Raw genomic sequence first — 280529 nt, 5'->3', positions numbered from 1 at the left:
AACCCTGTGGCACCCCACTAGTCACTCTTCTCCAGGATGAAGAGGAACCATTGATGAGCACCCTTTGGGTTCGGTCAGTCAGCCAGTTACAAATCCACTGAGTGGTAGCATAGTCAAGACCGCATTTTACCAGCTTCTTTACAAGAATATCATAGGGCACCTTGTCAAATGCCTTGCTGAAATCAAGGTAGGCTACATCCACTGCGTTCCCTTCATCTACCAGGCTTGTAATTCTGTCAAAAAACGAGATCAGGTTAGTCTGACACGACTTATTTTTCAGAAATCCATGCTGACTATTGGTGATCACAGTATTCCTTTCTAGGTGCTCACAAACTGTTTGCTTAATGATCTGCTCCAGAATCTTCCCTGGTATTGATGTCAGACTGACTGGACGGTAATTTTGAAAGCGAATTTAAGCATAGCGCAACAGCCCTGGGTGATCCACAGCATTCAGCCGCTCAACTCTTTGGTGCTGGTCTGTATGATAATATACCAGCCCAGGTGCAATTGACACCTTTACATTTCAGTCGCACCGCGACCTGTGTACAACACGCCTTTCAAAAAGTCCCTGTCTCAGGGCAACCACTGAGCTCCTTTGTTAATATTAAGCAACAACATTCGGAGCCTTACCATCAATTTATAGATAGATTAAAAGAATCCATCACCAGACAGATTGATGACCCTACAGCTCAAAATGAATTGATGAAAAAATTGGCTTTTGAAAATGCAAACACCGATTGCAAAAAGGCTTTGCAGTCGATCATACACCGCCCCAAATATGACCTGGCCGATATGATTCAAACCTGTGCAGATGTTGGCAGTCAAAGCCATGCGATGTCTTTACTTGCCAGCGCCATCCAGGCTGGCAATAAGCCTACAGGCAACTGCTTCAACTGCAAGCGCCCAGGTCATTTTGCTAAAGAATGCAGAGCCCCTGGCGGGGGAGCAAACAGGAATGGTGATGCCAATAAGGCTAAACCTTCCAAAAAATGCCCAAAATGCAGAAAAGGCATTTCAAATGCCCAAAATGCGGAAAAGGCATTGGGCAAATCAGTGCAGGAGTTCGGGAAACTCCATGGGGGCCCAACTCTCGGGCCAGGACAAATAGGGAGCCCTCCGCCGCCAGTTTCCACCATTGCTAATTCTTCTAAGGATACACCCTCTGATTTTACCATTGATTTGATCAATCAGGAAACTAAAGACGCTGTTTTACCTGGTGAAATTGTGCTCATGCCCACCCAATTGGCGGGCCCACTACCACCTAAGGTCGCAGGTTTAATTTTACCCAAATTTTCTGCGGCCAAAGAAGGAATCCTGGTTATTCCGGGGGTCCTAGATCCTGACTATGTAGGCACAATCATGGTTCAACTTTGGAGCCATTTGCCCATGCAGTTAAAAAAGGGTGAGTCTTGGGTGCATTTGGTAGTGCTCCCTTCTCATCCTACTGTTTCTATTATGGATAATAATTTGCACCAGCTCTGTCCACTTTCTCCACAGCTATTAGCTGTAATCCAGAGGATCGGTGAACAGAAACTTCTTGGTAAGTATAAAATCAATGGCAAAGTTCTGGAAGGCTTGATTGACACGGGCGCAGACATTTCTGTCATCTCCAGTAATTGCTGGGCCCCCACGTGGCCCCTTGAGTCTGCCTCTGCAGTTTGGGGTGTAGGTGGATCTCAAACCTCTTCCAAAAGCATACAGTGGTTGCCTGTTTCTCTGCCTGATAGCTCTGAAACCATTGCATACATCCAGCCCTGTGTGCTGAAAATCCACTTCAATCTGTGGTGCAGAGACCTATTACAACAATTACAAGCTACCATTCAATTTAATGAGTAAGCTTGCACTCCCCCTCAACTGGAAATTCACCACCCCTGTATGGGTGGAATAATGGACCAGTGACGTGGGGCCAAATAAAATCACTTTCATCTCAAGCTGAACAGCTTAGAAAGGAACAGCAGTTAGAAGCAACCCCTGATAATTTGCTTCTGTGTTTCATTTCCTGTCTTAATATAAATTCCATGATAGTGCTCATTTTCAGCGTTTTGTTTTTGCTCCTCTGCCTCCGCTCTTAATAGCGGTGGTTCCACACCAATAAATGTGTGGGAATCTTTTGCAAAAACCCTCAATGTTTCTTCCTTTTACCTAACCCAGCAGGTATCAATAGGTGAAATCCTTGGTTCTTGCCTTATCCCTGTTTGTCATGACCCTCTTGACGTGCAAAATGATACCTGGTTTTATTCATCCCTACCCCAAAATGATTCTCTCCGTACCCTTGGTTATTCCGGTTACCACAACTGGGGTAACCAAGTGCGCCGACGCCCATCTCTAGCCATTGATTTGTTGACCCCATACGTGGCTTCCTTTAATGTCACTTGTGCCCATATGGTCAATTGCACAAAAACCAACTGTGTGGAGATGGGTAAGGATAATTTTAATTGCTCTAACATGGCACGCCTTGCTGCTTAAGCCATTTGTCCATCATTTTACCCAAAAAGCATCATCTGTCCCGTTCTAGATATCACCGCTCTGTGGAATTGACTAATGATTGTGACGATTCTGTTTTTCTCCCTAGCAGATCTGAATATATTTCTCTAGCTGTCTCTCTCTTAGGAGTCCCTGGATTAGCTGTACGGAATAGCAGGAATATTAACTCTTTAGCTTGCTCTGCAGCAAAAGCCTTGAATTCTACTTCACAAGCTCTTCACCTTTTGAATAAAGAACAGAGTGAACTGCGTCACAGACTCTTACAAAATCGCGCTGCAATTGACTATTTATTAATGCTTCATCATTATGGTTGTGAACAAGTAAATGATATGTGTTGTTTCAATATTACTGATAATTCCAAAGCTATTCAAAAGCAAATCTCTCATTTGCAAAATCTCACACACCACATCAAACAGGACGTTGGATTTTCTGGCCTCTGGGATTCGTTTACCCAATGGCTCACTAGCTGGTTACCAAATCTGAACTGGCTTCGTAATATTTTTCAATATGCTATTGTCGTAATATGTGTATTAATTTTGCTATGTTGCTTCATCCAATGCATTCCTGGTCTCATGCGCCTTTGGTCTCAGTGTTTCTCTCCTCCTTTGCCACCCAATAAAATTATTGCTGCCTACCCAGAGTCTGTCAAGACTGGCCCGTACGGGCAGGGGTACCTTTACCTTTTTTACTTTGCGAAATGGCAGCACCAACAGTAAATAATAGGGGAAATGTGGACGGATTTATTTCGGGCATGCGTTGGCAAACCAAGTGTCCTGAAATAGTTTTGTCCCATTCACCCTGAAATCACATAGCAACGCCGCTGGGCGGACTTATTTTGGGCATGCGCTGGCAAACCACGCATCCTGAAATATTTTTGTCCCACTTACCCTTAAATAAAAGAAAAGGGGGAGATGAAGGAACGTTTTGCTTTTGCACACACCGCTCACCGTTCCAAGCTGAAATATTCCTAGAATGTTCAGTTCACACTGGGTTCATGAAAACATGATATTCTGACCTGTTCTTAATGCATAGTTGATCACATCTACGGAACATGATTGCTATGTCCTTTTAAGTCTTACATTATCAATCATTAAGTAATTGTTTTAGGTCTTGTTCTATTAATCACTAGTTATAATTTAATTAGGAGGTTTTCATGCCTGTCTAGTTCTGTGCTCCCTTTCCCAGCCTTTAATCTATTGGTGATTAACGTCTATAGGTAACCTTTGCTTTGTACTTATGTTAACCAATCAGCAACAAGCACATATGTGGCAATGCTGTAATATTCAATAAAAGGGGCTCCTCGAGACATGCTCGAGAGGATGCCTCCCAGATGACACCTACTACTCGTCTGTCATTTATTTCAACCCAGCAGAGCATCGTCTAGGCTCTTGGTAAGCAACCCCAATCTATAAAAGGGTATTTCCTATTAAACATCCCAAGCAGTTTTCTATTCAGTTTGCCCAGGCAGCTGAGTTTACTCCAGACGTCCTGCCAGCTCCCCTTGACCCCCAAATGATCATCTCTTAACTGGGGAAACAAACAGAATGACCATTTTTACTTTGATAGTATTTAAGCCTTCTGTGCTGCGCTGTTTTGACAATGGCCCCTTTTTGGAATCTTGCCATCCTCTGGTGCTGGATTTAGCCAGATTTAACTGCACCATCCTGGCACCCTGGGCTCAATCATGCAGAAAGGAAGCGAGGGCTTTACACGTTTCCTTGCTGCAGGGGCCCATATTGCAGTACCGGATTGGATTGTTTATTGATATTGTTCCCTCAGCTCCAAAGCCAGAAGCTTTGGCAAAGGGGTGGCTTGACAGGGAACATAGGAAGCTGCCTTATACATCCAGCTATGGACCGCTTACCAGCGGGAAGGTAAACGGCGTTTCCGTGTGCGGCTCTGGCTCGCCAGAGCAGCGATGTCACGCTGGCCACGTGACCCGGAAGTGTCTCCGAACAGCGCTGGCCCCCAGCGCTGTGAGATGGGCGCACAACCCCAGAGTCTGTCAAGACTGGCCCGTACGGGCAGGGGTACCTTTACCTTTTTATACAGCTATACAGCTGTGAGTGTTTTAGGTGCATTATAAAAATGTGACACTAGATGGCAATGCTGAGCTTATGGTAAATTTAATATATTTTTCAAAACGCTTTTAAAAAAGCATTTTCACAGCATCTGGATTCCATGAGAGTCACACCATAGATCTAATAGCTCAGTATTTCTCTATTGAATGGCAGCAGTTCTCTGGGGTTTCAGGCAAGGAGTCTCTCTGCCTGGAGATGCCCTTGGGGACTGGACCTTGGACCTTCTGCATGCCAAGCAGAGGCTCTGCCCTTCCCATCATTTCCAGGGAACTTTCAGGGAAGAACTGGAAGGCAAAAGAAGACTTGGTAGCCACTAGTCCTCTTTCACTGCTGGCTCACTGCAATAGCATCGCAAAGGAACGAGACTTTTTGCTCATTACGCATCATTCTGCTATGAGTTCCTAAGGCTGAAACGCTGAGCTAGAGAAAATGAGAATTATTGCACAAAGACATAGCAAGCAACCTGAATCCTTAACATCTGTTCTGAGAGCTCTCTCTTTAAGGGGGGGGCTGATGGTCATTCCACAGTGAAACTGGGCATTAAAGCAACTTCCATTTTTAACAGAGACTCTGTTTTTATATTGTTAATGCAGAAATCCCCTTCCCCTTTGAAATAATTTTCTAGAGGGATGTTTAGGAGTGCAAAGAATGACTGGTGTTTTTTCTCAGCTTGATAACTTGACATCTTGTCAGATTTAAACTGACACTGTGAAATCTTCTGCGGTTGCAATACTTTTGTATCCAGCGGTCATTGTTCACCAGGCGCTCCAGAGAATTATGTAACACACACATACAGAATCTTTTAGAATATGGCGTTGTGTAAACCATCTAATTACAGGTCAGTGATAGTGAATATTCAATATATTGGAATCAGGTGACAGATGATGGCACTGAATGGAGTGCAATGATTAAAATGGTGAAATCTATAAGTGGTGTCACATCCATGAATTTTGCAGGTGTGGTATCTGCCCCCCCTTTTTTAAAAAAAATAATAGATTCTATATATCCATCAATGTTACAGCTTTCTTGGTTACTTAAAGGAGCAAAATATAAAGGAGCAGATTGTGCACTGGAGGGGGTTGGACTAGAGGACCCTTTAGGTCCTTCCAACTATAATTCTATGAGTCTGAAAAAAATAGAAATAGATATTTACTTTAAATAAATAAATATTAGCTATATTTTGTTATTTTTTAAAATCATAGGTAAAAGAAAAGGTAAAGGGACCCCTGACAGTTAAGTCCAGTCATGAACAACTCTGAGGTTGCGGCACTCATCTCACTTTCATGATCGAGGGAGCTGGCGTTTGTCCACTTCCGTAGACAGTTTTTCCAGGTCATGTGGCCAGCATGGCTAAGCCGCTTCTGGTGAAACCAAAGCAGCGCTCGGAAAATCATAACTTTATGACAAATTCCAATGTCTCAATTCCATCTTATCATCTTCCACAGATCTTCCTATATAAGGTAATGTGTCACCTTGAACCTTATTGTCCCTGAACCATGTGAAGAATGACGGCTTTCTCATAAAAGTGTTACTTATTTCCCTGCCTGCTCATCCTAAATCCATCACAACATTCCAGCATGATAGCACCAGTTTTCATGTTCCTAGCATATTAATATTTTCCGCTGTGAATTTCTCTCTCTGTCTCTCACACGGAGAGATGGGGGGGGGTTCTATATTGGAAACACAATTTGCATTTGTTCTATGCTTCCAATTATGGCTTTCCTCCCTAATTTCATTTCGAGCCATTGGGTCCTCAAGATGCGATTCAGCATTGTGTTCTTGTAATTGCTTAGAAGTAGTCACCAGTCCCCTCCATCCTTCTTGCTTTCTCAATCACTCTCATCTGGGTTTCATATAATTAAATAATTGTCACAGGGGGTCATGTAAATCTCTCCCGATTGTGACACCCAGTCAGCTCCCCCTTGCTTGCATGCCCCAATTTCATCAGTGGGAAACACATTGGCTCCTATTGGGACTGGGGATGGGCCCACAAGGAGCCCTTGCCCCCTTTCCAGACTTATTTGCATGTCTATAGGTTTCTGTGTGTCCCCAAGCAGAGCCAAAAGAAAACAGGCCTAAGAGGAGTGTGCTTCTCTTTGCATTTAGGGAGAACTAATTCTGTCACTCCAGATGCCATTTCTTTGCCCAAAGATGGCGTCTGCCTCTTTCGAAGCTCCAAAGCGTGGAGAGAAGATATGTACCCAGTGCAGGCAGCATGCAGACTTGGAGAAATCCAGTTATTACTGGATTCACTCATTATTACATTAATACCCCACCTCTTCTGCCAAGGAGCTCAAGGTGCCACACATGGTTCTGCCCCTCCCCATTTTATACCCACAAGAATGAATGAATGAATGAATGAATGAATGAATGAAACTTTATTTGCGTCAGCTGTCAGCCATAGCAACAAAAGAACATTGTGATATACACAGAACAAAATAAAAAGTTGATTATATGAAACACAGTTTAGGGTCCTGAATCAGCAGTCAAATACAGTGGTACCTCAGGTTAAATACGCTTCAGGTTACAGACGCTTCAGGTTACAGACTCCACTAACCCAGAAATAGTGCTTCAGGTTAAGAACTTTGCTTCAGGATGAGAACAGAAATCGCACTGTGGTGGCGCAGCAGCAGCGGGAGGCCCCATTAGCTAAAGTGGTGCTTCAGGTTAAGAACAGTTTCAGGTTAAGTACAGACCTCCAGAACAAATTAAGTACTTAACCCAAGGTACCGCTGTAGTGGACCTTATTCTGATTGCCCCAGCTAGAAACCTTGCCACATCTGCCAGGAGTAACAATGCTGTGGCAGTGGTTGGGCAACCCTGAATGGTCAATAAAAGAGGCGGGATAATCTCATTCCTCAGGTCTTTGTAAAGAGTGCACACCAGGAGGGCATGCGCCACCGATTCGGTGCTGCCATCTCCGTAGGGACATAAGCGTTTTTTGTATGGAATCTGTTGGAATCGTCCTTCAAGTACATCCGAGGGCAGTACATTCAGTCTTGCAAGGGTGAAGGCAGGTCTATATTTTGGGATTGCTAGATTAGACAGATAGGATGCCAGAGAGTCAAAGTGGGAGGGGGGTGGAAAATGGTCATACCATGGGCAAAATTTCCTTATTGTGGCCAAGTTGTTCTGACGCTCAATATCATTTAGGCATTGGCAAATTAGACTGTTTGCTTTGTTATAACCCACAGTGAGTAACTGTTGTGGGGATAAACCACAAGAGCAAAGTTTTTGATTGACAGTTTTAGACCAGGCACTCTTGTGGCAGTCTTGTTGCACTAGGGCTATTAGACCAGGGGGGTTGAGTTTAGGCGAAGCCAGAAGTTGAATGTCCTGTGTCAGATCCGTATTTCTACTGAGGGGAGATTGGCCTCTAGGCACAATGATGCGTTTGGGACACAGGGTGGTACAGAAAAATTTTGCCTTAAGAACTTTGATTGGACAGCTTCCATGGATCCATGGTGGGTGCCAGTCCAAATCTGTGCTAGGGGTTTAGCTTGGAACACTTCCAGAACTGAAAGTATATGTATGCCACCTTTGGTGTGGAAAAAGCCTGTCAGAATTTTGGTGCTTTGAGATGCTTTTTCTTTTGCACATTTCTGGTGTGCTCCCCATGACCCTGTGGACTGGGAAATAAGGCCAAGATATTTGAAAACTTTGACCTGTTTGATTGGCTGGTTGTCCATACGCCATCTGTGTGCCCTATAGTTTCTTGAGAAAACCATGGTTTTGGTTTTCTTCACGGCCAGCTGTTCTCTCTGGCAATAGCCTGAAAATGCTCTGATCAATCTTCTTAGGCCTACTTTTGTTTGAGACAGGAGAACCGCATCATCTGCATATAGTAGAATTTAGATGGGTTTTGTGGCCAGTTTAGGGGCATGATACACTGGAGATGCTATGCACTGGACAATGTTATTTATATATAAGGCTAGGATACACCCTTGCTTGACTCTCTTTGTGGCTGGTGCAGATCCAGATATCCCACCACTGAAACACTTGATTTGTCCCCTCAATTTTAAAAGTAAAATGTCCATCAACAATTTTGGGGAAGTGTACATATTTGCAGTGTTGGAGTTGTGGAAGGTTGGGCTTTTTCAGCTTAAACCACAATCCACCCCCTCCACTTCCTGAAGCAATCCAACAATGTATATCCTTTGTTGAACTGATCCAATAAATTGTCATTTTCATGTACTAAAAACAAGATTTTCCCAGTGTTACTTACAAGCTCTGCTCCAACACTACAAGGACATAAGCAGAGCCTGGGGGATGGGGCCAGTGGCCCACCTAGTCCATCCTGCTGCTCTCACAGTGGCCAACCAGATGCCCCCACGGGAAGCTCCCAAGCAGGATCTGAGCACAAGAGCAGCATTCTCCCCTCCCATGGTTTCCAGTCTCCATTGCTATCTCTAACTGTGCAGGTAGAGAGCAGTGCCCTCCTGGCTGTAGCCTTCGATAGCCCTCTCTTCCTCCATGAATGTGTCCAATCCTCTTTTAAAGCCACCTGGTTTCACTGAAACCCATAAGGAGGTCACAGTGCTGGGTGGGTTGCAGCACTGCCTGCTTATTTTCTTGGACTGTGAAAGAATCCAGTGTGCTCTTTCTACATTTTGAGCCTACTCTCCAAATAACCCGATCAGGTAATTGCTGTTCCACCTTTTCTATTTGTCTCTACTTTTCTCTTTTCCTTAGTCTCACAACAATCTGGCTCTCATGAGATGAGAAACATATTGTTTCTCGTGTGATTTTTCTCCCTTCCTGGTTTTCTTGCATTTTCTCTAGCAATCAGGGTCTTTAAGACCTCATAATCCCCTAGCAGTGACTCCCCACTTTTCTCCTAGTAACAAAGTACATGGTCCAGGCATGCAAAAGTAGGTTTGTCAGTTTAAAAATTAGCAACTATTTTATTATCAGGCATTGTTCCAGCACCAGTGCATAATAAACTTATTAAATTCCCTCTTTAAAAAATACCCCAGAGGCAGACCTGAGTCTCTCCAGGTGTTGTTGGTCACGGGGTGATGGGAGTTGTAGTCCATCAACATCTGGCAGATCACAGGTTCCCTATCTCTGGTTTAAGAAATCATAGGTGTCACCTGCTGAAGCCCCTTTTAAGTGATTCAATGAGTTATTTGATGAGCACCAGTCTTGTAGTTTTGTGGTGCAAATTAAATGAATCTCTGGCTGACATTTCTTGTTCATTTGTTTTTAAATTCTACTCTTTGTTAAGGCTTCCTTCAGCAACCTGGTGCCCTCCAGATGTTTTGGACCATGACTCCCATCAGCCTCCGCCAGCCGAAGGTTGATCTGGAAGGCAACCAACTTGGTTGCATTAAAGACTTGTTTCATTAAGGCACATTGCACCTTTTGCAATGCTGATTGCAATGCTGAGATATGATTAGCCTGACAACAATTTACTGTGGGAATTCTGTTTCATTTCATTTTCTATCTAACCAATTTATACTAGCTGCTATTCAGATTTTTCAAGCTAAAGTGTCTTCCCAGCTAATTTTTGGGATCCCAATATGGATACAAGCATATAATAGTGATTTAGATAAGATACCCTCAAGTTTCTTGAGACGTATCCTGGGGCTCCCAAGTTCAATCAAGTATGAGATGATGTGTGCAGAACTAGGTATACACACGATGGAATGTTGAGTCTGGGCTAGCCCTATAAAATACTGGTTGCGTTGCCATTTCCGTTGCCAACCTTCAAGTTTCCTTTCTGACTTACTTAAGGACTCTTAGAAATCCAGATGGTGCCAACTCTCACATAGAAAAACTTGGAACCCTTGTATAATTCAAGTGAGCAATATATTTATCGCAATAGTCAATCCAGATTAAGGGACATTAAAAAAACCAAACATTGAGTCAGGTGTAAATAAATTTTTCTCCCCCAAGTTTTATGGTTTAAATACAACAGAAAAGGGTCACTTATATTTCAAAATTAATAATTCCAGTCCAATGGAAGGCCTTTATGTTAGCCCAACTGAATGTTTTCCCCTCAGCTTTTGTCAAGGGCAGATATTTAAACATCTCTAGAAATGACAGACATTGAAGATGTCCTTTAAATGTGCTGGATACCATAGAACATATTCTTTTCTACTGTCCATTGTACAACCAGCTCCGCAAATGTGTGCTATCCCCTTTTCTAGGTAGTCATAGCACAAGGAAAATATCAGATTCTATCTGTCTGACATTAACCCGAAAGTAACCACAAGGGTGACTGAGTTCTGGTCAATAGTATCTCTTAGAGTGCTGAATGACACTATTTAGTAGGAAGACACTCTGATGAAAATCCTTGTTTTTACATATTTTTACATGGCTGTTTATTTGAATATATTTTAAAATTTTAAATATGGCTATTTTATATGGCCTATATTTGTAATGCCTAATAAAGGTTTGGCAAAGTAAGACTGTGTGTGTTCCATACAATCTGCTTTAATGCTTAATTTTATAGGGTGACATTTGATTGATGGCATTTATTTATTTTTTCAGTGCCTGTGAGACGTTTCTACCAAAACTTGTGTTTCAGCATCATTCTTAAGGCTTGTCTCCTTCCTTGCTATACTGGTTCCAGATATGTTTTGGAGCTGCTGACTTCTTTCTTTTGTAAAAAGCCATTTTGAATCTTGCATCTCCCCTTTTACTCATGAAATGTTGAGATTTCGCTGTCTGTACTTGCCTCCATCATATGAAATTCATTTCCTCATTCCAATTTGCCAGCCTCCAAATACTAGTAGAGTGCAAACTGTCTGAGAAATCCCCAAGCTCTGGAATCCCACATTCTTCTCTCTCTCCTCATCTGGGCAAATAAGTACAGTGGTACCTTGGGTTACATATGCTTCAGGTTGCATACGCTTCAGGTTACAGACTCCACTAACCCAGAAATAGTGCTTCAGGTTAAGAACTTTGCTTCAGGATGAGAACAGAAATCGTGCTCCAGCGGCGTGGCAGCAGCAGGAGGCCCCATTAGCTAAAGTGGTGCTTCAGGTTAACAGTTTCAGGTTAAGTACGGACCTCAGGAACAAATTAAGTACTTAACCCGAGGTACCACTGTATTTCTCTCTCTCTCTCTCTCCATATACTTCATTTTCATACCTCAGAGTCAACATTTCTTACGCAAATCCAATTTCATGCTTCCCTCTGTCTGTATTAAGGTCTTTATCCTGCAAACAGCAACATCTACATTATTCTATCAATGCTGAGAGTCTATCCTGGCAGGGCTATCCTGATCTACAGAGCCCGGGAAAGCAGGAATATTTGTAGCATCTGTGGCTAAATATATTCATACCCACCAACTGTCCCGATTTGAAAACTCTCATGTTGTCACAGAGAGTCCCGAAAATTCCCAACAATTCCCCAGAGCAGACAAGAGGCTCCTGCCACTCAGCTCCACAATGGCTAACTGCCATTCATTGAGTGCAAAGAAGGCTGTTGAGAGAGGAGCTTCCGTTTCACCCTGGACACGTGCCTTTGCCTTCTCCAGCTGGCCCAGGCTCCTTTCCCTGGCTGTTGGCTGCCACAGCGAATGTGGTGGGGCTCCTGAGGGAGCAGAGGGCGGGAAATGGCAGCTGCGGTGGTAGAGGGAGGTGGAGGAGCAGCAGGAGGAAACAGCTGCCCTGGTGGTAGCAGTGGTGCGGCCTCTTCAATGGGCCCATTGTCATGGATGCGATCCTGGGAGTGGGCACAGGAGGAGGAGACCAGCGGTGCCCTCAGCCTGAGTGTCAGGAAGTTGAGGCAACCTCAATGACACCACATGGACCGCTGAGCCCAGTGGCGTAGCGTGGGTTGTCAGCACCCGGGGCAAGGCAAGTAATTTGCGCCCCCTAACCCATGGATTTGCGCCCCCTAACCCGTGGATTTGCGTCCCCTAACCCTAACCCCCAGATGTTGCACCCGGTGCGGCCGGGCCCCCCTGCACCCCCCACGCTACGCCACTGGTTGAGCCACAGGGAAGGAAGGGAAGAGGGAAGTCAGTTACCTCCAACATTCCTCAGATGAAAATGCCCCTAATGGTGGAGGGTATGAATATATCCTACCCAGAAATCTGGACCTGGGTGTTTGCTTCCTTGGTCAGTTTGTTGTATATTTGTCAATATCAGGGCAAAAGAATAGCTCCTTCTTTTGGCTGACCACCAGCTCAGCTCTGAGTCCACCTGCAACTCAGGACTGAGACTCAGGGCTTATCCACATGGAACTTTGAAGCTGCTTGTGTTTCTATTATTCAGTCATTCGTTTTACAGGGCCCACAGCATTCCAATAGCATGCAACCCAAAGCAACATACCGTATTTTTCGCCCTATAGGACGCAATTTTTCCCCTCCAAAAATGAAGGGGAAATGTGTGTGCGTCCTATGGGGCGAATGCAGGCTTTTGCTGAAGCCTGGAGAGGCTTCAGGAAGCTCTCCGCAAGCCTTGCAAGCCCGGCGGGAGGTCCCACGGGCTCGCAAGGCTTGTGGGCAACAGCCTGCAGCCCAAAAGCTCAGGGGACAGCGGGGAGGCGGAGCGCCGCCACCCCACTATTCCCCAACCTGATCTGGGGGCTGGCGGGGGGGGAGAAGCAAGCTTGCTTCTCCCCCCCCCCCCGCCAGCCCCACAAGCTCAGGGGATAGCAGGGAGGCTATTCCCCGACCTGATCTGCTTGGGGATGGCTGCACAAACCTGGGGGGGGGGGGGAATAAAAAATTTTTCCTTGATTTCCCCCCCAAAAAACTAGGTGCGTCCTATGGGCCGGTGCGTCCTATAGGGCGAAAAATACAGTAAGCGTGTGGGGATTCCTTTATCCTGAGAGTAGCAATCACAAATGGAATCCACTTGTCCAATTATGAAATTTTACTAGAAATAAAAGATAGAGGGAAAGCAAGCAACAGGTCAAACCAAATACACAATAAACCAGAATGTGGTAACTAGACTAATCCTGGTTTATCCAGCACAGTATGGTATTCCTAGTTTTTTTAGGAGTAGTCCAGTCCAGCAGAAGCTGAGGAGGATCACACTTCCTGGTGACCTGGCCTGGGTTCTGGTGGTGAAATGTTTGGGGGATACAAGGGCAGCTGAGCAGTCTTTCCCCTGTCATGGGAAGGTGTGTCTCTTCCTGACCAAGGAGAGCCAGAATCCCCCAGGAGGGCTCCTGGAGAGAGATGCATCATGACAGTCTGACTTAGAGAAATGGTGGGGCCAGGAGACGAGGTTCCTATGTGGCATAAGGTAACCTATGCTGCTATGTTCCTACACTGGTTTCCTATGCATATCACAAGTTATAGATTTGATAAAGCATCTCTCATTTTATACCGTACCTCGTGCCTTGCCTCTCTTTATCTTCAGCCCTTCATGCAATGGAACCTCCAGTGATATGGGAGCGGGGGAAAGGGAGCAAGATATCAAGGCTATGAGAAAGGAGGGAGTTTGTCCTTCTACTGCCTCTAAATGGGAAGAAGGAGAGGAGGAGGAGGAGGAGGAGGAGGAGGAGGGGAGGGGGAGGGGGAGATCCCATTGGCAGCTGGAGTACTATGGCTCTGGGGGAAGCCCTTGGAACAGCCCATCCTGTTATGAAACGGCCCTGCATTCCCCACCCTTAATATGAAGCATTAGAGTGCAAGTTGAGATAGTGAGGGGCAGAGATTGACTATGCACTTTGTACACAGTCAGAAAGCCTTGCCACAGGCTCAGAGCACCTTCTTGGGATCACAACGCTGGTACAGCAAAGGAAACCCAAACAGAGTAGAACTATTATCAAACGTGAAACACTTTTTGCAGTTCCCTGAGCCAGTTGGGAGATATGATTGGTATGGCTAAGGCAGCAAAAGAAGACGCTTTCTTCCCAGCCTGCGATAAAACCTGGAAACAAAATGCAAGACACCCGTTCATTTTATGTTTTAGTATTGTTTCTCCATGGTGTTGCCTTCACACATCTTGTCTCCATTTTTGTGGAACCAGTCACCCCACACAAGCCTCTTCTCACTGCAAGTCCATTTTTGGCCATCATCTCCAAAACATACCAGGTGCAGACTGAACCCATTCACAGGTCAGATACATGGAGGAGGACTATAGAGGCCCAGTGATAGCAAGAGGTCATCCTGTACAGGGTCCGTCTGCATCCTTAAGTAGCATCCTGCTTCCAGCAGTGACCCTTCAGAAGCCTCCAGAAAACACAAAGAGGGCATGAGGCCAACAGCTCTCCCTTTGTGTTTATCCTTAGTGAACAATGTTCAAAACTTTGGCTGCTCAGTGATGTACAGTGGTACCTTGGGTTAAGTACTTAATTTGTTCTGGAGGTCTGTAAAAGGTAAAGGTAAAGGTACCCCTGCCCGTACGGGCCAGTCTTGACAGACTCTGGGGTTGTGCGCCCATCTCACTTAAGAGGCCAGGGGCCAGCGCTGTCCGGAGACACTTCCGGGTCACGTGGCCAGCGTGACATCGCTGCTCTGGCCAGAGCCAGAGCCAGAGCCGCACACGGAAACGCCGTTTACCTTCCCGCTGGTAAGCGGTCCCTATTTATCTACTTGCACCCGGAGGTGCTTTCGAACTGCTAGGTTGGCAGGCGCTGGGACCGAGCAGCGGGAGCGCACCCCGCCGCAGGGATTCGAACCGCCGACCTTTCGATCGGCAAGCCCTAGGCGCTGAGGCTTTAACCCACAGCGCCACCTGCGTCCCCCCTGGAGGTCTGTACTTAACCTGAAACTGTTCTTAACCTGAAACACCACTTTAGCTAATGGGGCCTCCTGCTGCTGCCACGCCACCGGAGCACGATTTCTGTTCTCATCCTGAAGCAAAGTGCTTAACCTGAGGTACTATTTCTGGGTTAGCGGAGTCTGTAACCTGAAGCGTATTTAACCTGAAACGTATGTAATCCGAGGTACCACTGTACTATGACTGTCTATTCCTAACTATCATGGTTAATAAAATCACAAAAGAGCTCTTTAGTCCATCTAATTCAATACAGTGGTGCCTCGCAAGACGAAATTAATCCGTTCCGCGAGGCTCTTCGTATAGCGTTTTTTTCGTCTTGCGAAGCAAGCCCATTGACAGCTTAGCGGATTAGCGCTATTAGCGGTTTAGCGGCTTTTAGCGATCAGCTGTTAAGTGGCTTATCAGCGGATCAGCTGATAAGCGGCTTAGCGGCTTAGGAAAAGGGGGGGAAAGCCCACAGGAACTCGCAAGACATTTTCGTCTTGCGAAGCAAGCCCATAGGGAAATTCGTTTTGTGAAGCACCTCCAAAACGGAAAACCCTTTCGTCTAGCGGGTTTTCCGTCTTGTGAGGCGTTCGTCTTGCGGGGCACCACTGTATCCTCTTTTCAACTTTGGGCAATCAGATTTCACCAGGAAGTCCATAAGCACAACAACTAGACAGTCTACATTTATACCGTGCAGCAAGTATGGAAGGTAACAAGATGCCAAATCATAACACGAGCCCTGCTGGATCGGGCCCAAGACCAAGTCCAGCCTGCTGCTTTCACAGTTACCAAGCAGATGCTTACGGGAAACCTGCAAGCAGGATCTGAGCACAGGAGCATTCTCCCCTCCTGTGCTTTCCAGCAAGTGGCGTTCAGAAGCATTGCTGCTTCCAGCTGAGCAGGTAGAGAGCAGAGCCACTGGGAGCCCCTCTTCCTCCATGAATGTGTCCAATCTTCTTTTACAGTCATTCAAGCTGGAGGCCATCCCTCCCTCCTGCAGGAGCCACTTCCGTAGTTTAACTTTGTTCTGTGTAAAGATGCGCTTTCTTTTATCTATCCTAAGTCTCCCAGCATTCGGCTTCATGGGATGTCCTGGTGTTGTGAGAACAGTAGATAAACTTTTCTCTCTACACTTTCTAAATCAAAAGGAAAACAAATGGCCTGTGATTCCTTCTGGTAGATTTACTTTCAGTTTAACTGCAGGTGGTTCCCTGACTTCCCTCCCCTGGTCTTGCGTCTCAGATTTAACCACTCTTGTCAGCGGCGAAGCTATCCGCTCGGGTGCCAGGTGCCAGGAGCCGCCCATGGGGGTGGAGCGCGCTGCGTGGAGCCTCTCCGCCACCTCCCCCTCAACTGTAGGGCAGCTGAGGGAGAGCCAGTGGGCAGATGCAAGCCCCACGCTGCTGCCGTTTCAGGCAGCACGGAGCCTGCAGGCACCCAAGCCCCCACGTCACGCCCAGGATAGACGCGTGGCTTGGGCACGCCATAGGCCCCTCAGTAAATGCCAGCCCCATGGTGTGGTGCCCAGTGCCAGCTGTGTTTCGTTACATTTGTTGACTGAACTAAAAAGTTTCGTGAGCCCAGTTATTGTTTTTTTAACTCAGATTTTTGTCATTTTGTCACACACACCCCTCAGTGATGACACCCGGGGCGGCCCACGCACCCCGCATCCCCTTCCTCCGCCACTGACTCTTCTCTCATTTCTTCTCCTTCACTTTTAAGCCTGGGAGCCATGGAAGGATCTTGTGCAAGCAGACTGTGTAGTAATGAAGTGACATTCACTTCTGCTGCTTCTCTACCTTTATGCTAAAAATGTGAGCTTCTGCTAATGCAGTAAACAGATTGAAATCTGAATGCAAATTCTTTTCTCCCAGATGTACCACAAATGGCCATATAAGACCTAACACGGATCTCCCCATGCAATTTTCTTCTTTTAAAAGCAACCAAAGGAGCATGAGAGTTGAGCTTTGGGAAAGGATGGTCCTCTATTATCACATCTCAATGTTTTACTTTCCTCTCCAGTTGATATCTGTACTTCAAAAGTAGCCTTGAAAGATGCTACAGTTCTGCCTCCAGCCCTGATTTGACCTAGATTTGGGACATTGCCTGGAAGCACATGAGACAGCCAACTTGCTGAAGCTAATCAGGATTGGATTGGTTCCTGGATGGGAAGCCACTTGGGAATCCCATGTATGCCACCTTGGTCTCCATGACGGAAAGACAGTGGGATATAAATGTAATAAATGCATAATGGACTGTGGCATGAGTTGGCTAACCATTGCCCCTTCAAATGTTGTGGGACTACAACTCCCATCACCTCTCACCACTTGCCATGCTGGCTGGTACTGATTGGAGTTGGATCCAATAACATCAAGAGGGCCACAGGTGAGCCACCTCAGCCCATGGAAAGTCCAGATGTCCTAAGTAGCTCTGAGGAATGAAATAGAGAATACTCCCCAAGGTCAGCATCAGACATCAGCTTGAGCGTCTACTCAGAACCTGATGTGAAACATATTAGCTCAGTGGTAGAAGACATGTTTTGTGTCCAGGAGGCCCTTGGTTCAATCCTCAGCATCTCCAGTTGAAAGGCTCTCTGGTAAAGGTGCTGCAAGGCATCTCCTGGGATCCTGGAAAGAGACCTTCAGAGGAAGACCATAAAGGGATTTATTTATTTATTTTACTGTGACGTGGATGCTTGTAAGTCAACTTCCTATGTAGAAACATTGGAGTGATGGAGCTGCTGAGGAAGCTCAAACAGATCACACAGAATGGAAAATGGCAAGACTTGGGTTAAGTTCTTGATGGTGCATGGACACAAAAGTGCCCACCACGTGCTTGGGGAAGGGGACAACTCCCTGGCAAGGAGAAAGTGACCCAGAAGTTGGGACACTTGACATCTGCCAAGCTCCCCACCCCCCACCCCCACACTGCATGGCATCTAGCTAAAGAGCCTACCTCAAGCTGTTGCCCATTTGTCAACATGACATTGAATGACAGATTGGAACAGACGCATGGATGACAAGCCCAGGACATCTTGAAGGCCTTTTCCAAACTGCCTGCTGGTTCCTCGTTGCAGCATTAATCTCCCATGACAGAGAGATCCAGTGTGAATAAGCCAGCTGTGCAGTGTGAGCTTAAATAGGACAATGTGTCATATGTTCTAAAGAGAACGTTAAGTTCAGAGTGGGGGGAGAACACCCAGGACCGCTCAAAAGCACAGAGCAGAAAGTGTCCCCAAAAGATGTTCAAGTGACGATGATAGAAAGCCAGTGTGGTGTGGTGGAATAGGACCTGGGAGATCAGGGTTCAAATTCCCCACTCAACCATGAAGCTCACTGGGTGATCTTGGGCCAGTCACTCATTCTCAAGTCACAAAATGGCTGCCATGGGTGTGTGGCATAACACAAAATGGTTGCCAAATCTCAAAAAGCAAAAGTAGAGACAGGACCACAGAATGGTACAGGCATGACCCCCTGCCCCCATCAGCCTCCCGTCATCAGAAAAAAAGAGCACCTACATTGGGCCTTGCTGCGCTTGCTCACCGAGAGAAGTTCTGAGCACCTCTCCTCTGCTCAGAGCAGAAGGCATGGGCATCTGCTCACAGCCCCCAGTGAAATGTTGGCTTTAGAGATGTCACCCTTCACCCAAGGCTCCTTCTTTCCTAGGCAGAAGCAAAAAAAAAAAAAAAAAAAAAAAAAAAAAAAAAAAAAGGAAAATGGACTTTGCCAGCTACTTCCCAAGGAAGATAAGCACCATTCATATGTGCTTATTTAAGCAAGCCCTTAATGTACATTGGGGAAGCAGGTCGTGCTCCTACTCAGTGTCTAGAACAATACAGATTTGGCTCACACAGAGACAACACCTGCAAAACTGACATGCTTTTAAGAACATAGGAGCATAGGGTGCTGCTGGCTTATACCTTGCCCTGGTACTGCCTACCAAGGGACGGAGGAGCCCATCCATTGCAGTTCCTTGCCCTGCCTCTCTCCCCCACCCCCGTCTTCAGTTCAGTTCACATGACTCTGTCAGGGATTCTTTAGCTGCGACTCCTGCTTTGCAGAGGGTTGGACTAGATGACTTTTGGGGTCATCTGCCCGGACGCTGAGGTCCAGCGCCGAGGGCCTTCTGGCAGTTCCCTCATTGCGAGAAGCAAAGCTACAGGGAACCAGGCAGAGGGCCTTCTCAGTAGTGGCGCCCGCCCTGTGGAACGCCCTTCCAGCAGATGTCAAAGCGATAAACAACTACCTGACATTCAGAAGACATCTTAAGGCAGCCCTGTTCAGGGAAGTTTTTAACGTGTGATTTTACTGTATTTTTGGTTTCTATGGAAGCCGCCCAGAGTGGCTGGGGAGGCCCAGCCAGATGGGCGGGGTATAAATAATAAATTATTATTATTATTATTATTATTATTATTATTATTATTATTATTATGGCTAAGGTGTGCATTGTATTATTCCCCCTGTGTTCTCTTCTTCTTCTTCTTCTTGCAAGTTCTTTGGTTGTAGATCTCCATCACAACATTGGAAGACGTTTAGTAGGGCCAATTCTGGGGTGAAGTCTAATACTTGCTTAGTTATTTTACATATTTCTTGTATGGCTGTTGTCCAGAATAGTTGGATTTTGGGACACTCCCACCACATGTGGAGGTATGTGCCTGTGGAGGTGCACCCTCTCCAGCATTTTGGTGAGGTTCCTGGGTGTATTAGCGCTAGTTTCCACCCCACTCACACACGAAAACAAAGATCACCACAGCCAATCACAAACAAACAATCACACCCTAGGCCAACCCCAACCTCTCTCACCACCAAAGGAATACAAGTGAACAACACAAGCACGCTGACACCAAACTCTACATACATTAAGCATAATAGAAACACCGCTACCCAACCCCACCCCCATCCATCTCCCCTCCCTCCACCCCCTTTCTTTTTCTTTTCTTTTCTTTTTTTCTTCTCCCCCTAATGCCTCAACAAATGAAATGGATTTGTAAAAATGTTACATGGAGAGAAAAAATACGAGGCATTACACTCACACTGTAAAACAAGAAAACCCTTAATAAAATATTATATATAAAAAAAACATATTGGAAGACGTGTGAATTTCAAATGTGGGCTGCCTTTCAGTTTGCATATTGCTTCAGGAAGTGCAAATGACCTTAGTTTGCATTAACATGTGAACTGGACCAAATTGCTTTACCTGCCTAGCCTACACTGACGGAATGTGTCTCTCTGTGGTTTCAGGAAGACGCCTTTCCCAGCCCTACTTAGAGACACCAGGGAGGGAACCAGGGAGCTTTTGCTGCAGAGAAAGGGCTCTACCAACCAGCCACAGCCCTTTCCCCTAATGTAAATCACAGGGGCTGCATGCTCCGATGTAAGAGAGGGGCAAAGCCAGTCACACGATTGTACAAAATCCCTGTTCGCTCCTCACAGGTCACCCAGTGCCAAGGCATGATTGCATTGTCCAAAGGTGCCACAATTATCCGCCAGCTGTTTCCCTCATTCTCTCTCTGAGGATTGACAACATGCATTCATGTCTGGCCCAGTGACTCCCTTTGATTTACACTTCAAATATTTTTGCAGGCATTCTGTTCCTCCATCTCCCCTTGTGGCACAGACACCCCCTGCTCTCTCCCTCTCTGCACATCCATGAATCACAGCAGAATAATAAGCTCATTTATGAGCAGCAGACAAACTTGGAGGACCAAAGAGCAGACTAAATCACCACAAAGCTCTGCAAAGCCGATTTAGGGCTTCAGCAGGGCTTCCCATTATGATCCCCCCCCCCCACTGCTTCCGTGCTAGAGCACTCAATGCCTAGGGATATAAACCAAGGGAAATAGGTATGTCCTTAACAAAAGGATTTCCAAAGGACCTTCCCAAGGCTGGCAGTTGGGCATCTGCCAGGGCCCCATGCCCAAGAGGCCCCTGGAGCTGCTCCTTCTCTTCATCATTGCAGCCGCCTTGCTTGCTCCCCAGCCTCTCACTCTGCCCCAGACAATGACTGCCTGCTTGCTCTTTGGCTCCTGGGTTGGGCGAATCTGTCAATTTCAGTCTGCTAATCTGAAATTTGGTTCTCCACAGTTCCAGATCAATTTGCAAATTCTTTTTTTTAAAAAAGAAAGAAATCCTCAAGAAAATTTGTCAGCATTTAGTGCAAATTTATCCCAATATTGTATACATATTTTTGTATGCACTTTTTTGCAAGCAACTTTCTCTAATATAATGCAGTTTTCTGGGTTATTTTAACCAATACATATATTATTATTTTTTGCACATGCTACACAGTGCATGAATTTTTGTACACACTACTTGGTTGGAGACTTGCACTGCAGAATCGGGAGAAGTGCAAATTTTGAAGGAATGAGGGCATTTGGAAGTGGAAATCAAGCAGATTTGCCTTTTAATTCCAAACTGAACTGTATTTGTCCCCCATCACTAATTAGCTGACAGACTGGCAAAGGAAGCAGGTGTCGGCGTTAAGGAGGAAAAGGAGGAGCAGGAGCAGCAGCTTGTGATAATGGCATTGAGGAAGTAGACAAAGGGAGGGAGGTGGGCCGCATGGAGGGCTTCTTGCCAAGGAGTTCTCTAAAACCCAGACCTGTCACAGGGCTTGGCGACATCAAGTGAGACCTATAAAAGGGCCACACTCCCAAGCAGGGCACTGGATTTAGGGTCATAAAAAAGACACGCCAACAACAGTTAGAATGCAGTCATCATGGGCCACCCCATGAGGATGAAGGAACATGGAAGAGAAACACCACATCTAAAGAAGCAGTAATCTAACTTTGTTCTCCAGAGCTGACAATTTCATTCCCAAGTGAAATTAACAATGATAATAATACCCTACTCTTTTGTTCACAGAGCACCTTAGCATATAACAAAGAAAAAAAGAAAATTCAAAATGACATCGTAATAGATTATTGTATAACCATTTAAGAACAGCAACCCATTGAAAATCAAGCTTAAAAACAACAGCAGCCAGCAGCAAGCCAAGAAGCAAACTGGCAGATTTCCGCTGGTTGAAAAGCTGGGCTTTGAAAAGCTCAATTTTTAAACAAGAAGGAAAGAGAATTCTGTCATTTGCACAATTAAGCTACAGGGTCCATTCAGAAGCCCGACTGGGGTGGGGTGGGGGTGCTCTGCTGCTAGGAGGCAAAGGGGCCCAAACTTGTGGTGGTGGGGAAAGAATTGCAGGTAATGTAGACACCGTGAAAATCAGCTTTGCTTTTACTTCTGCAATAGACTGTTGCTATTCCTGTGAGGGACATTAAATTAACACAATTTTTAAAAGCATGTTTTCATGCAACCGTTTTGAAATTTCCATTGGCTTCCAATTCACTGCAGCAATGACAGGCACAAGCAAATCAAGCTCCAGGTTTTGGAAGGTTCTTGGACTCCATGCCTCCCGTCAGTCAGTCTCCCTACTGTTCTGCACCACAGCAGCCAGCCAAATCTCTATGGGAAGCTTGCAAGGAGGACATGGGCACAAAAGCACTCTCCCCACCTTGGGATTGCCAGAAACTGATATTCATACTGCCTCGGATCTTCAATAAAGCCACCACAGACCCTCCAAGGGACCCTATTTTCCAGGGGCAGTCCCAGATTCACAGAAGCGGTCGCAGTTTCTGATTTGATTCCCGAATGCCCTGCTTTTCCTTAGGACATGCATATTTTCATCACAGAAATGTTGGAGGGTATGGAGTTATCCAATCCCTAAGCCATCTGTATAAGGAAGTGGTTTTTTTAAATGTTTTATTACGTTTTTATATATGTTGGAATCCGCCCAGAGTGGCTGGAGCAACCCAGTCAGAGGAGTGGGGTATAGATAGTAAAATTATTATTCTAGAATAGGATGTCCCTATTTTCATCATAGAAATGTTGGAGGGGGTGCCATCATGGCTAGTAGCCAATGTCCTTCCTCCATAAGATTTCTCCACTCCTCTTTCAGGGCAGTCAAAGTTGGTAGCCTCCCCACCTATGGTGCTAGCAAGTGCCATTATTTAACTATTTATTTATTTATTTATTTAACATTTAACATTATTTAACACCACTTCCTGTGGTAGCCACCAACTTGGATGGCTTTAAAAGAGGAGGAAAGGGCTACCAACCCTGATCAAGACGCTCTACCTGTTGGAGGCAGCAGTGTTTCTGAAAGCCAGTTGCTGGGATGACAAGCGGAGAAAGAAAGCTCTTGCGCTTCGGTCCTGCTTGCTGGTTTCCCAGAAGAGGCACCTGGTTGGCCACTGTGAGAACAGGAGGGTGGGCTAGGTGGACCCTTGACCTGGTCTAGCAGCCTCTTCTTATGTTCTTTTGTCTGTCCTGAGGGTCCCACAATTCAGCTTCTTCTGCTTCCTAGCTGCTTTCTCCACAAGCAGAATTCCATATACCTCCCATAATAGCTTGCCACAATAGCTATTTTCTACTTGATCATCAGAAGTGGAGAATATTCCCCTCCTGACATGTAAAAGGCCCAGCCATCTGTAGTCTCAGGAAATTTGTAACCTTTCATGCCAAACAATCTTCATTTCATGCGAGCCAAATGCAGGTGGGTGAAAACAGCCCTTTCATCAAGCGGCATCTCGAGATGAAACAATAACCCTGTGCTAATAATGACCATTTGTAATGAGAGGGAAGAGCCAACAGCTACCCAGGGTGTTTTTGGCCTCCGTATGCCTTTTATTTATTTTTGAGCAAGCAGGAGCAGAAGAAAGACAAAAAAGAAATAGCCCCCTTATTAGCTAGGTTTCAATCAATAAAACGTTCAAGACAATGCAAAGGAGAAGGAGAAGGAGGCGGAGCTGGATGGCAGATAAATGAAATTAAAAGGTTTCTGAATGGATGATTCAGACACCAGGCGAGGTGTCAGGCTCGCAATTAGGCCGCTCCACATTCTGCAGGGTCGCACTTGACAGACAAATCAATCCTCAGCCCCGTTCTAAACAGCCGCCTAATGAATAAATCAGCAAGGTCGCCCGTGTCATTGCCTCCAACAGCCAGCCGGGCTGGACTCGCTCACCAAGATGGTGACAGCCACGCAAGTAGAGCTGCGCCATTGCACAGCAGGGGCCAAGCTGCCTGAGTCAAGACCAGGTGCAAGGAAGGATCTGCTGCGGTAGTGATCTGGCAGGTTAAAACAGCACACATTTGTTAATTTGTTAAATTCTGTCTGAGAACTGGTGTGGTGCAGTGTGGAGCATCCGACTAGCCCCTGGAAGGCCTGGGGTCAGATCCCTGCCCAGCAGTGCAGCTCATGACCTTGGGCCGATCTCCATCGCTCAGTCTAACCTGCCTTTTAGGGTCACTGTGAGGATAAAACAGGGGCTGGGGTGTAGGGGACAATCTCGTAAGAGTGTAAGAAGCGCCGTGCTGGGTCAGAACAAAATCTGCTCTGTTTCCACCATGGCCAGCTAGACACCTGGGCCAAGTCTGCCATCCTGCTCCAAGGCGCCTAGAGCAGGGTGAATCTTCCCATGACAATTGGGTGACTTTTATGCTCTTCAAATTCCTTTCAGATCAGAATTAGCCCATTTCTTCCAGGGTGGCTAAATACTGTGCTGCAGCAGAGATTAATATTAGCAGGCTTATAACTTTTGCCTTCTATGCCTGGTGTTTTATAGTGTGATACAGTTATTTGTAATTTTATTAGTATGGTTTTCTATTTTGTTTTGTCTGGTATATTTGTAAAGGTTTATTTCTGAATATTGATCACTGACTGTGATAAAAGCGACTGACTGGCTGATTGACTGAGCAGAGTGGAGGGACTTCAAAGCTTGAAGGGTCTACTTTGTCTTTTTAATAGATTTGTGAGGTCACCAACTGAAACCAATTGTAAGCAGGGGCTTAGAAACAGAGGTAGAGAGAGAATGAGGGTTGTGGGCTCCAGGAGACATCCCTCCATCTGTGGTGGGAATGCCCTCAGGTTTCATTATTCTGGTCTCAAGTATATCAAGAAATGGCTAAATTGATTAAATCACCTATTCAGGCTTCCCTACAACTTTTCCCCCTACAAAAGTGGGTGGAGAAATTAATGTGAATTTTATCTTTGTACAGTAGGTTGATTTCTACACACACTCACACACCTCTCTTTGTCCTGCATCCATTCTGGATGAGGCCAATGGCCCACCTAGCCCAGCCATCCTGTTATCAGGGTGGCTGAGCACCCTGCAAGCAGAACCTGGAGCCCGTGAGCCCCCTCCCCTCCAACTTCATTGGCACGCTCTGAAACAATAGGCAAACCAAAACACAGTCATCTTTCAAAATTCACGTTTCCTCAAATTTTGCAATGCAATGGACCGAAAATGCAAGCACCAGGGTAAAATGTGCCCCCAAAATGTGAACATTGGTGAAAGGAAGATGTAAAGATGTATTATATTAGGAGAAAGTGCAATGCAAAAAAAATGTGTCTTTTAGGAGACAATTGTACTTAAAAGCTGGTGAATTTTCATGAGGACTTTTTTTTAAGTTGCAAATTGATTTGGAAGCGCAGAGAACTGAACTGAAGTCTGGGACAATGAGAAATGGAGAGAAACTGAAAATGACAACAAAATTCGACATAACTGCTTTTTTGCCATCATGGTAATTAGCTGCTGAGCACATCTGGCGGAGGGTTTGTGTGTGTTCCTTGTTTGGTGCTCACTGAGAGGTCAGCACGTTCCTGCTTACAGCAGCTTTCCCTAGCTGTTAATGTCCTTGCCGCCTCTTTTCTAAGTGGAGTTTTATTGTTTTTGAATAGAGTGCTGTGCTGCTCACTCTTTTAGCCATTTTCACAAAGTTATTGATTTTTATGGTAAGTTCCTTTGTAAGGGTTTGCGTCACTGGTTCATAAATTTTTCAAATAAATAAAATGAAGCAGTGCCTGGGTGCCATCCTGTCACGGCTGATGTCAGGGAGGGTAACCCTTACCTGGCCTTTCAGAATAGTTCAAGGAAAGCAATAGCACAATGGGGGAGAGACGTAAGTCGTGTGTCCCCCCCCACACACACACACCTCCCAGCAACAGGAGAGACAAAATCAAGGAGCAGGATGAATGGGGTATGCAAGTTGTGCTGGATGAGGCCAGGCCCCTCGCCATGGTGACTATGTTCTCCCTCCAAGGCTGGAGGCAAGGGAGGGCTCCTGTGCTCCAGTCCTGCCTGTGGTCTTCCCAGTTGGGCAGAGAGGATGGTGGACTTGATGGGCTACTGTCCTGATCCAGCAGACCTTTTCTTGTGTTTTAAAGTCCTTCTTCACACAACGTATCATCCAGCTACAGAATCCACTGCCCTAAGATTTAATGGTGGCCAAGGAAAACGAGCGAGGTCCTGGCAACTTAAACTGATGGAATATGCACAGCTTGAGGACCTAACATATAGAGAACAAGAAGAACATACATTTAAAGAAGATTGGAAAATGTTTATTGAATATATGGGGGGGAGTGTACACTTGAAAATGTTGGCAGCATTAAGATAAATTCAACAGTGCAAGTAAGTTTGGATGGATGTAATAATGTAATACTGAATGGTTTAGTTTATGTAAAATGTGCAGGGATTTATGTTATGCAAAACGAATCATGGGAAGAGAAGAAGGGAAATCACTGATATTTTAAGGTTGTCTAAATGAATATTCTAAATTGTAAAACAGACAATTTAATGAATTATATATATTATTAAATTTAATAATAGATAGATGATAGATAGATAGATAGATGATAGATAGATAGATAGATAGATAGATAGATAGATAGATAGATAGATAGATAGATGATAGATAGATATAGATAGATGATAGATAGATGATAGATAGATAGATAGATAGATAGATAGATAGATAGATAGATAGATAGATAGATGATAGATAGATAGATGATAGATGATAGATGATAGATAGATGATAGATAGATAGATATAGATAGATAGATAGATAGATAGATGATAGAGATATAGAGAGATAGATAGATAGATAGATAGATAGATGGATAGATAGATAGATAGATAGATGATAGATAAGATTTAATGGTGCCAACAGTCTCTATGTGGCCGTTGGACAAATTGCCCAGAAGTGGAGGTCTCTTGGGGACAGTATTTATGACGGATACACAGGCGACCTCCAGATTCAGAAGGCATTCCGTGGGGAAAGCTGTTGCTTTCATGTCCTACTTGTGGGCTTCCCGAGCACATCTGGTTGCCCTCTGACCCCTAGGAACCAGGATCCTGGCTGAGATGGGGCTCTTCTGTGCCATAGGATCCCCCAGCAGTGACTGGTTAGTGGGGATCCAAGGGAACAATGTGCTCTGCAAGAAAGGGTCCCTTTCAGACACTATTTCATCAGGAGGTCCATTCTGAACGTTGTAGGAAACAATAGTTTCGCAGAGGTGCTACGTCTGTTGTCTTTTCAGTGCCTACCTATTGCCCACCTTCCATTTTCAGAAAGACTTTTAGGTGGGGCGAGGGGCTGAGCCACGGAGCCATTGATCTCCTGACATCCATGCTGTTACAGCTTCCCTGGATGGGACAGGGTGGCAGCACGGTTGGGGCGGGTGCTGTCACACATGGGTGGGAGTGCATAACTGGCTCCCCCAATAGGTCTGCACAGCCCTGATCTTGCCCCAGGTAAGCTGCTGGGATGCCGGCATTGGGAGGGGGTGCCCTGCCTTACCACCCAGCCACTACCGACCCCTCTGCACAATGCTGTTGTGGCTGCATTGCCAGGAGACCAACTAGATGACCCTTGGGATGCCTTCCAACCCTGCCATCCCGTTGTTCTATGATGCAGCTGAATATACAGGCCCAATATACAATGTGAAGACATCTCAGACATAGGCTTCTGCAAGATGTAGCCAGTGGGGTTGGGGTAGATTTCTCCCCCTGCCTCTTCTTTCTCCCTAGACCCATTCTGCATCTTTCTTCAGCTGGGGGCATGTAGTCAGCCTGGCTTCCTCGCTCGCTGCACTTGCCTGGTGAGCATGAGAGTTGTGGAGAGGTGGCAATAGGAAGCCGACCGCAGCCGTCTCCTGTTCACAGCCTGCGGCATGCTGGTGGCACTCGCCAGCAGCCGTAAATCCTGCCTCACTCATATCTGCAAAAGCTGATGCAGTCAAATAAAGCTGTTCTGACAGCAGCATTTAATAGCCTGGCTGTCTGCAAGAACCCCAGGTTCACATCCTCCCTGACAATGGATGTGCATTTTTACAAAGCAAGAATTTACTGTCTTAGTGCCAGATTTACAATCTGAGCAACCACTCAATACCCCCACATACCAAAAAAAACAAAACCCAAAAAAACCTATAAAGGGAAATGGGGGGGATGTTCTCTTTCTTTTTCTATATAAAAAATTGTCCTTTGTGCATCGGTGCCTGCTGAAGTCAGCGGAATAGTAACATGTTTGATTCTGGGCTTCGGCGATACAGAATCGCACACAAACTCAGGAAAAGCAAACAAAGGAGACAAACCATTTTGCTTCCATTTTACTGAGAGAGAGAGAGAATGAATGAATGAATGAATGAATGGTGATTTCAACAAGGTGCCATCCATTAACCAGCCTTCCATAAATTAAACGAGCGCATGCACACACCTACAGCCCTAATATCCAAACCCACTATTTTGCTAAAATAGGTGTTTTTGTGTTGTGAACCTGAATTGTTCAGCACAAGTGACTGTTCAAGGTCACTCTCAAGGCAAGTGGGAACTGTAATAAAATGTTGCTGTGTTCAGGATTCCATCCTGCCGGCCACACCCTTTTCTGGGGTATTCAGTTCCTCCCTCCTCTGGTTTTTCATCTCCCACCCCCCAAAAGGAGTGCCTGAGTCCAAGGGTAGAATATCCTTCTACCTGCAGACAACCTTTCTAGCCTGCAGAAAGTCCCAGATTTAACTCCCAGCATGTCCCAGCAAGGTGGGCAAGGACTCCGGAGAACTGCTGCCACTCGGGGCAGGCAGAAGGGAGCTGGCTGGACCCATGGCTCTACAGGTGAGCTTCCTGAATTCCTTTGAGGAAGGTATGGGGTTGAGCTGGCAGGACAACATTAATTGGCGCATTGGCAGCATGGGTCTTGGCATGTATCACTTCCTCCATGCAGAGTCTGAAACCAGCAGTTTTGCCTATTCCGGAAAGAGGACTGGTTGCTGGGAAACTAGCTCGCTTTTATGTCTGTGTATATGGCCAGGTGGAGCTATCCTTTGGCTGCATCCACAGCTGTCTAGTGTCCAGATCAAGGCAAGTAATAGTCCCACGCTATTTGCCTTGGTCAGACCACACCTGGAATACTGTGTCCAATTCTGGGCACCACAATTTAGGAAGGGTGCTGACATGCTGGAATGTACGTAAAGAAGGGCAACCAAGAGGATCTGGAAACCAAGCCTTACGAGGAGCAGTTGAAGGAGCTGGGTAAGATTAGCCTGGAAAAGAGGAGACTGAGAGGAGATACAATAGTCATCTTCAAATATCTGAAGGGCTGTCACATGGAAGAGGGAGCTCTGGAGGGCAGGACTCAAACCCATGGCTTCAAGTTACAAGAAAGGAGATTCTGACTAAACACCAGGAAGAACTTTCTGATAGTATGAGCTGTTTGCCAGTGGAATGGTCTCCCTCGGGGGATGGGGGTGGACTCTCCTTCCTTGGAGGTTTTTACGCAGAGGTTGGGTAGCCTGTCACGGATGCTTGAGATGAGATTCCTGCATTGCAGGGAGTCGGACTAGATTACTCTCGGGGTCCCATCCAGCTCCACAATTCTATGATTCTATGGTTTTATGAACATTACTGTTCAATGGTAGCACAACACTGAATACCAGTCACTGGGGACCAAAAGCAAAAGAGCATGATTACCTTCACATCTTGCTAGTGGGTAGGGATGGGGGAGCAATTCAATTTAGTTCCCATTTAAAGGTGGGCCTCCTAATCCACACTTTCTGAAACAAGTCAAGAGCCAAGCCCCAGACATCTTTCAAAATTCAGCCTTCTCTAAATTTTGCAATGCAGTTCTCCAGCCAATTTACCTATACCAAGATGCATATACTGGGGCAAAGCATCCATTAAGAAATGCATAAATTGTTGACAATTTCATACAAAAATGCTTTCTCTTACAGGAAAATTGCTTTGCAAAGGTGCGTGTATAGGGGGGAATTGCATACAAATTGGACATATTAGGAGAAATTTGCACTTAAGGTTTTTCTTCTTCTTCTTCTTCTTCTTCTTTTTTTTTTTTTTTTGGAAATGTAGAGAATGGAAGTAAAGACTGGAAAAATGGGAAACTGAGAGAAACCAAAACTGACAAATTCACCCCTCCCTTCTAGTGGGCTTTCCAGAGGGCACAAGCTGCCATCAGGGTCACGTTGTGGCTTTCAGTGTAAGTCTGCAGCTATTAACACTCAAGAGTATCCCTATTTTTATTTGTGAAATTATGGAGAAGATGCTACCTTGCCACCCACCATGCCTGGGAGTGCATCTTCTGATCTGGGCCACCATCACCAGAATTCAGACCCACATTGGATCCGTTCCTTACCAAAATTCAGAGCATTTTGCTCCCATCCCACTTATACAAGCTTTGTGCTCTCCCCCTTTTGCTTTCTGGCAAATTTCCTCACTCCTCCTCTGGGTCCTCTTAGTTAAGCATTCCTTGTTCTTGCACTGTTTCCTCTGAAAGCTTTGCTCTCTTTAAATTCCCGCTGTTTTCTCAGGTGCTCTCTGCTGAACGCTTTCCAGCTTCTCAATCTCATTTTAAGTAGGTGCCCGGGTGCCCCAGCCAACATCAAACTCAAAACACTTGTTTAACATTCCAGAACTGAATGGCCAATTCACCCTGGAGGTGTCTTCCTTTCATGGAAAGCAGGTGTGTGCAGCCCCTGGACTCAAGCTAGAAGCTTGTCTCCTTCCTTCTGAGACGTTAGTGGCAATGAACTGGGATTTGGGGCATTTGCCCCAACTGCCTTCACAAAACAGCCCCTGCTTACTTGAGCCTGTCCTTGCACCTCCAGATGGTGCAGGACAACATCATCCCTGACCCATGGCTTCAAGTTACAAGAAAGGAGATTCCAACTCAACATCAGGAACAGCATCGTGACAGTAAGAGCTTTTCGACAGTGGACCAGTCTCTCTTGGGAGCCTGTGCACTCTCCTTCCTTGGAGGTTTTGAAGCAGGGGTTGATGACCACCTGTCATTGATGCATTGTAGGGGGTTGGACTAGATGATCCTTGGTGTCCCTTCTTACTATGATTCTATGTTCTCCTCTCAATCTCATCTTCTCCAAGCTAAGCTCACCCAACTCTCTCATAACAGGGGCAGGTGTCTGTCTTTCAAATTTCAGAGGCGCCCTGTGTGAGGCCAAAATTCAGCACCCCCCGCCTCTCGCCTTCTGTTCTGCTCAATTCACTACATCATAGATGTGAGGCCCGGCAGCGTCCCCTAGGCCTGGCACCCAGTGTGGAAGAACCAGTCGCGCTGGCTGCCCCAAATCTGCCTCTGTTCATGGGGCTTGCTTTCCAAACCCTCCACCCCCTTGGTCTCTCTCCTCTGCCCTTCTCACAAGTGGCAAGGAAGTGCGGTAAAAAGGGTGGCATGAGGAACGGGTGAAGGGGGAGTGGCAAAGACACTCCGCAAGCAGGTCCCAGCAAATGCTGGCCTGGTTTGGAGGTGCCTGATCCTGGGGACCGTGATGGGGAGGGTCCATGCCTGGGTGCTGCTGACATTTCTGCTGCTGTTGCGCCACTGGAGGGGGGGTGGATTGCTCAATGCATTTTTCAAATGCCCTGCATGTGCAACCTTGTTTTTGTGCCAATGTGTCTGTATTGTATACGCCAGCCTTACTTATGCTTACATTTTTAATATGTTGTAAGTCTTCCTAATACCTTTGTGTCTAACAAGCATTTAAATAATAACCGGATAATAATGTAACAACCACAATCTATCTGGATATCACTTCAGGTGCAGCTGTGTTATACTCTGCACAAGCAGGTGCATTGTAGGACTAAAGTTCTATCAGTCACTCTTATTTTAAGAAAGGATCCCAGGCCGTTCCCTATTGCAGCGTCAAGGACGGAGGAGACTGCTCCGATGGGACTCCTTCCCTCAGGCCCCACAACTGGCAGTCCATGGGGTGGCCCTGCTTGACAGCTTCCTCCTCCTTGCTCTCAGGGTTGCCTCCAATTAGAATTCAGCAGGGAGGAAGAGGAGAGGACAAAATTAGAGTTAGCTGGCTCTGCCCACATCGCCTCCAGCATTTCTCAGATGAAAATAGGGACGTCCCATTCCATAATGACAATTTTACTATTTATACCAACCCCCCCACACACACCTTACTGGGTTATCCCAGCCACTCTGGGCAGCTTACAGCATATACAGGATTGACTTCAGATGGCTCAGGGTTCAGATAACTCCATACCCTCCAGCATTCTTCCAATGGAAATAGACATCCTAAGGGAAAGTGGGACATTCTGAGATCAAATCAGAAACAGGGGTGGCTTCTGTATTTCTGAGACTGTCCCTGGGAAATCGGGGCACTTGGAGGTTCTGGTGGATCCCTTTTCTCCCTCCAGGCCTCTGTTCCTTATCACTCACCCTGCACACAAGTTTCTCCCCTCCCCTCCCCACCCGACACAGGCATCACCTTCCTCCCTCCCTACCCCCCTGCAGTCTTTAATTTTTTAAAAACAAAATCCAAATTGTACAAAATAAACCCCTAATTTTGCAATCAGAGCAAGCTATGCAAATTAAGTGAGTTTATGCCGTTCTGTACAATTTGCATAATTTGCTCTTATGACAGAAATTGCTTTTATTTATTTTTAGTGTGTGTGTCATTCCAGATCTGTTTAGTCTGAAACATTAGCATGGAGGTGTTGTCCTCCAGTTACCTGAGGCTTCTTCCTGGAGCCTCCGTGCAAGTCCCAAGGATGCCACCCTAGGCCATCCAATTGGCCTAGCTAGGGGGTTAGACTAGATGTCCTTTGGCGCCCCTTCCAATGCTACAATTCCATGACTCTACAAAATACATTTAGAAATATAAATAAATAAATTTTGCCGGGTTATCACGGACTTTTCCACATCTATGCATATTTAAGATTCTTACTCATCCCTGGAGTACAAATCAGGAAGAGCAATCCAAGCTGCAGGAAGCCAACATAATTCATGCCAGGGGAAATTATGCTGGTGCAAATTACCCCTACTCCAAAACTGCTATTCCAGAAGGAAGGTGACCGCTGGCCAAGTCGGGCCAAGTCTAGCAGAAGGGAAACAAGACATCAAGACAGAGTCTGACTTTCGCCGCCATTTCTGCTGGCCACTGTTAACTTCCACAGTGCTGCTAAGTCATGCGACTGAGCTGAGCAGAGTTTGCAATGAGGGTGAGTCTCCTCCTGCCCTGTTGCACCCCTGGGCCTTACCCCACCCTGGCTCAGCCAGTTTGGGCTGGGGTGAGGCTGACACAGGGGGGTCCCTGACTAAGGGGAGGTGTGGGGCTTCAGCTGAACCACCCCATTCTCCCATAGCCTGGGCTCTGAGAGCTTCATGGGAGACCCCTCTCTCAGTCCCACCACCCTCACAGGAATGCTTGCGGGGGACACGAGGGGGGGCCTCCTCAGAGCTGACTGTTTCCAGACTCTGGAGCTCCCTCCCTAGAGAAGCTAGACTGTCCTTCCGCAGGCAGGAACAAGACTTTCTTCTTCCCAATGGCTTTGGGGAACTGGCTGTTTTGAAGGAAAGGAGCAGTGCTGTGAAGTCTTTGTAAGGATATGTATTTGTGATATAGATAGACAGACAGACAGACAGACAGACAGACAGACAGACAGACAGATATTTGCATGCTACCCCAGGGGGTTCCAGGTGCTTACTGAGGGTTCGGTTTCCTTGAGATGAGGGAGACTGGTGTCTTTAGGGTACATTGTTTATTCATGCCTATATATAACCTGTGCCTACGAAGGAGGGTCTCACGGCCTTCACACCCCATAAGGGGTCTGCCCTCTGGCACAGAGCCACTTCCTTTTTCCAACTAAAGGCCAGCCTTAGGTGTGGCTGCCCCCTTGCCAGATCCAGAAATTAGAAGGAACTCAGGAATTGGACAGCCTAACCCCAAAAAACCTCACAGGTTTTCCCCTGTGTTTTTTGCTGTTTCTGTTTTATCATCCTGGTGGATCTTAGGTTTGGAGCAGCCCCTTGTGACTCGCTGGGTGGAAGGAAGCCACTGCCCAATCGGCAGGCAGGTCACGGCTCTTGGGGGGCCCCTTTCTCTCTTAAAAAAAAAAAAAGGTTGGATCTATTTTTCTAAACTGCTTTGAGAGTTTTTTTCTACAATTAAGCAGTATATAATTTTTATGAAATAAATAATGTGTGTATGTGTTCTCAATTATTTTACCTAGCTATATGGTTTCTTATTCTGCATTCAGTTCTGTTGGTCAATGAATATAATAGATAATTAATTCATAAGATAATGCATTCATTTAAGTTAATATATGTACGCAGGGGACATGGGTGGCGCTGTGGTCCAACCACTGAGCCTCTTGGGCTTGCCGATCAGAAGGCTGGCAATTCGAATCCCCGTGACGGGGTGAGCTCCCGTTGCTCTGTCCCAGCTCCTGCCAACCTAGCAGTTCGAAAGCACGCCAAAAAGTGCAAGTAGATTAATAGGTACCGCTCCGGCAAGAAAGTAAACGCCATTTCCATGCACTGCTCTGGTGTCTGTGTTCCATTGCACCAGAAGCGGCTTAGTCATGCTGGCCACATGACCCGGAAAAACTGTCTGCAGAGCAGACAAATGCCAGCTCCCTTGGCCTGTAAAGCGAGATGAGCGCCACAACCCCAGAGTCATTCGCAACTGGACTTAACTGTCAGGGGTCCCTTTACCTTTACGCAACAGTTCTTGCCAATAGGTTGTTGGGGAGGCAGGTGCATCAAGTGGACCTGGCCCAGGAAATCCTGTTGGCCTCCCTGGTCCTGCATTGAATAGATATTATTTCCAGTAAGTAGGAAGGTAGGTAGGTAACCTAAAATTGGGAAGTGCATTTTGCCAGCTGAAGAGAGCCATCGGTGGTTGCTCAGGACTTTCAAAATCACAACTGCTGCACATCAGTTTTGCAGCAGGACAGCACTTCTCGCAACGGATTCCCTTCTCCTTCCCAGGACAGCAAAAGGGGTGAAGAGGCCACAGCACCAAGCAGCAGAATGGAAAGGATTCCCTCTGCGGAAATCGCCTTCCACCCACCGCACATCACAAACTTGTCCTGAGGTTGGTTGCTGTATTTTTCTCGTCTTGGTGCGTGTGCATGTTCAGGCATTTTCCCGTTAGCTCTCAGAGGCTCCCAAAAAGGTGGGGGCTGGGTGGGATTTATTGTTGATATTGTGGCCTTGCCTTATGGCACCCAACAGTACCCTCTGCTGGACGCTCTGAGCCTCGGCCCGGCAAAGGTTGCCGGTTGAAAATGGGTGTGCTATCTCAGCAGGGAAGCTTGGAGAAGAGGAGGGAGAGATCTGTCAAAATAAAATGCCACCTATAAATAGCCTGGGAAAGGAGGAGTTTGTTCTGTCGACAGACGGTCGGCAGGTAGTAGAAGTGAGGGGAAAGCAGAGGTGAAACCCAGCCAGCTGCCCACGAAGGGATGGAAAGCGGCAGCTGCCTCCAAGTACTTGTGCCTCCAACCAGGTGCTGCGTTGAACCCTGACTGCTCCACCAGCACAAGCACGTAGAGACAGGCTGAGGCTGGGGTAACCTCAGCTAGGACTCCATTGAACTGAATGGGACAGTTTTGAGTAGACAGGCACAGGATTGCACTGCTAGGCATTACAGCCTATTTTTCACCAAGCTGGATGGTTTTTGTATCTCTGGGGTGTAGTGCTCCACCAGGGGCAGATTTGGGGCTGTGTGAGTGGTGCACACCCCTTTGGCCTTGAGCAGAGGGAGTGCCATCTCAGCAAGCAAGGCGCTGGCCTTCGACAGGGCCCAGGAGTCCTCGCACCTCTTTCCCAAAGCCTAGTTAGCGCTTTCCCAGCCTTGGGAAGGCAGTAGGAGGACTCTAGGACCCGTCAGAGCCCTCGTACCTCCTTTCCAAAGCCAGATGCCTCCTTACCCGCCTGGGAGGGGTGCGGAATTTTGGCCTCGCACAGGGCACTGCAGCACCCAAGCCTGCCACTGGCTCCACACTGCAAACTAAGGAACACATGTCCTGCCTGCCACCCCATCCATGCGCCTGGAAAACTAGCTTATCAGCAGGGAGAATTCCAAACTGCCATTTCTCTTTACAGGCTAGCTTTTTATAGGCAGGGATTTTATTAGTATGATCCTGGTATCCAATCTTAGTATAACTACTTGAACTCTCAGGGGCATCAGCTGGTCTCAAATAGGAATGGACAAATCTGTCAGGGTCTGCAGTCATTTCTACGTCTTAAATTCAGTTTTCCACATTTCTGCATCAGCTCATGAAAATTCACCAGCATTTTAGTGATGAGCAGGGGAATTAAAAGCTTTTCCGCTTGACGGCATGAACTACTTCCCTGCGTGGAGCTGGAATGCACATTCAAACTGAGCAGAATTTGGCACCACCCTCATAGGCAAGTGGTTAAATCCTGATCAGTTTGGCAGGATTCAGTTTGGCAGATTTTTTTAGCAAGGTGCCTTGAATTCCCAGCTTTGGGACTTCAAAGCATCAAATCACTTGGCACCATTGTGACATCTGGTGATTGACAGGTTGGCAGCCCTGCCCACCTGATAAATTTAGTCCACAAGGCCAATTCTAATAAGTACCTGGCCTATGGAACCAAAAAGCCCCCCTGCCCCGTCTGTTCAATACATAGGAACATTAGAAGAGCCTGCAGGATCAGGGCCACCTAGTCCAGCCTCCTGTTCCCACTGTGGCCACCCAGATGCCTCTTGGGGGAAGAAGCAGCCCGCAAGCCGGACCTGAGCACAGGACCCCCGTCTCCCTCCTGCCCTTTCCAGCCACTGCCATTCAGAAGCCTTGCTTCCTCCAGTTGTGGAAGCAGAGCAGAGCCCTCCTGGCTCAGAGCCAGGGACAGCCCTTTCTTCTCCATGAAGTTGCCTCATCTTCTTTAAAAGCCATCCAGGTTTATGACCATCGCTGCCTCATGTGGGAGGGAGTTCCATAGTTGACCTGCATGCTGCATTTTTAAATGAAGTTCCGAGTCCTGACATCTTCAATCAGCCCCTCACCCGAAGAATTCCAAATCTGCAGAAGGGGGAAAAAACACCAGCCTCCTTTATTCAGCTGCTTACAATTTCCGGCCATTTAACCAATACTGTAAATGCTGGAGCAATTGGGGAAAATTGATACTTGAAATTTTTCAATAAAGTAGCAAACAGCCCCCTCTTGTACCATCAGAATAGTGTGAGCATTTACAGTTTAAGGACCTGGGGTGTTGATCCCCTTCAAAGGAGAGACAAAATGGTTACCATGAGCCTTAAAGGCAGTGCAAGCCAGCAGGTGGTACAATAGCTGCAGAGCAATTTCACATGGAAAAACAAAAGGAGGAGAGTAAAAGACTGCAAATAGCCATCCCTGGCTGGAACTTAACTCATTCAGAGTTTAGTTTATCTGGAATGAAGGTGATCCATCCTCCCAAGTACTCGGGGAGCTAAGGGAAGTAAGCCCAGAAATTGGGGTTGCCATATTTTGAAGAGCAAAAAAGAGGACACTATGACGACTCGCGTTTTAAATACCCCTGCTCTAAGTAGGCTATAGAAGCTGTGCTATATTGCTGGGGGGGGGGGCAGGAGATGAGAAGAGGAAAGCAAGTCTTCAGCCGCCAGTTATGTCTATGTCTCATCCAGAAAGCAGAGCCAGAGACATTTTGGCTAATTTAAAAAATCCACCCAGAGAGAAATGCTACCCCTGGAAAAAGGGGACACATGGCAACCCCACCAGAACTCTCTTTTTAGTCAAAGATGGTATTATTATTCCCTGTTTATTTTTTTTCCTATCCATCACAGACTCAATTTTAATCACTTCAAATTACCAGCTTCCCTTCACCAATTCTGACAATAATTCAAAGAAGGTATCATAAAACCTACTTGAACTGGGAGATTATCTATTAGTGTTGACATATTTCTTCTGCTTCACATATATATACTGCTAGGCTGCATCAACTGAAGTCTAGTGTCCAAATCAAGGGATGTAATAGGCCCACTCTATTCTGCCTTGGTCAGACCACGCCTGGAGCCCTGTGTCCAGTTCTGGGGAGCAGTTTAAAAAGGATGTTGAGAAGCTGGAAGGGGGCAGAGGTGGACAACCAAGATGATCAAGGGTCTGGAAAATAAGACTTATGAAGAGTTGGGTATGTTTAGCCTGGAAAAGAGAAAACTGAGAGGAGATATCATGGCCATCTTCAAATATCTGAAGGGCTGTCACAAGGAAGATGGAGCAAGTTTGTCTGTTGCTGCTCCAGAGGGCAGGAACTGAACTAAGGGATTCAAATGACAAGAAAGGAAATTCCAGCTAAACATTAGGAAGAACTGTTCAACAGTGGAATGAACTTCTTTGGAAAGCAGTAGACTCTCCTTCCTTGGAGGTTTGGAGGTTTTCAGAGAGAAGATGGCCATCTGTTAGGGATTCTTTAGTAGTGAATTGTGCATTGCAAATGGTGGACTATATGACGGTTCTATCACTCTGTGATTTACTGTCACTGACTGGTTGGATGCAGAGGAATGGTGAGAGAAACCAGCTGAGGATCCCCCAAGAGAAGAAGGCTCAGAGCCCAGGGAGGGGTGGTGGGACGACAATAAGTGGTCAGAGGAAGGAGACTGGGAGGAGAAAGTGTCAGAAGCTGAAGAGCTAATAGTGAACTGGGAGAGGCGGTGGCAGAGAGAAGTCCAGAATCAGAGGGAGAAGCTAAAGCAGGAGAGCTAAATCTGAGGGAGGCCAAGAGGCAGAGATGAGTCAGGCTGGTGCAGAGTCACGAGTGTCTCCCCCTCCTGCTGCAACAAGTTCCCCTCCCCCCTTGTCTCAAAGAACCAGAAGAGGCATGAAAAGGGTGAAGGAGAGGTAGGCTTCATGCAGGAATAGTCTCTGATTGCTTGGAGAAACCCCTGGAGAGAAGGGGACTTAGACAGCTGTGGGAGGTGGGGACTTTTAGTCTCAGCAACTAATCAATAGGGCAGGACCTACCGGGGATTCAGCTGCTGTGCCCGTTAGGCCTGACACTCCGCCAAGTCTGTGCAGATTGTGTTCTTGCTAATAAAGAGTTAACTTCAACATTCACAGTGTAATTTATTGCTGATTATTCCTGACATTTACCAAAGATTCCTTGAAAATTATGTTTGGCACCAACATTGTACAACTTCCATCAGCAGGTCAAGGCACAGCTTTTTGACAAGATTTTTGGAAGGACGGAGCAGTGTGGGGTGATGTGTTACCTGATGCCACCCATTCTACTGTCTTGGTCTACTGCATTCATATCATGCTGCTTTTACTTTGATATTTATTGTGATTTTAGTTTTCTAACTTGATATCTTTATCTCAGTGGCCCACTGAAGGTCAGGTAATAAAGGGAATAAATAACCCTACACAAAATGCCCATCGTTGTTGTTAAGTTGTGGGCGAACATGTCAGACGACACAGCGATTCTTTAAACAGCTCTTCTTTATTCAGATGCCAGAACAGAACTAGGCTGAGGAGCTCAGTCAGCCTGCTTATATAGAGCTCCAGAACAATGCAACTGTTGCCATTTTCTAAAACTATCCAATCACTGAACGTCACTTTTCGATCCTTCATTTGCATAACTATCTACAGTATCCCCCTGCTGGCCCAGGGTGAGAACTTCAGTACATAACAGTTGTCTTCAAACAATTAGCAGGCCCTTTCTCGCTCTCTCTTTGATTTTGTACAAGACACATAAACGTTTTCTGCTGTGAGGGACATTCTATCTCCTTGCTTCCTTCTCAGAATCTGTGGAACCATTTTCACGATAGGCAGAGGCCACTCATTCTAGTTTTGTGCTTAGAAGGGCAACACTGAGATTGAGGAGGAAACTTTGTGGGTCCAGGGGCATGTTTGGAAACCTAAGAAAACCCCCATGGATATCTGCTTCTCCAGGGGAGTGCAGCTGCATCCAGAACAGGCCATCTTCCCACCTGTCAGACACAAGAACTGAGTCCTGTCTTACCAGGATTCACCTTCAGTTTATTGGTCCACAGGCAGCCCATCTCTGCTTCTGAGCCCCAGTCCCATTCCCAAAGCACCTCTCCATCTTCAGATGGAATGGAGGTCCAGAGCTGCTGTCATCTGCATAATGGCAGCACCTCACTTCAAATCTCCTGATGACAGTTCTGGGTGAGTTTTTAAGTTTTTGAATGCTGAAAAAGCAAGGCTCTTTAGAATATATCTATATTATATAAGCTATACCCAGACATCACAGCTCAGGTCTGCAGCTTGCCACAGATGAACTCCCTGTCGAAGCACACGCACTTTAGTAAATTGGAAGAAAATTGGTTTTGATTTAACAAAAGTTATGAGCATATGAAAACTGCTTGCTTTGCATGCAGAGGCGTTAGCTGTCTTTGTGAAGACTTACCGTTGCATTAGCATATTCTTCTTCCATTTAATTAAGTAAGTGTTGCAAATTGTTTTTCTGTTAATTATTTCAGCTATGGACATTATTATTTTCCCATTCCGGGAAGCAGACTCTATTTCAGAGGGTTAATAGTCCTGCTAACTCAACTTCCCCCCCATAACTGTTTGCTGCTGTTGATAAGGTTTCCATCTGCCTTTGTTATGGCAAAAGCATCTTGGCTGTTTATAATTGGAAACATCCTGTAGCAAACAATCTCCAGAAGCACCAATATGATATCCCAGGCTGCCATATTCTCTCTTCCCTCTGTGGCTAATTTCACAAAAGAGCTGCTGACAGCCAGTGTCTAACAAAAAACCCAACCCATCTAGAGACAAGTGGTGACAGAATCAGTCTGTTTTCTGCAGGTGAACGTGTGGCATTAAAGACATGACCGGGAGTAAAATACGTGTGGGAATGGGTGCTGGTAATTTCTCCCATCGTGTTCCAACAATTAACAATTGTTAATATTTTAGTGTATTCTTGGTTTCTATGGAAGCCGCCCAGAGTGGCTGAGGAAACCCAGCCAGATGGGCGGGGTGCAAATAATAAATTATTATTATTATTATTATTAACAAGAAAAGAATCTGTGCTGGAAATTGTCAAAAGGGAGATAAAGTTGCCATGAAATTCTCACGAGGAAGGGCTTGTGCTGATTCCGCCCTACGTTTGAGGTAGCTGAGGGGTGTTTGTGAGTCTCCTTCCTTTAAGAAGATAAGAAGAGCACCTTCTGGACAGGGGCAAACGAAGGCATCGTGACACCCGGGGAGGGGCGTTGCTACGGTTTGCCAACGGCGGCGCTCCAGTGCCAGGATCCTCTGCTTGCTGCTGCAGCCGCAAACAAAGGATCCTCCATTCACGGCTGTAGTGGCGATGGAGGGATCCCACCGCCATCCGTACAGCGCTCGAGCGGCACCGGCAGCAAACTGCTAAGGTACAGCATATGTGCGGCGTCGTTACGTACAACGCATGCATGCGACGCCGCACATGCACTGTACATAGCGGTTTGCCGCTGGGGCTGGGATCCTCCGCTCACGGCTGCAGCCACGAACGGAGGGTCCTCCACATGTGGCAGTGCGATGGCTGCTTGCACCACCGCACCCAGGGTGGGGCAGCAGGACAAGCACCCCATGGGGTGCCGCCTTGTCACCCTCCCAGATGTGGAACCTGGGGCGCACCGCCCCCTCCCCCCCCCGTTGTGGCGCCACTGCTTCTGGATGAGACAATGGCCACATCTAGTTCAACACCCTCTTGAAGCACACACGCAGGACCCAAGCCCACAATCATGTCAGAAGAGCCCCAGTGGACCCGGCCAAGGGTGCTGCGAAGGCAGCGCAGGAGCAGCCCAGCAGAGGGTGCCGTTGAATGACAGGGCTGGTGGTAGTGTGGGGACAGCAGGGGGGCAGGGGAAAAGGAGGGCAAAATGTCTTGGGCTGCTCCTGCCTCCAACAGCCACCAAGCTGACACTGTCCTCCTTGATATATTTTCCTTTCATTGCGCAAATGCAGGCATTCCCAGACCCTGCTGAGACCTCCCTCTAAGGCACAGATGGTGCCCTTTTTGGCTTCAGTGGAAACCAAGTTTGCTATTGGTATTTCTGCCAGGGTGGGAACACTTGTGGTGGGCAAGGCAAGAGGCAACACGCTATATGTGGGGCTGCCTCTCAAGATGGTTCAGAAACTTCAGCTGGGGCCGAATTCAGCGGCCAGCTTACTCACTGGGCCAAGATGGTTTGAGCATCTTACACCGATCCTGGTCCAAGTGCACTGGCGGCCAACTTGTTTCTGGACCCAATTCAAAATGCTGGTTTTGACCAGTATAAAGCCTTAAATGACTCAGGACCACAATACCTCAAAGACCACCTTTCCCCATATGAACCTGCCCAGACTCTGCGTTCATCTTCTAAGGCCCTTCTTTATGTGCCTCCTCCATGAGAGGTCTGGATGGTGGCAACATGAGAACAGGGCCTTTTCTGCAGTGCCCCCCCCCCCCCGTTTGTGGAATGCTCTCTCCGGGAGGGGGGGGGTTGCCTGGTGCCTTCATTATACACCTTTAGGCACCAGGCAAAAACATTCCTCTTCAACCAGGTGTTGGACTGATTAGCATTCTATGGCCTTTAAATATTTTGGGGGAAGGGGTTATGTCACAGGAGTACTGACACATAGCACAGTTTGGTGCAGATCAGAGAGAGACAAGGTCACACCAGCGATCTTGCAGTTAGTAGTTTTAAAAAGGAAAGAGAACAGGAAACATATGGAGACAAATGAGATATGCTCCCTTATAGCAAGCCGTTGCTCAGACGGTCTTGCACCTCCCACCTCACCCCCTTCCCTCTGAGTCAGACCCCTCCCTCCCTCTCTCGCGACTCCCAAGGGGTCCTCTCCTTCTCTGCTTCGCTCTCTGCTCTGTTAGGTAAAGTAAATGCCATGTTCTGGGGGTGGGAGGAGGGGGCTTGGGGTGAAGCTGCTAAGTCTGACTCCTGTCTGTTCCCCCCTTTTCCTCAACCTCCCAGCTCTTCCCCTCCCCTTGGGTGTGTCTGGCCGTGCACCACCAGGATCCCAGATCTAAAGCCTCTTCCTCTGTGCTTTCCCTGGAGGGATCTTGGTCAGCTGCAGGGCTCAGCAACCTTTGTCAGCTGTGGGGCGGTCCACCGTCCCTCAGACCTTGTGGGGGGCCGGACTATATTGGGGGGGGGGGATGAATGAATTCCTATGCCCCACAAACAACCCAGAGATGCATTTTAAATAAAAGGACACATTCTACTCATGTGAAAACACGCTAATTCCTGGACCGTCCGCAGGCCGGATTTAGAAGGCAATTGGGCCGGATCTGGCCCCCGGGCCTTAGTTTGCCTAACCCTGGTCAGGTGGCTTCCACAACTCCTGGCATCTGGTTGACCACAGGGAGAGCAGGATGCTGGACTAGATGGGCCTCCTTCTGGGCCTGATCCAGAAGGCTCTTCTCATGTTCTTATAGAGAATAGAATTTTTCTTTTTTTAAAAAAACTGCCTCTGATAAAGCATAAATGGGGCGGCATCAAATGCTGATCCAGAGAGATGTATTCTGCCTGCACAGTGAGTGAGTGCGCAGGAGTCTTCGGGTCCCTTTGCCTCCCTGGCTTTCATCCATCTCCGCTGCAGCATCAGCGTTTTCACAGCACAGCCGCCTGCCTCTCCCGCCTTCCTCCCAACAAGCTCCTCCATCTCTGAACGCAGCCAAAGGGTTTCCTTCCCCAGTCCCCTCCCACCACCCCTGGGAGCCTTTCCCAAGTCCTAATAAAGATCTCTGAAACAAGATGCTAATGCTGGATTATTCAGGTAATCTCCCTGAGACACTTCCCTTGGCAGGGCTGCGGATAAATAATGAATTAGGCCTCTGCTTATTATTTCTCTTGCCCTTTTGGTTCACCTCAAGTCGCAGGAAGGAATACAGATTTAAAGACAATGAGGTCCATTTATTAATATATCCGCCTCTGCCAATCCCACACTGGGGACCCAGGGAAAGTAGCTGGGACATCCAACGTTCATTCCCCTCTATCTGTATTTTATTTGGAAGAGATTTTAAGTGGAATGGACTCCCTCAAAAGGTAGTGGATTCTCCTTCCGTGGAGGTTTTTAAGCAAAGGTTGGGTGGCCATCTGCCACGGATGCTTTAGTTGAGATTCCAGCATTGCAGGGGTTGGACTAGATGACCCTCAGGGTCCCTCCCAATTCTATAATTCTATGATTTATTATTGTGTGTGTGAACACCATCTCATAAAACATTAGGTCCTCTCAAACTGCCTTCCATGCTCCAGGGCATGGATCTCACATGCTATGAGCTCTTCCATCTTATGCTCAGGTTGTATATATGTGTGAATAAGATGACACCACAATCTCCGCAGGCCTTGATTGCAGGGAAACTGAACTGTGGGTAAGTGCTTGGAACCACTGCAGTCTCTCACCACTTGGAGATGGGGGGGGGGGGTAACAATATGTACACAATGAAACATCATTAGAAAAACAATCATTTTGCAAAATACCGTAATCATGAAAACATCCCCAGTTTAATAACTAAGCACCAATCTGGGTCTCTCATCAATCGGATTTGGAAAAGAAGAAGTCCACTTTGGAAAAGGAGCAATCCAAATCTTATGCCAGCACTTTTTGTTTTCCTGAGCACTTGCAAAACAACAGACTCCTGTTTTCTCTGCAGAAACCTTTTGCCGCAGGGCAGCCTCGCCTGGGACAGCCCCTTACAGCCATCCCAGGGCTACTCTTGGCGCGCTCACTGCTGCATCGTGAGAGGCAAAAGAGGCTGCAGGTGGGCAGAAGAATTGCTACTTTATATGTGTGGGCACACCTTTAAAAATGATGATTGTAATTTAAATTGAGATGCAAATCCATCTTGCCAAAAGTGGAGAGGACTGTGACCAGGCAAGCTGCCTGCCTCCCTGCCTGTTCAAGGGCTCCTTGTGGACGGGCGACTTCAAGAGCCCTCCTGTTCCCCCTTCTTCTTGGGCTCTTTAGCTGGACAGCCTTTCAGACAGAGGACTGCTCAGAGAGCTGAGTGTCCTCTGGGAGTGCTTGAAACAGAGAGCTGCCCTCTATAAAGGAGGCCACATGGCCAAAGTTTCCTCACTGTTTAAGGGTCTGGAAGCCTTATGAGGAACGGTTGAAGGAGCTGGGCATGTTAGTCTGGAAAAGAGAAGACTGAGAGGATATCTCAAGGGCTGTCACATGGAGGATGAAGCAAGCTTGTTTTCTCCTGCTCCAGAAGTTAGGACCCACGCTGCAAGAAAGGAGATTCCATTTAACCATCAGGAAGACCTTTCTGACAGCAAGAGCTGTTTGACAGTGGACCAGTCTTCCTTGGAGTCGTGGACTCTCCTTCTTGGAGGTTTTTAAGTAGCGGTTGGATGGCCATCTGTCCTGGATGCTTTAGTTGAGATTCCTGCATTGCAAGGGGTTTGGATAGATGACCTTTGGGTCCCTTCCAACTCTGCAATTCTATGTGTCTATGATTCTACAAGAAGAACCTAAAGGATTAGGCCAGTAGCCTTTCTATTCCAGCCTCCTGCCCAACCACATGCCTTTGGGAAAGATTCCTGGGAACTTTATTGTTATTGTTATTGTTATTAATTCAACTTATACACCGACCTATACCCAGAGGTCTCAGGGCAGTTCACAACAAGACCACAACATATAAAATCAAACCAAAAGCAATAAACCCCCCAAAAAGAACCACATTCTAAAAGGGTGTTGGATGTCAGTAAGATCAACCAAAGACCTGGTTGAAAAGATCAACGTTTTTGCCTGGCGCCCAAATGTGTATAATGAAGGGACCAGGCGAACTTCCCTGGGGAGAGCATTCCATAGATGGGGAGCCACTGCAGGGAAGGCCCATTCTCGTGTTGCCACCTCTGGACCTCTCGAGGAGGAGGCACACGAGGGAGGACCTCAGAAGATAATCTCAGCGCCTGGGTAGGTTCATATGGAAAGAAGCAGTCCTGGAGGTATTGCGGTCCTGAGCCATTTAAGGCTTTCTTGGTCAAAACCAGCACTTTGAATTGGGCCCAGAAACTAATTGGTAGCCAGTGCAGTTGGACATGGATCAGTATAATATGTTCTAACAGTAGTGCTCTGGTGAGCAACATGGCTGCTGAGTTCTGCACTAGCTGTAGTTTCCGAACCATCTTCAGAGACAGCCCTACGTATAACGCATTGCAGTAATCTAACCTTGAGGTTAGATTATATCAGAGCATTGACAACAGTAGTTAGGATATCTCTGCATAGCTGGGCCACCAGCTGAAGGTGATGGAAGGCACTCTGGGCCACTGAGGCCACCTGAGCCTCGAGCAACAGCAGAGGATCCAGGAGGAACCCCAGGTGACGAACCTGCTCCTTCAGAGGAAGTGTAACCCCATCAAGAGCAGATGACCTCCCACCCATCCGGTCTGAGGAACCACCCACTAGCAGTGCCTCAGTCTTATCTGGACTGAGCTTCAGTCTGTTGGCTCTCATCCAGTCCATTACTGAGGCAAGATTTCCAGCACTTCCACTGCCTCACCTGCAGATGTAAAGGAGAAATAGAGCATACTGCTGACAACATACTCCAAACCTCCAGATAACCCCACCCAGCAGTTTCATGTAGATGCTAAACAACATGGGGGATAGGATTGAGCCCTGCGAAACCCCACATTGAAGGTTCCACAGGGCTGAAAACCATTCCCCAAGTAACACCCTCGGGGAACGACCATCCAAGTAGGACTGGAACCACTGCAAAGCTGTGCCACCCAGCCCTAGTTCGGAGTGTCGCTCCAGAAGGATATAGAATCTCAGAATCATAGAGTTGGAAGAGACCACAAGGGTCATCGAGTCCAACTCCCTGCCAAGCAGGAAACACCATCAGAGCACTCCTGACATATGGTTGTCAAGCCTCTGCTTAAAGACCTCCAAAGAAGGAGACTCCACCACACTCCTTGGCAGCAAATTCCACTGTCGAACAGCTCTTACTGTCAGGAAGTTCTTCCTAATGTTTATCATGGTCAATGGTATTGAAAGCCACTGAGAGGTCAAGAAAAATTAACAGGGACATGTTTCCCTTTTCTCTCTCTCTCAACAGAGGTCATCATACAGGGCGACCAAAGCAGTTTCTGTGCCGAAGCCAGGCCATAACCCAGATTGAAATGAATCCAGGAAATCAGTTTCTTCCAAAAGCGGCTGGATCTGGTCCGCAACCACTCGCTCCAGAACTTTACCCAGAAAAGGGAGATTAGCAACTGGCTAGTAGTTAGTTAGGTTTTCCAAATCCAAGGAAGGTTTCTTAAGGAGTGGTTTTACCACTGCCTTCTTCAAACAGGCAGGGAGCACCCCTCTCGTAAAGAGGCATTGATCACCTCCCTGGCCCAGCTAGCTGTTCCCTCCCTGCTGGTTTTTATCAGCCAAGAGGGGCAAGGGTCTATAGCGCAACTGGTTGCTCTAACTGATCCGAGCACTTTGTCCACACCCTTGAGCCTTACCAACCGAAACTCAGCCAACACAACAGGATTAGACTGTGCTCTTGACACCCCATGAGTTTCATCTGCTATAACAGAAGAGTCAAGGTCTTGGTGGATGCAAGCAATTTTATTCTCAAAATGCTTTTGCAAACAAGTCACAGTGAGCTACCGATGGTTCTGTCAACTCCTTTGGGCCAGCTTGTAAAAGGCCCTGTACAACCCAGAAAAGCTCTGCCAGACAACATAATGAGGATGCAATGGAGGCAGCAAAGTATGCCTTCTCTGCTGCCTTCATTGCCACTAGGTAGGCTCGATAATGAGCAGTGTTCAGTTGCATTCATTTGGATCTTTCCTCCCCTTGCGTTCAAGCTGTCTCCCAGCTTGTTTCTTCGCCCTAAGCTCTGGAGTACACCAGGGGGCCAATCAGGCTCCACAAGGTGGGAGAGAACGCTCGGGGCGATCGTGTCAATAGCCTGAGCCATTTGGGTGTTCCAGAGATCGGCCAGGGCTTCGAGACAAGCACCAATCATATCAGCCGGAAAAACCCCCAGAGCCGTTTGGAATCCCACTGCATCCATCAACCTCCAAGGGCAGACCTTCCTAATAGGTCCCCACCTTGGCACAGGGGAAAAGGTGCTGACATCCTAGATCTCAACAGGAAGTGACCTGACCATGACAAGGGACTGATGTCAATGTCCCTCACCTTCAAATCACTCTCTTCTTGCCCAGTCGAGAAGACAAGGTCCAGAGTGTGGCCTGCCTTGTGCCAGTGACATGTTGGGACAGACCCATGGTTGTCATGGCACCATGAAGTCCTGACCCACCCCAAAGCCAGCTGCCTCGGCATGGATGCTGAAGTCTCCCAGAACCAGCAGTCTGTGAGTCCTCAACACCGCCTCCGAGACCAGCTCTGTCAGTTCAGGCAGGGACACTGTTGGGCAGGAAGGTGGGCAGTAAACCCCCAGAATCCCTAATCTGTCCCGGCTGCCCAACACCAAGAACACACACTCTAGACAACTGGACAGAGAGTCTGGAGATGAGAGAGAATCTCTATAAACTACAGCAACTCCCCATCCCCGATCCTCAAATTTGGCCTGATGCTGCACTGAATAACCAGATAGGCATAGTTGGGTGAGACCAACTCCATCCTGTTCACCCACCCTGGTTACATGCCAGATTAGCCTCCTCATCCATAATCAGACCATGGATGAGGGAGATTTCATTCTGGGCTGACCTGGCACTCAACAGCAGCTGGCTGATAGGACAACCGCAATTCCCCAGGTTGGAGGAGGGGCTGGCACACAGCACAGTCACTAACTGCCTGGGCCATGTGCCCCTCCTCCGGCCTGCCCCTCCCCCCACGCCATGCCTCCCCCTACCCAGAACCGCTCCCCCGGCTCTCCCCCCTCCTCTCCTCCCAGGCACATCCCACCCAATATCCTTACAACTCGATTAAAAAACAATAAAAACACTAAAAGAAAAAAGAAAAACAGTTTTAAAACAGTTGTTGTTTTTTTAAAAAACAGACCCTCTCTGCTGAGCAGCAGTCCTTATGAGGCCTGTCAGGTGGGCCAGGGGGAGAGAGGCAGGCACAGGGCCCTCAGGCTCTCAGCAGAGGAGCTTATGCCTCACAGAGCTCCTATTCCCATCGCCCTTAGCAAAGTACGGTTCCCATGATTCTTTGCAGGGGTGGAAATGCACCTTAAATGTACTGTGTGCTCACAGCATGTGTTGTTTGCTACCCTTGGCTTTTCAGGGAAACAAGGCAGGATGGAACATAAAGAATGGGCCAGTCTAGATTTCTACAGCCTCTTTGTGCACCATATTTAGAATGACTTTTATCCTGCTGCTGTTCTGTATGTCGCAATCAAAGCTCATGGTTTGGGGGTGAAACTGGCCTCGACTGAGACTCAGGGACAGTTGCACTGAACAGATGCAGCCTGTAAAACACTTTGCAAATTAATCGGACCACCTCATAATCACAGCTCAGAAAGCACCTTAGTTTCCAGGTGGCAGCAAGGAGCAAAAGGCAGCCGGTGCACAGAGCAGGTTTCTCTTTTTAATCTCTAATAGGTTCGGCATTTGTGCAACACAATTAAGCATCTTTAATGCAGCTTCCCAAGAATGTTGCCTTTTGTGCTGAGATCATCGCCCAAAGCCATTTCACCTGCACTTAGTGTCCATCCAGCCCATCTGCACAAACACACACACACACAGCACTACCAGGAGACTTGTGTCTGAAAGGAACATCTTTCCTATTACCTCCATCATTAACCTTGCTGATGGAAAATCCCACACCTGGAGTACAAAAGCCAATGTCAGTAAGTAGCTCACCAAAAGCCCATAGAGAGGAAGGACTGGCAAGGGAAGAAGATGGACTGTGATGGACGAAGCACAATCTTTAATGTAATCATAGAATGGTAGAGTCGGAAGGGGTCCTAGGGGTCATCTAGTCCAACCCCTTGCCCTGCCCACTGCATGGCCCTGGGCATGTCGCTATCTCTCAGCCAGCCTACCTCACAGGGGTGTTGTGCAGCATTAATGGATAAGAGATGGGAAGTGTATGCCACTTTGAGCTCCTTGGAGTGAAGGTGGGCTATTAACCTGGGGGAGGAGAAAGGGAGTTCGCCTCTTCTGCACAGTGGTGTCGTGGTAAACCTTGAAGGGGCAGGAGCTCATCATGCCTCCCAGCCCCAGGAGAGTCCAAGAATGCAGACAGGGAAATACAAGAGCAGCAGGGCATAGCATAATGTCCCATTTGTTAAGATTGGTATGACTCAGGAACGCCATCAAAGAAAGGGAAAGAAGTATCCAAATTCCTTCCACTTGGTTATATCTTTCTTTTCTTTTTTTAAAAAATAATATTTATTAAGATTTTGGAAATTACAAAAAGAAAAAAAGAAAAGTTAAACATAGAAAAACAGAAACAAAAACAAAAACACTACATAAAACATTAAATTAACAAAACAAAACAAAAACAATTAAAACACTTCCAATATTTTCGATCTTAACTTTCATACACTTGTTTCATTGACTTCCTCAACGCCTCCCTTTTTGTATTCCACTTCAATTAACTATTTCAGCAAGTCCTTTCCATCTTCATCTATTTTCTGTCTTATAGTTAATTTTAACATATTATAACCTAGTTTTTTCCCCTTTTAATGCATTAACAATCTATCTATACCTAGTTCCTTCTAACATTTCTGCCAAAGCCATATAACTTTATTCCACCTTTTTTCTAAAGCTCCTTAATTTTTCAGTATTTCTGTAAATAATCTTTAAATTTTTTCCAATCTTCCTCCACCAACTCTTCTCCCTGGTCTCGGATTCTGCCAGTCATTTCCACCATTTCCATATAGTCCATTATATCTTTCTGTGACAAGGGAGAAGAAGCGAGAAGGAAGAGGTCCTCTCCAGAATATTCTCCCTACAGAGGCCCACCTGACGCCATCATTGATGACTAACCTGATTTCATTGTGGCCCATTGCTCCATATCTGTTTCTTAATATTGAGGATGGATAAGATGATTTATGCAACGCCTGTACCTTGGATCCCAAATGCCCTGGAACTCAGACGTTTTGGCTCCCAAACACCGTAAACCCGGAAGTGATTGTTCCGGTTTGCAAATGTTCTTTTGGAACCCAAACGTCCAATGGGGCTTCCACGGCTTCTGATTGGCTGCAGGAAGCTCCTGCAGCCATTAAGAAGCTGCGATTTGATTTTCGAATGTTTTGGAAGTCAAACGGACTTCCGGAACAGATTCCTTTCTATTTCCAAGGTACGACTGTAGTTAACTCAGTAATTGTTATGGTTACAGTGTTTCTTCTTCTTCTTCTTCTTCTGATTCATTTGCACACCTTGTTGACTTTATACAGCTGTATGCTAAAAAATCAATAAACATGTTTTTTTAAAAAAAAAAATCTTCCCAGCACCAGGTGAATCTTCTCCCAGGCATTGGGCACATTATGTTAACAGTTCTGTGTTCTATTAATGAAATGTTTGCTGCTGCAGAAGTCCTCTGCTGGGACTGTTTCATAGTTGTGTAATTTTTCTATTGTAACATATTGTTGTCTGTTTTTATGCCTTTGGCTCTTTTTTCGGTAAGTTGCTTAAATACTGTTTTTCTTTTGTATTACGTAGCTAACAAGTTAAGTACATAAATAAACTGACTTGCTCTGGGCTGGGGGGGGGGGCAGCAGCCAAGCTTCCCCATTTGGCCTGCGAGGCCCCTTAGCGGCAAGACACACCCTGGCCCTGAGGTGGTCCTTGCCCCCAAGCCCCCTGCCTTCTTGGGAGCTTCTGAAGTGCTGCACAAGGGGGGGGGTTGTGCTCTCTTCCTAGCAGCCAGTGCAGAGGGGTAGTGATCCTGCTGAGTTTGGATTCAGGAGGAAAGCCCTGCAGGAGGAGAGGGCCAGGGGGCTTCTGGCCAGGATGAAGGCTCTGCTCTGCCTCCACAGCTGGAGGCAGCGATGCTCCTGATAACCAGCTTCTGGGATGCACAGGGGGAGGGGAGGGGTCTTGTGCTCGGATCCTGCTTGCTGGTTTCCCATTCAAGCATCTGGTTGGCCACTCTGAGAGCAGGATGTCGAACAAGATGGCCTCCAACCCTTTGGCTGGATCCAGCAGGCGGCTCTTATGTCCTTAGGTCCTTAGGAGCTCTCTGGCAGCGTCACTGCGCCCATCCTTTGAACTTCACTCCAGCAAGGGATTTTGACAGGTGAGCAAGTCCCATCACATGTCAATCATGTGATGTCATAATGTTGTGACATGATTGACAGTTGGGTTTAACTCCACCCACCCAATTGGGCTCCTAAGGCTGGTCCTGATGAGGAACTGGCCTGTGGAGATAAAAAGGTCCGTCCGTCCCATCTCGTCCCCCCCGGGCTAATCAGTCGTAAATTAACTTGAAAGCTTCATTATCCTTCATCCGCTTGCTAAATCAAAAAGGGACCGTCCATTTCCCTGGCAGGTGAGCAGATGGCATCATCATTCTGGCAGCCAGGCACCCTGCGTTCCCTCGAAGGCACAGGAACCACGTCCTGTTTTGCATCTGGCCACCCAGCTGAGGATTTCCAGCACTTAGCTGAGTTTGGTTTCTTTTGGGGGAGAGATCACAACCTCCCCACCCCCACCCCGGACATGTTGAAATTCCCATTTTGAACTTTGAACAAAGAAGGCAAGGAAGAGGCACCAGGATTTGTTCTGCTTTGTGGGGAAGTGAGAGGAAATGGAAGCAGGAGGCTGACTCTGGAGCAATCCTTCCTAATAGATTCAACTCCTAACATGTTTTTGTGACCTTTTGTAGAAGGCAATTTAAATTCTAATTGTCCGATGTGCACCAGCAGAATCAATTAGTGAGGGAAAAGTGCTAATTGTTCAGAGTGGGTGGAGACACAGCCCAAGGGATCTGCAGGCCTGCGGAGGGGGCTGGACTCCTGCTCAAATAGCCTCTGTGCTGCACTTGTCAAGGTCCATTAGACTTCTGGAGCGCTGGATGCGACCATGGTGCCTTTCTGCCTGGCCGTTCTCAAAGAAGACACATGCCCAGAATAAAGGGTCTTTGAATCTGATTGTTTGCCGGGGCGGGGGCGAGTTTGGTGTTCTTTTAAGTAAGAAACCTAATTTGCCAGTGGCTTCACGGTAAATGTGGACGGTGCCTGTGCCCTTCATAAGCGGGGCCAGCCCTGCTGTTGGGAGAGTGAGACGGTTGCCTCAGGTGGCTGAGGGCAAGAATGCACACCCCATCCAGAGCGAGGTATGGTAGGGGAGGTAGCTGCAAAGGGCACCTGCCCCACGGTGAGGTCACCACAGGGGCAGCAAACCCTCCTTCGAGTTTAAGAGCCGCAGACTGCTTTGTGCACAGAATGTGCCCCGTGAGGACGCAGCCCTAGCACAGCACCTTCCTTTCGGAGCAGGCCATCTCGCCCCTGCAATTCACAGGACCCAAGAAAAAGTTCTTCCCACCCAAGCAAGTGTGTCTCAGCCTCGCAAAATGAAGCCAGCTCCACTCCCAACTTGGTCAAGCGGAATTAGCCATTTCCATGCTCATTCTCTGCCTGATGTAGCTGCAAAAGCCCCTTTTTGAATTTCCATTAAAAATAATAATACATTCCGTTCTGCTTCAGGAGGCGCATTGCTCCTCTGCCCGTTTTTCCCCATTCAGACTCAACGAGGCTCCCTACTTTTTCTCCCTATTTCTTTTTCTTCCTTCTTCCCAGCACCATAATCATTTTAAAGCTCACTTCTTCTCTGTTCCATTATTTGGGCAATTGTGGGTGGTTTTTATTGCCAGGATTTACAAAGCAATTCAGTTAAACTTCAGACAGCAAGCCAGAGATGGTTTGGAAAATGGAGCGGTTTTGCCACGCAGTGCGAGTCTGTAAGCGGCTTCTGTCTGAAGAAGAGTGGCTGAAATTGGTTCTGGAAGGGGGTCGAGGGATTCTGAGGTTTGATGCTCCGTGCTTCAGGGGCTCAGCCTTTTTTCTTTTTTAATTGCATGATTTCTATCCCATGTCTCGCCCCCCCCCTCAAGGAGCTCAAGGTGGCATACGTAGTTCTCTCCCTCGACAACAGCCCTGTAAGGCAGGTGAGGCTAAGAGGCAGTAACTGGCTTCCAAGGTCACACCCCTAGTGGGGATTTGAACCCTGGTCTCTCCCAGGTCCTAGTCCAACACTCTAACCACTACACCACATGGTCTTATGTTATCGTCCGTACTAAACATCAACGTGATGTGCTCCTTACCAGAGCTATGACAAGTGCCGACAACTGCTGGACAGATCACTGACTAATACTCTCCACGATGGCTATCAAGATTATACCTCAACGCAGGCTTCAAGGAAGGAAACCAAGGAGCAAAATGAACACTCAAGCCCTTCAAGATCCCATTAAGCGGGATTGCTTCCAAACGGCTCTTAAGGACCATCTGCTTTCAGAATTCCCTGATAACATCGAGGAACACTGGACCAAGCTAAAAGCATCCATTATTGCATCCTGTGAACAAACTATTGGATATCAAACCAAGAAACACCAGGACTGGTTTGATGAGAATGACAGTGAGATTGAACGCATGATTGACAAGAAAAGGAAGACCTTTCAGATCTGGCAAAGAGATAGAAGCTGTGCCACTAAGAAAAAAAACCTTTACACCTGGCGGATTAAAAAAGCTCAAGAGATCCAGCACTTAGCCAACACTCATGATACACAGAGTGTCTTTAAAGCCACAAAGACCATCTATGGGCCAATAAATCATGACATATGCCCCCTATGCTCAGCAGATGGTACCACACTTCTAAAAGATAAGAAAGCTATTGAACTGCGCTGGAATCTCCAGCATCTCCTTAACTGCAACTCTCCCGTAGCTGCTGAGGTCCTCTCACCAATTCCGCAAAAACAAGTTAGAGATGGGCTTGCAGTATCTCCAAATCTGGGAGAGTTGTGTACAGCCATTAACCAAATAAAAAACGACAAAGCCAGTGGACCTGATGGGATACCTGCTGAAATCTTCAAAGTGGGTGGAATTGAATTTACACAACAACTTCAAAGCTCATCAAAAAAATCTGGGATAGAGAAGCAATCCCAGCAGACTTTAGGAATGCCAAAATTATCAATCTCTTTTAAAAAGGTGACAGAACTGATTGCAGAAATTATCGAGACATCTCTCTATTAGCTGTGGCCGGCAAAATTCTTGCAAGGATATTAGTGTCTTAACAATATCCGAGGTGACCCTTCCTGAATCCCAAATGGTTTTCGGCATTCTAGGGAGACAGTGGACATGATTTTCACTGCTCAACAACTTCAAGAAAAATGCAGAGAGCAAAACCAACCTCTGTATATGGCATTTATCGACCTTACAGTGGCTTTCGACACTGTAAATGCCCTGTGGACTGTCCTTCTGAAAATTGGCTGCCCAGATAAATTTGTAAACATCATTCGGCTCCTCCACGATAATATGACAGCAACAATCACAGATAACAATGGCTCTCAAAGTGAACCATTCACAGTGGAATCAGGTATTAAACAGGGTTGTGTTATCACCCCAACTTCATTATTTTCATTGCCATGATCCTACACTTTGTCGAAGGGAAACTCCCCACTGGGGTAGAAATCATATACTGTATCGAACAGATGGAAAACTCTTCAATCTGAGCAGGCTGAAAGCAAAGAGTAAGGTTACCATAACTTCCATCATAGAGCTTCAGTATGCTGATGACAACATAGTGTGTGCACGCTCAGAGGATGACCTCCAAGCCATCCTAAATATCTTTGCAGAAGCTTACAAAAATCTTGGCCTGTCAATCAACATCCAAAAAACCAAATTGCTGCACCAACAAGTACAAAATAACCCCTCTGCAGTGCCACAAATCCAACTCAATGGTGTAATGTTGGAAAATGTTGATCACTTCTCCTACCTAGGCAGTTATCTTTCCACAAGGGTCAACATTGATGCCGAAATCAAGCATCTCTTGAGCTCTGCGAGTGTGGCTTTCTCCCAATTGAAGTGCAGAGTGTTTGAGGACCGGGACATTTGCAGGGAAACCAAAATGCTAGTTTACAAAGCTATTGTACTGCCAACCTTACTATATGCCTGTGAAACATGGACCACTCCAACTTCTTGAAAGATTCCATCAACAGTGTCTCCAAAAAATCTTACACATCACTTGGGAAGACAGGCTAACTAATATCAGTGTACTGGAAGAAGCAAAGATCACCAGTGTTGAAGCAATGATTCTTCAACATCAACTTCATTGGTCTGGTCATGTTGTGTGGATGCCTGATTACCATCTTCCAAAGCAACTCCTCGATTCCGAACTTAAAAATGGAAAGTGTAATGCTGGTGGTCAACAAAAGAGGTTTAAAGACTGTCTCAAGGCAAATCTTTAAAAATGTAGTATAAACACCAACAACTGGAAAACACTGGCCTAAGAGCGCTCCAGTTGGAGAACAGCCTTCACCAAAGGTGTCATGGACTTTGAAGACACTCCAACTCAGAGCGCAAGGGAGAAACGTGCTAAGAGGAAGGCACACTTGGCAAATCCACACCATGATCAATTCCTGCCCAGGAACCAATGTCCCCACTGTGGAAGGGTGAGTGGGTCCAGAATTGGCCTCCACAGTCACTTACGGACTCATTGTTCAAACTGTGTTTATGGAAGACAATCTTACTTGGCTACGAGTAATTGCCAAAGAAGAAGAAGATAGGAATTGACCATTCATGACTGCTGGATGAGCTGGCTTCATTCATCCTGAAAAGCTCAGGAGTTAGGGATGGCAGAAGAACTTGGTTCAGCTCGCATTTAACAGCAGTCCTACTTTGATTTGCCTTTCCCTGTAGAATATACAGACTGAAAGACAGCCATTCTTTAAAATGTGCATTTTTCCAAATTTCGCAATGCACTTCTCCAACCCGTCTCCAACATGTGGCACGTATATGAGGGTCAAGCATTGTGCATTAAAACCTGTGAATTAGTGAGAGTAACATACCAAAAGGCATTGTGTTTGGGGGAAATTGTTCACAGAACTCTACATTGAGCAAAACGGCATTTTGGGAGAAATTCCCATGGGAGGCCTAAGTCCAGCAGTCTAGTCAGGATTCTGTTGGGATCTGCAGGCTCTGATATAGGAGGAGGAGGAGGAGGAGAAGGAGGAGGAGGAGGAGGAGGAGGAGGAAGAAGAAGAAGAAGAAGAAGAAGAAGAAGAAGAAGAAGAAGAAGAAGAAGAAGAAGAAGAAACTTGGGTGGGACTGAAGACTGAGAAGAAGAAGAAGAAGAAGAAGAAGAAGAAGAAGAAGAAGAAGAAGAAGAAGAAGAAACAACTTGGGTGGGACTGAAGACTGGTGTCCTGGTTCCCCCTCTCAGAAACAAGTCTTCAGGAATTCTCAAGCCAAGAGTCCAAGTACTTATTATTAATAATAATATTAATTTGATTTCATTTATTGCCTGCTATTCACTCTAAGGGTCCAGGGCAGGTTACAACATTGCAACATAATATTCTTCTAAAATAAAAACAACAACTTACAGTCCTAAAAATACACGCCTCAGGCATCCAAAGTCAGGGGAAGAGGTGCATCTTCAGCCTCCTCCAGAAGCTGTGCAGTGAAGGTGCCAGGTGCGCCTCGGTGGGGAGGGAGCTCACAGCTGAGAATGCTGAGCAGTCCCAGGCCTCTCTCCCCAGCCCCACACCCCACCAGTCCCACGTCAAACCCTCCTTGTTTTTGCCTGGCTGCCCCATGTCCTTTACCACTTCAGCTGGGTCTCTGGGTGGAGAGCGAGGGCTCAGAAACTGGGGGAACCAGCTGACATTCAGCTTCAGTGGCTGTGCCCCAGTTTGCCCCCCATCCTACCCACTGCTGCCCTGTGGCCCCCAGAAGGTGACCCAGAGGCTCCTGCCTGAAAAAGGTGTCCCACTGCTGCCATAAAGGCCTCAAAGAGTGTCATCAGGGCTCCCAGTGTGAGGGCCTCCCGAGTGTGTGCAGTCAGATGCCCTTACAAGACCCTTCAGACCAGAACTCTTCAGACTTTTCATGTTGACACACTTTTTAGACATGCATCATTTCACGACACAGTAATTCAGTTTTGCATCATATTGTGACACAGTAATTCTGTTTTAGTAGCAAACCGGAGGTTAAAATAACCCCTTTCCAGCCTCAGGAGGAGGGCGGGGAGTGTTTGCACAACACACCTACACATTGCAGCTGACACACTAACGTGCTGCGACACACAGCTTGGAAAGCTCTGCTTTAGATATTCCCATGGGATGGAGCACCAGTGTGTCGTACTTTTTGCTGTCGTGCACTTAGGCCACCTGCCTGAAGAACGCTTGTCTTTCAGACCCCAATGCTCCTGCCGCTCTCACCAAGACTGACACTTCCCCTGGGGCCTCTGTCTCAGACAGCCAAGAGCCGCCATTTTAAATTCCCCACACACTTCCGGACCCTGTGCTGGGCACTCTGCAGCATTGTTAGCATTTAAAACAGCATGTCGCAGCCACCTACCTTTTTGGGCAGGTGATCCTTGAACCGGGAGAGGGGCCACAAATGGCCCTTTTTGCAGGATCCTTTGGAACCTGGAGCCTGAACTGTTCCATCTCTGGGCATATCCCAACCATACATTTAAAGTGCAAGGCTTCCCCCGAAGAAGCATGGAGGCTGCAATTCCAGCCCTCTTAACAAACTGTGGTCCCCAGGATTCCTTATCCTCCAATATGCCACTGATTAAAATCAAATGTCTGACTTTTGGTGCCACATCCCCAGTGAGCCCGCTGGGGCTTCCCGCCCTAGTCCCCTGTCTCCGTTACCAGCAGCAGCTCCCTCCGCAAGGGCCACACCGGCACCTCCAGCTCCTCCTCCTGTTCCCCATCCCCGTCCTCGTCCTTGCTGGCTTCTCCTCCTCCCCCCGCCCGTGGGTGCAGCATCGGCCAGAGGCCCAGCAGGGGCAGCCCGGCCTGCACCATCTGCAGCTCCCCCTCCTCCTACTTTTGTGCAAAAGGACTGTGGGTGTCCCAGCTCTCGCAGGAGCTCAGCACAGAAAATGAGACACGCAGTCAGAAGCCAGGATGGTTTCTGTAATTCCGGGGTGCCCTGGTCAAATCAGGACTGCAGACAGGTGTGGGGTTTTGGGGAGAAAGTGGTGTGCTTTAAATGTGGGGTGCAGAGTGTCCCATATCGCACACTTGCGGTTTCAGGCACCTCTTGCTCTAGTTCCCTTTCAGGAATGGGGAGGGAAACACAGCTTCAGTCCTGGCAGGGGCAGGGATCTGGCAAGGCTCCTTTGAGACACCTTCACAGCTCCTCTGTGTTTACCTGGGAGCAGGTGTTTACAGGCATCCTGTGATTGACGGATGAAAACAGAGTCACCAAGTTTCCCCAAGATTGAGGGGGCCTGGCATCTATCACACATATGTGATGTCATGCATGCAACACACGATGCACAATACGATGTATGACATCACACGTCGCATGTTATGGGCTCGCAACGTTGCATTGTCTGGAGGGGCCGGCCCCTGCCCCCTCAACATTGGGGGGACAGCCCCCTTCCAACAAATATTGAGGGGGCCAAAGACACCTTGACCCCTTAGAGTTGCTGCACCTGGCTGAAAGTCAGCTAAACGAAGGAGATCCAAGATGCTGACAGTGAACATCGGAGAAAGTGTTTCTTTTGCCAAGTCAGACACTAAACTGATCATACTTGGGCTATCAAAAAAGGATATGTCAACACCAATTCAACTTAAGAGCCACCGTCATGCCGCAAAGCCCATTTTCTCAGGCTGCCAGGAATCCAAGCCACATTTTGTAAATAGTGGGCTGTGGCCTATGAGCCAGGGCAGTTTTTGCTGGCAGATTTAGGCCCCAACTATGCATGACGGCATGTGATTTCCGTGATCTCCTGGATGTTCACACTGACAGGGCGATATCAAATCATCCATCCCCTTTTGCATCTGGCCACATCTGCAACTGGTATTTGGCCCCCTGGAAGGCTGCCCGTGAGGGGACACAGCCCCTGGGCTTTTAAAAAGGTTCCCCATTCCTGATGTATGGTCCCCACAGAAGGGGAATTGTTATGATGTTGTGCAGGGTCAAAGCTACATGTCTTTTGCAGGCAGTCCCAGCTCTCCCTCTCTCTCCTTCTCCTTCTTCTTTTAAAGAAATTTATTTGGGATCCTCCTTAATCAGCTCAGGATTTTGCAAACTGAATTTGAAAATTTTATATTTTGAAACAAAAAAAGGGGAATTAAAATAAGCCTATTATATAGGAAAAGAAACAGGGGAGGATGGGGTATTCCTCACTAACAAACTGGCTATAAAGCTAAGCAATTATTTCACTTAATATCCTTAAGTCAGGACAGCTCTACTAAAAGATGGGTACAAATTGAAAACTGTTATAAATGAATTACCTCTAACTGCTTTAATTTTTAGAAAAAAGCAAAACAAATTACCGTATTTTTCCGTGTATAACACGCCCCATGTATTAGACGGCCCCTATTTGGGGGGACTCCAAATTTAGGAAATGGAGGGGGGAGATTGCCCAGAGTTGTAAAGCTTTAGGGGGGTTGCCGCCAATCGCTCACCCACCTGACCACCGCTGCCAATCGCTCGCATCAATGAAGCCACCAGTCATCTGCCCGCTCATCGCCAGCAGCTGCCAATCGCCCGACCAATTGGCATGGCAGCAAATCACCAGCAGACCTTGACGCAGCAACCAATCACCCGCCCAAACGCCGCAGACAATCTCCTGCTCACAGCAGCCACCAGTCGCCCGTCCCACCTCCACCTCTGCACTATCTGTGTATAAGACGACCCCCAATTGTTAGGATTTTTTAAAATAAAACAATCTCATCTTATACACGGAAAAATACGGTATTGCACAAATGAAATAAAACCAATTCCCTGCTGCCCTGATTAACTGTTGCTTGTGCAGGAAAACCAAACTTATTACCTTAAAAACTTTTGTGTTTTCTACAGATCAATTATATTTGTTGCAAGACATTAGTGTTCATACGGTATAAGGTTGGGGAAGAAAAGAAGGGGGGAGAGGGGGTGGGGTGTTCTTTCACTTGGCGTATGTGTGGGGTTTTGTGTCAGCTTCACTTGGGTAGGTTCTCTTTCCATTCGCCTATTATATTTCCTTGGTAGTGAGAGAGGCTGGGGGTCCAGGGAGTGGTTGGCTGTCCTTAGTTGACTGCAGTGAGTCTTCTTTGCATGTGGGGGTGGAGGTAGTTGGGTCAAGTCCGTATGGATTCTTCTTGTTGCCTTGCTTGAACCTTTTTGTTGAAAGCAACCTAGATGTTTCTGACAAAGATCTAACTGGCAGCAAGACTAACTATTGTTAAGGACTGGAGGGAGACAACTGGAGCGAATCTTTCCTACTGGTACCAGTGTGGGATGTCGCATTTATGGAGACACCAGCCCCCAAAATGAGTGTTCTATGCGGCACCTCAGAGACAGGCAAATTTGCTTCAACTTGGAGCTCTTTTATTATTTATGCTAATAAGGAAGACCATTCACAGAAACCAGTGGCGTAGCGTGGGTTGTCAGCACCCAGGGCAAGGCAAGTAATTTGCGCCCCCTAACCCGTGAGAGAGAGTGAGTGAGCCAGGTAGGGGCAGAGAGCTGTGAGTGCGAGCGCGCCCCCCCCCCAGATGTTGCGCCCGGTGCGGCCAGGCCCCCCCTGCACCCCCCACGCTACACCACTGGCAGAAACACCCCCCATAATACATAAAAACTAGGAACGCTTAGCCTTTGTATTTATGCTTTAGTGTTGCATTCTCATCTTGCTCATTGCACTTATGGCGATGGTCTTATTCGTTTATACCTTGTAATGTAAACCATTTTCCTGGCCTTATTTGTCTTCTCTGTCTCTAATTTGTAATAGAGTTTTGCTGAAGTATTATTCTGGAGGATTCATTAAGTGTGAATTGCAAACAAACAAACAAGTACAGTCATACCTCGGGATGAATACGCTTCGGGTTAAGCATTTTCGGGTTGTGCTCCGCGGTGACCCGGAAGTAATGGAGCGTGTTACTTCCGGGTTTCGCCATGCATGCATGCGCAGACTGTCAAAATGACATCACGCACATGCGGAGAAGCGCCGAAACGTGACCCGCGCACACGCACACGCGGACACAGGTTACGTTCGCTTTGGGATGTGAATGGGGCTCCGGAACAGATCCCATACGCATCCTGAGGTACCACTGTATTTTATTGGGGGGCGTGTCTTGTAGCAGAGGGTAAATAGTTATTTGTTCTATTGTTAGTCAACCTTTGCAATAACTGTCACTGACTATTCTTGAAGAACACGTATACTGAAAACACACCCACACATTAATTTACTTTGGGTTTTTTACCTGGCTGGGTGCACTGCAAAGGGCCGCCCTTGTGAGCCCCTGGCCTCCTACCAACTTCATTTCTCAGAGGCATCTAGACCTATAAATTTATATGAGCAGAATTTGTGCCCGTTTGAGCTGTGGTCCTGTGCCCCAAAGTCTCGCTAAGAGCCTCATGATGACTGCACCCTGCAAGGCACAAGTGGAGCAGGTCTCTTCTACCTGTGCCTGTTCTGACCCTGAATGCTGTATGGCTCAAAAATCAAGTAACCTAAATAGTTTATCTGTTTGATTGGGAGGTGAATTAGGTACGAAAACTGTTGAAATCCTAATTAAACCAGCTCTGGTTTGTCTCAACCCCCAGTTGCCATCCCATGGTAAATATTCCCATTCATTTAAAGGTGGAACTAGGTGAGAGAAGTAAATAATTAACCAATCTGTAGCTTTTTAAAAAATCCAAACAGTCATTTTAATCTTTGGGGTAATTGGTTGTGTTGTTGACATCAATCACAGCTGCAGCAATTATTTAACATATTTGATTATTCAGTCCAGAAGGGGTTCTTTTTTAATTTTTATGAAACGGTTGTACCAATGTTAACTTTTGCTAGTGAGTCAACAAATGTACCGAGTGCTTGCAGGGATGAAACACCTGTTCTTTTTGTCATATTTCAAATACTATCAAGCTGCTTCCCACTAGAAAGCCAACCCACCACTTAGAGATGTAGAAGGCCTTCACTTTTCTGGCGCATAGCTAGAAAATGCATGCATATTTAGGAATGCCATGTAGTGTTGTGGGTAGAGGTTTGGAGGTGCACCAGAGATATCTGGTTTCAAAATCTCACTTGGACATGCAGCTCTGGTTTGCACATAACACTGAGCCATTGTTTGTTTAAAAAACCATGGGTTGTCACACAGACAAGCAGAGCATGGTTTGTTTCTCCAGTGCTTTCCAGTTGGTTTTTAGTGTCTGGGTTAGGGTGGTCAGCAGCCCATGGCTAAGGAAGGGTGCTGATGGTTGCAAACAGAACATCCAGCCATAGTTAAAACAAACCAAGGTTTTTAAGCCAAAAACAAACCATGACTTTAGATAGTAGTTTGTTGGCAGTAAACAATCCAGAGTTGAACTGTTCATAGTGGTTTGGTGTAATCCTAAGCTACTTCTCAGCTTTTATGTGAGGATGACATGGAATAATTTTAAAGCCAGAGACCAGGAGACGAATCCTGGGATGTGTAGGATGGGAAATATGATCTTCTTAGACCATCTTAGGATGCAGTCACCAAAATGACTCATCTTCCAAAGACTTTCACAGATGGACAACAAACACCAAGAATTTGTGACAGCTGCATCCTCAGGGAGGCATCCTTGTCCATAAACTCATACACTGACAACTTCTCCCCAGAAACATCCTCCTCTCTGACGATTCCTCATGCCCCAGTCCACCCATCCCAGAGGAAGTGGGAAGCATCAAACAGAGAGCCCACTGGAACACACCTCCTCATCAAAAAAGCATGCTGCCTTCAAATGAAAAGAGCTCTCCACCAGGGAGGTGGAGTCTGGGACGGATATGCATCCCTCTGAAAGTATCTCAACTCTTGGTGGTTGGTTTCAGAATTGTTCTGGAGCAACATTCCATGTTACTAGTTCCTTGACTGAACCCTGGCAGGGTAACCAGCTCTGATCTTGGACTCCCACATGGTGCCTACCAGTGCAGTCTACAAGGAAACAGACTTTGCAAAGAAGGGCCCACCTCTGGAATTCCTTGACACTAAGGGGAGGCACAGTGGTCAATTGCCCCTTCTAGGAATCACGTTCAGCAAAATGGAGATTGAGAGGAAAAGCATGAAATAAGAGATACAAGTGTAGGTGGGTTCCCATGAGGCAACACACAGTGATAACAGCAAGAACTTTTATTGAACCACATAACTGGAAAACAGGGAGAAAGCAACTGCTTATATACACTCCTGAAAGCCAGGGCCACTCCCAATGTGATTGGCTGTCTAAACTTCCAAGCTGCGAATCACGACTCAAGTATCAAGGACCAATGGCAGAGGGCTCAAATCCTGAAATGTTCTGTGATTGAACATCATGCATCGAATCAGAACACAGGAGCTCAGAATCCTTAGTCCAGGCCAACACAGATCACTGAATACATAACAGTCTTTCCTCATGCAGTGCAACCTATGGAACTCCCTCCCACAGGAGGCATTGAGGGACACCAACCTCAGCAGCTTTAAAAGAGGATTGGACAAATTCCTGGAGGAGGGGAGGCCTATCAGTGGCTCCCAGCCAGGATGGCAGAGGCAGTGATGCTCCTGAATACAAGGGCTGGCAGGCACAGGAGAAGAGGGGGCTCTTGTACTCAGGCAGGATTCCTATGGAGCATCTGGCTGGCCACTGGGAGAAGAGGATGCTGAACTAGATGGGCCATGGGCCTGATCCAGCAGGCCTCTTCTTACGTCCTAAGAATTTATATCTGCATGCGTAATATGCTTATATTATATAAAAATTGCTTGCACTTGCAAAGTATGACTCACTCTGGTAAACAAAAACAAGCTGTTTTCCTCTTGGGTAGATTCCCTCCTGCTGCTGCTGCTTCTCATCCCCCTTCCTCCTGTTTCCTCATTTCTTGAGTTCAAACGGGCCTCGATATGATGCCCAAACTCCTTGCACACTCACCTCCCACAACAGGGTGGAAATGAGAAAGGAATATTTTGCAAAACAGGAGTTATAAACACACACTTACATACAACAATTTCCTATTATTATTATTATTATTATTATTAGTCAAAAGTTTGATGTTTCTGATTGTTCCTCTTGTTTCATGGCACTCTTTTATCTTGATCTGCCCAGAAAAGTAGATTCAGGCAATGGACACTGTAATTCACCTCTTAGTGTTTTCTGCCCTCTTGGGAGGTGGCAGCCCAGGAAATTCCCCCCCCCACACACACACACACACAGAGGTTCCTCTGGCACCATCACTAGATCACTTTCATCCTATGCTGAAGATATCCCTCCACCCCAAACTTTGACCCCTAGATTTACAATCTGTTTTATTATCCTGCACTCACCCTGATTTACTTGATAATGATAATTAAATATTATAAAAGCAAATCTATTAAAATACAGATGGTAAAATGCATTATTTTTTAATGCAACTGCTTAGAGATTAATAGTCCCCTTAGGACACTTTGCAGCCCCTCTTGCATTTTCACTTTCCTCAGCACCTCAGGCTGATCCACAAACTTGGCTGCCTGGCTGTTGACATAAATGCCTGGTGCATGGTGCGCAAACGGGCTCCACATGGCTTCCTTCTCTCCACCTTCCAAATGGCTCCTACCCTCTGCTCCAGGGGTAGCTAACGTGGTGCCCTGCAGATGTGCTGGACTCCAACTCCCATCATCCCTGGTCCACCCCCCTCCCCTCAAGTGATGCAATCCAGCAGTGTCTGGAGCCCCCCACATTGACCACCTGTGCTCTCCTTCTGTTTCCTATCCCGTTCCCATCAGAGGACATCTCTTCTTTCTCCATAAATACTATGTTTACTCAAGAGGCCTTTGGTGAGGACATTTATTAAGAGCTTTCTGGAACTCAAATACGCAGTCTGTGCCAGATCCATCCTATTTATTGACCCTCTCAGAGGACTACTTTTGCAGAAGACCTGCTGGTTCTGCCTCAGCTAGGCTTGCTCTTCTGCACACCCGGTAATGCTACACTTGCAATAATGCTTGCCACCTACTTACCAAGAACAGATATTATGCTAACTGGCCAATAATTTCCTGGCTCCCTCAAATCACGTTTTTAAGAGCAGCATTATATGACGTATTTTCCAATCCTCTGGAAAGGAGGTAAATTTTAGAGACACTGCAATTTTATTTTATTTTATTTTATGTGTTCATTCACAAGACGAGCAGGATTCTCACAGATTTGTAGGACAAAGTTGACATAAAGCAAACCCTGTCAAGAATCGAGGCCCTGCCAATCCTGAAGCACCCGAACAGCTAATGTGCCTCTGTCCCTGTATATTGTTCAAAACAGACAACTTCCTCACAGCTGCCATGTCAAACATGTTGGCAAGGAGACATGGCCCATTTTTATTTAAATTACTCCATTTATTTTGCACTATGCAGTTGTCAGAGAAATGCCTTTCTCTCTATATCCGTTGGATAAGAGGGAAAGCATTGTTTTGTCACATGTACACTGGAATGCATTTATTTTTCTCAATTGTTTTTTTTTTTTTTAAATAATCTTTGTTTGGAAGGGATTTCTGGTTCTTTGAATGGACTCATACGGCTGAGGGAAATTGCTGTATGGGGTTCTATTCATGCAGCATAATGATCCCACTAAAAGATCATAATTCCTGGTGACAGTAACAGCACCATTCAGGATGGCTCAGCAGCTGCACGCCTGCACTGTGTGGTCTTTAGAATGTGCGGCTTCCATTTGGCAGCTCCACTCCACGCAGCACGTGAGATTTGCCATCCGCAAACCTACAAACTCCTCTTAAGTGCTGCCTGATGTTTGAATTGTCCGAGTTACATCACTTCCGCGCCAATTTCACTCCTAACAAGCGTTCAGGTAACTTCAGTGCAAATTCTCCTGGGGTCTTATTTCACACGGGGCTGGTGGCTCTTATCTGCCTGCCCAGGAGTCGGACTGAGGCAGCCGCCTCAGGAGGCAGAATCCACGGGCAGAAAAAGAATTAATACAAAATAGGAAATGTACAAGCTTCTTTTAGAATGGGAGGTGAAAGAAGTAATGATTAAGTGGGCAAAAGATTTTGGTAAAAATGTCCAACTATCGGCATGGGAAAGATTATGGAATAAAGAATGGAAATTTACGGCCTGTTATACACTAAAGGAAAATCTTTTGAAGATATTCTACCGGTGGTATATAACTCCCAGCAAACTATCCAAAATGTATAAAATGAGATCTAATACTTGCTGGAAGTGTAAACAGGCAGAAGGGACACTGTTTCTTGTGTGGTGAGGTTTTATATGAGGAATTGAAAAAAAAAATGTTTATATAAACTTTCATAAAGAAACTAGAAGCTTTCCTCTTGGGCATTTTAGACCCAGATATTCCAAATGAAAAAAAAGAGAATATTCTTCTATGCCACAACAGCAGCAAGAATATTAATTGCCAGAAATTGGAAAGGAGAGTTAGTGCCAACAAAAGAAGAATGGCAGGATAAATTATTTGAATATCCTGAACTGGCAAAAATGATGGAGATAATTAGGAGACAGCCAAACCAAAAGTTCAAAAAGGTGAGGGAAATTGATAAAGAATGTTTTTTAAAAAAAACAGTGCCCTCAAGTTAAAACCTGGACATGCTTTGATTAATTTTCGCAAACTACAATTTGGATTATAAGTATAGTATTCAGATAACAGAAGAAATGGCGAAATGGTTAAAGAAGCAGTTTAACAAATAGATAAGACAGACCCACTTTGAGGAAGACGGAAGTCTATGGGGAAGATAAGGAACTGGGAATTAAGAACATGGTGGCATAAGTTCTTTTGTAAGAACTTATGGAGTTATGGACGTATGTAATTTTTTTGGTCTTGTTGTTATTATTTTATTATTTTGGTTAATTTCTTGTGTATGTTTGTTTGTTAAGTAAGAAAACAAATAAAAAGCATTTTTTTATTTTTTTTAAGGATCCACGGGTGCCAACCCCACGGGGAGAAGGGGCTTCGCTGACAGTTGCCAGATTTTGTTGAGATCTCACAGGGAACTTGGAAGCCGTAGCAGTGCGGGGGGGGGGGGGGAACGACTGCCAGATGCTTCAAACTGTGGAACTGGCTCTATTACAGATGTCACATAATCCCATTTCTCCATTTGTGAAACTTGGCTTTTTAGTGAAAGAGCACCTGTACTTTGGATCTCCTTGCCTATTGAGGTCAGGCAGGGAGCTTCACTCTTTCCTGGGCCTGATGAAAACATGCTTGTTTGGACCACCCAGATTCTTTGAAAGTTAGTGCAAGTTTTAATCTGTTCTCAGTCTATTGTCATTTTATCATTTTGAAAGTTTAAAATATAATCTGCACCCCATTTTTTTGGAAGCTGGATCCAAATCAGCAGTCCATCCTCATTTCTTAGGAAATCAGTATCAGTGCTAGTTAAATGCTCTTCCTCCAGACAACCACGAGAAGCCTCTCAAGTTTAACACTGAATTTGACTGTTGTGTTTTCTCCCTCTCTGGGTCAAAACAAATTGGTTTGCTTTGCCAGATCCAAACTGATCTCTGATTCCCAAAGATCCCCCCCCCCCAACTCCAACCTTCAGCTACAAATTTATGGCTGGAGCATCTTGATAGCTTTTAGCTGCCACTACTCTGTGGCAGAATGATGTCGGTGTTCACAGAGGCAGGCTAGGGAGGCAATAAATCACTGAATCATCGAATTGGAAGAAATGAGGGTCCCTGAGGGTCATCTAGTCCAACCCCTGCAATGCAGGAATCGCAATTAAAGCCATCCAACCTCTGCTTGTGAACTGGCCTGAGATCTTTTGATGAAGGGTCTTGTAGACTGTCAGTCTTCAGTGAAGAGTGACTTACATTGTATTTCCCTTCAAGTTCCATCATACGTAACAGACCTTGCACATCGTTCTCTTGGAACTGAAGCACCTTCTTCCTCAATGCTTAGCTTTGGAGCAGACACAACAACTCCTCTGCGATGTTCTTCCCATGCACCTTCTGCAGAGCCAGTGGCGGAGCTGGGTGCTCCAGCACAAGGAGGGGCACACAGGCCGTGCACCCGGGGGTGGGGACAGTCCGCCCATGGGGAGGATTGGCACGGCTGCGCGATCCTCCCCAGGGGCCGATCTCAGCGAAGGGGGTGACATTCGGTGGGGGGGTCCCCGCGACTCCCAAGCCTACAGCGAGCCAGGGAAGGGGGAGAGCCGCAGCAGCTGTTTTGCCGCTTTGCCACTCCCTGGGCTTGGGGGAGTAACGGGCAGGGGGGCACCGAATGTCACCCCAATCAGGATGACACCCGGGGCGGCCTGCACCCCCGTTCCTATGCCCCTGTGCAGAGCGACCCTAGGAGTCCATCCTCAGGGGCTGTCTGACCTCCTTTCACTCTGATTGGCTTTAGTCACCACCAAGGATGAGAAGACTTCTTTCCAGGGCCTCGAAAGTTGCCCTTTCATGCTGACTGGGTGGCTCTTGGCTGCTGGCAAGAGGGTCCTACACTACCACGCCTTCCCCCCAAAGTCTGGGCCAGTACACCTCTGGTCATGGAGCTAGCAAGAATATAGTGGTCTGCCAGGAGCACACAAGTCAAAGATGGGGATCCTGGGGCCCTCCAGACATCACTGGACTTCAGCTCGCATCATCGCTGACCGTTGGCCACACTGGCTGTGGTTGATGGGAACTGGAGTCCAACATCACCCAGAAAGCTGCACTTAGTCTCTCCTGAATATAAATATATATATATATATATAATAGTGTCCAGTAGCACCTTAGAGACCAACTAAGTTTGTTCTGAGTATAAGCTTTTGTGTGCATGCACACTTCTTCAGATACACTGAAACAGAAGTCACCAGTGGGAGGGTGGGATGGGGTTTTTCTCAGGAGGGTAGTAGGAGATGGGTGATTGACTCAATGGGTATGGTAAACCTCTTGACTACTGTTAACGACTGCAATTAATCCTACAGGAAAAAGCAAGGGATAGTATGTTCTGGTGACTTCTGTTTCAGTGTATCTGAAGAAGTGTGCATGCACATGAAAGCTTATACCAAGAACAAACTTATTTGGTCTCTAAGGTGCTACTGGACAATTTTTTTATTTTTTTATATATTTTGACTGCGTCAGACCAACACGGCTATCTACCTGAATTTAGATGCTCCTGCCAAAACAAAAAAAATTCCTTTGTTTTGACTATGGCAGACCAACACGGCTACCTATCTGTAATTAGATGCTCCTGGTTTCAGTGAATGAACATCACCTGAGCTGAAACAAGTCTGGTTTTCCCAAGTTATTTATTTCCACAAACCGCACAAAAGACAGATGCCCCTTTCTGAGGGACATCAAGCATCCATCTCTTTCCTGGACAAAAGGTTCTCCTTTCCATCACAGTAACTGTTATGTACTGGGTTGAATAGGATCCAAACTGCAGCAGTCTGATTGGTCCTAGAACAATAGGATCCAAAAGGCAGCAGCCTGATTGGTCCTAGAACAATAGGATTCAGAATGCAGCAGTCTGATTGGTCCTAGAACAATGCAGCAGTATGATTGGTTGGCAGGAACTACCCAATCATGCTCCAGATAGAAGTGAATCCACAACCTGATTGGCTTACAGTAGAATTCCGGAATTAGCCAATCATGTTCAGCCCATTGTGTAAATAATGTATATAAAGCAGATACCTTGAGGGGACTTTCATTCATTCCTCCTCACCACTATGAGCTGAATAAAGAGCATGAAATCACTTTGCGACTCTGAGTATATTTCACTGGCGACGAAGGTGGGATCCCGCTGAGCTGACTGCCACACACAGCACCGCAGCACCGCCGCCTGCCGCACCGCTGCCTCGCACCGTGTATCCAGGCTTCAGCTCCGGGACACAAGGAACTCAGAATGGCAACCGACAGCAGCTTCTCGCCGTTCAACCCAGCATCCGGAGACTGGGAAGCGTACGCCTCCCGTTTCACCTTCCTCCTAGAAGCCAAAGGGGTCACCGATGACGAAGACGCCAAGAAGAGGGCAATATTCTTCAGCATTTGCGGAGAGGAGACATTTGAAATTGCCCGGGCTCTCCTTGCGCCTGAAGACGTTGCTACTGTTCCATACAAAACAATAATGGAACAGCTGAAGGGGCACTTTTCGCCACAGCCCTCAGTGGTGGCTCGTCGAAATGCCTTCTATGCAAAGCGGCAAGCCCCTGGGGAAACCATAACTGGGTTTGTGACCTCTCTCCGCCAAGCCGCCCGGTTCTGCAACTTCTCAGAGCTGGAGAACATGCTTCGTGACCGCCTCGTCGGTGGCCTGAGGGATGAGAAGCTGCAACGACGCCTCTACGCTAAGAAGGACCTAACGTTCCAGGTCGCTCTGGAGGAGGCCCTGGCAACGGAAGCTGCCGAGAGGTCGACGCAAGAGGCACGGCCGAGCCAGCCATCCCAACCGAGGGTCCACCATGAAGACCTCACCGACGACTCAGGATCCAACAGGGAGGAGGTGCACCGAGTACAGCAGCGCACTCAAGCAGCCCACATACCACAGCTGCCTCGACGAGAAGGAGGGAACTGCGCAAGTTGCGGAGAAAGTCACGAGAGGAGGACCTGCCGTTTCCGCAACGCAGAGTGCAGGCAGTGCAGAAAATCGGGACACATCGCCCGGGTGTGTCGGGCTCGGCCCACCCGACGCCAGGCATCAGATGACCAATCCAAGAGCCCCAGGTCCCGGGGCCCAACGCACCAAGGCAACTCGACGGAGCTCACGGACTTCCAGGTATACCAGTTGCCCCACCCCAACGTAGAGAAAATTTATGTTGACGTACAGATAGAGGGGGCCCCATGCCGCATGGAGCTTGACACGGGTTCAACTCTATCCATAATCTCGGCAAGGACCTTAAGGAAACTGTGTCCTACTGGGGGTCCCAAACTCAGGCCGGCCCCATTCACCCTCCGGGACTTCCAGAAACGTAAGGTCCCCACAATGGGGGTGGGGACCTTCAGGGTGCAATACCGAGGGCGGACGCGGCAACTGGAATTGCTGGTGGTCAAGGGCCCCTACATTAGCTTACTGGGATTGGCATGGTTTGGACCACTGGGGCTAGCCGTCACCGGGGTGAACCACACTAGCTTACAAGTGGACGTGGACGCCATATGCAAGGAATTTCCGGGGGTTTTTGATGGGAAATTGGGACAGTATACGGGCCCCCCAATTGCTCTACAGCTTGACCCCGCAGTACGACCGGTCAGGCTCAAGGCCCGCCGGGTCCCGTTTGCCCTGAAACCCCGTATAGACGAGGAATTGGACCGGCTTGTGGAGCAAGGAGTGCTGGAGCCGGTGCCTAATGCCCCCTGGGAAACCCCAATTGTCACACCCGTCAAGCCTAATGGTTCGGTCCGCATCTGCGCAGACTACAAATGTACCATAAACAAGGCCCTTACGGCCCATGCATACCCAGTGCCAGTGGTCAGCCATGTTCTTGCCACCCTGGCTGGGTCGAAAATTTTTGGCAAGCTGGACTTGGCCCAAGCATATCAACAGCTGCCAGTAGATGAGGCCACAGCAGAGGCACAGACGATTGTGACGCACAGAGGAGCATTCAGGGTAAAGCGGCTGCAATTCGGTATCAGCGTGGCACCAGGCATATTCCAGAATCTAATGGACTCTCTACTTAAAGGGATTCCTGGCGTCACCCCCTTCTTCGATGATGTGTTGATTGCCGGGCCCACACCAGAGGAGTTTGAGGACCGCCTCCGCACCGTTCTGCACCGTTTCCAGACGGCGGGTCTCAAGGTGAAGCGGGAAAAATGTCTACTAGGAGTGCCTCAGGTGGACTTTCTTGGATTTATGGTGGACGCAGAAGGGGTCCACCCGACTGGGGACAAGGTACGGGCCATTTGTGATGCCCCAGCGCCCAAGAACAAGACTGAACTTCAGGCCTTCTTGGGACTATTGAACTTTTACCATTCCTTCCTTCCCCACAAGGCGGCGGTAGCGGAGCCCCTACACAGACTCCTGGACAAGCGGGCCCCTTGGGTGTGGGGCCAGCGCCAGGAGGCCGCATTCCAGGCAGTCAAGGACTTGCTTGTCTCAAACTCGGTCTTGGCACACTTCGACGAGAGGCTGCCGGTGGTGCTAGCATGCGACGCCTCGCCCTATGGAATTGGCGCTGTCCTGGGACACCAACTCCCGGATGGAAGAGAGGTACCAGTGGCATACTTTTCCCAGACACTCAACGCAACCGAGCGGAACTACTCGCAAATCGACAAGGAGGGTCTGGCAATCGTGAAGGGAGTAAAAAAATTCCATGATTTCTTGTACGGGCGGCCCTTCACCGTGGTGACTGACCACAAGCCGTTGCTTGGCTTGTTTGCCCCTGAAAAGCAGACCCCCCAAGTGCTGTCTCCTCGCGTCCTCAGGTGGTCAATTTTCCTTGCCAGCTACCAGTATGCACTGATTCACCGTCCGGGGAAGGCGATGGGCCATGCGGACGCCCTCAGCAGGCTACCACTACCGGAAACAGGCCCCGACCCAGCACCTGCACAAGAGGTTATGAGCCTGGAGCTGCTTCCTGACCGCCCCATTCAGGCACAAGAAGTTGCACACCATTCCAAGAAAGATAGGGTCATCTCCCGGGTCCTGGACTGGGTGTGGAGGGGATGGCCCAGCAGCAGCCCCGGGCCAGAATTCGCCGGCTACACAACCCGCAAACATGAACTGTCAGCCCACAAGGGGTGCCTGTTATGGGGAAGCAGGGTCGTTGTTCCCCAGCCCCTCCGCAAAAGGGTCCTCACAGCCCTACACGAGACACACCCAGGGGTAGTAAGAATGAAGGCCCTTGCCAGGAGTTATGTGTGGTGGCCGGGGATCGACAGAGAGATAGAGGCCTGGGTCAAACACTGCCAGGCCTGCCAAGAATCCCGCCCAGATCCCCCAAGGGCCCCAGTCCAGTCCTGGGAGTCCGCCCGAGCACCATGGTCACGCCTGCATGTGGACTTCGCTGGCCCCTTTCAGGGGAAAACATTCTTCATAGTGGTGGACTCCTACACCAAATGGCTGGAAGTCGCACTGGTATCGTCCACTTCTACGTCCGCAGCCATCCGGGTACTACGCAGGCTGTTTGCAACCCACGGGCTCCCTGACACTCTCGTCTCAGACAACGGGACTGCATTTACGTCAGGAGAATTCCAAACCTTCACAACGCAGAACGCCATCCGCCACATCCGTTCGGCGCCATTCCACCCTGCCACCAATGGCCAAGCAGAACGCATGGTGCGGACCACCAAGGACACCCTTCGCCGTATGACACAAGGGGATTGGGAGTACCGCCTTGCCACATTCCTTCTAGCACAGCACAGCACCCCCAGCTCAACGACTGGCCGGAGCCCCGCTGAACTACTAATGGGTCGGCGCCTTGCAATCAGATTGGACCGCCTTCACCCCGATAGAGCTCAGGATGAGGCAGTGGTGGGGGAAGGCAAGAACCCCCGGACCTTCGAGGCTCAGGACCCAGTGTACGCAAAGAATTTTGGGGCAGGCCCAGCATGGGTACCCGCCACAGTCACCAGGGTCACTGGCCCCGTGTCGTATGAGGTGCTAACGGATGGGGGGCAATGCTGGCGCCGCCACTGCGACCAGATACGGCGACGATTCCCAGGAGAAAACCAGGAGGAGGAAAGGGCAGAGGAGTCCCAAGGGAACAGAGGGGCAGTGAGGCCCATAGAGCACGAGGGGCCAGCAGGAGAGGCAGAATCAGTAAATACAGAGAGGACCTGCGAGGCCGAAAGGACACCGGAACCAGAACCACGACTGAGTGAGCCGGTTGCGCCAGACCAAACAGCCCCATCACAGCCAGCATCCTTGGAACACGAGCCAGAACCTGAACCCCGGACCAGGGAACACCCCAGGCCGCAACGCACACGTAGGCCGCCAGCGTACCTTGAGGACTATGAATGCGACCTCCCGGGCAGGACTGGAACTTAGAGGGGAGGGGTGTTATGTACTGGGTTGAATAGGATCCAAACTGCAGCAGTCTGATTGGTCCTAGAACAATAGGATCCAAAAGGCAGCAGCCTGATTGGTCCTAGAACAATAGGATTCAGAATGCAGCAGTCTGATTGGTCCTAGAACAATGCAGCAGTATGATTGGTTGGCAGGAACTACCCAATCATGCTCCAGATAGAAGTGAATCCACAACCTGATTGGCTTACAGTAGAATTCCGGAATTAGCCAATCATGTTCAGCCCATTGTGTAAATAATGTATATAAAGCAGATACCTTGAGGGGACTTTCATTCATTCCTCCTCACCACTATGAGCTGAATAAAGAGCATGAAATCACTTTGCGACTCTGAGTATATTTCAGTAACTATGTATCCTTTTCAGAGGCAGCAGAATTGGACTCTGGAATTAATGGTTTCATAGCAAGGATGGGGAGCATTTGGCTGTCCAGATGTCGCTGGATGACATCTCCCATCATGCCTCCCCCTTGGCCATGCTGGCAGGGGCTGATGGGAACTGGAATCCCACAGGATCCCACCCCTGAAATAAGCTAGCCAGGAAGCATCGCTGGTGGTGGTCATGGGACAAGCCTGCCTAGTGCCTGCATGGAATAAGGGAGGGAGGGATCCTGTAGATTATTATTACATTTTCTGCAATCCCTCCTCCCTCAAATTCCTTAATAACCTCAATCTCAGAAGCAAAATAAAAAAAAGGAGAGACACAGTTCAAACTGCATAATTTATTCCAGGGACAAACTCTGCAGAACCTCAAAGAGGGCCATTTTCTTACTTAATTTTTTTAAAAAAAATTAATTTTAAGCACACTTAGCATTTTAAAAAATTGCCTATAACGGCAGCAATATTAAATATTAAAAGCGCTGTGAATATTAAAAGGTTTTCATTCACCATTAACAGGCCAGGCCGAGAAAAAGCTGCAAACAGCTGGTGCCATCAGAGCCTAATGATGCCAGAACAAAGTTCTGAGCTGCTGAGGCAAAATGTCTTTGCGCGTGACTGATCTGCGTCCCCCGATGGTCAGACAAATTCTTTTGAAGTTGCTGCATGCAGTCTTGCCTTCTGAAAAGCACTGCAGGTATTTGAGCATATAATACTTTTTTGCCGTTCCATTGGGATTGAAGAACAAGCAGCAAGGCACATGAGATATAATAAACGGGATGGAGAACATTTTCCATTCTGAGGGCCACATGCCCTATTGGATAAGCTTACAGGGGCCACATTCCAGTGGCAAGCGGAGCAATGGATGTCACTGCTCTTGCTCATTCCTACTTGCTCTGCCCATCCATAGGATACATGAGCACATGCAATGTTCTGTTTATGTCAACCATTTTCATATATTAATAGGACTTCTTTGTCTGATGAACATGCCACATCCCTCTCTGGTGGTTCATTGAATGGGATCCTCTTCCAGAAGAGAAAATGAAGTGTGTGTGTCTTCCCCCGTTCCAAACGGTGCAGGATTTGAAAACAAAAGTGAAATATACTCGGAGTCCTGTAGTGATTTCATGCTCCTTATTGCAGCTTGTAAAACAGCGACTGATTTCCCCCCAAACCTCAGGCTTTTATATAGGTACATTATTTACACAATGAGTCCCATCTGATTGGCTGATTCTGCTTCTGGAGCCTGATTGGTCTTTTCCTGCAGGCCAATCAGTTGTTGCATTCTACGATCCTACCAGCCTAATAGGCTGATTAACTCCTGGCGCCTGATTGGTCTTTTCCTGCAGGCCAATCAGTTGTTGCATTCTAGGATCCTACTTGCCTGTTGTTCTAGGATCCAAGCTTAGTACAGTGGTGCCTCGCAAGACAAAATTAATCCGTTCCGTGAGGCTCTTCGTCTAGCGGTTTTTTCGTCTTGCAAAGCAAGCCCCTTGACAGCTTAGCGGATTAGCGCTATTAGCGGTTTAGCGGCTTTTAGCGGATCAGCTGATAAGCGGCTTAGGGCTTAGGAAGGGGGGGAGGGGAAAAACCCGCAGGAACTCGCAAGACATTTTCGTCTTGCGAAGCAAGCCCATAGGGAAATTTGTTTTGCGAAGCACCTCCAAAACGGAAAACCCTTTCGTGTAGCGGGTTTTCCGTCTTGCGAGGCGTTCGTCTTGCGGGGACCACTGTACATAACAAAAAGTAAAACAGCGCAAGAATGTAAGAAGGTGGGAAGGGCCTGAGGAATCAGGTCAGTGGCCCATCGAGTCCAGCATCCTTTCTCACAATGTGCAGCTTGGTGCCTCCGTAGGAAACCCACAAGCAGGACCTGCGCCCAAGAGCCCCTCCCCTCCTGTGGTTCCCAACTTCTGCTGTTCAGAAGCACCGCTGTCTCCAAAACTGGAGGCAGAGCAGAGCTCTCATCAAGACCCGGGGAGCGCTATCATTCGAGAAACACGCTCATGGCTTCTTGGTCTGCAGTTTTGCCCGCCCCATCCCTAATTCTGGAAATCTCTAACGCGGGAAAGTGTTGAAAATTTAAATCACCCCTCGGCCTAACCTCAGCTGGCAGCCTGCTGATGCAATAATCTCTGTCCAGCTCTCTTCTCTCAGAAGGGAGAAAGCCCAACACATCAGTGAAGGGAAAGTGATAAATTTTCAATTTTATTTTAAAATATACCAGATGGGAGATTTCACAGGAGTCATAAATATGCCAAGAGCAATGTTGGTGTATGATTAGAGATCGCCCTCACCAAGGGAGATGCTCTCCCTGTTTAGAAATTCCATCAGATTCTTAATAAGAGGCTCCATTTAAGTTGGCAGTAAAATAGTTCCCATATTAAACCAATTGAATTTCCATTTTCCAGACATCTTCTTTTTCTCCTCACCTCAGCTTCCAAAATAGAAGGATCTTTTATTTCAGCAAGGAAGCTGGCAGTAAATTGATGTTTCAGCCTCTCTGGATTGCGTTGGGCAACTGAAACACGCAGGAGCTGTGAGAAAAGAATGTCAGAAACTAAGAAGAGCTGGCTGCAGGATCAGGCCAGTGACCCACCTAGTCCAGCATCCTGCTCTCACAGGGGCCATCAGGAGGCCTCCATGGGAAGCAACAGAGATTCAGGATCATTGCTGCCTTAAACAGTTAAGGCAGATCATGGCCACTGAAGCTAGAAGCCATCGATAGACTTATCCACTGTGAATTTGTCCAACCATGTTTTAAAGCCATCTAAGCTGGTGGCCATCCTGTGGAAGCGAGTTCCATAGTTTAACTCCATGCACTGCGTGAAGAAGGAGTTGGCGGTGGCGACCACTGACTTAAACAGCATGAAATGGGCTTTAAAGGCAGGTGTGGCCGATTTACAGAGAAGGAGGCGTCTGTCAGCAGGTATTGGCCATGATGGCTTCGGGGTCAATGCACGGTGAAATTAGGATGGCCACATCCCACCCAAACAGAGAAAATGTGTTGCTGGGGGCGGGGGTAGTAATTTGCATAAAAGTTGCATTTCCTAATTTATATTTCCAGGCCCCTCCTGCTCCCCCCTCTTAGGGTTTATCCAGACGTGGAGTTTAAACCAGACGCGGACCCAACAGCCTTTCAAATGCCAGGTGGTCCTTCATTAGGCAGGACACAGGTCTTCAGCTGCATTCAGCATGAGGAAGGATGGGAGAGCTCTTGTTTTTATGCACTGCTTGTGGCTTCTGGTAAAAGGGAACACTTGGCCAGACCCAGCAAGGCAGTTCGTACTTTGATTAGTTGTAATAGTTTGGAAAGGAATCTCCATGTGAGAGGCAGCACAGCACTGAAACTTAGAATCATAGAATCATAGAGTTGGAAGAGACCACAAGGGCCATCGAGTCCAACCCCCTGCCAAGCAGGAAACACCATCAGAGCACTCCTGACATATGGTTGTCAAGCCTCTGCTTAAAGACCTCCAAAGAAGGAGACTCCACCACACTCCTTGGCAGCAAATTCCACTGTCGAACAGCTCTTACTGTCAGGAAGTTCTTCCTAATGTTTAGGTGGAATCTTCTTTCTTGTAGTTTGGATCCATTGCTCTGTGTCCGCTTCTCTGGAGCAGCAGAAAACAACCTTTCTCCTTCCTCTATGTGACATCCTTTTATATATTTGAACATGGCTATCATATCACCCCTTAACCTCCTCTTCTCCAGGCTAAACATGCCCAGCTCCCTTAGCCGTTCTTCATAAGGCATCGTTTCCAGGCCTTTGACCATTTTGGTTGCCCTCCTCTGAACACGTTCCAGTTTGTCAGTGTCCTTCTTGAACTGTGGTGCCCAGAACTGGACACAGTACTCCAGGTGAGGTCTGACCAGAGCAGAATACAGTGGCACTATGACTTCCCTTGATCTAGATGCTATACTCCTATTGATGCAGCCCAGAATTGCATTGGCTTTTTTAGCTGCCGCATCACACTGTTGGCTCATGTCAAGTTTGTGGTCAACCAAGACTCCTAGATCCTTTTCACATGTACTGCTCTCAAGTCAGGTGTCACCCATCTTGTATTTGTGCCTCTCATTTTTTTTTGCCCAAGTGCAATACTTTACATTTCTCCCTGTTAAAATTCATCTTGTTAGTTTTGGCCCAGTTCTCTAATCTGTCAAGGTCGTTTTGAAGTGTGATCCTGTCCTCTGGGGTGTTAGCCACCCCTCCCAGTTTGGTGTTGTCAGGGACTCAGCGGGAGCGCAGGGAGGAGAGGAGATGGAGAGCGAGGGGGAGCAATCCGAGGGCAGCGTAGGAGAAGATGACAGCAGCCCGATAGATTCCATGAGCCTCTCCAGCGAATCGGAAGATTCACAGAAGGGGGCGCCGATGGGCAGGGCAAAGGGCGACCCAAGAGGGACACCCCAGAAGCAAGGGGCCAGCGGGGACTCCCAGAGCAGCAGTTGGAAATCAGGACCAGCTTCCCCACCAGAGCGTAGTGGGGGGGGAGGAGTCCCAGGTGTCAGAGCCCACATATGCACCACCAGGGAGAGAAGATGAGTCAGGGTTGACCACGCCTCCATCGGAGAGCGAGTTAACGGTCAAGAGGAAAGTTGCAGGCTGGGCGTGCGCGCCAAGTTCAAATGTACAGGCGAGCGGCACAGAAGGTAGCCCGGATAGGGAACCAGGTCCTAAAGCCCGCCGGAAGGAGGGGCAAGAATCATCAGGGTCAGCGTCAGAGGAGTCCAGGAAGGATGAAACCCTAGCGGGCAGGAGGGCCCAGAGGAGAAAGGAACTTAGGAAGAGGTGGAGCAAGGCGAGAGTCTTAAACTGGTGTGGAAGGGGAGGAGACTCAGACGGGACTTCGCCGGTCTAAGGTCGAGACGTAGAGCTGCACGCTGCGGCTTTAAAATGGAAACTGAACCTCAATAAAGACTTTTGTACATAACTACAGCCTAGCGTTGGTCCTCTGTGAGCTGGGACCTGGAGGCAGCTCTGACAGGTGTCATCTGCAAATTTGATCAGGATGCCCTTGAGTCCATCATCCAAGTCGTTGATAAAGATGTTGAATAAGACCGGGCCCAAGACAGAACCCTGTGGCACCCCGCTAGTCACTCTTCTCCAGGATGAAGAGGAACCATTGATGAGCACCCTTTGGGTTCGGTCAGTCAGCCAGTTACAAATCCACTGAGTGGTAGCATAGTCAAGACCGCATTTTACCAGCTTCTTTACAAGAATATCATGGGGCACCTTGTCAAATGCCTTGCTGAAATCAAGGTAGGCTACATCCACTGCATTCCCTTCATCTACCAGGCTTGTAATTCTGTCAAAAAACGAGATCAGGTTAGTCTGACACGACTTATTTTTCAGAAATCCATGCTGACTATTGGTGATCACAGTATTCCTTTCTAGGTGCTCACAAACTGTTTGCTTAATGATCTGCTCCAGAATCTTCCCTGGTATTGATGTCAGACTGACTGGGCGGTAATTATTTGGGTCCTCTCTTTTCCCCTTTTTGAAAATAGGGACAACATTTGCCCTCCTCCAGTCTGCCGGGACTTCGCCTGTTCTCCAGGAATTCTCAAAGATGACTGCCAGTGGTTCTGAGATCACATCTGTCAGTTCTTTTAATACTCTTGGATGCAGTTCATCTGGCCCTGGAGACTTGAATACATCTAAACTAGCCAAGTATTCTTGTACTATCTCCTTAGTTATTCTGGGCTGTGTTTCCTCTGCTGAATCATTTGCTCCAAATTCTTCAGGTCGGGCATTGTTTTCTTTATCAGAGAAGACTGAGGCAAAGAAGGCATTGAGAAGTTCAGCCCTTTCTGTGTCCCCTGTTTGCATTTCACCATCTTCTCCTCTGAGTGACCCCACTGTTTCTTTGTTCTTCCTTTTGCTACGAACATACCCATAAAAGCCTTTTTTGTTGCTTTTATTTATTTATTTTTTTAAAATAATTTTTATTAACTGGCCAATCACATCAAATTAAATCACATGATATAAATTCCGAATTACAAAGCCAATTTTTTAAATTTTGTTGGGGGAACCCATACTTCAAGATCTTTCAAAGGGGAATTCAGATCATCTTCTTATTACTGCGTTAATGTCCAAATCAGTCCCAATCAGTCCAAACAAAGTTCATAATTCTATCCAGTCTTATCTTGGTGTTGCCACATCATATCTTGTTCGTATAATTTCTCTTTTTCCTTTACGATCTCTTCTGTTAGTCTCCTTAAGCCGATAGCAAGTGTAATAATCCTGTGTGGATTTCCCGTTCCTCCACTAAGTCCAGATGGTTTCCATATATCTCCTTCGTAGATAACATCACTTTATCCATCGTAAATTTTGGCATTTGTCGCTCTTAAGTCCCACCGAGGAGTTGATTCACGATATGTAAACAACTCTATTTCTCTCTTTCTCCTCCCAGACCCAAGAGCTCCCACAATGCCTCACAAAATGGCGAACGGCATTTTTTCCTGACTGCGTCACTCCAAAACTCTTAGCTTTCCAGCTTCATCTTGAAACATTGCTTTGGATCGAAAGTTTATCTCCACACAGCCTTAAATCCACAGCTTAAGTCCTTAATTTCTGACTCATTAGGGGAGGGGGATTCTTGTTAAATCACATAAAAAGGTAGAGGCAGGTTTTTCCCCCCCTCCCCCCTCAGTCATTACCGTATCTTGACGTTCTTCTCGTATTTTATTGTTGTCTTGTTATCAGAGATCTCTTCTGTCAGCAGTATTTACTCCCCTTTTTCCTTGATGTATGTGCAATTAATCATGTCCAAATTATTTCTTTTAAAGATCATTGCAACCAGCGGCGCGAATCGGGGACGGCGTCGAGGAGTGCCAAAAATCCCACAGGAGGGCTTTGTGCCTAGTGCCCCCACCCCCACAAATTCGGGGGTGGTATAGGGCACAGCAGGCAAGGGCCGTCCCCCCCATAATCCTGGGGGGGGGGTTAAGGAGGCTAATTACCCCCATCATAGCCTCCAAATTACCTCGTGTGGGTCGGAGAGATGTTATTGTCAGCCATCTTCCGATGCGCCACCTAGTGGCCCCCGCCTTTTTTGTTGCTTTTAACCTCTCTAGCAAGCCTGAGTTCATTCTGTGCTTTAGCTTTTCTGACTTTGTGTCTACACGTGCTGGCTATTTGTTTGAATTCCTCTTTGGTGGTTTCCCCCCTTTTCCATTTTTTGTACACATCCTTTTTTAATCTTAACTCAGTTAAAAGTTCTTTAGATAGCCACCCTGGCTTCTTTAGGCACCTTCCATGTTTCCGTCTCATTGGTATTGCCTGAAGTTGTGCTTTTACTATCTCCCTCTTAACAAACTCCCAGCCATCATCAACTCCCTTTCCTTTTAGTATTACTGTCCATGGGATCTCACCCAGCACTTCCCTAAGTTTTACGAAGTCGGCTTTCTTAAAGTCAAGAAATTGAGTTCTAGTATGCTTGGCTGCTCCTTTCCGCTGTATAGTAAACTTCAGAAGAGCATGATCACTCGCGCCTAATGATCCTTCCACTTCTACCCCACTAACCAGGTCATCAACATTGGTTAGGACCAGATCTAAAATGGCTGTTCCTCTTGTTGCTTCTCCCACTTTCTGGACAATGAAGTTGTCTGCAAGGCCAGTGAGGAATCTGTTTGACCTTATGCTCTTGGCTGAGTTTGACATCCAGCAAATATCCGGGTAATTGAAGTCCCCCATTACTACTATCTCCCTTCCTTTTGCATGCTTGGCCATCTGTTCCAGGAAGGCATCATCTATGTCCTCCGTTTGGCTTGGGGATCTATAGTAAACTCCCACAATGAGGTCCCTGTTATTCATCTCTCCCTTAATTTTGACCCAAATGCTCTCACTTTGGCTTTGAGGTTCTAAATCTTGGATCTCTTCACAGGTATACACATCCCTGACATATAACACCACTCCTCCTCCTTTCTTGTCTGGTCTGTTTCTCTGAAATAGATTGTAACCCTCCATTATTACATTCCAGTCGTGGGACTTATCCCACCAGGTTTCAGTGATGCCTATTATGTCATATTTAGTTTGCTGTACCAAGAGCTCAAGCTCATCTTGTTTATTACCCATGCTTTGCGCATTAGTGTACAGACATTGAAGTCCATTAATCATTCCCCCGTGTCTCTTATTTAAGGATTTTTTCCTCCCACCACTAGGTCTGCGTGCTGTTTGCTCCATTTGGTCTATGACATTTGGATGATCATCTTCATCAATTGATAGACTCCTACCTTCAGGAGCACTGTCTCCCTCCCCCACATTAGTCAGTTTAAAGCCCTCCTGATGAGGTTTCTGAGATTTTTGGCAAAAACATTCCTCCCAACCGTTGTGAGGTGCAGCCCATCGTTTGCCAGAAGTCCATCTTCAAGAAACTGCAGTCCGTGATCTAAGAATCCAAACCGTTCCTGTTTACACCATTTGCGAAGCCAGCTGTTCACTTCCACTATTTTTCTCTCTCTCCCTGGGCCACGTCCTTCAACTGGGAGGACAGATGAGATGACAATTTGTGCATTTAATTGCTTCAATTTCCTGCCCAGAGCCTCATAGTCTCTTTTGATCTTCTGGAGGCTATTGCTTGCAGTGTCATTGGTTCCCACATGAACCAAGAGGAAGGGGTATTTGTCAGTGGGTTTTATGATTCCTTGTAGTCGTTCAGTTACATCTTGGATCTTAGCCCCGGGGAGACAGCACACTTCCCGAGACATCTTGTCAGGCCCACAGATCACTGCTTCTGTTCCCCTCAGTAGGGAATCCCCTATCACCACTACACGCCTCCTCTTAGGTTTGGTCGGGATTCTTCCGTGATCTGTCCGTTCCAAGGTCGCCTGCACATTCCCTGAGGACTGACTTTGCTGCTCATCTTCATATACCTGATCGACTGTAACGAGGGAGAGATCCTCAAATGGAGTCTGCTCTTCGTCTTCCATTCTAGGGGAGAGGACCTCAAAGCGATTGTGTATTTCTAAACAATCAGAGCGAACCCTGGGCCTCCTACTTCTTTGAGTCACGTTTCTCCATATATCTGGCTCCTGTGTTGGTGAACTAGCCTCCTTCAGTCCTCCATTATAGTCCATAACAGAGGACTATCATCACAGAACTAACTAAAGCAGGATAAATCCATCCCAAGTGCACTCTTATTGTGTCCAGAGCATCTTGCAGAAGACACCTGCAATCAAACACCAGCCTCTGGAGGGGTCCAGAGATGGACGCTCCTACTGTATTTTGTACTACAACCTTTAGATATAATTTCCCTAACTTAATCATTAGCTGTCCCAATTTAAATACCTATAATACCTGTGCACATTATTAACAGAATCTACTCTAGTATATCAACTGAAAATGTATAAATTTGGATGAGGAGGGAGGAATCATTTTAATATAATGGCTTACAGATGCAATCAAACACTGCAGAATTATACAGCAGAGTTTCAGAATTAATAACAGATATAATATCCAATGTGATTACAGAATGATGTTTTACAGTTATAGCCAATCAATAATGCAACTATGAAGTGCTGGAAAGGAACAAAATCAGTGACATGAGCATAGGACAGCAGGGCACAAATTTGCACAACCCTCTCAGCCTCTGCTCCATCCTCTGTACCACAATGCTGTGTAGACAACAATCCAGCAAGTCACTTGGATCCACCTCTACATTTCACAATGGGCACTGGAAGTGCCCTGAGCCCTGACCCTGCCTGCCTCCGAGCCACTTGCACACCTGTAGTGCTTCCAATGTGTGAAAAGTGGATTTGTGCACATTTTATTTTAAAAAGCCAACCCTCTGCAAAGCTGCTTTGGAGGCAATTTGGTGCAGGCTAGGTGCTGCCTCTTACCCTTGTCTGCTCCCATCAACCCCAGGAGATGCGGCTTTTCCTGATTTAATTGGGCCATCAGGCGACTGTTACACACACTTGCAGGTAATGTACAGTTTAGGCCTAATGTACAGTTTAGGCCTTCTGTTCACATCTGTGCATGGCCTACAAATGTTCCCTCTTCACTTCTTAATGGCTCTCTTTCTTTCTTTTTAAAATAATTTTTATTAATGGGCCAATCAAATCACATTATTTCCAGATCACATAAGTTCCAAATTATACAGCCAGATTTTTAAATTTTGTTGGGGGTACCCATACATCAAGCTCCGAACGGGGGTCCAAGCATCACTTATATTGCTGCTTTAATTAAACAGTTCTATCCAGGAGGACTTCCGGGTTGGCGCCTCCGGCAATGGCTGAGCTCCTCCAATCGGGAGGAACTTACTCCGTGGAAAATAGGGTCTGACCGCCACGGCAAAGGCGGAGACCCACTGAAATCACAGGCGGAAAGAAGCCTGTGAACCTGGGATTCGGCTGGCACCTTTTGCGCCTCCCCTACTCGCGGGGAAACCCTGTTTTGGGGATCCGGAGTGACGTGGGGTGAGCGGCGTGGTGCTTTGAATCGACTGCTTCTTTCACAGAGTGAAGCCGCATTGCCGTTGCTGGAGAGCACTAACTTTTTCCTGTGGACAATTGGATTTTAAACCACTACCCGTGAGTTGAATGGAAAATTGGATCTTTAAGTACCTTAATTTGGCGCTGAAAGTGGGAAGGTCATAAACAGGAAGTCCGCCTTCCGCTTTTGTAAATAGACTGAAGCAAAGACGTTACAAGCTAAAGTCTTTGAAAGTTTTTGATAAAGGATTAAATCTCCATTGGTTAAAAATACAAAAAACCCCTTGGAAGCAGGTGAAGAGGGGGGAAATTTGGAATTTTCAACTTAGTAAGGCTGCAGGAGTGAGGGGAAGATCAAATTACCACAGCTCTGAACCTGGGAACGGGCTGCCAGATGACGCTTGGGGAAAGTTTATTGACCGAACGGATTTGACAGCTAGCTAAAATAAGAGCAAGATACTGTTTCCATTGTCCTCTTCTGCATTTAAGATGGAGGGAAAAGTAACTGAAAATCGAAACTATGTTTAATGCCTAAGTTGTGCTTGAAAGAACTGATACATGGACTTGGATTTGAAGGAGACTGAAGTTTTGGGGGCCTTTGGATTTGGAGGAACCTTGAAATACGTCCTGAAACACTGTATAGACCCTATGGAACTATGGAAATCTGGTTGAATTGTCCAGAAGGAATAAAAGTAATGTTAGGATGGAGTTCTCTCGAGATTTGCTCTCTAGCATTAAAGAATATGAAGAAGATCTGCAGAAGGGACCTGGAAAAGAGTTAAGAGCCTCGGACATAAGATCTCCAGGTTGATGGACTATATGGAATTGACGGAAAGGACTGGCAGAATTCGAAACCAGGGAGAGGAGTTGATGGAAGAAGATTGGAAAATTTAAAGTTTATATATAGAAATACCGCAAAATTAATGAGTGATAGAAAAATAGTGGATTGATATTTTATGGATTTAGCAGAAATGTTATAAGGAGTTAAGCACATATAAGTATTTTAGTTTTAATGTTAAAATAAGGTTTAAAAAAATTGGTGAAAGGAGGGAAAGTAAAGTTACATTATATTGAGATAAAATACAGAACAAAAATTGGAAAAGATGGAAAGGATTTGCTGAAATAGTTAATCGAATTAGAATACAAAAAAGGGAGGTGTGAGGAGGTCAAGGAAACAAGCAAATGAAAGATAAGTTGGGAAGATTAGTTGTGTTTTTTGTTTTTGTTTTTGTGTGTGTTTTTTTCTTATTGTGATGTGTTGTTTTGTTTTTGTTTAATATGGTGTTATTATTTTTACTTTTGTTTTTTGCAACCCTTAAAAATCTTAATAAATATTATTTTAAAAAAAATATTAAACAGTTCTATCCAGTTCTATCCAGATAGCCTCTTTATTACTTTCTTCATCTTCTTGTTGTTATCATGTATTCCTTTCTTTGCGATCTCTGATAATCTTCACAAGCGGGTTGGAAACAGACATCCTCTGTGTGGGTTTTACACTCTCCAAAGATCATATCACTTAGGGACAGCCATTCCACACTTCCATAAAAAAATTATCTTCGGTCTGTTCTTTAATTTTCTCAGGCTTGCCAAGTATATCAGGAGGGCTCTGTCAAGTTAAGATCACATTCCAATCATCATTCACATTCCGATGATCCTGATCCTCCTCCCCCCCGTCTTTCTCAGACAAGCCTGTCTTAGTGAGACGCCATTTAAAGCTGCATCGTAAAAATTTCCTCCGTTCTCCGTTGTTTACCAGTCATCTCTTTAATCTATAATCCACTCCACACAGTTCTTGAATTCCTGCTTGTGATTAATAAAATGCAACGATCTTCTTACTTTGGGGTGGAGGGTTATTAATATTCACATAAGGCAAAGAAAAGAAAAGTTTTTTCCTCCACCCCCCTTCTATTTCACTCCAAACATACCAGTCTCTTAATGGTGGTTCATCACTTGATTTATTTGTCCCATCCGTCGCTCCGGTCACAGAGATCCATTAATCAGCAGTCTTATCTCCCAAACTTTGCTTGATGTATGTGCTTTAGCTTCTTTCCAATTATATGTTTCCAATTATATTTTCGAGCTAAAGCGAACCAGCATGCGCTGATTGGAGATAGCGTCAGGAAGTGCTGACCTCATCGAGGGCTTGTGCCAAGTAACCGGCACCCCCTTCTTTCGAATCCGGGGGTGCGTTATGGACACCGCTGGCAAGGCAGTCCCCCCCATCTCCTTGGGGGGGGGCGGGAAGGCTGCATACTTCCCATAGCAGCCTCTTAATTACCTCATATGGGTCGGAGAGATGTTATTGTCGGCCATCTTCCAATGTGCCACCTGGTGGCCCCCTCTTAATGGCTCTCACACATTTTTTTTCCTTCCAGCAAAATCAGAGGGGGATATCTCCTTCTGATTCCTATAATGTGGACTCACAGTCATGTGGGTCAAAGAGGAGAGCAAACAGGCCCATGGATAAAGCAAGCTTTGAGATAGTTTCACCAAATAAAAACCAAAGAAACTGCATAGGAAACTGCCTTGTAGTAGGCATGGCATTCCCCACAATCTTCAGTGGCATTGGCCCCCTCCTGTACCCTTAGGACACAGCAGAACCTGACATTTGTCCATATTGAAATTCATTTTGTTAGCTTGCACCCAGTTCTCCAATCTGTTAAGGTCATTTCAAATTCTGATTCTGTCTTCTGCAGCATTAGCTACCCCCCTCTCCAGTTTGCTGTCATCTGCAGATTGGATGAGCATTCCCTCAATTCTTTCATCGAAGTTGAAAAGACGTTGAACAACAACAGGCCCAGGTCGCAACCTTTCGACACCCCACTTGTCACTTTTTTCCAGGATGATGAGGAACCATTCATGAGTCCTCTTTGGGTTCGGTCAGTCCACCAACTACAAATCCACCTAACAGTTACCTCATTCAACCCACATTTTGCCAGCTTCCCTGCAAGAATACTATGGGGGACTTTGTCAAAAGCCTTACTTAAAATCAAGATACACTATGTCCACAGCATTTCTCTGATCCACCAAACTCCATAATATAAGAAAAGAAATGAGATTTGTTTTTTAAAAATAAATGTCCAACTTCAAAAAACAAAAGGCAGTGGTCCAACTCTTATTTGAGAGCATAATTAAATTAGCAGGGAGTACTCAGCACTATCTGAGAAATTTAAGAAACCAACAAATATTGTGATTTTTACATGGATCATATAATTTGTGAGTTTTGACCTGTGATGCCAAAAATCAGATGATTTCACACTCAAGTCACATTTTGGTCTGCAATCTTGATTTAAAATGGTGCCTGGTATCTGAACATCAATGAAGACTGCCACCCGCAGCTTGGAAACCCTTGTGCCCAGTTTGGCCATGAAGTTTTGAGAGGTAACCAAACCTATGCCAAAAATAATGGTGAAGTCACATTTTTGTTTGCCATGTTGAATCAAAATGGCGCCTGGTGTCCAAACTTTGATAATGACCTCGACCCACTTCTCAGGAACCTTCATGCAGAGTTTGGCAATGATATCTCAAGAGGTGTCCGAACATATAGAGAGCAGACAAGCCACTTTCCAAAATGTATAGTAAATGCGGTTTGTTCAGAAGATACAAATATATCCAGGTATTTGTACTTCCTTTTTAAAAACTACTATTTTGAAAGATCACCTTAAAACACTGCCCCAAAAATCCAACTTTAAACTATAATTTTAGAAAGTTATTTTAAAAATTGAACATCCCCCTCCCCTAGTGGACAGAGAAGATCTTTGCACAGGGTAAGTGAGTGGAGAAAATCCAGTCAGCCAGCCTCCTCCAAGGAGTCTTGAAAGTTACAAATTAAAATAACTATTGCCGCGCTTACACCGTGCTTATAGGTTAATAAATTGTGCTTTGTGAATGACGAGATGCTGACTCGGGAAGTGAGTTCTAACCAAGCGTCATTCATCACCGGGTGCATTGGCTTGAAAAGCGTTGTCATGGCTCTCGCTGTGGGATGCAGCTAAAGGAGCCTTTTTCATTTTCATTGCCTGATTGGAAATGCAAGTCTGGAGGTGGGGAGGCGAAGGCTTCCTCTCCCCTCCCTGCATTAGCACAGCCCTGGGAGGTTATTTAAAACGGCAACTTCAAAGCAGGTATGTGATCTTTCTGTTTATTGCTGCAGGAGCTTCATTTCACTCACTAATGTAGAAAAGCACTATGAGTCAGAAGGGAACATGACAGATAAGAGTGTCGGCAGAGATCCAGCCAGCTCAAGGTTGCTTCATAAACTATGATTAACTGGCCCGCTGCTGTTGCAAATGAGCCCACATGTGCCTGTAGACGCTGGAGCAAGTCCCTCCCTACATTAGGGATGTTGCTGGTTTGGCATGCAAATTTGTCAAGCTTGTAATGGCCGGCTGTGTGACAAGGCAAGCGCCATTTCCTCGTGAAGCCCTTTCGCTGACTCAGAAGGTCTGAGGAGGTTCTGATCCTGCCTGGTCAGCAGGGCAGGCACCCAAAGCTCTCTGTCCCTTCCCTCTCCACACAGCTCTTGCGGGCATGAATGTAGGCTTGGGTCCTCCAGACCCTTGGGACTCTGATGAGGCCACATGCAAGGCACACCCTCCTCCCGTGCTTTGGCCAGCTGGACTGCATCCTTGGGCAGTGACAATGCTTGGGATTCGAGTCTCTCTGTGTGTAGAAAGTTCTGGCATGGACCACAAGGATGAGTAGCATCCGTTGCTCCTCCCACTTGCTTCGAGGAAATGCAGCCCTTAGGTAAGGTTGTAAAAAAGTTCTTTTTCACAGGGTAGCCAGCTGCTCTGTGGGTGGGTGCAGAAGTTCTGTAAATGAAATCACCCTCTGCAGAATGATGGTGGATCACTGTGAGATGCACAGCAGCCCAAGCAGATTTGGGTTTGATAAATATATTCTCTTTGTTGTACAATAACGCAAGAGAACAAATACAGAGTTGTAGTCAGTGTAAACCTTACCCGTAAGTTAGGACTATCAATTTCAGTGTTCCTTCTCCAAGTGAAACTGAATACAATCCATAGCTTTTAGGAGTTCCTCTGTTTGGCTGGCTATAACAAGCCCAGAGGTATCATTCCATCTTCCTTCTCCATCTGAAGGGGATCAACAAATCAGTCTGTTTTCCTCACAGGCAAAGGAAATTTACTCCTCCTGTTGAGGGTTTTGATTTATTCGAAGGAAACTCTCGCTTTAATTAGACTCCACTGTCTCAAAACCTTTCTGCAGCTAGTGCGTCTACTCTCTTCCATTAACTGCCACGTGATGTTGGGTCAGGGAACTGCAAAAGAAACTGACAAGACAGGATATTAGAGAGAAGAGAGCCTACCACCCAGAATCAACTTGACATCAAAGACTCTGTGAAAAGCTCCTCCTGCCATTGATGGAATCATGTTTCATTCAGTTTGAGTAATCTTTTCCCAGTTAGCAACAGAAAATCAGGTATTTTGTAGTTTATCATAATCATGCTATCTTCTAATATACAATATTTTCATGCGCCAGGCAAAAACATTCATTTTTAACCAGGCCTTTGGCTTCTACTGATCCAGGGCCTTTTAGTGTGGGTGAGATGTTTTAATGTATTTTTCTCCTGGTTTTAAAATATAGGTATTTTCTTTTTCTTTTTATAAGTTGCTTTGAGTTGCCTGTGGGGAAAAACAACGTAACTAGTAAATTTAATAGTATTCACATTGCCTGTCTCTACCACTGCCTTCAACATGCAAGGGGGATGTTCTGCCAATGAGCCTTACTAAGAATTCCCAGGCAGGCAGGCTTATCCACAGTTAAGTCCAAGGACATCTGGGAACCAACCGGTCAGGGATAGGCTGCTCTAACTACATTAGCTCTTGACCTGGATTAAAGTCTGCAAATTAAAAGGTGAGTCCCAAGGTGGGATTCAGCTTTGGAGAAATGTCTTGGAAGAATTATGAGGTGGAAAGAAACTCTGAAATGTTTCCCATTTTGCTTGCTGGCTGTGGGATTCTGTTTGCTGCCATTGCTGGGCTGTCTTTGAAGCTGCCTCCTGGAAAAATTCCCAAAAGATGGGCGTCCGCATCAGGAAACAATGAGGGGCTGCTTTGCTCCAAATCTATCCATCCATCCATCCATTTTAAAGTTTGATCAGACAGCTGGGAAGGGTGTTCTAAGCCTGCAACAAGCAGTGTTCTAATAGCTGGTGGAGATGAAAAACAAAATGCAAATTCAACAAGTGAATATTCATAAGCTGGAACTTCACAAGACCACTTTATATTTAGAATTCTATGCTCCAGGGTGCACCTCAAAAATATTGGTAAGGGTTTCCACTTTTGTTGTTAAGGCAATATTTCCAGACAGAGATGAGCAAGAAAATTGCCAGTGCAATTCTGGGCTGCATCAATAGGAGTATAGCATCTAGATCAAGGGAAGTAATAGTGCCACTGTATTCTGCTCTGGTCAGACCTCACCTGGAGTACTGTGTCCAGTTCTGGGCACCACAGTTCAAGAAGGACACTGACAAACTGGAACGTGTCCAGAGGAGGGCAACCAAAATGGTCAAAGGCCTGGAAACGATGCCTTATGAGGAACGGCTAAGGGAGCTGGGCATGTTTAGCCTGGAGAAGAGGAGGTTAAGGGGTGATATGATAGCCATGTTCAAATATATAAAAGGATGTCACATAGAGGAGGGAGAAAGGTTGTTTTCTGCTGCTCCAGAGAAGCGGACACGGAGCAATGGATCCAAACTACAAGAAAGAAGATTCCACCTAAACATTAGGAAGAACTTCCTGACAGTAAGAGCTGTTTGACAGTGGAATTTGCTGCCAAGGAGTGTGGTGGAGTCTCCTTCTTTGGAGGTCTTTAAGCAGAGGCTTGACAACCATATGTCAGGAGTGCTCTGATGGCGTTTCCTGCTTGGCAGGGGGTTGGACTCGATGGCCCTTGTGGTCTCTTCCAACTCTATGATTCTATGAAAAGCCACTTCATTTCAGAGATGGGAGAAAAACAGCAAGGCCAGAGAGGTTTCTAGTTGCTTTGGACTTGCTTGTATTGATAGGCCAACCAGGATCGTTTCCTCCACCCACAGCATAGCCTTGCAGCAAATGAAGTGGGACGTTATGAATGCTGACACTTGATTCTATGGTTGTGCATCTGTATTTTGGCCACTGAGAAATCACTGTATCTTGGGGACAAGGTTCAGCTTTCACTGTTGTACATGTATCTTAATTACGCATGGAAATTTCATTAAGGGTGCATTGCAGCATTGGTTTTGTAGTGTTTACTTCCAGCAATGTAGGAGTAGAATATAGGGTTGTATGCATTGTTAATCATACTCAGAGCAGACTCACTGAAATTAAAAAGACACAACTATGGGAGGTCCATTAATTTCAATGGGTCCACTCTGAGTAGAGTTTACTTGGATACAACCCATACCTAAAAGAATAAGAATATCACCCCCCCCAAAAAAAAAAAACTAATATTAAATGTATTTTCAACATATATACTTGGAACGGATTCACTGGTTCTACATGAGTAAATGCAGTATAGCCCACACTGCAATGTAACTTCAATTTAATGAGTTCATCTAAAAGTGTCCATTCCACAATAATTATTTTAAAACCCACATTACTGTAGAATGGAAACATCCTGGATGAACATGGAACAGGACTGCGATAAGACAGTCAGGACTGTCAAGGTCGAGCCTGGGACACAACACAATCAAAACTCAGTTGTGATTATTAGTGGCAGATGCTCTGCCTTTTCTCACTCTGTGTCTCTGTTCCTATTGTCCAAGTGGATTAGGGAACAAGATCTACTTTATCCTGCAGCTCAGTTCCATCGGTGATGTGCATCATGTATCTTACAAACCAAATTTATGTTACGACTTTCTCCAGTATTGAAGCAACTTGGTCAATTTGATGGCTATAAAGTAAGACTGACTGCCTCAAAATAAGGGTCTGTGTGGGAAGGGGGTTTCTCTCTGTGGGCAATGCATCCATCTCCAGTAAGAATGACTCAAAGCACACAAAGGTGCCATTTGCACACATCTGCTTGGGAGTTGCTTTTCAGTGAGATCTTGCAGGTGGGAGCTGCATTGAAACCTTTCCACGTGGCGCCCTCTTGCTCAGGGGGCCAGACAACAAACCATGCCCTCTCCCATGATACTCCATTCCATTTCCCCTCCCATTTTTCATGCTGCTTTTGGATTTCTACCTTTGATAGTATTTTTAATGTGAGCTTTTGCTCTCTCTTCTTGACATCTATTTTCTCTTTTGTGTTTCTCATTCTAAAACTGCTCTGAGCACTCTTCTGGTCAGAAGAGCCTGGTGTAGACATTTATTTGCTTACTTCACATCCACCTAGTTCACTGTTGGAGATGGTGGATTCATTCACGTGCAGCCCCTGGTATAGTGAATCACTGAACTGCAGGTGGAAGCCTTCTTAGTCAACTACCTTCAGGACCTGGGCTGGTTCCACCCACTCAGGGTGGCCATTGGATGCTCCTGGGCAGGAAATAGTACATAAGAGGACTTCCTGGTCCAGCTGAGCTTTGCTGGTGCAACAAAGGCTTCTTGAGATCTCTCCTGTATCATTGGTTGTTCTTTGGTCCTTCCTCTTGGCTTATTCTTCATCCCTGACTTTGTATATAGCCAACATGCTTAACTCAAATTAATGCATGAAGGGGTTAAGACTACAGTGTAAGCTTTCCTGCCAGTCTTAGCTAGGTCACCATCCCTCACCTTGCGAGGAAGAGCTACCAAACTCTTTGTTCTCTCACTTTCCACCTTACTTCCTCCATATGTACTTCCACCCTAGAAAGGATGTCATAGCTGGATGTTCCAAAACCATGTGTCTTCAGCAAGCCATCTTTGTGTTTCTATACAAATAATTTAGAAACTCTGACCATTTTTGAAACTAAGTTGCACTGTCTGTCTTTTCTTGCTGCTGTATGGAAAAGCAGATGAATCTGACCTTGGAAGAGTTTGTAAGTAAACTGTTTTTAACTTGCTAAACACGTGGTCTCTTTCTATGCTAAAGGAAGTGGGAAACTTTGGAAAAGGCTTAGAAGGGGATATTTTAAAGGTGTAACAGGCTATTTCCATGCTTTAATTTGCTGCATGTTTTATGATTTTAAATATCTGTTAGGGCTCTCTTACCAAAGAGTACGTTTCTGAGCACAATTCAAAGTGTTGGTGCTGACCTTTAAAGCCCTAAACAGCCTTGCCCCAGTATACTTGAAGGAGCGTCTACCATCGTTCTACCTGGACACTGAGGTCCAGCGCCAAGGGCCTTCTGGCGGTTCCCTCACTGCAAGAAGCCAAGTTACAGGGAACCAGGCAAAGGGCCTTCTCAGTAGTGGGACCCACCCTGTGGAACACCCTCCTATCAGATGTCAAAGAGAACAAAAACTATCAGACTTTTAGAAGACATCTGAAGGCAGCCCTGTTTAGGGAAGCTTTTGATGTTTGATGCATTACTGTATTTTGCTGGAAGCCGCCCAGAGTGGCTGGGGAAGTCCAGCCAGATGGGTGGGGTATAATAATAATAATAATAATAATAATAATAATAATAATAATAATACTTGCCCCCAGTGTGGATCTAGGCACCTAGAGAATGGTCCTCTTATTCTTTAACCAGGTTACAGGAAAAAACCCAAAGGACTTCTGGTCTACTCTTTGTCGGTCTAGCCTAAAGTTACTCTTCAGTCCTGATTTTGGCTTGTTGCTTGATCCTGCATTACTGTTTATCCATGGAGTTGGTCCTCCTGACTTCCCCTTCAGTCCTTGCCCCTGGACACTGGCTGGTCCCTTGGCTCATGGGTTGTGCTGTTTCTGCCCTGAAAAGTGTGAGGCAGGCACACTTGCCTGGGCAAAGAGCCTTCCTTGCGGCTTCTGCTGAAAGCAGGCAGGATGGAGTGGACCAGTGGGAGTGACGCTACTCTTCCTCCTCCATCAGCTGGCCCTGGTCCCTCTGCAGCATCTAAAAAAGAAGGATGGTGCGCATAGCACATGTTCCTCTGTGATCAAAAAGCCACCACCAGAGCTTTGCCCAGTATTTCTGCAAAACGGCAGCCGGAGCATTTGGGAAAGGCAGAGGCTCCTTCTCCCTGCAGAGTGCTGAGCAGCAGTTGAAGGGCAGCATCACCCTGTCCCTAGGCTAGGCCTGCTCAGCCAGGGATGCACCAAGTGAAAGGCAGCCCCCACCAGTTTACTGGGATCTGCTTGATAAACACACAGGATATTAACACAAGCATTTATTAAATACTCTCACCTGCCCAGATGCAATGCCAATAAAGCCAAATTCTAAAACACCACGGCACAGTGAGGGAACTGCCAGAAGGCCCTCGGCGCTGGACCCCCCCAAAAAAAACAGTACTTCTGTCTTGTCAGGATTCAACCTCAATCTGTTAGCTGCCATCCATCTTCCAACAGCCTCAGACACTCACACTGGACCTTCACTGTCCTCACTGGTTCTGATTTAAAAGAGAGGTAGAGCTGGGTATCATCCACATACTGATGAACACCCAGCCCAAACCCCCTGATGATCTCTCCCAGCGGCTGCATGTAGATGTTGAAAAGCATGGGGGAGAGGACAGAACCTTGAGGCACCCCACAAGTGAGAGCCCAGGGGTCTGAACACTCATCCCCCACCACCACTTTCTGGACATGGCCAGGAGGAAGGAGCGGAACCACTGTATGACAGTGCCCCCAGCTCCCAGCCCCTCAAGACGGTCCAGAAGGATGTTATAGTCGATGGTATCAAACGCCGCTGAGAGATCCAGCAGAACTAGGAAACAGCTTTCACCTTTGCCCCTAGCCCACCGGAGATCATCGACCAAAATGACCTAGGCAGTTTCAGTCCCATGATGAGGCCTGAATCCCGATTGGAAGGGATCCAATGGGTCCGCATCCTCCAGGCGTGCCTGGAGTTACAGTGGTGCCTCGCAAGATGAAATTAATTCGTTCCGCGAGTCTCTTCGTCTTGCGGTTTTTTCGTCTTGCGAAGCACGGCTATTAGCGGATTAGCGGATTAGCGCTATTAGCGCCTTAGCGGCTATTAGCGGCTTAAAAAAGGGGGGGAGGAAAAAAACTCGCAAGAACTCGCAAGACGTTTTGTCTCGCGAAGCAAGCCCATAGGGAAATTCGTCTTGCGAAGCACCTCAAAAGACGGAAAACCCTTTCGTCTAGCGAGTTTTTCGTCTTGTGAGGCATTCGTCTTGCGGGGCACCACTGTATTCAGCAACCACTCACTCAATCACCTTGCCCAGGAATGGAAGATTTGAGACTGGGAGATAGTTGACCATATTGGCCGGGTCCAAAGATATTTTTTAAAGAAGTGGGTCTAGGAAGGCTCCCTTGCAGAGGGAAGCATTCACCACCCCACGGAGCCCATTACCCTTTTATGAGCCAGGCAAGGATCAAGGCGAGAGGTGGTTAGTTTCACTCATCCAAGCAACCTGTCTACATCCTCGGAGGTAACAGATCAGAATTGATCCCAAGCAACTTGACTAGACAGAACTCTAGCACTCTCCCACCCCGGCCTTGCTCCCATGGTGGACTCTACCTCTTTCCAAATCTGAGCAACTTTATCAGCAAAAAAACTTTGCAGGAGATCTTGGGGGCCTTACCAGGCCCCAATGGCGCAGGTGGTTCTGTTAAATTATGAACCATCTGAAAGAGTCTCCTGCTGCTGTTTTCTGCAGATGCAATAGAGGCAGTGAAGAAGGTCCTCTTCACCGTCACTATTGCCACTTGGTAGGCTCAACGTTGAGCTCTAACCTGTATCTGGTCTGATTCAGAATGAGTTTTCTGCCACCAGCACTCTAGCCATCTCAAAGATTGTTTCATTGCCCTTAGCTCCACAGGGCTGTCTGGACTCCATGCAATTGGAGAGGGTGCTTTGGAGCCAGACAGTCAATAGCCCTGGTTAACTCCACATTCCAGCGGGCCACCAGGAAATCAGCTGAAAAGCCATCCTACCTCCCTGCAGAGGGGAAGGGTTGCGAAGAAGTCCAGTTGTACCAGGAAGTGATCCGACCATGGCACTTCTTTTGTTTCGCTTTTACTTAGTGTCAGATCACCCACATCCATAGAGATATACACCAGACCTATGGCATGTCCATGACTATGAGTTGGGCCAAACTTATTCAGGGACAGCCCCATGGAGGCCATGCTTTCCATGAAGTCCCAAGCAGCCCCTTGTAAGGTTGTGTTGGCATGGATGTTAAAATCTCCTAGGACAACCAAACTAGGTGTCTCCAGGAGAACATCCGCCAAGACCTGAAGCAGCTCGGGCAGGGAATCCTTGGTGCAGCGGGGAGGTCGGTACACCAGTAGGAATCCTGTACTGCCCCTATTGCCCAACTTCCAGAACATGCACTCAGAAAACTGGGTCTTCCCAATAGGACGCCTGGTGCAGACTAATGACTTCCTAAAAATCACTGCAACCCCCCCTCCCCACCCACATGACCTGGGTTGCTGTGTGTAAGAGAAGCCTGGTGGACAAGCAGCGGCAAGGACAGGCCCATCTGCTTCATCCAACCAAGTCTCTGTCACACATGCCAGGTCAAGTCCCCCATCCATAAATAAGTCGTGGATGGCAGTAGTCTTATGAATCATTGACCTGGCATTGCACAGCAGCACCTTCAGGTCATGTGGGTCTCCCTTGCTGATTCCAGTATCCTTCCAGTCAAGACCAGACCTGGAGGCAGGGATAGTCTTCAAACAATGACTAAACCTGCCTCCTCGGTAATGACATGGTCTGGTCTCCTCCTCCTCCTCCTGCCCATGATCACTGAGATTGGGCATCTCTGAAGTCTCCCATCCCACACAGTTTTTGGGGAGGGGGGGTTGTTGAAGTTTATGTCTAAGGAGAGGAAAGGGAAGGGAGGGAAGGGTCTCATTTGAAATACGCTTAAGCAGCAGATCTATTTCTGCCGTGTGCACGCACACCTTGGGCAGCTGCCACAGGCCCTCCAGGGAACTGGCAAAGAATTTCTAAGTTATTTATTGTCTTTCCCTCTTATCAGTAAACTTATTTCCCTATTTCCTGCACAGATAAAGATCTTGGCTGACAGTGTAGGTTTGCTAACCTCATCGGGACTTTTTGCCTCACATAGAAATTGGTCCCAGAGAGAGGAGGAAACATTGCTACAGGGAAGTTGAGGGTCTTTGTTTGGGGTCCCCCCCTTTCCTTTTTTTTCATTTCATAGAAGGGATAATAATTTGAGTTACATTTTTCCCCTCCCCGCAGTGTTTTGTCTTGATTCCACGCATCTCAGTCTGTAGTGGCTAAATTTTAATCTGTTTGTTTGCTAATAATAGCTTTTTTAAAAAGATATCCAAAGGAGAAACCAACAAAACAAGATGACACACAAGTTTGTCAAAACCAACTGCATTAAAATTAATGCAATGGATGAAGCATTTTATTTTATTTTAAAATGGCTCAATAGAATAAAATGTCCTTGTTAATCCATAGAAATGATGCACCAAATAAAAACAAAATTGCCCTCAATTAATCCATTGCTCCCTCTGGGGCCAAACTAGATAATGGCCTGTTTCATGCATCATGCCAAACCATGGTTTAGTGTGAACCTGCAAGCATGCAAACTCTGGGAAAAGATTGTGGTTGCTTTCCTCCTTTCTTCCCATTCTGCTGCTGTTCCATGCTGAGCCAAGCAAAGCCATGGCTTATAGCCTTGGCTTATAGCATGTTGTCTGAACTCATGATTCAGCTCAAGCCATAATCAAGGTTTCTTGCATGGTTTTCATCTGATGGTTTGTCTGTGAGAGCTAAGTCCTCCTCTCTAAACAATACGCTAAGCTTAACCATCCTTTTACCCAGCACAGCAGCAACATGATCGAGGATCAAAGCAACTGCAACTCAGGAGCCCGCAAACTCATGGGTTCACGCTAAGCCAGGGTTAGCCACCCAAGTGGCTGAGGCAACCCAGGCAGATGGGCGGGGTGCAAGTAATAAATGGTTATAGTTGATATTAGAATTAGGCTTAGCATGATGTGCAAAACAGGCCAGTGTCTGAGCATAAATGTGGGCCAAACCTTTACTAATATAGACATGAATGCATTCCTTGGCCCAACTGTCCCCTTGAGTGCTTCAGGGGATTTGAATCTGCGACTTCCCCATCCTAGTTCAGCATTCTAGCCAAGGGCAGGGCTCCCAGGGCCCTGATGGTTTTGGAGGCCTCCAGCTCCCGCCAGCCCAGCTGCATGGCCAATGGACAGGGATGAGGAAGCTCTAGTCCAGCGCCTGGAAGACCACAGTTTCCCTGTTGCTGCTATTCTTAACATTCAGGTGGGTTTTTTTAAAAGAAATATTCCCATTGAGCTGGGTGTCAGCCTTGAAATTATTACTTGTTTAGGGTATGTGGCAGTTTTTAGATATCCTTCATGTTTTCCAATGATTTTAATTGTTTTAAATATGCTTGCAATTTATTTTCATGGTCGTGTTATTACCTTTTTCTTGTTTGCAGCCATGGGCTCCCTTGGGGGGGGGGCAGAAAAACCACTTTCTCTTCCTCCTCCTCCCCTTCCTTTTTGGGATAAATTCTTCAAGTTCTCTTTGCCTCTTGCATGCACACAAGCTCTCCTGTTAAGTTTAGATCACCCATCCATCACATAGGGGAGAATCCCCTTGATCTTTTGAAATGTTAGGGTCTGCATATTAACTCTGCTTTATTCCATTGGCCTGAAATAAAAATCTAAGAAAAAAAATAAATGTAAAAGGTTCCAGGAAGGCATAAACACAAGACCTGCACACCGGTTTCCCTTCCCTGTCCTCACTTCACTTCAGTTTCAGAAAGGGCCACTCCACAAGAACTCCAGGCTTCTCCTTAGACTCCCAGCTTGGGGAATGCCACCTGAAAGCTTGATGAAAGGGAAGCGTAGCTGGCAGACAGAAGCATCCCCCCCCCTTTTTTTCCCTTTCCTTTCCTTTTCTTTTCTTTTTTTTATGAAAGCTCTTACACCAGATCCTAAAATTGCTTTCTGAATGCAGAAGAGCTGAAAGAACAGACTGAGGGCTTGGGAGGAAACAATTTCAAGGAAACTCAAATGGTGGGGGAGAGAATTCTGGTGAGAATAGCCTTCCCCTCAACCCCCAACTGCAATGCTATTACAGCTTGCAGAGGAATGATATTTCCTCAATTTAATGCTAGTCATAATCCTTACTGAAATTTTCAGTACAAAGATTGCTTTCAAATATCTTTTTATCATTGCAGCAACTGTAGATGGAAAATTAGGCAACCACAGCATGGGCCCTACTGTTAGGCCAGGTGAGGTGGCTGCCTCAGGCAGCAGTTTTGGGAAGGCAGGGAGTCACAATGAAGAATGGGAAAACAGAGGTTGTGTGTGTCATACAACCAAGGATGTAAGAAGGCAGAGATTCCCTCCTGGGCCTCAATGCATCACAATCAGCGTCATTTCCATTCTACTGCAGTTCAGGTTTTGTCAAATTCTACATTATTCATGCTGTCCACTATTTAAGATAAGCTACATAATTTAAATAACTACATAACATACATGATTTCCTTTACATTGAAATGAATGTAAATGTCAAAACAGTGTTTTTAAAAAAGGTCATTAATTACATATTGTTTCTTGATTTGTAAAAGACAGCAAAGATCTGAGGATCTTAAAGAGCTTCTTCATTCATTTCAGATCTGCAACCCACCTCTGAAGCCAGCATGCAAGATGGCCCTCACTTTAACCTTTTCTTAGAATCATAGAATCATAGAATCATAGAGTTGGAAGAGACCACAAGAGCCATCGAGTCCAACCCCCTGCCAAGCAGGAAACACCATCAGAGCACTCCTGACATATGGTTGTCAAGCCTCTGCTTAAAGACCTCCAAAGAAGGAGACTCCACCACACTCCTTGGCAGCAAATTCCACTGTCAAACAGCTCTTACTGTCAGGAAGTTCTTCCTAATGTTTAGGTGGAATCTTCTTTCTTGTAGTTTGGATCCATTGCTCCGTGTCCGCTTCTCTGGAGCAGCAGAAAACAACCTTTCTCCCTCCTCTATGTGACATCCTTTTATATATTTGAACATGGCTATCATATCACCCCTTAACCTCCTCTTCTCCAGGCTAAACATGCCCAGCTCCCTTAGCCGTTCCTCATAAGGCATCGTTTCCAGGCCTTTGACCATTTTGGTTGCCCTCCTCTGGACACGTTCCAGTTTGTCAGTGTCCTTCTTGAACTGTGGTGCCCAGAACTGGACACAGTACTCCAGGTGAGGTCTGACCAGGGCAGAATACAGTGGCACTATTACTTCCCTTGATCTAGATGCTATACTCCTATTGATGCAGCCCAGAATTGCATTGGCTTTTTTAGTTGCCGCGTCACACTGTTCTTATTTCATTGTAGAACTGGAAGGGGCCTTTGAGGTGGTTATCCAGTCCAACTCCCAGCTCAACACAAGAGTCTTGCGGCTTCCGGAGGCGGCGCCTACCGGCAATGGCGGATTCCCTCTAACCGGAGGGAGAAGCTCCGTAGAAATCGGGTCCACCGCTGCAGCGAAGCGGAGGACCCTTAAAAAACCCGCAGGCGGGAGAAGCCTGGGGCCGTGGGACTCAGTGGGCATGCGGAGCGCACCCCGAACTGTCAAAGGAGCTCTGTAAAGAGCTCCGGAGCGGAGCGGGGTTGCGCTGTGCTGGGAGTCGATCGCTACTTCCACGGAGTGAAGATGCATAGCAGTTGCCGGAGAGCGCTGACCTTTTTCCTGTGAACATCGAATTGAAACATCTACCCGTGAGTAAGATTGAGGGAACTTTGAAAGGATCAAAGGAAAGGACTTAAAGAATTAGCAACTTGACTTTGACTTTAACACTTTGATCCCTGGATTTTGATCTTGAATTTGAACCTGAAATCGGCAAAGTTTAAACAGGAAGCCTGCTTTGCCGACTTGTAGGCAGCTTAAAAGCAAGGGACAATGGAGCTGGGAACCACAGAATTTGAACTTTTATAAAGAGCTAAATCTCATTGCCTGACAGAAGAACCCCCCAAAAAAAACTGGAAAGGGGGGGTTTTGAACCTACCACTCAATCCTTGACTTCGGTCTGCCTTAAGTATCTGAAAGGTCACTTTGATTGCACCGTTTTATGACATTGTAACTATTACAGTAGACCTCTGCAAAAGATTGGTAACTTTTTGGGACTATCTGAGCTTGCAACTGTTGCTATTTGTGTAACATTATTATACCTATGAAGATACTGTTTTATAGTTGTCATCCATGAAACATTTTGCTACTCTGCTCCCCTAGAGGTATCTTGTGCTATAGCTGGGGATTTTCCACTGCAGCTGCCTTTTTATCATTGCTGAGAAACAATCCTGGGAGCTGTGAGAACTGTGTAAGTGACCTTGACTTCTTGCGGCGCAGGAATGGATCAAGACAAACCACAAGATAAGGCCCAGGAGAAGGCGCAAGAGAAAGCTATAAAATATAAAACTAGACAACAGCAGCAATTGTTGACACAGCAACAACAACATTACAGAAGACAATCTTTAACAGGCCTTTCTGCCCCACAAGTCACAGAAAGAGAAGAAGCTAAAGGACCAGGACCAGCAGGATCAGATTCTGCAACATTGGACAAGATTCTCTCTGCTCTACAAAATTTGTCAACCAAGATAGACTTAAATACCTCAACTATTAAAGACCTTGGACAAAAAGTGAATGACGTGGGGCAGAAAGTGAACTCTAATACCCAGGCAATTGACAGGCTACTGCAGGAATCCAAGGAGACTAAATAGACAGCAGAGGAAGCGAAAGAGAGGATCTTGGCAGTAGAGGAAAAAATACCGCCAATTAATAGAAAACTGGAAGACTACAAGGCACAATTTTCTTTGATTGAACTTAAGGAAAAGCAGGCCAACTTGAGAATAAGAGCAGTCCCGGAAACAGAGGAAGGAGAATTAATAGAGTTCCTTACATTGGAATTTGAGACTTTCTGGGGTCTGGACCCTGAAGAAATTAAGATAGTGAGTGCTTTTCGACTGGGAAGGGTCAGAAGGAAGAACAAGCGAGGGACTGCTTGATTTCGTTAAGATCAAAAGAAGAAAGAGATAAAATACTGAGCCTACATTACCAGAAAGCACTTGAGATTGGAAGTGAGAGAATCGAAATTTTTAAAGATATCCCAAAATACCTACTAGATCTTAGAACCAACTACAGTGATTTGGTCGACCTACTAAGAAAGAACAACATCCTCTTCAGGTGGGAATTCCCGCAAGGCCTCTCGTTCACATTCAAAGGAAAGAAAATTAAGATAAGATCAAAGGAAGATAAAGTGAGTTTCCTGAAAGATTTTGGTGAAGAACTACGAAGGGAGGCAAGAACGAAAGATCTGGAGGCACTAGGATTGGGACCACCTGACCTGGACAGGCACCCCCTGGGGTTGGACCGGCCAGAGAAAGAGACACAACCATCAGAGGAAGAACAACTTTTAGGAGCAGTCGGAGGAACGTCATAATAACGACAACATGTATCTGCAGATGTTAACTTGGAATATTCGTGGTCTAAATTCCCCTAGCAAGAGGAAGAGAATTTTTTACATGTTAAAAAAGGAACAATTGGACTTGATTTGTTTACAAGAAACACATATAACCAGACTCCACAGGAAATTATTGATAAATAAGAGATTAGGCCAAGAATTTATCTCATCGGATAAAGTTAAAAAAAGAGGAGTAGTGATATATGCAAAAGAGAAATTGACACCAAAATTTTTGTTTAAAGATGAACATGGACGATTCATTGCAATTGAAATACAATTATATGGAGAAAAAGTTTTAATAATTGGAGTCTATGCACCTAATGAGGGAAAATCAGACTTTTATAAAAAACTGCATGAGACGTTGCTCGATTATATGGACCAAAACATCATTTTGATGGGAGATATGAATGGAGTTGTGTCAACAAACATGGACAAATCTGAAAGACAGGTAGTTACAAAAGATGGAAGGCTACCAAAGACTTTCTTTGAATTGACAGACAATATGGACTTGATTGACATTTGGAGAACTAAAAACCCCCTAGGTAGAGAGGGGACCTTCTTCTCTGAAGCCAATATGACATGGACAAGAATTGACCAAATCTGGATTACAAGAGGGATGGCACCTAAGATACGGAAAGTGGAAATCTGCCCAAAAGCTTGCTCCGACCATAATCCTGTGAAAATGGACATGAAATTAACACCGATTGGTTCCTTTAGATGGAGAATGAATGACACCTTATTTAGAGACTGTGAAATTATTAAGAAGGCCCAAAAAACTATGAAAGATTATTTTGAAATAAACCTGAAGACAACTGTAGAAAAAAGAATAATCTGGGACGCGAGTAAGGCGGTCATGAGAGGTTTTTTGATCCAACAAAATACCTTAAAGAGGAGACTTCAAGAAGAAAGAAAAGGAAAGATTTTGGAGAAAATTGGAGATGGAGAGAAGAGACTAAGGACTAAACCAAATTTACAGGAGATCCTGCGAGAAATCAAATTATATCAGGCACAATATTTGAAATTGGTTAATCAGGACATAGAATGGAAGATTAAACAAATGAGACAAAGAACTTTTGAATCAGCTAATAAGTGTGGAAAGCTGCTAGCATGGCAGCTGAAGAAAAGACAAAAACTAAACACTGTGACAAATCTTGAAGTAAATGGAAGGAATATACAAAACCTGCAGGAGATTAAAGATTGTTTCCAGAGATATTTTAAACAATTGTACGCACAAGGGCCACAGAATGAGACCAGGATTGACGAATTTTTAGAAACAAATGGATTACAAAATATTTCACAAGAGAACAAATTAATATTGAATGGAAAAATTTCTGAACAGGAGGTTGAAGGTGCCATTAAGAATCTGCAACTTGGCAAGTCTCCAGGCCCAGACGGGCTTTCCTCCAAATATTATAAAGTGATGAAAGACTATTTAATTCAACCATTAATGGAGGTCTGCAATGAAATTATGGAGGGGAAAAGAGCGCCGGAGTCGTGGAAAGATGCTTATATCACTCTTATACCGAAAAATGAAGTGGAAAAGACACAGCTTAAGAACTACCGCCCCATATCCCTACTTAACGTGGATTACAAATTTTTTGCAGACATATTAGCTAAAAGATTAAAAATTTTTGGCAGGAATTATACATAAAGATCAAGCAGGCTTTCTCCCAGGTAGACATATGTCAAATAACACAAGGAACTTAATTGATATTTTGGAAAAATTACAAGTTAATATCAATACAAAAGCAGTATTGATATTTATAGATGCTGAGAAAGCCTTTGATAACATCTCTTGGAGTTTTATGAAGAAAAATCTGCAAGGGATGGGGGTGGGAGAAAGGTTTGGAAACGGTATAGGGGTGATCTACTCGGAACAAAAGGCAAAGTTAATTGTGAACAATGAGGTTACAGAAGAAGTTAAGATAGAGAAAGGGACACGACAAGGCTGCCCAATCTCCCCTCTACTTTTTATTTCAGTCCTGGAGATATTGCTGAATGTGATTAGAAGGGACCAACAGATTCAGGGTATACAGGTCGGAGTGAAACATTATAAATTAAAAGCCTATGCAGATGACCTAGTTTTGACATTACAGGAGCCAATCCCTAGTACTAGAAGAGCTTTGGAACTAATACAAGAGTTTGGTCAGGTGGCAGGGTTTAAACTTAATAAATTAAAAACTATGGTTTTAGAGAAGAATTTAACACAAATGGAGAAAGACAGGTTTCAGAGAGAAACAGGTTTAACAGTAGTGAAAAAAACAAAATACCTAGGGGTGAACATGACTTCAAAGAATGTTAACTTATTTAAAGATAATTATGAAAAATGTTGGTCTGAAGTGAAAAAAGATCTTGAGATATGGACAAATTTAAAGTTTTCTTTACTGGGTAGAATAGCAGTCATCAAAATAAATGTATTGCCAAGACTATTGTTTTTGTTTCAATCGTTACAGATAATTGACAAGATGGACTGTTTCAAGAAGTGGCAAAAAGAAATTTCTAGATTTGTCTGGCAGGGCAAAAAGCCCAGGATTAAATACAAAATTCTTACTGATGTGAGAGAGGGGGGTTTGCCCTGCCGGACTTCAAACTATATTATGAGGCGGCAGCTTTTTGCTGGCTGAAGGAATGGCTACTTCTTGAGAACACAGACATTCTTGATCTGGAAGGATATGATAACGCTTTCGGATGGCATGCATATTTGTGGTATGGTAAGGATAAAGTACAAAGGTCGTTCAAAAACCATATTGTCAGAAAAGCGTTGTTTAATGTCTGGGTCAGATATAAAGATCTTCTGGAGAATAAAACCCCAAGGTGGCTTTCTCCAATGGAGGCTAAGGCCTTGAAAAAACTTAACATGGAAACTAATTGGCCAAAATACTGGGAAATTCTGGAGCAAGAGGGAGACAAATGGAAATTGCAGAGCTATGAGAAAATTAAAGATAAGGTGTGTGATTGGTTACATTATTTTCAAGTAAGAGAGGCCTATAATTTGGACAGGAAAATTGGCTTCCAGGTGGAAAAATCGAAGCTAGAAACAGAATTGTTAGAACCCAGTGTCAAGGTATTGTCGAGAATGTATAACTTGCTGCTGAAATGGAATACTGAGGATGAAACGGTTAAATCCGCTATGATAAAATGGGCACAAGACATTGGTCATAACATCATGTTCACTGACTGGGAACGGTTGTGGACCACCGGTTTGAAATTTACGGCATGTAGTGCCATAAGAGAGAATATTATGAAAATGATTTACAGGTGGTACATGACCCCAGTCAAGCTAGCAAAAATCTATCATTTGCCTGATAATAAATGCTGGAAATGTAAAGAAACGGAAGGAACTTTCTTTCACCTTTGGTGGGCCTGCCCGAGGATTAAGGCTTTCTGGGAAATGATATATAATGAACTGAAAAAAGTATTTAAATATACTTTTCTAAAGAAACCAGAGGCCTTTCTCCTGGGTATGGTTGGCCAATTGGTGTTAAAGAAGGATAGAACGTTTTTTATGTATGCTACAGCAGCAGCAAGAATACTCATCGCAAAACACTGGAAGACACAAGATCTACCCACCCTGGAAGAGTGGCAGATACAAGTAATAGACTATATGGAACTGGCAGAAATGACCGGCAGAATCTGAGATCAAGGAGAAGAGTTGGTGGAAGAAGATTGGAAGAAGTTTAAAGTTTATCTACAAAATTACTGTAAAATTTATGAGTGCTAAGGGCAGTGTAAATGAAATGATGAGGTTCTAGCGATTAAGATAAGTAAGAGTACAAAGGGAAAGATAAAGGATGAAAATGAATATGAATGAGCTTGCTGAAAAAACTTTTAAAGTGGAATACAAGAAAGGAAGGTGGGAGGAAGTAAGGAAAATAAGGTTTGGAAGATTATTAAAATGAACCAGAGTTTTCTTTTTAATTTTTTAGTAATAGGTTGAATTTTTTCTATGTTTTCTTTTTTTCTTTATGATTTTTGATGTTGTTTGTATTTTTGATGTCTATTGTTTGTTGTCTTTTTACCTTTTGTAAAACTTAATAAATATCATTTAAAAAAACAACAACAACAAGAGTCTTGCAACTACAGCAAGGAGTGGGGACCTTTGTCATGCCCAGGGACACATTCCCTTCTGAGCAACCTCAAAGGGACATATACTGGGGTAAAGTGTGTGTGTAAATGCATGTATTAGTGAAAATAACATATTATATTATGGGAAATTGCTTTGCAAAAATGGGTGTCTTCAGAAAAATCAGTGGTCCAGGCAGAGATGTACACTGTGCTCCTGGGAAACAGTGAATTAACTGAAAGAGGACACAGGTGAAATCAGGCCAAAAATTTTATTGACTGCAGCAAGAAGCAGAGTTTGCATGGCAATAGGGCAAGGATCAGTTTCTCACTCCACTCAGCCATTGCGAGTGAAATGGCACGCCATCAGGGTTGGAGAACGTTGAAAAGCAAATACATTTCCTTTCTCCTAAACTTCTAGCTAATGCACATGCTCCTTTAAACCATGTGAAGGCACTCTTTCTCTAGCAATTTAGCTAGCATTTTTTTGTAGTTTCTTCGTCAAAGATAACTCCACCCCTAAAGCTGAGCCATTTTTGTTTTTCTCTCTCCCAAAGTGTTAAGACAATAGGTGTGCTATTTTCTTTCTTTTATTTCTACTCATCCTGTAAATAGTTCCTGCCAAGATAAATCTGCTCCTGCATGAATAAAGCCTTTGAACTCCAGAAACTCTAAGTGATTGTTTCAATATAACTCACCCAAGCTGCAAGCTCTCCTAACAGGAAGCACCCCAAAGCCCCTCCATGGCAGTTGCCCAGTGTTGAACCCAGATGCAGTGAAAACCAAGCATCTAGGATCTCACTGGGTTACCAGGATGAAAGATTCCATCCAGGCCAAGACTTCACCCTGAGCTTAGGGTGTCTCTTATCCAATCCTCCCCTAAGGCCCCTTAGGGAAGCCGCCTATACTATGGTGTTACTGCCCAGTGCGATTTCCACCAAGAATAATAACAACATGTATTTCACTGAGGGAGGTCAAAAAACCTCCAACTGAGGACCAATTGAGGTTGAGAGAAAAAAATTATTTCTGGCCCATTCAACGGTAAATGGGGGCGGGGGGGCGGAGCTCAACAGCAAAATGGCCCCCAATCCCTGGGCGAGGCCTTTTAAATGCCTCAGCCCCACCTTCTTATTGAAAGAAGGTGCAACCAAAATGGTCAAAGGCCTGGAAACGATGCCTTATGAGGAACAGCTAAGGGAGCTGGGCATGTTTAGCCTGGAGAAGAGGAGGTTAAGGGGTGATATGATAGCCATGTTCAAATATATAAAAGGATGTCACATAGAGGAGGGAGAAAGGTGGTTTTCTGTTGCTCCAGAGAAGCGGACACGGAGCAATGGCTCCAAACTACAAGAAAGAAGATTCCACCTAAACATTAGGAAGAACTTCCTGACAGTAAGAGCTGTTTGACAGTGGAATTTGCTGCCAAGGAGTGTGGTGGAGTCTCCTTCTTTGGAGGCCTTTAAGCAGAGGCTTGACAACCATATGTCAGGAGTGCTCTGATGGTGTTTCCTGCTTGGCAGGGGGTTGGACTCGATGGCCCATGTGGTCTCTTCCAACTCTATGATTCTATGATTCTAAGAGCCCATGAGATTATCACTATTCTGTGAGAGAGACGGTTTCACCTCCCCTATGACTTTCTGGGCCACACCCTGCTGGGCAAACCTGCCCCCCCCCTAAAATAGTACTCCAGAATAAATCTTACAAAAATGTGTATATTAGGGAAGTTTCACATAGAAATGCTGATGAATCTTCATGAGAAAGAAAGAAAGAAAGAAAGAAAGAAAGAAAGAAGAAAGAAAGAAAGAAAGAAAGAAAGAAAGAAAGAAAGAAAGAAAGAAAGAAAGAAAGAAAGAAAGAAATTGCAAACTGATCTGGAAATGTGGAGATCTGAACTCAAGACTGTTGGGAAATGAGAAATGGAGAGAAACCAAAACTGAGATATTCACCCATCCCTAGTCCTAACTCACTCCTTAGCAACTGGTCAGGAGGGTGCTGACATAATAAATGCCAAGTTATAAATGTCAAGACAGCTGAATATTGTTGTTGGCATTTGTCTGTCCCAAGAGTGTGTCGCTGGGGGTGAAGTCAAACCTCTGTGTTAGCAGCACCCAAGCAACCTCCCCAGGGCTCAAGCCTGGGCCGTGTGTCTGGAGACCCTGGGCTGCCCAGACGACAAGACTCCCCTCTCAGCCTCACTGATGGGGTCCAAAAGGAAGCACCAGCTGGGCTGCAGGAGCTGCAGGAAGGAGGCAGACAACGTGCCGTCCAACTGCTTTAGGGACCACGTTTTGTGGAGGGCTTGCTCCTGAGCCTTTTCTTCTTCTAGATGGGCTCCCTTCCCAAGTTGATGAGCCTCAACTGCTCCTCACTTTCCTCTACAGCAGTGGCGTAGCGTGGGGGGTGCAGGGGGGGCCGGCCACACCGGGCGCAACATCTGGGGGTTAGGGTTAGGGGGCGCAAATCCACGGGTTAGGGGCGCAAATTACTTGCCTTGCCCCGGGTGCTGACAACCCACGCTACGCCACTGCTCTACAGCATTTGCACAAACTGCCTTCTTTACTGTTTGACCCACTCTTGGTCACGTTCAGCCAATCTACCAGATCCTGTCTTTGCATGCAGGGAGAACATCCCTTTGATTATGTGCAAATGTTTGGGGGGGGGCACTGACTCCTCATTCACAGGAAGTATTTTCACAGCTGAATTTCCATTGCTGGCAAGATGTCAGCTCTCACAAAGACACTTTTGCTCAATGTGCCACTTTTGGACTGTTGTAGCAAAATGTCTTCCCAGCATCTTGATTGGCTCTGAAAGCTCCAGGTGGTCTTTGAATAGAGTTGCCATCTAAGAAGGAAGGAAAGGCAAAAGCTGTGGATTGGTTTGCGTCCGGGAGAACAGAGAAGCTCTGACGTCTGATGGATTGCAATTACTTGCTCTCACCGGTACTGCAAAAAGGAAAATGAAAAAAATGCGTCTTCCATCTCAGTTTCACGCAGCTGCAAAACCAAGTGTTGCCATCAGAGGGCACTGTCTCTCCCTGCTGGGACCAGCTCTCTCAATTCCAGACATCTGGAAATATGCATTTGCCACATTGTTGTGAAATCCTTTGGATCATCGGGCACACAGCACAAACCTCGCCTTTGCATTTGCTACATTTCTCCCCCCCCCCTCCTAAAAAAAGCACTCTTGGAATGTGTGGAATGTACAGGACTCAGCCCAGATATATACACACATGGAGTAAACAAAGCTTCCTCTGGAAACTCTTCCAGTCCATCAGCAAACAAAGAAAAAGGAACTTTGTGGGCTGCCTCCAGCTCAAAATATTTTCTGCTGCTTGCCAAGACACCCTTTGTTTGGAGGTGGGGGCAGAGAGCGAGAGAAAGAGATCAGCCAAAATAAAACACAGCACAAGATAAGCAGAGCCCTGCAGGAGCAGATGACGGTCTCTTTCATTAGCAAGGTCACAGAAATAATGCAAAATACACTTCCCAGGATGTTTGGGGGGAAGCCATGGTGGTTAAATAGGGACAATGCTGCTTGAAAACGTAAGGTTTGGATGTGAGCTTGCTTGCCTCTGCCTGACATTGCTCTGGTGCCACCTACTGTCAGTCTCCCTGCCTCCCTCCCTACCCAACAGTCTCAGCAGCTGCACACGCAAGCCGCCCGTCTCCAGCACAGTCTGTTTCCAAGTAACATAACCATGCAGAACACTGACCCCACTGACTGTGAAAGCAAGCAGTCCACAAGGCTGCTCTTTTGTTTCTCCCGCAGCAGTCTTGGCCCACTGGGGCATCCGCCACATGCTTTAGACTACAGCTGGTGGGACTGATGGGACCAGAGGGTGAAAGGTTGGCCAAGACAAGGTGTCCCATGATATTCTTGTAAAGAAGCTGGTAAAATGCGGTCTTGACTATGCTACCACTCAGTGGATTTGTAACTGGCTGACTGACCGAACCCAAAGGCGGTGCTCATCAATGGTTCCTCTTCATCCTGGAGAAGAGTGACTAGTGGGGTGCCACAGGGTTCTGTCTTGGGCCCGGTCTTATTCAACATCTTTATCAACCACTTGGATGATGGACTCAAGGGCATCCTGATCAAATTTGCAGATGACACCAAACTGGGAGGGGTGGCTAACACCCCAGAGGACAGAATCACACTTCAAAACGACCTTGACAGATTAGAGAACTGGGCCAAAACAAACAAGATGAATTTTAACAGGGAGAAATGTAAAGTATTGCACTTGGGCAAAAAAAATGAGAGGCACAAATACAAGATGGGTGACACCTGGCTTGAGAGCAGTACATGTGAAAAGGATCTAGGAGTCTTGGTTGACCACAAACTTGACATGAGCCAACAGTGTGACGCGGCAGCTAAAAAAGCCAATGCAATTCTGGGCTGCATCAATAGGAGTATAGCATCTAGATCAAGGGAAGTAATAGTGCCACTGTATTCTGCTCTGGTCAGACCTCACCTGGAGTACTGTGTCCAGTTCTGGGCACCACAGTTCAAGAAGGACACTGACAAACTGGAACGTGTCCAGAGGAGGGCAACCAAAATGGTCAAAGGCCTGGAAACGATGCCTTATGGGGAACGGCTAAGGGAGCTGGGCATGTTTAGCCTGGAGAAGAGGAGGTTAAGGGGTGATATGATAGGTAAAGGTAAAGGTACCCCTGCCCGTACGGGCCAGTCTTGACAGACTCTGGGGTTGTGCACCCATCTCACTTAAGAGGCCAGGGGCCAGCGCTGTCCGGAGACACTTCCGGGTCACGTGGCCAGCGTGACATCGCTGCTCTGGCCAGAGCCAGAGCCAGAGCCAGAGCCGCACACGGAAACGTCGTTTACCTTCCCGCTGGTAAGCTGTCCCTATTTATCTACTTGCACCCAGGGGTGCTTTCGAACTGCTAGGTTGGCAGGCGCTAGGACCGAGCAGCGGGAGCGCACCCCGCCGTAGGGATTCGAACCGCCGACCTTTCGATCGGCAAGCCCTAGGCGCTGAGGCTTTAACCCACAGCGCCACCTGCGTCCCTGGGTGATATGATAGCCATGTTCAAATATATAAAGGGATGTCACATAGAGGAGGAGAAAGGTTGTTTTCTGCTGCTCCAGAGAAGCGGACACGGAGCAATGGTTCCAAACTACAAGAAAGAAGATTCCACCTAAACATTAGGAAGAACTTCCTGACAGTAAGAGCTGTTTGACAGTGGAATTTGCTGCCAAGGAGTGTGGTGGAGTGTGGTGGAGTCTCCTTCTTTGGAGGTCTTTAAGCAGAGGCTTGACAACCATATGTCAGGAGTGCGCTGATGTTGTTTCCTGCTTGGCAGGGGGTTGGACTTGATGGCCCTTGTGGTCTCTTCCAACTCTATGATTCTATGATTCTATGTCAGGAGTGCCAACAAATAAAATGATGGTAATATAAGTAAGTCCCTCCTGTGTAATCAATCCCAAGACATGGTGCGCACACACACCATTTAAATGGTCATGCTCTTCAACTTGGGAGGGGGGCAGGACCTTGGCCCCTGGGAGTTGGTGCCCATGGCCTCTGGTGGTGGACACAACCTTCCCTCCTGCTCCGTACCACTGATCCTATCTAGGCAAACACACCTGGCCCAGAACAATGGATAAATGAGTGTCTGGCTGTGTCTCTGAGCATGTGGGTTGCATTTTGTGCTGAACAAGCAGGCTTCTTTTTCCTCTGCTCTTGCAAAAACAGGCTGGAGGGCCCAGCAAAGCCGTCAGATTCTCTCTCTCTCCCTCCCCCCCCCCCCGCCTTCCAAGGCAATGTCCCCCTGCTGACTGCATTTGCACTCTGGATGCACTCTTCCTGCATCCCTTCTCCACCCCCCATCTGAGAAAAATGCCCTTTCCCCTCTGGGGAGGAAAAAGCAGCAGAGATTTCATGTGTCACACAGGAGCACCACGAACTTCCTGTGGCTGGATCAGCAGAGCCAGCAAAGCGGTTGAATCGCACGGAGAAAAGTGGGGGCAGGGGCCTGGAAGGCAATTCCTGAAGCTCAAGCCTTAAGAGCCTTCACTAATTATCAGAGTTCAAGGACACATTTTTGCCACACACAAATAGTCAAGGATGGTACAGTACAGGACCAGGGATGGGGATGGCCTGGGGAGAATCCAGAGGGCCAAATGGAAAACTTTGGAGGGCCACTTATCAGCTAGTGCATTACTATGCCAAGAATGCTGCTGTCAGAGCACAGGGCTATGTATTTAACTTAGATATTACATCTTGCAGAGTTCAATGGGGTGGATTTCCTAAGAGTGGTGGGATATATACCGTTCCATTTGCACATGTGTGTTTTAAAATTCAGCACAAATTATTTGCATTCAAGGTGGTGATCCAAAAGCTACATTTTAATTCTCCCCCTCCCTTTTTCCCTTATGCAGGTTATAGATGCTTGGAGCGGTACTAGGCACAGCTGCTGCTGTTGCAACACCTCTTGGAAATGGAGTTCCAAAAAGAGCAACAGGGTGTGATCATGCCTCATCCTTCCTGGGGACATTCTAGCAGGGGGGAAACAAGAGAGCTGCATCGTTCCCACCAGAGTGTGCAACTCAAGGGCCGGCTGATAGCAAACATGCTCTTCTGTCAATCTGCAAAAACAATATTAACAGCATTTTAAAACAACTTACAACCATAAAAATAAGCATGCAGCTCAAGTGTGAAATGCCAGCATTAAAAGGTGAATTCCACAGAATTCAGACTGCAACACATTCAGACATTAGGCAGGCGCTTTCACTGTATTCCTTCCAGTGCCTGCTACAAACATTCTAGTTTAGGTGAGCCTACCAAGATACAAAGACTGTTGGTATATATTTTAAGTTAATTGTCTATTTTATCTTTTGAATGATTTTTAAAGAGTTGCTTTGACTGACCATTGCTTTATTCTCTTTGTAAACCATTTTGAGGTTTTCTAATGATCATGGGGTATATAGGTAAAGGGACCCCTGACCGTTAGGTCCAGTCATGACCGACTCTGGGGTTGCGGCGCTCATCTCGCTTTACTGGCCGAGGGAGCTGGGGTACAGCTTCCGGGTCATGTGGCCAGCATGACTAAGCCGCTTCTGGTGAACCAGAGCAGCGCACGGAAACGCCGTTTACCTTCCCGCCGGAGCGGTACCTATTTATCTACTTGCACTTTGACATGCTTTCGAACTGCTAGGTTGGCAGGAGCAGGGACCGAGCAACGGGAACTCACCCCGTCACGGGGATTCGAACCGCCGACCTTCTGATCAGCAAATCCTAGGTTCTGTGGTTTAACCCACAGCGCCACCCGCGTCCCTCATGGGGTATATAAATTTTATTAAATAACTGATGCCAGCTTAGGTGGCCAGATGCAGTATTGGGCTGCCTGACTGCTTTAAAATGTCCAGACTGCCCAACGTTGGGCAAAAGATCCCTGCATTGCAGGGGGTCTGACTGGATGACCCCTGTGGTCCCTCCCTTCCAACTCTACAATCCTAGCATTCTCTGCACAGAGTGCATTACAGTAATCTAACTGGTTATCCCAATGACTGAAGCAGGGTGGGGAGTAGGGACTTTCAAGGCAAGCAACTGATGTTGTGTCACAAAATGAGAGGCCCCTTGCATGCACACAGCCCTAATTTAAGATCCAAAATAACCATGTGACGGGGTAGCAGCCAAATCACAACTGAAGTATGTGTGTGTGTGATTGTGAGATCTGTGGATGAAGGGCAGTAGACAAATTTAATATATAACAAAATAAAACAATAAAATGATGCACAATACTTCAGGCCAGGACCGTGTCTGAACAACCACCATGACATGCTTTGTATTTGAAGTGGTAAGAAAGATCTCAGTGGCGTTTGAACTGTAGTTTTCCTTCCACAACGCCATCACTGGCTCCCTTAGCCCTCACACGACGAATCGTAGGCCTCACACAGTGAATAAACACTGAAACGACCCTAAAGGCCACCCTCTTAAGTGAGCTCCGTTCTGAACCCAACTCCCACCAACAGATAGAATGCCTGTTTGGAACATTGAAAGACCTTTCATTTCAAATACTCCCATTTTTGTTTGCCTTGGAAAGATTATGGCCCATATTAAGTACAAACTTCTGGCTTTCCACTTTAAAAAGAGAGGAGAGAAAATTCTGGCAGAGCTAGATTTGGGGGTGGGGAGAAACAGAGAGAGATTACACAGATTTTTCTGTGGCATTTTCAAACTCTTGCTGCCTGAGATATTAACCCCCAAAGCATATGGGCGATTGCATTAACCCCAGGGGTGGAACTGGGTGTCTCAAATTCCAGTGGCGCCCAGTGCAACGCTACTCGTGCTGCATTCCAAAGCAGAGTTGCAGCGCCCCTAAAGCTCAGCACCCAATACGAGGGACCCAGCTATGCTCCCCTAACTCTGCCTCTGTTAGCACAGATGTAAGCGCTTCCAGGCATTTAGGAGCATATCACTCTCCCTCATTCTGCCCTAGTCCTCACAAAGACCCATGTTCACGCACATCTAAGAATGAGTGATTCAGCTCACTGCCCCATGCAGCACCACGTGCCAGGAATGTCTGGGTCCAACACCCTCAGGGTTACTGGCACTGTGAAGACCTGCTCCCCATCTGAGGAGACTTCAGCTATAAGGTCTGGGCAGGGCTGACCATTGACACCTACGCACTCGCATTAAAATCTGAGCACCAGCTGCACAGTCCTCAGTCGCAGAAGGTGGGGCAGGGAGGGGCCTGGGGCAGCCCCTTTGCCACAGTGGCACAGCTAGGAAAGCTTCTATGGTTAGGCTTGCTCCTTTTACTAAATGGCAACTTTTATTGCTACACTGCATAGAATAATAATAATAATAAATTTTATTTATATCCAGCCCTCCCCAGCCGAAGCCGGGCTCAGGGCGGCTAACAACAATAAAATAATACAACATTCATCAGCTTGGATGCGTTCGTTCCAGGGTCTAGAGGATGAATCAGAGAACTTTAGGGGTAGGAAGGTTCTCCCAATGGTCATCTGGTCCACCCCTCTGCAATGCAGCTACCATGTTTCTTGTTGTTAGTAACCACCTTGGTTGGGGGATTCCAGTGAGGGAAATCCCAACAGAGGAAGCTCCCTTGTGAAATGGACGCTTCCAAGTGTCTTTTGCAAATCACAAAGGCATCCAGTCCAGAAATCCAAAGGCATTTATAAGGGGATAAAAATGTCCACAAAGAGGAAGGGAAGGATGGATTGCCTACCTTTTGCTAAGAGAGAGTAGATCTGGAGTGGGGGGAGAGATAAGCCTTTACTGAGGCTCCCACTGAGCTTGGATGTGTTCGTTCCAGGGTCTAGAGGATGCAGCTAAACTCAAAGGTATCCCCCCACCCCAATCCCACATAAGTTACAGAAGGGAAACTGCCTGCAGAAGAGGAAGGGGCTGTGACCTTGCATAAGCATTGATTCCTAAATGATTTTTAAGGAGAAAACCACTACAGCAGCTGCCGAGTAGAGAGGGAGGGAGAGAACTTGCAGAGATATTTTGGCCCCTTGTGTTTTGCTTTTCCTCGCTATGACAATGCCAGCATGATGGAAGCAAGGCTTAGCAACTCTGGCTGAACTGGAAACCAGACCCCTGCCTCTGGGGCAGAGAGGCTGCCTCAGAGCTACTGCCTCCCTTGTCCTGGAATCACACAAGTCAGAACGTAATTACTCTTGTAAGATTCAGAGAAGTGCAAAGCCTGAAGAGTAATTACATTCTGACCCATGTGTGATTCTAGAACAGGGGTCAGCAACCTTTTCACCTGTGGGCCAGTCCACCGTCCCTCAGACCATGTGGTGGGCCGGACTAATTTTTTTTTGGGGGGGGGAGGGGGAATGAATGAATTCCTATGCCCCACAAAGAAGCCAGAGGTGCATTTTAAACAAAAGGACACATTCTACTCAAGTAAAAAAACGCTGATTCGCGGACCATCCGCAGGGCGGATTGAGAAGGTGATTGGGCTGCATCTGACCCACGGGCCTTAGGTTGCCTACCGCTTTTCTAGAAGGTGCAAACTTAAGCCAGTCTGCTTAAAATGTGGACCAAACAAAAGGGTTAGCACCACAAGGCCACTTCATATAACCCCACAGCCTTCAATTGAAGGGCTGCAGCCAACTTTCCTTGCTCAAATGCTGGCACAGGGAGCCAGTGGTACACGAAGACAAGTGGTGTATGGCTCCGAAGCATTAATCTCTGAAGTTTAAAAAAAGATGAACATGAGAAATTGACATGAACCAGAAGCAGGCTGTTCTGTCCATCCCTAGTTTGGCTGATGGGAACCCAGGAATGGGTCTATCCCCAAAGTTGCAATCTGATGGTTTCAGGTTCCCCCCAGAAGATCATCTGAGGCTCTGGTCCTTGACCACAATGACACTCACAAGATTTTTCTCCCCTGCCTTGCCTCTAACAACCCCCCCCCCCAATGAATTAATACTTCAGATTGCAACTGAAAATTCAATCTTGCCATTTAAAAAAAAAAAAAAACCACAAAAGCACATTGAACTGGCAACACGCTATTCAAAACAGGGTCAAGGAAATGAGCGTATTACCACTTATCTAGTCCAGCCTCCTTTCCCTCAGAAGCAGCTTGCCAGCAGGACCTGACAGCAGCAGCCCTCTGCTGCTCTTGGTCCTGAGCAACTGGCAGGCCTGATCCTGGATCCAGCGCATAGCCTTAATGATTAGTAGATATGGATAGACCTATCCTCCACAAGCTTGTCTAACCACCTTTTAAAATTTCATAGATCAGCTATTCTCTGAGTAAAGGGACCAGGATCCCAAAAAGCCCCCCTGCACCAGAGCCAATAACAAGATGTGGCACTGTCCCTAGGCAGTTGAGATTTGATCCTTATGAATTCTAATGATTTGACCTAATCTGACTAATTGGTGGATCAGAAAAATTGCATCAATTAAAAAAAAAAACTAATCCTGCAGATTAATGGAATGGAACAGACTGATGAGTGAATATATGTAAAAGTGACACAGACTTGTAATAACAATCCACCAGTTCCTAGTTGTGACTTCGCAAGACTTCGTGCTGGTCATATACTGTGATTGGGTTTGGGCTGGGTGTTCATCAGTATGATACCCAGCTCTACCTCTCTTTTAAATCAGAACCAGTGAAGGTCCTGTGTCTGCAGTGTCTGGAGGCGGTTGGAGGATGGGTGGCAGCTAACAGATTGAGGTTGAGTCCTGACAAGACAGAAGTACTGTTTTGGGGGGACAGGGGGCGGGCGGGTGTGGGGGATTCCCTGGTCCTGAATGGGGTAACCTGAAGGACCAGGTGCGCAGCCTGGGAGTCATTCTGGACTCACAGCTGTCCATGGAGGCGCAGGTCAGGGCAGCTGTCTCCCAGCTCGATCTGGTACGCTGGCTGAGACCCTACCTGCCCGCAAAATGTCTCGCCAGAGAGCTGTATGCTCTGGTTATCTCCTGCTTGGACTACTGCAATGAGCTCTATGTGGGGCTACCTTTGAAGGTGACCTGAAAACTGCAACTAATCCAGAACGTGGCAGCTAAACTGATGACTGGGAGTGGGCGCCAAGACCATATAGCACCAGTCTTGAAAGACCTACATTGGCTCCCAGTACATTTCCAAGCACAATTCAAAGTGTTGGTGCTGACCTTTAAAGCTCTAAATGGCCTTCGCCCAGGAAACCTGAAGGAGCATCTCCACCCCCATCATTGGTCCAACTCCAAGGGCCTTTTGGCGGTTCCCTCACCATGAGAAGTGAGGTTGCAGGGAAGCATAGAATCATAGAATCATAGAGTTGGAAGAGACCACAAGGGCCATCGAGTCCAACCCCCTGCCAAGCAAGAAACACCATCAGAGCACTCCTGACATATGGTTGTCAAGCCTCTGCTTAAAGACCTCCAAAGAAGGAGACTCCACCACACTCCTTGGCAGCAAATTCCACTGTCAAACAGCTCTTACTGTCAGGAAGTTCTTCCTAATGTTTAGGTGGAATCTTCTTTCTTGTAGTTTGGAACCATTGCTCCGTGTCCGCTTCTCTGGAGCAGCAGAAAACAACCTTTCTCCTCCTCTATGTGACATCCTTTTATATATTTGAACATGGCTATCATATCACCCCTTAACCTCCTCTTCTCCAGGCTAAACATGCCCAGCTCCCTTAGCCGTTCCTCATAAGGCATCGTTTCCAGGCCTTTGACCATTTTGGTTGCCCCCCTCTGGACATGTTCCAGTTTGTCAGTGTCCTTCTTGAACTGTGGTGCCCAGAACTGGACACAGTACTCCAGGTGAGGTCTGACCAGAGCAGAATACAGTGGCACTATTACTTCCCTTGATCTAGATGCTATACTCCTATTGATGCAGCCCAGAATTGCATTGGCTTTTTTAGCTGCCGCGTCACACTGTTGGCTCATGTCAAGTTTGTGGTCAACCAAGACTCCTAGATCCTTTTCACATGTACTGCTCTCAAGCCAGGTGTCACCCATCTTGTATTTGTGCCTCTCATTTTTTTTTGCCCAAGTGCAATACTTTACATTTCTCCCTGTTAAAATTCATCTTGTTTGTTTTGGCCCAGTTCTCTAATCTGTCAAGGTCGTTTTGAAGTGTGATTCTGCCCTCTGGGGTGTTAGCCACCCCTCCCAGTTTAGTGTCAGCGGCAAATTTGATCAGGATGCCCTTGAGTCCATCATCCAAGTCGTTGATAATGATGTTGAATAAGACCGGGCCCAAGACAGAACCCTGTGGCACCCCACTAGTCACTCTTCTCCAGGATGAAGAGGAACCATTGATGAGCACCCTTTGGGTTCGGTCAGCCAGCCAGTTACAAATCCACTGAGTGGTAGCATAGTCAAGTCCGCATTTTACCAACTTCTTTACAAGAATATCATGGGGCACCTTGTCAAATGCCTTGCTGAAATCAAGGTAGGCTACATCCACTGCGTTCCCTTCATCTACCAGGCTTGTAATTCTGTCAAAAAATGAGATCAGGTTAGTTTGACATGACTTATTTTTCAGAAATCAATGCTGACTATTGGTGATCACAGTATTCCTTTCTAGCAGGCAGGGGGCCTTCTCGGTAGTGGCACCCACCCTGTGGAACGTCCTCCCACCAGATGTCAAAGAGAAGAACAAACTACCAGACTTTTAGAAGACACCTGAAGGCAGCCCTGTTTAGAGAAGTTTTTATGTTTGAAGTTTTATTCTGTTTTTAATGTTTTGTTGAAAACTGCCCAGAGTGGCTTGGGAAACCCAGCCAGATGGGCAGGGTATAAATAATAAATTTGTTGTTGTTGTTGTTGTTGTTGTTGTTGTTGTTGTTGTTGTTGTTGTTGTTGTTATCCCCCTCTACTAAACCATAGGGCTGAAAGTGTCAGCAGCAGTATCCCTCAAACGTTCCTCTGCAATTTTCCACTGCAGCAAACCTTCCCACTGTACTGTTGCATCTGGGCAGCAATTACTTGTTTTGACCTTTGCTCTTTTAGTATGATCCTGTTTTACTGGTCCACTTCTGCCAGGACATTCCCATCGCAAAAGTTATCTCTATTCAAATGCTCACAGATGCCAATTGTGCTCAAAGTACAATTTGAAAGGTTTTATTACCCAATGGAAAACTTGGACACACCTCTTAGAAACAGGACTTTTATTTTGCCTGCCAGCTCCCTCATATAAGACCAAGGCCTTCCTTCCTTGCTATTATCTCTAGAGGAGAGAGGAAGGAAAGGATCAAGTGTTGCTAACCCTGCTGCTGTTGTTGCTTCCTGTCAATGGGAGTTTTCCACACATTGCTGCCAGGAGAATTGTCCTGCATTGTGTTGCAATCTGTGTATAGGTGCACAGTTGCTAGCGACTCTCTGGGAGGAGCTGCCACTGTTCCTGCACTCTTTGCACACCGTCGGTGCATGAAAATACAGCTGCTGTGTGAACAAGGGGTACCAACTCAAGACTGTACAGTTGCTATCAATAGCATTGTAGCAGCCCTTCTGCTGAAGCCACAAGATCAGATTGATGTCAAGAGGTACCAGGTTTACACGAAACTCAGATAAACATTCAAAAGGCAGTATTTTATCAGAGTTAAACATATGCCAACAGTACACTTTTGTGATGTTACACCAGTGTTTGCAGAAACCAATAGAAGGCATTAAATTGGGGGGGGGGTCACATTTGAGGAAGAAAAGGATTCATTTGTCAGCCCTGCAATCACTGTTTTTTCCTCATCTATTGGCTGAAAGTACTGTAGGACCTTGCATCAGAGAAGTGTGACTGGCCCAAGGTCACCCAGCAGCTGCATGTGGAGGAACGGAGACGCAGTCTCATGTGTGCAGACTCAATGGAACACAGTGAGATTCTAGGTTAGGGTGGCCCACATAATTCACTCTGGCCTCTACCACTGGCTGAAGCATGTACTGCAGCTCTTCAAAGGGGCAACTAGGGGTTTGCTACAAAGGAAGATCCCTGCCCCAAAGTAGGGCTTGCAGTCAGTGCTGATCAGCTGAGTGGCACCAGCTTCAAGCCCTGCTTTTGGCAGGGATCAGCTGGATTACTGAACAGGAACTCCTGAGTGCAGCAGATCCCAGTGGAGCTCGCTATCAGCCCTGCCAAAGAACACTCAGAAGTGCACTTCAGGGCTCCCCAATGCTCCTTTGCAGTCATGTCTTTAACTGCCCCACTCTCGACAGTGTAGGGTGTCAGGTGTATGGCAGAGAAAATGCCTCTGCAGGGCAAAATTATGAGCCCTACTAAGACTAATTTAGTCTGTGGGTCGGAGGTTATCCATGCCTGCTTTATGGTAGCCTCCAGATCCCCATTTTATTTACTTTGTTTTTGCTAGAGCTCTGTAAAAATCCATACCAAGAGACCTGTTTACATAGTTTATTTCTTTGGGATGGCCACACATTACCAGAAGGGGAAGGGCATGTGATTTCTCCTTCAGGCCCATTTCCTGTTGCTCAGAAGAGATATTTGAATCACAAGACTACCATGTAACAACTAGGTAACAAACTACAAAGAAGGTTTCAGTCCAACATGAAAGTTTTGAACTTACAATGCCGGAAGAAAAAAGAAAGCTGATGGTCCTTTTTCTTTTCTTTTTTTACTGAATTATCACAGAGCGGTTTTTTTTAGCAATTAACAGACGTCTGCAGACATGTTCACCAAAAGGAAGAGAGGCTTTGATGGCCAGCAGAGCACAGAGTACATGCAACAAAGGTGCAAGGAAACAGGGTGGGACTGTGCTGGGGGGAGAGAGAGACTCTGTCAGAGCCTGGGCGACAGAAATTCCAGAGCTTTGTATTACCAAAGACAGACAACTTTGACCTGACAGAGAAGGAAGCATCATCATGGCATCTTCTAGTCCAGAGTGTGCCCACAGCCGGGTGATAAATAACAGGAAATGGCACACAGCAGTGCAAGCTTGCTCCGGAACTTGGATAGAGGGGATGTCATCTTCTCTTGGGCTGCTCCTGGGTCCTCACAGAAGATGCTCGTCCAGTAAGCAAGAACCAGAGTGTCTTCGGCTTATTCCCAGCATGTCCCTCATTCCTCACATTTGTTTCATCCCTTTAAGAAAAACATCCAGGGCCTAAGAAACTGCAAATAAAACAAAGGGGATGACGATGACAAGATTTAGAAAAATGGGCATGAGCCACGTTGCTGCACTTTGCCACTGTCATACTCAGTCTTTCCCCCCAGCTTCCCTAAAGACAACTTGATCAGGAATTTGCATACTGGGGCTATGCCCAAGAGAAAAGGATTTCAATGGGAATGCCCAGCATGGTTGCCAGGTCCAATTGCCCTGCCATCATCAACTCAAGACAAGTTGGATACGAAAACTGTATGGGAGAGGTTTATTCAAAGTCACAACATCCTGTTAAACCATCCTTGAAGATGTAGAACTTCTATTTAAACACATTGTGAAGTGTTGGCTGAAACAGCTTAGGGTAAGTACCCACCCCAAAACTCTACAGATGCAGATGTGATAAAATACACATTTAAAATTTGAAAACACAACACCATAGATAAAATTGTCAATATGCAGCTCCCATCATCAAAAGAAGCAAGAAGAAGCAAAAAGCAGCAATTTCAACTGCACAGACATGATGTAACTTAAAATGGAAGTGTGTATAAAAGAAATCCAATGTTACTAGCCCCGGTAGTGAATTAATTTTTTGTACCTCTGTAGAATATACACATTTTGAAGTGACATTAAGATCAGTTCTGTTAAACTTAAAACAATTTCTGGTGTTTATAATATGAATCAAAACATTAGGGTGACAGTTTGAGGTGAGTGCTGTAAGGGAAAGCAGGAGTGAAATAGTATCCAAGCGACCAGGTCCCACTGAGATGCGAAACAAGGACCCCATCACTTTCACGTGATCTATAAGCTCCTTAACAGCCTTTCCCATCTAAAAGTTACAGTGTTTTCAGTTAGCCTAACAAAAATGGGTGGAGCATCTTTTGCCAGAGATGTCAAAGTTTTGGCAATGGTCTCTGATCTCATACACCAGGAATCATTAGGTGATAACTGATTTTGTTCCCAGCATTTCTGCGTTTTTCTTAAAGGTAAAGGTACAGGTACCCCTGCCTGTACGGGCCTGTCGTGACCGACTCTGGGGTTGCGTGCTCATCTTGCTTAAGAGGCCGGGAGCCAGCGCTGTCCAAAGACACTTCCGGGTCACGTGGCCAGCGTGACGAAGCTGCTCTGGCGAGCCAGCACCAGCACAGCGCACGGAAACGCCGTTACCCTCCCGCTATAAAACGGTACCTATTCATCTACTTGCACTTAGGGGTTTTTCTTACCTGCAGGTTAAAAGCCGTGCCAAAACTACATTTGACAGGGAAAAAGTTTTTCTAGTTAATGCAACCTGACACACAGCAAGAGCATTAAAAGCTACGTGGACTTATTGCTTTTCAGTGGTGGCCCCACCCTGACAGTTCCTATCCTTTGCCTTCAAAGCCTCCTCGTGTTCGATGAATATTTTGCCAAGTGAATGTCTAATTACAAACCGTGGTTGGAACATCAACAGCAGTTAAGTGTTCATATTTGTATAACTAACTCAGTCTGAAATTAACATTTTAATTGCCTTATCTATGTTGTTTTTAGGGAGTGAGAACATGAGAACATGCCTTCTTAACCAGAACAGTGAGGAAAGAGGAGAAGCGTGGTGGTTGTTTTTTTGTGGCTGTTGCTTCAAGTGATTCAAATTTGAATGCAATTTTTCCATAAGCAGAACACATTTCCATTTTGATGCCACAAATAATGTTGATAACTCTCCTAGGGTCACTCACAACAGCAGAGACAACTGCATACAGCTAACTGCCTTAGCATCTGAAGCTTCGAGTCAGGCTCTGCTGCAAGGTGTGTTGAATGGGAAGCATCTGGCTCTGGGCCTGAGGTGGCCTTCCAATATCTGCCTAAAGGGAGACCTCTTCACTGACTGCCACATTCTGTCGCAGACAAACAGCCTCCCACCTGTCAATTCCCCAAGCCTCTCCTTTCCAGCTTACAGGCATCCTAACAGAAAATGCCCTGTTAAAACAAGAAGGCTGATGAGCCGCAGAAAAATCCCAGACTTGTGTCCGCAAGCTGTTCCCTTTCATAAAACAGCGGCAAAAGTGCTGCTTCTAAATCCTGCAGGGAGCAGACATGACTTGGAATGCTCGTCTGTTCCATCTGGCTGCTTGAGGGAAGGGCAATGGCCTTTTTACTTAAGCTAGGCTGAAACGGGAATCACGCAATTAACTGCACTACGCAATTATCACAAAAGGTCAGGACCAGAAAGGTTGAGGACCTCTGGCTTCCCATGGCACAGATGGACCTCCGCTCAGAATCCACTGAATCAAAATGCCATTTGGTTTCATGCTGGCAATTCAGAATAATGGCTCAGGAACTTAGCCTTGCAGGTTTAAAACAAAAAGGTCAAGCTAGTGCTTCTGCTTCTTTTCTTAAAGTACAGCTGCATACAAGAGCTGATAAACACTGCTAACAGGAAATATACCATGGTGGGGAGACTTGATTTGTCTCTTTAGCAACCCTATTAAATATGCCCTTGTATATGGAAGTGTAACTGTGAAAAATGTAAGATATCAGAATATCAGAAACAGTGATTGTGGTGAATGTGGCATTTGTGCTGGACAACTAAATACTATTGGACTTTGATTTCACCAAATACAGAATGCTGACATCAAAGTCTACGGGATCTGAAATCTAACTCGGAAGCCAGCCATTTCAGAAGCCAGCAGCATTTCACTTCAGTCTTAGGAAGAGCAAAGAGTCCTGGCAAGGCAGTGGCTCACCCAGGCACTAGCGTTCGAGGCGGTTTACAACTTCTCGGACAGTGGCTATAAGATTCTCATTATCCTGCGGGTTTGACAGGATGATGTTGTGCAGCCGATTCATATATGAATCAATGGTGTCCATTGTGGGGATCTCTCCACTTCCTGCAAGGTGTAGATGAGAAAAGGGAAAAAGAAAACAGCGTGTTAACTGCAATAGCTACAGCAGGGACTGAAGCTTCACTCTTATGCCAAATTGCAGGCGGGACTTGAATTCTCAAATGCTCCGTCAGTGCAAGGCACATGGGATGAAGGTGGTTTGCTTGCATGGATACAGCATTTGGCCAACAGTAGGACAAAAGGGAGGGACGCAGGTGGCGCTGTGGGTTAAAGCCTCAGCGCCTAGGACTTGCCGATCGAAAGGTCGGTGGTTCGAATCCCTGCGGCGGGGTGCGCTCCCGCTGCTCGGTCCCAGCGCCTGCCAACCTAGCAGTTCGAAAGCACCTCCGGGTGCAAGTAGATAAATAGGGACCGCTTACCAGCGGGAAGGTAAACGGCGTTTCCGTGTGCGGCTCTGGCTCGCCAGAGCAGCGATGTCACGCTGGCCACGTGACCCGGAAGTGTCTCCGGACAGCGCTGGCCCCTGGCCTCTTAAGTGAGATGGGCGCACAACCCCAGAGTCTGTCAAGACTGGCCCGTACGGGCAGGGGTACCTTTACCTTTACCTTTTTAGGACAAAAGGGACTGCTTCACCACACTGTATCACAGGAGGGACTAACCCATGGCCAACAAGTCAAATCAGGACCTCACAAGAGATTTCTGTGCCTCCCACCTGTCACTTCTCAGATGTTTTCATTAAAAAAAAAATAGTTTTAAAATGATCACTGACTGCTCCCATGGCTCCCTTGATGTGATATTTGGGGTGCCAAAAGGTTTTTGTGGGTCTCTGAGGCCTCCCCAAATTTGTCCTTAAAAATAAAAAAGGAAAAAGGTCACGTCTCACTTTTTGTGCTTTGGCAAATCCCCCTTTTATATGCAGCCCCCAGCCTGAATGAAGGCAACTGCCCCTGCTGTGCTGCATTCCTATGACTGTTGACAGGCCTTCAAGGTCCAACAGGCACCTCCATTCAGCTGGCATAGAGTGAAGGCCTCTCTTCTGAAGTACTCATAGGCAACAGAATGGCACAGCTAATTCAAACTTCAAACTTTCTCTCTCACACACATGCTCACACCATACACACGAGAGCAGGGGCAGCTCTCCACATTTAGAACATCCGAAAGCACCCTAGCCGGACATATAGCATGCAATCCCTGAAGCAAACCAAGGGCTACAAACTCCCCGCCGCCTCCCCCTCCGCCTGAAATGAGGCTTCCGAGGTGAGCAGGCTCTGGAAAGGGTTTTCACCTGGCAGAGGGACTCCAGCAAAGCTGCTGCTGAGGGCCTGCCGCAAGGTCTCCAGGTGCTGTTGCAGGACTGTGTTGCGGCTGCGCTCCTGCACCACATCCACCTCCAGCTTCTCCACCGCTGTGCGCATGCTCTCCACGTGCTTCTGCAGGGCAGCATTCCTCTCCTCAAACTCCATGTTGGACTTGCGCAGCTGGCGCAGCTCGGCTTCCCGTGCTGTCAACCCCCCACCGGAGAAACAGATGACAAGGGGAGGGGAGATCATAAGCAAGCCCTTTTGTCCAACAGTTGGCTATGGAGAATATTTTGTAATATCCAGTAAGGGAAGCGAAATAAACAACAAGCAGGTATATAAGGATTAAACTGAAGGGGGCAAGGGAAAGGGGGAGAAAATCAAGACCTGGAACGTATTTGAGGGCGAAGTAAGTCAGCCACAGCCACTGTTCCAACAGGCATATGCCAAGGTACTTTAGAGACCTCTTTTGACAAAGAGCACAGATAACTCAAATCCTCTTTGCCACTCAATTTCAGAAGAAAAGCCCCTAGCATCTGCTTGATTAATAAAATTCTTCCCATTCTCTGAAAATTTTCACCTTGATATAACTAAAAGGATAGGCTGCCCAGGGAATATCTCCAGATCTTGCTAGTACAAGTGTCTGCTGCCACTGCATCAAATGGAATGACATTCCAGGCCAGGCATTGCTGCAAAATCCAAGGGGAAACTCTCTCGCTGCAGATTTTGGTTAGCACCAGAAGTTCACAGCTGCTTTCATGGAGGAGAAGAAGGGGGTGAAAGGGGCTCCGAAGACTGGCTGATCTGGTAAAAGAACCAGTAAGTCTAATATGGGAACAACAAAGGGGTGATCTCTTTTTGAACAGGACTGGGACATACAAAAAATCAGAACAAACTCTACACCTTGAGCACAAGAGAGGGTTAGTATAGAAGAAGTTATATTTTTTTCAGTCTTGAAGCTGAATAGTAGCTAACCAATTTTAGACTTCATGAAAATTTGCTTCTTTAATTAAAATGCTTCTATCCCTCCTCTTTGTCCCACAACAGTCCCGCCTCAAAGTGACCAAGGCCGAAATTCTATATGCACTTAACATGGGAGAAAGCCCCAATAAACTCAAGGGGACTTATTTGAGTAGATGCGCATAATGTTGTCACAAAACAAAACACTGCATAGAGCAATGTGTAAAATACCCTTTGCTCAACTCTGCCAGTTATTGGGTGGGTGGAAAGGGGACACATGTCTTGCATTCTGCTCACCTTTACTGTGGTTCAGGAACTCCTCCGTGAAGATTGGAATATCAAAAACAGACCTCTCCTTTGTATCAGCTTCCTTCTGCATACAGACAAGAATGGTACACACATCTTGATGATTTCTCAGCATAACAACAGACAGATATGCTGAAGGTAATAGCACGTGAGGATTTCAATAAGCACCTCTCCCTTAACAAGTTTTAGGACATTCTCAAGATAGGATAAGATACTAAGATCTCTAATAAGAGACAATGCCTCAGGGTGCACTCTTAAGGAACAGAAAAAAACACGGATTCAAGTGAATTTCCTAGTGAAATTGGCTATTGCATGGAGCTTCAAAAACCTTAAAGCTTCCCTAGAGGAACAAGGAATGGCTTTTTAGCAGCTAACATTAAGTGAAGGCAATGGGCATTTTTGCAGTGGTTTCTTCATTTTGTCTATTAAGGGCCTCAGAGGTTAACACTCAGCTGAAAAGTTGAAGCTTCCTGAACCCAGGAATAAGTCCCATTTCACAAAATGGGGATGCTTCAAAGTGAACATGCTAAGGATTGTGCTGCACATTTGTGAAACACTCATCTTCACCAAAGGAAGCACTAAAGAGACCATTTTCAGTTATTGGATATTAATGGGGGCATGCAAATGATACAGAACTTAGGATAGCACAGCACTCACTCTTGACCCACTTCCTACTTCACATTTCCCATGTTCACTTGATGAAAGTTACTTAAGGATGAGACTCAGCCAGATTTCCTTATGCCACTACAACCCATAGGCTCAGTTCAACGGCGCCACAAGGGGAGGGCATTTGCTCCTACATCACATCTCTGGCAGGTGAAGAGCAAAGCAAAATGTTGGCTCCAAAGTGTTGCTTAGAATTATATGCTGGCAAGAGCAATTAAGGTGGCTTTATTGTCCCAGCTGAGTCTAGAAGCAATCTGGGTATGTGCATGTGTGAGAAGAATGCAAGCCAGGAAGGGGAGTGAGGCAATCCTCTGCATCAGAGGCCCTTCTTCCAAGGAAAGCTCTTGTATTTACTCATGGTAACATCCTCTGTGTCAGTTCATCACTGGCAAGCAACAAAAAAATGGAAGCCTAGAAGCCAAAGCAACCATAATGTAGCAGAACAGTGATCTAATCTCTTAATGCGCTTTCCTCCCAGCTAAATCTACAGCACCAAGTCCTAGGGCTTCCCATTTGATTGGAGCAGAGTTTACATTTTACACCTGCCACATTTCTTCCCAAACCAAACTGTCTATTGAAGCCGCTATTAGCTCTGCTTTTTGCAGAGGCTGGGGGATGTGGTTAACTAGATTGTGACCTTGCCCACATATGCCAAGTAGAAAATGCCACTCTCCTGTTTTCACCAACACCGTGGCCTTTTGTTTTTGAACACCTTAGGCTTTAAATGATGTGTCAAACATGATTTGGGGCCAAGCAAGAAAGCTAAGTGGTTAAGAGCCTACAAGGGAATTCTGGCAGTTAAAGCTCAGTACTTCACATCAGTGTATGCCTCATAAAAGGGGGCTTGGCAGAGTTAACGGAGAGCCATTTGGCAGACAGCCAAGATAGACAACGGCTCGGTGGAACTTCAGAAAACTCTTTGTGTGTTTGCCTGAGCAAACTCCAAGACAGCTGCTGTATCTTCTAATAAAGAAAGCTGGCACTCCTTATGTAGTGTAAAGGCAGTTGGGAATGCAGACACAGGCAGACATATAAGGGGGAAAAGGAGAAAAGGAAATCAGGAGGAAGCAACAGGATGTCAAAAATGTTTCCGGTATCACTCCCACCATCTGCCAAATCCAGACATTTCTAGCAGCAAGAAGCTCTTAAAAAATAATAATCAAAAAATCATTGTGTGTTAACTGTACATAACAACTGCACAAGGCAGTTACATATGCTCATCAGCATTCAAGAGGATACTTTGGGAAACCCTCATTGAGTGCGCAGGGGACAGCATCTCCCCTCAAATCAGGAAGGTTCCAACCACAATCTGACAGCCTCTTTTCCCCACTTGGATTCAATACTGGAACAGGGGAAAGGACAACCCTTTGGGAGGGGCCACTAAGTCACAGTCATTTGGACTGTGCTAGATTCATCACAGCAAACTGTAGCCCTTCAGATGTGGCAGGACTATAACTCCCACCAACGCTGACCATTGACCATGATGGCTGGGACTGATGGCAGCTGCAAGACCAACAATATACTGGGAACCACAAGTCTCCCTGCCTCCCTGCTTAACCACAACTTGCTGTGTCGGCCAAATCCAACAAACCACAACTAACCTTATCTATAGTGTGAAACAACTCCATTTCAAACTGAGTTAATAAGCTACTGTCAGGATAAACCATAGTTTATGGTTTCAATATAATACTAAGCTATGGTTATCTGAAACTGTCATCAAAAGTCATGCTGCAATAGAAGAGGGAAGTGGGTGGTGGTTGTGAGCCCCAGACTCACCTATCCTCATTCCCACGGTTTATTGTGACATCTGACTGCAGCCTTTGTATACTGCTTTTCTGGATATATTACACTCAAAGCAATTCATAGTATAGCATGACAAAAGCAACCAAATATATCAACATGTCAACAACACATCACTGTATATAATGATCTCCATATAAATAATTCAAACAGACTGATTGTAAAAAACAAAACACCATAATAAAATAGCATCAGCCTCTCAACATGCTGCAGAAATGACATTAAGAAGGAGGGTGCAAAATGAGTATTAGCCTAAAGGAGAAATATGATGAAAGTCAGTCCTGAGGAACTCCCAAGGAAATCTGGCACTAAACCTTGGGAATGAATCACAAATAACTCCTTCTTCAGACTGGAGGCTGATGGAAGAAGACACTCTGGGCATTATAATTGCTGTCCCCAGGGTAGAGATTTTCTAAGTACAATCTCCCAACCCCCAAGCATTTAAGCAATTAAGCAAAATTGCTCAGTCTCTAAAAGGCAGAAAAATTCTGCTTAACGGAAGAGTGGTAATGAAAACCATCAGCACTCTTCCCCTATCAAGTGCATTACCCCAGCATGTAAAGGATCCTCTTGGGGGCTCCTATGTACTTAAACCACTCTAAGGCTCACTCCTGGGATTAAAATCATACGGATTTGATTACCACTTCATTGCAAAGGACTAATTTGTTCAGGCTTAGTGTCATTTATCATAAATTAGAAGAGAAACACAAAACCAATGCTTCTTTCATTATCCTTAAAATGAGACAGAGGGACATTTGTACCAAGTGTCAGTCTGGAAAATAATTCTCTGAACTGCTAGAATACGCCCCAGTGTTCAGGTTCCACAAATTATCCCAAACCTGATGACACTAGCAGAGAAATAATTGGGAGGTGGGGTGGAGTGGGCAGGGAGGAGTAACAAACACAGAAAATGTCAGCAAAGCCTATCTTGAAATTTTCATTATCATTTCCGATTTTGTATTACTCCCAGTCAGATAACAATTTTTAAATCAACATCAGTGCTCTTTCAAGCCACCTACCTACCCATTACAAAATATGTGACTGAAAATTGTCAGCCTGCCCTAAACAATCCAAGTGCTTGCTTGGGACAATACCATTAAGATCAATAGGAACAGGATTTTTTATTTTATTTTATGTATGCATGAAAAAGCTACACCTTATTAACATCTCCGCTAGAAGTGAACTCAGGCTGCTGAAATTGGTTGAGAGCTTTACTTACATAGGCCAATGAAATGGAGCAAGTTGGCTTTGGGAGACTGCATACAGGAGCACCTTGGGATAGAAAACAGTCTACCTAGCTTGTTGGTAAGAGTACTGTGATAAGAACAGCACTCCAGAAAAAGTACTAAATGGAGCTCCATTTAAAGCCAAGGAAACAAAGAAATCACGTATGCCGAGATCATGGTTTTATTTCCCTTTGTTCCTTGATCAGCATCACACAATTCACACTTGGATCATGTCACCCCCCACTTCTCCCCCACCCCACCCCTGGCCAAACTTAAACTACTGTATTATTTAAAAGTCAGGCTTGGCTGTATGAGCAAATTTACCTCATGGTCATGGGCAGCCTGTCGTGCTCCTTCTGGAAAAAACAAAACAAAAAGAGAAGCAAAATGAATTTTGAAAGAGGAAAACAATTTCTTGAGTAACTTTGAGACACATCCCGTAATTCCTTTCCTAGTTACACTATATATCCCTATGAGAATGGTTATTCCATGTTATTTGTAACTTTTTAAAAAATGACCATTGCTGTGATAGGCAGAGACAAAGTTTTGTTTTAAACTGTTTTAAAAATTGTGTTTAAATATTGTGAAGCCCACCCTGGGAAAGAGAGCAGGTAATAAACAGGAGTAGTAGTAATACTAATACTAACACTAATACTATTGCCAATACTAATAATAAAACAACAACAGGTCTATATATTGTCCAGCCCCCTGAGGATGCAATGCATTCAAACATACATTTGTGCCTCTAGATCAGTGTTTCCCAACCTTGTGCCTCCAGCTGTTTTTGGACTACAATTCCCATCATCCCTTGCCACTGGTCTTGCTAGTCAGGGATGATGGGAGTTGTAGTTCAAAAACAGCTGGAGGCACAAGGTTGGGAAACACTGCTCTAGATCATGGGAACTGGGACACCCAATGTCAGGGCCAACAAAAGATTCCAGAAGCAACCAGTCTTTAAGTGACTATCTTTAAGAGGAGCAGAGTGGCTACACCTGAGTTTTTGTGGATTTGGAGCTGTCTATCACCTTCAGAGTAAAATTAGTCTATAGGACAAGGGTCAGCAATCTTTTTCAGCCGTGGGCCAGTCCACCATCCCTCAGACCATGTGGTGGGCCGGACTATATTTTGAAAAAAATTAAAAATGAATGAATTCCTATGCCCCACAAATAAGCCAGAGATGCATTTTAAATAGAAGCACCCATTTTACTCATGTAAAAACACACCGATTCCCTGACTGTCCACGGGCCGGAGTGAGAAGGCGATTGGGTCACATCCGGCCCCCAGGCCTTAGGTTGCCTACCCCTGCTATAGGAGTTCATCTGTTTATATTTATTCTGCCTGCTACAGGTCAGGCAAACTCTTTCCTCCCTTGCTTTTAAAAGGGAGTTGGAGTACCTGTGCAATGTTTAAGGAATTCCAGTCTCCCCCTGCATACCTGCTGCTAGCAAGACATACAGGGCATGAGAAGTTGGTTTGGGAGATACTCTGGTTTCTCTTCAGATTGTATAAATCTTTCGCCTTTTACTAATCTTTCGCCTTCTCCATGGAGAAGTTGGTTTGGGAGATGGCGGGGAGAAAGAGGGTACAAGTGACATATAAAATGATTTCCAAAGTGGTGCCCATGGTAATCTGTTGCACAAGACTCTTCATTATAGAGAAGTACCACATTGGCCTGAATATAAGCCGTACCCGAATATAAGCAGCACCTTTAAAATTCGGGGGGGGGGGGGGAGAATACCCAAATACAGTGGTACCTCGGGTTACAGACATTTCAGGTTACAGACTCCGCTAACCCAGAAATAGTACCTCAGGTTAAGAACTTTGCTTCAGGATGAGAACAGAAATCGTGCGGCGGCGGCACGGCACGGCAGCGGGAGGCCCCATTAGCTAAAGTGGTGCTTCAGGTTAAGAACAGTTTCAGTTTAAGAACGGACCTCCAGAACGAATTAAGTTCTTAATCCGAGGTACCACTGCAAATGTGTCCCTAAGTCAATCCTGGGAAATGCAGTTTCTCCCAAGGGGTATTTCAATAGTTTCCCTGTGGGCTTCTTGGATGTGGCACCAGAAGGAGGTGGTACTTCCCTGTTCCTGTCCCCCCCACCCCCAAATTAAGAGTGTCAGCAGCAGCCAGGCATGTGGGGCAGGAAAAAGGGGTGGGTGGGAGGGAGGCAGGGAAGGAAGGAAGGAAGGAAGGAAGGGGAGTATTTGGAGGAACAGGGGGCAGGCAAGGAGGCTTATGGGGAGATAAGGGAGGGAAGCTTGGAGTTTAGGGCTGCTGCTGCTGCTGGCCTCCAGTCCAAATTCAGATTGGCTCAAAAACAAGCCAAGTTATTTTTCACTTTTACAGACCGGATGGGGAATAGCATGGCTTATTTCTGATCCAACCCTGATATTTCTGATCGCAACCTATGGTCAGGCCATAACCTTAGGGCTACATTCACAGTGAACGACAGAGATATCTGTGCCTTCAAAACACAAAAAAATGTTGTGCTTAAAATACTTGTGTTGGCTTCAGGGCAAGTCCCATGGTCTGCAACTGACCTGTGCTTGGGGGCAAGCTTGGCAGCGGCGGGTGGGCGTCGCACTGTTGCCCCACGCTCCCAGGTTGCTCTCTGGGGAGAGGGAGCCGCGCCCGCTTTGCCGGAGGCCTCCCCACCTTTGTCCCCACTGCTGTTCAGGGGAGGCTTGGGGGCCACAGTCAGGATGGGCGCCGTTGTCCCGCACCCCCGACGGCCCTCCGGGGCAGCTGTTTCAGCAGTGATATCGTAAGGTCGCAAACACAAGCCGCACTTTAATTTTTCATGGTCGGAATTTGGAAAAAAAGTGCAGCTTATATTTGGACCAATACAGTCATACATTCATCCACATTGCAGGTACATCCTTGTGCTCGAAGCAAGGAAGGGAGAACAAGTTAAACGGAGTGGCCATGACCTACTGCAAACCATTATTCAATACCCGTTAAATGAGAACAAAATAGACAGACTAGCCAACAGTTCTAGGAGTCACTTTTAAGGACTCCTCTGCCATAGTTCAGTACCTTGTCGATGCGATTTGCCTTTCTGCCTGTCCTGTGCTTTCCTGCTGAAAACTTTGTACGCCTCAGTCTTCTGGTACTGCTCCAGCTCCCGCATGTAACGTTCCTTATCCCTATCTGCTTCATCAAGGTAGCGCTGCAAGAAGAGAAGAGATCATTCGTCCCCTGCTTCAGTGCACCAAGCAAGTCAACCAGGCAGGTCAACTTCTGCTGCAGTCTTTGAATAAGCAGAACGGACAAGTGTAAATGGAGAAACTGAATGCCAAAGGTTAAGGTCAGCTGAGGCTTCCTCCTTCTGTATGCCAAAGTCAAGGATACACAGAAAGACATCTCTGTGGCTGCTCCTCATCTGTGTAACATCCATCCTCTGGATATGTCCACTTTATGCTTTTCTGAATACATAAAACCATCCAATCTGAAGTGGCACTTACTTCCCAGAGTTAAGCCAAGACACACCAATGTGAGTACACCTATATTGTAATGGGTCCCTGCCTTGAACCCTTGCAATGGGGTGGGCTATAAATGGAAAAGACAAAGAGATTGCATCTCAAGTTTAACTTCACATGCACAAATCACATCACCCTTGTATCTGTATGGGATGAATCAAATCCAGAGTTTTAGCTTTCATAACAGTGATGAGCTTGAATATAGTTCTAAAGAAATCATATCAAATGTTGCCTGGAGCATTCTGTCACATTTGCTTAATGAACGGAGCTTGGTTGCAGAAGACTTCAAAGGGAGCTGTCAATGTGCAAAGAACTTAAACAGTAGACACAAGCTAGCATGGAGACGATTGTGCCCTTTTCCATAAAGGCTTCTCTTCCCTCCTTTTCCATTTGGTTTTAAATTTGCTCCAGGCCTCTCCTCTTATTCTACTTTATAGCCTTATCTAGAAACTGGTGGTGAATGAGAAGAGTATGGGCAGTTTTACTTATTCTAGAGAGGCAAATAATTGTGGAGGGCCAGAGTGACTGCACATATCTGCATACAAGATGCAATACAAGAGATTCTGGTGCTGGAGGCCCTGGGGTAACCCTCATACACATACACCAATATTGTAATGCTTTTATGTAAGCCTACAGGATACCCCCATTTTGAATAAGCAATCAGTGGTTAATTACCATGGCTATCACTATCTTCAGAATCAGAGGCAGGATGCCTAAGAGTACTGGTTGCTGTGGAATGACGACAGGTGGCTCTTCCAGTCATGTAAACCACTCTAAGGTTGTTTTTAATAATTGGGTTTTTAATAATTGGGTATATAAATTTTATGAAACAAAATAAATTTCTGCATAGCTGGGGGTTGGACTAAATGAACCTCCGGGTCCCTTTTAACTCTTCAATTTGTGATCCTATGAAATAAATGCCACGCTTGTGAGCTTTCCATGGGCATGTGGGTGGCCACTGAAGCAGAATTGTGGCTTTGGTCTGCTCCAGCACAGCTGCTCTTATATTAACTATGTAAGGAGCAGGGGTTTATCTCAGTCAGCTCTTTGCTATTCTTCCTCTTTACGCCTTCAGACTTACCCTCTTCCAAAAGAGAAATCCTAGGCATATTTGCTTAAAAACAAATTCCACTCTTTTCAATAGAGCTTACTCCTAACATAAGCGTGCTCGTAACTGCAGCCAAAATTTCCCTCCCCACCTTGCTGCAAGTCCTCCACAACTGGGCACAGGAGCAATTCTCAAGGGTCCAGGTCGCCCTGCATCACAGGTAGAGCTGAGGTGGTGGCATCCTGGCTTCCTCGCCCCCATCCAGCAATTCCATTGCAAGGTCTCTGATGACAGACTATATCCCAGCTTCTCCCTAACCAGGCCCTGGGGTGCCCCACTTTCCGCTGCTGGTTCCCTAGGTTCTCTTGCTTGATGCAGAGAAAATGTGTGGCCACAGCTGATGTCAATTCTAAGCATTTACAGGCTGTGGCCAAGACGGGCAAACACCAAGGGGGAGAACAGGATGAGGCATGGTGGGAATGAAGATCCAGCTATCTCCTGGGTAACTCACACTGCAACACCTCTTGGAACACATGCAAGGAGACCATTTTTTGGATGTTTTTGTGGACAGGTTATTAATGATGTGGTATATGCTTACAATGGCATTCTTTATTCGGCCTCCTATTCCCCAAACCATTCCATTTCTGCAGATTGCAAGTCCCTTGGGCACAAAACTATTATCACTAATGCTTCAATCCTACACCCACTTACCCAGGAAAGAACCCCATTGCTCTTCAGTGGCATTTGCTTCTGAGTAGGCAGGATGTGTAGGATTGCACTGTTAGAAAAACTGCTGTAAGCCACTCCGGGCCCATGGGATATAAAGGAAATAAGCAAGCAAGCAAACCATCAGCCCCCTCTTCACAATCCCCATTCTGGGATGGATCTTTTGATTAAAAATAGACTAATGAAGCAAATCTTCCTACCCAAAACCCTAGTGAGTTTAGCTTTCTCTGCATCACTAGCAGCCCTTCTAAGTGGAAGGATAAATCCCCCATTTTCAATATGCATCCTGTCTTTTCCAAGACACCAGCTGTGCTGATGAATGTACAGCATGAAGGAATTTTACCTCTTAGCAATCCGGCTTGCCATTTCCCCATTCCCATTACGGGCAAAGGCAAACTCTTGTCCTGCCATACTTTGTGATTCTCTCCTGAAGACTCACAGGGCTATGTTACATTGCAGAGAAAATTTAGGCCCTACCTATCTAAAATGAGCACGTAATTTTCTAGAATCCCTCTTTAGTTACCTGAATAGACTTTCTGTTATCACCTGGGAAATCTTTGAAATAAAGCACCAAATTCCAGAATAAAGGAAAGTAATGTAATAGTACCCGTTTCTCTTCAGGAGGGAGTTTGCTCCACTCATTGCCCAGCATCCTGGTGATTTCTGGGAATGGAACTTCTGGCCTCTTCGCTCGAAGTTGCTCCCTCCGCTCATTCATGAACCGCACGTAACCTGTTAGGGGAGATTTAGGAGCATTGCTATCCCTTAAGGGTTTCTTCCTCTTTCGCCCTTTGGACCAGCCTCCTCTCTTAGTTCTTTGCTAAAAAGACAGGGAGATGAAAGTTCAGTGTGAGACATCAGTTCCTTTAAAGCTGGAGGGAAGAACAACAACAAGTGGCCTCTGAGATGTTGTCAGACTCCCATCACCCATAAGCCCCAGGCAGCAGAGCCAGTGGTCAGGGGTGTTAGAATCTGGGAGTCCAGCAGCATCTGGAGGGCCATGGATCCCTGCTCCAGGTTTAAACCTACATTAGCATCTCAAATGCTTTTATCATTCACACACAGCTTCAGTAAACATCCCTGGTACAGTGGTACCTAGGGTTACATTCGCTTCAGGTTACATGCGCTTCAGGTTACAGACTCCGCTAACCCAGAAATAGTACCTCAGGTTAAGAACTTTGCTTCAGGATGAGAACAGAAATCGCACGGCGGCAGCGGGAGGCCCCATTAGCTAAAGTGGTGCTTCAGGTTAAGAACAGTTTCAGATTAAGAACGGACCTCCAGAACGAACTAAGTACTTAACCCGAGGTACCACTGTACTCTTTTTCAACAGTCAAATTATGGTTCAGCCAAGCAGGCATGATCAAATACATCAAAAAATAAGCTGTGTTCAACAAGCAAAGTTGTTAAGTAATGGAGAAGGGGGCATGGTGAGGATCAGATAAGAGTGTAAGGTTTAAATTTGGGCAGAATCGGCTTTCACTGCTAAAGCCAAAATCAGAAATTCTTAAGAATTGTAGATAATTTTATTGTGGATTTAAACACACAACCCAAAAAAATGTTTTCAAAAATTTCCTGCATGGTAGCCATGTTGGTCTCCTGCAGCCAAAACAAAAAAAACTTGTGGCACCTTAAAGACTAAAAAATGTCAAAATAAATAAACCAAGACTGATATGGTTTGAAAGGCCTGATGAAAAGTTAGGAAGAGTTAAAACAGAAGATTTGGGGATAAGCCACACTCAAAGTACATACAAAATGTACTAAGGTTTTAAAGATAGACAAAGCTGCCAGAAAATCAACCGTAATTTTAGTAAATTTAAAACTGTTTGGGAATCCACAGCAATATTTCTCAAACAGTAGGGTGGGATGTGCCCATGGGTCTTGAGCCACTTTCAGGTGGGCCCCTGTGCCCCACCCACTAGCCGTGCCAAAGCCTTTTGGATGGGCAAGCGTCCACACCAGGAACTCCTTGCATGCTGAGTAGAGGAGGCCAGGATACAGAAGTGGGGGTGGGGGGAATGTCTCCCGCCTCTGAGGGGAAAGGGCACAGGAGGTGTTGAAGGTAATTAGAAACTGAGATAAAAGTCTAATATTTATTATTGTTATTATTATTAAAGAAATAAACAGAAAATAAAAAGAAATCTCTTATAATAAGAGAAGAAGAAAATGTAAAAGGACCAGGAAGGAAGGATGAAAGAAACTGGAGTGGGAGTTGGCAGGGGGGTGGGGTAAAGTACATGTTGGCTGTAAAAAGAGAATGGGGCAAGACATTACAGGAGATGAGTAAAAATGCTTTGTGGGAAGTAATAATAATAATAATAATAATAATAATAATAATAATAATAATTTTTATTTATACCCCGCCCTCCCCCGCTCAGAGCGGCTTACAAGCAATAATAAAAACAAGATGAATGATTACAACTTAAAAACAAAAATAAAATACAACATTAAAATAACGGAAGTAGGGGAGGAGGGACTAAAAGAAAAGTGCCTTCTGCACCTAAAGCCTCTGGATCCACAAATTATGGCTAAAATGGGGAGGATGCCACAATATCCCCAGAGTCAATGACTGCACTTAGTTTGAGGAAAGTTAGGTAATGGGAACTCCTTGCCACAAAGCAAATGCTGTAGCAAAGAATTTAGCAAGTTCAGAAAAAAATGATGTTGGGAATTACCAGCTGATATTTGAGCAGCTTCTCATGGGTTATCTCTGTGTAACCTCGCAGTTTGTACCTACCTGATGAGGGCACCTGGGAACTATCCCCTGCATGTCAACAGGTGGGTGCAGCTCCCATCGCCTTGTTGACGGGGGACGGGGGGGTGGCCTCTCTGTATTTCAGTGGCTTATTTCCACCACACCAGGCTAGGACCACCTCAGCCGTGTTTGCCCCCCGCCCCGGGCTTCCTGAGCTTTACTTAAGCTGGTGTAACTTATGCCAGCTTCCTAGGATTGCTGTAGTTCTATACTGTCAGTCACTCATTCAAGGAAGGATTAGGAATGACAGCATAACCAGTTTCACTGCAGGTGTTATCCATTTACAGAGGAGAGGAATGCTAATCAAATTCCAAATAATCAACTCTCTTGTTTTATTTTTTGAAGATATGAATGGATGGAGAATTTAGGTGGAGGAAGACGACTTCTTCTAATTTCTGCTTACCTCCTCCTCAGGCCTTGGCTCGCTATTTTCAGCTTTATTAGATGACTCATTTCGCAACAGTTGACTGTGCAGCAAGTCCTCTGCAAAATCTGGATTGTTGGCGGACTGGGAGGCACTGCCAGTGCACGATCCTTCTGAATGATTTAGCCTGGGGGGGAAATAGGTAATTATGCAATATAGTCCCACAATTGTTAGGAAAAGGTACTTCCTATTTTACTCCCTGGGATATTGTGTGATATTGCAAATATCAGAAGTAGTTGGAAAGAAACATGTGCCAAAGAATGACCGTCAGAACACGGCATGTTGCACCTGCCAGAACAATTTCTCTTACAGTCTATCCCAGTTATCAAGTATTCCAACAGAATGATGTTCTAAAGCCCAAGGAAGACTAAACAGTCATCATGCTGGAGCTTGGGATGAAAGACTGAGCTTTAACCACTAGCTCTATCCCATTCCTTGAAGCGTTTATAAGAGGGCTTCTACCAAAAAACTACCAGAAAGGGCACTGTCAAAGGCAAAGCATCCCCTTAGGAAGCGGCCAGTGGCCATGGCTCATATACTCTATCATCTTAAAAACTATGCAGGTCTATCTCATCACCAATACTAAGGAAATCTACCTCAGCTGATCAACACCACCCCTTTGGGTGCAGTTTATTTCAGGTATGAATAAGCACCACATGAAAACCACCTCTCCAACATACAAAGGGAAATGCTAAGTGTTTTTCTAAACAAGTATCAATAAGTCACTGAAGACAGAGTTTAGAAGTGGGTGTTTTAAACCAAAGCAAAGGAAAAATATTCAGCAAATCACCATTGTAGGTCCTATAGTGGACTATGTATGCATGAGCCAAAACTAGAGGAGCAGTTGCTTACCCTGATGGAACAACGTCATTACTCTCCTTTGAGCCATCATCTTCTGGAAAATGTGACGAGGGAGATGAAGTGATCATTGGGTTCTCCATTACTGTTGCAACAGAAAACTGTAGAAGAATATTTCACATTACTATTACTTTAATATACCAGTTTGTCATCTGGAAAGCAGACTTGAAGTGGAATCTTAAATGTTTCTTCCCAAGTACTGTCCAGCAACTTGAGCAACATTTGCTTCTAAGGACAATTGTTAAGCTGCAGAACCCCAATTCAATCCAATCTCCCAAGTGGGATATTACTAGATCATGGATAACTGAGGCCAAGTTATCCCCATCCAGGACTGGCAGTAGCTGATGGTTCATCCATAACTGGAAAGAGGCCCTCTGTTTTACTGAGACCACTTGGACCTCAAGTGACAGAGCATGGGAGAATTCTATGCACATGGTCCTTTAAGGAGAGTGCGACCCTATCTTCAGCAAGTCACCTTCCTATTTCCCAGATTTGGGAACCAAGCCTCAAAACTTTCATCTTCTCAAGATTCAGTTTCAGTTTACTGGCAGTCACTCAACTCTCACTACCTCAAGATCCTGATCCAACACCTGCACAGCATCCCCTGATACAGGTGGCAAGGAGAAACAGAGCTGCAGTGTCATCTTTGTAGTGATGGAACCTCACCCTGAGCTTCCAGTTGAGAGCTCCTAAGAACTTTGTACAGATGTTACAAAGCACAGGAAACTAGATCAGTGTGTGACTGTGCAGCATAATTGCCATGCTGTGGTCGAAACCACTGAGCCTCTTGGGCTTGCCAATCGGAAGATCTGCCATTTGAATCCCCGAGACGGGATGAGTTCGAAAGCACATGCACTCTGGTTTTCATTGTGGTATTCCGTTGCACCAGTAGCGGTTTAGTCCTGCTGGCCACATAACATGGAAAGCTGTCTGTGGACAAATGCCGGCTTCCTCGGCCTGAAAGCGAGATGTGCACCACACCCCACAGTCGCCTTTGACTGGACTTAACTGTCCAGGGGTCTTTTACCTTTACCTAATGACCATGCAACTGAGCAAGTGCCCTGCCCCTGCTAGAAATGAAATACATTTCCAATTCAAAAGTCATTTATTTTATCCCTCATCCACCAAACTCAATAGAGCAACAAGCTTGTAAATACAAATCTGAATCCTGCTTCTACCTTACAGTCAGATAAACACTCCCCCCCCTTTAAATTCTGCATCAGCTTAGAGCCACTGCCATCTTTGCTGGCACTCAAGCCACACTCAGAGTTGGACCTTCTGGCTACTTGGAAACATTTTGAGGATATAAAATGACAGCAAAAAAAGAAAAGAGGAAATGGCTAATAAAACAATTCACACCTATTTTACAGCAATTCTTTTAAAGAAAAATGTATCTACAGCAATTGCAGTCTGTGAAGAAGTGTTAGGCGGAATATGATTGCCACAATGATATTTACAGATAGCCTTCTGCTCTGTTCATTTCAGGCACAATCTAAGGGCAATGACACCTACCCAAGCCTGAGAGAGATGAAGGGGATGCCTTGCAAGCACATGCTGATGTATCTGCCCTCCATGCTGGCTTTGAAGATTTATTTCTATGCTGCAAGAAAATGTACTTTGTTGCTTTCAAATTGTTCAAATTTTGCTATATTATTACCCATATATGTATGTAAGAGGCAGACAGCTTAGGCTGTAGTTTATGATGAATGCATCTCTTTGGCTGCACAACCAAGGTATTCTTTGAAATAAGCCTTCCATTAATGCCCAGACGAGCAGATCAATGGAAGGTCTAGGTGGAACAGATGATCCACATCAATCTTGCTGCCTCCAGGGAGAGATGCTATACTAGCCATTTGCATTTTAGAGAAGAGTGATGTAAGGGGGGTCAGTTCTACTAACCAAGGACATAATTTGCAATGGATGTAAGGAAGCAACCTGTTTCCTAAGGGAGGCAACACAAACACTTATAAAGCTATCTGTAGATGTGATTCATAGTTTGAGAGCAAAAATGGTGGACACTACCAGGGGTGCTGTCATGCTTTTCAAGGATAGGGAATCTATTGGACTACAACTCCCATTATCCCTGACCACTGGCCATGCTGGCTGGGGCTGATAGGAGTTGGAGGGCCACAGGTTTCCCATCCCAACTATGCACCACACTGCCATTAGACATAGGAGCAAAGCCTGTATTCATTGCAGACATTGTCAAATACAGGAGAAGAACTTAAGCTCTTAAATGCAATTCCTCAACTTACACAATTTATTAATATTTTGGTTGAAACATGGATCATTACACTAAAAATTGAAACTTGGATTTGTGTAACATGGAGTGTTTGGGCTTGTTTTCGTACAATCCAATTTGCCCATCTATGGGGGAAGATCTTCATTGTTCTGAGGAGCAAAGCTTTATACTCTCCTATGCAAAGGAACCATAAAGTAGACTTTTGTAGAAGAGGCGTCAATGAAGTCAAAATGCATCTTTAAAATGCTATCCTTCACAATAGGAAGATATTTATTTATCTCACACAAATACAGTTTAGCTGAACATGGCACAATGGCTTGGTATTCTGCCCCTTATGTTCCACAATGGCACACTTCTTTTGTTTTACATCTGGGGCTCAGTCAGTGTCCAAGTTCCAACCTGGCTTTCAGTCTTGTAGAGGAAGCAGCTGGACATCAGCTTTAACACCACCCAAAACAGACCATATAAACACAGGAAGCTAGAAGAACACAAACTTCTTTCTTGTTTTAAAGCTTTGTTTTATTCAGTCCGTATGGCTGGGCACTGAGTGTCAAGTCTCAGAAGTAGAGGTCAAATATTTGTGAGCATGCAGAGGTTATTAAACTATCCCAACAGGCAAGAAGGGAGAGGAGGAAGCAAGTTCCCACTGAACTGAAATGGATAAAAACGTGCACAGGATGCCGTGTCAGGGGCTGATCTGCTAGCCTTGGGACCTCCAAATCCCATAGCTGTGCTGACAATAATCCTTTTTTCCATCACTGCCAGGTAGACTTCAGAGTTCCAAAACTGTAAGATGGCTCACAGAAACTCAAACATAGGTAGGATATATTTATGCATTTATGCTTTGGTAGGACGTTTATGCATATTCTTCTGGTTGGAAAGTCTTGTTAATGGGTTAGTCTCAGCCAGATCCTTCCTTCCTTCCTGTATACTTTTGTCAGGATGAGAAAAATATTGAGCTGGATTCCAAAAGGAAGCAGCACCTTTGCCCTTCCAACCTCTGGTACAGCAGGAAGCCGCAGGTGCAAATAGAAACTTGAACATTTATAGAAACCGTGGTGTTAATAAATGGGGATTTAAAATAAAAGGTTACTTGGTGATCCCCAACTTTTAAATCAATATTAGCATGTGCCACCCCAAATGGACAATATCATAATTCAAAGTATTTAAAGAATTTATAGGGAGTCTGCTGCAGAGTCAGCACTAGCTGATAAAATGCAGCATTTGACTCTTGGCTTTTCAATAGATATTGCTGTGACATGAAGCTAAAAAACCAAGCAACTTATGGAAAGGAGCATATGAGCCAAAGCTCTGGACTCAGTGTCATAACCACAATTTAGCAAATCAGCATCAGTGTATGTGTGTGCACTGTTCCCAAGACAGTTCACAACAAAGAAGCAGTAAATACAAATTAAAGCTCAGAACTTTAAAAGGGCTGGAAGAACAAAAATAGAGCTGATTGGCAGGGAAAGGATAAAAAGTAGGCCTCTCTGGGGTAAGTTCCATAAATGGAGCACCATCAAATCCCTCTCTCTTATGGCAGATGGCAGAGGCACCTAGAAGGGAGCTATAAATTTGCTGACATCACTGCAGGTTGATGTGGGAACTCAAGTCAGTAAAGCATGAGACTCTTAATCTCAGGGTCACGGGTTCAAGCCCCATGTTTGGCAAAGAATTTCTGCACTGCAAGCGGTTGGACTAGATTGCCCTTGGGGTTCCTTCCAACTCTACAATTCTATGATTCAGGTATTCCTTCAGATACTCAGCCAAAAGTGTAGACAACAAGATTTGAATCAGGCCACAATTTCATGGTTTGGGAAACACCAGCCTTAGTCCCAGGTGCTGTTGTAGGCTCTCCAATTCATGTTCTGTCTAAGTCCAATTCCTTCCTTCCACCACCCACAATTCACTACTGGGAATTTTGTTTTCCTTTTGACAGAAATGGATGAAATTTAAAGGCTATTACCTCCATACTGGATTAAATTGGCCAAATTACAGGAAAATGGGTTCAGGGGCATTGTTTGTCTGTTGTTGTTTTTCGGAAGCATCTCTATCTTCTTTACTTTGGGATAGAGTACAAGCAAGGTTGTCCATATTGGGAATTCCATCTCCCCCCAACTTCTGGACCTGCGGCCACTTGTGGGACTTCCAGACCAGGACCTGCCTGCAGCTGAACAAGTAGGGCAGGGACCAGGACTCTGGGCAAGCAGGAAGCACTGGAAGCACGCCAGCTAGGTGTGCTGGGGCAGCTCTATAAAGCCTGCCTGCCCTGGAGGCAGGGTGCCCCAGCAGTGCCACCACTGAAGCGGTGAAAGAAGGCGTGGGCCAACCCCCTTGTGCTACAATTATGGTTTTAACAGGAATGAGTTTTTAACTTGGATGGGTGTTTTATTTGGTGGGGTTTTTTTTTATTATTATTTCTTTTTATTAGTTTTCACTTAAATAACCAAAAGAAAAAACAAATCAACAGTTATAACAGTTACAAAAAACACCAAAACACAAAAAGAGAATTAAATAAATATCTAAACATAACATAAAAATAATATCCATTTCCATTACCGTTCTTTGTCTTCTCATTTATATCTTTATATCTTTAAATATTTAAATCATTCTTCTGCACGCCTATTGACTTCCATCCCTCCCGGTATCAGGCTTCTTAATATGAGTAATTTATTTCTCCTGCAGCTAATAATTATAATGATTTGCACATCGTAAGATCTATATCAGTCCTGCTGTAGTTTTTAGGTTCTTATAGTTCCCTTCAATGTAAGTCAAAAATTTGTTCCAATCGCCAATAAACTTTGTATTTTTTTGGTTTCTAATTTTTTGTGTCATTTTTGCAAGTTCTACAAATTCAAATAGCTTTGTTTGCCAATCTCTAATTGCTGGGGTGCTTTGACTTTTCCAATTTTGGGCAATTAATAGTCTGGCGGCAGCTGTAGCATACTGGAATAATGTCTTATCCTCTTTTTTAATTTCGTCCCCAATTATTCCTAGAAGAAAAGCCTCTGGTCTTTTGGGAAACGTATATTTAAGTATTTTTTTTCAACTCATTATAAATATATTCCCAGTATTTCTTCATTTCGTCGCATGTCCACCACATGTGGAAAAAGTTACCTTCTTTAGTTTTACACTTCCAGCAAAACTTATTTCCTGTTTTGTACATTTTCCCTAGTTTTGCCAGAGTGATGTACCACCTATACATCATATTTTCTAAATTTTCCCTCAGTGTTACACATGCCGTGAATTTCATTCCGCTAGTCCATAAATTCAGCCACTTATCATACTCTATATTGTATCCCAAATCCATTGCCCATCTTGTCATGACCTCCTTTATTTCCTCATCTTTGGTGTCCCACTCTAATAGTATGTCATACATTTTAGATAATAGTTTGGATTTGCCCTCAATTATTTCTATCTGAAATTTGGATTTCTTCTCATTCATCCCTACTTTTTTATGTTCTGTCCATATTGCATTTATTTGATGGAATTGTAACCAGCTTGTTAATTTATCTTTCAACTCCTCATATGTTCTCATCCTCCATCCACTTTCTAATCTTATTAGTAGGTCTTCATAAGTAAACCTTTTTCCTTCCATATTTGTTTTTTTAATCACTGAAATATAAATTGGTGATAACCACCAGGGTGTTTTCCATTCAAGGAGTTTTTTATTTTTCTCCCACACTTCATATAGAGGCCCCCTAATAATATGATTTGAAAACCCTTTATGTACTTTTTCTTTATTTTGCCATAAGTAGGCATGCCAGCCGAACCTGTTGTCGAACCCCTCCAGATCTAATAAGTCGGTATTTTCTAGATTAATCCAATCTTTGATCCAGCAAAGGCAGGCAGCCTCGAAATATAATTTCAGATTGGGTACCGAGAATCCCCCTCTTTCTTTCCGATCTGTAAGAAGTTTGAACCTAATTCTTGGCCTTTTTCCTTGCCATATGAATTTCGAAAGAGTTTTTTGCCAATCTATAAACATTTTAGAGCCTCTGATCACTGGGATGTTTTGAAACAGAAATAACATTCTTGGAAGTAAGTTCATTTTTATTGCCGCCATCCTTCCCATCCACGAAAGTTTCACTCTACTCCACGTATCAAGATCTTTCTTAATCTCCTTCCATGTTGTAAGGTAGTTATCTTGGATCAGATTTATATTTTTAGTAGTTAGCCAAATTCCCAGATACCTTATTTTTTTTTTTTTTGCCACTTTAATTCCATGCTGTACCTCTAATTTTTCACTTTCCTCCTTTTCCAGATTTTTCGTCAATATTTTTGTCTTTAATTTAATTTAAAACCGGATACCTTGCCAAATTCTTCTAGCATCTCCGAGGCCTTACCAACACTTTTTTGTGGGTTTTCCAGGGATAGCATCAAGTCGTCCGCATACGCTTTTAATTTATACTCTTTTGTTCCTATTTTGATCCCTCGGATCTCTGATGTTACTCTTATTTTATTTGTAATTACCTCTAGTACCATAATGAATAAAAGCGGGGATAGAGGGCATCCCTGTCTTGTTCCTTTTTCAATTTTAAACGAGTTTGTTAGGTTATTATTTATAATCAATTTTGCCGATTGTCTCGAATATATTGCTTTTATACCATTCATAAACTTGCCCTCTAGCCCTGCTTTTTCCATGCTCTTCAATAGGAACTGCCATGAAACGTTATCGAATGCCTTTTCGGCATCGATAAAGATCAGCGCCGCGGGTATCTCATTCTTACATTCCAAATACTCCATAATATTTATGGTGTGCCTTATGTTATCTCTAAGTTGCCTGTTTGGAAGAAATCCTGCCTGATCCTTATGTATTAGATTCACCAGACATTTCTTGAGTCTACTTGCCATCACCTCCGCAAAGATTTTATAGTCGTTGTTTAATAAAGATATAGGTCTATAGTTCTTAATGTTCAGTTTGTCCATGTCTGGTTTCAGGATCATCGTAATATGCGCCTCTTTCCATGTCTCTGGTATCCTTCCTCCTTTCAGTATCTTATTCATAATGTCACATAACACTGGTGTTAATTGGTTTTCCAACACTTTATAGTATTTGGCTGATAATCCGTCCAGTCCCAGGGCTTTCCCTGATTTCATCTTCTTTATTGCCTCTTGGATCTCTTCTATTTTTATGGGGTTATTTAATTGCGTTCTTTCTTCCTCTGTTATGGTCTTCCCGCTATAGTCTTCTAAATATTTTTCTATTTGGGTTATTTCTTCCTCTTCTTTTTTATACAACTTCTCATAAAAATTGAGGAAATTTTCCTTTATTTCTTTTGGGTCTTCTGTCAACTTCTCTTCTATTTTTATCTTATTAATTACACTTTGTTTTTGCCTTCTTCTTACTTGCCATGCTAATAGTTTGCCCGTTTTGTTAGCTGACTCAAAATATTTTTGTTTCATTAATTTGATTTTCCATTCTATTTCTTGGCTTGTTAACATTGAGTATTGAGATTGTAACATTTTTATTATTTGCCTATTTTGTTCATCTTTCAGGTTTGTTGTTAATTTTTTCTCACACTCTCTTAGCTGATTTAGAATTTCTTCTTTCTTTTGTTCTCTTACTTTCCTCCTGTAACTATTTTGATGTATAAAAAACCCTCTTAAGACCGCTTTACTAGCGTCCCAGACTATGTCCAAACTTGTTTCAGTATTAAGATTCAGGCTAAAATAATCTTTCAAGGTGGCTTTGGATTTTTTGGACTACCTCTTCATTCTCCAATAGGTATTCATTCATTCTCCATCTGAATCCACCTTGTGATTTGCCTTTTATTTCCAGAGCTACCGAGTTATGGTCCGAAAGAGTTCTGGGTTGGATTTCACACTTTATAGTTCTTAATGTAAGCTCCCAGAGACCCAAATTTGATCAATTCTACTCCAACTCTTGTGTGGCTCTGAAAAAAAAGTGAATTGCTTCTCTATTGCATGTTTATATCTCCAAATGTCTATTAGATCTAAATTTTCCTCCAAATTATTAAAAGATTTTGGCAGCTTCCCTTGTTTATTTTTTCTTTCTTTCCTAATTGTTTATCTAATTCTGGTACTGGCACTCCATTAAAATCTCCCATTAAAATCGTCTTGTTAGGCTCTAACTCCAATAGCATTTGTTCCAATTTCTTAAAGAATTCCGGCTTATTCAAATTTGGGGCATATATGTTTATCACATTGAGTTTTTCGCCCTGGAAGTTAATTTGTACTCCCAAAATTCTTCCTTCATTATCTTTACAGATCACTTTGGGTTCCCATTTTTCTTTCACATATATCGCCACCCCCTTTTCTTTTCCGTTGTACAGTTTATAAACTCAATTCCCAGCTTTTTATGTACCAGAATATGTTTATGTTTTCCAATCACGTGTGTCTCTTGTAAGCAGATTAAATCAAGATTCTTTCTTTTCAACACATTTACAATTTTATTCCTTTTGGTTTTTTTCATTCAAACTGTTCACATTCCACGACAAAATTTTCAGGTTCATTGTAATGACTACTTTTTAATCTACAAATAATTAGTGTTTTAAATTCGAGTGGTTTTGTTTTCTCTATTCTCTTCCTCTTCTTCTTCTCCCTCTTCTACTGCTACCTCCTCTTTCTCTTCTTCGTCTACTTCTTCTCCTCTACCTCTCTCTTCTTGGTCCTTTATTTTCTTTTTCCTTCTTCTCTCCTCTGGATCCTCATTTCTTCCTTCATGTCTCTCCTCTGTTCTTCCTAGCTCTTTCTCATACCTACGCGGAAATTTCTTCACTTCTTGTGTCTCGGCGATCCTAAATCTTTTGTCTTTATAAAAAAAGGAAATCCCTTCGGGGAACTCCCATCTATATTGTATATTGTTCTTTTTTAGGATGCTTGCCAGTTGTTTGTAACCATCTCTTTTGCGCAGGAGTCTGGTTGGTATCTCTTTAAAGATGATAATTGGTCTGCCGTCAATAATTAATTTTTTTTTATGGCTTCTTTTTAATATCATATTTTTCATCTCTATCGAGTTAAAGATGACCAGACAGTCTCCTGCAATTTTTCTTGATTTCACTTGTTTGGTCTTTATTTTTATTCTGAAAGCGCTCTCCATCGTATATGCAACCTCTTCTTCTTTCAGTTCTAACCATTCCGCTAGCTCTTTGATCATTTTTTCTTTAATGTTTTCATTTATCTCTTCTCCTACTCCCCTAAATTTCAAATTTAACTGTTTTTGTTTCATATCAATCATCGCCAAGTTATCTAAGATTTGGTCTTGGTTTCTATTTAGTTCTCCTATCTCATCCCTTATCCTGTCTGTTTCCTTTCTTTGTTCCTTCATTTCTTTCTGTATTTTTTTATTTATTTCCTCCAGTCTTTGACCGAACTGTCAAGTCTTTAATTTTACTTGACAATTCTCCTACTGCTCCTTCTATCTTCTTATCTATTAACTCATGCATCTCTCCTAGTTTTCTTTCCATATGTATTTCACTCTGTTTGAACTCCTCTTTTATTTTTAACCATAAGATATCTAAGTCCTTTATCTCTTCTTGTCGGGATGTTTTCCTTTCCGATGGTGTTCCTCCTATCTTTTTTCCATCTTTCCCTGCCATTTTCTCCTTCGCTGACCTTGAGTTAAGTCTCTTGCGGCATTTATTCTCTCCCCTAGGGGGCGCACACTCTAAGCCCTGTCTAGTTAAATTTCAAACAATGAATTCAAAAAACACTCTCTTAAGCTTTCAACTTGCAAGATCTCAACCATTTAGAATTTAAAGAGAGTATATGAAAGCTGACTCTAGACATATAATAGGTCAGACTCGTTCTCAGATACTTTAAATTACAATAAATACATTAATACTGTGAGTCTTTTATAGTAAAAAAAAAAAAAAGGAAAAAAGGTAACCAATATGGAAACCAAACAAAGCAAATAAAGCAGCAGACAAACAATAAGAACAGCAGCAAAAGTTTAACCTTTATCTAATTTTGTCTTATGTGAGGGCTCTCTTCCCTTCTTTCTATTTAGACTTCAATCACTTATTCAGCTTAGTCCAATTCCAAATATTCACCAAGAGGTTATATTATATTATATTATCAAGGGTTAAACCCCCTAGAAAAATCTCTACAGCTGGGGAGAGAGTAAACACATCGAAGCAGTTCGTAGAGAAAGAAATTATAACTAAATAAATAGATAAGAGATGAACCCAGTCTCTGCAGTTCAATGGAGTCCACACATTTGGGCCACCATGGATGAGAAAGAAGGGGGAAGAGATATTTACTTAACTTCTAACTTCTCAGATCTGTGTTCTTCGGCCACTTGCTGGCTTAATCCAATATCAAGCTATGGGGAGGACAAAAAAGAAAAAAAGAAAAACAAAAAACAACCAGAAGAAAGAAGATCCAGAAGAAATCACCAAGGGTCCAAAAAACCGAAGGTCCCCCAAAAAAGGAAGAGAAAACAGGGGCTAAATGTCCAATGACAGACCCAGACCTTCCACTAAGTATAAATATGTCCTCCAGTAATCTGGATACCCTCCTCTCTCAGATTCAGATATATTTCAGCTCCACAAAAATCCAGATATCAGACCCTTTAAGGGTCTCATGTATTCAATCTAATTACTCAGAGAGGAGGTAGTAGGTGTTTAAACAGAAGTTGGTCTTATCTCTGTAAACACAGTCCATAAATAGTTCCAAACAGTTCCAAATAGCTCAGAAAAACGAGACAGAAAAAAAAGAGCAAAACTCCAACTTCTTTAAAGGGGGGGGTTGATATCCAGGTTTAAAAATTAAAGGAGAGGGGGGAGGAAAATTTTACCCTCTTGCTTATTTGTATAAGAAGTTTCAGAAGGGCTAAATGGGTGATTTAAACCGTTTATTTATTTCATCCTTTCTCCTTTCTCCTTTCCCCTCCTTCCCCCTTGCGTTTCAATATTATCGTTTGGAGCTTCAGGATGTTTGTCCTTTTATAACCACTCTGTTCCGTTTATTCCCTTCTTTTGGTATCTTCTCCCCCAAAGGAAATACAAAGTCTCTAGAGGTACGTTCAGTTACTTTTATAATACTTTGTTTCCTTCGCCTCGCTGAAAAAATTTGCTGAGGACTTTCACTTTTCTGTTCTCTACAGCGGGCGATTAGTCACTTCCTTTCTTCTCTCTTACGATTATAAGTCCTGCGCCATATTTGCTCTGAAAAAACAGGAAGGGTTCCTCACTTAAATCCTTTTACATCCAGATCTCACTTAGTGCTTGATCCAATTTTTTAGCTCAGAACTGCTCCAAAAGCACTAAGGGTTCTGTTCTTAAAGTTACGGAGATTTGCCGCTTTTTCAGTGGGAGCTAGAGGCATCGCTGCACGGGGTCCGCAGAGCTTACCATTTCGTGTTTCTCAGTCCTGTCGCTCTCGGGTCCTTGGGAAAAACCCCCGAAAAAACTCCGGAACCACTCCAACGCTGCTGGATAGCTTATCCCTCAGGGGGCCCCCCCTTGAGGTTTTGGGGGTCGCAGTGCCTTTGCGTCGCCCCCAAGCCCCCGTGAAGCTCGAAAAAGCTTTCAACGGCTTTTCCACGCTCCCTGCTGCTTGCGATCCCAAACCGGAAGTCCGGTGGGGGGTTGTTTTAAAGTGTTTTAAAATGTTATAAGTTAATTTGGATTTTGTATCTTTATTTGTGGGCCAGGGTATCGTTTACGGGCTTTTGTTGGGAAATGTTATTGGTTTGTACACATTAGTATTGTTAAGTGTTTTAATTATTTTTATTATGTTTTACTACTTTTTACATTGTACTTTGTCCTACAAGTATAGGGCAGTATTATTATTATTATTATTATTATTATTATTATTATTATTATTATTTCCAACATTTGTTGGACTTTTATGAAAAAGAATCTCCAAGGGATGGGGGTAGGCCAAGGTTTTGAAAATGGTATAGGTGCAATATATTCTCAACAAAAGGCCAAATTAATTGTAAATAACGTGGTAACAGAAGAAATACCTATAGAAAAAGGTACACGACAGGGTTGCCCAATATCCCCTTTGCTTTTTATATCAGTCCTGGAGGTTTTGTTAAATATGATCAGAAAGGACCAGTTGGTTAAAGGAGTTCAAGTCGGAGTTAGACATTATAAATTAAGAGCATTTGCAGATGATCTAGTATTGACCTTGCAACAGCCAGACACTAGTACTAAAAGAGTATTAGAACTAATTGAAATATTTGGTCGAGTAGCAGGTTTTAAATTGAATAGACAAAAAACGAAAGTGTTGGAAAAAAATTTAACAATGGAAGAAAGAGAGAGTTTTCAGAATGAAACAGGCTTGGAAATAACAAAAAGGGTAAAATACCTGGGGGTAAACTTAACATCCAAGAATGTGAACTTATTTAAGGATAATTATGAAAAATGTTGGTCAGAAGTTAAAAAGGATCTGGAAATATGGTCAAGGTTGAAACTTTCCTTGTTAGGCCGAATCGCTACTATTAAGATGAATGTATTGCCTAGAATGCTGTTCTTATTCCAGACGTTGCAGATTGTGGACAAGATGGACTGTTTCAAGAGGTGGCAGAAAGACATATCAAAATTTGTCTGGCAGGGCAAAAAGCCCAGAATTAAATTTAAGATTTTAACTGATGCAAAGGATAGAGGGGGGTTTGCCCTGCCGGACTTAAGACTTTATTATGAATCAGCAGCTTTCTGCTGGTTGAAACACTGGCTACTTCTTGAGAACACTGACATTTTGGATCTGGAAGGGTACGACAATAGTTTTGGTTGGCATGCATACTTATGGTACGACAAGGTAAAGGTGTATAAAAGCTTTAAAAACCATATTGTAAGGAAAGCATTGTATAACGTTTGGATTAGATACAAAGATTTGTTGGAAAGTAAAACCCCTAGGTGGGTGTCACCAATGGAAGCTAGGGAAGTAAAAAAGCTTAATATGGATTCTAAATGGCCAAAATATCATGAGATTTTAGAATACGATGGCGAAAGGGTGAAACTTCAGAGTTATGAGAAATTAAAGCCTAAGGTTCGAGACTGGTTGCATTACCATCAGATAAATGAGACGTTTAAACAGGACAGGAAAATAGGATTTCAGAAAGAGAAGTCAAAACTAGAAACAGAATTGTTGGAACCCAATACTAAGAACTTATCAAAAATGTATAACTTGCTGTTAAAATGGAATACACAGGATGAAATGGTGAAATCAGCTATGATTAAATGGGCACAAGATATCGGTCATGATATTATGTTTGCTGACTGGGAACAGTTATGGACCACCGGTATTAAATTTACTGCATGTAATGCCTTAAAAGAAAATATTATGAAAATGATCTACCGGTGGTACATGACCCCAGTCAAGCTTGCAAAAATATATCATTTGCCTAATAATAAGTGTTGGAAATGTAATGAGACTGAAGGCACTTTCTACCACCTTTGGTGGACCTGCCCAAAGGTTAAAGCTTTCTGGGAAATGATCTATAATGAAATTAAGAAGGTCCTTAAGTGGACTTTTCCTAAGAAACCAGAGGCTTTCCTCTTGGGCATGGTGGGCCAAGTGGTGTCAAGGAAGGACAGGATTTTCTTTATGTATGCCACTACAGCAGCAAGAATTCTACTGGCAAAGTATTGGAAGACGCAAGAACTACCTACTCTGGAAGAATGGCAAACAAAGGTGATTGACTTTATGGGACTGGCCGAGATGACGGGCAGAATCCGGGACCAGGGGAAAGAGACAATGGAAGAGGACTGGAAGAAATTCAAAATATATCTTAAAAATAATTGTAAAATTGAGGAGTGTTAAGATGTCAGGGGGTAAGAAGTAAAGAATTGCAGCAGTAAACAGAAAATTTAAGAATTTCTTTTTATGAAAGGGAATTAGGACAATGGACCTAAGGGTTGCTAAAGAACCATTAAACAAGGATGCAGGGATGGGGAGGTATGGGGAAGTCAAAGAAAGAAGGGTATGAACTGATGAGTTTGAAGTTGTACTGCTTTATATTGTGCTTTATTATTTGTGTGGAAAATTAATAAAAATTATTATAAAAAAAAAAAAAAATATTATTATTTCCTGCCATTTCCAAAGTGCCACAAAATGTTGCTTGGATTCCTGGATGTGATCTCTACATTCCTAGTAACACTAGGAATTCCTAGTAACATTCCTAGTCCTTGCCTACTGACCTATTTTTGTTCATAAGAGTTTCAGTAACGTTTGATTACCTGGTTCTGATCCTTTTTGCAGATTGAGACAGATGGCAGCCACCAATCCTAGCCTTAGGCCTCAATTCAAGCCCTGACAAAGTCCCAAACCATGCAATAAATGTCTACAATTCCGCAGCTAGAAAGAAAATGCTTTGCAGAAAAAAATATGTGCACCATACCTATTTTTAAAAACCTGAAGATGCCATATAAATTCATGAGCCTGGAAATATTAAAATTGGAAGATTTTTAAAGTAAGACTTCTATATTACCAATGGATTAAGCTGAGTGGAGATCAGTAAAGCCATATATCAGGATGACGAAAGGAAGAGAGAAATGCAAAAAGCTGCCATTAAATAAAAATTTAAAAATGAAAATAATAATAATAATAATAATCTGTAAATCATTAGTAGCAGCCACCCTCAAATTGCTCTGTGTAACTTAACATCTTCCCCCCAAAAAATTCTTTAAATACAATAAAGCCCCGCCAGACATATTCTATTGTGGCTACAATGGTATTCCCAGCTACGGCTGTAAAAAGAAGATGGCAAACCTACGCACACAAAATCACCAGAGAGGTTACAGTTCAACTGGGATGCGATTTTATAATGATACTTCACACTTTGCATCCTATTATCGTTGCTTAGCAGCCACTCAACACATTCTCCAGTTCTCTCCTTCCTTTCCCCTGGAACAAAATCTGGCCAACTATGGAGTGGCAGCAGCCCTGGTATGAAGATGGGAAATATACTTCCATGCAGAAGCACATACATATATACAGCGCCTAGAAAGTACAGAACTGGAAATTTGCCTGCTCATTTCCAAAATGTGGCAAGTCTAGTTAGAACCAATTAAACTCATGCTTGATTTACCAAAAAAGAAAAAAAAGCTTGAAGTGGGGCATAGCTCAGCACACCCTTTGAAAATAAGAAAAATATGTAGATACCGTATTTTTCGCTCTATAGGACGTACTTTTTCCCCTCCAAAAATTAAGGGGAAATGTGTGTGCGTCCTATGGAGCGAATGCAGGCTCCTTGGCTTCAGCGATAGCAACGCGAAGTCTCCGAAGTGCAGAGGGAAGCCTGGAGTGCGAGAGGGGTTGGTGCGCACCGACGCCTCTCGCTCTCCACGCTTCAGGGATAGCCACCTGAAGCCTTTGGAGCGCAGCAGGACCTCACGCTGTGCTCCAAAGGCTTCAGGTTCCTTTTGCTGAAGCTGGGAGAGCAAGACTCTCCTGGCTTCAGCAGAGAGGGAGAGCTGCGCAGCGCCCCTTCAGCCAAGCGGGAGGAGAAATAGAAGGGGCTCCGTTTCTCCTGCCGCTTCGCTGAAGGGGCGCTGAGCAGAGGGGGAGGTTTTTTTTTCTTGTTCTCCCCCTCTAAAACAAGGTGCGTCCTAGAATCATAGAACCCTAGAGTTGGAAGAGACCACAAGGGCCATCGAGTCCAACCCCCTGCCAAGCAGGAAACACCATCAGAGCACTCCTGACATATGGTTGTCAAGCCTCTGCTTAAAGACCTCCAAAGAAGGAGACTCCACCACACTCCTTGGCAGCAAATTCCAATGTTGAACAGCTCTTACTGTCAGGAAGTTCTTCCTAATGTTTAGGTGGAATCTTCTTTCTTGTAGTTTGGAACCATTGCTCTGTGTCCGCTTCTCTGGAGCAGCAGAAAACCACCTTTCTCCCTCCTCTATGTGACATCCTTTTATATATTTGAACATGGCTATCATATCACCCCTTAACCTCCTCTTCTCCAGGCTAAACATGCCCAGCTCCCTTAGCCGTTCCTCATAAGGCATCGTTTCCAGGCCTTTGACCATTTTGGTTGCCCTCCTCTGGACACGTTCCAGTTTGTCCGTGTCCTTCTTGAACTGTGGTGCCCAGAACTGGACACAGTACTCCAGGTGAGGTCTGACCAGAGCAGAATACAGTGGCACTATTACTTCCCTTGATCTAGATGCTATACTCCTATTGATGCAGCCCAGAATTGCATTGGCTTTTTTAGCTGCCGCGTCACACTGTTGGCTCATGTCAAGTTTGTGGTCAACCAAGACTCCTAGATCCTTTTCACATGTACTGCTCTCAAGCCAGGTGTCACCCATCTTGTATTTGTGCCTCTCATTTTTTTTGCCCAAGTGCAATACTTTACATTTCTCCCTGTTAAAATTCATCTTGTTAGTTTTGGCCCAGTTCTCTAATCTGTCAAGGTCGTTTTGAAGTGTGATCCTGTCCTCTGGGGTGTTAGCCACCCCTCCCAGTTTGGTGTCATCTGCAAATTTGATCAGGATGCCCTTGAGTCCATCATCCAAGTGGTTGATAAAGATGTTGAATAAGACCGGGCCCAAGACAGAACCCTGTGGCACCCCACTAGTCACTCTTCTCCAGGATGAAGAGGAACCATTGATGAGCACCCCCTTTGGGTTCGGTCAGTCAGCCAATTACAAATCCACTGAGTGGTAGCATAGTGGTAACATAGTCCTATGGTCGGGTGCGTCTTATAGAGTGAAAAATACGGCAATTTATTCTTTAAAGAGGCTGTGTGAGCGCTTGGCCCACAAACTGCAGGCATGAGAACAAATTAATGTATGAAATTTATGTATTAAATCAAGATTTTAAGTAAGCCCAGAAGTGTTTGCTGCAGAAGAGGGATTTCCTAACACACATCTGTGACCACCATAGAAATGAAAGATGCTTGCCTCTTAGAAGGCTAGTAGGGGAAGGGCAGCTGAGGGATGGGCCAGCAATGAAACCAAGTAGACAGAGAAGGAATTGATCAATTCTTCCTCCTTTGCCAGCTCACTCACTTCTCTACATGGAATACCTGGTCACTTAGGGCTATTGGATGAGTTTCAATACAAGGCTGTATTAAATCACTACTTTAAAATGCCCAACTATTTATTTTTAGATTTGGGCTATTTTGCATTGTCATAATGGCATGCTCCTTCTACCATTAAACTCAAAGACAACAAGCTTTCTGGCTCTGTGCCTGGTGGGAAATGGAAGTTGGTTCTGCTTAAAAGAGAAATAAAATTGGGGGAGAAATGTTTTCATTACTTCTCCTGGTATCCACAACAGTACTAAGGTTAAACATGCAAAAAGCATCTCTCCTAGGGAGCACATCTAGCTAGCAACCATTTATGGCCATTTATGGAAACAGTTCAGCAGCTGGAGATCGAAATGATAGTTGTGCCTCTACTTTCAGTGGCAAAAAGGTACCTAGGTACAGAGCTCAGATATACATATTTCATAAAAATTTGGAGGCATTGTTATCAACCGGTTTGGCTATATGCCAGACAGGCCAGCCTAGCTGCCAGCTTCCATAGCTGCCAGCAACATAAGCCAACATGCCTGCCTTCCCAAAGACAGTGTAACATCTTGTGCAAACAGAGCATCCCTTTATCTGCCCATGAGCACATGATTTAGCAAGTCTTCTTTCCAAGTCTCTCTGTACATGGAAGATTACAAGGCATCTTAACATTCTACGCAGGCAGCATTTTAAATACGCAATCTATGGACACTCCACCTACAGGGGAAGGGAGGCAGCACAATGGCCCCTTTGGTTCCCAACAAAGTGTGGTGCCATGTTAAACTGTCACCTCATACTTGCAGCAAAAATCAGCCATACGTACAGAATGGACCAGGCTTCAAATGCACAGATCCTGATAATGCTGACAAGCCACACAGTTAGGACTGACTTTATGTACTGGGATTAACACAAAAACAGGGTCTGGCAGGAAAATCTTTTTTGCTTTGCAAAGATACACAAGGTAGCTCTACACAAGCAGTTCTACCTCATATCACTGGAGAGATTTCTGTTTGCAGGCAGAGATGTGATATCCTTGTAGGTTCCCATATTTAATTCTGCTCTTCCTTGGGGCTTTTGGCTTCAAATCTTTAGAAGGATTTCTGCAGCCACTTACCATCTGACATACATGCATCACCTTCAAAGATGTTACAGAAGCACTGTGCGATTTTAATTAAGGCCAGAAAAATATCTAAAGCAAGTGTTCTTCCTTTCTTCATTTCACTGATCAAAACCACTACAGCCCATTTTGATATTTGTTCAAAGAGCCTGAATTTGCCTGCCAGTGCAATATATGCCCAAATGATTTGGCTGGGCTCCATGCCTTAAGTGTTTTTCACAATTCAAAACAAGGTCTCCAAAGCATTTCCGGTGGCCCATTTTCACAAACTGTCAGCACTACTCTCACCAAACAGAGAAGTTTCCCCCCCCCCCCCATCCCGCTTCATAATCCTCACTCAGGAATAAAGCGGTAGGATTTGGTATTTGGTGTTATTAATATATTGTCATCAATGGGCATCTACATTTTCAATTGTGATTTGATTATGTTTTCAGTTTAACTAACCCACCCCCACCCCCCACCCCTCTTTCCTTCCCAGCCTAATACTGCATGCAACAAATGAAACTGATCTGTGGAAAACACAACTTGAAAAAAGACAATGCACATGCTTTTGTAAACTAGGAAATCTTTAATAAAAATTATTTGGGGGGGCATCCCACTTGCATACTCATCATACATCCATAATTCAAAATGTTTCTACTCCTTGTGACTTGAAAATGACCAAACACAGAAATCCATTAATTTTTTTCACATTGCTTAAAGGTGTCTACAGCTGCGTTTGAGCGTCATGCCAATCCCCAGTTCAGTGTAAATTGCATGAATTACAATGAGCTGCGGCAAGCATCAGGTTCATGAGCTACTTTTTCCTCTCTTGTGTGGACAGGAGTTCACATGGTTTTACTTCTGCTTTTTGCTAAACCATGGTTTGCTGTTTCATGAAACTGATGACTGATGATTTAAAACAAAGTCAACCTGAAACTATTATGCAAACCATAATTATTCGTAGCCTTTTTGTCAGTTTGGATGAAGCAACAAACCATAGTTAAACAAAAGTGGAAACTTCTGAAGTAACCTCCTGGCCATGTGGGAGGAGAAGGGAGAGGGGAGAGCAAAGTTTGCTGTGGCTTATTCACAGCACACAAAACTACTGTTAAGCATCATGTCCAGATGCAGCATATCAATATTTTTTAAAGAATATTTCCTTCTTTTTAAGTCCAACTATTTCAAGATTAAGACTATATTGCAGAATTCAACCAGCAACAGTATGATACCCAATATGCTCATGAGAATTATATAGGCAACTCCGCACTGATGTGGGTTATATTCCGGACCCCTGTCGAGGGGGGCGTATAAGTGAAATGTGCATAAGTGGGGAGCACCCTGGAAAGTCTTTGAGCTCTGGGGAGGGTCTCCTCGTGAGCCACAAGGACTTTCCAGCTCTCTTCCTCCACTTCCAGGTTACCAGCACTGCATGTGTGCACGGTTGTGCACAAGTAGATCACATGCAAGTGGAGGAGCTGCCTGTATGCATCTTCTGGGCCACAATATTCTCATTACACATTTCCATGCTGAACAAGCTGCCTGATCTTGCTCTGGGGGCCCACAAAAGTATAGCCAGGCACTGACTTTATATTTTCATTAGCATGCTATAAGAACAGCCCTTTAAAAGCCCTGCAGTCATGACTGCCTGACTCTGCTGCTAAGGAAAAGCAAGAGTATCACCAGATTTTATGCCAGCTACATATATACCAGAGAGAGCTGGTGCCCAGATTGATATTTAAGATGAGAGACATGTAACAAAAAGGAACAATCAGGAGGAGTTGAGACAATTGTTCTGGCTTCCTTCACCTTCCCTTCCCTTTCTAAGAATCTCTTCTTGCAGAAAATTATAAAAATGAATTTTACAATTGAATAACATTTCAAAACAATTATTCAGGAGATAAACAAAATATTTCCTAAGTTATTTTTATGGTACACCAAGGAACTTAAATACAGTCATACCTCGGGATGCGAACGTGATCCGTGCGGGAGGCCCATTCGCAACCCGCAGCGTTCGCAACCCACAGTGCTGCATCTGTGCACATGTGTGACGTCATTTTGCACTTCTGCGCATGCGCTGAAAAACAGAAGTAACCCATTCCGGTACTTCCGGGTTCAACGCAGTCCACAATCCTAAAACGCGCAACCCGCAGCGTTCGCAACCTGAGGTATGACTGTATCTCTCATTTGGATTCAGAAAGTTTCTACAGCAAACCCTTTCTATCATTAGAGTAACAGAGAGCTAATAAAAGATTGATCATGAGATAGGCAATCAATTTGCAGTTGGTTATTTGATTTTAGCTTGGAGCGACTTTTATTTATAATCCTCGTATTTCAAGCTAAGAAAACCCCTAAAGGTCTCTATTGTACTAACAGTAAATAGAGTTTACTATATTTTAAGTCTGAGATATGCTGTGGCTCCTACTTAAAAAAAAAAAAAAAAAAAAAAAAGACCTGTCATTTATTTATAGCAGGCTTCTCTAACCTGGCACCCCCCCATATGTTTTGGACTACTGCTTTCATCTTCCCTGACTATTGCCAAGCTGGCAGAAAACGGATGAGAGTTGAAGTCAACCAACATCTGAAGGGAACTAAGTTGGGAAAGGGTGGGTTAAACCTTACTTTTCAGCCAGGACTGGCTTCCAGAGCGTCTTACAACAATTCAATCTATCATAAAGATACCCTTAATAGCCTGTCTTGTATGACATGGGAGTTTGACAGTTTCATGTTCTCTTTAGGAATAGGGGGCAGGAGCAGCTACATATGGACTCAGGGCAAAGATGCCAACATAGAGAAGCAGCTCTTCTCTGCAGAGGCTTTTCAACTGCCTTTTTCAATGGTCACTCACTTCTGTGCTCCAGTCTCCGCCCAAATATGGCAATTAAGGTGACAGACCCCAACACCTTCCTGCTTCTGTTCAACTGGTCCAGCCTTCTGCAGAGGGGGGGGGGGGGAGGCCAGGGGGCTGAGCACGGATGTGGCTTTAAACCTGCATCCTCTTGCAGAAGGGGGCTACTGAGCAGCTCGTGTTCTTTCTATGGCTCACTACTGAAATAAAATTTGCATTCAAAAATGTATTACAATAACTTTAGTCTAGAAACACCAATGTCTTTTTGTGCATTGATACTTTGGAAAAAAATGATGAGCCTTCCAGGTCAAGCTGGCCCAGACTGGCCCAGACTACCACGTGGCTGACCCAGGAAAAAAGAGCATCAGTCATGGCTGGAAAACAGAACAGTCTACACTTCCGATTGCAACCTGTGCCAACTTGAAGGGTTGTCACGCACTTTTTTCCTCCTTATTAAAAAATAAAGTACCTAGCGAAGCACCAGAGCCTGGCTTTAGAATCCCGTTCCCAAGCAACTGAACACGCTGGTACATGCGACAGAATTTCTAGGCAGAGCATGTTCATTAAAAGGGTGGGAGGATGCAAGCTTTGCACTAGTGCCAAAACTGAATGTCACAGCAGCATTAGCCAAATTGTTTTTTGCCTAAGACTGCATGGGGGGGGGGGGTGTTAGAAAAAGAAGAGATACAGCAACAGACATGATTGCAGCCCATATGTTTAAAATCAGGCCAAATATATCTGCGGAATAATCTGTGTAATAAGCCACTCTTCTGCTTCCTCCCTCCACTACCTCCCCCAAAAGTGAGTATTCACAGTGAGTCACTTGGAAAATGGAACACTCAGTGCTAGCAGACAGACTAAAAAGACATACATGGAAGTACAGACTATTTGGCTGAGCTCAAAAACCCTTTGGGTAGGCAGGAAGAATTTCTTTCCTATATGCGTGTTCTCTTCCTGAAACCTCAGCTCTTTTTTTTTCCTTTCTGGCATACCAAAGAGCTCTGAACTGGGAACAGGTACAAAAATATGCTTCCCTCTATAGAAAGGCATTATGCTTATTTTTATGAATGGCTTGAAAGTGTAGGCTTTCTGAGAACTAAGAAGAGAAGGTGGTTCACAGCTTGAGAGAGGAGAGGGAAGGGAAGGGGGACACAATTTGAACAGAATTGTACGCTAAAGCAGCACGTTCACCATACACAGGTTCACAACCCCTTAGATAAATATACAAATTACAAGGAAAATGGGGGGAAAGAATCCAATCAAGCTAAATACAACTGAGCAGATGAAAATCACTATCTTGCACTAATTAATCCCACTTATGGTATTACTGAGTTTTCTTCACTAAAGTGGCTAATAGCCTCAGACAATATAAAATTGGAAATGACTCCCTTGTCAACAACCACACTGAAGGAAAGAACAGCAACAAAACATTAAAGTTTAATCACAGCAAAGTTAATTCAACCCCTTCACACAGTGCACAACTCCATAGCTAATGGTGCAAATCTTGCCTAGCCATTTGAGTTTTGTAGGCTAGTGCTACTGAATAAGGTAGTTTGCAGATATATATGAATATTTTTTAAAAAGAAGGCACATTAGCTTCTCTCTCTTATATCTTTGTTCAGAATCCATCTCAGTCTCACTCCCAGACCTGTTTTAGCTCATAGCACACTATTCATTATGACTACGGTAGATTCCAGAGAGAGTGCTGTTTTCCTACCTCCAATACACCTGAGATGTTTAACAAACAAACCCCAAACCCCCATGTACTTCATGGCAGAAACATTTTGACTTTTTGCATTACGTATGAATCATGGCATGCTTAGGGGGGGAGGGGCACCGCTGGGGGCACTTACCTTTGGGGGTGACCCAAGGTGGTCCACAAGCCTAGGCACCCAAGAGCTCAGCACACCACTCTCAAAAGCAGCACAGAATGTGTGTGTAGATACACACACACACACACACACTGTATTTTTTGCTCCATAAGACGCACCTAGTTTTTAGAAAAAAAATATTCTGAACAAAACAGTGGGTGTATGATTCTTGTAGTTCATGCTGTGGCCACAGACATGTGATTTGACGGTGAGTTTGGGGTAGCCCAATGCAAAAATCTTGAGGATCCATATGGATCTGTGCTTTGTAACCATGTTTTTGCGCCACTGCGGCCCCAGGAAACAGTAGATGCATGGTTTTTTTGCTGCAGGCTGTAGCCATGGACATGCTATGTGATGTGATGGTGAATTTGGGGTGACTCGATGCAAAAATCCTGAGGATCCATGGGCTTTTACCTCCCCCCTCCCAGGCAGCCTCCTTTATCGCGTCCCTCCCCGAGCTTGAGCATTTTTTCCTCCTCCTTTTCTTCTAATTTCTCCCCTCATTGCTTTCCTATTCCTGTCTCCTCTCCTTGCAAGTTTGCTGTCTTTACCCCCCCGCCCCGCCCCAGGCAGACTCCTTTGCCAGCAGCCTCATCTCTATCCCCGATCGCTTGCTGATCAGTGGCTTTGTTTCAACACCCACTTGCCTCTTTCAAAAAGAAGAAGAAGACCCAGAGGACAGGATCACACTTCAAAACGACCTTGACAGATTAGAGAACTGGGCCAAAACAAACAAGATGAATTTTAACAGGGAGAAATGTAAAGTATTGCACTTGGGCAAAAAAAATGAGAGGCACAAATACAAGATGGGTGACACCTGGCTTGAGAGCAGTACATGTGAAAAGGATCTAGGAGTCTTGGTTGACCACAAACTTGACATGAGCCAACAGTGTGACGCGGCAGCTAAAAAAGCCAATGCAATTCTGGGCTGCATCAATAGGAGTATAGCATCTAGATCAAGGGAAGTAATAGTGCCACTGTATTCTGCTCTGGTCAGACCTCACCTGGAGTACTGTGTCCAGTTCTGGGCACCACAGTTCAAGAAGGACACGGACAAACTGGAACGCGTCCAGAGGAGGGCAACCAAAATGGTCAAAGGCCTGGAAATGATGCCTTATGAGGAACGGCTAAGGGAGCTGGGCATGTTTAGCCTGGAGAAGAGGAGGTTAAGGGGTGATATGATAGCCATGTTCAAATATATAAAAGGAGGTCACATAGAGGAGGGAGAAAGGTGGTTTTCTGCTGCTCCAGAGAAGCGGACACGGAGCAATGGTTCCAAACTACAAGAAAGAAGATTCCACCTAAACATTAGGAAGAACTTCCTGACAGTAAGAGCTGTTCAACAGTGGAATTTGCTGCCAAGGAGTGTGGTGGAGTCTCCTTCTTTGGAGGTCTTTAAGCAGAGGCTTGACAACCATATGTCAGGAGTGCTCTGATGGTGTTTCCTGCTTGGCAGGGGGTTGGACTCGATGGCCCTTGTGGTCTCTTCCAACTCTAGGATTCTATGATTCTAAGAAGAAGAAGAAAGCATGATCTGCTTTTCGCCCCTGGGCAATTCGGCTCCAGGGACCATGCATTCGCTCCATAAGAAGCACAGACATTTCCCCTTACTTTTTAGGAAGAAAAAAGTGCGTCTCATGGAGTGAAAAATATGGTGGGTGGGTGGGTGTATATGTATGTGTGTATATATATATATATATATATATACACACACACAAACACACACACATCATCATCATCATCATCATCATATTGATCTGCCTGCCCTTCACTCCAAGGTTCCAGAGCAAGTCATATCAATTTAAAACAAATTACAATCACAAGAATAGTGTGGATCCTAAAAATATGCCTTCCAAGTGTCAAAGGCCATGATTACAGTTCAAGACACATTCCAGCCCGCAAGAGCTGAGGAAGCCCAAAGGCTGGTTTGAAAGGCCTGAAGGACTGCATTTGGCTCCCAGGCCTTAATATCCTCACCCCTGCTAAAAATGCAGATAATTTGTCACTAACTGAAAAATCCTGACCTATGAACTTCAATAGATCATGAGAACTGAACAACATAATGACCTGCATTTCTGTTTACTTAGCACAATTTACAAGCTTCTAGTAATTTTTTCTGCCCCAGTAACTATGACAGCTAAATTTTGACACAATGACAGTAGGGTCTCTCAAAATGCTAAGCTTCTGGGTCACATAAAAAATGCCCTAAGGTTGCAAGTCAGCTTTCTCTGAACAACTGAGGCACATTTTTCTTCTAACTTAGCTGTACCTTTTTTACTTCCTGAAAACTTTTACTGTGAAAGAGAATAATAATTACTTCGTCTCAAAAATGTGCATCCTCTGAATGCAAATGGAATTCCACTTGATTGATATTGGGCACTCATGCAGTTGAACAACAGGAAAACTCCACTGAGGAAGAGAAGAAGAAGAATTTGGATTTGATATCCCGCTTTATCACTACCCGAAGGAGTCTCAAAGCGGCTAACATTCTCCTTTCCCTTCCTCCCCCCACAACAAACAGTGGGGCTGAGAGACTTCAGAGGAGTGTGACTAGCCCAGGTCAGCTTTCTGCTTGCGGAGGAGCGGAGACGTGAACCTGGTTCCCCAGATTACGAGTCTACCAATCTTAATCACTAGACCACACTGGCTCTCAGTAATTTTGGAGTAATTTTGAGTAATTTTTGGGCAAAAGCACAACAGGAAGGATTGAATCATCCAGTCACAACCAGTGCACAAAGGTAGCACAATTACCAGTCCACCAGGAAAGGGCGACTAGAAGGCAGCGAGACCAGGAAGATAAATCCTGCAGAGAAGCAAAAGGCAGCCTCCTCTGTGAATGTGCACTTTGGCCTTAGGAGCCTTTGCTGAATTTAATATTTATTGGCTTTCCAATATTTATCAGCTTAGTATCAGACTGGGGTTGCCACATGGGTGCAGTGGTGCCCTTGAGGACTTCTCCTGACACCCATGAAGCTTCTTAAAATACCCACCCCCGCCCTCTTCACTATGAAAGGTGGTTACATTCTGCCCTCCACCCCCTAAAAAATTATGCAGACCTGAAGGAGGAAGTTGAAGAGAAATGCTTTTTCCTACTTCTTCCTTCAGCTGTATCTGCTTTTCAATGCTCAGCCTGGCACCTGAACAGCTCAGCAGAAAACAGAACAACAAAGTCAGCAATGGGGACATACAGGAGGGTCTCCAAAGCAGATTTCAGTTGATAGAGAAGTTCATGATGGAGCAGGCAGTCCTTTGGGGACCCCAGACTCTTATCTGAACCTGCACAAGCACTTAACAAATATTACCAACTCAGAATGAAACAACAGAAAAATAAATGTTCAACCTACAAGGGCTACAAATAATAGGATTGTTCTAGAATAAGTGTGTTGCTCAAACATTATTAGAAATATTTGGGTTTGTGCAAAAAGACAATAAAACCTTGCTTCCAAGCAATTGTAACTTCTGAAGAACATCATAAACTTAAAAAATTGTCCAGTAGCACCTTAGAGACCAACTAAGTGCTACTAGACAATTTTATTTATTTATTTTGACTGCGTCAGACCAACACGGCTACCTACCTGAATCTAGAATCATAAACTTAGGGTGTGATGTTTAAAAACTTTTTGCTGTACCTCCAAACAAAGTCCAACAAAGTCCTCATTAGAAAAGCAGCAAGAAGCATGTACAGTGGTACCTCAAGTTAAGTACTTAATTTGTTCCGGAGGTCCGTACTTAACCTGAAACTGTTCTTAACCTAAAGCACCACTTTAGGTAATGAGGCCTCCTGCTGCTGCCGCGCCGCTGGAGCACAATTTCTGTTCTCATCCTGAAGCAAAGTTCTTAACCTGAAGCACTATTTCTGGGTTAGCGGAGTCTGTAACCTGAAGCGTATGTAACCTGAAGTGTATGTAACCCAAGGTACCACTGTAGTAACAATAGCTGTCATGGCAAGTTAGAGTTGCCCAAGAACTCTCTGGCAATTTCAGAGGAGTTGAATGACAGCATGCTTCACATTTGCTTAATCTCCAGGGAAAGGAATGTAAAGCTCAGAGATATCCAGAGTTTATATCAAGCCCCGACAATACTATTAATATTCAGACTCCAGAAACTGTTGCCAAACATCTGTAGAATTCTATTTCAGCCAACCACCACATATTGCTACTCCCATCTTTATTACCCTACCCAACACTCTCTCTTTTTGTTAATGGCAGGAAAACTGTTCACCCAGTTCCTAGACACATCCACTGCAATCACACATTAAGGGGAGTGAGGAATGTGCGAGCCCAAGGCTATATAATAGTTAATGACACATATGAACACAGTAATTATCCAGGAATCCACTGCTTCACCCTATTCTCAATAAATTGTATTTGGAGCCTTTATTTTTATTCTCCTCAATCATCTACCCCAGTTAACCCAGTCTGGAAGCCAACAGAGGCCCTCTGTGAAAATTTTTGTAAGACAATTTGAAAACAAAAATCATGTAGACTTGAGTGACACCATTTATAAGTCTGCTATACTATCCTGTCCAACTCTGTGGGATCAGTTTCAGTACCGAGGCTTGAGATTGGACAAGACTCTCCCAACCTGTGCCCATCCTGGCATATTCATGCCAGTCACAGAGTGCTGATCAAGTGGATCCAGAGTGTGGTGAATGTGCCATTACTTCATGCACTGTTCCTTGTTTCCTGGATGGAGGAAGTGGTGTGAGCACTAAAAAAACACCACCCTAGACAAAGATTTATACTAACTACCACCTTGTCACTGAAATACCTTTGTGGGGGGCAAGGTGCTCAAGAGGATGGTAGTGGTTCAGCTGCAGGTGTTCCTTGGTGAAAATGATAATCTGGAGCCACTCCAGTTTGGGCTCAGGCCCAGTTTTGGAAGAGAACTGATTTTTGGTCTCCCTGATGGAGGACTTGTTTGGATGAGGAAAAGGGGGAGTAAAAATCTTCTGGATTTTTCCCCAGTGATTTTTGAAGTACAGCCTCTAGGAGGGAGGGGTTGGGAGCACCTTTTATGATGGTTTTGCTTCTACCAGTTCCAAAGAGTAGTACTGGATGATTGTGCCTCAGCCCCTGACAGCTGAACTGTGCAGTGCCACGGAACATGATTTTGTCCCCAATGTTATTTAATATAGTTATGAGTTTGTGGGGTGTGAGACACCCTAAATTCTTGGGTCTAACAAAAGTTAAATTAATCAAGGTTTGGGGAATTAAACCAGGGATCAGCAAACTTTTTTTGAAGGGGGCCCCAGCCCCTCCCCTCCCCCTGCCTACCTATGGTGCTGCTGGCGGTGCCAACAGTGGAGGGACGAAAATGGACAAAAAAGGGGGGAAAGCCAAACCCCAAAGGTCTCCAAAATATATCATCTGGGATAGCTGAAAAGCGTCAGATCTGCCGCAGTTTAAAAAGTTGGGGGAGATGCCCAGGATATTTGAAGAGGGAGCTGAGATTGAGGGTTGCACTGAACTCCCCTTAGCCTCGGTGCCTTCCCTGGCCAGCCAAATCCAGAGCTCTCGGGGACTTTATATCACTTTAAAGGTAAAGGTAAAGGTACCCCTGCCCATACGGGCCAGTCTTGACAGACTCTGGGGTTGTGCGCCCATCTCACTTAAGAGGCCAGGGGCCAGCGCTGTCCGGAGACACTTCCGGGTCACGTGGCCAGCGTGACATCGCTGCTCTGGCGAGCCAGAGCCGCACACGGAAACGCCGTTTACCTTCCCGCTGGTAAGCGGTCCCTATTTATCTACTTGCACCCGGAGGTGCTTTCGAACTGCTAGGTTGGCAGGCGCTGGGACCAAGCAGCGGGAGCGCACCCCGCCGCAGGGATTCGAACCCCCGACCTTTCGATCGGCAAGCCCTAGGCGCTGAGGCTTTAACCCACAGCGCCACCTGCGTCCCTCTATATCACTTTAGGCAGGGCCAAAAGCAAGAGCAGGGAAAGGGGAGGAAGTTTTCCTGGTGGCTCATTTTACAGCCTCTTCCTGAGCAGGAATCTAAACACACACAATGCCTGCCCCCGCTCCCCCGCGCCCCCCCCGAGCTCTCCAAAAACAACAGCAGGCCGCCACCCTCTCTCCTGGACCACGAACACTGACGAGGAAATGCGCCACCAGGCAAAAAGGTCCATTTCAAACTCCGGTTTGCTGCTGCCTCCCAAGTACTGAGAACCCACCGGCTCATCCCCTGAAAGACACCTCCAAAGATAGCAGGAGAAGGCAGGCAAGCAGCGAGAGAGCAAAAGCACAAGCTGAGCAATGCAAGTAATGCGCGCAAAGCTCCCGCAAAGCGCCTAGTCAAACTCTCCAAGAAAACGAGGCTGCAAAACGCCTGCCCTTGCAAGTGGCAGAGGCTGGCGGCGGCAGGACGAGCGGCCCAAAAGGGCTGGCTGGCTTCGGAAAAGCACTGCCCAAAATGGTGCTCAGCCCAGCCCCCTTCCTCCACTACGCAGGGTGGGGAAAAGCCAGGAGGAGGCACCACGGTGTGTGGGGGGGGGGGAATGACGCCAGAAAAAATGGCAGCGCCGGGGGGGGGGAATAACAGAACAAAATTAACAAACAGAATCGGCCGATCCACGAACCGTCCGCGGGCCAGATCCAGCCTGTGGCCTGTAGTTTACCGACCCCAGAATTAAACTGTGCCAAACAGCTTATGTTAAAAATAAGAGCCACGCCAGCCTGGTGATAGCTCACTGACCGTGGGCCATTATGGGAACAAAGCCTTGGAGGTGAGCCATCAAAGCGGAATATTAAGAGGCAGAGAATGTACCAGCCAACAAATGGATGAAGCCCTGCCCTGAGCAGAGAGGTAATTACAGCAGTTCGAAAGCACGTCTAAGTGCAAGTAGATAAATAGGTACCGCTCCGGCGGGAAGGTAAACAGCGTTTCCGTGCGCTGCTCTGTTTTCGCCAGAAGCGGCTTAGTCATGCTGGCCACATGACCCGGAAGCTGTACGCCGGCTCCCTCGGCCAATAAAGCGAGATGAGCGCCGCAACCCCAGAGTCGGCCACAACTGGACTTATCCGTCAGGGGTCCCTTTACCTTTAATTACCTCAGTGAGCTGTCCAAGGATGTAGACCTGCACAAGGCTCTTGGTACAGCAAACTAAATATGACATAATAGGCATCACTGAAACCTGGTGGGATAAGTCCCACGACTGGAATGTAATAATGGAGGGATACAATCTATTTCAGAGAAACAGACCAGACAAGAAAGGAGGAGGAGTGGCGTTATATGTCAGGGATGTGTATACCTGTGAAGAGATCCAAGATTTAGAACCTCAAAGCCAAAGTGAGAGCATTTGGGTCAAAATTAAGGGAGAGAAGAATAACAGGGACCTCATTGTGGGAGTTTACTATAGATCCCCAAGCCAAACGGAGGACATAGATGATGCCTTCCTGGAACAGATGGCCAAGCATGCAAAAGGAAGGGAGATAGTAATAATGGGGGACTTCAATTACCCGGATATTTGCTGGATGTCAAACTCAGCCAAGAGCATAAGGTCAAACAGATTCCTCATTGGCCTTGCAGACAACTTTGTTGTCCAGAAAGTGGGAGAAGCAACAAGAGGAACAGCCATTTTAGATCTGGTCCTAACCAATGTTGATGACCTGGTTAGTGGGGTAGAAGTGGAAGGATCATTAGGTGCGAGTGATCATGCTCTTCTGAAGTTTACTATACAGCGGAAAGGAGCAGCCAAGCATACTAGGACTCAATTTCTTGACTTTAAGAAAGCCGACTTCATAAAACTTAGGGAAGTGCTAGGTGAGATCCCATGGACAGTAATACTAAAAGGAAAGGGAGTTCATGATGGCTGGGACTTTGTTAAGAGGGAGATAGTAAAAGCACAACTTCAGGCAATACCAATGAGACGGAAACATGGAAGGTGTCTAAAGAAGCCAGGGTGGCTATCTAAAGAACTTTTAACTGAGTTAAGATTAAAAAAGGATGTTTACAAAAAATGGAAAAGGGGGGAAACCACCAAAGAGGAATTCAAACAAATAGCCAGCACGTGTAGACACAAAGTCAGAAAAGCTAAAGCACAGAATGAACTCAGGCTTGACAGAATTACAAGCCTGGTAGATGAAGGGAACGCAGTGGATGTAGCCTACCTTGATTTCAGCAAGGCATTTGACAAGGTGCCCCATGATATTCTTGTAAAGAAGCTGGTAAAATGCGGACTTGACTATGCTACCACTCAGTGGATTTGTAACTGGTTGACTGACCGAACCCAAAGGGTGCTCATCAATGGTTCCTCTTCATCCTGGAGAAGAGTGACTAGTGGGGTGCCACAGGGTTCTGTCTTGGGCCCGGTCTTATTCAACATCATTATCAACGACTTGGATGATGGACTCAAGGGCATCCTGATCAAATTTGCAGATGACACCAAACTGGGAGGGGTGGCTAACACCCCAGAGGACAGGATCACACTTCAAAACGACCTTGACAGATTAGAGAACTGGGCCAAAACTAACAAGATGAATTTTAATAGGGAGAAATGTAAAGTATTGCACTTGGGCAAAAAAAACGAGAGGCACAAATACAAGATGGGTGACACCTGGCTTGAGAGCAGTACATGTGAAAAGGATCTAGGAGTCTTGGTTGACCACAAACTTGACATGAGCCAACAGTGTGACGCGGCAGCTAAAAAAGCCAATGCAATTCCGGGCTGCATCAATAGGAGTATAGCATCTAGATCAAGGGAAGTAATAGTGCCACTGTATTCTGCTCTGGTCAGACCTCACCTGGAGTACTGTGTCCAGTTCTGGGCACCACAGTTCAAGAAGGACACGGACAAACTGGAACGTATCCAGAGGAGGGCAACCAAAATGGTCAAAGGCCTGGAAACGATGCCATGAGGAACAGCTAAGGGAGCTGGGCATGTTTAGCCTGGAGAAGAGGAGGTTAAGGGGTGATATGATAGCCATGTTCAAATATATAAAAGGATGTCACATAGAGGAGGGAGAAAGGTTGTTTTCTGCTGCTCCAGAGAAGCGGACACGGAGCAATGGTTCCAAACTTCAAGAAAGAAGATTCCACCTAAACATTAGGAAGAACTTCCTGACAGTAAGAGCTGTTCAACAGTGGAATTTGCTGCCAAGGAGTGTGGTGGAGTCTCCTTCTTTGGAGGTCTTTAAGCAGAGGCTTGACAACCATATGTCAGGAGTGCTCTGATGGTGTTTCCTGCTTGGCAGGGGGTTGGACTCGATGGCCCTTGTGGTCTCTTCCAACTCTATGATTCTAAGGCTGGACTGGGCTACAAGACTATTGCCAAGCAGCTTGGTGAGAAGGTGACAACAGTTGGTACAATAATTCACAAATGGAAGAAACACAAAATAACTGTCTACCTCCCTTAGTCTGGGGCTCCATGCAAGATCTCATCTCGTGGAGTTGAAATGATCATGAGAATGGTGATGAAGCAGCCCAGAACACAGGGGGAACATGTCAATGATCTCAGGGGAGCTGGGACCATAGTTACCATGAAAACAGTTGGTAACACACTACGCCGTGAAGGACTAACATCTTGCAGAGCCCACAAAGTCCCCTTGCTCAAGACAGCACACATACAGGCCCGTCTACAGTTTGCCAATGCACATCTGAATGACCCAGAGGAGAACTGACAACCATATGTCAGGAGTGCTCTGATGGTGTTTCCTGCTTGGCAGGGGGTTGGACTCGATGGCCCTTGTGGTCTCTTCCAACTCTACGATTCTATGATTCTAACTGGGTGAAAGTGTTGTGGTCAGATGAGACCAATATCGAGCTCTTTGGCATCAACTCAACTTAGCGTGTTTAGAGGAGGAGGAACGCTGCCTACGACCCAAAGAACACCATCCCCACCATCAAACACGGAGGGGGACATATTATGCATTGGGGGTGTTTTTCTGCTAAGGGGACAGGACACCTTCACCGCATTTAAGGGATGATGGACAGGACCATGTATTGTCAAATCTTGGGTGAGCACCTCCTTCCCTCAGCCAGGGCATTGAAAATGGGTCAAGGATGGGTATTCCAGCATGACAATGATCCAAAACACATGGCCAAGGCACCCTTAAAGGAGTGGCTGAAGAAGAAGCACATTAAGGTCCTGGAGTGGCCTAGCCAGTCTTCAGACCTTAATCCCATCGAAAATCTGTGGAGGGAGCTGAAGGTTTGAGTAGCTACACATCAGCCTCGAAATCTTACTGACTTGGAGAGGATCTGCAAAGAGGAGTGGGACAAAATACCTCCTGAGATGTGTGCAAACCTGGTGGCCACCTACAAGAAACACCTGACCTCTGTAACTGCCAACAAGGGTTTTGCCACCAAGTACTAAGTCATCTTTTGCAAAGGGATCACTTATTTCACTCATTATAATGCACATCAATCTCTGACTTTTGTCTTCTGGGTTTCTGGGGGTTTTTCCCGGGCAAATTTAGCAGGGGATCAAATACTTTCCCCCCTCACTGTAGTAAGACCAGTTAGTTTTTAGAATTGCAGCTGGCAGTGCAGCGCTAGCAAAAACAGTGACAGACTATAAAAGGAGACAGAGAACATGGCTGATTTCTGTTTTGAATCCAAGGCTGCTGTGCCCATGGAAGAAGCAAGAGACCTGCTTGGAGTGTAATGTTAGGAACCCCTCCAAAGTACGCTCATACACAACCTGAGTAATTGTGTAAATAAACCATATATCCTAAAGATACTGCAGTCTCCACTGTGCCATATTTCCAAAGGAAACACGAACCCTGGAACCCCTGGAACCTTGCACAAGCTGTGGAGATTGGGGTGGCGACTGATTTCTATATGAAGCTAATGGGAGTAGTCCTTAGAAGATTTGGGGCAAGATGTCACAAGTATACCAATGATACCTAGCTATATTTCTCTTTAACATATTGATCTGGAGAGGCTGGGCATGTCCTAAACTGGTGACAGAACAAGAGCTAATAAATGACAACAGACTACTGACAAGATGGAGATACTATGGATAGCCAGCTCTGGGATTCTGGTTTGTACACCAGCTCTAGATGGGCTTTCCACTGAAGGCAAGCTATATATGTGGTTATTTGGAAGGGGTTTTTTTTGTTACAGACAACCCACATTTAAACACTTGAAGTGACCACTTTAAATGCTACTCCCAAATGACTTGTTTTCCACAAAATTATAAACCAAATTATTCATTAGAATGAATAGCTTTCTCTGTATCTATAGAATTATTGCATCTTCTCTACCTCCACCCCTGGCTGCCAGAAGTAAGAGAAAGTTGTGTCTCTATTTGTTTATTAGAAATAAAGGTTTCCCACGAATTGTCTATCAGGCTACAACCCTCACACTGTCCCATGCTCTCAGTATCAGGATCCATGTATCATTTTGTCTGAATGAGAGCCGTGAGAAAGGGCATTCCTCCAAACCCATGACCTTTCCTCAGCTCATATGGAGTCAACATTTTTGCTGGGAGCATAAGCACCACTGACAACGTGGAATTTGGGTGAAACAGGAAAGTCAGAGTTATTGTTTCAAGTCCATGACTCACCAAAATGCCACTCAATAATAGCTAAGGCTGCTCTGCCACCCACCTCCCCTTGATCACCAATGTTCCACTTGGAGGCAACGAAGTGCTTTCTCCCCAGCTGCGTGGTCATTCATCAACACATCTGACTCACCGGAAACTAAGGAAATATTTCAGCACATAAATCTGTTCAGATTTCAGGGAAATTTTAATGCTGCTTTCATGGAGCAGCTAAAAGTCGAAAATCAACCAACAGAACTCTTCTCAGAATTTGTTAAAGGGGAAGGGGGGGGGGGGAATGGTATTGCTTGTAAAGGTGATGGCAGAAGCCTAGTCTGCAGCATGTTAGCCTTAAATAGTTATTCGCAGACTAATAAGATTATACCAGCCTCCCCCAACTGAGAACTCTTCAGATATTTTAGACTACAACTCCCATCAGCCTCAGCCAGAACAGCCAAGCTGGCTGTGGCTGCTGGGACTTGTAATTCAAAATATCTGGAGAGATCCAGGTTGGGGAAGCCTGGGTCAGACCAACACATTGCTGGCATTTTTTCCTTTCATGTTTGTAAAACACTGTATTTTTAAAAATCCACTGTCCTAGTGAAGCAACAATATTTTACTACTTTTCTGTATGATCAACCCATTGAAGAATGACAGTGCATGGACCCAGAATTGTTGGGGGGGGGTAGAATAGAAACAATAGGAAAAGTTGGGACATTTGCTAACCTTTGCACCTGGCGCTGAAGTTAGCAACCACTCTAAAATAAGGCTGAAAGTTTATCCCAAAATGTAATGTTTCATCTTTAAAAAAAATCAGAATTTTACAATGAATTTAAAAGAGAAAACATCTCTCAACTTTCTGTAACAAAGGAACACATCTCACAAACAACAAATGTGGTGATCATCTGGCTTCAGACTGTAGTTGTGTCTCACAAGACTGGACACTCCTCTCTCTATACATCATATTAAATATCTTTGCAGAAGCTTACAAAAAGCTTGGCCTATCGCTCAACATCCCAAAAACCAAAATACTGCACCAACAAGTACAAAATAACCCCTCTGCAGCGCCACAAATCCAACCCAATGGTGTAACGTTGGAAAAGTTTGAGGACCAGGATATTCGCAAGGAAACCAAAATGCTTATTTACAAAGCTATTGTACTACCATCCTTACTGTACGCTTGTGAAACATGAACCACTTATAAACACCATCTCCAACTCCTTGAAAGATTCCATCAACAATGTCTCCAAAAAAATTTACACCTCACTTGAGAAGACAGGCGAACTAATACCAGTATACTGGAAGAAGCAAAGATCACCAGTGATTCTTCAACATCAACTTCGTTGGACTGGTCACGTTGTGTGGATGCCTGATGATCGTCTTCCAAAGCAACTACTCTATTCCAAACTTAAAAATGGAAAGCATAATGCTGGTGGTCAACAAAAGAGGTTTAAAGACTGTCTCAAGGCAAATCTTTAAAAATGTAGTATAAACACCAACAATTGGGAAACACTTGCCTGCAAGCACTCCAATTGGAGAACAGCCTTTACCAAAAGTGCCATGAACTGTGAAGACACTCGAACTCAGGACGCAAGGAAGAAACGTGCTAAGAGGAAGGCACACTTGGCAAATCCACACCGTGATCAACTCCCGCCTCCAGTCACTTTCGGACTCTTTCTTAAAACCATGTTTATGGAAGACAATCTTACTCAGGTGGAGGATCTAGCTGAAGATGAAATACGGTAAATGCTGTGCACAAAAGAAAAATTATTTAAAACACAGAAGTGGAAAAGCAGTCTAGAAGAGTTGTGACTGCAGTTTCATTCTACCAAATGTAAAAACTAAACCTCTTTTACTCAATTAGAGGGGGCAGTTCACCCAAACCTGTATCTTTATAAATTTGTGAGCAACTTTGTGTAGAGAATTTATTTGGTACTTTTTGCAATTTGTGGTATATGGAGGGTGGTACATGTCACCTTCAAAAAACCTACAGCCACTCTATGTAAACAAAACGAGTTACATTATACACTGTGATCTTCACATTACTACAGTTACTTGGGGATCTAAAAGAGGTGGGCCTCTAGAAAGTGTCTACTCAATCAACAATACTGAACCTTAAAAGATAATGTGCTACAGTATAGAATATGTACTAAATGATTTTCTTGGCATTTGAAGTTTCCATCATCCACCCACTCTGTCTATTAGAAGGCTTCAAATCCATTCTTTATTTGCATATCAATACCCACAATGCTCTTCCAGCTCACAGCAGTGCACCTAAGCTCAGGGAACAAGTTGAAAGGTTTTCCTACAATCGTGTTATTTTCTGTATGATTTGAAACCTTTCTAATAAACATATCCTTATAATAGGTCCCTTGATAATTGCTTTGCTGGAATAGGCTCTCAGAACAGAATTTCAGAAACTCTACAAGTGGCTACGAGAATTACATAAACTTTGAGAATTCTCCCCACCCACTCGCCAAAAAAAGAAAAGAAAATTAACATTCCTTAAAAACTCTTAAGTGGCAGATGAAATAAATATAAGTTCAATTATCTGTTTTGTAATAAACAGTACAGAATACAGTGGTACCTCAGGTTAAGTACTTAATTTGTTCCGGAGGTCCGTTCTTAACCTGAAACTGTTCTTAACCTGAAGCACCACTTTAGCTAATGGCGCCTCCTGATGCCGCCGCGCCGCCGGAGCACGATTTCTGTTCTCATCCTGAAGCAAAGTTCTTAACCCGAGGTAATATTTCTGGGTTAGCGGAATCTGTAACCTGAAGCATCTGTAACCCGAGGTTCCACTGCACAAGTATAGAGTACAGTAACAACACCTTCCTTCTTGCAAGCAAATGTTGCTTTACTTGAAAATTATATGGCTCACTGGAATAGCTCAGTTGACTCTTAATGTCAGGGTCATGGGTTTGAGCCCCATGTTGAGCAAAAGAGTCCTAAACTGCAGGGGGTTGGACTAGATGACCCGTGTGGTGCCTTCCAACTCTAAAATTCTATGATTCTATCACTGACACTCCACTAAATGAAAATACAGCATTAAAACTTGCACCGCGATATCTCAGTTGGTAGAACATGAGATGCTGAACTTCAGGGTCATGGGTTAGAGCCCCAAATTGGGCAAAAAAATTCCTGCATTACAGGGAGATGGACTAGATGGCCCTCGTGGTCCTTTCCAACTCTACAATTCTATAAATTGTATACCTGAAGAAGCATCTCCACTCCCATCGTTCAGTCCGGACACTGAGGTCCAGCTCTGAGGGCCTTCTGGCGGTTCCCTCACTCCGAGAAGTGAGGTTGCAGGGAACCAGGCAGGGGGCCTTCTCGGTGGTGGCGTCCGCCCTGTGGAATGCCCTCCCATCAGACGTCAAGGAAATAAACAACTATCTGACTTTTAAAAGACATCTGAAGGCAGCCCTGTTTTTAATGTCTGATGTTTTATTGTATTTTTAATATTTTGTTGGAAGCCTCCCAGAGTAGCTGGGGAAATCCAGCCAGATGAGCGGAGTATAAATAAATAAATAAATAAATAAATAAATAAATTATTATTATTAACCTAATTACCTGAAAACATGAAAGACCATGCAGAAGAACAAGCACACAATTCAGAATCATCTGCTCCAGACAGTGTTCCTAGCCTCCATTTGGAAAGAAGGAAAGTGGGGAGATTTCTCATCCCTTCAGATAGTTGCTATTGTTGAATGGTTAAAACCAACAAAACTAGACAGCAATTATAATGCTATTCTTCTATATCAATGGCATTAGCCTTCAAGAACAGCACACACTGTTTTCAACTTGTAAGATATTTGCATATATAACAACATGTATCAAGGCTTTGTCTGGAAAGCAAGGTATTTCTTCCTCCCAGAGGATCAGTATCTAATCTGTCAAACACATATCAACAATTTAACAGTGTATTTATCCTCAAAAGCAATAGCCTTTAAAAAAGAAAGAAAGACAAAACAGTACTAGTACTTGCAGATGACCTGCTAAACTAGACAAAATAAGAAAGAGGAACTGTTAGGTTTGATTCAGACTACCATGTTTGCATTGTTTCATCACTGAAAACACTTCTGCCACTACTGTATAGGGTGCCTACTACCTTTACAGCTGCTCTTTCAGGCTACATCTTCAACTGTCAGGTTCACCTGTCACAGAAGCTGTGACTTTGCAAACTGAAAGAAAAAGATTCTCGCCAGTGAGTCAGTGTGGTGTAATGGTTCAACTTCCATTTTCTTTGCCCAGATTATAGCCACCAATTCCTCCTAAAATCAGAACATTTTAATAAATACATACAAACTAAAGCACAAAGTGACTGTAGAACGTTACCAGTTGCCAGTTTTACAGAGCATTCCTATGCCATGTCCACCTGAGTTCAATGGGACATTGTAGGTGGGCAAATCAATCCTAATGAGTGGCTGGGGACAACAGAAGTGGCAAAGCCACCAGCACATAAGAAGCCCTGCCAGCTCCTATCCGTCAGGGCAGAAAGTGAGCGGCAGCTTTGTAGGGATCATGCCACACCAGCTCCAAGCCCAGACTGGACCTTTCTCCACAAACTGGGGCAATTTAGGATCCAGCAGTTCCTCTCCACCACATAATGCTCCATCACAGGGCCCTCTGCCAGCATTAGCTTCGCACCCATTCAGGAAGAGATCACAGCTCTCCTGCAGAAGAGCCCATCGGCCAATGGTACGTTCCTCTAATCAGCACTACCAGGCATCAGCATCAAAGGGACAGTGAGATAAGGATAAGGGTTGACAGTTTGAGGTGGTACAAATCATTTGGGAGAGAGGAGAAGGAAAATAAAGGTGGTGGTTGTTATGTTATGTGGGATGTTTATAGCAAAATCACTCATGTGACTCGGCTACAATAAGCACAAATTGTCCTTATGCATGCCTTAGCTTCAGCTGGGGAGGGGAGTATGGAGAATGCACCATGCATTATGCACAGGCCAGCAATGTATGCTCATGGAATTTCAATCACACATCACATTCAATGCAAGTACTTTCAATCTGTGCATGCACAGATCAAACTACCCCCCAAGTTGTTAATGTATTTCAAAGAGATACTGTATTTTTCACCCTATAGGACGCACTTTTTCCCCTCCAAAAATGAAGGGGAAATGTGTGTGCGTCCTATGGGGAGAATGCAGGCTTTCGCTGAAGCCTGGAGAGCCCCACCGCCATCCCCGCAAGCTCGGGGGACAGCGGGGCGGCTTGGTTTGGAGGCTGGCGGCGGGGAGAAGCCTGCTTCTCCCTGCCACCAGCCCCGCAAGCTCTCCCGACGTGGTTTGGAGGCTGGGGGCGGGCTTCCCTCACCCCCAGCCCCGCATGCTCCCAGAGCGGGCTTCGCGCAGCTCTCCGCAAGCCGTGGGAGCCCGGCGCGACTTCGCGCTGGGCTCCCACGGCTTGCGGAGAGCTGCCTGTTCTGGGGGCTGGGGTCGGGGGAAGCTCGGGCTTCTAGGTGCGTCCTATGGGCCGTGCGTCCTATAGGGCGAAAAATATGGTAGCTGAGGAGCTGGTTCCTTCTAAGTTTTTTTTTTTCACTTCAGCAATAGAACAGGGTGCCAGGGGGAGGGGGAGGAGGAAATATTCCACAGTAGTATAGCTGAGAAAACATTGGATTGGGATCAGTGTTTATAATATGTTCTGTGTTATGTTTACTTGAATATATAAACTTTGAACAGCACACATTTACACTGCTAGCATTCAAACTTCTAAGATTCTACTACATGGAGCTTTTGATGCACGCTCAAGGGAGTGAAGTGGGCAGGAAGCAGAACTCTTGAAGTTAGCCTTTATCAGTTATGGCTCTCTGGAAAGACCTAGAGATAGTAGCACCCTCCCAAACATCATGCGGGTGACTGCAAGACATGTGGCAATACTTGGAAGTGAGCTGAAGCAAATTATGGGGCAAAAGGGTGAGGAAGATGGAACAGTGGCAGCTGCTCAGAAGAAAATATTAGAATCACAGTGGATGACACTTTAAATTCCATTCTTTATACTACAAGGCCCAATTAGGAGACCCAAGAGGCTAGCTCAGCCTTCCGGGTTAGCGCGATCGGCTAATGGCGGATTCCCTCCGAGCTCCGATGGGAATCGGCTCTGCTGAAGACGGGTCCTACCACGCCGGCGACGCGGGGACCCTCAGAAACCGCAGGCGCGGAAGCCTGCGGACTTGGTGACTCGGTGGGCACCTTTAAGCGCCCTGCCTGACCCACGAAGAGCCTTTTCAAAGGCTACGGAGAGGGTACGGGAGCGGCGTGATGCTGAGAGTAGACCGCTACTTCAGTGGAGCGAAGCCGCGTGCCATGGCCGGACAGCACTGACTTTTTTCCCAAAATTTGGACTGGAAACAAATAACCCGTGAGTAGAATGGAATTTGGACTTTAAAATCTATATCTTTGAATTCGGTACAACCGGGGGATGTGCTAAAGGGAAGTCCGCACCCCCCTATCTACAAACGATCTAAAGCAAGGATCGGTGGACTAAGGTGGAGAGTACTGTTTTTGGTGTTAGATAAAAAATATTTCCATGAGTTTGACAGAAGAAGTCTTTGTGCTGGAGAGAAAGTGAGGAGTTTTGGAAGCTTTTGTGTAACCCCCCCCCCTCCCGAACCTGGGAGCGTCCTGTGTGTGAGCCGGAGGAAAAAGAACAAGGAGTTTGACAGCTGTCAAAGGAGCTGTCAAACGGGCGGCTAAAATTTAAGAACTTTGTTATTTAATAACTTTCTGAACTACAAGTGTTGCTTTTGAACTGAGGTGGCTGGAAACAACGTAGTCATAAACAACAAAGTAACGGGCTGTTGGAAAAGGACTATCAAGCAACTGTAATCCCCCTAGGGGGAACTAGAGACATTACAATGGCTGCAGAGGGAAAATTACTGGTAGAGATAGAAAGAATGTTTTTTCTCGTGGGAATCCTGCAAGAGCAGAGTACGGCTATGAACAAAGAACTTATGACCTTGAATTCCGAAACAAACGACTCTGCTGAATGCATAAAGGATTTGCCTGATAAGGAATCTGCAGCTGAACCAGAAAAAACTTTTTTGGAACCGGTGGAGAGAAAAGAAGGAATGGAAAAAGTGCAGGGAAATATCAATCAGAAGCCCATATTGTCAGGAAATAAAGAAGAAGATCTTTGGATTACAAATCTGCGAAAGATGAGAAAGATGAAGGAGGAAGTCCCGGGAGCACTTGTAATATTGGAATTCAGAAGAGTAAAGAAACATGATTGGGACTTCCTCCTTGAGTATGGGAGATCAACTGACTTTTTGCAGCAACTGCTATTAAGTATCTTGGATGGAAGAAAATATGATGTGACTGAGATAGAATTCCTTCGAGACCTGAGGACCAACAAAAAGGGCTACCAACAAAATCGGCAGAGAGAGACTGACAGAGACTTGAAGGCCTCTGATGTGAGGAATCCGGGCTAGGATAATTGCTTGGGAAGGGATGGAAACTGGGGTAGGGAGGGAGGGGAGAACAGAATTTCAAAATTTTATGATTTTTGTATTTGGCCATTATGACATATAATTAACAAAAATACAAAGGGAGAAATTCATGGAAGGGTAATTAGGTCGACCTTAGAAAAAAAAAGATTTAATGTTTAAAAGAGAATTGGATAAATTAAATTTGGATAAGTAAAAAGGATTAAGTTTAAAAATAACAATAATATGTTAAAGATGGGAGATAAGAACTTGTTGAACTAATTTTTGGAATTGGGATGTATGAAGAGGGGGTGGGGGGAAGTCAGGGAAAGGGGGTAATGAAAATAAGAGTTTAAAAATATATGTGTGTCAGAGTACTTACTCTGACAATATGTTTTGTTTTTGTTTTTGTTTTATAAAATGTGAAAACCTAATAAAAATTTTATAAAAAAAAAAAGAGGCTAGCTCAGCCAAGAACTTTTCAAAGGGTCATTTACAAGATCACATATTTAATACACCCTTTGCTTCTGTGCTCACTATTCTAGTTCAGATTAGAATATCCAATTGACCCTTGAAAAATTCCCAAGATCACTTAACGTATCATCATCCTTTCATTCTCAGAACATGGTACTAAGGCGTGATTCAAAAGTGAATTCTTTTCAGTCTGTTAAAACATGTTCATAGGAGAATTCTCACAAGCCTACATTAATCCTCACTTTATGTTAGATTGACCTGAAGTTTTCTCACAAACATTCATGCATTTTAAGAACACCACTCCAGCCTTTAAAGGAATTAGTCCAAACTGTTAAACCTTGTTTTATTGCAGTGAGAAGGGATGGGAAGGGGTTGTTGCTTCTTGTTGATGCTGTTGCCATCCACACCACTTTTCACTGCAATATTGTTCAACAAGGAAACTCAAATCTGCCAGCCTAGTAATGTAGAAAAAAAATTGTCCAGCTGCATTTACTGATATCCAGCAAATCATGGATAAACAGCTTTGTGAGACAAAAAACTGACATACCATTGGGGACCTAAGGATTTGAAAGTAAACCAAGGGAATTAAGCTGTCTAAACTGAAGAAATCTGCAAAAATAAAATTCTAGTACTTGTACAAAAATAATCATCAGCATCCAACTTTGCTCTGGCAGCATTTAGCTACACTTGATGAAAGCTCATCATACTAAAACACAGGTTTTTTTCCTCCTTTTTCTGACCCCAGCTCTGTACTCTCAGATTTTGAACAGCCCTGTACAGTTCTACTGTTCCAGGTTTAGGAGTGTAACACAACATAAATAGGGGAAACATTGCAGAAGGTCACAAGTTCAGTCCCCAAGTTCAGTCCCCATCAACCCCAGGTACTACTGAAAGACTCACCTAAAACCCTGGAAAAGTGCTGCCAATCTGTGTCAAAAACGATGATCTTGATAGGCCGGCTATTATCCATTTCAGTATAACAGGATTTCTTAATGTACAATGTGACACAGTATTTACTGGCTCAGAATATGCCATGGCAGATTAAGCGAAAAAAAATGAACATTTTACAATGGTCCACTCAAAGAGCCTATCCTATGGTTCCTTTTTTTTCATACCAAACCAAAACTAGCACAATATGGTCCTTAATTCAGAGTTTTTAAAAAGATTAGACAAATTTGCAGACCAGATCCAGGTGCTCTTGGAGAAAACTGTTTCTCTAGATCCATTTCAATACAGGTTTGGACCTGCTTCTGGCACAGAAGCGGCTTTGATTGCCCTGTAGGGGCAATCTGTTGGGAGAGAGACAGGGGAAATGTGTCCCTGTTAATTCTCTGCAACCTTTTAGCAGCTTTCAATATCATCAACCATGTCAGGAGTGGCTGTCCGAGTCAGGGATGGGTGGCACTTTGGGATGGTTGCGGTCCTATGTCAATGGTTTCCAACGGCTGATGCTTGGAGGTTGCTCTTTGGCCCCAAGGAGCCTTCAACAAAGGGCTTCCTAAGGTTCCCATTTACCGTATTTTTCGCCCTATAGGACTCACTTTTTCCCCTCCAAAAATGAAGGGGAAATGTGTGTGCGTCTATGGAGCGAATGCAGACTCCTTGGCTTCAGCGATAGCAACAAGAAGCCTAGGAAGCCTGCGCTCCGGAAGCTTCGCGTTGCTTTCGCTGAAGCCAGAAGAGTCTGCGCTTTGAGGCTGGTGGTGGGGGAAAGCAGCGCTTCCCCCCATTGCCAGCCCCAGAGGATCAGGGGGGGCAGCGGGAAAGCGCGCAACGCGTTCCCGCTACTCTCCGACCTGGCTTTGAGGCTGGCGGTGGGGGAAAGCAGCGCTTCCCCCCATCGCCAGCCCCAGAGGATCGGGGGGCAGCGGGAAGGCACGCAACGCCTTCCCGCTACTCTCCGACCCGGCTTTGAGGCTGGCGGTGGGGGAAAGCAGTGCTTCCCCCCATCGCCAGCACCACAAGCTGGGTCGAAAAGCCAGCAGAAGCCGTGCAGCCCCTTTAAAGAGCACACGGCTTCTGTGGGCTTCTCCTAGAAAAGCCAGCAGAAGCCATGCAGCCCCTTTAAAGAGCGCACGGCTTCTGCGGGAGGTGGGAGAATTCCCCCACCTCATAGAAAAGCCCGCAGGAGCCGCGCAGCCTTTAAAGAGAGCGCGGCTCTTGGGGGCTTTTCCCCAAGGAGGGAGAAGGGACGGACTGGCCGAGTCCGTCCCTTCTCCCTCCTGTGGGCTTTTGCGGGAGATGGGGGAATAAGTTTTCGAACCTTTTTTCAGAAGCCGAACATCCAACACGGCTTCTGCTTGAGTGCAGGAAGCTTCTGCAGCCAATCGGAAACCGTGCCTTGGTTTTCGAACGTTTCAGAAGTTGAATGGACTTCCAGAATGGATTACGTTTGAGAACCAAGGTACAACTGTATATAGTTTATATTGTCTCTAATCTTCTGAGCCACAAAGCAGGCAGCAGCAAAGCACAGGACAATGCTAGAAGGAATGGAGGCTTGGCTACAGCAAACCCAGGACCATGAGGCCTTCCCCCACTGGTTCATCCATTCCACAGACTCCTGCTTTCTGTGGCACTTGTGGCATCTATTCTGCAGGCAGACCAAACCATCCATGATGTGCATTATGGGTAAGGGCTTTCCACAATACAGTTCGGTCTCTGAAAAGCTATTATTTGCACACAACCAGAGAAAAACTAAATTTAGGAAGGCTGAAGTCTTAGTATGTAATAACACCAACAACAAAGTAAAATGAATTATTAAAAAGGGAAGGGCCTTTTGATATTTCTAGCTTTGAAACCACAAACCTTACATAGATAGTGCCACTGAAAATGTATTATTTTACAATAAATCAGCAACAGGAAACCTCTTCCACCATGCCTCCCCATACTGTTTGGTTGAAGTCACACCCACCTGTCCATCACCCACTGTCATATGCAGAACAGGTAAAACTGTAGCAAAATTCAAGCTGTGGATTCAAAGCAAGAGCCAAGAACACACTCCCAATTTCCCCTTTTCAATTTGGCACCTTACCATGTCATGCTGCCTCTGGAGGCAGCATAGCCCCCCCCCCTCCCTCTGCCTAACCAACCTCACAGGGTTGTTGGCGGGGCGGATAAGTGGGGAGAAGCGGGACCGAGCTGAGGCGAGGGGGAAGCTGCACAAGGACGCCGAGGTGCATTTCACAGAGCCATTAAGACAATATGGATGGGTTCTCATCGGAACAAGGCGAGGAGCAGGAGGCGCCAGAGCCAAGGCGCCCCTTGCTCGGCCTCCCGCTCCCCCAGAGGCCCCCCGGCAGAGCCCGGGCCCGGCCGCCCTCTTCTCCGCCCGAGGCCCCCGGGCCAAGGCGCCCACTTGGGGGACATCGCAGCCCCGCGCTGCCGCCCCCTTGGAGAGGGCCGGAAGGCGGCACGGGGCGGAAGCGGAGGGAGGGGGTGACGGGGCGGAGGAAGACCCTCTGGAGGGGAGCCTGGCCGGAGGCCCGCTCGCCCCTCCCGCGCCGCCGCCGCCGCCGGCTGCTGCTGCTGCGGCTGCTGCAACCCGACAGCCCTCGCCCCCCCCCCACTGACCTGTCGCTGAGTGGCGGGCGGGCGGGGGGCTCCCCTTGAGAGACTGCTGCCCCGTCACCCCCACTCGGCCTCCGCCATCCTTCTCTCCGCCCTCTCCTCACACGCAGGACGCGTAGCCCCGCCCTATCCGCGTATCCTTCCGCGAGGGCGCTCTCTTTCCCCCCCCCTCCACACACAATTCATTGTCCTGTGACAACGGAGAAGCTCTCCCCACCCCTTTATAACCTCCTTCGAGAAACAAACCTCCGAAAAAGCCTTAGCTGCTTTCTTGTAATAAAGGCAGTAGCGGAACTATTTTTTGAAAGCGGAGGAATTACACATACGCGAGTTCGCACACCAACACCGAAAAAAACCTACCCACAGGGCGGGTTAGCAGCAATGCATGCTGGGGATCGTAGTCTCGCTCTTGGGCGAGCGGGATCCTCTTTTTGTCACCTTCCAGGGAAAGCGGAGCGTCGGCGTTGCTAACGGGACGGAGAAAACTAGGCGGGGAGCCACGCCCCTTTCCCCCTCGGCCCGGGCGCGCGCGCGGGGAGGCGGTTGCTGCCGCGGGGGCGCGCGAGCGAGGGGCGGGGCCTGCGAGGGAGGCCGGCAGTTTGAGTTGCGAGGCGAGGAGTCGCGGGCGGCGCGTGAGGCGAGCGGGGCGCCCGGAGGGGAGAAGGGAGGCAGCCCGACCGACCGACCGACCCACCGCCGCCCAGGTAACTGTCCTTCGCTGTTTCTATCCGGCGGCGCGTGCCCGAGAGTTCTCCGCCTCAGGCGGGACGCGAACCGGGGCGAGAGGGGGCCGGGTGGGGGGCGCCGGAGGCCGCTTGGCGCCCGCGCCGCCGCCTCCCCTCCGCCCGCCCTCCCGCCCTCCCCGCGGGGCGGGGTCGCCTCCGCTTCCTGGCGGGGGGGGAGGCCCCTTGGACGCCCCGAAGCAGCGGAGAAGTTTCTCCCGCCTCGCCCCCCTCTGCCTCGAGAAGGGAAACTTTTCGTGGCCTGTCCCGCCAGCAGCTCCGCGGGGCTCGGGCGCCTTGCCCGCCCGGAAAGCGCAGTCGGCGAGGGGAGGCATCCGGGCGGCGGTGGGTCTCCTCGACGGGAGAGCAGGGAGACTGGCGGGGAGAAGGGGCTGGAAGAGGGGCGCCGGGGTGGGTTCCGTGAGCCTCTCGCCTCGCTCGTCCTGGGCAGGAGGGCGACAGGGCGCCTCGCCCCCGGGCACGGGCCGGCTCTGGGATCCGTGGCCTGGCGGCTTCGGTCCTGCTGCTGCCTTAGTGGGCTGATGCCATGAAATTTAAGGGGCCGGAAGATCTGCAGATCTGTAAGCGGATCAGGGCCCTGGACAAAATCAGCAAAGGGCTCCCTGGAAACCTCCCCTTGGATCTTTGCTCTTGGCTGGATTTGCCTTGTGTTTTGTTTTGTTCTGCTCTTCAAGTCAAGAGGTCCTTGCTTTTTAGCCCTTGAAGTTGTATCCCTTCATTCCCATAAAGGAAATTCCACATAGGAAACTGACACATTGTTTCAGAACCACATCCCCCTAGTCATTGTATTTCTGGCCCATGGCTCACAAAATATGAATATGTTCCAAAATATATTGATTATTTTAGGCTTTTGTATGTTTTTCTTCCTTCCCCGCACCCATTTCTTTTGCACTTGGACAGCTGGTGGAGGACAGGGCTAAGAACTTGATTACAGTATGTAAATGGTTAGCATTCAACATAATTGTGTTTCTGAATGGCTTTTTGAGCACCTTAACACACAGGCTGCTGTTATATGGAGGTCATCTATCAGAATTAGAAATGGAAAAATATGGGGCAGTTGATTGTACAGATGTTTAAAAGATCTTTCATTCTCTTATCTGCATGACTGGTGCTTAAAAATTATGTGTTTGCTTCTAAAAATTTGGAACTTACTTCAGCCTGACAGCATATGGACAGTTTTACAGAAATGTGAAGTTTCTTCTTTTATCCCAAGTTGATTAAGTGCCTTCTGTCACACTTGCTAAAGCTGTTGCTGTGCGGTTACGTCAAATCTTTCCTCAGACATGAATCCACTGTGCGGCAAGTCACTATCTGCCTCAGGCTCCCCATTTTTAATATAGGCATAGTGGTAGTAGTAGCCCATTGTAACAATGAGGGAAATGCAAATCACTTTGAGCATGGGGAAAAAAACATTAAATACTTTTTTATTCCTTAATCTTATGAATTATTAGAACTGTGAATGTGCTTAATGAACAATATATATTGAAAGAGAGCAATATCTTCTGGCTTATCATCAGGTTTCCTTACCCCTCCTCTCCCCCCCCCCCCCCAGCAAGGTCTTCTGTTGTGCTTTTCAGGATCAAGACTACCTTCCAAAGTATGAAATCCACAAGGTCATGTACATAATCATTGTTCTTGGCTTTTCAAGGCTATGTTAACTACTTATACAAAGTAAGAGTTTAGCTCTTTGCTTGATAAGAGTTTTCCGGTATTGAGAATCCACCCAGCTTTTGTTAGATTATTTTAAAGTCATGGAGGCTGGTCCATTGGGTCAAATGGGATGCTACCCAACCAACCTCAGTCTGCAGTCGGCCAGTTCTCACCTCCCTCCCTTCTTTCTTACAACCAGTTTAGAGAGTGGCATTGGCTGTAAGCTTCCTTCTCCTTAGTCTTAGTCTCAGCCTTACCTTCATTGAAATGAGGGGAGGTTCTGACTGTCATTAGCTTTGACTTCACGTGCTGTTGGCCTTCCTCCCTACCAGTCCAATGGGCACTAGTCCCCACTGTTTAAGATTCCCTAGCCAAGAGAACAAAAAGTATTGCAATAAAGCAGGCTTCCTCAAACTCGGTCCTCCAAATGTTTTTGGCCTACAGCTCCCATGATCCCTAGCTCGCAGGACCAGTGGTCAGGGATGATGGGAATTGAAGTCTCAGAACATCTGGAGGGCCGAGGTTGAGGAAGCCTGCAATAAAGGAAAGCAGGAGCAATGTGTCTTATGTAGACTTGCATGCAGAAGCCAGGAAGGCCAAGTAGCTAGTGCCATCAGCTCCTTAAATCAGGCTGGGAATACTATACCATTGGTTTCTGTTATATTAACAGAATATTAACAGAAATATTAAGCTGTGTAAACAGTCTTTGGTACCTTGGTGGAAACTCAGGCTGGGTGATACCTGGTTTTCAACATCGCGATATGTCACCAGGTATATCACAAACTAAACATTGCAATTTAGTGATATATTGTGATGTCTGAAACATGGAACGGGTGGGGAGGGTGGAGACTGGGCGAAGGAGCAGTCATTGAAGATTCCACAGGGTGTGTGTATGGAGATTGGACGAAGGAGCAGTCAAGGAAATTAATAGGTATTTGCTGTGTGCACTGCAGATTCCTTCTCTTGGAGGCAGACAAACCCTCACATTTGGTAGGCGAACTCCTTCCACTCCTCTCTGGAAGTAGAAAGAGGAGGCGGCCCAGCCTTGATTCCTACATTGGGTAGAGACACCATGGTTATGGGGAGGCGCTGAGGCTGGGAGTGGGGCTCTTCTGCCATAGGAAGGGAAAGTGAGCTGAAAGGACAGCCAGCCAGCCGCCTGCCAGAGAGCTCATAATTATAGCACCCCTTGGAGTTTTGAAGGCTGTGCTTTGCAATACACTGCTGGTTCAGTTTTTTTGAAGTGGTTCATATGATGTGGTCTACAAGCTGGTGTTGGATGATCGATACATCGGTCAGATCTAGCGGAAAGGTGAAATATAAATGCAGGAAATAAATAAATGGAGAAGAGCAAGAACTAGAGATGACAGACGCTCTAGTAGATATACTCTTTCATGTAGATCCCTCTTTTTTTGCAGCATGCTTTTATCTCCTCACAGTTGTAGCAATTTGATTTTTGAGTGGTCTTACAGGATTTTACTTATATGTGGGAAAGTGTGTTTAAACCACAGATTAAAAGTAAATTCTGGTTATATAAACCAGGAGCTACTTTTTTTTTTTTTTAATCTAGAAGCTTTTCCTGTGCCCACTTTACAAATGAAATGTGGATCGAAGCATGTGAGAGGCTGAATTTTTTGCATTGGTAGATTTACTTTCCCAACAATGCTAGATTTTTTAATGGTAAAATAGCAGCTGATAAATTGTACAGATCAGGATACTTCCTGGCAAAAGTATGATCTCCATTCTGTTTCAGGAAAACCTCATTTGCTCTCTGAAACACAGAAATACGTTAGAAATTATTTCTCTACCCAGATGTTATTTCCATGAGTAGTCTGCTATTGTATGAAAATCCAAAGATAAAGATAATGTCTTTTACTGACTTCCCAACTAAACTTTTTATCCTTATTCATATGAGTTGTACCTGACTTTCAATGGCAGATAAAACACATTTCTGAAATATTAGCTGCTTAATATTAATCAGTCACATGATGATAGATTTTGTTTTGAAGCCTGCTCATATTTGAAGTGTCCTTTAAGTCTTAAGGACATCTGCAACTAGAAAGTAAGTTTTGTTGGTTAGGTTGATTTCAGAGTAGGGAGTTCATAGCTCAATAGTAAACTTGCACTGGCTTGAGCTCACAGCTTCACTTGTATATCTGGTACTAAAATGTGTCTTGTTGGATTGGGACAGTTATACCCTGATAATCTTGGTCACCCTCCTCCATACACAGTCCAGCTTGTCAATATTCTTCCACCAGATTACCATTATGCCTGCTATATCTCTGCTCTTTAAAATCAAATACTTCAGCTCACCCATAAAGTAACTCAGCTCAATCCGGAGAGCCTAGTTAGGCTGCTTGATGTTTGCCCACTCCCTCCCTCCGCAGCCCAGATGCCAGCCTGGGGAGCCTGAGACAAGAGTGGGGCTAACTTTGCCTGTCAGCCAGCACCTTCATTTCTTTCTCTGGTCACACAAGTGCCAGCAGGCTGCCACCTTCCCTCCCTCCCTGTGCAATTGCTGAGCAGATTGAAACTGCCTCCCATGCCTTGCGTAGTGCTCCAGAGGGTGGCTTCCGGTAGCTATCGCTTGTGTGGTGAGAGGCTATCTTTGGGGCTAGCCGCAGCTGGCGGCTCCAGGGAGGCCATTGGAGCCCCGGGGCTCTAAGTTTCTGTGCACGGTGCCATGCCATGTGGTGCCCCGGCTGATGCACACTGCCCGGGGCAGCGCTGCCTACCCAGCCTCGCCTGGAAGCGGCAGAAGCTGCGCACAGTTATGCTGATCATCTGCATGGCCAACAACTGCCTTCTTCCCACCTTCTTTCCTCCTTTATCAGGATATCACAAGGTTTAAAAAGGTAAAGGTAAAGGTACCCCTGCCCGTACGGGCCAGTCTTTGCCAGACTCTAGGGTTGTGCGCTCATCTCACTCTATAGGCCGGGAGCCAGCGCTGTCCGCAGACACTTCCGGGTCACGTGGCCAGAGTGACAAGCTGCATCTGGCGAGCCAGTGCAGCACACGGAACGCCGTTTACCTTTCCGCTGGTAAGCGGTCCCTATTTATCTACTTGCACCCAGGGGTGCTTTCGAACTGCTAGGTTGGCAGGCGCTGGGACCAAACGACGGGAGCGCACCCCGCCGCGGGGATTCAAACCACCGACCATGCGATCGGCAAGTCCTAGGCGCTGACCCACAGCGCCACCCGCGTCCCATATCACAAGGTTTAGCTGGCTATATATTAACAATGTTGGAAAGCAGATATCAGCCATCCCTAGTCAAAAGTCGCCCAATATACTGAATCCACCCCAATCTAGAGGATTTATTGCAGTCCCCTCCATCTTTTGTAACATATTGCTTTTATAGTTGCAGTGTCCACTCTTAGTATCATACAAGTAATTTGGAATAATGATGTAAAAGTTAAGCCTCACATATATCCTTTGTTTTTACTCTGTTGTTAACATCTCATGTAGCTTCTCTCTTTTTTACAGTGGTACTTCGGGTTAAGAACTTACCGTATTTTTCGCTCTATAAGACGCACCAGACCACAAGACGCACCTAGTTTTTGGAGGAGGAAAACAAGAAAAAAAATATTCTGAATCTCAGAAGCCAGAACAGCAAGAGGGATCGCTGCACAGTGAAAGCAGAAATCCCTCTTGCTGTTCTGGCTTCTGTGATAGCTGCACAACCTGCATTCGCTCCATAAGACGCACACACATTTCCCCTTACTTTTTAGGAGGGAAAAAGTGAGTCTTATAGAGCAAAAAATACAGTAATTTGTTCTGGAGGTCCGTTCTTAACCTGAAACTGTTCTTAACCTGAGGTACCACTTTAGCTAATGGGGCCTGCCGCTCTGCTGCTGCCACACAATTTCTATTCTCATCCTGAAGCAAAGTTCTTAACCCGAGGTACTATTTCTGGGTTAGCAGAGTCTGTAACCTGAAGCATCTGTAACCCGAGATACCATTGTATTTTCTTTATATCTGGCTGATGTGTTGTTGTCTGAAACTAAGAGCGATAGGAGGAGGTAATAATGATAACTTAAAAGCTTTCACGATTGCAAAATGAAAAGGAATTGTCTACATCATGGGTAGGCAAACTAAGGCCCAGGGCACGGCCCAATCACCTTCTAAATCCGGCCTGCGGATGGTCCAGAAATCAGTGTGTTTTTACATGTGTAGAATGTGTCATTTTATTTAAAATGCATCTCTGGGTTATTTGTGGGGCATAGGAATTTGTTCATTTTCCCCAAAAAATATAGTCCGCCCCCCCCCCAAGGTCTGAGGGACAGTGGACCGGCCACCTGCTGAAAAAGTTTGCTGACCCTTGGTCTACATTATTTAACTATAACTACCAATGAAATGGGAAACATAGTTGTGTAGAATATGATAGAGGAACAGCTAGCTGTGGTTTCTTTATTGGGTTTTGTATCAGTTATAACAAACATGGAGGGAAATGCTCACCAATGTCAATTTGTGCAAAACACTGTTGCCTTAGTGCTGATTATGCAGGTCAACACTACAGTAACCTAATCCAGTGAAATTAGCAAAGAAATGACAGCAAAGAAATCTGGTTCCTAAAAACCAGATTCTAACAAAAATGTGGGTGGAAAACCTTTCATAACAAAGAATGGTTTGGCATTCAGGATGAAGTAAGTTGTTGCTAATTAAAAGGTTAGTACATATTCTTATAGATGGTAAATCACAGTGTACATTGAAAAGTCATACTGTACATCGTATCAGTGACACAGTAGTGTCTATGCAATATTAAGGCACTAATGGGAAGAAATAGTCATTTTCTTTTTGCTTAATACATATTCAGCAATATCTTACATGCTAAGAAAATATTTTTAAAGGATATGATTGTATGTGTTTTGTAAGGTATTATCCGCCACTCTTAGATACAGTAGGGAAATGGAATCTTTATATACAGAGATGGGAAACATCATCTGATGCTGCCACAGTGACCCATACCTTTGTTACCTGGTATTTGGATGGCTTAGTGTACTCTATGTGAAAAGTTCAGAGACTTCAGCTGGCTTACAGAGCTGCAGCCACTGTTGACCAGGGCTGATTCTATGGAGTAGAGGTCTCTTGCTACAGCAGCTCCACTGGTCTGTTTCCAGGCACAATTCAAACTGCTGATTATGACCTATACAGCTTGGGCCCAGGGTATCTGAAGGACTCTGTGCTTCCCTATGAATTGGCCCAGGCTCTGAGATCTTTGGGGAACCACCTCTCAGTCCTGCCATTTTCACAGGCACGCTTGGTTTAGATGTGGGGAGTGCACTCTTGGTGGCTGCTCGCAAACACTGGAACTCCCTTCCTAAAGTAGCTAGATTGACTCCCTCCTTGAAGTGAGCTTTCCTATCAGCAAGCCTTTAATGTAAAATGCAAGTAAAATCCGACCTTCAAAACCATCAGAACAGATTGCAGGAAACATAAAGCATTACATTTTCTGTACTTCATCTACATGTGTAGCTTTACAAATAATAAATACTATTTGTGCCTGTTTTTATGGTGTGATGGCCAGAATTTTATAAATACTGCGTCTGTGTATCTTTTAAGCTTTGAGTGTTTTTCCTACTATGAGGACTTAAGGTGCACCACCATATGGAATGTTGTTCTCTAGCATTAAAGTACCTGTTCTTACCCTTAGATACTGTTGGTTACAGTTGCCATGCAAAATGTTCTGCAACAGCTTAAGTGGTTTAAGGTGAAAATGCCAAACAATTAGATGCAGACTCTCTACCCTTAAATGATCTTTAGTTAAGGTAAGTTTGTACTGCATCCATGTCAGTGTGGTTGGGTTTGTTCTGTTTTATATAACACCAGACATAATTTGATCATTTCTCTGGTGCTGTTTTCATCAAAGACATGGATGCTTAGTTGTCTTTCTTATTAGTGTTGGTATTTGCATGGCAGTGAATCAAATAATATATTGCAAAATGCAGTTGATGGTGTAATCGTGAAACAGCAAGATTTATGTATTTATTCCCTCTTAATTTTGCAATATGGTAGTGCTGCATTTTTCTTTGTGTTTTATAAGATGGGTTTTGCTGGCTTTCGTTGATTAAAATGATGCAAATGTCATTGCAGAATAACAGGTATGACGAGAATTGATGCTAATTAGACTAACTAGGGAAACACTGTAGTGAAGTGTGTTTCTGCAGATAAACAGAAAAAGATCTATGGTCAGAATATCCTGTATTTTATGTGCTGGTTGTACATTGTAGGTCTGTTGCTGAATAACTACCATCACATCTCTTTCTCAGATACTTTAGCCAGTATAGAAATGTACAGCCATGATAAAGCATTGAGATGTTAATATTACAATAAATTAAAAAAAGAAAAATGCAATGTAGCTTCATTTTAAAATAAGGGAACAATGTGTAACATTGAAAATCAGAAAACTAATTTCAATGCTATCTTTCTCTGCGTTAAATTCTGCAGTGGGCATCTTAACAGATATCATGTCTACGTGTAAATTATATGATACATAGATACATACTAAGGCATTCAGCAAAAATATGTTGAGTACTGCAAGAAGTACATATAATTCATGTTATGAAGTTATATTCTTCCCACTATGGGATAGTTGAATTGGGGTGTTATAATTTCACCAATATGTCACTGGTATGTTGCAGTTTGCCTTTTTATTTAGATTAAATTGCTAACACAAAGGGGGGGGGGAAACTATTTAAAAATATGACAGTGGAGCTGATGGTAGGGGAGCAGAGGCAGCACAAAATCGAATGGCTGAGTCATGGATGAATGATTTATTGTGCTACTGTAATGATTAGAAATAAGTATTGACAGATAAGCAGCAGCCTGTACTTCTCAAAGTTACATAACAGTTGTATTTTTAGGCATTCAGATTAGAAATAGTGTACATGATAAAGTTCTATGTGATGTGATTAAATGCAACTTTTTCATGGTGGTAGGGTAACAGCATTATTTTTAACGAAAGCTAATATCAAATTTTTCAATGTCAGTATCTTAAAACAAGGTCCAAAACTGCAGTTGGGGAATACCTTGGTTAGACTTGCATTGAAGGGAGCTGGACAAGATAAAATTTGGTAGAGCCTTCCAACTCTACAATTTTATTTTTCTAAGACTGATCAAAATGTCTCCAAATAGTGGCAAGCTTTCAAGTTCTTCAGAACATTACATTAGGGCTGGGCGATATATAGTCCAAAACTACTTTGAAGTTCATTTTGTGATATCAGTTTCATATTTTTTTACCTGGCAATATATTGCAAATCATGGTTGGGTGTGCGCACTATGCAAAAAGCACAACGTGGGAAAAACTGTGAAGCCAGCCAATGCCTCTACATAGCTCCATCCTTATTCCAGCCATTGTGATATAGCAGTATATTGTTCAACTGATCAAACCCTTACTGGCAAATCTGCTGGGAAAATCTGAAGCCTTCCATATTAAATATCTTTTGGATGACAGGTCTAGTGATATTACACTGGCCGTGGCAAAGTTTCTTTCGGAAGTCAAAAGAAACAAACATCATCAAGCTTGAGACAAAACAAAATGACCACCTCGGTTTCTCTCTCTGTATTAACTGTATTTTGTTCTGAAATTGTTCTATGCGTCTTTGGACTGCAATAAAGAGTTTTTAAAAAAAATATTGTGATGTTTAGCTGGTGATAGTCCGGCCCACCACAAGATCTGAGGGGCGGTGAACAGGTCCAAGTTTGCTGACCCCTGGACTAGAGGACCCTTAGGGTCGCTTACAACTCTACAATTCTATTATTCTACGCTGCACAACATAGTAAGAGCCTGCTGGATCAGGCCAATCACCCATCTAGTGAAGCATCCTCAGTGGGAACCCCACAAGCAGGATTCAAGCACTCTCCCCTCCAGTGGTTTCCACTCTGAGTTTGTGTATACAGTGGTACCTCAGGTTACAAACACCTCGGGTTACAGAATCCGCTAACCCAGAAGTAGTACCTTGGGTTAAGAACTTTGCCCCAGGATGAGAACAGAAATCGCGTGGTGGCAGCAGCGGGAGACCCCATTAGCTAAAGTTGGTACCTCAGGTTAAGAACGGTTTCAGGTTAAGAACGGACCTCCGTAATGAATTAAGTTCGTAACCAGAGGTGCCACTGTAAATACAAAGCTGTTTTCATGTTAGCAGTATAAAACTGTGTTGTCATAGCTTAGCATTGCCTGTGAACGTATCCCTTTATGTTGCTAGTCCTACACTCTGTCCTTTATTGCCTTTAGAGAATAATTTGCTCTTTGACTGGCCTGGGATATCACTGATGCATGTACGCATGCTGTGTTCTTGGAAGTAAAGAACCTACATTTGCAATACCTGAAATACTGGCTTCTGCTTGTCTACAGGCATGTAAACTCTTGTACTGAGGTACCCAAATTTGGTACCTTGGGGGGGGGGGTTTAGCATGCGAGATATGGCAGTAATTTAAATTTGTGCGGAATGAGAGAGTATTGGACAGTTTATGAGATGTGATAAAAGATTGCATAATATTTTAAAGAAATAAATAGACTGACTAACTTGATACTGTTTTGCCCATTGTTGACCTAATTAGCTTACATTGGGTCATTGGTGATGTTGTTACCTGAAGGCTTTATCTAAAAACATTTGATCATCCTTCCCCCCCCCTTTTTTTTCTTTCTTTGTTAGTATTTTAGGTGCCACTAGACTCTGTTTTTGATGCAACAGATTAATATGGTTACACCTGTGTAATTTCTATCTCATTTAAACCTCTACTGCCTTATGGAATACCTTTGGGAGAAGAAAATGATAAAGAGTAAACCCTGAACAAATCCAGAGTGGAGTTCCTAAGGCAGTTGGATAGCACCATGTATGCTTCCTTCCTGCAACTCCTGCAGCCCAGCTGGTGCCCAACATCTTGCTCTGCTTCCTTTTGGACCCCATCAGTGAGGCTGAGAGGGGAGTCTTGTCGTCTGGGCAGCCAAGGGCCTCCAGACACACTGCCCAGGTTGGCATCCTGGAGAGGTTACCTTGGTGCTGCTAATGCAGCAGTTTGATTTCTCTCCTGGACACTCACTCCACAGTCTCTCAAGACAGATGGATGCTAACCAACCAAAGCCCTCATTTTGCAAAAAATGGTTTCTTTTGTGTACTAAACATTTGTGTGTTGTTGGCGTCTGTCTCTCACTACTTCACCATTGAATTGTATAGCAAAGGCAGTGGTGAGCCCCATTAAAGGATGCAAATATAAATCAGCCAAATAGAATGTGATCTGCAAAGCTTTATATAGTATCATTTAAGATTAAGGATTTGTCTTGAAGATTTCAGCTGAGGAAATGACACTTATATAAGAATCTGATCCACTGAAAGGAAAAACTATTAATTTGTTCATGGTTTGTAGGATTTGGTGATTTGAGTTCTGCACTCTGACGTGAGATTAAATGGTTATAAAAGCTTGAGCAGAACATGATTTCTGTGTCATTGCAGATAGTAAGGATAGATGTGGCATATAGATTAGAGAGCTAATCCCACACAATTTAAATTATTTAAATGTTTCATGGTTTTTAATAGGTGCACCTCAATATTATTTTTTCCATCTTAGTCTGTAATCACTTAGTGTAATTTTTGTACTTGGCTTCCCAAGGACACGTATGGAAGAATGAATACCAAAACGTTATTTTTTGTGGAAAAAAATTCATTTTATTATAATATTCTGGTCATCTATATCCGCTGCACCATTCCACAGTCATGCTGCTGTTCCTCCACTATTGACCATCTCATGATCAGGCAACTGTTCTGTCCTGTCTCATATGCATATTGTTGCTAATTGTTTGTGCCATTGTTTTCTGGAAGTGTGGGTATGTGTTGAAAAAGTAATTTGTGCTCAGTGTACAATAAGCACTTCCTTCCTCAGTTATTTGAATTATTGACATCTTATGCAGCAGCCTTCAGGATTCCAGAAGGGTGTATGAGTGAACAGCTTGTGTTGCTGTCTTTCAACCAATATTCTACACAAGACAAATGCAAGAGAGCCACTCCCCTCTGCTGCATTTTCCTTTCAGAACTTTACAAGCACCTCACCAAAGCATTTTACCACTGCACTTGAGAGCCCCCCTTCCACTACTTAAAAATTTATCCAGAATAGTTGGGAATGCAAAAATAGTTAAACACACTTACTTGGTAATGTGATTCCAGTAACAAACTTTCCAAGTCCCTGAATTACTCAGGCTTTCTTATACAACTGTGAAAAATTGTTTGCGTGCTCAAAGGTGTTGTAGCTAGCCTTACTTTGTGTGCAAACAGGAAGATAAAGTGAAGGAAATCTCTTACCTATATTCAGTGCTGGTCTGTGAGTAGACGCTCATTCCTCTGAGGCGGAGCAATAGGCTATTTTTCAGAAGTCCTTTCTGTGTTCTGCATGAGGCCCAAGTACATCACTAATGTAAGATGCTTCGTAGATGCTGGAAGGTGTACAGGGCAAACAGTGTATGTTTTTATTATAATTATGGGACTAATAGAAATATAGATTTGGCCTACTAGAATATTCCATAGCTGCGTTGCAGGTCCAACCTATGGGAGACACTTGTGGTCAAAGTAGATGTGACAATGGTTGGCACACATTTCTTTTTGCATTTCTGTTTCATTCACAAATAAAGTGGCAGATCTTACTTGAACAGAAAAAAATAGCATGTGCAAGAAGGAGGATTTTTCCCGTCAGTCATTTGCTCAAACATGAATTCTTTATTCCCTAAGTGGTGGGAGCAAAGAGATGACGTGTAGAAGGAGGGAAAGTTCAGTGTCTCTCTCCCTATTGTTTATTTTATTAACCACCAGAAACTTTATATGTTTATGGAGAGAATACATGAATGACAACTGTGCCATATCAGGTTTAAAGGTAAAGGTACCCCTGCCCATACGGGCCAGTCTTGACAGACTCTGGGGTTGTGCGCCCATCTCACTTAAGAGGCCAGGGGCCAGCGCTGTCCGGAGACACTTCCGGGTCACGTGGCCAGCGTGACATCGCTGCTCTGGCCAGAGCCAGAGCCAGAGCCGCACACGGAAACGCCGTTTACCTTCCCGCTGGTAAGCGGTCCCTATTTATCTACTTGCACCCGGAGGTGCTTTTGAACTGCTAGGTTGGCAGGCGCTGGGACCGAGCAGCGGGAGCGCACCCCGCCGCAGGGATTCGAACCGCCGACCTTTCGATCGGCAAGTCCTAGGCGCTGAGGCTTTAACCCACAGCGCCACCTGCGTCCCTTATATCAGGTTTAGTCTTAAGCAATTAGTAAAATATGAGTTAGAACTCTACTCGGATACTAAAGCTTCTACAAAACATGGAGTTCATTCCAGTTTCCTTGACTCATAAATTTTTTTGTGCTCACTTTGTGCTCACTGTTGTGCTTTGCCATTACATTTTGTTGTGTTAAAAAAAGTTTTAAGCATGGTTTTATTATTCAAATATTCCAAGTCAGGAAGCACAAGACAGTTCAGATATGACTTTATTCTTGTGAATATTTTCTTTTTCATAATCGGCTTTTAAAATTATTTATTGTGCTCCTAGCTGACAACCAATGATTTCATTTGTTAATGTTTTACCGTATTTTTTGCTCTATAACACGTACCTGACCATAACACACACATCGTTTTTAGAGGAGGAAAAGAAGGGAAAAAACATTCCGAATGAAACAGTGGATGTATCATTTTTGTGCTTCATGCTGTGGCCACAGACATGTGATCTGATGGTGAATTTGGGGTGACCCAATGCAAAAATCCTGAGAATCCCTGTGGATCTATGCTTTGTAACCACGTTTTTGCACCATTGCAGCCCCAGGCAACAGTGGGTGCGTGATTTTGGGGGGGCAGGCTGTAGCCATGGACATGCTATGTGCTCTGATGGTGAATTTGGGGTGACTGAATGCAAAGATCCTGAGGATCCATGTAGATCCATGCTTTTTAACCACGTTTTTGCACCATTGCAGCCCCAGGCAACAGTGGGTGCGTGATTTTTGGGGGGCAGGCTGTAGCCATGGACATGCTATGTGATCTGATGGTGAATTTGGGCTGACCCAATGCAAAGATCCTGAGGATCCATGTGGATCCATGCTTTTTAACCACATTTTAAGTGGGGAGGGAAGGAAAAACACAGAAGGGACAAGGAGCAGGAGAGGGGTGTGCAGAGAAGCAGCTGGCTAAGAATGCAGGAGAGGGGTATAACGGGAGGGAGGAAAGGAAGGCAAAAGTTTTCCCTCACCTACCCACCCAAGCCAGCCAGCTCGTGCTCTCTCTCTCTCTCTCTCCCTCCTGCATGTTTTCACTCTGCTTTCCCCTCTGCTTGCCTGGAGGGGAGGGGCTTTCCCTGCTCTTTGTTCCGTTTGAGCAAACACAGCAAGGAAACAGAGGTGGGTGGGCAGTAAGACCCTGAGGCAGAATGCAGGAAAGCAGCCGCTTCCTCTTTTCAGGTTTCCCTTCTAGGAGACGCGCGATTTGATTTTTGCCTGCTTTTTTTTGCCTCCCCTCGCACCATTTGGCTCCAGGGACCACACATTCGCTCAATAACACACACAGACATTTCCCTTTCCTTTTTAGGAGAAAAAATCTGCGTGTTATAGAAGGAAAAATACGGTATTTCATTTCATCAATGTGAATTGTAGGGCTAATTTAGAAGTGCTTTATAATTCCACAGATATAATAGAAAATACGTTCTTTAAAAGCGTTCTAAATGCATTTCTTAGAGCAACATATCAAATTTAATGTCCAAGCACACCTTCTGTTATGGTAAATATGTTATGGTAAACATAGATTACTTCTTTAATTCATCCAGAAGCCCTGGCATTTGAGGCAACTTTTACTCCACATACTTGGCAGTTGGCCCAGAGGCTACTTAAGCCGTGTTCAATGCTGTTCTTGCAGAATAGTATAAATAGCTTAACTCAATCCCCTTATATGTTCACAGTCATCTCCAGTCTTAAGATTCTGGTTTGCAAGAGATCAGAGAATTTTCAAAAAGTTGCAGGTGTCTGTATAGATGGACTTAATATATGAATATCTTCCTGTCTGTCTATCTATCATTCCAGTCACTCATTGGGCTATAGATCTAAAACTAAATGTAAATTGGTGAGTTGTTTCTTACTACTTTAAGCATGTTGTATTTTGTATTTTGTATTCTGTTTCTAAAGACTGAGCACTTATATAGAAATTTCTGTGACAGATTTAATCCCCTGTTACTGCACTTCAATGAACTACTGGTTGCTTACTACTATAAACACAATTGAACATTGGGGGACACCAACAAAATTCAAAAAAATGAAAGACAAATTGAGTCATAATAATATATATATTTTTAAAAAATAATATTTATTAAAATTTTCAAGGGTTACAAAAAGCAAAAGTAAAAACAATACCACCAAACAAAAACAAAAACAAAACAACACATCACAACAAGAGAAAAAGAAAAAACACAAAAACACAAAAAACACAACTAATCTTCCCAACTTATTTTTCATTCGCTTATTTCCTTGACCTCCTCACACCTCCCTTTTTGTATTCCAATTCCATTATCTATTTCAGCAAATCCTTTCCATCTTTTCCAATTTTTGTTCTGTAATTTATCTCAATATAATGCAACTTTACTTTCCCTCCTTTCACCATTTTTTTTCTTTTATTTTCCTTTAACCTTATTTTAACATTAAAACTAAAATGCTTATATGTGTTTAACTCCTTATAACATTTCTGCTAAATCCATAAAATATCAATCCATTTTTCTATCACTCATTAATTTTGCGATATTTCTATATATAAACTTTAAGTTTTCCAATCTTCTTCCATCAACTCCTCTCCCTGGTTTCGGATTCTGCCAGTCCTTTCCGTCAATTCCATATAGTCCATCAACCTGGAGATCTTATGTCCGAGGCTCTTAACTCTTTTCCATGTCCCTTCTGTAGATTTTCTTGATGTTCTTTAATGCTAGAAAGCAAATCTCGAGAGAACTCCATCCTAACATTACTTTTATTCCTTCTGGACAGTTCAGCCAAATTTCCATAGTTGAAGCTAGGGTCTATACAGTATTTCAGGACGTATTTCAAGATTCCTCCAGATCCAAAGGCCCCCAAAACTTCAGTCTCCTTCAAATCCAAGTCCATGTCCCAAAAGTCAATTAATCCCTGGATAGAGAGATCTTTCCAACTTTCCTTCTTCAGTCCAAGCCGGGATCCAATCCTCAAAATCTGGCTTTTTCTAGATTCAATCATAAAAGGCCTCAATTTATAGTCCTCAATTTGCTTCTGTAGAACAAAGGATCCCGCTTGTGTTATTTTAGGTTCAAAAACAACGACTTTCTCCTTTTCCTCCACCATTTGTTCTGCCAAGGTAGGTTCCTGTGCCAGGTCCTGAATTATTTCTGTGTTGGTGCTCGCTTGTCTCATATTAGTCACTTTCTGTTCCAAATTATCCATTTTAAAAGTCATATCATCCATCTTTTTATGAATCTCTTCCAGCAAATAATTTGTCTTGCATAATGCAGTCAAAATAACTTCTCCTATCAAGATTTTGAATAGTCCAAGGTCAATCTCTGGTTCTCAGAATCTTTATCTTGCAGCTGGAGATCTCCCAGTTACACTTCGGTGACAATTTCAAAGGCTCCCTCTAGAGGGAAACAGTCTCCACTTGTGTCAGTTCTTTCAAGCACAACTCAGGCAATAATCATAGTTTCAATTTTCAGTTACTTTTTCTCCATTTTAAATACAGAAGAGGACAATGGAAACAGTATCTTGCTCTTATTTTAACTAGCTGTCAAATCCGTTCTGTCAGTAAACTTTCCCCAAGCGTCATCTGGCAGCCGTTCCCAGGTTCAGAGCTGTGGTAATTTGATTTTCCCCTCACACCTGCAGGCTTACTAGGTTCAAAATTTTCCCCCTCTTCACCTGCTTCCAAGGGGGGTTTTGTATTTTTAACCGATGGAGATTTAATCCTTTGTCAAAAGCTTTCAAAGACTTTAGCTTGTAACGTCTTTGCTTCAGTCTATTTACAAAAGCGGAAGGCGGACTTCCTGTTTATGACCTTCCCGCTTCGGCGCTAAATTAAAGTACTTAAAAATCCAATTTTCCGTTCTACTCACGGGTAGTTGTTTAAAATCCAATTGTCCACAGGAAAAGGTCAGCGCTCTCCAGCGACAGCAATGTGGCTTCACCCCGCGAGTAGGGGAGGCGCAAAAGGTCCCAGCTGAATCCCAGGTTCACAGGCTTCTTCCACCTGTGATTTCAGTGGGTCTCCGCCTTCGCCGTGGCGGTCAGACCCTGTTTTTCACGGAGTAAGTTCCTCCCAATCGGGGGAGCTCAGCCATTGCCGGAGGCGCCAACCCAGAAGTTCTCGAGTCATAATAATATAAAGCAAATGTGGAAATGTCTTTGAAAATGAGTTTCAAAATCCTGTATTCACTAATTTGCATGAAAGTCATGCCATGGTTTTATATAATTGGCATCCAATGCCTGAACTGTTATGGAAGTAACAGTTCAGGCACTGGATGCCAATTATATAAAAGTGGCGTTATACGTCAGGGATGTGTATACCTGTGAAGAGATCCAAGATTTAGAACCTCAAAGCCAAAGTGAGAGCATTTGGGTCAAAATTAAGGGAGAGAAGAGTAACAGGGACCTCATTGTGGGAGTTTACTATAGATCCCCAAGCCAAACGGAGGACATAGATGATGATGATGATGATGATAATAATAATAATAATAATAATAATAATAATAAATTTTATTTATATCCCGCCCTCCCCAGCCGAAGCTGGGCTCAGGGCGGCTAACAACAATCAAAATAATCCAACGATTTTAAAAACATTTCATTGTAAAAATTAATTAAAATCATATTTATGGCAACCAATAAGCAAAATTCTGTGCAGATTGCCAGAGGAGGCGGGTCAGGCTGCGCCCTGACCAAAGGCCTGGTGGAACAGCTCTGTTTTGCAGGCCCTGCGGAAAGATGTCAAGTCCCGCAGGGCCCTGGTCTCTTGTGACAGAGCGTTCCACCAGATTGGAGCCGCGGCCGAAAAGGCCCTGGCTCTAGTTGAGGCCAGCCTAACCTCTCTGTGGCCTGGGATCTTCAAGATGTTTTTATTTGCAGACCGTAAGTTCCTCTGTGGGACATACCAGGAGAGGCGGTCCCGTAGGTACGAGGGTCCTAGGCCGTATAGGGCTTTAAAGGTTAAAACCAGCACCTTAAACCTGATCCTGTACTCCACCGGGAGCCAGTGCAGCTGGTATAGTACCGGATGAATGTGATCTCGCAGCGAAGACCCCATAAGGAGTCTCGCCGCGGCATTCTGCACCCGCTGGAGTTTCTGGGTCAGTCTCAAGGGTAGCCCCACGTAGAGCGAGTTACAATAATCCAGTCTGGAGGTGACCATCACGTGGATCACAGTGGCTAGGTCAGGGCAGGAGAGATAAGGAGCCAACTGCTTAGCTTGGCGGAGATGAAAAAATGCTGCCTTTGTTATAGCTGTAATCTGCGCCTCCATAGGGAGGTATCGAAGATTACACCCAAATTCTTAACGGACGGTGCTGGCACTAATTGCACCCCCGCAAGAGATGGGAGTTGCCCCCTCAATCCCATATCGCCCCGTCCCAGCCAGAGGACCTCTGTCTTCGAAGGATTTAACTTCAACCGGCTCCCACGTAACCATCCAGCCACAGCTTCCAGACATCTGGTCAGTGTGTCTGGGGCCGAGTCAGGATGGCCATCCATCAACAGATAGAGTTGGGTGTCATCGGCATACTGATGGCAACCCAGCCCAAAACTCAGGACAAGCTGGGTGAGGGGGCGCATAAAGATGTTAAAAAGCATCGGGGAGAGAATCGCACCCTGAGGCACTCCACACACCAAGGAGTGGCGCAATGACAATTCTCCCCCAAGCGCCACCCTCTGTCCCCGACCAGAGAGAAACGAGTGCAGCCATCCAACGACTTGGATGATGGACTCAAGGGCATCCTGATCAAATTTGCAGATGACACCAAACTGGGAGGGGTGGCTAACACCCCAGAGGACAGGATCACACTTCAAAACGACCTTGACAGATTAGAGAACTGGGCCAAAACTAACAAGATGAATTTTAACAGGGAGAAATGTAAAGTATTGCACTTGGGCAAAAAAAATAAGAGGCACAAATACAAGATGGGTGACACCTGGCTTGAGAGCAGTACATGTGAAAAGGATCTAGGAGTCTTGGTTGACCACAAACTTGACATGAGCCAACAGTGTGACGCGGCAGCTAAAAAAGCCAATGCAATTCTGGGCTGCATCAATAGGAGTATTGCATCTAGATCAAGGGAAGTAATAGTGCCACTGTATTCTGCTCTGGTCAGACCTCACCTGGAGTACTGTGTCCAGTTCTGGGCACCACAGTTCAAGAAGGACACTGACAAACTGGAACGTGTCCAGAGGAGGGCAACCAAAATGGTCAAAGGCCTGGAAACGATGCCTTATGAAGAACGGCTAAGGGAGCTGGGCATGTTTAGCCTGGAGAAGAGGAGGTTAAGGGGTGACATGATAGCTATGTTCAAATATATAAAAGGAGGTCACATAGAGGAGGGAGAAAGGTTGTTTTCTGCTGCTCCAGAGAAGCGGACACGGAGCAATGGTTCCAAACTACAAGAAAGAAGATTCCACCTAAACATTAGGAAGAACTTCCTGACAGTAAGAGCTGTTTGACAGTGGAATTTGCTGCCAAGGAGTGTGGTGGAGTCTCCTTCTTTGGAGGTCTTTAAGCAGAGGCTTGACAACCATATGTCAGGAGTGCTCTGATGGTGTTTCCTGCTTGGCAGGGGGTTGGACTCGATGGCCCTTGTGGTCTCTTCCAACTCTATGATTCTATGATTCTAAGTATAATAGGAACCTGACCAGCAGCTGGAGATGTCATTCTCCAAATGATTTTTTGGAAATAATTGTTTATAATAAGACAAATAATAATTCCATAATCCTGACAATTTTATTATTAGATTATATAAATGATACTGCTCCTATTAAACATTATATACTGGTAATTGTAGCTATCTTCTGCTAGGAAAGAAGTTGATCATAAACAGTGTTAGAAATTGAGATATGAAAGCTAGGAGCTAGGTTATGGGTGTAACAACAGACTGTCTAGGCACGCTTTTTTTAATAACAAGAATACAAAGCTGAAAATGAATGAACTGCAGCTAAAATATTGTTCATTTTTCACATGGTCTAGTCCAGGGGTCGGCAACCTTTTTCAGCTGTGGGCCAGTCTACCGTCCCTCAGACCATGTGGTGGGCTGGACTGTATTTTTTTTGGGGGGGGGGGATGAACGAATTCCTATGCCCCACAAATAACCCAGAGGTTCATTTTAAATAAAAGCCCCCATTCTACTCATGTAAAAACACACTGATTCCCGGACCATCCGCAGGCCGGGATGAGAAGGCGATTGGGCCACATCCACCCCCCTGGCCTTAGGTTGCCTATGCCTGGTCTAGTCCTTCCCCTGCCCACCCCCCTAATATTCTAAGAAGGTCTCTTCTCCAGTCTTCAGAGAATAGCTGGAAGTGGGGAGGCAGGAAATGGTCCTCCTATCGTTCCACTCTGCAGTTTTAATCTGAAATCTTAGGTGTAGTACCCAGAGCTCAGAAACTGCTCGCACTAATGAAATTCCCTGTTGCAAAATGTGTGGAGAACAATGGGAGTTTCGAATACTGATCACAAATGGAAAAAAATGTTAATGATCCAGTGATCATTGACTGGATGATTAGGACATTGGGTATATAAGAAATCAAAAATATGCAAATATTTACGAAAATTTATATAAGGTTATGCAAAGTATAAATTGATCATACATATAACCTTGTTTGATTCATTTTGATTTTTGTTATGTTTTAATTAACTAAAGCATAAGGTGTAATTTATGGAATAATAGAGTGTTGGAAGGGACCTCAAGGGTCATCTAGTCCAACCCCCTGCAATGCAGGAATCTCAACTAAAACATTCATGACAGATGGCCATCCAACCTCTGCTTAAAATCCTCCAAAGAAGGAGAGTCTGTTCCACTGTTGAACAGCTCTTACTGTCAGAAAGATTTTCCTAATGTTTAGTTGGAATCCTCATTTTTGTAACTTGAAGCCATTGGTTTGTGTCCTACCCTCCAGCGCAGAAGAAAACCACCTTGCTCCATTTTCCATGCCACAGCCCTTCAGATATTTGAAGATGACTATGAGATCTCCTCTCAGTTTTCTCTTTTCCAGGCAAAACATACCCAACTACTTCATCCATGCCTCATAAGGCTTGTTTTTCAGACTCTTGATCATCTTGGTTTCCCTCCTTTGCATACATTCCAGCTTGCCAACATCCTTCTTAAATGGTGATGCCCAAAACTGGACACAGTATTCCAGGTGTGACAGAATAGAGTGGTACTATTATTACTTCCCATGATCTGGACAGTATACATCTGTAGTTGCAACCTAGAATAGTGTTAGCTTTTTTTTTTGCTATTGCATCATATTGTTGACTCATATTAAGCTTGTGGTCCACTAAGACCCATAGATCCTTTTCACATGTACTGTTGGCAAGACAGGTGTCCCCCCCCCCCCTTATATTTGTGTATCTGGTTCTTCCTGCCTAAGTGCTGTACCTTACATTTGTCCTATGTGAAATTAATTTTGTTCGTTTGGGTCCAGTTCCCCAATCTGTTAAGGTCATTTTGAATCCTGATTCTGTCTTCTGCAGCATTAGCTACCCCTCCCAGATTGGTGTCACCTGCATATTAGATGAGCATAACCTCAATTCCTTCATCCAAGTTGTTTATAAGGACATTCAACAACAACGGACCCAGGACAGAACCCTGCGGCACCCCACTTGTCACTTTTTTCCAGGATGACGAAGAATCAGTCAACCAGCTACAAAGCCACCTAACAGTTAACCTCGTTCAGCCTAGATTTCACCAGCTTTCTCCTAATAATATCATGAGAGACTTAAGCTTTACTGAAATCTAGATACAGCAACATAAAGAGGATTAAAATATTGTTTAGCATTCATGTTTTCTGTGTCCACACAGGTGTAGTCAACCTGGTCCCTCCCGCCCACTGGTGGGCATTTCAGGATTCTAGGTGGGTGGTAGGGGATTCTACGGCACAAGCTGAATCCTCCTTCCAATGAGCACTGGTGGGCGGTAAGGAAATTTTACCATCAAGAAAGATACCTTAGTGAGCGGTAGGTATAAAAAGGTTGGCTACCCCTGGTGTACAGTATATCAATTCTCTCTGACTGCAGTACCATTTTTCTCATGCAAAATATATGCATTAACCCATTGGTTACTAATTTTGAATAGCTCATCATTGATCAAGCACAGAGATATTCTGAAGTGAATGTCCCCACCCCCAAATAGCAGAAGCAGCAAAAAGAGGATTTTTAAATTCATACCATTTCAAAATGTTGCAAGTTTTCCCTTTTGCTTAATCATAATTGCTGATATTAGTTAGAGATGAGGTGTTACTTGCCTGTTGATGAAAATCATCATCCTCTATGTACAGGTTAGTAGCATGAGGCCCTAGGAATGGATCCAGTCTCCTGTGAAATCCAGCTGCCCTCTCCATTTGTAGACAAAAGACATGTCTAGAAGGAGGTTGATATGCAGACAGTCTACGTACTTGGAGGAGCCTTGAGGCTTTCCAGAAAAAGTTGCTGACAAGGCTGCCGTGCTTTGCTGTGGTGTAATGTACTGTGTAAGCCACCTCACTACTTGAAGCGGGGAAGCATTAGGCAGTTGTCAGGATTCTATTAAACTTTTTTTAAAAAGTCAGTAGGAAAATCATTAAGTTCCTAAGGCAGTTCAGTCAGTTCACTGACAAACACTGCAGCGGGTAGGTGGAGCTGAGCTCCTGGCTGGGCTCTGTGTTATCTCATTTGACTCAACAGCAGGACCAGAACGCTTAGATTCTCTGAAAATGTTCTAGGTTGTTGTTTTTTTCCAATATTCTTTTCCTCTTCATCTATAACAGTGAATAACACAAAAATGTAATGTTTTTGGTACAGAAGCTAAGGTTAATAAATTTTAAGTCATTTCTCAACTTTTTATTTCCCTATTAGATTGATTTCAATATTGATTTAAATAACGTTGCTGTTCATGCATTCAAAAACAAAACTGTAGAATAAAAGTTGGAAGTTACCCCCTGTAAGTCCCTGTGGAACTCAGATGTCATCATGATCTTAATCAGTACTGATTTGGGGAAAGTGCTGTACTGTACTTCCTGTTGGTTCATTAGCTGAATCACTGTTAGATACGTGTTTCAGTTTGAAAGGCAGCGTATGGCTTGGCTTGAGTGCCAGTTTCATTTTACAAACACATATACATGGTGCTCTATAAGGACTATGACAAGTACAGTGGTACCTTGGGTTAAGAACTTAATTTGTTCTGGAGGTCCGTTCTTAACCTGAAACTGTTCTTAACCTGAGGTACCACTTTAGCTAATGGGGCCTCCTGCTGTGCTGCCACCGCACAATTTCTGTTCTCATCCTGAAGCAAGGTTCTTAAGCTGAGGTACTATTTCTGGGTTAGCTGAGTCTGTAACCTGAAGCGTCTGTAACCTTGAAGCGTCTGTAACCCGAGGTACCACTGTATTCTTATTTGGTGGTGTTATTTTTTGTTTATGTATACATACTTATTTATTGTTTCTTCCGGTTGTTTGAATTTACGTGTTTGGGTTTCTTATGTTGAGTTGAGTAATTTCAACTTATTTTGGTTTGTAATTGTTTATACTTGTGATATAAAATAATGTGCAAATTGTATTTTAAAATTACTTCATTATTTGGACATTTAGATCCCAATTTGTTGCTAATCGCCATCATGATCTTAGACCATTCTGGGAAGTCATTTCTGAAATAGTATCTGCTACAGCTTCCTCAGTGAGTCAGTAAGGATATTTACAAAGCATAATGCACACCCTTACGTTCATGATCTTCCACTTGTCAATAACTGGGGCCCACTTCCACTTGGGTGCCTACCTGCACCATGGGATTCACTCCCAAGAGCCCATGCAGTCACGTGGCAGACCTCATTATCTAAACGTATGGGGTCAATGTACTAGATTATTTTATACCTATTCCCCCACCTAAAAAGCCAACTGTGAGTACCTTCATTACTATAGGTACATTATTAATGTGCATTTTTCAGTAAATATGTGTCCTTTCTTCATGAATGAATGTCTTCAAACGATACAGCTTTTTTTAAAAAAAAATCATAGTCATAATGATTGAAGGGGTGTGGAAGCGTTACAATGCTTATCATAAATAATAGCCAGTGGGGCTTGTTGATACTTGTGCAAGCATGTTGTACAGAAAAATCACAAGTGAACACATTTGCTAGAGGGAGATAAAAATATTTCCTGGAAAATATAATATCCCCATAATAAAATCACAACCATGAGGAAATGCATGGATGGGGACTAGCACATGGAACAGATTGGCTCTTTGATGTGGTAGGAATGACGATGTGGCAAATTCCTTAAATTAGGATATAAAGAATTACTATAGTGATGGAAGGCTCCTTTTAACATCTCAGTTTAGGGGGGTGTGGCTTCCTGCACCATAACGGAGAAGTGTAATGGAGCCCCCATCTTGCCTCTGGCTTGCACGAGGTGGGGGCTCCATTACACTTGTGAGAGCTCTGATTCAGAATAGGTTGTCAGAAATATGCTGATGACAACTTTTCCTTTCTGCAGGTGTGACTGTGGGTGTGCTGGACTGTTGTCTTGCCTCAGTAATGGACTGGATGAAAGCCAACAAACTGAAGTTCTGTCCAGATAAGAGTAAGGTGCTGCTAGTGGGTGGTTCCCTAGATCAGATGGATGGGAGGTTGCCCTCCTTCTGAAGGAGTAGGTACATAGCTCCTGGATCCATTACTGTTGCTTGAGGCTCAGGTGGACTCGGTGGCCTGGAGTGCCTTCTATCACCTTCAGCTGATGGCCCAGCTGTGCTCTTAGCTGGACAGGGATAGCCTAATGTTTTCTATCCTCTGGTAACCTCTAGATTAGATCACTGCAATGCATTAGATGTGGGGCTGCCTCTGAAGACAGTTCTGAAATTAGCAGCCATATGAACTGACCCTGGGCAAAGTGACGTAACAAATTCAATTAATAATGATGATGATGATAATAATAATGGTTTATCAAAATCCTGTTGTGACTTTGGTGTGTGTGCTTTTTTTCATCTTCTTGACCTAGTGCTAGATGTGCGTAGAGAGAGGACAGTGGGTAGCAAGCAGACACAATGCTGCTGCTGAAAGCTATGACTTCACTTCACACAAGTCTGGGTATTGGGTGGTAACTGAAATGTCATTTGCCAATAATGCATTGTCTTCATTCATTGTGTAAAACCCTGCAAGGCAGGGACTTGAAGCCAGGCTAGCTCATTTCACAAAAATTACAAGTTGGCTTAGAAAACTTTGCTTCTAGAGCACATAGGAACTTACTTCAAAGAAAAGAAAAGCTGAGAGTGAGCCCGGTACTGGCTTTGGGCTCCCTAAAACCCTACCCTTTCTATCCATTTATCAGTAGCCCTGGATTAAGATTTAAATAAAAGTAGTTGATTGTTCTGGCTTATGAAGTGCTAGATGTTTCTGTGTGGGACGAATTCCTCTAGGGTTTGGGAAGGGTTGAGTAGTGCTCTCTGAACAGAACTATCTCAGCTGCATTGATGCATTGTATAATTTGGACAGGAAATAAAAAGGCTACTATTTAGATTATATTTTCCCTCTTCAACAACTGAAGGCTGTGGAATGGGAAAGAGTGTGTGTCCTTTGGATACATGTTTTTCAGTTGGTTTTCTGCTGGTGAACACAGTTTTTCCACTTGACTCACTGGGTGAAATCTAAATGAACATTACAACATGTGTTTATAATCCCTTTTAAGCAAAGTATGTCCTGACCTGCTTAACAATGTTTGATTACATTATTTTACTCCTATATTAATGGACTTTAGCAAGGTTTAGTTTGCAATTCAGAAACATATTGAAGCTCAGACAACCTCCATTGGGAAGATACAGTTAATTCAGATGCAACATTCCTAGTCTCCCAATACATAGGATTGTAGTTGTCAGGGAAGAGTTAGAAGTTTCCAGTTTCTCAGAGGGAGAAAGCATTCCCCAAGGGGGGAAGGAGAGCAGTGAATCTAATAGAAGGGAGCAAGAGGAACAACCGGGAGGGACCGGCTGTTCCCAGGAAAGGCAAGGGTTCAGTTCTAGCTCAGATTTGGAGGAGGGGAGATACAGGCCAGCTCTAGCCAGGAGGGTAGAAAAAAGAGCAGGAAAACAAAGGGAAGGGCGCCTTCGCCATTTTGAGAGTGGCTGGTCACGGAGAAGCAGAGCTCAGAAGGTAGCTGAAAGAAGTGACTCTGAGGAATAATATTTAAGAACCGTTTATAAGATTGTTTTGTTAATACGCAATAAAAAGTTTTATAAAAGAACAAGAAGTGTTCGTGTGGTGATCTGAAGAGGACAACGACCAGGCCTGACAGTAGTTCTTTCCTCAGCCCCTTGCACTCAATTTATTTAGTTGCTTATTCTTTAGTGCAGATCATTATTTATTACATCTGAATGGCAAACCATGGTTTACACCTCCTGTCAAATCAGAATTAAAAGAAGTGTGAGGAATATGAAACACTGACCCAGCACAGCCATTGCTTAGTGTGAATTAGCCAACATATAGGATTGCAGTTGCAGTTCTCATTGTTTAGCTTAGAACTGCATCCAAACACAGGTTTGTGGTTTGCCTGAAATGATGCTAAGCCAAGCCACAGCTTGGCACAGAAGCAGGACCAGGCATAAAGCACTGTAGTCCTGATTTTCTCTCCAGGAACCTGCACATCTGCTCATTGTGTTAAGGTTAGCCTTAGTGCTATATGAGAACTACGCCATTGTGTTAAATTGGATAATTTTGTTTCCAGATTTAAATAATAATAATAATAATAATAATAATCTGTTCCAATTTTGACTGTGAGAAAAGTGTGTGCTAATGAGTCCCCTTTATTCATTTCTGTATTCAGAGGACATCTAGCATGGATATTAAAAAGATGTAATCTTTGTTATCCTAGGATTTTTTTTTCTGAGGCGTCAAGGCTGCTTGTTCCTTTATCTAATCTACTTCTCTAGTGTACTGCCAATGTCCTTTATAAAGACAGAAGGCATGTGCTGAGATGGAAATTGTGTATCTTTTGAGTGAATAATGTGGAAATGCTTCTCCCCTGATACATTTTCCTTGGTACTTTTAAAACCTATTGAGGATAATCTAAATGTCAACAGATAATTATTAAAAGATTTTTACAAAATCAAGTTTGCATGCTACATTGTTATAAGAGTAAATATTTTGTTGAGTTGTTGATATCTAGCTGTAAAGGCTTACTCAGAAATTAAGTGCAACTTTTTGAGCATACTCTCTCTGTTACAAAAAACAACTTTATCAAGGGGGGGATGTTACTTGTTCAGAAAACATCTTGTTCAGAATAAATATTAAACATAGAAACATATTGTAGACCAAAACAAAACAGAAAGATCACTTCTCTTAACAGTTTCTGAGCCATTTGACTCAAATGCTTTTCTGGTTTCATCAGCAACAATAAAAGCTGGGAACCTAAAGGAGTTATCTTACCATTCTTGGCTTTCAGATATGCAGTTCCTGTTCTAAATGGTACAAATGGTACAATGATTCTAAATGGTTCTAAATGGTACAAACTAGAGTGGCACCACATAATTTTTTTGTGTAGCTTGGCCAGTTAAAGTTGTTGTGAAATCCCTGTTATTGGCAATTTCATCATATGATAGCTTAAAATATAAAACAAAGGACAGAAAGCTTTCTGGGCATCACAGTTCAAAATCTTGTTTTAATACCTTTTAAATGGGGGGATGAAGAAAAGTATTTGTCCTGAATTTTGATGGACTGTCCAATTAAATCTGCAGCAGAAATCCTGACAGAAGAGTGTGTTGAAAATTCCAAGGTTCATCTGGAAGACCTGCCTCAGGGATTCAGTTACTGGCATGTTTGTGGATTTGATCCCCATATGGGCCAAAAGTATGGGCCAGCTGCACATTCCTGCTTTGCAGGAGGTTGGACTAGATGTTCCAACTCTACAATTCTATGATCTTATTGTCTTCCCTCCAGTGTCTTATATACAGTTTGACATTCATTATAATGTAATTCTAGTTAGTTCTTCTGAAAACAGCAACAGCACTATTTCTAGTGAGGCTAATGAAGAAAACCACTGATATTGTATTCAGGACTGACAAAGGCACAACCCTCATTCTCAGCCCTATAATGATCAATAAAACTAAGTATAAATGGAAGCAGTAAAAATTGTTTTAAGGAGAAAAATGAAGTGTGCAGTTGCTATAGAAACTAGCCAGACACACATTCAAAGCAAAAATTCTAGCCTGCAATGCATGCTGTTTACTGACAATACCATAAATCAGAAGTTATATTGACTCCTTTTTCCCAATTATGAAATGTTACATTGATTATTATATACAACATATTTCTTATGACACATTGGTGGCAATTGGGTTGTAGGAGTGAAACAATATGGTAGGTAAAAATAGAAATGAAAAGGGAGGGGGAATTCCAGTCATAAGGAAAAGTGACCAGAGTTGTGTAAGAGAGGAGACCAAAGTCAATAGCTAGTAGCTAAAAGAAGACCAAAGCTAATAGGATTGGAGATTCAAATGTCTCATAAGCACTGTAGTTTTACTAACAGCACCAAGCTATGCTGAAAAGTGTCTTACTCTGATTCAAATGGGCTTTGTGCTGTCACAGTTGCTTCTCTTCTAGGATAAATGTTGTGTAGCACCTGTCTTCTTCCTGTCCTTCTCCTTTGCAAATAAATACTGAATACTTAAACATTTCAGTTTTATCAATGCTTAACACCAAATATTCTTACCTTGGCTTAGAAAGGCTGTCACAATTGCTAATGTGGATTCATGCCACAACAACTGTACTCAGAAATAGGGCTGGGTGATATATCGATAAATTGTCCAAAACTGGTTTGAAATCCATATTGTTATATTGGTTTCATAATTTTTTGGGCTGGCAATATATCGTGAATCATGGTGTGTGTGTGTGCGCTATGCAAAATCACAATGCAAGGAAAACGGAAGGCAGCCAATGCCTCTACATAGCTCCATCCTTATTTCAGACATTGTGATACATCAGTATATTGCAATGTTTAGCTGGTGATATACAGTATTGTGATGTTGGAAACCAGATATCACCCAGCCCTACTCAGAAGTAAGTCCCACTGAATTCCATAAGGATTGTTCCCTGGTAAGTATGTACAAGATTCCAGTATGAATTGGTTAGTTTAAAAAGGTGCCACACAGCCCTCATAAATTTCCAGACCTATGAGAAAATATTATTCCTCTCTCCCCAGCTTATTTGCCTCTACATCTTTTTGTCCAGGCTAGGACTAAGAGATCAGAGTTAAAATCAATGACAAAATTCACTTTGTGACCTTGTACTAGTCACTGTCTCTCAGCCAAACCTTCTTCTGTTCATGCACCTTGCAAGCTGGCCAAGAGAATCTGTCCAGATGGAAAGACGAAGAAGGGAGGGATGGGAAGAAAGATATGAAGGGTGGGTTTAATCCTTTTGTCCTCCCTGTGAGTGAATCTGTGTGTGCACATGAGAGGGATTGTATGCATGCATGCGCACATGCGCCACACTCTGACTCATCACCGCATGTGTCCTCCAGAGCCTGTTGCTCTGCTATGTTTGATTGGATTTGTCCTAAGTTTAATTTATGATACTCTGTTTCCATACATACTTTGATATGTGTGACTCACCTGGAAGAGCTGCCTTGGGGAATCAACGGTTGGCAATACTGTATTTCCATCAGTATGACAATGAAACCATAGTGGAGGATGTCAATAGAACTGAAGCTGGCCGGCATTTCAGTGTGTATGGGTCCTTCTTTTGGGAAAGGAAGAAGTAGCTTAACATACCTTTTCAAAACTCTTATGTTATCGGTGTTAGCTACATAAAGTTGCTCAGAAGAAAAACACAAAAAACTATGATAAAATAAGATTGAATTAGATGGTTATTTTATAGGCACTTAAAACTACTGATGCATAAGAGCACTAATGAGTGAGCAATACAGGGAATTTGTGTAATCTTTATTCTTAGACTGGGTTGTAAGGCTTTATTTGCTGCTTATTTCCAATTTCATCAAGTCAACTCAGTGCTACCTAGTGTCAGACAATGTTTAATGAAATTTTAACATCTTCCCATAATAATTAGTTTATTATTTCAGAAGCTAAATGGTAATAATTGGACACTGAATGCTGGTGGTGTTTATGTAATAGCGGGGGAAAGTACAAGAGCCTTAGAATTTTAATAATAAAACAATTTAGTTGTGTGCATTTTCTAACAGTGTAAAATTTTGCTTCTACATTGGTACCTCTGGTTACGTACTTAATTCGTTCCGGAGGTCCGTTCTTAACCTGAAACTGTTCTTAACCTGAAGTACCACTTTAGCTAATGGGGCCTCTCGCTGCTGCTGCACCGCCGCTGCGTGATTTCTGTTCTCATCCTTAAGCAAAGTTCTTAACCTGAGGTACTATTTCTGGGTTAGCGGAGTCTGTAACCTGAAACGTATGTAACCTGAAGCGTCTGTAACCCGAGGTACTACTGTACTTAGTTATGGCCAGGTATGGGCAAATTTAATGGATACTATTAATATTTACATTGTCCTGTTTTAGTCCAGTATTTGAGGGGGTTTTGTTGCATATTGGGATATTGTGTTCTACAAGACCCAGTGTGGTATAGCAGTTAGAGTGTCAAACTAGGACCTGGAACACGGGTTCAAGTCATCACTCAGCCATGAAGCTCACTGGGTGACCTTGGGTCAGTCATTCTCTGTCTTGGCCTAACAGGGTTCTTGTGAGGATGAAATGGGGAGGAGGAGAATCATGGGGAACAAGGTGGGGTATAAATGCAATAAATAAATAAATAAATAAATAACCACATGGTATTTACTATTTATATAACTTGTTAGCTTTGATCTATAAGAATAATAATGTTTTCCCCCTTTTGTGTTTTGTCCTTTATTTTTTCTCTCTCCCTTTCTCTTTCTTTTCTTCTTATTGTTTCTTTTCATTCCCCCCCTCTTTTTTGTCTCTCTTCTTTGTTTTCCTATTTTTCCTTTTTCTTTGGAGTCCTATGTCTGGGGTCTTTATTAGGGTCCAGGGAATGCATGCTCGTGGGGTGGTAGGTGGTTGATGGAGGACTCTGGATGGGAGAACAGGGAAGTGTTGGTATCCCAGGGTAAGAGGCTGGGAGGAGAAAGGAAAGATCCCAAGTGAATACTGGGAGGAGCTACTTAAGAGAGAACTGTGTATGCTACTTATTTATATTTTTTGTAGCTGTTATCTTAGTGTATTATGAAAAACTTCAATAAAAATCTTATTCAGTGTATAAAACCATGAGATCTGAACCTGCTGGTTTGGGCTTTAGGGCCTGTCAAGCAGTAAAGGCTAGTACATAGTGTGTCATGGGAGGCAGGAACCCCCATGTTTCACTGCAGTCTCTTCTGCCTCCATCAAAGACTCACACACACCCATTTATTTACACTCCCATTCTTGCAGCTTTCTCTCAGGCAATTCATTCATCTCTTTTTCACGATTTTAGTTTTGCCTTTTTTTCTCATTCCGATCACTCTTGAGTGTCAGTTGCTGTTCATTGGCTGTTCTGTTGCTCTCCTTCTCTCCCCCTCTCTCCCTCTGGTTCTGATTGCCATTTTGTGCTCTTCCCCGTTCTCCATCATCTCTGCCTCCCAATCACCATTTTGTGTTGTTCCCACTTCTTTTCTGGTCTGTTTTCTATATAAAGATAAAAAATAGTAAAAAATATTTCTCTCTGCTGTTTTCTTGTTTCCTCACTTCCGCCCCTTTCTTCCGTTGTGTGTGACTGTGAGGCAGGGGCAGCGGGGTTAGCTTTGATCTATAAATAATAATAATAATACTATAAAATCATGAGTTTAGTCCATATGTTGCTAAAAGTAATTTTCATTTCTAAAGTAATTTTCATGATAGTGAGAAAAATTCAAAATGACTGAACTGCTCTTTTCACTGTAGTGAAAGTATTCCTGTATTAATATTCAGTCTTAAATTTGCATAACCATAAGCTTTGAACTGAATGGAATTATTGAATGAATGTAATAGGAGTCTGTTTGCAAGCATTAAGACATCACCAGGATCCAAAGAGAGTTTCTACATTGGCAGCAGCTCTCTGCTGTAATAGTTTACTGTGCCATGCAACAAAAAGCTCTTGAAACCCAGGGAAACTTCAGGAATGACCTATTACTGTATATTGTAAGATTGATTTAGATTGTGGACTGACAGGCACCTCTGTAAACTATCCGTGCCTGTGCAAAAAGAAAAGAAAAATAACTTCTAGGACAACCACCAATTGCCAAATTTGATTGCGTTTGATAATAGAGTCCTCAGGGCTTGTGGTAAAGGCAGGGAGGCTTCAGGAAGCTGCTACACCAGGGGTCAGCAAAAGAGGGCTAGTTGACTGTCCCTCAGAGCTTGTGGGGGGCCAGACTATATTTTGAAAAAAAATATATGAAAGAATTCCTATGCCCCACAAATAACCCAGACAAATCCAACAAGAAAAGAATGTTCAAAACTCACATAGAACTGGGCACGTTTTGCAAAAGGGAATTTCATTAGCGTGAGCAGTTTATGAATTCTGGGTGCAGTATACTGCACCTAAGATTTTAGATTAAAATTGCCACTGATGGTGCTGAGAGTGTGGGAGGAGAAATTCCTCCCCATTCAACTTCTGGCTGCAGCAGCCGGAGGGGACATGCTGCGTGTAGCAGGACAGGTAGGGGCTGAGAGAAAGGAAAAGATTGGGACAGCAGGAAGGGCCTGGCCCAAGTGCTGCCTTCCCTGGACACCACTGGGGCTTCAATTTTGCTCCATTCGCCCAAGAGTTCACTCCCTCTGTCCCATGCCTCTGTTGCTCTGCCTTCATAGAAGTGCATTTGAAGTAGTACTCAGAATGGTATTTGAAGCAACCCTGAGAAGTAGTACTTGATGTGAATTTCTGTGAAGTAAAGTTGTTAGTGTTTGAAGTAACCCTGAGATTATGAAGTGTTGCGAAATACTCTGGCTAACCTGCATTTACTTATCCCACCATTAAAAACAACATGAAATGAATTCATCCATAAGCATGAAGTGGTATTTCTCCTAAGCATTCTAACAGAAAACTCTATGTAGGAATAGCTGAATATTTCTTACTTGATACTCAATGGGTCGTAGTAATTAGAAGCTAGCATGTTTGAGAATCTTTGAATTTTTGCCTGCACAAGTTATTATAGATGCACTCATACGGGCCATTTGTTGTGAAATTCTAATAGTAAATCAGCATTTTAAATTAAAGTACCTTTTCCATTTTCTTCTCCCTCTCCCAGCCAAAACTATCAAGTACATATCTGTGACTGGCATGTGAATAAGATTTTCTAATCATTCAGAGCTGCCATAACTAAGTGAAGCAAGTTAGAATGATCTAAAAGTAAATCATTCTGTGATTATTCATAACAAAAATAATCTTTTCTATCAAAGCCAAAAATAAACAAGTGAATTGTAATACAAATACTATATATTACTCTGCTGGAACAGCCTCTTCTCTGATAATGTTGTTATGACTACAAATCAGGACTAATATTACGGAAGTTATTGCTTTACTGAACAGGGAATAAACTCAGTCCAGTTTCTCTCTTCCCATCTTCAGTTTAGCAATTTTCAGTAAAATACCAATTGTTTTTTCTAAGAGTTTTAACTAAGTTATAACTAAGAGTGAGACACATTCCCTCTCGGTGGTTTCTGTGCAATCTTTTTTGTTTAGAAGAGGCTTTGTATATACCGTATTTTTCGGCCTATAGGACGCACTTTTTCCCCTCCAAAAATGAAGGGGAAATCTGTGTGCGTCCTATGGGGCGAATGCAGGCTTTCGCTGAAGCTTGGAGAGCGAGAGGGGTCAGTGCGCACCGACCCCTCTCGCTCTCCAGGCTTCAGGAAGCTATCCACAAGCCTGGGGAGCCCGCGGGAGTTCCCGCAAGGCTCCCTAGGCTGCGGATAGCAGCCTGCTGCCCGGAGCGCGGGGCGCGTTGAAGCAGAGCACCCCGCGCTTCGGGCAGATATCCTTTTCTCCTCTAAAAACTAGGTAGGTGCGTTTTTAAAAGCTGGGGCTTCCCCCGCGGCTGGGGGGGGGGAAATAAATTTTTTTCCTTTATTTCCCCCCCCCCAAAAAAAAAATTAGGTGCATCCTATGGGCCGGTGCATCCTATAGGGCAAAAAATACGGTATATCACATTCTGCTATTGTTCAGTATCAATGATTTTATCATCTAGAATCAATTGGGTGTTCACTACTATTATCATTGCTCCCTTTTTGGGAACACTTTAGTATTCTGACACACAGTGAACAAGCAGTGACTAGCTTTCAAACTTGTCATCTTCCCAGTCAGCATGCAGTTACTTAACTGGCACTTGAAGGAGCTGAATATGTGTGCCCTGGAGTATGTTTAAAAATGTTCCAAGGGATTTCCATGGAAGCTATGTAAGGAAATTGTATATCTGGGCACGGGAATATGCCATGCTGTATTGAAGTGCCTTTGTACTCTTCATTCTTTGAAATGCCTGGTCTCATTTCTATGTAGACACATGTAACTGGGTGTCTTTACTGCCTAGCAACTCATTTTAGTCCTTGTGTATACCTAATCCACATAGAGGTTATCCATGGCTACCAGCCATGATGGCTTTGCTCCGCCTCCATGGTCAGTCTCCTCCTAAAGACCAGTCACTGGAAACCACAGGAGGGGGAGAAGGCCTTTGCACTCAGGTTCTGTTTGAGGGTTTCCCACAGGCATCTGGTTGGCCACTGTGAGAATAGAAGGCTGGACTAGATGGGTCAATGGCCCGATCCAGCAGGTGGTTCATACATTCTAAAGTACAGTTTATTCAGACAATAATTGTGAATTGGATTTCTTTCATTTCCTTTTTTAAAAGAATTATTGCAAATGGAGCTACAAGCTTCTGAACTGACGAAGGAACCTAGCACTTATGTGGCTTTGCCAGTTTATGAGGAGTGGGCAATAAAAACATACAAAACCATCAGCATTACACTGGCACTTCTGGTTACAAATGCATCTGGTTACAAACGCTTCAGGTTACAAGCTCCGCTAACCCGAAAGTAGCTGCTCCTGGTTGCAAACTTTGCCCCAGGATGCAAACGGAAATCGCATGCTGGAGGCCCCGTTAGCAAAAGCGCAACTCAGGATAAGAACGATTTCAGCTTAAGAATGGACCTCCAGAGCAAATTACCGTATTTTTCGCTCCATAAGATACACTTTTTTTCCTCCTAAAAAGTAAGGGGAGATGTCTGTGCGTCTTATGAAGCAAATGCTGCACGGAGGAGGGGCGGACAGGAGCCATGGCTCCCCTCCCTTCCCTCCTCCATGGCTCACTTTAAAGCAGCAAAGCGGGACAAGAGCCGCTTACATGGGTGTAAAGCAAGCACAGCGGGAGCCATGTAATCCCTCCTCCCCCATGCTTGGCCACCCCATTTTGATGGGCGCGCGCGCACCACCCCCTTGAGATGATGCTCGTGTGGGCGACGTCCCACATCCCCACAGGCGACGTGCCACCACGCAAGACCTTCCCTCCGCCACTGGTCTTGCTGGGACAGTAGTGCCTTCCTTTGCAGAAATGGGAAATTTGAAGTGTGGCTGTGGTTTGGTCCTTGTGTTGTGTACGAAGGTGTCAATTAGGTAGGTTTGACTTTAAACGGGAATTAAATCGGATTTCTCCCTCATTCCTCCCAAATATGAAAGCCCCCAGAGCTCTCGGCAATGAACAAAAAGGAAGAAAGTCCCACTTGTTTTGGCTTTATTAAAATAATTGTGTAGGGCCAACCATACAGTCCTTTGATCTAAGGGACTCAACATGGGAAGCTCATATATTTCCATTGCCTGCTCCCCTTACTAGGGGATAAATTATTATTATTATTATTATTATTATTATTATTATTATTTATACCCAGCCCATCTGGGTGGCTTCCAACAGAACAATAAAATACAATAACCTATTAAACATTAAAAGCTTCCCTAAACAGGGCTGCCTTCAGATGTCTTCTAAAAGTTTCTTCATGCCACTGTTGACTGCTGTTTACTTTACATGGTTGAAATATTATTATGATATACCAGTAGGTTATTAAATAGTTTAGTACAACATTTGATTCAGAATATTTTTTTCTTGTTTTCCTCCTCTAAAAACTAGGTGCGTCTTATGGAGCAAAAAAAATACGGTATTATGAATTTTGAAAACTTTAATTTTCAGTCCTTCAGTATCAAGCAGACATGAAATATTCAGAGAAAAAGTGTGGCAGGGGAGAGACAATGAATGTTACATTAAATTTAATCATTCTTCTTTTCTGAACTATCATGATCAGTTTCAGCTTTTTCGTATTTGTCATAATATTTATCATGGACTTCTAAAAATTGAAGGTTTGTGTAGACTGAAACAAGCTTCTCTGCTCTTTCACATTTCATAATACATATTCTTTTCCTGGAAAAAGACAAAGGTTTTGAAGGGGGAAAGAACAAACTTCCCTCTGAATATTTTCAATTTTTCCCCCTGGGCCTTTACACCTCTAATGATAAGCAACAATCCTCCTTTCATCTCTCTCTGCTTCCATTCTGTAATGGCTTTCCCCTGTCTGAAAGAAGAGGTCCTCTTGAAACATGAAGCTGCCTTGTGCTGTAAGATCATTGGCCCATCTCCCCCAGTCTTGTCTATCCCAGCTGGCTGTGGTTATTCATGGTCTCAGGCAGAGCTATTTTCTTGGCACCTGGAGATACCAGGGATTGAATCCTGAACATTATATATGCAAAGCATTTCTCTACCACTGGACTGTGTCCCTCATCTCCATTATATTACCTGAATTGGCTAGCTTTCCATTGTTGTCTTTTAAAGAGAGATTTATTTCTACCATTTTCATTTTCCTATTCCTACCACTTTACTTGATGTTACGTAAAGGTAAAGGGACCCCTGACTGTTAGGTCCAGTCGTGGACGGCTCTGGGGTTGTGGCGCTCATCTCGCTTTATTGACCGAGGGAGGCGGCGTACAGCTTCCGGGTCATGTGGCCAGCATGACTAAGCCACTTCCGGCGAACCAGAGCAGCGCACAGAAACACCGTTTACCTTCCCACTGGAACGGTACCTATTTATCTATTTGCACTTTGACGTGCTTTCGAACTGCTAGGTTGGCAGGAGCTGGGATTGAGCAACGGGAGCTCACCCCGCCGCAGGGATTCGAACCGCCGACCTTTCGATCGGCAAGCCCTAGGCGCTGAGGCTTTAACCCACAGCGCCACCTGCGTCCCGCTCACTTGATGTTAGCCTTTATTAATAATCTAAAAAGAAGTAATTCACTGGTTCTTCTTGCTCTCTGCAATAGTTATAACTATTTATAGCTCAGTTTTATAACAGAAGCAATGGAAGAAATTGTAATAGTTTATCTACTGTATGTTAGTTTAGTTAACAATATATAACAACTTAGTATGACACTTACTGATGTGGGTAAATAGCATTTAAATACAAAGGGTGATACCTAACATTAGTCATACTCAGAGTAGACCAGTTAAGTTGGATATCACCCAAAGTACTGCCTGCTCTAGCCATAGAAATGTAGAAATTATTCAATGAATTTTATAAAGAGAAGGCTCCTATGAGATGCATTTAGACATTTCCCCCACTTGGAACACTGTATAGGAATAAATGTAGTAGCTTACTTCAGAGGGATCAACATGAGTTATATTCCCTTCACCATCGCATATTCTATATTTATATTCATGTCAGTGATTTTCTGGAGTGATTTGTGGCCCATGCAATCATTTATTCTTTATTAAAACACCTGAGCATATCAAGGCACATTGTTCTCAGTCAATCTGGAGAGTTCCTGAATGTGGTCATTTTTGGAAACACAAGTACCCTTTGGTTTCAACAACATCTGCAGGCATGGAAAACAATTTTCACAAAGCTTCTGTAGGTAACACCCAAAGTGTTTGTTGATAGAAGGCAAGTGAATCATAGAATGAAATGCATGTAGTATAAATTAGGCATTGAGAAGATTTGTCAAGGACGTTTACATTTATGCACCCTTTTGTGATTTATACATTCTTACAATATTTGCTTTTTTCTATGGGCAAATCTTAATTGATTATTTTGTAATGGCCTGAATGCAGTATGGTGAAACATAGTTTGGTTTCTCTTTTTCTTAGAAGTGCTGATGAAAGGCAAAACTCTCACAATTGCCTCCTATTCCTCAGCGCCTAGGGCTTGCCGATCGAAAGGTCGGCGGTTCGAATCCCCGCGGCGGGGTGCGCTCCCGCTGCTCGGTCCCAGCGCCTGCCAACCTAGCAGTTCGAAAGCACCTCCGGGTGCAAGTAGATAAATAGGGACCGCTTACCAGCGGGAAGGTAAACGGCGTTTCCGTGTGCAGCTCTGGCTCGCCAGAGCAGCAATGTCACGCTGGCCACGTGACCCGGAAGTGTCTCCGGACAGCGCTGGCCCCCGGCCTCTTGAGTGAGATGGGCGCACAACCCCAGAGTCTGTCAAGACTGGCCCGTACGGGCAGGGGTACCTTTACCTTTACCTTTATGAAGAGCTGTCAGGGTTGAGCTGTGGTGCCTGCAGCACATTCTGGAGTATGCTGATAGTGGGCAAACTCCTCCCAAACAGGTGAAACGATAAGTGTTCAACATTCCCAGTAAAAGAAAAACAACATAAACCATGCTTTGACACGAAGCATCTAATGATATAAAGGCAGTTGATAGGCTGGCGCCATTGCACACTCAGATGACTGTAGCACACACTTGTCTATATTGCTCACTAAATGAATCAGGCATTCATTGAAAGGGAGGCTTTTGCAGCAGAGAGCATTGAAAACACATGCCTAATAGGTACATTCATTTTAATAGGCTCATTCATTGAGCTGGCCTGATTAATTAGTGCATGTCACCATCTGGTACTTATGGAGACTATTCATTTTTAGAATGCTGAAATTGCAGGGAATAGTGCACACCAATTAAGTTCCTTTTAACTGGATTATGTTGGTATAAAGTATTAGTGTAGGAGGTCTTCGTTGTGATTCAGACAGCACACATCTGAAGAGGACCTGCCAGAACAAAGAAATGGTGCCTGAAATACATAGAAGAAAAAAGAGGCTGCATGTATCTCTTTCATTAGACAAATTGTTAATACCAAGAGAAGTGAACATAAGAAATTGCTTGTAAGCAAGTGGAGATTTCAGGCTTCCTCTGTCTGTCTCTCTCTGTCTCTCTCTCTCTCTCTCCCTCTCCCTCTCCCTCCCCCTCCGTGTGTGTGTGTGTGCGCGCGCGTGTGTGTGTGTGTGTCCTGGATATAATGTAGCTATTTCCCCCCCTAGCTTTTGCCTTGATGTCTTTAGTCTCACAGGAAGAAGTTCAGTATTCACTTTTTCCTCAATCTTACTCTTTTTTTTTGGTATTCAAAACCATAGCTCACTTTTGTCTCGGAAGACTACATTTTCCTACATTAGAGTTAATAAAATCTACACAAAAAACTTTCACAAATTAATGCACTGAAAGGTCCAATAACCCAATGAAAGAATTTTAAATTTTTGTTCTCTACACACCTATCCTTATACTTTGTGCAGTGCATTATTACAATTTGACCACATTCATGTTGATATTGTTTGCAAATAGGTTATTTCTTATTTTGCTGTGTTCTTGCTTGCTTGCTTGTAACTGGTTTTACCCTTTTGAGCAACAGGGAAGTTTGTCATCAAAGGGGACTGTCAAGGGATTTCTTTTGCTGTCTCTGCCAGCCTTCAGGTTATTTAATTCATTAGTGTCTTCCGTTGTCTATAATACCGATAGGCTTTTTTAATGCTATAAAACTAAAGCACTTTGAAATATTCTATCAGCACCACTGAAATTAGGGCACCTAATGAATAACAAAGGGTGTTCATGAAAAGTATTCATCCCACAAACTGAGTCTGATTTTAAGTCCTCTCTCCTGTCTGTCTCAATTCATTTAGTACTGTTTGGCACCTAGACATGAGAAAGCAGTTTGATCCGATTTACTATATTTCTAAGCCGCTTTTCATTCAAATGAATCCCAAAGCAATTTACAAATAATAAATAACAGTAACATGACAGACCATAATAGAACATCACCAATTCAACATAAATCATATAGAGTAATTAACAAATTATCAGTGAAACAATTACAATGTATAAAAACACTGTTAACAAAGCAACAACGATAAAATAAGTTAAACATCACAATTAAAGCAAAAGTCTTATGATTAACAAATCAATGCAGCATCTATAATCTATAAAACAATTGTAACATTAACAAAACAGCAACCCAAAAATAAACTAATTAATATTTATTATGATTTATTCAATTTATATTCCACCCTTTATCAAAAGATCCCAGGGCAGTGTACAACATTAAAAACACATTACAGAACATCAATGATAAAAACATAGTAAGAACATGGTAAAAGGCATACTGACAGAAAGCCTAATAATAAAATAACCCTATACTCTCTCCACACCCCATTGCTCATAATACACATATTTTGTCTATTTTAACGTGGTGATCATAAAAGACTTAAGTTTTTGCACCTGTCTTAAAATTTGAAGTCCAATGGAAGGCATCATTTTGCCACAGTCTGATTAGTAGAAAACAGTGGTTCTAAAGATGTTGAAGCAAAGGCTGCTTTATCAAGGCAAAGAACACATACATATAAGCCAACCAGTCCTTTAAAAACCTTGTGAACTCAAATTCTTTGGTGGTTATGCTAGTGTATTTTCTAAGACATTTTAGTCTCCTGACACTGCTTTAAACAGATAAAAGCTTTTCAATGGCTACTTGAAAGCAGGTGATAGCCAAAGTAATATTTCTCTCAACTGTCTTCCTAATTATCTTCAATATTTTGGGAAGCAATTTCTTAAATTTAAACTTTTGAAGCAAGAATATATAGAACATACTTGCCTACCTTATATTCATATTGTTTTATACAGTAATTGTGTGCAATATTATCTTGTATGCAACAGCTAAAAGTAATATGCATGTTCTACTGTCTTATAAGATTGTTTATGAGATAGTGAACCAAGGCTTGCATGTGATATTATTGTTATTATTATTATTACTACTATTACTATTATTTAATATTATTATTATTACTCTGCCCATCTGGCTGGGTTGCCCCAGCCACTCTGGGTGGCTTCCAACACATGTGAAAACATAATAAAACATTACACATTAAAGGGCTTCCTGATACAGGGCTGCCTTCAGATATCTTCTAAAAGTTGTGTAGTTCTTTATCTCCCTGACATCTGATGGGAGGGTGTTCCACAGGGAGGGTGCCACTGCCAGGAAGGCCCTCTGCCTGGTTCTCTGTAGCTTCACTTCTTGCAGTGAGGGAACCACCACATTCATCTTGTGTTATACTGCAGCTCCATCTGGTGTTTGGTAGGAGTGGTTACCTATTAAGTATTAAAATTAATCACTTACTATAAAGCTATCTAGTATTTATGCAGTGACAGATAAGTACCTGATTTCATTACCTGTACTTGCTGCATACCACAGTGTGATAAAGGCCAACTGCCATTATATTCTGAACAGTATTGTATTTTGTGAAATCCAATTTAGTAATGTAGTTGTCAATTTACAGTAAATTTGTGTGCATTGCATAACATCCACACACAAGGAGACAGCCACTAAATCAACATCAGAATAGTTTTTTCACTAAATAAATAAAGTTTCTCTGCTCAAGTGATATTCATTCAAATCAGTCAAACAGATTTCTATTTTTCCACACAATTCTAGACGTAAATAAGTTGATGTTTGGTTTTTTCCTTTGAGGTTAGTCATTACAAAAACAAATTGCAGTTAATTTTCAGATTGACTATTCTCTAAAGCAGCTTGCTTTGTGAGCAGCTGCTTAAAAGACAACTTGCTTGTAGGCTGCTCCATCCAATATATATTTGTATAAACAGCTTCTTATGTGGTTTCAGCATTTTTAATCATGTCATCAGAAATGAGAGGAGACAATGATTTGGTTGAAAATCACTGGTACTACATGGGTGTCCCTCATACAGATAGTTGACACATGGAACAGCCTCCATGTGGTTGCATTTGAAGCAAGCACACAACACACACAATGTTGCTTAGCTACAAATCTCAGAGTTCTACGAAGGAGGGACTGACTTAAGCAACTCTGAAAATTTTAGCTCCTAGAGGGGAGTAGATGTTTCCTAACAACTCTCAGAAGCCTTAACAAACCACAGCTCCCAGGATTCTTTGTGGAAAGCCATAACTGTTTAAAGTGGTACAGTAACTACTTTAAAGTAGTGACTACTTTAAAGTACCATCTGCACTATAGGCTAACTAACTAACTAGTGTTAGTTTATCAAATCGTACTTCTTGCTGGGATTATGTATTCCATGGTCATGTCAGGTTAGGGAAGGCTGATAAAGTGTTGGTTTGTTCCTATATTAAAACACATTTTTTTTTATCCTGCCCTTTCTCAGGGTTCTCTGTATACCTGTTTCATCTCACAATAACCCTCTGAAGTAAGTTTGGGTGAAAGATGGAAGGGTAAATAGAACTTCTGAAGTTCCTCCTTCTACAGGTTGGGAGACATAACCTCTTGAGTAGGAAATAGCTTCTCATTGATCATTTATGGCCATTTTTTCTTCTTTTTTAGAATGACCAGGATTTGATTACACAGACAAGATGAACAAGCAAGATAACAAATAAAGGATCTTACCATGCATTGAACAACTTCTGAGAGTCAGGTGCTTAGCCCTGGGAAAATGTCTGCTTGCAATGCATTCACTGAACATGTCTGGAAACCTGGTGAATGTAAAAACTGCTTCAAGCCAAAAAACTTGCACCAACTGCCTCCAGCTTCTGAAAAACCTCCCGTCTCTACAAATCTGAAAATCAATGCAAGTCACAGCAACAACCAACGTACTAAAAATACAGGAAATTTTCGACCTCCTGTGGCAAAAAAACCCACTATAGCTGTGAAACCCACCATGATGACAGTAGATGGACAGGGTATATGTGGCGAGGTCAGCCCACAAGATCTTTGCGAGAACAAGCCAATTGCAGACTGGAACCAAAATAGGACTGTCTTGAAAAAAAAACCACATAACAATAATAATAATGAAGAAGAAATTGAAGGTTATGGTCATGTTCATAGGCCTTATGGGAATAGTGATGGTGTAGGTAAAGCTCCAAGCAACAATAATGGACTGACAGAAATGTTGAAGGAAATTGCAGGCTTGGACACGTCGTCTTCTCTAACAGGAAATGAAATTAATTCAAGGGAAGCATTCTTGGGAAGAATAAACAATTGTTATAAAAAGTCATTAGAAAGAAAGGTCCCTCCAAGTTGCATGTTGGGTGCCATGAAGGATTCGCAAAATAAGCATGTTGTTCTGAGTGGAAGCACTGATGTAATAAGTAATGAAGGTGGTCGTTTCTGTTACCCAGAATTCTCCAGTGAGGATGAGAGTGAGGATGATCTGCTTTTTGGCAATATGCATGAAGACCATGAGAGCTGGGATGAAAGTGATGAAGAGCTGCTGGCAATGGAAATTCGCATGAGGGGACAGCCACGCTTTGCTAACTTTAGGGCTAATACGCTATCACCTGTCCGATTTTGTGTTGACAAAAAATGGAACACAGTGCCTTTAAGGAACAAGTCTCTCCAGAGGATTTGTGCTGTGGACTATGATGATAGCTATGATGAAATTTTGAATGGTTATGGAGATGACACTGTGATTCTTTATGGGCAAGCAAGCATGCAAAGCATGGTGTCATCTGATTCCATGTCTCCTGACTCTTCTTTGACTGAAGAGTCTCGCTCTGGGACAGCAAGCAGTTCTTCTCAAAAGCTCTGCAATGGTGGATTATCTCCTAGCACTCCTAAAGATATCAAATTAATTGAGGAGGAATATAAAAGCTTTTGTGATGATCAGCAATTGACAGTTGTAACTAAAAACTCTCAAATTGCTACCAAAACTTTGGAGACTCATAAGGCTGTGCTTGCCCTTAGGTTGGAAGAAAAGGATGGCAAGATTGCTGTTCAAAGTGATAAGCAAGAATGCTGTAGTCCTTCAGGTATGCCAAGTCAAGCATCAGCTGCAAGTTTACTCCCTGTTGAAGAACAAGCAAAACCTTATAGGGTAGTAAACATGGAACAACCCATATGCAAGCCATACACTATTGTGGATGTATCAGCAGCCATGACCCATGAATGTATAGAGAATCGAATGAGAAGCTGTGATTCAAAAAGTACCCTATCTAATCCAAATTCACATGATACTCTAAGTACAAAGGTTGCGCCTCATTCTGTATTATCTGGGCAAGTGAACACCAATCTTAAAAAATCTAGTGCAGTCAGATACCAGGAAGTTTGGACTTCCAGTACAAGCCCACGGCAAAAGATTCCTAAAGTGGAACTAATTCCCAACACACCAGGACCTTCTGTACCTTTAAGGAAGAACATTCACAAATCTGCTCCTGCTTCACCTACATCAACCAATATTTCTACAAAAACAATCCCTGTTAAATCTCCTAACCTGTCTGAAATAAAATTCAATAGTTACAATAATGCTGGCATGCCACCCTTCCCAATCATTATTCATGATGAGCCAACGTATGCTAGAAGTTGTAAGAATGCAATCAAAGTTCCTATTGTAATCAATCCCAATGCATATGACAATTTAGCAATCTATAAAAGTTTTCTAGGGACTAGTGGAGAGCTCTCTGTAAAAGATAAAACCACAAGTGTCATCAGCCACACATATGAAGAAATAGAAACAGAAAATGCCGCTCTGAAAAACATAACTAGCAAATCTACTGAACTCTCCCAGGCTAAAGGGTTAACTAATAGCTCTGAGAGAAGACTGGGCTCTGTAGCTCAGAAGGTTCAGGAGTTCAACAGCTGTCTTGGCAAAGGTCTGACTTCATCCAAAAGCTCTGATCACAGCTCCCCAACAAAAATACCAAGAACTCTTCATGATCCTGTGGCCAAAACAGAAGAGACACAGGAAATATGTAGTGGAAGTAGGGAAAATGCCTGTACAGTACTATCACAAATTGTGGCTTCTATCCAGCCTCCACAGTCTCCCCCAGAAGTATCTCAGACTGGACCCAAGTCTTGCAGTGCGGAAGAATTGTATTCTCTGCCTCCTGATGCAGACACAGGTGAAAGTGTCCCAGTGCGGCCCAAATCTCTCTTTACCACACAGTCGAGTCCTGAGAGTGAGGCAGGAAATTCCACAGAAATGGTGCCTAAGGAAACCCTGTCCAAGTCACTAGTTGCCTATTCCTCAAAGCCAGTGGCTGCCTCCCAGAATACCACAAATCCCAAAACTGAACAGACTCCCCCATTTCCTCCTCCTCGTTCCACGTCTTCACCATATCATGCCAGCAAAGTGTTGCAAAGACATTTCAGCAATTGGACCAAACCCACGAGCCCCATAAGATCAACAGAGGCTGAATCAGTATTGCATTCCGAAGGTAGGCGAGCTGTTGATGCAAAGCCCAAGCGTTGGATATCATTTAAGAGCTTCTTTCGTCGCAGAAAGACTGATGATGAGGAAGAGAGAGAAAGAGAAAAGGGGAAACTGGTGGGTCTTGATGGAACTGTCATTCATATGCTTCCACCTCCTCCTGTTCAACGGCATAATTGGTTCAGTGAGTCAAAATCAGATTCAAGTGAGAAACCCTCAATTGTGTTTATGTTTAAATGTGAACAAGCAAAGATGGAGGCAAAATCTGATCGAAACAAGACTGAAGTAGAGCCAGCAGTTGAAGTTGTGGTATCCGAAAGAGACGAGAGGGAGAAGTCTTCAGAGGTATTGGAAGAAAAGAGCCATTCTTCACCACCTAATATTCCAAAGGAAATTCTCAGGTAAAAATAGATAAAGGTTTCACTTGACAATTTATGCACCTTGCTATATATTTCCAAAAGTGAGAAATTTAAAGGCTGCTAAATAAATGTACACATAATGTTTACAATTCCACCATTTCCATTAATGGTAACACCACAAAGTTTTTGGGAATCTATTTATTAACACTGTGTTCCTTCACACCAGTGTTCAGTAGATTTGGTGGAACTGCCTAAAACTCCATTTGTGTATGGAGAATAAAGTGCAGAGAGACTCCACATGGAACTGAACCCTAACCCTCCCCTTTCATGCCAGCCTCACATTAGGTGCAGTGCAGCATGTGGAGCTATTTATGAGAAGCACCCCAGCACACACGGTGCTCATAAGAGAGCTAGGAATAGTGACCCAACATGGGTAGGAGGATGGAGAGGAGTGTGTCAGTTAATTTTCTCAGCAAGATGATGATGATGAGGAGGAGGAGGAGGAGGAGGAGGATGAAGGATTAAATGGCAGGGGTATATGCATCAGTATATAGAGCCTCTTTCTTGTCTGTACACAGGGAGCAGAACCGTGGCCTAACTTGCTGGGGAGGGGCGGGAACCATGAGTTTTGGCACCTTGCAGACTAATTTATTATGTTATAAGCTTCCATGATTAGTGTTCACTTCATCAAATGTATAAAGAGGCTTTGCATCTGATGAAGTGGGCTCTGTTGCGAAGACATCGGAAGGCAGCCCTGTCCCTGGTAGTTTTTAATGTCTCACATTTTATTATGTTTTTATATGTACTGGAAGCCACCCAGAGTGGCCTAAAATTATTGTTAAATTATTATTACTATTCAGACTGACGGAAAGTACCCCATGAAGCACTCAGGAGTCAAGCTGTATTTCAAGTAGACTTTCTTCAAGTTGCAGTCTTGCATCATCATAAAGCAATCTTCTTACATCCAGGAATCATCATACACAGGAGGGATCACATACACGGGAGAAGCCAGCAGGGGGAGTCAGCCATACCTACAGTGGTACCTCGGTTTTCGAACAGCTTAGTTCATGAACAACTTGGAAATTGAATGCTGCAAACCCGGACGTAGGTGTTCCGGTTTGCAAAGTTTTTTCGGCCGTTTTGAGTGTTACACTTTCTTTTTCAGTGCCACACTTCCATTTTGAGTGCCCCCACTCCTGCTTGCATGGGAGGAGGAGCTGGATGGGGTAGCTCAGCTGGGGAGCACGAAGCCTCCATTTCCCAGCTGAGAGATCCAGTAGAAGCTGGATCGGACTGCTCAGGTGGGGAGGTGCAGGCTCCGTCACACTTTCCAGTGAGGGGTTCTCGGCTGGGGGCTTCCCTTGAGGGGAGAAGTTTAAAGGAGCCCCCACCTCAGCATCAGAGCCCATGCACCACCTGAAGGCAGCCAGGCGGAATAGTTGCTGGGGTGGCGAAGGTGGAGGTAGCCTAGCAGCTGCATCTGAGAGCCCCTAAACTTCTGCTGAGGCAGTTGTCAGGCTGTCTCCACATTGCCACACAATGCTCCTTTAAACTTCTCTATTGAGGTGAACGCAGCCAGTGATGGAAAAGTGATGGAGCCTGCGCCTCGCCAGCTTAGCAGCCCCAATCCAACTCCTACTCCTGTGCAAGCAGGAGCAGGGGCGGAGATCTCTCAGCTGGGAAGCGGAGGCGCTCATCAGCTGAGCTGCCCCATTCAGGGGCAGAGGAAGGGGATGCGGTAGGTGCAGGCTGCCCTGGGTGTCACCACTGAGGGGGGTGACAAAATGCCAGGTGGCACTCACTGTGGGGCCTGCAGGGGGTCTCTCCTTGGAGAGACACGGTGGCTTGAGCGCACACAGGCTCCGTGCTGCCCAAATGGTCCACCCACTGCCTCCCCCCCCCAGCTGTAGGGCGGTTGAGTGGGAGGAGGCAGGTAGACTCCAGAGGCCCCACAGTGCGCCACACCCCTGGGCGCGCCACCCCAGGCACCCGAGTGGCTTCCTCCGCCGCTGGCCCCATCCAGCTCCTACTCCCGTGCAAGCAGGAGTGGGGGCAGGGATCTCTCCGCTGGGAAGTGGCGGCTTTGTGCTCCCCAGCTGGCATTCAAAATTAAAACTGAAACTATCCAGAAAACCACAAAGCCAACAAACTTGCAACTCATAGAATCATAGAATCCTAGAGTTGGAAGAGACCACAAGGGCCATCGAGTCCAACCCCCTGCCAAGCAGGAAACACCATCAGAGCACTCCTGACATTTGGTTGTCAAGCCTCTGCTTAAAGGTAAAGGTAAAGGTACCCCTGCCCATACTGGCCAGTCTTGACAGACTCTGGGGTTGTGCTCCCATCTCACTTAAGAGGCCAGGGGCCAGCGCTGTCTGGAGACACTTCCGGGTCACGTGGCCAGCGTGACATCGCTGCTCTGGCGAGCCAGAGCCGCACACGGAAACGCCGTTTACCTTCCCGCTGGTAAGCGGTCCCTATTTATCTACTTGCACCCGGAGGTGCTTTCGAACTGCTAGGTTGGCAGGCGCTGGGACCGAGCAGCGGGAGCGCACCCCGCCGCAGGGATTCGAACCGCCGACCTTTCGATCGGCAAGCCCTAGGCGCTGAGGCTTTAACCCACAGCGCCACCTGCGTCCCCAAGCCTCTGCTTAAAGACCTCCAAAGAAGGAGACTCCACCACACTCCTTGGCAGCAAGTTCCACTGTCGAACAGCTCTTACTGTCAGGAAGTTCTTCCTAATGTTTAGGTGGAATCTTCTTTCTTGTAGTTTGGATCCATTGCTCCGTGCCCGCTTCTCTGGAGCAGCAGAAAACTCATGAAAAAGCAGCAACACCACAAACTGAAAAAAGCAAACCAACCACTAGTGAATCAAAATCACAAGAAAACATAAAACAACACTGACCCTAACCCTAATTCTAATCCTTACCCTAACACCAACCCAATCCTAAAATTAACCCTAACCCAGAAATGGTCTTGTTAAATAGTGAAATTCATGTTAAATTGCTGTTTTAGGGGTGTGTGTTTTTAAAAGTCTGGAAATCCATTTTGCGTTACTTTCTATGGGAAAGCGTGCCTTGGTTTTAGAATGCTTTGGATTTAGAACAGACTTCCGGAACGGATTAAGTTTGGGAACCAAGATACCACTGTATTTATCCTAACTGGCTATAGATCAGTTAGGCAATGCCCCACCACTCATGATGCTGACTCATACCGCCTGAGTCAGCATTTCCACTTCACACAGTGTTAACTCCTTGATACCCACAACACTCCCAACAGGCTCTGGTCCCCAAAAGCTTGTGGCATAGTAAATTTGTTAGTCATTATAATGTCACAATACTCTTTGTTATGTTTTGCTGCAAAAGACTAACATAACTACCCCGCTGGAAATGGTAATTTAAATTACCGGTACCATGTTTTACTGAAATAAGACATCACAGAAACTGGTTTTTAACCTTAAAACTGATTTTTAACCTTAAAATATCAGTACCTCTGATTTATTACAAACACTGAGATATGCTTCAGCATTTTCCATACTAAGTTGGATGAACCCAGTAGAGTAAATGTATATAGTATTGCACCCTTAGTGTTTGAAGTAACTTATTTCTAGAAATTATTATCTGTGCAAATAGAATCAGACCTGAATAACCTCATGATACTGTACTTATATTTATGGGGTGTATATTCTTGCCATATAGTTTTGTTACCTGTGTATGCTATATTTGTTATACTTTGAGTTGTCAGATTTTTTTTTTTCATTCATTGCTACTTTAGGGGAAGGAAAAAAAATTATGTGAAATGTAAACTGCAAATCTTTAACATTTGCAGCCTTCACAATTCTGTCTTACAGTCGTACCTTGGAATTCAAACAGAAACCATTCGGGAAGTCTGTTTGATTTCCAAAACGTTCAGAAACCAAAGCACAGCTTTGATTGGCTGCAGGAAGCAGCTGCAGCCAATCAGAAGCCCCATCAGATGTTCGGCAAACCAGAACAGTCATTTCCGGGTTTGCGGCATTCAGGAGCCAAAACGTTCAGGAACTAAGCTGTTCCAAAACCAAGGTACGACTGTACTTGAATTAGCTTTGAGGCAATCGTGTCAGTTTTTATTGAGTTTTCATAGCATGACATCCCTGAGTAAACAAAGCAGAACCAATAACAAACAATACTGGTCTACCACATAAAAAAGGAATACATCAAAGCAAGAGGTAAATATCATATACATCACTTCTAACTTGAAAATCAAACGACATAAACTGAAAGCTATGTACACAAATCTTCAGGTGGCTTTCCTGCATGCCATCAGGAACATAGGAGTGGTGGCGTCCCTCCCTTGATACCGAGGATCAATTAGCAGAACAGGCAGGGGCTTCTTGCTAATCTTCACATCTTCTCTTCCCAGCCTGGGACAAGGGCTCTTACCATTTACTGTTGCACTTGTTAGAGCAGAGTCCAGATCCTTTTCACACATAAGGAAATAAAGCAAAACAAATTTCTTACTTTGTCCTTGGAGTTGCCTTCCTCCTTTCTGCATTTCTGGATTGTCCAGCCTGAGACGGTGCTCTTGCAGACTTGAGCTGAGGAGAGGTGCTGGCGGGGAGTGCCATCTGCTGCTTGGGACTGGAGCTCTTTCAGCATGTTGTCAGGCTGCTGGTTATCACCCACAAGCCATGTTTTGCCTTTGTGCTGGACTATCAACTTTAAAAGGAAGCCCCGTTGATATACTTTGCCCACTTCTTTTAGTGCTGATGTGTAAGGGTGGAGAGCTGTGGCCAGGCTGATATCCTGGAATATTTCAGTGGTAGCTTCACCATATTTTAGGTTTCTAACATTCTGTAGTGCTCTGAAAATTGAGCCTTTGAGCCTATAGTGTTCAAAGCAAATTAGCATAGTTCTGCTTCTGCCTCCCCCATGTCCTCTCTCTGTGTCATTGGAGGACAGTGGTATGTTAAAATTCAGGGAGAATAGCCAGTCAATAATGAATTGAACCATGTCCCCCTCTTCCTGATTCTCCGGTAGGCCTCGTAGACCAAAATCTTTGCCTCCTATCCCTTTCTGATTGTTCCTCCAGCTTCATAGGTAAATCTTCAGTCATTTATAAAACCTGGATCTCAGACAGGTTGGTTAGAGCAACATTGTGTGCATGTCAGGGAAGAGTTAGAAGTTTCCAGTTTCCCAGAGGGAGAAAGCATTCCCCAAGGGGGGAAGGAGAGCAGTGAATCTAATAGAAGGGAGCAAGAGGAACAACAGGGAGGGACCGGCTGTTCCCAGGAAAGGCAAGGGTTAAGTTCTAGCTCAGATTCGGAGGAGGGGAGATACAGGCCAGCTCTAGCCAGGAGGGTAGAAAAAAGAGCAGGAAAACAAAGGGAAGGGCGCCTTCGCCATTTTGAGAGTGGCTGGTCATGGAGAAGCAGAGCTCAGAAGGTAGCTGAAGAGGACAACGACCAGTCCTGACAGTGCATAAGTTACTGTTTTAGAAATAACTGACAATTCATTAGGTAGCATATCAAATTGGCCTTCTATTTCTGGTAGCGAGCACAGAAAGTCATTCCCCTGGGCTCTCTGGAGCCCTGGGGGACTTAAATGGAGATATGGAGGGACAGTTGGGGGCTAGCATTCCCCTTAAAACCTCTGATGAAGTTGGAGGGTGTGGTGTGAACCCACAGGCATCTTTAAATGCCTGCTTTGGTCTTAGACGGAGTACTAAGTAGATGGAATACTTTGCCAGGAAAGGGGAGGCAGGATGCTGGATTTTATTGGGACTCCATTCTTGAGAAAGCCTCAGTCAACAACCATGTTTGCTGTGGATCTCCTTTGATTTCAGACAATTGGGCCAAAGTGAAAAGGTGCCCCAACTGACATGATGTCAACAAAAGCTGTTGGAGACTGTTGTCGTTTAGTCGTGTCTGACTCTTCATGACCCCATGGACCAGAGCATGCCAGGCACTTCTGTCTTCCACTGCCTCCCGCAGTTTGGTCAAACTCATGCTGGTAGCTTCGAGAACACTGTCCAACCATCTCGTCCTCTGTCGTCCCCTTCTCCTTGTGCCCTCCATCTTTCCCAACATCAGGGTCTTTTCCAGGGAGTCTTCTCTTCTCATGAGGTGGCCAAAGTATTGGAGTCTCAGCTTCAGGATCTGTCCTTCCAGTGAGCACTCAGGGCTGATTTCCTTAAGAATGGAGAGGTTTGATCTTCTTATAGTCCATGGGACTCTCAAGAGTCTCCTCCAGCACTAGAATTCAAAAGCATCAATTCTCCAGCGATCAGCCTTCTTTATGGTCCAGCTCTCACTTCCATACATCACTACTGGGAAAACCATAGCTTTTACTATACAGACCTTTGTTTGCAAGGTGATGTCTGCTTTTTAAGACACTGTCTAGGTTTGTCATTGCTAGGTTTGTCATTGCTTTTCTCCCCAGAAGCAGGAGTCTTTTAATTTCATGACTGCTGTCACCATCTGTAGTTGGAGACTATTCAACTGTTAATTGAAGGTTTGGAAAGATGCTAATTTCTGCTGTGATGGGATTTTTAAAGAGCAGAGTAGACAGTTTCCATGTATTATTTCCTTCTCAAGGGTTTTTGTAACTACCCTCCTCTTAGCAATTGCAAGAGAAATTCCCTGCATCTCTCTTGAATCCTCCCTTTGTCCATGAACTCAGAATCCACACACAGACCCCAAAGTGCCCTTTTAATCATGTTTACATTTTGTAGAAACAAAATGCAGATTTAGATGGTGTTCATGTTCTGTTTTAGACTGTGATTTAGGATTTGCCATCCTGTTTTAAGCAAAATCTGTGCCTATGTAACCCATATGGCTTAATTAGCACAAGAACTAGAAATATTACAATTTAGCAGTCAGATAGTAAGAGAGTCCTTGACTTGGGACCAGGGGTGGCTGGAGTGATGCAGAACTGAGACTGTAAAAGACCTTTTAAAACTTTCTACCTTCTGGAAATCCCTTTGCTTAGTCTGCTTAGAAACCTGTGACAATTGTCACAAAACCTTTGTACATTGTAGCAGATTTGGGGAAAATCACTCTGGATCAGGATAGAACATGGGTTGTGGTTTATCAAGCCACCGTCAGCTGGTTTGAGGTGGAATGTAGGAAGGAAAATGGTAACTGGTTCAGTGGTTCAGTGATTGGGCCCATCGCATACAATCTTTGGGGCCGTATGATGTGACATGCACTTCCCTGGTATTGGGCGGATTGCTCCTGCAGGACTTGGCAATGGAGATGCCTGCCCAAACTCTCAATAGATCTCATGATCTTGTAGGATGTGGGGAGGAAGAGAGCACAGATGACTGGAAAACTACCTAAGAAGGAGCAAGGGTAGCAAACATGTGCAGGGTGCCGAGCAAGTGCCCTTCCCTCCAGCTAGCATTTCAGTTGGGTTAGCAAGTTTGGCAACAAATGCAATAAAGCAAAGGTCCTCGCCCCACCTCTTCCTTGGCATCTGCTTTTTTCTACTGTCACCCCTGCAGCTACTTTATATATTTAGGACTCTGGCAGGCAGAGGTTTTGCCATTGCGCATTCTGAAGTCTTCATTGAAGCCTTGTCTTGTCACTTTCAAACATGCAAATGAAGAGAGAAGTCTGTCGGTTGCTGACGACACAGTAATCTTAGTTCTGTACCAAGAACCTTTTCTTTACTACTGTTTCTAGGAAGACTGAGCATTTGAGGTCTGTCTGAGATCAAAGGTCATCTATTCCACTAACAGAACTAACTACCTCCCCCTCCTCTCAGTCAATCAGTGCTTCTCTTGCATACGTGGTTTCAGGAGGAATAGCCAACAAACATCAAGAACAATATTATAATATAAATGTATTTCTCTTTTTTTCTATAGAGATAATGGAGGGGTGCATGATGTTATTCCTTTTTGTCCTAACAGGAACCCTGTGAGATACCGTAGTTACATTAACAGAAAGTTATTTTCCCAAGACTGTTCAATAAGCTCATGATGAACAAAAGTTTGAATCCAAGTATTGAGTCCACAACCAATACCTTATTCACTGTAAAACGCTTGCTCTTACCACTTGATCCAAGGCTTAGGGTTTATGATAGTAACTTTAAAATTTACATCAATGTTGGGCTAAGAATATGCCTTTGTCAAGATGGACTTTGAGCGATTCATAGCATTCGGTATTTTTTCATATGGCCATAAGACACTTTGGCCAGCAATAAATTGAAGATATTGCCCATCATTGCAATGGTGGATTATATAAAAGGGGATATGCATTATATATAATGTTTGTTTATATATAAAGGGGATATGCATCGTGCTGCATATTTGTGGAGGCAGTGGAACTTTGAGGTTGGGCTGTTTCTCAGGTTTTATCCAGTTTCTTGTATATTTTGGCTGGATCAGATTTTTTAAGGTTAGACTTCATTGGAGGAGTCTATCCACAGACCTATTTGTCACCTGCAAGAAACTTGATGAAGAAGCAGGGGGGTGAGGGAAGATAAATGTGATGCTACCAGAAGGGATAGCTCAGTCAGTAGATAATGAGACTGTTAACCTCAGGATTGTAGGTTCAAGCTCAGTGTTGGGCAAAAGATTCTTGCATTGCAGGGTGTCAGGGAACTGCCATTGGAGAGTCAGGTGGTGGAAGGGCTCAAGGAGGCTAGGAGACCCTCGGATGCTGAGGAAGGAACCAGCAGGGGGAGAGAGAGAGTTCCCGCAGAAACTCAGTCGGAGGGATGGCTCCAAGATACTTCCAGTGAGAACAGCGGAGAGGTTTCAGGACCTCCGCTGGGGACGCCTACTCCGTGCAGGAAACTGTCACGCAGAGAATCCAGAAGGAGAGTTTCCGTTAAGGAACTCTTATGTTGGCGTAAATTCCAGAAGCGCCCACTGACGGATTCTGCCAGCGATTGAGGTAGCCATGCGTCCATGGCTCCGCGGACTGGGAGAGTTTAGAAACTGATTGCATGAGTTGAGAACTCAACCATTTACGCACAAGCAGCCCCTTAACCCATTACACAGGGGGTTGGTCTAGATTACTTTTGTAGTCCCTTCCAACTCTACAGTTCTATGATTCTAAGTCAAAAAGTTGTCATACTTCTCTCATTTAATTGCTAAGAGATTAAAGCTTTCAGTAAAATTAATATCACCTGTAAAACGTCATTCCTCTTCGCTTGATTCTTGTGCCTGAATCAGAAATTGTCATTTTTAGGTTTAGTAGATACAGGTCTTTGCTACTTCTAGTGAGAGAAGTTTGCATGTCAGATTGACATTTCTTATAGTTTGAAAGAGAATATAAATGAGAGGCCCTTAAACTTTGTTGTTCTGGACTGTTGGTCCTGAGTTGCTGGAAAATAATAAAGACTTGTGGGGTTTTTTGGTTTTGAAAGAAAGAAAGAGGAGGCTCTTCATTCCTTCTTCAGTCCCTGCTGCTTCCCACTTCCCAGCTTTGCATGCAAAGAGCTTAGGTTCAATTTCTGGCATCTCTGGTGGATTTAAGAAATATATATATATATATATATACACACACACACACATATATATATATACACATATATATACGTGTGTGTGTGTGTGTGTGTATATATATACACACACACACACACACACACACACACAGGCTGGCACCCCTCTGGAGGCTTTACGTGGGACAAAGAAACCTGGCTAGCCCCACCCCCTAAGCTAAAGCAGCTTCCTGTGTTCCTATTTTGGGATTGATATTCCTTTACTTCAGTGGGTGTTGGGATGCTTGTATTTGCCCTTGCAGGGAGACCAGTCCAGATCGATCAGGATTTGTAGTATAGAGGTATTAAATTAAATAACTATTGTTTGTTTGCTGCATCTTTATGCTAACTTTTATCTTAGGAGCTCAAGGTAATATGCATAGAATTGGAGTTGGAAAGGACCACCAGGGTCATTTAGTCCAACCCCCTGCAATGCAGGCATTTTTTGCCCAATGTGGGGCTTGAACCATAATTTCTCTCTCCCTCAGACACACACATGCTCATAACAGGTACGTTAGTTTGAGATATGAAGGGTATAGTCCAGGGGTCAGCAAACCTTTTCAGCAGGGGGCCGGTCCACTGTCCCTCAGACCTTGTGGGGGGCCGGACTATATTTTGAAAAAATAAATGAATGAATTCCTATGCCCCACAAATAACCCAGAGATGCATTTTAAATAAAAGCACACATTCTACTCATGTAAAAACACGCTGATTCCCAGGCTGTCCGCAGGCTGGATTTAGAAAGCGATTGGGCCGCATCCGACCCCCGGGCCTTAGTTTGCCTACCCATGGTATAGTGTATATAGCTGAGTGGTGAACTGAAAATCTCACATTCTGTATGTTACCCACAGAGGCTCTTCCAGAACCCCTCCCTTTTTTTTACAACTTTGACCAGGGAATGGAAGACGTTTCCTCCTTCCATCAAGACTGTTGCCGCATGATTGCAGTTCTAAAATCGATGTGTGTCCCTGTTTCTGTGACCATGTTTTTAAAGCAGATTCATATGTATTCTTTTTGCCAAGGAGATAGCAACTGCTCTTTGGACTTTGTCAGCTTCTTAAGTGACTTGGCCAAAGAAACCATTCTGAAACAATGTCAGCTGTGTGCTGTAGTCAGGAGAGGGTTAAGAGGGCACGGCTTTGGCTTGGCTTCTGCTGGTTTTCCTGAGGTGTTCTGGCACATTCCCCAGACCATCCCCTGCAGGTAAACATCAAGGTGCACTAGGTGAGATCATTCCTATGCAGAGTTCAGTCCTGGTTGCTCACAGCTTTGCACAACTTGTAGCTCACCCGACCCCAGTGGAATAAATGCTTCACCAGAGTTTCGAGACATGATTCAAAGGCTCAAGAAGGCTCTGAGAGAATTGCCTTTAATGGGGAACTGTGTGAGTGAATATAGTGGGTGAGTTCCTCTTCTTTCTTTTTTAATTTTCTTCCTTACTAGTTGTTGATTTACTTTGGCAGCATGTTTCTCAAAAGTATATGTAGAAAATTTTCACATATCTGGGGGGCCTAGAAAGGAGCCTATTCTGTACTTCACCGATCAATAAAATGTTTTTAGAGACACTATCCTGTAACAGGAACCCTTGTTTCAAAATAGCACAGCTATCAGAGGAAGGCTGTTTTGAAAGACTAGCTCTATCTATTGGTGAGTAAAAGGGGGGTGTTATAAGGTTTGATAAACACTGTCTCCTCCATGCCTCTGTTCCCAAAGTGAATTTACAACTTCTCAGATTTGATTTTTGAATGTGTCCTAATATGTGGAAAATTACATAGACTAACCCTTTGCTGTATGCACTGTTTTACACTTAATATGTTGTGGTTTACACTGCTTTTCACATGTTGATAAAACAGACATCAGTAATGAAAGGCTCAGTAACATGACAAGTTTCTGGGGAACACTTTTCTGTCTAGGTTTGCTAACTTTTGTGGATGATTTATGCCAGCATGTACAGGTGGTTTCAGTAATATGTAAACATTGGTTGCCCTAATTTGTTGATTGCTTGTGAGCTGCATTTTGTACTTCGATCAACCACTTTTAGGCTGCAATTTTATGTTGACATTGACAACTCTCTAATGATAAAACCTTGCCTTCCAGTCATATGGGAAATCATTCCTTCACATAGATACAGCATAAACCCTGTATACTTCCATGTCCTGTTTTGGACAATAATTTAGAACCATTGGTATATATAGATTTTTAAATAAGATTGCAGCCTTTCTCTGACTGGAATAAATGATGTTATTGTTTTGCATGATTAGTTTAGATATGCTAAGTGACAATGAGCCAGTGTATTCAGTTTTCTTGACTGAGATCTGGAACTGCTTTATCTTTTCTCCTTGAGTGATAGGATGCATTTTATGGAGTTTTGAATGCTTACCTCTCCAGTGTTAAATACTGGACCTAACCTTTTCTTTTTTTTTTTTCTTTTTTACTGGTTAATGGTAGCAATATACAGTCATACCTCGGGATAAATGTGCTTCAAGTTAAGTATTTTCGGGTTGCGCTCTGTGGCAATCCAGAAGTAATGGAGCGTGTTACTTCCGGGTTTCGCCACGCGTGCATGTGCAGACGGTCAAAATGACATCATTCGCGGAAGTGGCGACATGCGCAGGCGTGGGTTGTGTTCGCTTCAGGATGCGAACGGGGCTCCGGAACGGATCCCGTTCGCATCCCGAGGTACCACTGTATACTTTTAAATACTATCTACCATTAATGTGGTAGTGAACATGGATACATCTTTGAATATTCAGGAGCTTTTAAGCTAGAGACTCTGAAAAAATCAAAACAACAGCTTTTTGCAGCACCATGAGTCAGTTCAGTAAAACTGAGACTGCAGTCCTCTAAAGAATTTACATTGCTGGTGTCCATTTGAAACTTTTGCTTTTGTTTTAGTCAAGTGCCTGATGAACAAACTCTGGAAAATGGTTCCCCTCGGATTCCAAGATCTGCAATTGAAAAGCAGGAAAGTGGCAGTAATGCGTCCCTTGTTCCACTGTCCCCTCCCGAAATACCACAAGGACAAGAGGAAAGGGAGGAAATGTCAGATTCTTCTGATGTGAGTGCCTGCAGCGCTACATATAGTAACTTAGGTAAGCACCTTGCATCAGCACAGAAATATATTGTTTCTTATTTCTTTATGTGTTGTCTGAGTTTTTCACATTCACTTGAAAAACTGGTTATGAGAATATGCATTGGTTTAATGTTCTTATGGGAACAAACAGACCTTTATATGTGTTCAGAACTCATAAAAATAAATACTGTTGCTTAACTTTTTGTGCCTCCCAAACTTTTGAAGTAAAGATTTAATTTTTAAATGTTCTATGTACTCTTTGAGTTAAATTTTATTTGAAATCCATTTTAATGAAAACTCCAGCACCCCATGTGCAATGACCTCAGCAATAGTTATACCATAAAAAATGTAGATGACTTTAAGAACATGTTTGATAGGTGCTAAATGAGTATATGTAGAAGGAGATGTGAAAGGTTTAAGGAAGTCAATGCTACAATGCTATGGGGCTTCAAATGTTCAACTGAACATAGTTCTAACTGAAGATAACATTTGCCTTGTATATACTGTATTCCAACTATGTTTTTATAAATACAGATTTTTATTTAGGTATTCAAGGCGATGACTACCACCTAACAAATAATTGCAGTCTCTCTGTATATTCTCTGTTATAGTGATACTGGTTTAGGTTCTGAAGTTTCAGTCTTCCCACTAAAGAATTACTTCCTGTCCAGCCTTAAACTGAGATACTTCATTCTCTCAATGAAAATGTCTTGTGCATATGTATCTTTCTAAGTAAAAAAAATACAATGACTGTTTTCTGTTGTCACATAGGGCAATCCAGAGCAGCTATGATACCTCCAAAGCAACCGCGGCAACCAAAGGGGGCTTTGGACGATGCCATTGCTTTTGGGGGAATATCTGACCCAGACATGACAGCTACCTTACATCCCACACCACCTCCATTGCCAAAGAAAACCATTATAAGAGCTCACACGGAACCACTTCCAAATGAACACCAGAATCAGGCCCTTGAAAGTGTCCTGTGTGTGATGGCCAATCCAACTTATGACATTGACACCAACTGGGAAGCAAACAGTGCCTGCTCTTCTGTCAGCTCCGAATTCAAGGCAATGGACCATGAGTCCGGAGATTCCTTGGACAGGCCTCCAGAAAAGGGACTGGCAATCTCATCAGCAGCCAATCATTTTTCCAATCTAACTGCTATCAGTGTGAAGGACAGGTGTTCCAGCAGTATGGAGTTTCTGTCAGGTAGACCTGCTACCCACAGCAAACATGGCAAGACTGTCCAGAAACCACAGAGACAAGCACTTTATAGAGGAATCGAAAACCGAGGGGAGGTGGTGAGCAGAATTAGAAGCCTTCACACTGATTCCCTGAAGAAACTGTCTGCCAAATGTGAAGACCTTTTCATGTCTGGGCAGAAAGATCAGCTTCGATTTGGGCTAGACAGCTGGTCAGACTTCAGATTAACCAGTGACAAACCATGCTGTGAGGCTGGTGATGCTGTCTACTACCCAGCTTCTTATGCAAAAGATCCACTCAACAACTATGCAGTCAAGGTAAGAAGATAATTAAAAAGAGTCGCTCCACTAATCATATTCCAGAACTGTACTTAGTGTCCATTGCACTTCATTACTATTGACTTTGTGCTTAGCGGTTACAAAGAAACATGTTCTTTTGTGAGAGCTGGTGAATTTTTAATTAGTGAAATATTACATTTATGGCAGCATATAAAAATGCAATACAGTTAAAACAAGAAACAACAATACCTACAACCTCAAAACAGTAATTTCATCCTGATCCTAAATCATTGTATTTTTATCTTGTGAACCAGCCTGAGATCTCTGGATGGAGTGCTGTGTATAAATCCAATAAATAAGTAATAAATAAATAATTGCAGCAGAATAACAGGATTTTATGATTAGCTTAGGGCCATATTTGGGTTTACATGCTTGTATATCCTGTTATAAACTTTTATTTGCTAGAGCAGCAATTTTTAGTATCATTCTTTAAGCCCTTTCTCATACATTCCATTCCATATGTTTCCAGGATGGTCCTGGGAAAATGCCCTCCAATGACCCTTCAGAAATGCATTGAGTAAACAAAACCTGAGGATGTTAGTGCCCCAAATTCCTTCTTTCTTTAAAGGGAATTTTTTGGCCTCCCTTTGTTTGTTTTTTTACCCTTCTGACTTTTAAAACAAAAAAAAACTATTCTTGCCTATTTAGCATACTGCTGTTATAATGAGTTACTGTATATGAGGAGCTACACTTTTCCATTATTTATACAGAGGAGCAACTTAAATTATTTTGTTTCTATTTATTTTCAAAAGTGTACATTATTTTATTAAAGTTAAAGTGGTTTACAATGTAGAAATTAGGATAATATAATACATAATTTAACAGAAAAATATAATATTTTTAAAAATACATTACAGATTGCAATTGGATGCAGACTTTTTATGGCAAGGACTTACAGAACTATGATTTCACCACCTAAGGACCAAATTGCATTTGATATTAGTCAGGTATTTAAACAATTGTGCTTCTCCTGGTCACTTTTAATTTGAAGAAAAGTTAGCTGCAGGGTCCCAGTCTGAAATGTGCTCTCAGTTGGGATCCTGCACAGGTTTTCTGCTGAAAATCACTGCCTGCTTGGTTTTTGTTTCCCCTGATACTACTGTTTGCAGTAAACAACACTTTCAGGAATGAAAAGCAGCCAGGTGAGGACGGTTTTCAGTACAAAACATGTGCAAGGCTCTAATCAGATACACATTCTGGAACAGTGCACTGTGGGAGAGAGTACCCAACATGACTGCTGCTGAGTACTTTCACATTAGCAGTTTTGGTTGCAGAGGGTCTGCAGAATGTGGCGACCAGCAGGAAGCGGAGGGGATGAGAGAAAGAGAAAGCATTGCAGAATTACAGATGTTGAAGCTGGGAATTGGATCTGACATGTTGAAGAGTATTGTCCAAAATAATTATGCAGATCTCACCAATGGAGGTGACTTTGACAGTGCTTTTCAAAGGCACCCTTTGTTCTTTGAAAGATAACTGTCAAACAAAGCTGCAACCATGGTTTCAGTACTATGCCCAAGCTAAAATCTAGACTGACAGGAATTCAAAACCAAACCAAATTGAGAAATTGTACTCCTGCTCAACAGCCTTTGCCAGAAACAGAAGTTTAGAAACAAGGCATTAGCTGTGGAGTTTGTCTCCAGATTACAGTGTGAGCTAGATCTCTTGAAGTCATCTACCAAATGTTTGCCGGTGTACCAGGGGTGGGGTGGGGGTAAGATATCAGTATACCAAGACTAGTGCACCAAAATGCTCTGAACTGGGCAGCAGCCTAAGATGACCATTGGTGCCAAGGGAGATGCAAGGTCATATGACCCAATACAATTTCTTATCTGTGGGCTCATCCACACTTCCATTTGTCCCGTGATTTCTAGGCATGGGCTCAAGAGGTTTTTCTTTTGTATCACCGCTTTCCCCAGGAAAATCTGTAGTTTACTGTTGATTCAGAACAAGCACCAATCCACAGAAAACCCGATTTACCTTTGTTCTAATTCAGCAGTATACAGCAGGTTTTCCTGGGACCAAAGATGAATCTCTCGGACGCACGCCTAAAAGCATGGGACAAGCAAACGTGTAGTTGAGCCCCAAGTCTCTGTTCAAGCCAACCACCACCCTGTAAGGTTCAGCAGTTGCCAATCATACAGAAAGGACTATACCATATAAATGTTCCATAATACTTGGTTCCATGCCAAGTGCTGTTTTACAAGATGTTAATTGGTTTTGTCATAAACTTTATAAAGGGAATAAAATCTGTTTAACACAGACCTTTAGTTTAGCTCAAGTGTTAATTTTATTCTGTAGATTCTATTACATACAACTGTAATATAAAATCACATTCAATGTACTTGTATTGAAAACAGATATTTAAATTGTCCAATTCATTGAGGTCAAAAATTACCCAATCTTGCTGTGAACCCATAACACAGGGCTGCCTACTAGATTTAAAAATATTCACAAGTGGCAAAACATGTACAAAGGATCCCATTAAGATAAAGAAATTATGCCCTATAGGCCGCATATTCAGCAGGTGCAGCCGTATTGAGTTATTTCTATGGCATGGAGCCCAGCTCAACTAATTGGAGGCATAGTTCTCATTTCATCTTGATAAGAACAAGTTTAATTGATTTCTTTGAGAAACTGATAGTGTGATTTTTATTTAACTTACCATGATTATTTTGTAGAAATAAAATGAACCATGGATTAGTTTTAAAACCATGCCTAAATATTACACATTGATGTCCTGTCAAAATACACCCAGACTTGTTCGTGAGTATGCCATTTATTCTGATTAAGTACAATAACAAAGCTTTTCTCAGGTATGGCAGAAATAAATCTCCACAGCATCTTACCCTCTTTTTGCTAAGTAGGTCAAGTTGTAGGGTGGTATAGGTTAACTATAATTGCTCACATCCTAGCTCCTTTCAGCAACAAAAGCACAGGAATGACTGTAATACTTTGTAAGACAATGTGAAAAATACAGTGGTACCTCATGTTACAGACGCTTCAGGTTACGCGTTTTCGGGTTGTGCACCGTGCTAAACCCGGAAGCATCGGAATGGGTTACTTCCAGGTTCGGTGCTTGCACATGTGCAGAAGCGCTAAATCACGCTTTGTGCATGTGCAGAAGCGCCAAATCGCGACCTGCGTGTGTGCAGACACGGCGCTGTGGGTTGCAACGCTGCGGGTTGCAAACGTGCCCCCTGCACGGATCATGTTTGCAACCCGAGGTTCCACTGTACTACAGTGGTACCTCTGGATACAAACACTTCTGGTTGCGCAAGTGTCAGGTTACAAGCTGTGCTAACCTGGAAGCAGTTGCTCCCAGATGCTAACCTTTCTTTGGGATGCAAGCAGAAATTACGCGCCAGAGGCACACATGCAGCTAATGGCTAATGGCGCCTCATGTTAAGAACAGCTTCAGGATAAGAACGAACCTCCAGAACGAATTAAGTTCATAACCAGAGGTACCACTGTACTCTCAAAGTCAGCATCCTTTTCTCATAAAGCTTCTGACTTGCATAATAAAATTTGTTGTTATAAAAAACCTACACTGCTGTGTTATACATAACACAGACCTGTGCTCACCCCATCATGATAATCTGCATCCTATAATGATGAGGGGGAGTTGGAATACAAAAGATAGGGGTGCTGTAAGATGTTTCCTTTATTACCCAGACAGTCCATCCTCTGACAACCCGTTCTGCACCTCAGTTTATCAATTATGATGACAGAAATTCCCTATGGATGTAAGAATAACTAAACAGTAGCTGTTTCAATTAATGGTGCCCTATTTTCAGATACAGAGAGAATATAGGCAACCAATTTTACCACTTCTGCACCTGCGCTTTGAAGGATTATATAGACAGTTAACTTCTGAATGAGAGATTTTACCCGGATAGTTTGCCTTGGCTCAAGAAGGAGCCAAACTGCATATCGTAGAATCATAGAATCTTGGAGTTGGAAGGGACCCTGGGGGTCATCTAATCTCGTGTTTCCCAACCTTGGGTCGCCAGCTGTTTTTGGACTACAACTCCCATCATCCCTAGCTAGCAACACCAGTGGTCAGGAATGATGGGAATTGTAGTCCTCAAACAGCTGGAGACCCAAGGTTGGGAAACACTGATCTAATCCAACCCCTTCCAATGCAGGAATCTCAGCTAAAGCATCCATGACAGATGGCCAGCCAAACTCTGCTTAAAAACCTCCAAGGAAGGAGAGTCCACCACCTCTCATGGGTGTCCGTCCCATTAAAATAAAAAGCAGGTTGCGGTATCAAAATCTCACTGCTCTGAACCTGCAAATATTTGACTTTTTGTGTCCTTTGAGCTCAATTGTGTGTTTGCTTTGGAGCAGGAGCTAATATTTACTTATTTTTATTCAACAAGATTGACATACTGCTTAATAATAATAATAATAATAATAAATTTCTAAGCAGTGTGCATGTTCAATTTTTAAAAGCAATAAAAACAGTAAATATAATGGGCTGAATCCAACTAAGTTGTTACTCAGAGCTGAACCATGAATTTGCATCCAAGTTGAGCCATGCTTGGGGCAGACCCATTGAAATGAATGGATGCATGGCTTACTTTGAGTGGAACTTACTTGGCTACCACCCTGTTCATTTCAATGGTCTACTGTGAGTTTGAGTAACACTGGATACAATCCATTAAAATGATCAAAATATCAGATAAACAGACATCCTTTACTGCTGCTGCAGTATTGGGTGTTTTCTCTCCTTCCAATAATGGAACACAACTATTTTGACAAGGGTCATAGCTCAGTGGTGGAACACCAGCTTGGCATGCGAAAGGTTCCAGGTTCCATCTCCATGTAGGGCTGGGAATTGCCCCCTTCCTGAAACCCTAGAGAGCCACTTCCAGTCAGTGTAGATAATACTGAGCTAGAAAGACTCAACAGAAGACATCCCAAAGCCAGATGTCACATACTCAGTTGCGAGATTTTGCGCTGCCATGATGGACATCCATCAAAGGATGGTTTGTGGCACAATCCAGGCCTAAACTGGAGGCCCATGATGCAAGACCTGTGCTGCTTCACATTCCCTCCCTTATGGTCACTTTTAACTGCTTGTCTTTTGTTTTTGTTTTAGGTACATGTGAGTTATAATCACTTTTACTATTAGCTTTAATCCCTTTCTTCTTCAAGTTTTATGTGCTTTATTTTATTTGCATGTTTTTATCTTATACTAGTCTGCATAAGATAGCTTCCTATTGAAATCAGCCCTCTGTTCAGAACCATGAGGACTATAATCTTTTTTATTTTAATGGAGCATTCCATTTTTGCCTCTTCAGTGCAAAGCTCTTCTTTCTCTGGTTGAGAAGTGTTAAGTTGTGGGCGAACATATCAGACAACACAGCGATTCTTCCAAAGCCGCTCTTTATTTGTAAGTTGGAACAGAACTGAACTGAAGAGCTCAGTCAGCCTGCTTATATAGAGCTGTAGCAACTTTCTAAAACTATCCAATCACTGAACGTCACTTTCGATCCTTCATTTGCATAACTACCTACAGTATCCCCCTGCTGGCCCAGGGTGAGAACTTCAGTACATAACACCCCTCCCCACCGAGATAAGGCGTTAGTTACAACCGTAATGGTTTCCTTATATACAGCACTACACGTAATGGTTCAATTAGGCACAAAAGCATATTGGTTACATTTCACATACTTAGACCAACAGTGATACATGTCCAACCACATAGTCCCTTAAATAAGTTGGGCGCTTGGAAACTCTGCCAGACCGCCAGGGACTGGTAGCCAAGTCCGGGGGGGCCACACAATTCTTGCTGAGGCTGTGATGCGACCCTAGGTGGCGTTGAAACCAAGTCCCCTGGATCCGCTGCTGTGAGTGGAACCTCCGCAAGTGGAGTTGGCGGAATGTCAGGCACGGCAGTGGTCTGAGTCTGTGGGAAGTCCAGCAGACCCTCTGAAGTGGCTTGGTTCGGCTCCACGCCCGCAGTTTGCGAGAGAGGTGTAGGTGGAGCCTCGCCATCTGTAAGTGTCTGTTCCGGAGCCACGAGCGCAGTTGGGGGCACCACGGTAGTGTCCAAGTCCCCAACCCTGCGCCTTAGCTGGTCTATGTGCCAGTGACACAAGTGTCCGTCTTCGAGTGCCACCTGGTACGAGCGAGGTCCAGTGACTCCCACTACTGTGGCTGGCACCCAAGGAATGTCCCCCACAAAGTTCCGGGCAAAGACCTGGTTTCCTGGAACAAAGACTGTGGCGCGTTGGCACAGCCTGGGGGTTCGGCCACGGCAAAGTCTGAGTGCAGCCGGTCGATCGGGGACCTGAGGCGGCGGCCCATAAGCAGTTTGGCAGGACTCCCCCCTGTGGCCGCATGAGGGGTGATGTGTTGTACGAACAAATATTCAGTGACCCGCTCGTGCCAGTCTCCCCGGTCCAGGCGCGCCAGTGCCTCTTTTGCTGAGCGCACCATTCTCTCTGCTTGCCCGTTGCTGGATGGATGAAATGGTGCTGTTAGGGCATGGCGGATGCCCAGTCCCAAAAGGTAAGTGCCTGACGTGAACTGTGGTCCGTTGTGGGAGACAAGGACATCAGGACACCCATGCGTCGCAAAGAGGCCTCGCAGCACCCGGATGACAGCTTCGGTAGTGGTGGAGGGCATCAGGGCCAACTCCAGCCATTTGGAATAGGCATCCACCACTACTATAAAGGGCCGGCCGTGAAAGGGGCCGGCCAGATCGATGTGCACCCTCGACCAGGGTGTCTTGGGCGTCTCCCAGGTGTGTCCCTTAGCTGCCGGTGGCGCAGGCCTCAATTCTTGGCATGCTTGACAGGCGGAAACCCAGGCAGTGATGGCATCGTCCATGTTAGGCCACCAGACGTAACACTGAGCCAACACCTTCATTTTGACGATTCCCGGGTGGCCAACATGCAGAGCCTCAAGGACACGTCCCTTTGGGGAATCACGACAGCTGCGATGAGCCGAGAGTTCATGTTGTCTGGTTGCAAAGGGCTGGAACTCCGATGCAAAAGGCCCTTGTGGCCACCCCCTCCACACCCAGTTGAGCACACGGCTGATGGTGCGATCCTGGGCAGATGCAGAGGCCACAGTGGCAGCTGATACAGACGCTGCCGGAAGATCCTCAATCAGGAGGAGCGATGAAGCAGGAGCCGGGTCTTCCACAAACGCTGGAAGAGGGCAACGGCTGAGGGCGTCGGCATGGCCCATTGATTTTCCCGGGCGATGGACGAGCTGGTAGTGGTAGGCTGCCAGGAAAATAGTCCATTGCAGCGTGCGCGGCTACAGAACCGGAGGAGTTGGACGATCACCGGCAAGGAGGCCCAGGAGTGGCTTGTGGTCGGTGATGAGGTCAAAAGTCCTACCGTAGAGGTATTCATGGAACCTCTTCACTCCAGTCACAAGTGCCAGTGCCTCCTTGTCGAGCTGGCTGTAATTTCGTTTAGTCAGAGATAGCGTCCTGGAAAAGTAGGCGAGCGGTGCTTCTCTTCCATCTGGAAAACGGTGACTAAGGACAGCGCCAATGCCAAAAGGTGAGGCGTCGCAGGCAAGGACCAGCGGCCTGGCTTCACTGTACTGTACCAGCACACTGTCCGATGAAAGGAGAGCCTTGACCGTGTTGAAGGCCGCCGTCTCCCGATGACCCCAGGACCAAGGTGTCTTTGTGCTGAGGAGTCGGTGAAGAGGCTCAGCCACTGTGGCTTTGTGGGGCAGGAACATGTTATAAAAGTTCAGCAGTCCCAGGAACGCCTGCAACTCCGTCTTGTTCTTTGGGATGGGGGCCTGCTGGATAGCGCAGATCTTGGATGTGGTCGGGTGAAGGCCGGAGGCATCGATAAGATAACCCAGGAACTCCACCTGTGGAACGGCGATCTGGCACTTCTCCCTCTTTACCTTGAGCCCGGCCTCCTGGAACCTGGTCAGCACGGCGCAGAGGCGCTCGAACAGCTGCTGGTGTGAGTCTGCGGACACCAAGACATCATCAAAATATGGTACCACGCCTGGAAGCCCTTGCAGGAGACGCTCCATAAGGCTTTGGAAGATGCCAGGAGCCACACTCACCCCGAACTGCAAACGGCTGCAACGGAATGCCCCTCGGTGGGTGACGATCGTCTGGGCTTCAGCAGTGGCATCATCGACAGGCAGTTGTTGATAGGCTTGGGCAAGGTCCAGCTTAGCAAAGACCTTACCCTCACCCAGGGAATGCAGCAGGTGTTGGACAACAGGAACCAGATAAGCGTGCTGCTGAAGTGCCTTGTTGATCGTGCACTTGTAGTCAGCGCAGATTCTCACCGACCCGTCTGGCTTGACAGGCGTGACGATGGGGGTTTCCCACTTGGCGTGGTCAACCGGCACCAAAACTCCTTGGGCGATCAGCTTGTCCAGTTGTTCATCCACCTTAGCCTTGAGAGCAAAGGGAACCCGGCGTGGCTTTAGCTTGATGGGGGCGACTTGTGGATCAAGGCTAAAGGAGATGGGTGTAGCTGTATATTGCCCCAAAGTGCCGTCAAAAACCTCGGCAAAGTCTTTGACCAGACCCTCAGTCTCTGCGTTAGAGATGCAGTTGATGCCGGTGACTTCCAGGCCGAGGGCATCAAACCAGTCTAGCCCTAGGAGGCTTGGCCGCTGACCTTTGACCACCACCAGTCGGAGCAGACCCAAAAAATCCTTGAAGGCGATCCGGAACCGGCCAATGCCTACCATGGGAATGCCGTTTCCCTGGTAGTCTCTCAGGTGTATACGGTGAGAGTCGAGTTGCCTTTTGGACACTCTGGGTACCAGTCTTTTGATGGTGCTCCAAGACACGGTGGACAGGGCAGACCCGGTGTCGATCTCCATGTCACATGGAGCTCCTTCAATGAGCACCGTGATGTTCAGCTTGCGTCATGTAGGCGAATCGGTTTGGCCAATCGTGGTTCCAGACGGGCAGCGGCAGTTGGTGAGAGCGAAACAGCTTTCCTTGGCGAACTGGAGTGAAGACTTGGACTTGTGAGTCGGTGAAGGGGGGGGTGTCAGCCGGAGCCGATTGGCAGACCTTAGCGATGTGGCCCTTTCTGGAACACTTCCGACAGATGGCATCTCTGAATCGACACTTGGCACGGGAATGGTTGCCTCCGCAGCCGGCACATTCCGGTTGGCCCTTGGACTTCTTTTGGAACTTCCTGCACTCCCGCTTTGTCTGGTGCACGTCATCATCTTCACTGGAGGATGCCTCATCACTGCTGGCCTCTTCATGATGCACTGGAACTGGCTTTCTAGCAAGACACGGGCTGCTGGCCTTGCAGATCTCCTGGGCGGAGCGTTCAGCAGCTTCCAAGGCCACGGCCTCCTCAATGGCTTTCTGCAGCATGAGGTCTGGCGTAGCGAGGAGACGCCGTTGCAGACGGATGTCCCGGACCCCACAGATGATTCGATCCATCAGGGCATCGTCTAAGTCTCGGAACACACAGTGCATTGCAGCCTGTTGGAGGGCGCTGGTATAGTTGTTGATTGACTCCTGGTTCCGGTGGTAGAATGCATGGTGGGCAGCAATCTTCAACGGCTTTGGTGCGTAGTGGTTGCAGAGCTTCTCTTGGATCGTGTCCCATGGTGTTGCCCGGACTGCTTCAGGCGCAACCAATGCTCGGGCCGTCTCAAACACCTTAGGCCCACAGAGGCTGAGGAATAGGCCCCGCTTCCGCTCCTTTGATACTTCTGTCAGCTCGTTGGCTTGGAGGTAGCAGTCAAACTGAGCGAGGTAGGAGTCCCATGATTCAGAGGCTGGCGCAAACGGCGGTAGAGGCACAAGTGAAGCCATGATTCCGATGCCGGCGTGAAGGGCGATGGATGGAACACTGTGTTCTAGCCAGAACAGTCAGCTCTGAATTGGTTTTGTTCAGTGATTTCGCTCAGTGATTCAGTTCAGTGATTCAGCTCAGCATCTGGCTGTGCTCTGATGTCCATCGATCGATCCCACCTTCGTCACCAGTGTTATGTTGTGGGCGAACATATCAGACGACACAGCGATTCTTCCAAAGCAGCTCTTTATTTGTAAGCTGGAACAGAACTGAACTGAAGAGCTCAGTCGGCCTGCTTATATAGAGCTCCAGAACAACGTGACTGTAGCAACTTTCTAAAACTATCCAATCACTGAACGTCACTTTCGATCCTTCATTTGCATACAAACTATCCAATCACTGAACATCACTTTTGATCCTTCATTTGCATAACTATCTACAGTATCCCCCTGCTGGCCCAGGGTGAGAACTTCAGTACATAACAAGAGGTTTGGTCTTTAGAGCTGAAACAGTGCTAGGGTGGTTTTTTCAGGCCAACTCTTTGCTTTTACAGACGCAGGTTGCACATGATAGGAGTCAGGAACCACAAAAGCAGCAGTCCTGGACAGCTTGGACAGGCAGCTGCATGTTTTGGGGAACTTCTGAGGATCAGCTTGGGGTAGCACCACATGCGATGCCAGGGGCTCACTTTCCCTTGGGGATGATCTGTTGTGGGGCGGAGAGGGGGGTGTTGGCTGCAGGCAGAGCCGGAGCAAAGCATGGGTGGAGTCTGTAATAATGCATGTCCTCGGCTGCACCCCATCTATTTGATTTTGCACTGAAAGCACACTATTTCTTAAATCTTGCTTCTTAGATTGAAAGCAGAACCAGACTCCGTCTTGAATGCAGACTTGAAATGGGAATTTGGATTCAGATTCAGTCTGTCTTCCATCTTGTTATAGATAATTTGATTTCTTTGTATGTTTTTATGGGGAACAGGGAAAAGGTTATAAACATTGATGGGATTCTAACAGGGACTTCTTCACGGTTCAGAAGTTACCTGTGTGGAGCTAATCTCTGAGCACAGGTGTGATATGCAGGCAAGGCCTCAGTCCCTCCAGCAATCATGCTGCAGCATTCTGTACTAACTTCCAAGGGAAGTCCCACATATGCAAATAATATAGTAGTTCTGCTGTCACCACATTTCTTACTCTGAAGAATAGTCACTAATAGACTAGATCTGTTTACAGTCTGCTTATATTTCCATCTGAAAATCAGCTCAAACCATAAGCAGCATTTGAGAGAAAAGGCTTTGCTTTTGGCATCCAATTTTGGTTTTCAAACACTTGTATACTAATAATACATCAGTTGTTACACTGAACTAATTATAATTTTTCATCTTTGCATGATGACTTTGTGCTGACTAAATTGTTTTCAGTCATTTTTAGGCTGGGCACATCACACTACAGAAAAGGGATTGAACTACAGAAACACATTTCAGCAATATAATGCAAAACTTTCTAAAAACAATTCTAAAACCCTTCATTTTGAGTGGTCAGGCCAGTCCTAGAGTCCCTGTGAATGACAACAAGCAAATATAAAACTCATAAAATTGCATTGTAAGGGGGAATAGTAACATTCCAGATTACAAAATGAGTTTTCTGCGATCAGAATGTGAGGTATTCCAGGCATGCTCTTCCCCTTGCTCTGTATCTGGAATGGGAGGGTGTAGTCAAGGGTGATAAGTGATCTATTTTTCTTTCATCCCTTCAGATCTGCAAGAGCAAAGCTAAAGAATCACAACAGTATTACCACAGCCTGGCCATCCGCCAGAGCTTGGCCATCCACTTCAACATCCAGCAGGACTGTGGCCATTTCCTAGCTGATGTGCCTGTTCGTCTGCTTCCATGGGAAGATCTCCATTCACCAGAAGAGGATGAGGAAGAGCAGGAAGATGACAAGCAGAAGAACACCATGGACGTTTCACAGAAAGACAGCTCAAATCTGCCAGGAGCCACAAGCAAGCAGCGCAGCAGAGTTGTAGTCATCACTCGAGAAGTTCCCTACCTAACTGTGGCAGATTTTGTGCTGGAGTCTTCAGACTGCCATGCCAGCAGCCCAGACTTGTATGAAAGGCAGGTATGCCTCCTCCTCTTACAGTTGTGTTCTGGTCTAGAACACCTGAAACCGTATCACATCACTCATTGTGATCTGCGTTTGGAGAACCTTTTGCTGGTGGACTATAGGGCAGGGGGAAGCCTTCTGAACAATGAGAGCGTGGAGCCCTCTCCCAGTGCTGCTTGCCCTGCCAGGCTTATAGTGAGCAATTTCTCTCAAGCAAAACAAAAGAGCCATCTGGTGGACCCTGAAGTCCTAAGAGACCAGTCCCGCCTTGCCCCAGAGATCATCACAGCAACACAGTATAAGAAATGTGATGAGTTCCAAACCGGCATCCTCATCTATGAAATGTTACACCTGCGCAATCCCTTTGATGAAAATCCAGAGCTGAAGGAAAAAGAGTATACTTGTGCTGACCTGCCCAGTATCCCTTGTCGTTCGCTTTATTCCCTGGGGCTTCAGCAGCTTGCTAACTGCCTGCTAAACCCTAATCCATCGGAGAGAATACTTATATCTGAGGCCAAGGGAGTCCTTCAGTGTTTGCTGTGGGGGCCCCGGGATGATTTGTTTCAGACTCTCAATGCCTCTTCCAGACCAGCACAAAGAGATACTGTGCTCCAAAACTGGCTGGACATCAAACGGACGCTGATGATGATCAAGTTTGCAGAGAAGTCTTTGGACAGGGAATGCAAAGTCAGCCTCGAAGACTGGCTTTGTTGCCAGTATCTGGCTTTTGCCACTATAGACTCCCTCAGCCGCATAGTGAAAATCATGCAGCAACATTAGTTTGTAGCCGCTGCTTTCACTTGGATGCACCACAATCCTCTCTTCATCCCCAGCCTCATCTATGTGTGCAAGTTTTAAAATTATAACCTAGAACTCAAGGTCACCAATAGTGAGCAAACTGATCTTGCCAGGAAGCTCTGTTTCCTGTCGTAGGAGCCAGGGAGAGGTCTGAAGCCTAGTTTAGCTGGTGGTTTGTTTGGAGAAGGAGGTGTGTAAATTTATTAAGGAAACCACTATTTATTACATTGCTGTTTGGAGGTGTAAGAGTGTGGAGTGAGTACTGCAAATGGCAGCATCCAGTAATAACTGCAAACAGAATTGAGTCAGCTGTGAATGAGCCACCAGAATGCACACCACTCTTCACAAAGACATGGCCTCTGCTCCATGCCTTTGTCATTCTGGCCCCATCTCAGGGGTGACTTGGCCATATCAGTCATACTTCCTGCAGGTGCAGTCTTTTATTTGATTGTTCCTTCCCCATGAGACAACCCTGGACCACAACAGGCGGCCACTGAGTGACTTACAGTCAGCTGCAGACTGAACAAGTTTCCTTGTTTCTTTTATTCTTACTGGGGTCAAAGGACACATTACATGGAAAGCCCCAATATTTGTGGTGTGTTTTTAAAGAATAAAAACACAACCTAGTGATTTTGAGTGGAAGTGTGGCAGGAAAGATGGGCTCATCCCTTCTCCTTACAGGTCATTTTCCCATTCAGATTTCTTGCCTGCATTGCTTCCCCTCACCCCAGAGAGTTCCAGGTGCAAGTTTACCCTTCTTGTGTGTTGCTTTTTCGTGCCTTTGTCTTCTTAACTCTGATGTATCAATCTAGAATATTTCCAATAGCAGCAGCAGATGTGTTTTTCTCTTTTTGCCAGCACATTTGACACAGTAGTTCTGCTAGAGATTATTGATGGTCTGTTAATTATAATGTTAACAGAGCAATGCCAAGAGCAAAGGGACGGTTTGAAGCAAATAGGAGCAGCTATTCCCCTTCTGCTATCTGGCTGGTGTTTTACCCCAAAACCAAGGGTTAAAATGCCAGGCTTCCATGTCTTCTTTGCAAAGCAACAAGGAAGCAGGGTATTAAAGTTGCTCAGAGCTCATCTTTATGTAACAAATAAGCTATGTAAATAGAGATGAGTTTTCCACAGGTGTGGTTCTCTTGGGGGCAAAAGATGTTGTGCAGCTATCACAAAACAGTTACGTTTAGCAGTTTTAGTTTATGTAGAATCTGGCTATACAATTGCTGTCAGTATCTAGTTTTTGGACATTTTAGCTGTTTAAGCATCATTGGCTCAGAGGGAATTGCTGCCTACTAAGTCCAGTGGCCTGTAGAAATGTTTGCGCTCCTTCCCTGACACACTGGCCTTTTCCTGTGGATCCATTACAGTACAGTCCTGCTGCGCCTGATCTCTCTGCTCAGTATTGGTTGGACTTGTTTGAGTAGCTCTGAACTGATGGAACTGCAGCCCAGTATTTAATTCCCACAGTTGGGGGTGGTTTTTGAAATGTGGACAGCTCTTGTGTTGAGCCCATGCTGCTGCTGCTGCTGCTGCTGCTGCTGCTGCTGCTGCTCCTCCTATGGATATATGTGCAATTTTTTGATGTATTATATGAGAAAGCTGTGTTAGTGTTTACGTTGCTTAACAGACTTAACCATATGTTAGATCTTCCCCCTTTCCTTTTCATGGCACATAGATGCACAAACTTATGTGTCATCTTTCTCCAGATTGATGTTTCCTTTCTTTATTGTTAAACTGTGAGTAACCTATTTACTTCAGCCTTAGAGACAAATAGCCACTTGGAACAGTTCTTGCATGTTTGGACCAGAAACTGAAAAGCAGACATGCAGAAATTATGTCAGCAAAGTCAGCTCTGTGGTCTTGGAGCAGGGTGTGGATTTCTCACTGATGCCAACCCTGTAGTTCATGAAAATCTGACCCCAGCATAAAATATGTGGTGGCCTTTGAATCTTCTTGCTTCAGTACTTATTGATTATCAGAAAAAGACCAGACAAAGCTAAGAAGTGTGTGAATGTGCCCTGTATTGCTTTAAAATAAAAGTGCAAAATTTGTAGGCAGGCAGCTGTCCTGGCACACAAAAAGGCCCCTCCAGACTGGGTGGTGTGAGGGGAATGGCGAGTGTATTCTGCAGCATGTCACTGACACAATAATAGTGCATTAGTGGTAGAATTATTCTGCACTGTCCACACCTCATTCCACTTTAATGGCTGTTCTGCAATGATTCCCTGTTATTGCATGATTGCCACCTGGAAGGGCACTCTTGTACGATAGCACAACAAAAGCCAGACAAAAAATAAACATGAACATCCATGGTGTAAAAGGTTACAGGATTTCAGCAAGAGGTTGCGGGCTATGCACTGATTGGAAATGAAGCAGCGCTGACCACAAAATGTTTGCAAACAGTATTGAAAGTGGGGTTTTGCATAACCACCACAATTTCATCATGAGCACAGATCATGGAGGCACAGTCAAAAGGACACCTGGAAGGCCAAAGAGCCAAATGTAATGTAATGCAGCCCAGAATGTAAGAGGTGGTTTTGCTCCATGAAGCCCCCTGAATGGGGCATTTGGTACAGACCTCTGGCCAGATTCTTTGGAGAGTCTTGCACAAATATCCCATGCAGCCCTATATCACACAGGTAATTGTGTGATTGCTTGACACAATGCTTGCCTGTATGAGTCCACGTTGCTCACAGCTATGTGCTGGAAAGGTAGAGAACACCTCCTTCCCAAGTTTTATATATGCTTCTAGCTGATATCTGTGTGCACATAAGTTCTCACTTAACCAGCATGCTCATCCTAGTGGAACATGGACTACTGACCATTGCAGCAGGCCACATTCCTTTAGACCACTGCTCTACTTTTGTGCAGAGAGATACGTACTTTGTGTCAGTTTCATGTGGATGTGCAGAGTAGACTATTGAATGTTACATGACCTTGTGTGTTTTTTTGCAGCAGATCCCAAAATTTTGTATCTTGTCTTTTAGTAGCTTTGTGATTTCATTTTGCATTGTGATAGCAGATTTCAACCAGTATTAGCATTGTGTACTCTAGGTGAGCATGGGGTATACACTCACTGCTGTCTCCTTATTTTGTAGCACTGAGTAAATTTGGTAATGAAGGATAGTAATAGGAATTCTCTGTAAGAGAGGGTGCATGAGGGAGAGAGAGGTACAACCAGGCAAGCATTTCCATTCTTGGTAGTGCCTGGAGCTACCTTTGCAAGCATCCTATCGAAGTCTCATTGATTTGTTGAGGGTTTGCCATTTAAGAGTTGGGCCCAAACCAAGCAGATTTCAAACCAAGACACTACAACAAAATATTGTTACAGCACAGCATTTAAACAAAAGCCCTTGTTGCCCTCACAATTCGCTTCTGCAAGCATCAAGAATGAAACCTTAAATACACAGGCACATATTTGTAGGGTTTGCATTTTAGAGCCTTTTGAGTTGAGCTCACCACAATTCATAGGATTGTGATTCTCAAAATAGCCATATTGACCATAAATGTATATATTTACTTATTGTAAATATATATACATTTAGAAAGTTGACACTCAGGCTTATTTTAGCACAATAAACCTAACCACAAAAAAGTTCTGGGAAATTAATTGTGGGTTAAAAGAATTTGAATGTGTACTTCTCAGAGCTTTTGGTGTCATTAATCTCTTCTGGGATGGCAACCTGAGTCAATGATTAATTACACTAACAACAGTGCCTTGTCACAGAATTAAAGCTAACAGGAAGAGAATTTTGCAGTGGGAATCGCCCACTGCTACCTACCAGCTTAAAAAAACAATATTGCCCATATTTTGAAGGGGGTGGAGTCTAAGAAAGCTTAGTTGGCAATTCAACCAAAAGGGAACTCTATCTGGTGGCTTGGATTCAGACTCGTTTGATACTATTGAAAAACCAAACTAAAAGTCAAACATATTATTCAAATCTGCAACTTGTATAGGGTATTTAAAAAAGAACCTTTTGAAATAGCTGCTTAGGCAATGTGGAATTGGAAAACCTGTTGCTCTGACAATCTTTTTCAGACTCCAGCAACAAAATTGTACACATAAACCACCTGCAACTCTTGTTACAAAATCTAATATTAGTTAGTAATATCAAGGAAGACTATACCCAACCTGTCCGTTAGTGTGGAACTCGGAGCACATGGAAAACGAGAAAGAGGAAAGTGGCAGACTTCTTACAGGACCATCCTGCATGTTGAATTTGGCTAGAAAAGAAACAGAAATGTTGCTAAGGGAACTGGTATAACAGGAGCTAAATGGGACAGTACCTAAGTTTACAACTTACTCCCTCTCTCCTTTCTGCAAATTCAAGCCAGGACGGACCGTGATACATTGTTCCCTTTTGAACTCTATTTTACAACTATTCGAATAGGATCAATAAAGTTAATAGGAATTCTGCCTTTGGGACAGGTTTTTATTAGGGAACATCCAGAACCCATCAAAGCATCCTCAAACTTTTCACTTGTTGTTACCATTTTATGTTCTTGTATTTTATACTACCCTTCAACCAAAATTTTCAGTAAATTAAACATAAACCCAACAATAAAATTATTAATTATTATTTAATTAAACTGGAGCTGGTATTGTTTTGTTTTTTACCTGTAATCCTGGGTGAAGGGCAGTATAGAAATTTAGTTAATAATTGAATTACAAAGTCTATATTCAATGCAGAAGTGAAGTGAACAGGAACTGACTAACCACCTATTTGGTCCTCAAAAGCCAGACAAAACAGGTGTCTTTAGCAGGTGTCAGAAAGCCATCAGAGAGGGAGATCAATGTACCTCTAATGGGAGGGAGTGCCCACATTCCACTGATAAGGGCTCAATGTTCCTGTTTCGTGAATATGTATTCTCCTGTTTTGTACATTAATTGAATCCCAAACCACCAAAGTAGGAATCGGAAGTACCCCATAAATGAGATTCTTCATGGAGAGAGAACTGAGGTAACATATAAGATGGATTAAGGAACACCAGGCAGCCTTCCGATGTAGCTTTGATCCAGTCTGGCCCCTGTTACATTACCAACTAGGTTTGGTTTAGTATGCTGTCCAAGCCCATGATTATGGTTAAGGTCTCGCCTTAAAACCACACTCTGTAGCCAAGGTTTGCCCTGTGGTGACAGTTTGTGGCGAAGGATGATAACACATGATTCCAAGTTTGGAAAATGCACTAAGCCAAACTTTCATTGAATTCAAGAACCCAGGGGGGAAACAAGTGGGTGCAAGCGTCGCTCTAGGAGCCACATGTTTGCAAGTCATTCTCTGGCTTACCGTGAGGTGTGACCCAGGCCACAGTCCCCAAGTACGCCTTTCGCCTTCTTCCATATAAATGAATGGTTGTCATTTAATCGGGGCAGGAAGGAAAGAGTTGCACTTGTGTGTGACCTCCATGCTTGGTTTGTAACAGAAACCCCTCCCTGCGCTGGTTGGGTGTGGGATCCCTCCATAGCTTGGAAGTACTTGGAACCTTAGTCTTACCTGTGTGGCAAGTCTTTGGTACTGCACTGAACTGCTCATCTTTTGTTCACAAATAAATACAGCTCCTGAAGTTTTACTGACTCTTGCTGCTTCATAGTATTAGGACTTAAACAGGGAGCAACCTTCACAAACCCCAGGGAATACTCAGGTAGTTGGTGACAATACTGCAGCAGAGGCAAAGTCTCCCTGGCTCTCTCTAGGAAGGACCCTGCAGAATTGCACTGTGGGGTTTTGTTGCCATTTACAAGCTTAGACATGCAGCCCTAGGTCCATCATCATGACAAGCATTTTGAAAGCTATTCATCCAATCCAAATCAATTTTACAAAGGGCATATTGAAGAATATTCACTCTGTAAAATTGCTACAACTGCTAAAGTAGCCCTTTGCAGCTGTTTTTGGAATTCTGATGAGAGGAATGCGTAATTTGAAAATGACAGCCAACAAAATAGAAAGGGCCTAGATGCACAGTGCCAGCCCTGCACTGAGTTAACGGCACCTAACTGCAGCCTTTATACTTGGGAGATCAATTGAAAGCACTCAACTCCCGAGAAAACCTCTACAGAAGTTGCTACACCTTCCTATTTCTTGTGGGAAAGCTCTTGGCTGCAAAGCAGACAATTGAGCCTAGAAGGGAGGGGAAAACAGATGGTAGTTCACAAAATTGCCCGCTCACTTGTATGGAAGTGCTTCCCTTTACTCCCACCAATATCTTGCTTCCAACTCCTTGATTATCCCTTTAATTCAGAAAAGATTGAAATATTTTTTAACAAGGAAGAAATGCATCTATCCATATTTTTATAAATGAATTTTACTAACTACAAGAACAACCCACTTTGCCCTTTTGTTTTTCTGTGCCCTGTCTATATATTATATACATAGCTTATATGCACACAATGTGCTTGAATTTTAAAAATTCTTTTTTTCCCTTCAAAATACCATTTTCAGGATACAAGTAGTTAACCTGAACTTGCTCAGGCTTAGAAAGTTTTATAGCTTTTGCCCTGAGGGATATTTTCTTTTAAATTGAATTATGCAGAGCATGTAAAATATTAAAGAACAATCCCTATGTTTTTATTAAAAAGCTAATTTTAAAAAAATAAAAAGTTCTACACAAAGGCAGTGGTATTTCTTTGCAAATGCCTCCAGGTGGGAAATAATCTTCTCTGTTGAAAGACTCCATTCTCCTGGGTAATCTGTGTTTGGAGTTCACAGAATCGCTGTATCCGTTGTTTCATATCTATATTTACACATTTTTATAGATATAACTCCTAGGCTACCTTTGTGATCAGAGGGCAATAACACTCTGGTTTGCTGTGGTACTTTGCTGTATACTCTGTGGCATACATGTTACTGTGTAAATAAACTAGTTTTATTACACTGAGAATCCAGGTGTGCCCTTGCCTTCACTTCTTCCCCTACTGGGAGTGTTGCTGACAATAAAGCGGCCTGAGTGTGGCTCTTTTGTGACAGATGCAAACAGGTGCAGCTTAGGGGAAGGAAGGTAGCAAGGAAGGAAGGAAGGAAGGATCTTTCTTGAGGATACCTGGCAGAAATGGATAGCAGCTTTTAAGGCCAATGTCCCTACTGCATTCTGGATGCCAACATCTGTGGTGCCTCCCCTGCGGAAGATCTCACACCAGATAGAACTGATCTGTAGAAAGGACTCCCTGAATGGAAAGCAGAGACATTTAATGCACCCTTGTTAACTATGAAAACACTTTAAGTGATAGCATGCAGTCTGAAAGACACAAAACAAGGGGAAATAATGGGCAGACGGGAAAAATTCTTGTGCAACACTTCACGGACTTTCATTGACACTGTGGGAGGAGAGGAGCCAACTTGTCCTTGGTGCCAGGAGAGTGGGGGGGGGGGTGAAGAGGCAGCCTCCCCTTTCCCCTTCTGCAGCCAAGAGAAATACTTGCTCGTGGAGGCACTTTGGGTAGGGAAGGAGTCCAGCATTCCTTGGTTGCTGTCCAGGGGGATAGTGCGAGTCTCACTTCATGACTTCTACCATACAAAAGCATTATTATTATTATTATTACTTATAAATTTATTAATATCCCACCATTTTCCCATTCTAGGACTCAAGGCAGTTAACACAGATAAAATAGGAAATGAGGTAACTTGATGAAATTGGGGTTGAACAAGGTAGCTGTTAAGCGGCTTTGTAGCTGGTTGACTGATCGAAGAGTACTCATTAATGGTTCCTTGTCATCCTGGGGGAAATGAATGTTTTAGTTGAGATTCCTGCATTGCGGGGATGGACTAGATGACCCTTGGAGTCCCTTTCAAATCTACAATTATATCATTCTATGACGCTAAGAAAATAAACTATCAGGCACCATGCAGGGGGCTGCTGCATGGGATCATGCAGCCTGGCAGTGATGCTCAGAGCATTCCATGCAGGAGGCAAACGCTCGACCTTTGTTACTCACAGGAAAGGCACCAGTTTCATAGAGGGAGAAACCAGTTTAGCTCTGTTCAGGTATTTTTGCTCCTGTATTGCAAAAGGGCACACACACCCCCCAGCATTAGACATGCCTTCTCTGGAGCCTGCACATGCATCACAAACATCGTTGGGAAACCTGTAAGCACGGTTTGAGCTCAGGAGCACGCTCCTCCTCCTGTGGCTTCCAGCAACTGGTACTCTGGGCACAGGTGTTCTATGCAAGTGTGCTACAGCATTCTGTACTCACTGCAGCTTTTGGATCAAGTGCAAGAGAAGCGCGCCCCGCCCCCCTTCTTATGAGAATATTTTTTTGTCAGTTGCTCTGAGAGTCTCCCAGGGTTACGGAGCACGCATTCTACATGCACGCATGCATGTGGAACTCAGTACCACAAGATGTTGCAATAGCCACCTGATAGCTTAGCTGGCAGAAGCCCAAATGCTATTTTGCTTTAGAACACGAGTTGTGGAAGATGCATGTCCTCATCCAAATTCCAACGCACCAAATTTGAGTCCTTTGCTTCTGGATGATGTCGCTGGCGCCTCTAAACTATAAAACAGCACTGAAAAGTGATGAGAGGGGCTGAATGAGAAACTAGCCAAGCAGATCAAAAGAAAGGGTGCAGGATCTCCTGTTCACAAGACAGAACAACATCTCTTTTCCTCCTGACATAAATAGGTTGTGCCCACTTTTGATCTACGGTGGTCTGGTTCTTTAGAAGTGATGCTTACTCAATTACACACACAAGGGGAGGAAAACCCCACTCATGGAGCAAGAGGCGTGTCAGATCTCAATGAAGGCAACATATGTTTTTTGACTAGTGACAGGACCAAAAATGGGCTACCAACACTTATTTGATCTGTGACGTGGTCTGGTGTGCTATTTCAGCGTTCCAGGCATCTGTGTGCATCTGGCCTGAAGAGCAGCCTTGCTGGATGAGACCAAAGGTCCATGTAGTCCAGCAGCCTCTTTCTGGTAGGGAGCCAGCCACAGGCAAGACAAGAAGACAGCCCCCCTTCCATGCTGCTGGCCTCATGAACCAGCTTGGAGTAGTATACTGCCACCACACAGAGAGGCTTTGTTTAGGAAATGTGGTCCACAGCAATTGAGATATACATTTCCTGCTTAGGTTATGACAGTTCTATCCTGCCTTTCTGGAAAGGAGCTCAAGAAGAGCCCAGCTTGATCAGGCAAGTGGCCCATTGAGTCCAGCATCCTCTCTTGCAGCTGACCAGATACTTGAATGTGTGGCCCCAAATTCTAGCATTAAGAGAGAGGGGGAGAGAACATGCTATCCATTTTCTCCACATCATAGAGGATGAAGGTCCTCGTGGCCACAATCCAACACAAACATAGACAGGCTTAAGCTGACTGCAGGCTCCAACTGTTTTGCATTGTACCCATTGTGGGTATTTTTCCCCCCAAAAAATAAATACATCATCACCTTCCATTCCAAATGCATCATTAGCTTGCCATCTAGAGGACACTTTAAGAAAAGACAGGATCTTTGCATGAGGATAAATAACAATGGAAGGAGGGAGCCTGACCTTATTAGTTCTAACAAAATGAGTACACTGCTTCATGGTAAGAGAATCTCTAAGCACCAAGGCTTTCAGCTTGTTCTTTTCCTCAAGCAGTAGAGGGATTTTGTCTGCTATTTTTTTCTTCCACCATTCATAGAATCACAGAATTGTAGAGTTGGAATCATCTCAGACTTGAAGTCGTCCTGGGAGGGGCAGACCAGCAACACGACAGGTCATCATTTGGATGGATCAGAGGCAGGATATTGCGGAGTCCAGGGTAGGTGCAGAGCCCTTTCCATTTTTTGTAATGGCAAAGTGTAGTTCCTCTGTTCTTCTCAGCTAGCATCCCTCAAGTCAGGCAGGAGGTCAGCAGAGCATCTGTGTCTCTTGCAGAAATCCCAGGGTCCAGCTGCCAGCACCTCCAGCAGACGAGTGAGGAGCCAATCCTGCTCCCTGCGGGGTTCTGTTTCACCAGCATGTCCCTGGCAGAGCCAGTGGGGTGTAGTGGTTAGAGTGTCAGACCAGGGTTCAAATCCCCACTCAGCCTTGAAGCTCTTTGGGTGAGCTTGGGCCAGCCACTGCCCCTCAGCCTCACCTACCTCACAGGGTTGTTGGGGTTAAATGAGGAGGGAGAGAACCATAGGGGCCACCTTGAGCTCTCTGGAGACAAAAGTGGGGGGTGAATGCAACTAAATAAATAAATAAGCCTGCCCCAACCATCAGCTGTCAATATTTCCATCTGGGGTTCCCAAGACAGTGTCTGTGGGCAGGGTGCCCTCAGACAGCACTTTTGGCACCAGCCAAGGCCTTCTGCCCCTCCCAGTTGATTTAACATAATAATAATTGAGGGGGTGCGGTGGGGGCATTGCCTGCTTTTTTGTATGAGGGAATAGCTGGTTTGCCTGTTGCTTTGGAGGGTGTGCATTTTCTTCTTTAAAATGCTTGTTTTGTAGTACCCACGGCAGTTTATTAGATTCCCAAATCTGCCTCCAGGCCCCAGAGGGGATGAAGACCCCATCATTAGAAATTTTGAAATGTGACAAGCAGACCAGGTTGCTCTGGAGACCCTTCAGGCTCACTCTGCTGGGTGGGGCCCGGGGTCTCTGCCCCAAAGTCCTGTCCTGATGGCACCACAAGCCCCGGGCTCTTCCTGGGATGCTTTGCACCTTTGCTAAGCTCAGAGTGTTCCCCCTCCCCACATCCTTTGAATAAGGCTATGCCCCTTAATTAAATGTCAACTTCCTGTTGCCTGTAATCAGATTATCCAATAATACCTGCTCAAAGAAGTCAGAAAATTAAGTCTGGCCACCATATGATTCATTTTCACTATGAATCATTTGATTCCTGAGGCTTGGATTGAAATAAATTTGAGATCAAATTGTTGCATGAATTAATTAAATCAGACGCAGTATCTTTAACAAAGCAACCCATATCCCAGACATAGGCTGGCACTGTTACTGGGAACTTAAAAGGAAATCAGAAGCTTCTTGAAAATAATAAAATAAAATCATTCTTCTACATGTGAAATGGAAAGTCCCTAAAGGATGGATAAAACAAGTGCCAAATCACGTGCCATTGTGATAAAAGACGACTGAGCAGGGATCTTGTAATGATGATAAGAGCATTGTGCACAGAAGGCTGAGTGTTGCAACATGCCAGGCTCCCCTTTGTAAAACCCACCCAAAGAGCAGCTGAAAGACAAGCCCTCTGAGATCAGACTAAGGGTCCACCAAGTCCAGCTGCAGCCCACATTATGCTCCATGGAAGTTAAATTAACTATGAACCCAACGTTGTCTGCTTCACTCCAAACCAGTGCCAAAGTGTGGCAACAATTTAGCAGTGTTTTGCAGCAAAAATAAAAATAAAAAACCCACATTTTGCAATGTCCCAGCAACTGAGCAATTGCTACTCAAACCTACGTTAGTATTTTCACTGCAAAACTTTGGGTTTGGGGGTGATAACTATGACCCCAGTTTGGGCAGAAGTTGCCCAATTGGTGGGGCCCTGCAAAATGCTGCTAAACTGTTGCCGCACTTTGGCACTGGTTTGGAGTGAAGCAGACAACGTTGGATTTTGGGGGTGATAGCTATCACCTCAGGTTTGAGTAGGATTGCTCAGTTGGTAGGGTGCTTCAAAATGTGGGGTTTTCACTGCCAAATGGGTTTGTAGTTAATGTTAAGTACTAACCCTGAGTTGATGTATCAATTACTCGGTTTGTGGGGCACTGCAAAACTGCTGCAAAAAACCTGCAAAACTTTGACACAGGTTTGCAGAGGGTCCCAAATTTTGTTGTTAGACATGGCTGGACTACACTTCCCATTTTTTCCTGGCCATTAGCCACGTCAGATCAGCTGAGCTCCACCATCCTGTTTCCGGAACCATTACTGAGAGCTCTGGGTACAGGGCAGTTTATAAATACAATAAATAAATAAATATTGTCCCCTCTAGCAACTGGCATTCAGAGATACACTGCCTTTGGAGAGGGAGGTGATATTTAGCTAGCATGGCTGGAGAAGAGCCCTTTCTCATTCACTTGGAAATTCTGATTTGGTTTCATTCGTTTTGTTTTAACCATGTAGGATAGAACCTGCTCCTTTAAAAGCAAAAACCCTCATTAATTTGCAGGCCCAAATTTAAGGGGTTTGGGTTGTTTGAGCGCTTGGCAGGCTGGCCTGTTTGGCTGTTTTGTGTGTTTCCTCTTTGTGATAGATATTAATTACATAACAAGGCAGACTGGTTCCTCGCAGCCTCCCTTCTTTCCTTATAGCTATCTGGCTGCTTCCCAACATGCATAAAAATTGCATTTAAAAATATTGCTTTGTGCTTGAAGAATAATTCAGCAAAGTGCAGTGAGTGGATTATTCCCTTTGGGACATTTCAAATTCAGTCAAGTGCCCTTAAAAAGCAGTAAGCAAAGCAAGAGGGAAATCTTGGCACTGCAGCACAGTGTGACCTGATTTTCTCCTTTGCTGCTCTAACTTGATGCCTCATCCCCTCTCCAGCAAGAGAGAATTCTCCCAGCAGGGGGAACAGTCTTCATTCATTTATTTCTGATCTGATGGATGCTGCAAGAACAAAGCAGGCGAGGGGAAATTGTATCACCCTAGAACACAAATCCTCCTCTGCTCAGATGACTTTGGGAAAGCAAAAGCAAAATCCATTATTGGGCAAATCAGAGTGGCAATAGGGAGAGGGAAATTGTAGGTCAGTTTTTTCAACCTGATCCTAGGCAAGGGCAGAGAGAAGTTGAGCCCACCCCTCCACCCCCTCTGCATTTTATTTCTTTCCTGTCTGCACCTTAGGGCCAAGACGGATGTGGGCATTGAAGGCATCCGTGCATTTCACTTGAGTGTTTTCCTTTCACAATAGGAGCTGAGAGGGGGCAGAACCAGGACTGTGGCATGCAGAGAGAGAGCCAAACTCTCCCCTCCATCGCAGTCCTGCCAGAACCCCACTCTTTCCCCCTCGCCATCCTCCAAGCTGCTATTCATCCCAGGAGGGAGGCTGTTGTTGCATTGTGTCTGGGTGAGATTTGGGGCAGTGGTCTGATGTGAACTGGGAAGCCAGGAGTCATGGAGCAAAGCTGCCAAAAGAGGACTGAGAAGCAAATCAGGACCACAGACAAACTGGGAGGCAGGATCAAAGAGCAAGCAAAAGAGACAGGGTCATGCCAGAACTCCGTTGCTCCTCAACTGGAAGGCGCAACTGGAACATGGCGCCTGGTGTAAGCCTCATCAGTTCCTGGCATCTTGGCAGCACCAATTGTCTTAGAATCACAGGTCTGTAGTGTTGCTTTGTCAGGGTCACCAATTGCACAGAGACCTTCAAACAAGCACAAAGTAGATATGCTATGAACTGCCCTGAGATCTTTGGATGAAGGGTGGTATACAAAATTAATAAATACAAAATAATGAAATAACCCCCTTTCAATCTCCTTGCTGGGAGTGGAAACATCAAGTTCAGAGGAGTCATGGCTGCTGGCACATATGACCACAACGCCCCAACACTGCAAGATATTTCCTGTTTGGGCATAATATCTGGGCAGTGTCCCCTGTGAAAAGGTTATTGTTCCAGCACCCAACAACTATTCCCCAATGTATCATAAAAGAAGCCTGGATCTGAGTACAAAAGCAACACTCTTCCCTCCTGTAACTGGTATCCCAAAGCATTGCTGCCTCCAACTGTGGAGGCAAGGTAAAGGTAAAGAACCCCTGGACGGTTAAGTCCAGTCAAAGGCAACGATGGGGTTGCGAGGAGATATTCGACCCCCTCTTCCCCCCATCTCGAGTCCAAAATCTCCGTCACCTCGTTGAGTGGCCCCGCCCTCGGCGACCCCCCTGTCCTGGGTGCGTCACTAAGCGGACTGGGAGCTGTTCCTGGCTCCTGAAACCTGTGAGGTGCCTTGTAGGGCGTTAGCACCGATCTATGAAAGACCGGGTGCATTCTGGAACCCTCCGGTAGTGTCAAACGGAAAGCCACTGGGTTGATCTGTGCCTCGACTAGGTAAGGGCCCAGCTGCTTGTGTCCTAGCTTCTTCTTAGCTAAGGATCTGGCCGGCACTGCCTGGGCCGCTAACCAGACCCAGTCCCCTACCTGTATGTCCTCCCCCACTCTTCTGTGTTTGTCTGCTTGCACCTTGTATGCGTGTTTTGCTAGGTCTAACTGTCTACGGAGCTGTTCATGGACCTCCTGTAACTCCTCTGCCAATGCCTCTGCTCCCTGCGGCTCCCCCTCCCCCTCTTTCTCTAAGCCCGGGAAGGTCCTGGGATGTCGCCCGTTGTTGGCGAAAAACGGTGTCACCCCCGTGGACACGTGTTGTGTGTTGTTGTAGGCAAACTCGGCCAGGGGCAGGTAGTCCACCCAAGTCGAGGGCTGCTGGTTAGCGTAGCATCTCAGGTACTGCTGCATGATGGCGTTGACCCTCTCCGCTTGTCCGTTGGTCTGCGGGTGTCTTGCCGACGCTAGGTTGACCTTGACGTTCAGGATTCCCATCAGCTTCCGCCAGAAACTCGAGATGAACTGGCGCCCCCGGTCGGACAGGATAGACCGTGGCAGGCCGTGCACCTTGAACACGTGGTCTATGAACAGCTTGGCTGTCTGTTCCGCTGTGGCCACCTTCGCGCAAGGAATGAAGTGCGCCATCTTGGTGAACATGTCGACTACCACGAGTACTGCTGTTTTGCCCCTCGAGCTGGGCAGGTCAGTGACAAAGTCCAAGGCCACCCTCTCCCACGGTTGGGACGGGGTCTGTAGCGGTTCTAACAGTCCCGCCGGCGGTCTGTGTACTGGTTTGGCCCTTTGGCATGTGTCGCACCTCGTGACGTAATCCGCGACTTCTCCCCGCATCTTGGGCCACCAGAAGTCTCTGGCTACTAATTCCACCGTCTTTTCCTTGCCGAAATGTCCGGCGCTGGGTGCGTCGTGTACTGTCGCGCGGAGTTCATCTCCCGGTACGTAGATGGCCCCCTTGCGGAGGAGCAGTCCGTCACGTATCTGGAACTCGTCGTCTTCGCCGTGCCGCTGCGCACCTCCTCCATCTTGGATCGCGCGAAGGAATCTGTTCGCAGCTCGCGTCGTATCGCTTCCAGGTCTACGGTGGCTGAAGCGCATGCCCACGCCTTGGGTGCGAAAATGTGTTTGGCCGCTACCGGTGCTGCTTCCTCCAGATACTGCGGCTTCCTGGATAGCGCATCAGCCATGATGTTGTTGTCTCCGGGGATATATTCTATCCTGAAGTCGAAATCCGCAAAGAACTCCGCCCAGCGGATGTGTCTCTGGTTCAGGAACCGCGCCATGCGCCAGTACTCCAGGTTCTTATGGTCCGTGCGAACTTGCACCGTGTGTTTGGCTCCGATGAGGAAGTGCCGCCACGCCTTGAATGCTGCATGAATGGCCAGCAACTCTCTGTCCCAGATGGTGTAGTTCTGCTCCGACTTGCTGAGTTTCCTGGAGTAGAAAGCACACGGCCTCCAATCCCCTTGCGGGTCTTGCTGCAACAGGACTGCCCCCACGGCTCTGTCGGAGGCATCCGTCTCCACCCTCATGGGTTTGCTGGGGTTCACATGCAGCAGTTGTTCCTCGGAAGCGAAAAGACGCTTGAGTTTCTGAAAAGACTGCTCCGCCTGCTCCGTCCAGATGAACTTCTTCTTCTTGGAGCTGAGGGTGTCCGTGATGGCCGCCGTCTGCATAGCGAAACCCTTGATGAACTTGCGATAAAAGTTAGCAAAGCCGACAAACCTCTGGACCTCCTTCCGATTGCGCGGGCTCTTCCAGTCCAGTACTGATCGTACCTTGGCGCTGTGCATGGCGATTCCCTTGTCGGACAGCTTGTAGCCCAGGAAATCCACCTCCGTCACGTCGAACTGGCATTTCTCCAGTTTGCCGTAAAGCCTGTGCTCCCGTAGTCTTTGCAGGACTTCCTTGACATCTCTCTCGTGAGCCTCCTGCGATTCCGAGAAGATCAGAATGTCGTCCAGGAAGCGGACGCACTTCTTGTAGAGGAGCCCCACTAACACGTGATGCATGAAGGCTTGGAAGCAGTGGGAGCCATTTTGTAAACCGAAAGGCATAACCCTATACTCATAGGTGCCCAAGGGCGTGAACATGGCCGTCTTCCACTCGTCGCCCTCCCGCATGCGTATAAGATTGTACGCCCCTCGTAGATCCAGCTTGGTGAAGATGCGTCCCTTCCTCACCGTCGCGAGCAAGTCGTCGATCTTGGGCATCGGGAAAGCCGTGGGCTTGGTTTTCGAGTTTAAAATTCTGAAATCAACTACCAGCCTCTTTTGGGGCGTGTCTTTTTTCTTCACAAAGAACACAGGACTGCCCCCCACTGCTTTGGATTCTCGGATGAATTCCCGCTTCAAATTGTGATCTATGAACTCCCTGAGCTCTTGCAGTTCGTCTTCAGAAATGGAGTACAGTTTTCCGGTCGGCAGCGTTGCCCCCGGCAGGAGGTCAATCTTGCAGTCGTAGGGTCTGTGGGGAGGCAGCTTGTCCGCTTCCTTCTCGCAGAAGACCTCCAAAAACGCCTTGTACTTGTCGGGTACCGCTTGCAGCATGCCCAGTTGTAGCTGTGGGTCATCCTCTTGCCCCTCGTCCTCCTGGTTAGTCATGATGCAATGTTCTGCACAGTAGGAGGAGCAGAAGGTCAATTTACGCTGGTACCATGCCAATGCCGGGCTGTGCCTGTCCAACCAGCTCATGCCCAACACTATGGGCGTGTCTGACAGTTGGGTGACGTTGAAGCTGATGACTTCGCGGTGATTTCCAATGCGCATCACCATTAGCGGTGTTTGCTGTACCACCTGTCCCCCCAGCAATTCTCTTCCATCGACTGTCACTACTTTCAGGGGCATCGTGGCAGGCAGGAGCGCTATGCTATGTTGCTTGATGAAATCCACTCCTATAAAGTCTGCATTGCTACCAGAGTCAATGGTAATAGGCACTTCCATGGTGAGCCCATTGGGAAGCTGGAGTGTTGCGGTGAGCTGCACCACTGGTTTGGGCGGGAGGGGGTCTGTGGGCTGCAAGATTCCTGGGGACTGCTTCACTGATTCGTCTGGCTGGGCCCCAGCGGCTCTGCTTCCAGCCAGACTTCGTCGTTTCCCTGCTGCGGTTCCCTCTGCTGAGCTGCTTCTGTTACTTTTGCTGAGGCTGCATTGTGCTTGCGGAGCCTCTGGGGGCACTCTTTTGCCATGTGCTGAGCACTTTCGCAGATGTAACACTTCCTGTTCCCTCTAGGAGGCTTCACCTTGGCTGCTCCTGGTGTGAGGGCTCTGGTCACTGACTGAGCCTTGGCACCACCTATCTCCATCGGCTCCTCTCCCCCTCCCAGTGGAGGCGTGGATTGAGCGCGCGCTGAGTCTCTGGGAAAGAAAGGAGGTGCCCTTGCTGGCGTGCGTCCCCAACGCCCTTCATCTTTGCTCCAGGGACGTTCTTCTAGCCGCACACCAATCGTCAGCGCCTTCTGGACCACTTCTTGAGTGCTCCGTGGCCTCTCCCCCCTTGCGATTTCGTCTTTCACAGCCCCGTTGAGCCCCTCCCAGAACAGGTCCCTGACGGACGCTGAGTCTTTTTCCCATCCCAGCGCGTTGACCAATGCAAAAAAGCGGGAATGATATTGCCTTACAGTGGCTCTGCCTTGTTTCAAACCGTGAATCTCTTTTCTAGCAACATCCACATCTATCTCCGATAAAAAACAATCGTCCATTGCCTTAATGAAGGCTTTTGCGTTTTGGAGGGCTGGATCATTATCTCTCCACAGATTGCGCAACCACGCTTTAGCTTCTCCATGGAGATGCGTTAGTATGAAGCCTACTTTCTCCTGCTCATCTCTAAAGTCCTTCTCCAGCAACTTTAGCGCAAAAACTACGTCTGCTCTGAAGTTAGGATATTGCTGCAGACTCCCATCGAAATGCGACACCAGGCTCCCCCCTCTCTTCCCGAGCCCGATCCCTTCTGATTTGGCTGCCGGTGGCCCCTGTTTAGTCAACATTTCCAACCTGTTTTGCAGATCCTTGCAGACAGCATCTGATTCCTCTTCTCTCCTCCTTGCCGCTCGTATTTCTTCTGTAGTCATCTTCTGCTGCTTTTGTGAGCTCGCGAAGCACCAATCTTCGCCCCTCGCTGCGTCCTCTCACGTTGCGAGGTTCTTTGAAATTTGAGACGGGACTTACTGTCAGAGCTGCCTCCAGGTCACAGCTCACAGAGGACCAACGCTAGGCTGTAGTTATGTACAAAAGTCTTTATTGAGATTCAGTTTCCATTTTAAAGCCGCAGCGTGCAGCTCTACGTCCCGACCTTAGACCGGCGAAGTCCCGTCTGAGTCTCCTCCCCTTCCACACCAGTTTAAGACTCTCGCTTTGCTCCACCTCTTTCTAAGTTCCTTTCTCCTCTGGGCCCTCCTGCCCGCTAGGGTCTCATCCTTCCTGGACTCCTCTGACGCTGACCCTGACGATTCTTGCCCCTCCTTCCGGCGGGCTTTAGGACCTGGTTCCCTATCCGGGCTACCTTCTGTGCCGCTCGCCTGTACCTTTGAACTTGGCGCGCGCGCCCAGCCTGCAACTTTCCTCTTGACCGTTAACTCGCTCTCCGATGGAGGCGTGGTCAACCCTGACTCATCTTCTCTCGCTGGTGGTGCATATGTGGGCTCTGACACCTGGAACTCCTCCCCCCCACTGCGCTCTGGTGGGGAAGCTGGTCCTGATTTCCAACTGCTGCTCTGGGAGTCCCCGCTGGCCCCTTGCTTCTGGGATGTCCCCCTTGGCTCGCCCCTTGCCCTGCCCATCGGCACCCCCTTCTGTGAATCTTCCGATTCGCTGGAAAGGCTCATGGAATCTCTCGGGCTGCTGTCATATTCTCCTACGCTGCCCTCGGATTGCTCCCCCTCGCTCTCCATCTCTTCTCCTCCCTGCGCTCCCACTGAGTCCCTGACATCTGTTATTAGATTTTAATAATTGAAAATTAATAAAAAATATTTACCAAAAATAACACCGCACAGCTTGGGCTATCTGAT

The 280529-nt window shown here is 44.9% G+C and overlaps 2 protein-coding genes and 2 long non-coding RNA genes across 14 annotated transcripts; 1 reads left to right on the top strand and 3 right to left on the bottom strand.

The window, feature by feature from the left end:
• Positions 1–39770: 39770 nt before the first annotated feature.
• LOC307224719 lies at positions 39771–255372 on the bottom strand. The gene is made up of 2 exons (XR_013842718.1): positions 254332–255372; positions 39771–39932 (listed from the first exon to the last, which is right to left on the bottom strand). It is a non-coding gene; the product is annotated as an uncharacterized lncRNA (long non-coding RNA).
• Positions 76736–78963, bottom strand: LOC307224707. The gene is made up of 2 exons (XR_013842707.1): positions 77345–78963; positions 76736–77020 (listed from the first exon to the last, which is right to left on the bottom strand). It is a non-coding gene; the product is annotated as an uncharacterized lncRNA (long non-coding RNA).
• HMG20A (high mobility group 20A) lies at positions 123405–188588 on the bottom strand. 5 transcript variants are annotated; one of them, XM_079991714.1, is made up of 11 exons: positions 188449–188588; positions 144000–144087; positions 142482–142588; positions 141609–141756; positions 139058–139270; positions 136234–136366; positions 133521–133552; positions 129496–129571; positions 128226–128441; positions 126842–126985; positions 123405–124135 (listed from the first exon to the last, which is right to left on the bottom strand). In XM_079991714.1, the coding sequence occupies exons 3-10, from the start codon at positions 142568–142570 to the stop codon at positions 126849–126851; spliced, it is 1044 nt and encodes a 347-aa protein (XP_079847840.1). In that variant the 5' UTR covers positions 142571–142588; positions 144000–144087; positions 188449–188588; the 3' UTR covers positions 123405–124135; positions 126842–126848. The 5 variants fall into 5 exon arrangements, with proteins under 5 accessions (XP_079847840.1, XP_079847836.1, XP_079847837.1 ...); XM_079991710.1 differs by lacking the exon at positions 144000–144087 and having other exon boundaries at positions 188449–188575; XM_079991711.1 differs by lacking the exon at positions 144000–144087 and having other exon boundaries at positions 123405–124105; positions 188449–188575.
• PEAK1 (pseudopodium enriched atypical kinase 1) lies at positions 189023–268426 on the top strand. 7 transcript variants are annotated; one of them, XM_079991482.1, is made up of 6 exons: positions 189029–189149; positions 231610–234831; positions 247152–247348; positions 248101–248849; positions 249728–249817; positions 260393–268426. In XM_079991482.1, exons 2-6 carry the CDS (start codon positions 231719–231721, stop codon positions 261521–261523), a joined length of 5280 nt encoding a protein of 1759 aa, XP_079847608.1. In that variant the 5' UTR covers positions 189029–189149; positions 231610–231718; the 3' UTR covers positions 261524–268426. The 7 variants fall into 7 exon arrangements, with proteins under 7 accessions (XP_079847612.1, XP_079847608.1, XP_079847614.1 ...); XM_079991483.1 differs by lacking the exon at positions 189029–189149 and adding an exon at positions 196503–196604; XM_079991484.1 differs by lacking the exon at positions 189029–189149 and adding an exon at positions 213538–213607.
• Positions 268427–280529: the final 12103 nt, after the last annotated feature.

The sequence above is a fragment of the Podarcis cretensis genome (assembly GCF_951804945.1).
Source record: "Podarcis cretensis genome assembly, chromosome: 9".
Classification (NCBI taxonomy): domain Eukaryota; kingdom Metazoa; phylum Chordata; class Lepidosauria; order Squamata; family Lacertidae; genus Podarcis; species Podarcis cretensis.
The sequence above is the reverse complement of the archived record's forward strand: the minus strand, read 5'-3'. Positions and strand labels throughout refer to the sequence as shown.

Bases quoted from the DNA above. Each gene is read 5' to 3' on its own strand.
- PEAK1 (XM_079991482.1), top strand. From the start codon at position 231,719: ATGTCTGCTTGCAATGCATTCACTGAACATGTCTGGAAACCTGGTGAA. The intron at 234,832-247,151 runs GTAAAAATAGAT...CTTTTGTTTTAG, and splicing joins ATTCCAAAGGAAATTCTCAG to TCAAGTGCCTGATGAACAAA. The intron at 249,818-260,392 runs GTATTTAAACAA...TCATCCCTTCAG, and splicing joins TTGCATTTGATATTAGTCAG to ATCTGCAAGAGCAAAGCTAA.
- HMG20A (XM_079991714.1), bottom strand. From the start codon at position 142,570: ATGGAGAACCCAATGATCACTTCATCTCCCTCGTCACATTTTCCAGAA. The intron at 141,757-142,481 runs GTAAGCAACTGC...TTTCCCCCCCAG, and splicing joins AATGACGTTGTTCCATCAGG to GCTAAATCATTCAGAAGGAT. The intron at 128,442-129,495 runs GTGAGCAGAATG...GGGGGTTGACAG, and splicing joins GTTCCTGAACCACAGTAAAG to CACGGGAAGCCGAGCTGCGC.